Source organism: Anabrus simplex, chromosome 8 (assembly GCF_040414725.1).
Source record: "Anabrus simplex isolate iqAnaSimp1 chromosome 8, ASM4041472v1, whole genome shotgun sequence".
In the NCBI taxonomy this organism is placed as follows: Eukaryota; Metazoa; Arthropoda; class Insecta; order Orthoptera; family Tettigoniidae; genus Anabrus; species Anabrus simplex.
Genome location: NC_090272.1, coordinates 105,870,597 through 106,158,954, shown reverse-complemented (window position 1 = coordinate 106,158,954; position 288,358 = coordinate 105,870,597). Strand labels below are relative to the sequence as shown.

The window sequence follows — 288,358 nt, the reverse complement described above, 5'->3', positions numbered from 1 at the left end:
ATGGCGTAAGAAACCGTTTTGGGTCTTGTGTGGTGAGGGCATATGACGCTGTTGATTGTGATTCGTCCGTCGGATGGGGACGTAAAGTCTTGAGCTATTCGAGAGGAGTGGGCTATGTGCCGGCGCCGGCTTTCATCCTCTTCATTCTTACTATCATATATCATGTCATTCATTTCATCTCATTAACTCATCTGATTAGGTTGACGTCATGAAAGTCATACCCAATATCTTAAGCATTGAAAGTAACGATATATAAAAATAAAATAATGTAATGCATGCAATTTACGTCAAAACGATGTGAGTTAATAATACAGTATAATGTTTTAATTTGTTTTTAAATGAATAGTTTGGAAACATCTAACGGTTGAATTAATAAACGCGGGCAAAGCCGCGGACACGTGCTAGTTAATTATAAATCCAAGATTCCTATATGCTTTATTCACAATATTTTCTATGTGAGAAATGAAAGTTAAATGACTAATAGGTAGTTAATCCTTTTTTTTTTCTTTCTTTCTTTCTTTCTTAATCCGTTTCCCTCCAGGCCTGGTTTTTCTCTCATACTTAACGAGGGATCACACCTCTACCGCCTCAAGGGCATTGTCCTGGAGTGTGAGACTTAGGTTGGGTGATAAAACTGGGGTGGAGGACCAATACCTCACCCAGGCGACCTCACCTGATATGCTGAACAGGGGCTTCTGGGAAGATGGGAAGATCGTAAGGGATAGACAAGGAAGAGGGAAAGAAGCGGCCATGGTCCTAAGTTAGCTACCACCTCGGCATTTGCTGGGTGGAGAAATCACGGAAAATCATTTCGAGGGTGGCTCAGGTGGGAATCGATCCCCCTTCTACTCAGTTGACCTCCCGAGGCTGAATGGATCCCGTTCCAGCCCTCGTACCACTTTTCAAATTTCGTGACAGAGCCGGGAATCGAACCCGAGCTTTCAAGGGTGACAGATAACTACACTAACCACTAAACCACAGAGGCGGACAGGTAGTTAACATTATTTCTAAATCATTAATTTATTTATTTGTTCCTGTTAGGCATCATTGACTGAGTAAGTGAAATTTGTTTTCTTTTTTCTCGTTGAAAGAAAAAGATTCTCCTACATTTATTGGTATTGAAGGGAAACCTTCAATTTTTTTCTCCATTTAGCCATTCAGTTCCATGTTCCGTTTAAATCAGATTGGAGTTCTAAACATTCATGTAATATCATCAGCTTTTGAGAACAGAATTTCATTGGCAATGTCGTTTACAAATAAGGGAAACAGCATGGGGCCTTGTGGAACTCCTGATTTAACAATGAAAGTTAACATATCTTACGAACACTTCTGTGCTGCAAATACGAAACCAGAAGAGACATCAGAGTCGGATATTATTAATGGTTCCACCAAGATGGAGCCACCTGACGCTTTGCCAGAATCACACCCATTTGTTTTCCAGCAACCTTTTGGTGAACGCACAATTCCCTGTGAAACGAATTTTCCTTATCGATCAAATTCATCTCTCCTTACACCTCCCGTTGCGTACGAATAAGATATGTTCAAGGAGTCTATTTTTTTTTCGGAGAATCCGATGGCAAAAACTGTGATATTGCAAGAAAATATCGCAGCGTGCGTGAACTTCGTAAATATTTGCCAAACATGTTTCAGCGTGAACGTTATGAGAATCGTATTGAGCTAATGGAAAGCATTTGGAATACGTTTTCTTATAGAGAACGTTAGTGAGCAGAAAAATAAAACGTTACATACGAGTCGTGTGTATGCTTATTGAAGTTAAATATCCATTTCCAGTAGTTTGATTTGGTGCATACTGTACAACTGTGGCGTGTTTCTTTGAAATCAAATTATTTACAGAACTAAACACAATATTCAATATTTCAGATGTGTTACTCGTATGAAGGTATGAACACCGTAGCAATACTACTACTATTACTAGGTAAGGTAAGGGTGTATTCTGCCCGAAGGCAGGTCCGAATCTCCGCAGTGGTGTTCCTGAGCCGGAGTTTACGTGCGGTAGGGTGGCCAGTTCCTTTCCGCTCCTCCATTCCCTTACCCCCACCAACAGCACGTGGCAACCCATCCACTCCTGACCACGCCCAATGTTGCTTAACTTCGGAGATATCACGGGATCCGCTGTTTCAACACGGCTACGGCCGTACTACTACCAATAATAATAATAATACCGGGCGAGTTGGCCGTGTGGCAAATGCTGTACCTTAATTAAGGCCACGGCCGCTTCCTTCCAACCCCTAGGCCTTTCCTATCCCATCGTCGTCATAAGACCTATCTGTGTCGGTGAGACGTAAAGCCACTAGCAAAATAATAATAATAATAATAATAATAATAATAATAATAATTTCACGTGGCTACTGCTAGCCAGGTGCAGCCCTTGTACGGCAGACACTCCGATGAGGGTGGGCAGCGTGTATTGGAAGCTGCGTGTTATTGTGGTGGAGGATAGTGTTGTGTGTGATGTATGAGTTGAAGGAATGTTGAGGACAGCACAACTACCCAGTCTCCGAACCAAAGAAATGAGTCGTTTAAGACTAAATTCCCTCAAACCGCCTGGGAATCGAACCTGGAGCCCTGAGGACCGAAGCTCAAGACGCTGACCATTCAGCCATAGAGCCCAATATTACTGTATATCCAGTGATGCGGTAACTGGTCTTCTGAGATAGGAACTCAATAATGTATTGGGTTTCTCCCTCGTCCATCACTGCGGTCAGTGTTGACAATATTTGGGAACTCTCAGATTTTATAATTACCCACCTGGAGGGCCATTCGTGAGTGGAAGCTCGCAGCTAATTGATACTCATCTGTCCCGAGAATGCATTGTGTTACTAACCGTTGTCGACACGCTGAAGAGGACCTTTCCTACGGATGCGGAACTTACAGCTGTTTCTGCCCACGACACTTGTGACCAAATCTGCAATAACGTATTTACTCGCATTAAAATAAATGTGAACTAAGCTTTCCGACATCTTGTATTTTTAATAATGTACCTATTTTATACAGCTGCCAACCTACAATACGAAGTCTACTATAGGGATTAAATTTACCTAACATACAGCCCCACAAAAAGGCATTGGCCTTTTGCAGAAAATTAATGAAATGAAACATATGCACACAAAAATGCACTAGTCACAATCAGGGCAAACACGATTTTTATAACAATAACAATACGTTGATAATGTTCAAGCAAATTGTAGTTTGATGATTATTCCCAGTTCGTTGTTGGTAGGACGCATCATGGCACCAGAAGTGGTGTTGACAGTAGCTACTCTGGCGAGACCGTCATCTCCGAGATGGACCTTTTCCACCAATCCTATTCTCCATTGAAGAGGAGGCAGGTTGTCATTCTTGATGAACACAAGATCACCAGGACGTAGGTTACGATGCTCTTGTGTCCATTTGTAACGTTGCTGAAGTGTGTTGAGGTAATCCTTATACCATATATTCCAGAAGTCTTGAGTCATTCTTTGTATGTGTCACCATTTAGAGAGACTATTGATGGGACAAGGTTTGAGATCGCGGTCGGGAAGTGCTGTGAGTTGCTCACCGATAAGGAAGTGTGATGGAGTGAGACAGGATGAATCTGTCGGATCATCGCTAAATCTGGATAGAGGGCGACTGTTCAGGCAAGCTTCGATCTGTGAAGATAGGGTAGTTAATTCTTCAAGGGTGAGTATTGTTGTTCCCATTGTTCTTCGAAGATGAAATTTAGATGCTTTTACCGTGGATTCCCAAGCACCTTCAAAATGAGGTGTATATGGAGGAATGAAGCGCCAGGTAATGCCTATTCCTTCTGCGATCTTCACAATTTCTTTCTCTTGCTTCGGATCTTGCAAGAACTTATGAAGTTCCTTTAATTCCCTCGATGCACCAATGAAATTGGTGCCATTATCGCTGTAGATATTGGCAGGACAACCTCGACGTGAGGTGAAACGACGTAGTACTGCCATGAATGCACATTTTGTAAGATCAGAGATGATTTCGATGTGCACAGCTCTGAACGAAAGACATGTGAATATTCCAGCATAAGCCTTTCATGTTGTCTTACTTCGTCGTGTGCCTATCCATATTAGGAATGGGCCAGTGTAGTCTACTCCAACGTTCATAAAGGCTCTAGTAGGAGTAACCCTAAATCTTGGGAGGTTTGCCATTTTCTGTTGAGCTGCTGATTTTCTCAGTCTGAAGGATGTGTAGCTCGAATGAATGCATTTCTTAACGATTTGGCTAATCCTCGGCATCCAATATCTTTGTCGCAGCGATGAAATGAGTAATTGAGGTCCTGCGTGTAGTAATCTTAAATGTTCACTCAGGCAGACATGTTTGGTGAGGTGATGTTCAGGAGGAAATATAAGTTGATGTTTGGCTTCGTATGGAATTGGTGCATTTTGCAGTCTTCCTCCGACTCGAAGAAAACCATTTTGGTCCAGAATTGGGCTCAGACTCTTCAGTGTACTATTTGCATCAACAGCTTTACCTTGTTTGAGGCAGAGTATTTCTCTTTGATAAGAGACCGATTGTACGATTTTGATACAGACCCTGAAAGCATTATTTACCTCTTGTGGTTTCAGTGGTGATGTATCGCGCTCACTGCGAGTTTTCTTGCAATTGGAAGAGAATCCGAGGCACTGACCAACAGTTGTGAGTAATCTGTTTAAGGATGAGAATCTGTTCAGGATGTATCATCGTGTTTTATGACAATAAGTGATGTTATAATTCTTTCGTCAGGGATCTTCGAGGTGTCGCATCCTGATTGTGATGGCCATGATGTAGGGTCTAGACGCAGCCAGCTGTGGCCTTCCCACCATAGCGCACTGTCTTGAAGAAGCAGTGGCTGTACTCCTCGTGATGCAAGATCTGCATGATTGTCCAGTGATCCAACTGACGTCAATGGGAGGCTGGTACAGTGTCTTGAATTTCTGCCACCCTGTTTGCCAAGAATGTTTTCCATTTTGTAGGACATGCGCGTAACCAAGCTAATACGATTGCTGAATCAGTCCAAAGTAGTTACACCATGGGGGGTACTGCGTAAAGTTTCAAGCGTTTTCTTGATGAGGCGAACCAAAATTAAGGCACCACATAATTCGAGGCGGAGAATTGAAATCTGTTTTAGAGGTGCAACCCTTGATTTTGGACAAAGAAGTCTCGTGAGAACCTCGGCTTTGTGGTTGACAGATCTTATGTACACGGCAGCCCCGCAAGCAGCCTGTGAAGCATCGCAGAAGCCATGTATCTCAATATTCTTCACTATCCCTTTACTGAGGACCAGTCTAGGAATTTTGAAATTATTAAGTAGTGATATTTGTTGATATAGGTCAATCCAGGTATCGAGCAAATTCCCAAGTAGTTGATCATCCCATCCTGAACCTCCTTGCCAGAGGCGTTGCATGAAGACATTGAAGAGAACAACTACGGGAGTTATCAGCCCTAGTGGGTCGAATATTGATGATATTATGGACAGCACCATACGTTTTGAGAACTTGGATTTCCTTGAGCTCGATTGATGTGGCCTCAGGCTACAGTTGATTTGAAATTGGTCCGTTGAAGGGTGCCAAGTTAAACCCAACGTTTTTACTACGCTGCTCTCACTGTCAGTCAATGAGTGCTTATATTCTCATAAGTTCTCTTGGATTGATTCAAGGAGTTCTGGGCTATTTGTGCACCACTTTCTTAACGGAAATCCTCCAAGATGAAGAAGGTTTTGAAGTTTTCGCAGCAATCATCCACATAAAAATCATGGCGGAGGACTGAAGCCGCTCGAGGGAATCTGGTTGCTTCATCCGTAGCCAGCTGTACCAGGCATCTTGTAGCTAAGTAAGCAGCTGATGATGTGCCATATGTGACGGTAGTGAGGGCGTAGGGTTTTAGTTCGTCCTGAGGGCTTTCTCGTCATAATATGCATTGAAGGGGTTGGTGTTTTGGGTGCACTCTTATTTGTCGGTACATTTTCTCTACGTCAGCAGTAAAGGCTACTCTATGCATACGAAACCTCATAATCAATGAGCATTAGTCGTCTTGTACTGTTGGTCCTACCATTAAAATGTCATTTAGTGCCACGCCATTGTCGGTTCTTGTAGAGACATCAAAAACCACCTTTTTCTTGGTAGTACTGCTCGAATGCTTGTGAACCGCGTGATGAGGAATGTAATATTCTGTTTGTCTTAGTGTGTGAAGTTCGACCCTGTGTCCAAGTGCTTCATATTCCCTCATGAACTCGACATAATATTGACGAAGGGTGCTCTGCGCTTGCAATCTCCTTTGAGTTCCTAGGTTAATTCCGTCTATCATGGGTAGTCCTACTACATATCTTCCACTTTCATCCCATAAAGTGGTATCGATGAAATTTTTCTCACATTCCGCATGCTCTGGTGAACGAATTTCACGACTTATTCTCTCTATGGACCAGAATCTTTGTATTTGATACTCAAGACTGAGATCAGACCTAATGAAGAATGAATTAGATCTTTGCCCATTGTCTTTTCATTCACTCATTTGCTGTGGATACTCCCCGCTTAGAATCCATCCTAGCTGAGTGTTCTGCACTGTGGAATATCCTGCGCGAAATTTCCTCCCCTCCTTCATGAGATGCAAAAAGAACTGAGCTCCGATTAGTAAGTGAGTACTCTGAGGAAGGTGGAAATCTGGATCAGCGAGGATGACATCCTTTGGGATATTCCATTCCTTCCGGTCGATGTTTGATGCAGGGATATTACCAGTTATCCTAGATAATACTATACATTCCATATTGAAATGAAAGCCACTGATCGTCGAGTGCACTTATACATTTACTGATGAATCTGCTTCGGATGTCAGTTCACCGAATGCTTTCAGGGATATAACGGTCGTTCTTTTCTTCTTAAGTTTAAGTTGTTGTACTGCCTGCTCAAATATGAAGTTGCTTTGGGAGCCGCCATCTAATACGCCTCGCATGCAATGATATCTTCCGTTTGAGTCTTTGATTTCAACCGTGACTGTGCTTAGAAGAACTTGAGTGTTTGGAGTACTTCTGCGAGAGTGATACGACGATTGGAGTGTGTCGTTACCCTGTGGGTTTTGTGCCATAGTGTTGTTTGTGTTAGATTTTTCCTCATTCTGAACGTTTTGGTGTAGCAACGTGTGGTGGTTTTTTTTTTTTTTTGCATACCTTACGTGCTGTACTGGATCTACATGCTTTCCAAGTGTGTGATGGACTAAGGTAGTTACAGTGTTTGCTATCTTTGATCAATTTGAACCTTTCATCAGAACTCAAATTGAGGAAATCAGGGCATTTATACAGTCTTCTGACAGATGTAACATCTCTCTGCTGTCAAAATGTATGATTGTTGTTGTGTTATCAAGTGTGGCGCTGATTTGGGATAATTGTTAAGACTGACTGCAGGTGGTTGGGTAGAAGAGCAGAGTTGTAGTGTCTGACAGCGTCTCTCCAAGAAGCTAATGGGCTCATCGAATTTAACTGCATCGGAATGATAATGCTCCTTTTCAAATTCTAACCTTAGTTTTTTGTCTAGTCGAGAGAGTAGGAGTTCATTAAGAAGTAAATCTAGGATGCTTGGTTGAGCGGTTAGGGCATTAAGAGCATCTATACTGCCCTTGAATATATTGATCAGCTTGCTTATTTCGCTCTCCGTTGAACCTATTTTATGAGAAGTTTCCGTAATTTACCTAATGTGTTCAGCTGCAATTAATTTGGGTGAATGATAACTATTGACCAGAATGTTGTAGGCTACTGGAAAGTTGGCGTCAGAAATGCTGATATTTTTTATGCTGTCCTTGGCTTCGCCTTTCAGAGAGGAGAGCAAATAGTGGAATTTCTCTATGTTCAATAGGTCATTATTGTTGACCACGAGGCCTCCAAACGTGTCTTTGAAATGCAGCCAGATAATTAGAGTCCCACTAAAGGTAGGGAGATTTATTTTCGGTAATTTGATATTTCTAGGCATGTCATGTGATGACTGAGTGAACACTTCAGCATTACCTGACATGTTTTGTAGATTGGTGGCCTTCCCTAATTTAGCTTCCAGCAAGTCGATTGTGTTTCCGAATTCTTCTCGGTAGATCGTGTTAGATTCCTCATTTTCTTAATCATACGACTCTAGTTGGCTTTGAATTTGCTTGAATTCTTCGTTGGTGGAGAGTAATCTATTTAATTTAACCTGAATGAGGCTGATAGCGGCAGAATGTATTTCCGACTCAATGAAGTGTTGAATGCGAGTCACACGAGCCTTCAAGGTTGCTCTCCTTTTGGTTAATGTTCGTTTGTTGGACTCTTCCATATTTATAGAATATCGTGGTGCTATAAAATGAGTAAGATTTGGATACGTTATTACAGTGTGGTGGATAATAATTATTCTGAGGAAACACGTAACTTTCAGGATGAACGGAAGAGTAAGTGGGAACTAATTACAAGATTTTATAAAGTTCGTGAATTTGTCAATAGATGGTACTAGCCAGGGTAGTTGTAGCAGTGGACGATTGTGGACTTTGCAAGAAGTTATAACTTTGGGCGAAAGGTAGCGCTAGTTTTACCATAACCTAGCTGTGAGTTCCTTGAGAAGTTGTGACTTTGGGCGAAGGGTTGTGCTAGGTTAACTTGGTCAAGCATCTAATATTCGTTTGAATACGATCAGAATCATGAAGTTTTATTCTTAAGTGACTGTAATCTAATGGTTGCGTTAATTACTTTACATAGGACGGTGGATTGTAGGAGTTTGAGGCAAGTTCATCCGAGCTGCGAGGACCATAAAATAAATGTGAACTAAGCTTTCCGATATCTTGTATTTTTAATACTGTACCCATTTTATACAACTGCCAAACTTACAAGACAAAGCCTACTATAGGGATTAAATTTATCTAACACGCATATTTTAAAATAAATGTTAGGTGCTTCAGTCTGCCGGGACTAACATCGAGTAAATACATTTATCAAGTACTTGGGAAAGCCCATATGTCTTCTCTTTCAGGCAGTTTATAAATGTATTTCTTCTTCTTTCTTCTTAATCTCCTTACCCTCCAGGGTCGGTATTTCCCTCGGACTCAGCGAGGGATACCACCTCTACCGCCTCAAGGGCAGTGTCCTGGAGCTTCAGAATCTGGGTCGGGGGATACAACTGGGGAGGATGACCAGTACCTAGCCCAGGAGGCCTCACCTGCTATGCTGTACAGCGGCCTTGCGAGGGGATGGGTAGATTGGAAGGAATAGTCAAGGAAGAGGGAAGGAAGCGGCCGTGGCCTTAAATTAGGTACCACCCCGGCATTTGCCTGGAGGAGAAGTGGGAAACCACGGAAAATCACTTCCAGGATGGTTGAGGTGGGAATCGAACCCACCTCTACTCAATTGACCTCCCGAGGCTGAGTGGAACCCGTTCCAACCCTCGTACCACTTTTCAAATTTCGTGACAGAGCCGGGAATCGAACTCGGGCCTCCAGGGGTGGCAGCTAATCACACTAACCACTACACCACAGAGGCGGACTATAAATGTTTTTACTCGATGTTAGTTCCGGCAGACTGAAGACCCTAACAGTTATAAATTACCTCAGTCGAAACTGAAAAGAGATGACTTCAGGTATTGCAAAATATTTACTCTCACCTAACTTGGGGACGCTTCAGCATTTACTTGATTATGTACCTAATTATTCCGCCTCTGTGCTGTAGTGGTTAATGTTCGATTCCCGGCTCTGCCAAGAAGTTTGAAAAGTCGTACGAAGGCTGGAAGGAGGTCCACTCAGCCCCGGGAGGTCAACTGTGTAGAGCGGGGTTCGATTTCCACCTCAGCAATCCTCGAAGTGGTTTTCCGTGATTTTCCACTTCTCCAGGCAAATGCCGGGGTGGTACCTAACTTAAGGCCATGGCCGCTTCCTTCCTTCCTTCCTTCCTTCCTTCCTTCCTTCCTTCCTTCCTTCCTTCCTTCTCTTCCTCCCTCCTTCGTTCCTTCTTCCTTGACTATCCCTTCCCATCTTCCCATGCCTCCACAAGACCCCTGTTCAGCATAGTAGGTCAGCCTGCCTGGACGAGGTACTGATCCTCCTCCCCAGTTATATCACATGGCCCAAATTCTCCAGTACACTGCCCTTGGGACAGTAGAGGTGGAATCCTTCGCAGAATCCGAGGGAAAAACCAACCCTAGAGGATAAACGGGGCCGGCCCCACGGTTTAGTGGAAGCGTGCCTGCCTCTTATCCGGAGGCCCCGGGTTCGATTTCCGGCCAGGTTAGGTGTTTCTACCTAGATATGAGGGCTGGTTCGAGGTCCACTCATCCTACGTGATTACAACTGAGGAGCCATCTGACGATGGGATGGCGGCCCTGGTCAAGAAAACCAAGAATAACGTAACGGCCGAGAGAATTCGTCGTACTGACAACACGACACCTCATAATCTTCAGGTTTTCGGGCTAGTCAGCGGTCGTTTGGTAGGCAATGGGCCTTCGGGGCTGTTGCGCCATGGGGTTTGGTTTGGATGATAAATGGATTAAGAAAGAAATGTACCTAATTTTTAATCACACTGTAGCTGATCGATACTCAAGTAAATGACGAGTATCTTCCAGTTACCATCTCTGGAAGGACTCAGATCTTACAAAATCTCTATTCATATAAAAATGAAATGATGGCGTCTGTCTGGTTTGTCGGTCTTCTGAAGTGACATCACGTCTAAACTGCTAGGCGGAAGTTCATGGCATTTCGATCAAGAACCCTCAGAACGAATAATCATCCGTTGCTAAGGCGGCAGCGCGCTGGCCTCTCACCGTTGATTTCCGTGGTTCAAATCCTGGTCACGCCATGTGAGATAGTTCTGAAAAAAAAGAGGAGGCGGGACAGGTTTTTCCTCAGGCTACTCCAGTTTTTTCCTGTCATCTTCCATTCCAGCAACACTCCCCAATATAATTTCATTTCATCTGTCAGTCATTCATCATTGCCTCAGAGGAGTGCGACAGCCTTCGGCAGCCGGTACAATTCCTATCTCGCCAGTAGATGGGGGCTTCATTCATTCCATTCCTGACCCGGTCGAAAGACTATTTTCATTCCCAGAGTGAAATGGCATATGACTACAGTTTATTTCTGTACATCCCAGTTATTTCTGGGGTCGCTGGAGCCACCCCGACTCATTTTGGTTTTGTTATTTTCAGTTTTGACATAAATGGGGGTCACTGGGAAATTGAAGTAACAAAATTATATGCGAGTCGATATTACCTAGCAACAGTAATGTAATATCATGTGACCTTCGAAGAGGCCTGGTGAAGGTGTTTCGAGTTGACTCCTTACAGGCGAATTGCGCGTCTATGAGGACGGGGCCCGACCTATGATAAATTCTAATGATGAAGATTGCTACATCTGCAGCCCCCGACAATCGGAATTAGCCAATGAAAGTTTAAATCCCCGTTCAGGCCGGAAATCGATCCCGGGAGTCCTGGACTAAAGGCCAGTACGCTAAACATTTAGCTGTGGAGCTGAACATCTAGCAACAGTACCTTGAGAGCTGTACAGGCCATGGATCTGTATAAAGAGACCTCACAGGCCGTGGATCTGTATGTCATGGCTATCCATCAATACTTCACATCACAGCCTGCACAGTTGCTAGGTAACATCGCGTCACACATTTTATGATTAGGGCCCGGATGTTTATGACATGTGGATGTGATATTTTATTTCCTTATATTATTTCCGTGAAAAATACAAGTTAAGAATGATTCTGTCTACTATGACTAAAATGATGCACATTTCACGGGTCATATAAAGTCATATTTTGGCTCTTTTAACTTTTTTATCATTTCCCGGTAATTATTCATATTATGGTCACATTTCCCCGTTAATTTTCTTGTTTTTGTCATATTTTTATTTGTTCCATTTTCGCATACCTGCTTGCAGTCGTCTCAAAGACGGGATTTTTCGTTCGTAATCGGTTTTCCCTCCAGGGTCGGTTTTTCCCTCGGACTCAGCGAGGGACCCCACCTCTACCGCCTCAAGGGCAGTGTCCACGGAAAACCACTTCCAGGAAGGCTGAGGAGGGAATCGAACCCCCCTCTACTCAGTTGACCTCCCGAGGCTGAGTGGACCCCGTTCCAGTCCTCGTACCACTTTTCAAATTTCGTGGCAGAGCCGGGAATCGAACCCGGGCCTCTGGGGTTGGCAGCTAATCACACTAACCACTACACCACATAGGCAGACTGACGGGATTTTTACATCTCCTAACTGTTGTCTGCATTTTCTTACATTGTCTGTCTTAGAAATATATATTTATATGATTAGGAGGGTAAGCTTTGGAGAAAGAGACAGATGCGAATAAAGCGACAGAATAATGAGCCTCAATGGAACTCTAATGATTTGACGTATTTCAAATATGGCCTACTATCATCCTGCGATGTTGAGCGGTCTTTCTCCCGTTAGAAGTCAATGTTGCTCGGAAATAAAAGAACCTTTTAAAATATATGTACGGCAGCCCTGAAAATGGTTTTCCATTTTCACACCAGGCAAATGCTGGGGCTGTACCTTAATTAAGGCCACGGCCGCTTCCTTCCTACTCCTAGCCATTTCCTGTCCCATCGTCGCCATAAGACCTATCTGTGTCGGTGCGACGTAAAGCAACTAGCAAAAAAAAAAAAATATATATATATATATATATATATTGAACCCGAGTGACTTAGGCCCATAATCAATCATGATTTGATCGGTAAAATAATATGAGACATTTATTGAAATACAGAGGAGTGTATTTGAAAATATTTCGTTTATGTAATGTTGAAATCAGAGCGAAGGAAGGACGACAGACTGGAGCCTGACGGATTAGCTCAACCCGACAACTTTTAGCTACTTCACAGCAGGGAATATCATTAGTTGGCGTACAAGGAAATACAGAGTCCACAAATAAGTCTTGGTCAGAAAGAGGAAGGGGGAGAGTCGTACAAAGAAAACCCACCACATGAGTAAGACCTTGGGATATTTTTGGTAGGACGGAAATTCCATGACCTCATGGAAAAGTACAGCGGCTGAGTGTACGTTCGCTAGCCTAAGTTCGAGCAGGTGGAGATTTAAATCACGTGACCGCTTGCCGGCCAATAGTAAAAATTTGATGGGAGACTCAGTGATACCATCTTAAGGAATGAGGGATGAGATATTTTCGTAACTACAAAAGTATTCAGTAATAAATTAATATGAGTACGCGGATGGATGTAATGAATTTATTAGATGTCACGCATGGAAAAATAATCAATACTTAATGGCAAATTAAATAAATTGAAGGCTGGATTTCTTGGAAACCGGACAGCTTGAATCTCATTGGCTGAAAGAAGACCACGTTGTCAGAGACGCTTACGAAGGCGCGAAATGTGAGGAGCGAAATCCATCCATATCTCCTAAATCTGTGATCACCAGGAGTTCATATTTTATCCAGCAGATATGCTAGCGGAGTGGATTAATTTGATGTAAATTTTAACTTCCAATTCGGAGTGCAAGTACCGATATTAAAAATCCACCCCCTCCCTAAGGGGCATGACGTCAACAAATCCGCGGGAAAAAGGCTTCATCCATATATACGGAGCTGAATTGACGGTCGAAAACACTTGTCTTGAATCGTTGGAGCTGAATTGACGGTCGCCAGCCACTTGTCTTGAATCGTTGGAGCTGAATTGACGGTCGCCAGCCACTTGTCTTGAATCGTTGGAGCTGAATTGACGGTCGCCAACACACGTGAATTGAATATCGGGAGTTGAACTGTTGGTCGCCGGTAACTTAGAATTCTACGGACGTACAGTCATTTAATGGCGCGAGCATCCGCCAGTGTTTGTAAAGTGTGATCGCGCTCAAGCAACATGTTAAATCTGGAAATAGTTAACGTAGGATAGTGTTTGTTATTTATGAATAATCAGTGACGTAAAGTAATTACCCTGCAAGAGAGTAGTATAAAATATATCACCATAAGTACGTACATAATAGACTGTGTGACGAACAGTACTTTAAGGAAGTAGTAGCCTGTACTTAGCTATACCGAACCGATGTAATGAACACGTCAAGAATGCCGTATAAATCGGGCGTATCGCGACGGGCGAAATAGTTGACACCTCGTCGTACGTGTCCAGGTCCATTGTGCGGTAGGTGGACGAAGATTAAATAGTGTAAATATATTAAATTCTTGGGTCTAGGATAGAAATTTGTTGTATCCAAATTAAAGTATACAGTGTTAACGTAGTAAATGGTGAAGGTTTGTGGTAATCAAGATATGAGTGTAAAATAATAATGTGCCAGGAAATTTTTTGTGAAACTACGCCATCAAGGATGGAGGAGTAAAACGCAGAGAGGGGCTGGATGAAGCCTCTCGTCTGCAAAGCTGCAATGGAATACCGTTAACTAAGATGAGTACTAAACTGTAAAATATATTTGGGAAATGTTATCGTGATGGGAAAAATGGGAATAATTTGGTCATACTTGGTTACCTTCTGTAACAAGATGGGTCGCTTAACGACCCCATCCTAAATTTGTAGCACGGACAGTAGTAAATCATAATAATGTAAATAATCGGGTCTTTTATGTATTCAGTTTGTTGGAGATGTAAATTTGTATATATAGTGTAGTACGTTAAGTCATGCATGCATTCATATTTTCTTTGTAGTCGATAATTTTCTTTACATTTGATTTTGATTATGCTAGTTAAATAAGACCCGATATGTGCTTTTATGTTTTGTCATTTTAACGAACCATTTAATGACATGGAAGGAAAATCCAGCTTCGCCATACCAAGTGTGGTTTGTTGAAATTAATATGGTCATATTTTCAATGTGAAGTTGTTAAATTTGTGAGATGCGATTAATATAATAATTTCCAAGTAAATCATATCTGGAGTGATTAGTGCCAGAATAAATCGACTTTGTAAAAGGGGTTATGCGTTAAACATAATAAGAGTGGACTACCGTATTACAGGCGAAATTATTATTTTTTTAAAATATTAATAATAATAATAAATAAATAATATAACTATTTTTTTTTGTGAAGATTTTTTTTTATCCGATTTGGAGATAATAATAATTCATATAATTTATGTGATCAAGTGTTGAGTTTATTGGGAATCATTTAATGACGGGAGGTCGTTTTAATTTGGAATTAAAGTGCGTGATAACTTAATTTGATCGATTAATAATATTCAAATGTAGATCGGTGTTAATAATCCGTACATGTTAATGAACGTGTGGTTTAAATTACGGTCCAATATTTTTTTACGTATAAATGTCGCGTTTTGAAGTTGTGATTCATTAGCCGGAACATGTAGTGCTAATATTACGAGGCCATGATTGTCAAATTTTGGTAAATATAATTTCAAGATGTTACGATTATTTGTGGAGAATGAACTAAGGCATAGATCCAAATGAGATAGAAAATGTGAAAGAATTTGCAGTCAGATAATAAAAGGTCGTACGATGTCCGAAATGAATAAATAAGTCAGTTGATAATTCTGTGAGGAATAAATAAATGAATCGAGGAATATTGAGATAGAGAGGAAAATAAATTCCGTACGAGAGACACTTAGGATATTGATATGAGTGTAAAATGTACGGGCAGTGTCACAGAGAAATACTGAGTTACGCAGCGGGTAGAATTCGAACCCGTGACAGCATGTACGAAATAAATAGACTGCACAGCTGTTCGTTGAGATACAACGGATCTAAGGATAATGAGAGTTCAGATTCCACAGAAATGGTCGTATATTGTATTCATTGTAATAACGAGTGAGGACAATCATGATGTCGTGATAATAATAATAATAAATATTGCAGATAAAGGATTGGACCGCCTTAATTAATTGAGCGTTGATAACGATGTTAAACGGGAATCTAAATGATAATATGCAACCGATAATAATAATAACAATGTAAGGACGATGTTAAATCACCGCGGTCGGATTAATAATAATTGTCATAATAATAACTGTAATGATGTCGTTGGTTGATCAGTGAATTAATTTGTAATTGCGACCGATATCTTAATATATAATTTGGCGGAAGTGACCGGTCCATTAATGATAATAACCTTTTTAAGTGACGTGAATAATAATAATATCTTGAGTCACCTATTCATTAATAATAATATAACCACGAGAGGGATATAATAATAATAACAGTAATAACCATTTGTGTTTGCATCCCGCATAATAATGATGATATTAATCAAACGTGACAGTGCCAGGAACCGTTGAATAATAATAATAATAATAATAATAATAATAATTTCGAGGATGATAATTTTGTGGATTAAATTATTTGGTGACGATATCCCTCTATTCGTATGTTTGAATAATGAGAGTGATAATATTAGAATCATTTGGTTGCCTCGTTTTTGTACGGTTTCGTATGGGACGATGTGACAGTCATACTTGCGTGTTTGTTTACTTCGCTCGCGATGCGAGGGGGGTCACTGGCACGGTATTTCCCACCGCTTCTCGTTATCTCATCTGTGTCAGTAGTCTACTGAGGCTAACTGGTGACAATTCAGATCACATGTAAATAAAATGTAAATGCTAATTCATTGGTATGGTACCAGCTGGATATCGTAAGATAGGAACTGTCCGTGGAATCCAGTTTTCGCACTTCACGAGAAACATTACCCAGTCCGAGTACCGGTCTCGGAAAAATGTATATAGCCGGAGTACATCATCTTAGTTAAATCGGGAAGCCGACCGTAACATGGGTTATGCTCGGGCTCCCGATAGAAGGAAGCTATATCCTTGAGTAACGGTTCGATTCAAATGGAATCGATCCGTAAATTATACCTCCAAAATGTCATTTTATTTCAGAAGCAACGCAGCAAGATATTGATACCACTTGCGGTATGGCAAGTGATTTATATATGTAACATGTGTGTAAATTCAAATATTGTTGCCACGTGTATCAAAGTTTTATACGTCAAATGGCGTAATAAACCGCTCCTTCTGGCAAATTATTTCAAAGGAAACCACTCTCATAATCTTTTTATTGTAGTTAGATAATGCCCTTTTTAAAGTAACAGTCACTTCCTAGTCCTATCATGGAGTCCTTAAATTCAAGTTACAATCGAGCCTTCCCCCTTTTAATTTTAAGTTGCTCCGTTCATCCCCGTGTTCTATTATGCCGTTATATTTATATTTGATGATTTAAATAATGAACCGACACCCCTGAGATAAATGCTAGTCTGGGACTCGGGAGGTGGACGGGTGCAATATATGTAATTTGCTGTTGTAATTCTCTCTGATCGCCCATCAAAATGTGACATCTATTTCATTCTGTGCTCAGTCGAGAGTTAACTCTGGAGTGAGTAATTAAATAAATTCAAACTACCGGGCGAGTTGGCCGTGCGGTTAGGGGTACGCAGCTGTGAGCTTGCATGGGTTCGAGCCCCACTGTCGGCAGCCTTGAAGATGTTTTTCCGTGGTTTCTCATTTTCACACCAGGCAAATGCAGAGGTTGTACCTTAATTAAGGCCACGGCCGCTTCCTTCCCAACTCCTAAGCCTTTCCTATCCCATCGTCGTCATAAGCCATATCTGTGTAAGTGCGAGGTAAAACAAATTTCAAACCAAAAAATTCAAAGTATAAACAAGGTAAAGGCTTCCACCATTGTTAAACTCGGCGCGTCATGGGGTAGAATGGTTAGCTCTAACGCTCGGCTGCCTTTGCCCCCAGGAATTACTCTGGTACTCATTGTTTGTGTAGGTTGAGTGAACCTCAGGGCCATGTGCACCGCCGGAATTGGAAATCTCGTTTCTTAAATTTTACGACTTCCTGGCGGGGATTCGAACCCACGTCCTTCCGGGCGAACCGAGCACGCCTTTACCGCCTCGGCCAGGCAGCCCCTAAGTATGAACATAAAATTAATATTATTACTTATTTATTGTTTTTGAATGTTCTAGATTTTAAAAGTATATTTTCAATATAATGTTAATTTAAACAGCGGTAATACAGAATTTTGAAGATTTGGAAAAAGTGTCAAATTTTTTAAAATTATATTTATACATTTTTAGGTCATAAACATCTGGGCCCTAGTTATGATCATTTGATATTCCCAAACGTAAATTTAATAACATTTTTGACACTGCTAATATTACGAGAGAAGTATTGTATTTCCTGATTTGGTCCCCTTAACATTGCTGCGCCACTGCATACTAATAAAATAATATACTGGGTGTATCATAACTACATCGACAAAAAGTATCAGGGATGCTCTTCGTGTTATGTTAACGATGGTGCATTCCGACTGGCGGAGAAAATTGTTCTTTTCGGGAATGAGGTTACTTTATTACTTCCGGGGAGACGATTCAAATTGGTGAACTGCCGTGCTTCAGTGAAGAGAAGGGGAGGGAGGGGAAGTGGGGGGTGTATGATGGAGTGACAGTTATGCACAAGTTACCTCGTTTAGTTCGCACAGGCAATATCCACAGTTCGTTTATTAAACAGCCGTAACTGCACACACAGTAATTAACACATACTTGTCAGTCAAGGAATGCACCAGATCGTTTCTCCTCTCGTCTGTTGGTCGCAGTAACGTTCTTTATTATTTAGCATGCTCGAAGATGCAACGCTGCCGCCCAATGATTGTGTATCCATTCACTCACAACATGGTAAATGAAATGAAATAACAAAGGAAACAATACGACCAATGGTTTGATTACAGCAGATGTTCAATAACCCCCCCCCCCCTCGCTTCTACTTCACGGCACAGTCCACAAAAGTGTAGTAGTGACCTTTGGACTCGGTTCAGGATGTTTGGTGTGTGTCATGCATTACCTCTGTCTCCTACTTCCCCTCCCTTCCCTTCCCTCCTCTGACGCACAGCAACAGGCAGTGGCTCGCTCACTGGCAGAGCAAATAGGGCAGTTCGTCAATTTGAATCGCACGCCCCGAAGTAATAAAGTAATCTCATTTTCTCCAAAAGAAAAAGAAAAAAATGATCCGCCAATCCGATTGCACCATCCTTTGTAACATAACACGAAGAGCATCCCTGACTTTTTGTCGGTATAGTTATGATACACTGTGTATAGCCTAGTGTTAATCTATTTTGCCGTGACATCAATGCAAACAAAAATTGAACCCAACCTATTTTCGAGTTCTGAAGACTCAATCCAGTGTGCAACAGTTTGATATGGTAAAGCATAATCACCTAAAGATTTTCTTACGTGCGCATGACACTGAAATGTAGAGCGAGTTTCTCTCATCTGCATCCCGTAGACTCATCACTCATCACATAGAACAGCGACAGCACGGGAATGCTCGCACTTCGCAGTTCATGTCCGTGCTTAGAACGTGTATTAAATGTTCATCTGTCGTTCCAACTGTTCTCGAGTTGTGAAGTTTTACTTCGGGGTATGATTCTCACAATGCTCCCACATGCGTACACTGTAGGAGAAAGGGAATTTATGTACAATAATTGTGCGAAAACAGAATCTTGAGGAGAAGTCGTTAGGCGATTTCTAATACAGTTTCCAGGTGTACGCCCTCCACATAGAGATACTGTGCAAAAACTCGTAAACAAATTGAGAGGAACTGGTTCTTTACTCCAAAAGAAGCGAACTGTAAAAAAACGTGTACTTAACGAGGAAAAAGTAAATGAAACGTAGAAAGATAAGAAAATACGCCTACAAAATCCCTAAGATGACTTGGAGAAGAAGCCAGGGTTTCGAAGAGCTCAGCATGACGGGCTACGAAAATGTTAACATTGAAAATTAAACTTAACTGAGGAAATTTTCGAAGACCGGGTTATTAGTACGGACTTATGGTCGTCACGGTGCCCAGATCTGTTTGTGAGTTTTATTTATGGGGAAGCTTAAAAAATAAAGTGCATGCAAGAAACCTTCACACGTTGGACGAACTGAAAGAACATATCCGAAGATAAATAGCCTCAATTACAGAAGACGAGCTCATGCGTGTGAATCGGAGTTTCTTAAGACGACGCCAGAAATGTTTGGATGCAGAAAGAGAACATTTCCAATATCTGTCATAGGGTACGAACTTATTTCCTTAATTCTTAATTAGTATTTTTTATTATTATTTTATTAATTTTAATTGTTATCGCATGTCATGTACGGATAAAGTGAGCGAAGTGCTACCCTTGTTGCTATGCCGTGGAGCGGGCAGTGATGAGTCAACGGGAGGCGGATAAGCTTGGCGCACTTGTCGGACAACCAATGAGAGAAACTCGCTGTATTCATGCTATGGTAAACTGGAATTTTCATTCATGAGCGCTGTTCTGCTTTTCAGCAATGGATTCGATACCAGATATGTTGTATCAATCCGGAACTATTTCATAGCAAAGGGAAGGACATGATTAAATTACTGCAATTGACGAAACCTGCTTGTAATAAGCTCGGCCGGTAACACACGAACTTGTGCGCTGTTAATTAGCCACCAATGCAGACAGACGCCATCTGTCGGGGATTTTATTTATTTATTTATTTATTTTTTTTTTTTTTTTTGCTATTTGTTTAACGTCGCACTAACACATCGAAGGTTTTCGGCGACGGAAAAGTGGGAGATTGGGAAGGTAGCAGCGTGGCCTTCATTAAGGTACAGCCCCAGCATTTGCCTGGTGTGAAAATGGGAAACCACGGAAAACCATCCTCAGCGCTGCCGGCAGTGGGGTTCGATCCCACTATCTCCCGAATACAAGCTCACAGCTGCGCGACCCTAACTGCACGGCCACTTGCTCGGTGTCGGTGATATTCAATAGAGTGTGTCACTGGTTTTCAAACTGTACTGTCACATGTGCGGAAAGTATAATACTGTTGTCATGACCAGGGACAGAATTGTAATCTTATACACTGACTGACAGAGCAAATGCAACACCAAGAAGGAGTGACCAGAACTTTATGCCAATTGCAGGGTAGACTGACGTCACTGAGGTATGCTCATGATGTGAAATGCGCCGCTGTGCTGCGCACGTAGCGAACGATAAATGGGACACGGCGTTGGCGAATGGCCCACTTCGTACCGTGATTTCTCAGCCGACAGTCATTGTAGAACGTGTTGTCGTGTGCCACAGGACACGTGTATAGCTAAGAATGCCAGGCCGCCGTCAACGGAGGCATTTCCAGCAGACAGACGACTTTACGAGGGGTATGGTGATCGGGCTGAGAAGGGCAGGTTGGTCGCTTCGTCAAATCGCAGCCGATACCCATAGGGATGTGTCCACGGTGCAGCGCCTGTGGCGAAGATGGTTGGCGCAGGGACATGTGGCACGTGCGAGGGGTCCAGGCGCAGCCCGAGTGACGTCAGCACGCGAGGATCGGCGCATCCGCCGCCAAGCGGTGGCAGCCCCGCACGCCACGTCAACCGCCATTCTTCAGCATGTGCAAGACACCCTGGCTGTTCCAATATCGACCAGAACAATTTCCCGTCGATTGGTTGAAGGAGGCCTGCACTCCCGGCGTCCGCTCAGAAGACTACCATTGACTCCACAGCATAGACGTGCACGCCTGGCATGGTGCCGGGCTAGAGCGACTTGGATGAGGGAATAGCGGAACGTCGTGTTCTCCGATGAGTCACGCTTCTGTTCTGTCAGTGATAGTCACCGCAGACGAGTGTGGCGTCGGCGTGGAGAAAGGTCAAATCCGGCAGTACCTGTGGAGCGCCCTACCGCTAGACAACGCGGCATCATGGTTTGGGGCGCTATTGCGTATGATTCCACGTCACCTCTAGTGCGTATTCAAGGCACGTTAAATGCCCACCGCTACGTGCAGCATGTGCTGCGGCCGGTGGCACTCCCGTACCTTCAGGGGCTGCCCAATGCTCTGTTTCAGCAGGATAATGCCCGCCCACACACTGCTCGCATCTCCCAACAGGCTCTACGAGGTGTACAGATGCTTCCGTGGCCAGCGTACTCTCCGGATCTCTCACCAATCGAACACGTGTGGGATCTCATTGGACGCCGTTTGCAAACTCTGCCCCAGCCTCGTACGGACGACCAACTGTGGCAAATGGTTGACAGAGAATGGAGAACCATCCCTCAGGACACCATCCGCACTCTTATTGACTCTGTACCTCGACGTGTTTCTGCGTGCATCGCCGCTCGCGGTGGTCCTACATCCTACTGATGTTTGAAATAAACATCAATTATTCTTCCGTGCCGACTCTGTTTTTTCCCCAACTTTCATCCCTTTCGAACCAACCCTCCTTGGTGTTGCATTTGCTCTGTCAGTCAGTGTATTAAAGTGCAAAATACGTACATTAAGTGTAGTAAATATCAGTGAAATATGCAATATTCAATAACTAAGTATTACCCCTGTAGATGGGGGACTCATATGAAAAATACACCCACGGTATCCCCTGACTGTCGTAGGAGGCGACTGAAAGTGGCCCCAGGGGCTCTTAACTTGGCAGCGCGGTTTGGCGACCACGGGGCTCTTAGCTAAGTCCTGGTGTTGCTTCCATTTACTTGTGCCAGGCTTCTCACTTTCATCTATCCTGTCCGACCTCCCTTGGACAACTCTTGTTCTTTTCCTACCGTGGCGGTATTACGGCATTGGAGGCCTAGGGAGTCTTTCAGTTTCACGCCATTCGTGGCTCTTGTCTCTTTGTTTGGTACTTAATTTTTCGAAGTGTCGGATGCCTTGTTCTTTTCTTACGCCCACCGTGTTCCCTGCCTGTCGTAAGAAGCGACTAAAACGGCGACCAAGGGATGATGACATTAGAACCATGAGAATACTTGTGATTACTACCATTGCGTGCGAAACACCGTGGGTTGACGTTACTTGAAACTAGTACCACCTTGCGAGGAAAACGATGGGTCTACGTTACATAGGAGCAGTACCATTATGTGACAAACACTATGGGCCGATTGCAGAAACGATGACTAGTTTTAAGCCTTAGACAACGTCTACCTAAAGAACGTCTAAATCAAGCACGATCTTCCATTGCATAAACAATGTTCAGTCGATGTTTAACTAGACATCGCTTTAAGTTTCAATTTTGGTTTGAAAATGGAGATAAAAGTATCCTTCAGGCAACTCTTTGCTTATCGCAAACCAAGGTAACTAGATCGCAACCAATGAACTTCGTCGGTGCGCGCGCCGAACGCCAGTCAGCTGTTTGTCTTCCTACACATTACTCAAATATGGCTAAGCATGAGCATGACTTGCCCACAGATAAGAGTATCACTTTCGGTGGAAATTCAATCTCATCATAATATTATCGACACTAAAGCGACACGCCACAGTACAGGCCTACGGGGAAGTGTAGCTTTCATTATAGCGTTGTTACAGCGAGTGTAATCTACTCATAAATACGGTAGCTTCGACGAAGGGAAGATGAAGCAATAGTGATGTGAAACCGTGTGTGTTGTACGGGCCATATAGATGTAGCTTGCATTCTGGAGATCGTAGGTTCGAAACGCATCATCGGCAGCCCTGAAGATTGTTATCCGTAGTTTCCTTATTTCTACACCAGGCAAATACTAGGGCTGTTATGGCCGTGGCTCTTCTTCTTTAAACAATAATCACCACCATCACCACCACTTGCCTTTTCCTATCTGATAGTTGCCGAAAACTTATACGATTATATATATAAAAAAACCATACAACCTACTTTTTAGTTGGCAGTAAACAAATCGATAGGGAATCTGCCACCTGGCCGACAGCACCAAATCTAGATCGGCTGTAAATGTAATCAAATTGCTGGCAGAAGAAGGAAGATGCTGCAAGAGGTGTAGCACTAACTGACGATGGGCGCAGCTTCAGGTGTCCTCAGTAAATAACCAACAAGTGTATATAAGGCAATAGGGTATAATCAGGAACACCGTACCGATCAAAGCAACCAGCGTCTGGTCGTCCGAGGTCTACAAAGGCCAGAGACGACAGATTTTTTAAATTCTAGAAGTGGTAAGAAACCATCATGCAAGTCACATACTGGGTTCAGGAAGACCTTTCACTGGCCCCGAGTACGCGTATCTGCATCGGACGGCCAATTGCGATCTGCTCGAGAACATCACAACTGGGCTAAGCAACAATGTCTTCATCGATGAATCGAGATAGTCTCGGATGTCCGTATGGAAGGGAGGTGTGACGTAGACCTGTGGAGCGTTATGCCACCTGTATCTTCTCAGTAATAACAGACCATGGAGGAGATTCAATCATGATTACGGGCCGGATTCATATGCACTAAAAACTCAAAAAAAAAATATATATATATATATATATATATATATATATATATATATACATGCACATATGCACTAAAATGTTGAAAATATACACTAAAAATTAGACAAAATACAATTAGCAAACGCATTATTTAATTTCAATTCAGTGTTAAATTGATAAAAACAGGTTTCATTCCTTGCAAATGATGCATGGCAGTAGGTTATCTACAGTTTTTTTCAATATTTTCAGGGATCAATGACTTTCTGCTGTCGGACAGAATTAATTTATACGCTGAAAATGATTGTTCTACGTTGACGGACGTAACTGGGCAATACTTGTACACTGGCAACGATTGCTCGGAATATTCTTCTGTCAAAGACTGTGCGATTCCACTTATGTAGTTGCTTATGGATTGAATCTTTTTCAGTCCTGGGTTTGAGTCTAACACCACACTGAGTTTCCTTTTAACTTTTTCTACAGTTTCACCACGTACACTATTTAAAGAACTAACGGGTGTTTTGAATTAACCGAAGGAATTCATGTAGGGGTGCACCTTGAGTACGTGTACGTATTGCAAGGCGCAAGTATACTTGCACGACCGTCGGTAATGTCTTTGAGGTTGAGCCAGAGGTACTCCTGAAGCCTGTGGTAATGCGATGGGGAGAGCCCACGTAAAATAAACGGTGGTTAGTACGGGTGGATGTTGACGGGGTGGAAGGAGTACCTTTGGTTGTAGGGCTGTTTTGTCATATGTTATGAAAAGAAAAGAAAGAAAAAAAAACAAGGCATCACTGGTATGTATTTAATTGACTGTACAATTGAAGGTGTGCCGTTAAACTACCTCTGTCCACAACCTGCATCCATTTATACAGGTGAAAAGTTATATGTTGCCTGACGAAAGTGACGAATCATGTACATGTACAGTTTCAGATTCAAATGCGCACATTGCTTCACGAACACACGCAGTATGACTACTATCAATACTTTTAACTACACCTTTCACTTGATTAAAGTTCTCCTGCCTCTGTGGATCAGCGGTAGAGTGTCGGCCTCCGGATCCCAAGATAGCGGGTTCAAACCCGGCAGAGGTAGTCGGATTTTTGAAGGGCGGAAAAAAGTCCATTTGACACCCCATGTCGTACGATGTCGGCATGTAAAAGATCTCTGGTGACACATTTGCTGTTTATCCGACAAAATTCATTAAATCTCAGCTATAGACACCCAAGAGAGTTTCGGTTTACTCGATCTGCCATCTAGTGCCTAGAGTAAAACGGAACGTCGAAATTGACGAGCAGACAGCCAGATGGCGTCAAATTGAAATGTCTGTACACGGTAGCTGAGGCCATACGATTATGATTATTATTATTGTTATTATTATTTTACTTGATTAAAGTTCTCCTGGTAGAACGATATTGCGCATAAACAAGTTCCCCATCTTGTTTGAACAGGTTCCGGCGGAAGAGAAACCTGAGGCAGATGAGTTTTGAACATCTGTAAACGAGCTGCTGCTTTTACGAACAGACTTTTTTTCCTATGTAAGTGAATCCCTCCCGGAGCTCTCTGACGATCGGGACACGCAATTCTGATATGTGAGTAGACGAAGTGACTTAAAATTCCATGGAAATTATCCCATGTACATCATAAAATATATCGGTTGCCAAGGATTGTATTCAAGTTGACAGTTACCGGACTGTCCCTTTGTCAGTATGAAGAAACAAGTCTCTCGAAAAGCGAAACCTTATTTTAAGATCTATCTCCCCGTACATGTCAAACGAATTGCTGCGATTTAGCAGCGGGCGACCCACAGGGAGGCCGTCGGACTAACCTTTCTTCCCGGAATCGTCTCAACATAATACAAATTACATGTTTCATGGTACATAACCTCTGATTGTGATTCACTCCTCTCATTTGAGGTTAAACCGTGCTCTCGGCAGTGTTTAAACATGACCGGTTGAACATCGGTTTTAGACAGTGTCTAAGTGATAAATAACGTCTCTGCAATGCGAGAGCCATACTTAGGCATTGTTTAACCGTAAACATAGTCTAAATACCGTTTCTGCAATCGGCCCTATGCGTCTGGGCGTTGCTTGTGATAAGGGTCATCGTGTGTATTTCACCGGTCGGTTCTACTGTGTTCAGAATGGGTCTGCGTTACCTATGAGTAGTACCACTTTAAGAGAAAATGAAACGACGTATGACTTTTAGTGCCGGGAGTGTCCGAGGACAAGTTCGGCTCGCCAGATGCAACTTTATGAGAAACACCATGGGTCTACGTTGCCTGTGATTAGTACCGTTATGCAAGGAACACCATGGGTTTGTGTTGCCTGTGGATGTTACTATAATATGTGAGACACCGTGGATCTACATACTATGTGAGCAACACCGTAAGTATACGTGGCCTGTGATTAGTTCCACTATGTGAGGAACACCATGGGAATACCGGCGCCCGTGATTAGTCCCATTATGTGAAGAACACCATGGTACTGCGTTGCTGTGGGTGGTGCCATTATGTGTACATACCATGGGTCTGCATTACCTGTGATTAGTACCACCATGCGAGAAACACCATGACGAACAGATGGGGAGGTGAAAGCAGCTGTATCCAGGTAGTTACATAGCGCTGAAGGTGATTTCTGTCCATCCGGAAAAGTTCGTTGACCGTTCCGTCTCTTGGGGACTAAGCGGAAAGGTGAACTTACATTGTATGTTGTCGCATCCGGCACAGTAATAGATTATGTGATCGCTAGTGGCACCGCTCGCACGTGTTACGGTCGCATCTGGCACAACGCCATTAAGAAGACCGTAATTGGTATCATCGATCTCATATTTGCCACTGAATAAAAATACCAAGGAATTAAAATCATCATCATCATCTGCTTACCCTCCAGGTTCGGTTTTTCCCTCGGACTTAGCGAGGGATCCCACCTCTACCGCCTCAAGGGCAGTGTCCTGGAGCTTCAGACACTTGGTCGGGGGATACAACTGGGGAGTATGACCAGTACCTCGCCCAGGCGGCCTCACCTGCTATGCTGAACAGGGGCCTTGTGGAGGGATGGGAAGATTGGAAGGGATAGACAAGGAAGAGGGAAGGAAGCGGCCGTGGCCTTATGTTAGGTACCATCCCGGCATTCGCCTGGAGGAGAAGTGGGAAACCACGGAAAACCACTTCCAGGATGGCTGAGGTGGGAATCGAACCCACCTCTACTCAGTTGACCTCCCGAGGCTGAGTGGACCCCGTTTCAGCCCTCGTACCACTTTTCAAATTTCGTGGCAGAGCCGGGAATCGAACCCGGGCCTCCGGGGGTGGCAGCTAATCACGCTAACCACTACACCACAGAGGCGGACGGAATTAAAATACGAAAAGTAAAAAAATACCTTCAGGAGATAAATGAATAGATTTCTCGTGAATACCACGATTTTTACGGCGTCATATCTATTGCCAGGCAAGAATTATACACGGGATCGAGGACGGGGAAAAGCAAGTGGCCAGCTCTTCTCAAAGTAGACAGCATGATAGTCTGTATCATATGATGCTCCAGGAGGGCCATTCTACAGACAAAATAACCTGAAGAAATTGATTCTGATCCCATCTACACTGGCCTTGAGGGACGTACAGAAAGTGTTTATGAGAACTAATAGCTTTATGTACTTCAATCACACACATTTCTTTATCACTTATCTTATTTTACAATCTGGTTTTATAGTCTTCGTACTCTTGCAACACTTCCCATTATCCCATGGTCTTTGAGTATTGTTAATTACACATCCTTAACAGTATACAGAATGTATCTGTGATGATTTTAGAATCTTTCAGGGATGATGGAGAACGGCAAAATATATCAATTTGAGATAAGAAACCATACTTCGGAAACGATCGAGTCAAAAGTTAAGCAAAATTCTAGTCATTAAGTCTTGTTTACGTGCACAAGTTTCACAACCTGCTCCATTTACAACAAGTGTTCGAAATGGCGTCCCCCTGCGTCAACGCAAGAATGGTATTGTTGCACAAAGTTCTGTCGCACACGTTCGAATATTCCCGGTGTTCGAAACCGATTTTCAACCTATTAGGTCGTGTTACGTACATTTAGTACGTGTTGAAGAGATGTTAAGTACAGAACAAAAATGGCCAACCAGACACTAGTGGGTTCGGATCCCACTGGTGTCTGGTTTGCCAGTGGGTTTGTATCTCACTGGTGTCACGGATACACCCTGTATAAGAGGAAAAACTTAATTTTTAAAAATGTTGTCACTTGTACATTTTGTTCTCTAAAAGGAACTGTAACACAATGAGTGCCACCTATTTTAAAGACGCTATACTCTCTAACTATACAATAAACTACTGACACTTTGATAAGTATAAATAAGGCAGCGCGCCGGCCTCTGACCGCTGAGTTCCATGGTTCAAATCCCGGTCACTCCATGTGAAATTTGTGCTGGATAAAGCGGAGACGGGACAGGTTTTTCTCCAAGTACTCCGGTTTTCCCTGTCATATTTCCGATATCATTTCATCTGTCAGTCATTAATCCTCGCTGCTAGATGGGGTTTCATTCATTCCATTTCTGACTCGGTCGAGTGACTGAAAACAGGCTGCGGATTTTTATTTTCATATAATGTTCGAAAAATTGTGTCTGGAATTCATAAATACCGATTGAATTCGACAGTAATTTACGCAACTTGCAAAAAAGAAAGTCCCTTACACTCGGAGCCCCTCAGTTGCGTGTAGGCTTACACGCCCAGAACCATTTCCTCTGAGTTTTGGCATGCCAGGTTGTTTGTTAGTTTGAAATGTGTTATTGTATACTTCTTTTTTTGTTGCAGTCAAGGGAGGATAGGTTACCTAGGAGAGTAATGAGCTCGGCTTTGGAATGGAAAGTAAGAGAAGTAGAGGCAAACCAGAGCGACACAGGATAGACTCAATTTTTAACGATTATCAGAGATGTGAAACTAAGCTAAGTCAAAGGCATAGTTGTAAATAGAGGATTGGGAAGGCATATAGTTATTCACCGAGTCTAACAGTACAAGTGCTGATAGGCGTTACAACCTATAATAAAAATGTAAATGTAATTGAAATGTAATTGAAATGAAAATGTAATTATGTTAAAATCAAACTTCTATAAGGCTAGGATACTGATTAAAAGCCCGGCTCCATGGCTGAATGGTTAGCGTGCTGGCCTTTGGTCATAGGGGTCCCGGATTCGATTCCCGGCAGGGTCGGGAATTTTTACCACCATTGGTTAATTTCGCTGGTACGGGGGCTGGGTGTATGTGTCGTCTTCATCATCACTGCATCCTCATCACGAAGCGCAAGTCGCCTATGGGAGTCAAATCAAAAGACCTGCACCTGGCGAGCCGAACTTGTCCTTGGACACTCCCGGAACTAAAAGTAATACGCCATTTCATTTTTACTAATTAAAAGCAGGAAAATATAAGACAGTGATGCAATCTAAGAGTAATAGATAAGAGAACGTATCATTTCCAAGTGTAAGGGTTGTGAAAGCCGTATAGAGGGAAGCGCGAGACACTTTTATCCATTGAACATTAAATGGGTGTGTATTCGTCTTCGTACCACAATGCACTGAACAAATGCGACAATCTCTAATTTCTCATTAATAACATGGAATACGTGGGGACCTCCAGTATAAATGGAAGAATATTTCTTCTGCACAGTGTGAATGTGGGATTGATAGATCGTCCGGCTCCGTGGCTAAGTGGTTAGCGTGATGTCCTTTGGTCCTAGGGATCCTGGGTTCGATTCCCGCCCGGGTCAGGGATTTTAATCATTAATTTATTTAGATGGCTTGGAGGCCGGGTGTGTGCGTCGTCTTCAGCGTTCGTATTCACCATAAGTAGGATGCCATCCTCATAGACGTGCAGGTCGCCTATTTGGCGTCAGATCGAAGGACCTGCATCAGGCCTCTTCGGAGACCATACGCCATTATTATAGAGAGATTGTTCATCACATCACTCAGAAGCGTTTTATCATGCTTACGCAGGACACACGAAATACTTCCTCGTTTTAACACCACAGGCAACTGAACATGTCCGGAGTTTGTTTTAAATTGTAGTTCCTCCATTTTATTACACATCCAGTGAAAATTCATACGCTTAATACGCTTAATACGCTTAATAATAATAATTCTTATTATTATAATTATTATTATTATTATTATTATTATTATTATTATTATTATTATTATTATTATTATTATTCCGAAGATTGTGTGGAACGCAGAGGTGAAGGAATGTGCGGGCATGGGTGGATATACGACAGTCAGAAGATTAATTTAAAACTTTAAAATTAGAGCTATATTTGTTTCTCTTCTTTTTTTCCTTTTCAAAAGAATTCTGGGGCTGTTCCTTAATTAAGGCCACGGCCGCTTCCTTCCCACTCCTAGCCCTTTCCTATCCCATCGTCGCCACAAGACCTACCTGTGTCGGTGCGACGTAAAACAAATAGCACCACCACCACCTTTTCAAAAGTTAGACTTTACAAATTCAGGTACCAAAATTTAGTTCACAAGCTAGGTAAGAACTTTTAGAAAATCAGAACGATCAACTAGGAACAAATTAGCAAGCTTTAGCTTGCGGCTCCCTAATTACCAATTTTACATGAGCACAACAGCTCCCATTAACAAACAGTCAAGGAGACGGGTCTCCCAATTTCTTTTACATCAATAGGAAGAGCGTTATTGCTCTATCAATTAACACTTAGGAATCTATTTTTAAAAATTTCCAGGCCTATCAAAGGCACAACCTACTACATCTTACAAAATCAAACAGTATTCACTGGCGTAAATGGTCAACAGTCTGATATACTGTATTTACCATGGAAAGAATGAAATAGAGTTAAACAGGGGTAGCGAGTACCCATTCTACAAGGCCTTTGGTAAAAACAAAAGTTTAAAGCCACTGGCCCAAAAATCAAAATTACGAGGAGGCGAACACTAGCACTCCTTAAACTTTATATTAGATGCATAAAACCCTATTTGGGCTTGTGGTCTGACGTTACAGAGAAAAATATTTAAGTTGCAGAAATTACAAGATAGAAACTGTTACAAAGTCATAGTCACATCAAAATCAAGTTGAGAAGGAATACGAGAGGGTACCTCACTCTCTATTCCCCGATTTCGTATAAGTTTTTTCGACTAGTTTGAAATTGCATTTAGAGTTTGAAATTTACATTAAAGAAAATAAAGTTACATCACTAAAGATCTGAAACATTCCCCTCGAGCTAGCTTTGAAAGACTATCAGATATTAATCAGGATCTGCCATTACCTTGAGCTGGTGAACCTCTCGAAGATGGACGAGGCACCTCGCCTCCTTTATAAACACACTCTAGACTGGAGCGAACACTAAGACACCCTGGTCCAAAAACGTTCCAGTTTTTTTGGCCAAGGGGAAAGTTCCAGAAAACTCTGGGCTAAGGCTCTTATTGGATAATCAAATAAATACCAGAAAATTTTGATTGGTAGAAAAATAAATGTACATAATTTTTCATTGGTCAACATCATAACTTGGCGAGAAGAGATAGAAGTGATGTAAACTTTGAAAATCAAAAACCAAACGCTAAACATTCCACTTTAGGAAACCTTTACATACAAAAATACTCTAGAATTTTAATAGTTCACCTTCACACCAGAGGGCATAACATAAGTTTCTAGTAGAGACATCTGTTGAGAAGTGTTCAAACTTCTTGCACTAGTTGTTGCAAGTTTTATATTTTAGATGGCATTCTCCAAGGCGCTTAATTTAAATGCGCGGGGCATGTGTACCTCCGGTACAATAATAATAATAATAATAATAATAATAATAATAATAGTAATAAAAGAAATCTGGAATTCTCTAAAACCAATGGAATCAAAGTTGAGATGGTTCCAAGAGTGTGAGAAAGATCTGAGAGAGGTGGGTGTTACGGATGATGAAGTCAATGACAGGCTTTGTTTCAGAAGGATGGTGAAAAGTTACCAGGGTTTTATGGTGGAGACAGAACCCAGAAAACGGAGAGATCATTTACCAGAGGAGGGTAAGAAAGCGCTGATCGACGGGCTCAAGAATTCCGGCACGATGTCAAAGCCGGTAGACGAACAAGACACAGACGCTGAAAAGGTGCTTAATTGTTAACACGCAGTCCATAGAGGCTCAGTTCGAAAAACAAAATAATAATAATAATAATAATAATAATAATTGTACCGGGAGGTACACCTCAACTCCGCTCATTTAATAGAAGCACCTTAAGGAACGCTCTCTAACAAAACGTGAAACAGCTACGGCATGAAGTTGGGACATTGACCAGAAGATGTCACCAGTGAATTATTGAGTAATGTGTCATTTTGAAGTTGCCTAAACTGACTGGATTTATTTGTCTTGTTTTAATTTAGGTTAGTAAGTTTAACCTTTCTCCAAAGATGTCATTACACAAAACTGAGGTAATGCACTCTGGTGCAAGGTAAAAGAATTGGTGATTTAAAGAAGTTTTGTGTTATTATGTTTTCTCAACTAAATTAACTTTCATTCATTTTGTTCTTTCAAGGTTTGCAACACTTCTTTCTCATTCCGCCAGTTTTTGAATCTGTCTAATCACTAATTTTCTGTAAATATTTTTCAGCCAATCACTGGCTTCTTGTAGGTTTTTGGTTTACCCAATAAAATTGAGAGGGTGTGTCCGGATTTAGTCCAGAACCCTCTCGAACCGTCCCCTCGGTTAAATACGCTGCGGCCTTTTCAGGCTACCTTGTCTTATTGATCATCGTCTTACTGAGTGTGTGTGTTATGACAGGAGGTGAGGCGCCTCGTTCTTCGCCAGGCAGTTCAACAGCCAAGGTAATGGCCACCACGAGGGGAAGGTTCTAATTTCTAACTATGTAACCTCCTGCTTTCTAAAATGTAAACCTTCTTTCGGCTAAGGTAAAATTTCATAAAGACTTAAATTGTAAATCGGGGATAGAGAGTGCGTTACCCTCTCGAGTTCCCCTTCAATTTATCTTGAGGTGACTGCGATTTTGTAACTGTTTCTCTTTTCTATTAAGCATTAAATTCTCCTTTATTCTAGTCACCTCAGTAGCTTGGGATTATCCTCTGCATCATCGGGGCGCGAGCCCAATTAGGGTTTTATACTTAATTTTCTAGGAGCGCAAGTGTACGCCTCCATACATTTTGTGGTTGGGCCAGTAATTTAACCTGTTCTTCTTTCCTCGAAGGCCAAGTAATTTGGGTAATAGATACTCCTGTACAAATTGTAAATGTTAGGTTGGGCCTAGAGAGGCCGGAAAGTGTTAGCCTTGAGTAGGCTGTAAGAAATTGGGAGCGCAGTCTCCTTGGTTAAAGTTGGAGAGCGTGTAAGGTCTTTTCTGTGATTCCTAATTTTACTGTAACATTGAGGGGTGCCACTGGAAGGCCGTAAAATTTGTATCGGTTGGAGCAAGGTGCTCTGTTTTGGGAGATTTCTCTCCTTGTCTATGTAAACGCTAATTGGCGACATTGTAAAGTTGGAAATTAGGGGCTTGAATCCTAAATATGTTAAATTCCCTATTCTGGAGCTTCTACATTTATATCAAACCTGTCATTGTACCAGATATATTGTTGTTAAGTTTGTGATTTGAAAAGACATATAACCTTCATTTTTAAAGTTTCAAGTTAATCTTTAATATAGTAGATAGACCCATTCCACCCAGCACCTGCTTTCACCTCTTTCTGCTCCACGAAAACCCGGTAATAATAATAATAATAATAATAATAATAATAATAATAATAATAATAATAATAATAATAATAATAATAATAATAATAATAATAATAGTAGTAATAATTCAGATTTGTTATAGTAAAGCGTAACCCAATAAATCTTCCCGCAATATGAATATTCTTAAGCTCTTGAATATTTTCCCCTTGTTTCATTTCAAAATGAAAATGAAAATCCACAGCCTGTTTCCAGTCATTCGACCAGGTCAGGAATGGAATGAATGAAGCCGCCATCTAGCGGCGAGGATAGGAATTGTGCCGGCTGCCGAAGCCTGTCGCACTCCTCTGGGGCAATGATTAATGAATGACAGATGAAATGAAATGATACTGGAGAGTTTTGCTGGAATGAAATTTGACAGGGAAAACCGGAGTACCCGGAGAAAAACCTGTCCCGCCTCCGCTTTGTCCGGCACAAATCTCACATGGAGTGACCGGGATTTGAACCACGGAACCCAGCGGTGAGAGGCCGGCGCGCTGTCGCCTGAGCCACGAAGGCTCTGTTTCATTTCAAAATATTTAGTGACATTATTGTAATTACTGTTTTCAGCAACACAACGAAGACTCGGGAAGTATCGCGACACGCCTAGTGAATCTCAGGGCACAGTAGTGCCACGGTAAACATGTTGAGAACCACTGTTGTTATAGGTAGCACCAGTAACAGTTGCCGATATCTCTTATCACTTTGAGATCGGCGGCCGGCGACTGCGTACTTCTAGATCAAAACAACGATAACAGGATTTGATTAATGGGAAAATAAGAATCGGCGACACGCAGAGGCGCCGAGATCTGTAAATTCCCTTAGAGGCACTATTCTAATGATATCAGAAATTATTGAATGTACATGAGACATCAAAATGAGCAAAGCCATTTCCATACAGGACATGAAAGCCCTTGGCGGAGCAGAAGATAATGGCTTCTACTATCCGTAACCTGGCCGACGATCTGAAAGTAGTAAGTGAAAGCGGCAGCTATTACTGGTGGTTCTCAAAATTGGTGTCGTGGCACTACTGTGCCTTGAGATTCTCTTGGTGTATCGCGATACTTCCCAAGCGGTCATCTCTATGCCCAATCATCTTTGCCCCCTGGTACTCATTTTGACGTGGCAACACCGTACAACTCAGTCACTAATGTTCGTAATATGAGTATGACGAAATTTTGTTCTCGAGTCCATGGCAATTACTTTTCCAAAATAAGAAATATTTTTAAATCTAACTTAATACAGGCTGTTTTAACAATAATCGTCTACTATATAGCATAGTTGAAAACATGCAGTAAGAAGACAAATAAAGAGCAAAAGTGTCAGGAAAAGGCGTTAGCCAAAATTTAAGTGATTATAAATTGAACAGAAAAGGAATGCCATAAAGTCACTGTTATTAAGGACATCACACATTCCAGACATGCTATAGGGATCCAACGGAGACCCCTCAGAGTGAAGTCCAAAAGAGTAATCATCCTCAGTCTCTCCATGCCACGTCCGACAACTCAAATTAATATTAGTATTAAACAGTTAAGAAAATAATCAGTCACTTCAATCTAAATCTACCAATGCAGAGCTCGGTCCATGGACTACATGCTTCACTCTTTTAGATTTCAGTAGCGCGTTCGATACTGTCGATCCTAGGTTGCTTATTCCCAAATTATAGTCCTTAAACTTTAGCCAGAAAGTGCTGGAATTTTTCTATTCTTACCTCACAAACCACCGTCAGTGTATGGCACCAAAAAATAATAAATTAACGTGGCGAACAAAAAATATTGGTGTCCCATAAGGGTCAGTCCTGGGCACTCTCCTGTTCACTATATAAATGATAACACCAAATCAATTAAGCAGTGCATAACATCTTTATGCTGATGATCTGAAAATTTATTATCACACTAGAACTAACAGTACACAACAAGCAATATGTAATGTAAATACTGACCTTGAGCTAATTAATGGTTATGCAATGAAATGAAATGTCGTATGGCTTGAAGTGCCGGGATATCCCAGAACGGGTTCGGCTAGCCAGGTGCAGGTCTTTCTATTTGACTCCTGTAGGCGACCTGCGCGTCATGATGAGTATGAAATGATGATGAAGACAACACATACATCCATCCAGCCCCCGTGCCATTGGAATTAACCAATTAAGGTTAAAATCCCCGACCCGGCCGGGAATCGAACCCGGGACCCTCTGAACCGAGGGCCAGTACGCTGACCGTTCAGCCAACGAGTCGGACGGCAATGCAATTAAAAACAACCTTAAATTAAACCCCATAAAACGCAAGCCATTATTATCGGTACATCACATTTTAAAACAAAATTGCATTCCTCCCATAACTTTAAATAATACTCTTATACCTCGTTGTGAATCAGTTTCTAACCTTGGATTTATTATAACGGAAACTCTAAACTGGTCAGCGCAAGTTAATAATATCTGTAAAAAGGTGTATTGTGGCTTGCACCCCTTAAAACGGTTCAGAAATATATTCCCTCGATCACAAAAAAAAAATCAACTTGTTCAGTCATTATTATTTCCCATTTTTTACTACTGTGATGCAATTTTTACGGATATAACTAATGAATTAAGCATGAAACCACAACGCACTGAAAATGTTTGCCTTAGATATGCTATGGATTTACGGTATGACGCTACTATAAACAAGCATCTTGTTTACGACTAGTCGACAGGCGTAAACTACATTCAAATACTCTTGTGTACCAGGTAGTTTCGTAAGACACCCCTGCTTATCTCTCCAGCAATTTTCGTCACCTTGGTTCTTTACATCTCCATGATACTCGTTCAGTGTCCCTCCTATAAATACCCGTCCACCGAACAACCTCATACCATCGATCATTTACTATCAGCGCTTCGGGATGGTGGGATGCTCTTTTCAAAGACATCAAGGATGCTGCATCAAAAAGTATATTTAAAACCTCTTACCAGCAGTTCCTCGTTAAGTGTTTCCAGCAAGGTACCTGCATGAGTGGAACGAGTGATTGTGTGTGAAAATGGTGTTAGGAGATTATTGTACAATAAATTAAAATATTGGGTTAATATGATAACTTAATTAAATTAAAAACATCTGCACTGTATTTACCAATTGAACGTAAACATAGCTAGTAGTAACTAAAATTTTTAACTTAGATCTAGTATTGCAAGGATACTATTAGTTAAATTACATTTAATATTTTTATTAAGTTTACTAGTATTTTTTCTTTCATATTTCTTTCGTTGTGTGTTGAAATGAGCATTTTTTCAAATCTGTATTATGTAGGCAGTTCATTTTCTTTCTTTCTTTCTTTCTTTCTTTCTTTCTTTCTTTCTTTCTTTCTTTCTTCTTGGTGTGTATATTGTGACCGTGAGGAGGTCACAACTGACTGGACAGGTGTTGGTGTGTGGCTTGTGTTCGCTTGTCGGCGAGATGGGGTGCGCACGACCTTGACGAAGACGAGAACAAGTTTTTTTACGTGAAGAGAGAGGCCGGTCGGCTAACCAAATAAAAAAAATGAAGGTTGGCGAGAGAAAAAAGATGCTAGCGCGTGTCACTGGTAATTGCGAGGAACGATATGAATGAAGTATTTATAATACCTTTGGTGGCGTGACATGCATAATTACGGAAGGCTCAAGGATTAAATTAAAATAAACTGGATAAATAATAGCACATTTAGAGGATATAAATTACAAACTAAAATTTTGAACTAATTTACACGACCTTTTGGCTAAAATGGTGATAAAATTCTATATTCATACGGTAGAAGAATTTAGTATCTAAATTGACTTTACTTCCGTGCACGAGCACCAGACACGATATTTAAGTCATGTGATAAGAGTACTCACTCTCACATACTGATGTGTTCCCGGACTATCATCTTCAGTCGCTCAGAGCCCTTGACAGCAAGGTTTTCAACGTAGAACATCGTGAATACTGTCGTCAGGAACAGTGGCTTCACTCCTGTGCTCTACACTTCTGATAATTGTACACAAATTAGAACAGTGCTGTGATCAGACGTCGAATGTGCAGATATTAATCCCTTAAGTACGTGTCATTTCCAAAATACAGTTACGTGTGTGTTTGGAGTTTATTCTAAAGCACTTTATGTAAGTTTCAGCTCTCTCACGAGTGAACGCGGAAGACTTGGACGTGATCATTTCCAGAAGAGGACGGAACTTCGCATTATGGATTACCAGTGCTTCACCATGAAGTTCTAAACCATCGACCACCGTCGGCAGCGTCGGGATGCAAATTCTTTCATCCTAGCATGGCTGATTGAGAATCCAGACTTCCAGACGTGAAGATTTCTCCTTAAGTCGATTACGTCTCATTTATATCTGTTCTATGTAGTTTTGTTCTATTCCTACTTTCTTCTTAGTAATCTATTTTGACACATTTTATGGTTGTATATTTGCTCGAATATGTCGTAAAACTGACACATGCGATTGCTTAATGACCATGTGTCCATGAATTTGACAGCGAGGGTTCTGATAGAGTTATCCATGTGTTATCGACACCATCTTTGCTTATTGGGTGAATTTCGTCACGAATATGAGTTAATTTATGTCCGATGGATTTAATGATAGGATATTTTGTCAATATTTTTAATATTTTCCTTGTAATGGAACTTCTACTTGTACCTCGTGTCTAAGATAACGTGTCATCGGGATATTAAGTCTGAATTCTATGTACGAATTTAATGTGAATATGTGCATTGGGGCATGTGATAATTAATTGGCGTAATTAATCATCGAGACACATTTAAGTGGATATTATGTATTGGTAGGACGATGGTAGGTCCTGATATTTCGTGGCTACACATATTTGAGATTAGGATGCGACAAGTTAGAGTCGTCATTGTGGTACACTGTACGTGTAAAGTATATGGAATAATTGCGCATGACATGAACGTGAAACTGAGCTTTTCACATGTTAATGTCGTAATATTATTAAGCCTGATGTTGATTAGGTTGTAAGGTGAATATGGATTATTCGAGATGAATGCAGTGTAGTCTAATATTAGTGGCTGCAGATGAAGAAAATGAAAGTCCATGTTAATCGATGTACTTCTTCATTCGTAGGAATATCCCAATTTTTCTCAAGTAATTCAATAATTTCAAGTTGAAGGTACAAGTGAATGTTCGCGAAGGCCTTAGGTCTGAAGAACAGATCTTCGACGAAATATCTCAATAATATTTGATTCGTGACTATGCAAGTTCATTCGTTGATGCAATTTTTCGCTCTCATGAGGTCACTCAATCTTGCTGGAACGTAATAAATCTGTTAACAGGAGAGTAATATAGTTGATCGACACTCGTCGACATGTAAATAGTGTAGATATTTTCTTCTTGGTAATCACAGTCTTCTTGACAATCTCCGTAGTTAGCTGTAGGTGTAGTAATTTGCTAGTAGTTAGAGAATTATTTTCTATGGGTTCTGTTCTGATAATGTGTGACACTTTGCCATTATCGATGGATAGTGGATGGGATTTCCACATGGATGATATTCTCCCCATTTACTTATGTTCGTAAGCTTAGAAGGCGTTTTATTTTGTTTAATTATTGATCAGATGCTTAAGGTTCAGTATTAATTCTCACAAAAAGAGATGTGAGACGACGTGAACAGGTATATCCGACGTCTCGGATTAACTTAGAGAAAACCAAGGCAAATTCAACTTTTCATTTTATAACTACAAAATTGTTAATATAACGAATGTAAATTTTATTTTGCTATAATTGTTAACTTATTGAACCTTAGATATTTCTTTATTATACTCGTTCTTACAATTACTGCATTTTTTCCAGATTGTCGATGAAGGCTTGGCCCAGACCTCATTTTTCTGAATGACAATTTTTGAATCAACTTTAAATAAATAATTTGATGACTTTAAACACGATAAAGAAAATTAACAATGTAAAATACTCTGTTAGAATATTAGGGAAAACAACTGCCGTGTACCATCCCATTTGTTTGCACTTAGGTTTGTTACATCAAGAGCCATATTAAATTACATAAAGTAGTGATCATAGTCATAATCACAGACTTCAGGATGGTTAATATTTCATTTAATTAAATAAAAGTGTCATATCTGTTCGATACCTGGAACCTGCTTATTCGATGAACCCTATGTTAATCCTGCCACATTCATTTATCTTATAAGTCTACAGCCATCGAACTGAGCACCCTTGAGGTGTCTCGTGTTCGCTGACTGACTATGTCGGGGACAATATATTCATATTTTTTCTTAAACATTAGTGTTATTTGTAGTTCTTGGTATTTACATTTTATCACTGTCATTGTATTAATGTGTAATAATATGTTGTGGTTAAGCGTAAGAAAGGGCCAAGAGCCCAAAATTCGCCACAGAAATAAAGGCTTTTATCTATCTATCTATCTATCTATCTATCTATCTATCTATCTATCTATCTATCTATCTATCTATCTATCTATCTTCACCGATAATCTTATCGTGCCCTGAAGTCATCAGGCCGCGGGGGAGCTTCGCCGTGAACGTCTGATTTCGAATGTTTCAGTACGCTTCAATTTATAATTTGTTTTACGTTGCACCGACGCAGATAGGTCTCATGCTGGCGATGGGATGGGAGTGGGAAGGAAGCGAGCGTGGCCTTAATATTAAGACACAGCCCTAGCAATTGCCGGGTGTGAAAATGAGAAACTACGGAAAATCATATTTAGGGCTGCAGACAGTGGTGTTTGAACCCACCATCTCACGAATGCAAGCTCTCAGCTACGCGACCCTAACCACACGGCCAACTCTGTCGGTATGTTGTGGGTATCCACATGGGAGGTAAATTATACTTTGATAATAAATTAAATTATGCTCACAGGACAATTATTTTTTGCTAGTGGCTTTACGTCGCACCGACACAGATAGGTCTTATGGCTACGATGGGATAGGAAAGGACTAAGAGTGGGGAGGAAGCGGTCGTTGCCTTAATTAAGGTACAGCCCAGCATTTGACTGGTGTGAACATGGGAAACCACGGAAAACCATCTTCAGGTCTGCCGACAGTGGGATTCGAACCCACTATCTCCCGGATGCAAGCTCACAGCCGCGCGCCTCTAACCGCATGGCCAACTCACCCGGTGGAACAAAAAATTAGTCACCCCTGGAGAAATCATTACAAGCGTCATTTAATACCGGGTAACTCCGTCTTTAGACAAGATAACCGCCTGGATTCGGTTAGGAAGTGAGTCCACAAGGTTGTGCAGATACGTCGCATCAAGGTTAAGCCACTCGCTGAGGTTTTGATCGCTCAATTCCATCAAATTGCGTGGATGCTTATGCCGGGGTTTTACCCGCTGTTCCAACATGTCCCACAGATTTAAAATGGGGTTCAAGGCAGGTGATTTTGCAGGCCAATCGAGATGTAACAGGGTGGGGGAGTGTTCATAAAACCAGTCACATATGCGCCCAGCCCGATGAACTTTGCTGCTACAATAGCATACTCATCATGCAGATGTTGACTGAAAGGCAACATGTTGGTTCATGTTAGCGGTCACCTCATTGAGCGGGCCCAATCCATGATTCGAAAAACACTCCCAAAACATCACAGACCCGCCTCCGGCTTGAACCTGATCTTGCACATATCCAGGATGAAATGCTTCATTTGGCCTTCGGTGCACTGGACGACGTGCGTCATTGGATTACAGGCGGAAACGTGATTCGTCAGACCACACTATGTTCTGCCAGTCAGCTACTGTCCACGTTCGATGATTTCTAGCCCAATGAAGACCCGCAGCTTTATGTACCTGTGTGTGCAAGGGGCTCTTGCGAGGTGACTGACTCCAAATGTTCATTGCATGCAGTTCCCGTCGCAATGTTCTCTCGCTATCAGGTTGAGATGGACCTTCATTCACTGGCGGCAGCAATTCCTATCGGGTTTGGAAGCGGTTTTTTATACACAAACCGTGAAACGCATCCCTGGTCTCTCTCACTCAGGACTATATCCCGACCACAATTCTGACGTTGTGTTTCGTGGCCACGTTGTAGTACATCACTGCTTGTAGACACGTTGAACAATCCGCTGCGCTTGGTGCAGCAACTTCACGGTCCGTATGACCATGGACACGACCAAACACGATTTCCCACTTTTTGCTACTCTGTCACATTCTTACATCTACCCGTGTTGACGTACACAGTCCGCTTGAAACATCAATGTCTCCCTGATCGCTACTGCCTTATGCTCACATAGAGGCAGTGCGCCTGCGGTTGGGCACGGGACTCGTTCGCTGCGCCACCTGTACAGGCTTAACGATCCAGCTGTGCGTGCGCACTAAAATGACTACTTTGTTGTCCGATGAGCTTATGATAAAATATGCAAGGAACATACAATACTGTGCGAGATGGCCGTGCGGTTAGGGGCGCGCGACTGTCAGCTTGCATCTGGGCAGCCCTGAAGATGGTTTTCCGTGGTTTCCCATTTTCACACCAGGCAAATGCTGGCTGGGCCTGTACCTTAATTAAGGCCGTGGCCGCTTCCTTCCAACTCCTATGCCTTTCCTATCCCATCGTCGCCATAAGACCTGCTTGAGTCGGTGCGACGCAAAGCCACTAACAAAAAAAAGAACATACGATACCTAGCGTCCATTCTTTTTTTTTTACGACTATATGTGTAGTTCATCTGCTCTGACGATGTGCACCACCTCAGTTCGAGGACATGAATTTGTGTACATTTACCTGTTTATTAATGTTATGAAACAACGTTCCATTCCATTAGTAAACAACATTTAACTTATTTCTTAAAGCTCATTGTCATGCGTACGTGCAGCGAGCACACGGGTACCGCTTGCCAGCGTAGACCTATAACTTTGGAGGATAATGTGTCTGATTCACTCCTCAACGCTCAGCCCATATGTCCAATTTTTCACGTGCGCGTCTCATATGTCGCAGGCAAAAGGTTTTTATTTCTTTTCTTTTTAAAATACGGACGGTAAACAGTTCTAATGAAAAACCGTAACTTAGGAGTTACTAAGATGGGAGATGCACTATTCAGCACATCATTATTGCACCTCCGAGATCCGCTATATGAAATATTTCAGCTTAGAACATTGCCCGGTATGGTTCTGTCATCTGAGTTTCAATATTGTGCGAATATTGTCGAGGAATTATCGCTCTTCATAATGTGTGTGCTGCGGGTTAGTATTTCTCCAACAATATTAAGGCGCGTCCAGACTTGCAACAGAACATCGTAACGCAACCGCGTCGCGCTCCTGTCTGGACGGTACTGCGTAACTTCGTCGCGAACCTTAGCCCGCAACATGAACGATACGGAACGAGGTTCGCTGCGTTCCACTGCTTGTCGGTTTTCCCGTGCCACATCAAAGAGCTGCGCGCGCGGAAGTTACAGCAAGCTTGGACGTACACAGGACCTCGGCGCGTAACACGCATTCGCCTCTGTCTGCTTGATCAGTAAACATGGAGTGGACCGAGCAAAACACACTGTATGTTATTGAAATGTTCAGAGCTAAGGACATTTTGTGGCTAGCTAGCTAGCTATCCCAGGCATTTCAACAACATTTTAAGGAATGATGCATGGAATGATCTGGCGACGGAACTTGATTAGACTTACAAAGTAGTGTTTCTGTGTTGAATAAACAATTAAAACAGATAATGTTTGATGTATGTAACATAGAATATCCCAGCAATAAATTCCTTACTTACGTTTATATTTTCTTTCAGTGCTTCAATCAGAGCTTGACACCTTCCGGTGCGATAACACTAATCGACTGTTTGGATATTTTGAAAAGATACTGCAGACTAGTGTATGAATCACCGGTTGCTAGAAATCGTACTGTCAACTGCCAGTCTCTCTTGCATCGAGATAGCCTCTTTGAATGTGGTACGATTCTTAGCAACTTTAAGCCCTATCAAATTGATGATGTATTCAAAGTCTGTAGGTGGCATTCTAGTAAATTTTTTATAATGCCCACTAACTGTCTGAAACTTCATGTCAGCCGTGACTATAGCTGAGTTTGCCACCATCGCCTATGTTTCCGTTTCCGTTTGGTTGCATAATGCAAATAAATATAGGCTGCTGCAGCTGTGTACATCTTTCTAAGCAGCACTGTCTCAACTGGCGGAACGCTGGTAGGTTACGCGTTACGACCTGCGGCGCGGGATAGAAAAGTTTACCTCGCAACCGCGGTGCGTAACATTGCCCCGTTTAACCTTGGCGCGCGACGTGGTTACGTTACAGAGTTAGGCGCGCATGTCTGTACCCGCCTTTAGATATCACATTACGGTTTCCGCAGGTGCAACGAGGATATAAACTCATCATCTACTGGTGATGATGAAAACCTACAACCTGTTGTACAGTCTTTGACCAGGTCAGGGATGTAATGAATGAGCCATATATAGGCTATTAGTACAATGGGGTCGCCACTCCCAAAAGTGATTTTATTAATGACTGATAAATGCTATGAAATGATAATGGAGGGTGTTGCTGGGATGAAAGATGACAGGGAAAACCGGAGTACCTCGAGAAAAACCTGCCCCGCCTCCGCTTTGACCAGCAAAAGTCTCACATGGAGTGACCGGGATTCTAACCACGTTATCCAGCGGTGAGAGGCCGACGCGTTGCCTTCGGAGCCACGGAGGCTCCTTATCTACCGGTACACATCCAAAATAAAGTCCGCGGCAGGTGTCTGTCTTTGTTTGTGTGGGCTAATCTTGTAAACCAGATAATGATTTCGATTCGCGTTACACCTTTGAGTAGAGCATTTATCGAGAAAGATCTCGATGTATGGAACATTAATCTACGACAATAAGGAAATGAGCAGCGGCGATTTTATCTAAGGAAGTCAAAGAAAAACAGTAATCGGAGCGCTTTGTTGTCTTGCACTGCCTGAATCGTCAAGGAGATATCAATTATGTGCGGCATAAATGTTGAGAATGAAATGCTCTAAAAAAGGTCCGTGGCTTTTCACAGAGTGTTCCAAAACATGCGGGAAGTAATCGGAGGAAAGGGGCGAATAGTCACAAAAAAACCACCAAAAAATGTTCAAATCGAAAATGAAAAACGGTTGAGGATCTTAATATGTTGACAACGAAAGCTGCTTTCTGTTGTTTTGGGGTGGACTGTCTACGCCCTGATCGATTCACACTATAAAGATCTCTAGGACTGTACAGGACATTACTCCTTTGTTCTTGGACATACCTACCTACCAACTGATAGGGATTTCGGAATAATAGAGAAGAATCTGAAAAAATAACCACACGAATGCAACAAGCTGGTGTTATGATGTTGCAAGGCATGCCAGAATTCGAGATTTATTTAAAATAAAGGAAGACTTCTGGAATTTCCAACAATTGAACTTTAAAATCTGCAAGAGTAATGTTTCTGTCTCTAGCAGTACCCTTTTTATTGGAAACATAATTGCTGTGAAACTTGACCAAACTCCAGATAATAAATGTTTTTGAAACAGACATTCAGGCAGTGAAGATAGGCGGAGCTTGAAAGTTTACAAGAAAATTCCAGGTTGTTGCGTGGAAAATAAAAACTCTTCCATGGTTAGCCATTTTTAAATGACAAAACGTTTTCGGGACATACTACGAATATATCCTGTAGGACGTCCAGTATATGTATCAAAGTCCAAGGATTTCATTTCCTTTCAACAGTAATCGCCATCCAAATATCGGTTTGTGACAATGCTGTGGAAGAAATTATTGAGATTGGACTGTTTATATTTATTTTACAGTATTTCTCGTGTAAGCAGTTTGTTCGACTCGTTGGCTGAATGGTCAGTGTACTGGCCTTAGGTTCAGAAGGTCCCGGATTCGATTCCCGGCCCGGTCGAGGACTTTAATCGCTTCTGATTAATTCTTCTGGCACGGGGACTGAGTGTATTTGTCGGTCCCAACACTCTCCTCATCATATTCAGGCAACATACCACACGACCAACCACCCCAGAAACACGCAATAGTGATTACATCCCTCCATATAGGGTTGGCGTCAGGAAGGGCATCCAGCCGTAAAAGAGGGCCAAATCCACATGTGCAACACAGTTTGCACCCGCGACCCCACAGGAGTGGGGTAAAAGTGGTAGCAAAAGAAGAAGATGATTTCTCGTGTAAGAAGTTTGTGAACTATGATTGATTGTTAAGGTTTCATTCCAAAGACTGGTTGGATCCTCAAAATGCACCACAAAAGTTAATGCAGTTACAGTAAAACCGCAAAAACACATGGCGGTGCCATAATGAGGAGTACAACGCATAATGAGGAATGAGATAGTTTCTATTGCTTTCCTCACTGGGCCAGAAAGTGCTAGAGTAGCACTTTTCCTAATATCCAGTCGTACAATCCGCGATCCGAATGGCATTACTGAGCACCATCCATGCCCGAGCAGCTTCCACACAGTCAGCCATAAACGAGACCAGGACTTAGGTGGAAGCTACATTGTGTCATGAAACTAATGAAAATATACTACTATCTGCGCACTTTTTAGCGATAGATTTACACCCTAGTGCTGAATTGGTCGACTTCGGTTATCTTCGAGATTCGTATTGGTAACCTATGAAACACAAACTAAGAATCGCTTATCATCGCTGTGCGACATCTGGCGTACACTTTACGTACTCGTACTGATGTTGTTTACACAGGAAAGCCAAACTATAGAATTCATGCTAGGAACACGTTTCGCATCGGGAAATATTATATAGTATTATATATTGTGTGTGTGACACAGTTGTTGGCGTTGAGATAATAAAGGTTTGGAAAAATCATATCGATCGATCATATTATCGATTCAATTCAGATTTCATTTCCATTCAGTTGGCAGTATTTACCGGAACCGGCAGTGCTCCCTACTTACTCCTCACCGAGTACAAAAATCTATCACTAAAAAGTGCGCGTACAGTACATCCCTCCGTTGGTATTTGAAGGTGCTCATGCACGTCACCCTCGTGTCGGTAGATTTACTGGAACGTAAAAGAACTCCTTCGGGACTAAATTCAGGCACCTCGGCCCCTCCGAAAATCGGAAAAAGTAGTCAGTGGTGCGTAAAGCCATTAACATTAATTAGTTCACATTTACGTTACAATATAATTACAGTCAGAGCAGAAGTTACCAATCATTATTATTCTACAAGCATTTATTGGCTTAAAGACCATCTGTCTCACGCAACGTATAATTCACATTTCCCAAAATGACAAGTATATTACCTTAAACCTCCTAAATGTAAGGGCTGTTCTACATTTTTCTTTTTTCTTCCAATATTACCCAATTGTGATTTTTTTTAACTTAAGCCTTTTCTGGCCAGCGTTTTCTTCTCTTCTAAGAACTACTTGCCAACGGCCGTAGCCGTGTTGAAACACCGGATCCCGTGAGGTCTTCGAAGTTAAGCAACATTGGGCGTGGTCAGGAGTTGGATGGGTTGCCACGGGCTGTTGGTGGGGGGTAAAGGAAAGGAGGAGCGGAAAGGAACTGGCCACCCTACCGCACTCCGGCCCAGGAACACCTCTGCGGAGGTTCGGACCTGCCTTCGGGCAGAATAACACTTACCTTACCTTAAGAACTACTTCATAACGTTTAACTTTTTTTTTACAATTGAAGACATGGATGGAAGAAGGGCGTAACTCAAAAAACACTCTTTTGAGATAAATGAGTTTAAAGAATTACAACATCAAACACTTTTCTCAGAAATACAAAATTGTGGTATATTATACTTAACTACATTCTTGATTATTTCATAATATGTACATCAAAAATATTTATACATTTTTTGGTTTGTTGTCAATTTTATATTTTGGAGTTACGCCCTTATTCCATTTTCAAGAAACATTTTCATTGAAAATTAATGTTTTTTACATTGTTGGAAGCATGTAGACAAGTTTTACAGGTTAGAACATTTGACAGGGCACAACATATTATTAGGGGAGTCAATATATCGAGAATTTCCTACTCCCACAGATTCAGCTCCCAGGAAAATATTTTCAAACCATGCACGTGCACCTGCGCATAGAAAGCTTACTAAATCTTTAACAACTTTTAATTTTCTGGGTTCAATACCTACACGAGGGACTGGAAAGCTATCCAAATTATCTTACAGACCATATATACTTCAATAAATGAAACTTGTCATGAAACGTAATATTATAATTCTGGCTTCCTGATACAGTTCCTTGAGGAGAGTGACATAATATGACATACTTTGGAATTGAAAACTGAAGTCCTTTTGTTTGTGGTGTTGCAAATGCCAGTGGGCTGAGAACGGCAGATCATTCTGATAGTAAGGATTTAGTATCCGAATCATCTGAGGTTTCATTTGGTAAATATTCACAGTCATCTGCTGAAATATCAGATGTTTCTCCTCCTGACATTACTCCTGCGTCAGCCGTTTCGCTTCTGATGAGTGATGATTGCTGGCTCGCCTTAAGTCAGCATTGGAGTGTATTTTAAGTCGGGCACGAGCAATATTTGTAACAACGGCGCAACTCAATATAGCACATCACACGCAATATTTTGACACTACCGATAAGCCATTTAGGTAGTAACTAGAAGAGCCTCCAAGGAACGTATATATGCAATTTACCAAATAACGCCACAACCTGACTTAAGCCCTTCTTCCATCCATGTCTTCAATTTGCTTAACGTCGCGCCGACACAGATACGTCTTATGGGGACCATGGGATAGGAAAGAGCTAGGGGTGGGAAGGAAGCGGCCATGGCCTTAATTAAGGTACAGCCCCAGCATTTTTCTGGTGTAAAAATGGTAAACCACGGAAAACCATCTTAACGGCTGCCGACAATGGGGTTCGAACCCACTATCTCCCGAATACAAGCTCACAGCTGCGCGGCCATGGATATCAGTTGGAGGGCAATAATTCATTACAGATTAGTACTAAGTCGAAATGTTCTTAATGATCTTTTCAGTTGCCATCAGGAGATCAATGACGCTGAGACGCTAATGAGCATATCTTTGATTATATAAGTTTAACATTTGTTTACACTGATTTTAACATTGATGCTTTCACGGCGCTTGAAGACTTGAGGCAAAGTAGACGAACTACTCGATTAAGCGTTATGTTCCGAACTGTCAGTTGAGAGATGGCGTAATAACATCAGTAGATGAATAAGTTTGGGTTGTGTTTTTAAAAGTAAGAAAGATCACAATATAAGTTAAAGTTAGAATTCAAAAGGGCAAACTTGGGTCAGATATTCGTTTGTCTGCCTGAGTCAGCTAGTCTGGCAGCACACTTTCACTCCTAGCTAACCCAGGCAAGATCACGTTTACTGCTGAGTGCGCTGACTTTTCTGTTTACACAGAGCAGTCCTCTATCATTTAAATTCATTAATGACATCTTACACTTACTCAATCTGCAGTGCTGTACTACCTCTATTACCTCACAAGCATTGCACCATTTAGAGTTCCAGCTTGTCCTCAATTGAGCAATGAGAAGGCAGTCCAACGTTTCGACCTCTTCAACTATATACTCTGCCAAATCTACTTCCAATAAACATACAAAACTATCGTATAACCCACTAATTACTTTTCCACATTACATTCAAACTTACAAATAGCACCATACATATACATCTATCATTCCACCAATTATTCACTTTCCTCAACCTTATATCACCTTATTCATACTCCAGATCATTTCCAAATTACCTTACTACATACCAATTCCAACTTATACTTCATTGTCTACCAAAATTCCACAATCATTCATTTACACTGAACACTCCGCATCAATTCAAAATTACCTTACTACTGCAACCTTTCCACCCCACGCCATTTGCCCCATAGAACCAAATGACTGCATGAAAATCCCTAAAATATCGGGATACAGTCATATAGCACCATACGCCAAGGCGTTCGTTGGAAAGGGACCTTTTTAGCCTAGAGTCAAATGCCACCTCATCTGGAAAGAACGAAAAAGAAAATTTTTAGAATGATGGGTGAGCAAAAGCTCTTCCGACCGTGCAAGGATCTACTGCACCCTTCCGTTCCATAGAATCAAACCACCGACCTCCCAGGGCCATGGTGCGTTCGCGGCAAAAGATCAAAGATAATAACACATAACTAGCTTAAAGGCATAAATGAACGGAAGGAAACTTGGGATACAAAGTTTTTCAGCAAAATGACAGGCAAAGAAAAGTTTAATTACCTATTTATTAAACCTTGATAAATCAAATTAATTAAAATTGACCCTGAATACTTATAATATAATCTTAATATAATATGCAATGTCCAATGGACTAAATACAAAATTGTGAAAAGTCAAAGTTGATTTCTCCTTTCCCTCTTTCCTCTTCCCGACATGACGATAAATATTACATTAAAATTTGTATAACATATTTTTTTAAATCAGAAATATCCTTATAAATGCTAAAGTTATCATTAAGAACTTTCTTCATTATCAGAAGAAACAATTATCTATACAACAAAAAAAATTGAAGATAACTTGAAGTGGTCACCTAGCTAAATTAATTATATTACAAATAACAAAAGAATAAGTGAATACTAGTCGATGAGATCTTAATCATAAAATAAATAACAATGACCGATGTCGGGTCCAGAAATCGAACCCACATCCCAAAGAATCTAATGACAAAATAACGAAATAGAGCTCGTTTTGTCATCCAAATAAAAATGTAAAACACAATTAAAAGAACATATAAAGGAGGAAAATATGTACACACAATTTAAAAAGAACAATTAACAATATACGCATGCAATTGGCTGTATAATGAAAAAGAAAAAGAAATCATGTGACAACAAAATCCATGGTTGCCTCAGAGTTCGAACCGATGACATCCAGGGTGGTATCGACAAACGGGTCTATAAAAACTCCCTTTCTTAATTAATCATAGGGTCAGCAAATAAATAATAATAATAATAATACTGGCGTTCCAGTTAATTAATTTCATTATAAATTTAAATATGAAAAAGTTAAAAGAATCATTTAAACTATAATCGGTTTTGTGCAGACTTCCCTGCCTTCATTCGAAGTGGAACAGCTCGAACAATACAATATACAGTAACCCTTTACAAGGGACAAGCTCTCTCGTCCCCCTTCAAGTTGTAAATCTTTCGACGTCAATGCCATAGCAAGTAATGGCCTGGTGTGACAGATATTTCTTGTCAACAGCTCAAGGCGAGACCAAATCGTCTCCCTTAGAATCCATCATTGTTAAATAATCGTATTTCAATACATATTCTCATATCATATTTCCAAAGCTCCACTGGCTTATTAGTTCACTGCCTTATCACAATTCTTTAACTCAATATCAAGCCACCTTTTACCTTCTCAAATTCACATCCTTAAAATTAGAATGACCGGGTTCGTATCCATCCGATTACAGAGGTACACAGCCTAGGTTTTCCTACATTTTAAACTCAGACAAATAAAATCAAATATGGATTTTAAACATATCCATAATGTTATTCTCATATACAGAAAGGGAAAATATTTGACATTAAAGGAAAACACTAACCACAATGGGAGGGCGTTTGTTCGTTGTCCAGGCTTGTCACAAGTTACGCAAATAATTAATACAGCCATCTACAAATGTTATCATGCAAATTACGTGAAAATAAGAGTACCTTCCTATCTTGATATAATGAACCGATAGTCCATTTTTAAAGAGATAATCACCATGCATTATCACAATAAGCTAGGATATCTCGTAAATAAATTATATATATCACGGTTTGGGATCAGTACAAATACAAATCTGCATTTCATTATTTTTTATCTAATCTAAGCACTCTCAGACTAACTAATATTTTTCATCAAATCATGGACATGCATTACGTTAAATATATATTGAAGCCTATGCAGTAGACTATTAATTCCATCTAGATGAATATAAGCGATATGAAGACTACTCACAAGTTCTCTCTCTAATTCAAGAATAATGCAATTTACATTTCTAATCTAATTTTTTTGTCTACATGTTTAAATGACCGCGCATTTATTTAGAAAAAATATTACATTTTAGTACTTATCATCATGTCGTGAAATCCAAGGCTAGAGCCCAGGAAAAGGCCCTCATTTTCTTTTTAAGCTTCCATGGCAGTGACGTTGGTCACAGGTTCGTGTCCATTGCTACTCCTGCTGAGCGCGTTCATAATCCATGGTCCTCTTCTACACTTATCACAACTTTGATATCACATGTTGCATCACTTTAACAAAAAATTACTGTAACACTTTAATGATATTGAAATATATTGCGTCACTTTTAAAAAACTAATATAGCACTGTTCTTGCGGTTACATTACTTCAACCCTTTTAATACTATCATTTGTAGATAATTATAATAGTGTCGAAGATGTAAAATGTATATTTCCAGTCTGAAATACTAATAAAATCAGAACACCAGCAATCCGTGGTTCTGCCTTGAATCGTTCACGTCAAGTGGATACTGGTGTCATCACCGCCATCCCTTTTAAAAGATTTCCCCCACTCACGCCAGAGACAGTGGCAAATCCCCACTACTTTTTTTAATTAATAGTTCCACGTATCATATGACATCGGAAATGCACTCAAACGTGTGACTCAGATTCTTAAGTAGTCTAGTTATGTGCGGAACCTGCGTCGATCGACCGTTTATTTAAAATTAATTATCAAAGTAATGCCCCTACAGAGTCCTCCATGAGGGTGCTACGTACATAGCAAGCGTACTGACGCTTAGCTGTTATATAATGCAAATGATCGCGTATTTTTCCACACGTTAATATATTATAAAAAATTGGAATTTTGGCAGAGGTCTATTATGAAACCATATAACATCCTGAGGTTTCCCATACTAATTGTTATCCATATCTCGAAATCTTATCATACAAATGAAGCTTGCAAACTGGCATCGCTGCGTTTCGGCCATTTTTTCAACGGGTGGAGGTATCATTATCCATTTTTCTGGCTTGACATTTGTCATCTCTCTCTCTCTATCTGTTGATTCTTTTAGTTAAGACGGAGTGGTGTTTACCAGGCTAGAAAGGTTGTGTAAGCATGTGCAACCTATTGCAACTTTCTGTAACATGTACGAGGGAGCTTAACAAAGGTTTTTCACTGCCTAAAATAATTAATAAATATGTATATGACCGATACGGTCACACTACATACCAAATAATGACATTATTACACTTACTCAATCTGCTGTCCTGTACTATCTCACCAGCATTGCACTATTTAGATTTCCATCTTGCCCTCAATTGTGCAATGAGAAGGCAGTCCAGCGCTTCGAACTCCTCGACCACATACTCTGCCAACTCTGCCTTCTTCACTCAATAACTTACTTACCGTTCAATTTGCTGCAATACCATATACTTATATCCAATATACCTACTCTAATAATTACACAACGAACATCAAATACCAACTATCCATACACAAAATATTCACTTTTCTCATCCCTACACCACCATAAACAACCCCCAAACAAATAGCACCATCAATTAACCCACTAATTGCTTTTCCACATTACCAACAAACTTACAAATAGCACCCTACCTATACCTCCATCACCAAATTATTCACTTTTCTGTACCTTCAGCTTGCCTTCAAGCTTTCATCGTCAATACACCAATTATTCACTTTTCTCACCTTATACAACCCTATTTATCAATTCACTATTCATACCAAGTATATATTCACGTAACTTTGCCATACTTCACTCCTAAATCCAATAAACAACATACTAATTACTTGCCACATTTCCTTACAATTCATACCAAACGCATATTCACCTAGAATTGTCAAACTTCACTCCTGTATCCAATAAACAGCACACTAATTACTTTACCAATTCCCTTATACCTCTCATTCGCCTCTTATTCCTACATCATATCAAACATAGATTCATATACAAATAACATAAAAATTACCATAGCCCATTTCACAAGGATACCACATCTACCAAAAACTCCATCCAACTCCACAATCCTTCACCAGTATTCGGGAGATAGTAGGTTCGAAGCCCACTGTCGGCAGCCCTGAAGATGGTTTTCTGTGGTTTCCTATTTTCACACCAGCAAATGCTGGGGCTGTACCTCAATTAAGGCAACGGCCGCTTCCTTCCCACTCCCAGCCCTTCCCTGTCCCATCGTCGCCATAAGACTTATCTGTGTCGGTGCGACGTAAAGCAACTAGCATTAAAAACAATCCTTCACTTACACTTGACATTCCAAATCAATTCCAAATTACCTTACTACATATCAGTTACTGTACCCATTATACCAACACATACCACCGTCACCATTCACTTACACTTAATACTCCAAATCAATTCCCAATTGCCTTACTACATACAAATTACAACTTACTCCATCAATTCACTATACCTATTTTACCAACACGTACCACAATCACCATCAAATTCACTATATTCTCATCCCTTTCAACACTTAAATTCTGCCATTACATCTTCCACCACTTCTCCCTCTCCAAACATCAATTTAGCTTCATTATACAAATACGTAAACCACCGATCACTTACCGTCATATCCACTATACTCTCTCCTCCAAAACATATTTACTACAACTACTTACTAACATTATTAGAGTTTTTACTTCTTGTTATAACACCCTCTTCATTTCGTTTTAATCGTCACAGTTCACTTAAGCTCTTGTCCCTTCCAAAGCCGCCTTTGCTCTCTCTGCTCAAACACATTTCAATCCTCTTCCTTGGTACCTCTGCGTTATTCTTTTCACTCTGCACCTCCATAGCTTCACTGCATTCTCTTCTCTGCCTATCCTCTTTACTTGCTCGTAGCTGCATCCCTAGGCCTTCCTAATCTCACCCCATTGTCTGCCACACTTCCTTTTTCACTATTAACGATCACGCTTTCACTAAGCTCCACTCTCTGTCCTCCTTCATTCCGCTTTCTGTTTTCCTTGGTATTTCCTATATAACTATCACTTGCCTATCTTCCCCACTAATCGCTACACTTCTCTCTTTTCCTTCATCTTGTTGTATCTTCATTTCTAGATCCATCAATCTATTCACAGACCACATTCTACTCCAGCTGCTGCTTGACACCACTAGATCTTGTCCTCTGATAATTGCTCTCAGCCCTTGAAGTCTAGCTCGTATCATATGTTTTCTCAGAATTTTATCGTTCCTGATCGCTTCAGTTCCCACGTTCCTCTTGATCCATGTTTTCCCCTCGCCATGTTACCCGCGTTTCCAACCACAATATCAGCCATCAACGTAGAAAACAGTTGAACTTTGATAAGAACAAGGCCCCTGTTCAGCATAGCAGGTGAGGCCGCCTGGTCGAGGTACTGGTCCTCCTCCCCATTTTCATCCCATGACCGAAAGTCTCAAGGTCCAGGACATTGCCGTTGAGGTGTTAGAGGTGGGATCCCTCGCAGAGTCCGCGGAAAAAGCCAACCCTAGAGGGTAAACAGCTTAAGGAAGAAAGAAGTTCTGTTTGTTTGGGTTTTTTGTTCTTTTTGAGGAGAGGGATGAACAAACTTATTATCCAGTCTTCTGAGATACTCTTCTCTGTCCATCTAACTGACAAGATTCTATAAATCTTTAATCCTGGTGTTTCGGCTGCCTTCATCACATAACATGAACCTTGCCAATATTAGAGACACTCGACCTTTCCCTGCGTTTGATTTGATCTAAATTTGTTAAGTAGGAATTGAGAAACAGTATTTTAGTAGTAGTATTTATGCACTCATTACGTTGTTTACATATTTACAGGACTCTGTTTCTTATGTACATAACTCTTCTAATAACATTAATACTTGAAAAAATTAATCTTGTAACTAACTCTTACATACATTACAGTAGTAGTATTATTATTACCATATTAATACTTAAAATGTCCATGGCTAAATGGTTAGCGTACTGGCCTTAGGCCACAAGGGTTCCGGGTTCGATTCGCGGCAGGGTCAGAAATTTTAACTATAATTGGTTAATTTCTCTGGCACTGGGGCTGGGTGTATGTGACGTCTTCATCATCATTTTATCCTCATCACGACGCGCAGGTCGCCTAAGGGGGTCAATTCGAAAGACCTGCATCTGGCGAGCCGAACTTGTCCACGGACACTCCCGGCACTAAAAGCCATACGCTATTTCATTTTATATTGTGCCCTTTTCAAGGCAACAACTGCGGTGAATTTCTTCCTTCTTCTGTGCGCCGGCTGCTCCTGTAATAAATGACATTTAAATGATACTCACCGCTGCATGTAGACTCTTCTTCCTCAGTCGCGGACCGTCCGTATATCCCCGAAGATAGGCCACACGTCGATCAGGGCGTGAGGAAATGAAAAGTTGGGGTAAACTAACTATAAATGACGGTACCCAAAGACTGAATTAAAATTTAAATAACAAACTGATTTATTGAATAAAATGCAAAGTGCCAAGATATGAAAATAAACTGGTGAAAAATAAGCAAAGTGAAATGAAATGAAATTAAGAAAATTAAAGATCTGCCTTACAATAACTCAAATATCTGCCTAATAAAACTGACTGAAGGTCAATCAAATTAATAATATTCCAGGTTACGTTGATACAGTCTTCAAGACGATGACGTGAATAAATACAAAACTCTGGTCAGAAATACCACCTCATTTGAAATACTGAATTGTATTACGTAGAAAATGTCTCTCAAAATAAATTAGTGTAGCTGAATAATTAATTAATTAATTAGTTACGTCATCAGATCAACACTGACTCAGAGGTGTTTATCAAATCTATAACACATGTGACTCAGTGGGAAACACCCAAGTTTAAAATAATCGTGGACTGCACTAACCAAGTGTAACAAAACATAAGACCAAAATTCAAAGAAAACAGCCATGAACATCATACTTCGTTTTACCACATAACCACTGTCACATTCAAAACTACTCGTGGTTGAAAAGGAAATTATTGACACATGAACCTGAGTGTTACAATCACTCATTTAATTATTTAAACTTCACCTGAATGACTGTGATAGCCTGGACTTCTTTTAAATATAAAGTAATTAGGCCAAGTGCCTCATGTTTACACTTCAAATGACAGCGATCCTTGTACATTAAAATTTTACTTAATTTGCCGCTGACTGCATTTCATTACGAATTCATAATGTGTGGTACCACCACTAGATGGAGGCAGACCCCATCTTATTTACCTCATTCATTGCGGCAGTTTTTATACAACTGGTTTATTAAAGATCGCTTCATTTCCTAATTTAAAATGTAGTGGATTTTAAAGGTTTGGCAATTACTGAATGCCTGGTATGAGCATACCACTACTACTATGAACTAATCGATGACTTCTTATCCTAACACATGAAATCATATTTACATAATTAAACTGTTAATGGAGAAACACTGCTCCAACAAAAGAAATACAGAAATCAAACTAGCCTAACTACACCTATCTATTTACATCAAATCAAATGCAAATAATTCACATACGATCACATCCCACAAATAAACGGTAATAAAAGGTACACAAAGAAAGAATAAAAATAAACAAAACTAGATCCCAACATCGCTGCCTACTGAAAATAGGAATATATGCGCAAAAAAATCGGAGTCTAAAGAAAATTTACCCCGCTACGAGTAGCAAAATATTGTGAATTTGACGGCAATCTCTAACCTCAGACGACAAATGTCTGGCCATGCCACTATTTAACCTTTATGGACAATAATTACTGCTATTCCATGTCATCCATGACTCTACATGACTATCAAAAACACACATTGATTCGTCGCTCTGCTCACATGTACTACGGCTAGCAAAACTGGCCTATTTGCCGAGCATCTACTTTCCCTGGAACTATTTGAAACAAAATACAGGCTTCTGCCTACAATCATAACCCATGTCGTAACATATTTAACACTCTTGGTTAAATTATACATCTTTCAATTCTATTTACTCATTATTATCCTCTACGTAGTACTTCATAATACGGCCTCGCTCGTATCCGGCGGGCGAAATATCTGTCGTGCACATCTCTATTTCTTACGACAGTTCATGACATGGTCCAAATATCACATTTCCATTATCAGCGTAGATCATCAGGGATATTATTCACTTAGCTCGATCTCTAGATCATTCTCTGCTTCACATATCACAAAATATCAGAGCTGACTCCTCAATGGCTTCCTGTCACTAACTGTTTACTAAAAAAAATGACGAGATTGCCTCTCAAAAACACGGCTATTGAAAAATGTGTAGCCGCAACTACACAGCAATAAATACTACTAGAAAAAGGTCATCTGAATGATGATTCCACAACATAAAACAAGCTGAATGCGCAAAATAGCAAAATAAGCATTAAAATCAACAAGGCGGCGTCTACAAATCATAACTCCAACAGAAATATCGCTCAAAACTAAAGTTATAATAACATGATGATTATTACTATTATTATTATAAATCGGCATTACACTCATTGAGATCTAATAATATAGCATCCTAAACTGTCAAAGCGACATCCTACAGAATAATCCATAACAAGACGCAAACACATCTACGTAAAGGAAGTGCGCAAATAACCCTAGCTGAAAGCGCAAAAATTATTATTATTATTATTATTATTATTATTATTATTATTATTATTATTATTATTATTATTATTATTATTAAAATGTGAATTATTTACAATCCTACCTAACAGTCTAAGCTACATTTGATCATCGATTAGCTCACAATCCTACATATTTATTTATACATTATTTTTAGATGCTCATACCTGGGTGCTGGAGGCATGTTGGATCACCCTCCGGGCTCCGTCATGGTGAATTAGAATTCCATCTTGAAGCTGATGTGGTATTCCGAATTTTCACACACGCAAACTTGATACATTTTTATCATGGCGTTACACACGCTTACATTAACATAAACACTCGCATTTTCTCGCACTCCAGTGAAGATTATACAATTGCACTGCATAGACTCCTGACGTGAAGTCGAAAGTTTCCTCTCCGCTACCTGGCTGAAAAACACCTGCTGGTCTCCACACCGCTCTCTCAGCTTTGTTTACCTAGTGGCTTACCGGTTGTTCACCTCTTCGGGACATAACAGTTTGCTCAAGGTCTTTAACATTGCGGCCTTTCATTAATGAAAAGACATTCTGCTCCCTGTCTGCTTTAACTAGTTTCTCCCCGAAAACATCTCGCTTGCCATAACAGTTTATTGTAAGTGGTAAAAGCAAGCTAAAGTACAGTTTCCAATGATGTGGAGAAATTTATGCTGATCGTCCTCCAAAAATGAAGAATAAAATAGCTTTCCAACAAATGTCAAACTACAAGTGGATTAGAAAGGTTTTATGCAGCTACGCTGAAACATGGACTTGTCCCTCTGGATTAGTAATGTAAGTTCGTTTAAGGCAAGTGTTGAAAAATATAGCTATTGCCTGTTATCTCTGCATAAACTCAAAGTAAAGTAAAAGTTTGTTAAAGTGTTCATTTCTGAAATGTTACTCTCCCAAGTAAAATACATGGCTCACTCGGATGCCATCAAGTGTCTCTGATCGCTTTCTTACCGGACAAAAGTAAAGTTTAAAATTGACTAACTGAATTAGCTGACACACTCTAAACACACTGAAGATTCAACTAACCCACGAACACAGGATACACACAGTCACACACAGCCACTCAGTCACTGAAGATTCACCACTCTGCTCGCTGGTTTTGTAATGAGTTCTCCCCACCCACCTTGAAAATAGTTCTGTGGAAGGAATGTGGCGTAGTAATCCAGCACTCGGGAGCGCTTTATCATACATCCGTAGGTTAAAGCTTCAAAAATTATGTACAAAATCTTCCTAATTTCGGTCTGACTTACTTGTTATATTGCGCCGTGGGAAACGATCACAGGATAATCCACACGACGGCGCGCGTCACTGGTGTTATTTTCTTCCTGCGAATGGCTCCTTCCCGCCATGACAGTTCATTTCCTGGGCGATACTACTCCTCCGTGTGAAGTTAAACTTTATAATTAGTCAATAATTAACCACACCTTCGCACCGATAAATTTTTAAATATTATTAGGAAGTCAGGACACTGTTCTACACAACTCTTCCGGGCTCCAAATAGCGAAATACTGACTGTAGATTCCCGCTATGACAGTTCATTCAAATTTGGAATTTTGTGATTGGCTGAGACGTTCGCGCTCTTCACAGCGTGGACGCTTCCATTTTCTCCCAAGGGTTGGTGGGTGCTATCGTTGTCTCCTTTGTCCTGCTAAGTAGGTCAGGCCTCAACGCGTGATTTTCTCGTGAGAACCAAGTAGAAGGTTGCCACTCCTAGGCGGTACCATAAAATTTATTGGATGCAGTACTCAGGGCGGTTTACAAGTTGCTCGTGCTCTAAGAAGAGTTTCGAGGATTTCCTTGCCGACTGACTGGCGCCAGAATGTTCCTTTGTGACTGCTAGCTCACACAGCCTACTGTAGTATTCGATATGCGAAATATTCAGTTTTTAATTCATAAATTGATTACGTAAATTCGCTTATGGGTGCAATATGGAGTAAGAGAAGTTGTTCATAGTGACTCGTCCGTCAAATGAGGACATTAAGGAGGCTATCTTTCTTTGATTTCATAACAACTTACCACCAAGTATTTACATTAAAGTGAGATAAATGTTTTGCCAGTTATTATTCTAACATTGTCTTGGAAAAATGAACTACCTACCCATTAAATTAACAACAAATCGGAGGGTTGCCCCAGTCAATACAGGACGCGACCTTGAGCGCACGTGCCGTTCCTGGAAGCAACTGCATGTCGGTTTTTTTGTTCTATCTGGTCAGTGTGATTTAGAGAAGCGCCGCGATCAGTCATATCATACCATAGTTGCCTCATGGCCTGCCGAATTGCAGGTATATGGCAAGGCTACATTGTTGGCCTTTCCGATGCTAATGTCCCATTATCGAGGTTTGTACAAGAGTGTAAAATGAAAAGTCTCAACACTAGTAAGTCATCTGTAGGCAATGTGATAAAATTACTTCACAATGATTTTCTACCAAAAGCAACAATTTCGAAAAAACTGCCACTGAAGAGAATTCGACCGTCCAGGACTCCGGACATCATTAGGAAGGTAAAGGCTGCTGTCCTGAAGGAAAATCCACCAACTCAAAGACACTTCGCCAGCCACACGAGCACATCTAAAGGTACAGTCTACCGTATAATTAAATAATAATAATAATAATAATGTTATTTGTTTTACGTCCCACTAACTACTTTTTAAGGTCTTCGGAGACGCCGAGGTGCCGGAATTTAGTCCCGCAGGAGTTCTTTTACGTGCCAGTAAATCTACCGACACGGGGCTGTCGTACTTGAGCACCTTCAAATACCACCGGACTGAGCCAGGATCGAACCTGCCAAGTTGGGGTTAGAAGGCCAGCGCCTTAACCGTCTGAGCCACTCAGCCCGGCATAATTAAAGAAGACCTGAACGTGGTATTTGGATGACACCAACAAGCCCCGGGAAATTTACTATCGCCCAAAAGGCCAAATGGAACACTCATACTTCGTCAAGGAAAACAAAGAAAATTTGCTAGGATATTCATGGTAATAAACTCAGAATACTCAGAGTGCCGAAAAATGTGAAGATCAATGCTACCTACTTTCAGAAGAATGTCATGGACCCCTATTTCGACGAAGATATCCCTCGGCTGTACGGTAAGGATGCTTCAAATATCTGGATCCACATGGATAAAGCATACAGTCATACTGCCAGATCATCAGTCACCTACAATGAGAGTAAAGAAGCAGAGACGGGTGTCTGTGTCATACAATTTAGTGACATCCCTGTCAAATCCCCGGATGCCTCGCCGATGGATTTCTGTGGCTTTGGTCTCCTGAAAACAGAGCTTTCTTCTATACGTCCCGCCACTATTGAGGGTCTTTGGAAAGTGTGCAAGGAGGTATGGGACAATATTACTGTTCCCGTACTCCGCCGAAGTCTTCTACAGTGGAACGTGAGATGTAGAGCAATAGTCCGCGCCCGTGGCTATCACGTCGAGCACAAGCGGGTCTGGAGAAAAGGAATCGCCTAGGACAAAATATACGTCAAAATCGCCCAAGCTTAACTGGGGCAACCCTCCGTAAATTGAATAATTAATAATACAATTAATGATCCTCCGCCGCATACGGTGGGATTGATTACGAATATAAACTTTACTTTCGCCGTAATGCGCATCTTCGTAATTAGTATTACACAAAGACAAAATTATACCGAGTGTTAGGAATTATTTGATAAGATACATAACCTGAACCTTACCGTTGCGTCCAGGTAACATTTTCATCTTTTTATTTTCTACAACAATTTCTGAGTTTCGTTATATATTTAGTTAATTTCAGCATTTCTTCGTATGTGTAGATTTCAGTTCTAATTCTTTTCTTGACCTGAATTTCCACGTTATAGCATAATAAGAGTCTAATTGGACTCTAGTAATACAATTTCAAAAGGAATAGCACTAAACAAATGAAAGCAGCAGGGAATACGTATTACCACCGCGCTAAACTTCACTAACATTATTGCCAACTCAATAAAAATATGACTACAACTGCCGCATAACAGTACCGTAGTTAAAATCCGTTGGTAGTACGCAAGAAAATATTTAACTTCTAGTCTGCGAAACTGCAGCCTACGTATCTGGCTGTTTATCTAACTTCTAGTTTGCGAAACTGCAGCCTACGTATCTGGCTGTTTATCTAACTTCTAGTTTGCGAAACTGCAGCCTACGTATCTGGCTGTTTACCTGACAGTCAGTGTCAGTGGAAGAATGGTGTATGATGACATCAGTAAATGAATAAGCTTGAGTGAAGATTTGAAAAGTAGGAAAAATCATAGTATGAAGACAAAATTGGATTTTTAGACAATAAATTGGGCAACTATTCGTTTATAGAAAGAGGAGGTATGGACTGGAATAATATATACCACGGGAGATCTTCAATAAATTTCCATTTTCTTTGAAATGGTTTAAGACAAGGCTAGGTAAACAACCGACATAAGATCTGCCACCTGGGCGATAGTTCTAAACGCAGAACAGTGGTGATTGTAGTAGCGTTCCATGAAAAACTTTCAATTTTAACTTGTGTGGATGCAAGAGCAATCTAAAATACCTAATTCTAGCACCACACCTGTTGTTTTCAGATCTCCATTTTAGTGGTGTACCATATTATAGAGACGTCAGTACTACAGTTTCTTGTCAGTGGTGGTGTTATATGGATTTTCTACGGGTTGATGATATTTAACACCCCTAATAACTTCCTCCTAAAAGTATTCAACTCCTATCAACAAGTCTTCAGAAGCCAACATATTCCACCTTTACCAAAAAAGATATTGAACGCATTTTGATATAGTTTCTAGTGTTAATCAGGGGCTGCCTGGCCGAGGCGGTAAAGGCGTACTCGGTTTGCCCGGAAGGACGTGGGTTCGAATCCCCGTCAGGAAGTCGTAAAATTTAAGAAATGAGATTTCCACTTTCGGTGGTGCATGTGGCCCTGAGGTTCACTCAGCCTACACAAAAAATGAGTACCAGGTTAATTCCTAGGGCAAAGGCGGCCGGGCGTAGAGCTAACCACTTTACCCCCATCAAGTGCCGAGGTTACGAATACTGGAAGCCTTTATCTTCCACCACTCCCAGGGCCTTCATGGCCTGTACGGAGATGACTTTGCTTTGCTTTGCTTTCTAGTGTTAATCAATTGTGTAAATTGTCACAAAAATAATTGACACTCATGTGAAACCACAGAAACAAATTAATTGTCAAACTTTTCATTTTCGTTGGCAAGCTCTTCAAGATAAAGCTCCAGCCGGTAAGACAAGCATCTGAGGTGTCTCTCAATTTTACCACTTTTTTTCTAAAAACAACATATTTTCGAACCATTTGCTCAACTTGTCTCCAGGTCAAGGTACACTTTTAAAAATTGGATGTCAAAAGCAATAATTTAGTGCCTAGAGTACAGAGTCAATAGGCTCAATTAAAATTAGAAAACACATGATAGACATTGGAAATACGTGGACATCGTGTAAAATTGACATTCTGGAAGTGGACGTTGGTGTACTATGGACTTGTACAACGTCTAGTAACATACTCTATGTTCATTCGGCATTTGATTCGAATGCCCAAGCGATGCCTTCTGAAACAAATGCTGTACTCAGAATTAAGCGATAGCAAAAGAAATATTGGTGGCCACAAGAAAAGTTTTAAAGATGTAACAAAACAAAAAGTAAATGGAACTAACGCACCAACTGTCTAAGGATGCCTGTAATAAGCAGAATATCTCAAACAAGATTAGACATTACAATACAGTAATAAATTCAGAGTCTCTATACCATGAAATGTACGTTCACCATGAAAAATGGAAGGGACAAAGAAAAAGGAATGAAGGTTCTCAGAAAAACTTCGGGACCACTGAAAACAGGAAAAGGAGAGTTTAGGTACAGGAAGAACGAAGATATCTGTAAGAGCGAAGAAAGTGAAAAGATGTCGGAGAGTTAAATAATAAGGATGGACGACAACAGACTCACCAAACAAATATTTGAACATGCATGCAAGAGTAAGAACTGCACTCAGTGGTTCAAGCGATAAAGAAAGACATGGAAGAAATGGGCACAAGTGAAGACATAATACAGGACAGAATAAATTTTAGGTGGCAATACATAATTTTAAGGTTTTCCAGGGGGAAAGAAAGCAAGAAAGAAGTAACATCTGGACGAAAGAGCGGAGAAAACAATAAAGGGAAAGAATGAAGAACTATTGGCGAGCAAGAAAAGAAGCTGGAATGAAATAACGCAAATAAGTGCAATGGGTTACTTTACGGGGTTCTTCGATGGCCAAATTTGAAAAAAGAAGAAGAAGTGGAAGAAGAAGAAGAAGAAGAAGAAGAAGAAGAAGAAGAAGAAGAAACCATCAAAGCCTGTAACATTCCTCTGAACAGCTGGGAAGATTTTGCTCACGATGGAACTACAGTGGAAGAGAACAATTGAATCGGCCGGAACACAACAAAAACAGTATGTTAATTGTCTGTAATGTGGGGCAGCTACTCGGATTATATTCGTGTTTCACGAAAATCATTTTTTTTAATTTTATAAATAATTTCTAGAATCAGTTTTGGAAAAGATACTTAATGCCTTTCAGCTCCGTGGTCAGTTTAATATGGCATAAATCCATCCATAGTAAATATTTCACATGATATTTTGTCTGAGTCCGACTCGTTGGCTGAATGGTCAGCGTACTGGCCTTCGGTTCAGAGGGACCAGGGTTCGATTCCCGGCTGGGTCAGGGATTTTAATCGCTTCTGATTAATTCTTCTGGATCGGGGACTGGGTGTATATGTCCGTCCCAACACTCCCCATCATATTCAGACAACATACTACACTACCAACCACCACAGAAACACGCAATAGTGCATACATCCCTCCATAGAGGGTTGGCTTCAGGAAGAGCATCCGGCCGTAAAACATGGCCAAATCCACATGTGCGACGCAGTTCGCACCCGCGACCCCACAGGTGTGGGAAAAAGCGGCAGGAAAAGAAAGAAAGATATTTTGTCTAAGAATGTGCTTGTAACATTAAAAGCACTTAAATGCTGTACAAATTATGATCTACAACACCACTCATAACATGGACTGTTACAAGAACTCCCTTTTATTTACCGTATTTGGCGACTAATCTTCGCTTGTTTTCTTATTGATGTTTCTCATACAGTAGTTTGTGTAAGGCACATTTTTTCTGTTGTCTTTTATGATGTTTTCCTTGTGAAGATCGTCTTGTCTTTTTCTTTTGGGAGACATAATACCCAGTTAACACACGCTTCCTATAATTTTCTCTAAAGTAAACAGTGTGCAATCAGGAAAGGCCGCGAAATAATGTAACTGTGGAAGTCTGGTAGCGTGGCGAACATTAAGTAAGGAATACGGCGCTAAAACGCAGCAAGTCATTAACTTAATGCTTTCCTCCTCCGATCGCACTACACGTAGCAGTGAGAAGGATGACTTCATTATTTCGTATGCCGTTCGAACCTTTGCTTCAATGCGTCAGAATACTGAATGTTTAAAATATGGGACCTCTTCCAGCCGAGAATTGCTCGCACTGTCGAAGAATATGTGGTTCAAAGGTTGATCTTTCAGGCCATCTGAAGGGACACCCTTATAAGTGGGTTTCATAGGAAGACCGTCATAGTCGTTTACGAGGTATCGCCCGACGACGACGACGACTTTTATGGGCATTACTTAAATGGACTGTATGAAAAATGGGTATTTTGTCCACGTATCTATCATCCCGTCACTTTTTATCACATAAAATATGCCCTAAAATACAAGCATATTTTCCTCGGAAACTACTAAGGGAAGTTTTTGTAGGAAATTGAATTCTATGTACACCTGGCAGGCTTTATTTTTAACAGGCTAGCCATTTAGGCAGTGTATTCACCTTAAAGGGTCCCAGGCACACATTTTCCTCATACCTCCTTCACACTTCGAAGACTGAAGAAATTGGTAACAGAAGGGGAACGGCTACGAGAGGCCTTGCAAACCTCGGAACAGAACAAGAGTTGCCCAAAGAAGGTCAGATAGGATAGAGGAAAGCTAGGATCCTGTGCGTTGAAGTAAATTAGGAAATTTATTACGAGATAAAGAAATATTTTCCTTTAACATCACGAACACCGGTATTCCACAAGGTACTTTTTTTTTTTTTTTTTTTTTTTGCTAGTTGCTTTACGTCGCACCGACACAGATACGTCTTATGGCGACGATGGGACAGGAAAGGGCTAGGAGTGGGAAAGAAGCGGCCGTGGCCTTAATGAAGGTACAGCCCCAGCATTTGCCTGGTGTGAAAACGGGAAACCACGGAAAACAATCTTCAGGGCTGCCGACAGTGGGATTCGAAACTACTATCTCCCGAAAACTGGATAATGGCCCCACTTAAGCGACTGCAGCTATCGAGCTCGGTCCACAAGGTACTATTTTGGAACCGTTTCTCTACCTCCTAAATATTAATGATATGTCATAACTTGTAAACTTCATCACTATATCCTATGCAGATGACACATCTGTTATTACTTCAGGAAAGAATATTGTAGGGCAGCTACTCAGGTTATATTTACTGCATTATAAAAACAAATCAACAGATTTTTCACATCCGATTTCTTTTTGGTGAATCGTCACAAAATTAATATGGTGAACTTTGGTTTTAAAAATGTAATGTTATGATGATATATGTATTCGGCTAATGGCACATACCTTCAAAAACAGATTGTACTAAATTCTTAGGTACTGGTCTAGATAGACCAATCATGTTAATTAGCTATAAAAAGTTGTAGATAAAAAAATATATATATAAGCAAGTCGGTCTGGAGCGATCTATATATAAAGGTATAAAAATGAAAATAGACGTGAATTAATGAGGCACTTCCAGAAATCTCAGAAATTTGAAACTTGTTACCGGGAAAGCTTATGACCCTGGCATCCCTAGAAAAATAGAAAATTCTCAAAATTCCCCGAAGCGGGCACGCTGTGGGCTTCAAATTTTGGGTTCAACATAAGAACACAGTCGCATAATTTATCCAAAGTGACAACCTATTGGTTCCGTGGGCTTTAAAAAATCTTGAATTTCCTCATTTTTATCCCCCTTCCCCCAAATTAAGATGACGGCACAAGCTGCCAAACGAGCTAGAAAATTTAAATTTGGCTAAATAATAGCTTTTAGCCTGTAACCGACGGAAAAAATTCCAAGATGTTCAAATTTTTCACTCTTTACCCTCAAAAATATCGAAATATGGAAGCTATTTTAATGACTGTGCAGATATTCCTTTTGAGCTATTTGTTGGCTAAACGGTAAGTCGTATCACAAAACGAATGACACAATCTCCGTTCAATTTGTAGTGATCTACAACTTTAGTCCTCTGATTTTTGTCTTCTCTCTCTCCCTTATACGTTAAATTCGGCTGTATTTCTGGATTGTTCGTAAATTTGGTGATTTTTACACGAATATTTCATTGTTTGACACACTTATAGGAAAGATACAATCATAAAGTTTGGTGCTCTCTTTGACACCACTGAAGGCCATTATGTGGACCAAATTTCATGATTCTAGCTTATACATAAGTATGCAAAACATAATGTAAAACGTTAAAAATGTACCCAAATTTCACCCTATTCAAATTTTCGAACTCAATTTAACCCATACATATCTGAGATACGAGACAATGTTTTAGAACAAAATATGTAGGAGGATAAATGGGACGTCATATGGTGCAAACTGTTTGTTAATATGATGTCCGTTTAGGAGTAGTGAATTTCGAAGTAGAGGTCTGCACTTTAATCAATTTAATAAAATCTCAATTACCGCGTATAAAGTAATGTATGTAGAAATCAGTATACGATGTAAAAACCGTAGCGAAGCACGGGCACATTTGCTAAATTGTTACTAAAATTGTACTATGGAGTAATAACCCTGATTTGAGCTATGGGATAGTTGCCTGGTGTTGTGTGGCAAACGAATATCTTGAACGGCTTTCTATTCTACAAAAGAAAGCTCTAACACAAGTGATAGGAATGATCACCAATTGAGTTTCCACCACATTAAAAAGATGGATCATAGCCCAAATGTGAAGGGAATGTTACTCCATAACAGTGGTTTCCAACTGGTGTCCCTTGGGCCACATAAGACCCGTGAAGCCCCATGACACTACAGCCCTTGAAGGGCCTTGGCCTACCAAGCGACCGTTGCTCAGCCCGAATGCCTGCATATTACGAGGTGTCATGTGGTCAGCACGACGAAACCTCTCGGCCGTTATTCTTGGCTTTCTTGACCGGGACCACTATCTCATCGCCAGTTAGCTCCTCAATTCTAATCACGTAAGCTGAGTGGACGTCGAACCAGCCCTCAGAGCCCAGGTAAAAGTCCCTGACCTGGCCGGGAATCGAACCCGGGACCTCAGGGTAAGAGACGGGCACGGTCCCCCTACACCACGGGGCCAAGAAACTGTCTAAGGATATACAAAATCTAAATGGTAAAATGTCATTAAAACTTCATTTCATTTTTACACCAAGCAAATGCTGGGGCTGTGCCCTAATTAAGGACACGGCCGCTTCCTTCCCTCTCCTAGCCCTTTTCTGTTCCACCGTCGCCATAAGACCTACCTGTGTCGGTGCGACGTAAAACAATTTGTAAAAAAAGCACTTGATTAACAGGTGTATAGCCTATATGCTATAGGCCCTAAATTAACTGTAAATCAGAATGTATATATAAATTAGAATTTACGTTGTTGCTGTTGTATATAAAGTATAGCACAACGATATCTGGCAACTGTGAAATTCCATGTATATAAATAAATAAAAATTGATATTCAAAAGTGGAAGCAATGCCGTTCTTAGAGGAGCACGCACCCAATCCCCATGGTAGCGAAGCCACGCTTCGAACTTGAGAGTGCTTGCAAGTTTCCTTTCTTGTCGTCTCTTGCAACCGGTAGGGTATACCGTAGATGCATTCTACCCCCTCCCCCCTCATAGGTAAAATGCGTGATAGTAAATAACCTACGTAATATCGTCGCTGCTGTCCCAAAGCTGCGAATGTAACAAGCTCTTCTTATCCATTATTTCCCTTATGACTGGCCACGCCTCCCAGCTACATAGTGATCTGCAGTCCATCAGAAAAACTGAGGAGTGTCTGCTCAAAAGGTGCTATTTCCACTTCCAAAAAATAATTGTTATACTTTTATATTTTAGAATTGGCTTTACTTCGTACCGACACAGACAGGTCGTACGGCGACGATGGGATAGGAATGTTCTAGGAATGGGAAGGAAACGGCCGTGGCCTTTTTTAAGGCACAGCCCCAGCATTTGCCTGGTGTGAAAAAGGGAAACTACGGAAAACCATCTTCAGGGCTCGAACCCACTATCTCCTGGATGCAAGTTCACTGCTACGCGCTCCTAACCGTAAGGCCAACTCGCCGGGCGAAAAAAAAATCGGTATTTCGTCCACATCAATTACAGTAGTTGAATATTATCGATTGCCACGAGCAATCCAGACCAGGAAGATGTAATTCCTTAAAAGTTGTACGAAACACGATCATGGGTACGTTCCATGTGCCCTGTATTTTACGTTTCTTGTGATTTTCACACCACTTTCTTAAGGTAGACATAACACCTTTTGAACTGATACTCCTCAATTTTCATTCAGGTCATTTTCCTATGCGCGCGTGTAAAGGAAAATGAACCTTATTGTACCGTACTGTAGGAATGGATATTTGCATGACATATTTACTCACTCCTGGAGTTTGATGCATTTAAGGTTTATTTTGCTTGACACTTTAGCATCGAAAAATGAACTCAACGAATATATGTTCTGATGGACTGCATATCAATATGTGGCTGGGAGGCGTGACCAGTCTTAAGGGAAATGATGGATTGGAAGAGCATTGTCTCATTCACGGTTTTGGCATAGCAGTGACGATATGTTATTCTAGATCATACTGTGATTGTGTGTGAAGTCCGACTCGTTGGCTGAATGGCCAACGTACTGGCCTTCGGTTCAGAGGGTCCCGGGTTCGATTCTCGGCCCGTTAGGGGATTTTAATCACTTCTGATTAATTCTTCTGGCTTGAGGACTGGGTGTATGTGTAGGTCCCAACACCCTCCTCATCATATTCAGACAACATACCACACTACCAACCACCAGAGAAACACGCAGTAGTGATTAAATCCCTCCATATAAGGTTGGCTTCAGGAAGGGCATCCGGACGTAAAACAGGGACAAATCCACATGTGCGACGCAGTTCGCACCCGCAAACCTACAGGTGTGGGAAAAAGCGGTAGCAAAATAAGAAGAATGCAGTTGTGTGTGAAATTTAATATAGTTGCATGAAGTCGTAGAGACGTGATAATTCCACCAATATTCAAACACTTTTTTCACATGTATTATATTATTACGGATTCTCCTATTTGGAGACAAGGTAAACAGACTCTGTGTATGAGATTGTCATCTATGTTTTCATTACCATGCCAGTAAGGAGGATCATACCCTGCCAGTGACACTGATGTTTCACTAATGAGCTTCCTGCAGACACATGGTCAATACATTCATTGGTTGGTGCCTCCAGCAACACTCGTGGTTCCTGATAAGGGTCACGTCTCTCTTTCCTTGTAATAATGACCATTAGTTCTGTTTGCAGACTTCCCTGTCCCGCGAAGCTCCGTTCAGACCAAATAACTAGAAAAGATCTCCATTATGAATTGGGAAGTCAGTACAATTTATACTTTATAAGCTTCGTTAAGAACATTGATAGGAAAAGTACAGAATAAAAATAATTGGGCTGAATTAGAGTTACGTGATAAATGTTTCACTCAATTATATATAATAATGAAAAACCTTTTATTTAGGAAATTGACCCTCAACGGGTTTGCCATAAGACACAGTGTTGTAAAAAAATTGTCTTGGAATACAAATGGTTCCTTAAATGAAGCACGGACCTACGCACAGCCGCTTCGGCAATCGTGGCTAGGTAGCTTTCATTGAAGGCAAACTTCTTCAACAACTCGGCCATCATCCTCGGTACGGTACCTCTTGCACCCACTAACAATCCATAAACGGTAACGGAGTTTACATGACATTTCTCCGTGATGTAATTGGATTCTTCTTCTTATACGTGCTCTGCGCAGTCACCCGGACGTTGGCGATCAATGCGGAGAGTGCTTTTCTGTCCTCATCAACACGGTACAGTTCTTCAAAATTAGATGTAAAACTGCGTATTTTTCACCACCCGAAACATGCCCTAGGTATGTTATGTAATTTTTCTGAATTTGATGGTGGTTACCAGTTCTTTTTTGCATTTTTCTCTGTAATACTTGTTCGTTAGTGGCATGGTCAATCCTCGAGACTCTAAGAATTATTCTATGAAGCGAAAGTTCTAAGGCTTCCAGTCTTGTAAATGGTAGCCTCTTTTAACGTCCAAGCTCCAACCCCATAAAGGAGAGTAGACCAAATATAACATTTTACCATACGCTGCCGAAGTTTTAATTTAATGCATCATCACACAACGATGTCTTCATCTTCCTGAATGTTGATCTTGCAATTTCCATTCGGCTCTTAATTTCTAGGTCTGGGTTCAAATCATCCGTTATCCAACAACCAAGATATTTAGGTTTATTTACTTGTTGAATTTGTTGGTCTTTAAGTTTCAGAGTAGCATTATTTCTTCTTCTGCTGAAAACCATTAGTTTCTTTTTATATTGATGTTTAGTCCCATCTCGTCCTCAACTATATTAATTTTATCAAAGAATAGTTGCAAGCTTTCAACACTATCAGCAAGAATGTTTGTGGCATAGTGCAAATTACTTATTAGTTCTCCATGTACTTCAATTCCCACTTCCAAATCGGCTGAATAATTGGATACTGGAAAGAAAATTGCCTGCTTGTCAGAGTGTGCATCGTGCTGCTGCTGTTGTTTGCCTGATTCTAGACGTACTGTTGGGTCCAATACCACAAAACGATCTCTCTGTTTATCGATGGTTAAAATATCTATTCTTCTCGTGGTTCGATTTTCAGCTAAGCGGTTCACGTATTCATATACTTCCCACCCAATATCGCGAAAGGCTTTTGCAATAAGGCTGCGAAGTGTGTGATGGCGCGTATTCATAAGCAATGAGCCGAATGGACAGAAGCCGACAACATGTCCCAAATTTCAAACTCAGTTCTCCTGGGTTCTACCACACAAGCTTCTTACTGGAGCCTCGTCTGCCATCATTTTGATGTTTTCAATCCACCCTGATGTTGAAAGGCCTACATTTTCTCGAAACACTTATTTCCTTCAAGGTGCTGTGCGAAGAGGGCAATTCCTTTACCTTTCTTTAGGAAGGAACCACCATTTTTTTTTAACTCTTCGTTTCTTAGCCTTTCCCTGACAGCTTTGTTATTTGTTTTTGTTGTTTTCCCGCAACAATGTTCAAATTACGGAAACTGTCTGCATTTTTTCTCAGTGTTTCTCCCACAGAGTGCGTATACGTAGCTAGAATATTCCAGAATGTTTACCACGTTAAGATGGATAAATGCTTCAAACTGGACCTTAACTAACGCTAAACCTTTGTATTTTGTAGGCGAATAAATCATGGCATCCGGAACATCAATGGGAAGTAATAATAATCAATAAATAATCATTAAAATTACAATTACAACACAGAACGCGAGTCTTTAGCAATTTGCTGACTTTTTTTTCACGTGGGGATGAAATAACATCAAAGTTTCCAAGGAAAAATATATATGACTCCATTTTGTATGTTTTTGCATCGAGATTAACAGGGGCTAACATCACCAAGTGAGACTGTACAAACTTTCAAAATATTTGCTCCCGAGCAAGGTTTCCATATCACATTCGTGTTTTCATTATTTTCACGATAACTGATTCAAAATATTGATTCAAATAGGAGAATGCAAATTCCTTAACCCCTTCACCGTCACACGTTTATTCTGCTCCATTCTCGACAGTGTAATACTCAACAGGCAGTGAGTATATGTTGCTATCTCTTCTCGCGAGGGCTCATCTTTTTTAAACCCACTTGGGAACATTCGGTACGTCGTAGCGAGTGAAACGCATCGATCGATTTAAAAGATATTGGTCGTGTTTCGATAGTAATTATACCGGCTAACATACATGATGTTTGAATAAAGGTGTCCGATATTGCAACAGGGGTTGGGAATGATTCCTATAAACATATATTCGGAAGCAAATGCCTGTTGAGATACGCGCCATTGTACCCGCGTAAAGGAGCGATGTGTTCGGTGGCGCATGCGTCTTCCCGTCGAAGGTCTTTGCACGCGTCGGATGTTCAGTCATCGTTTGCGGTTTTGCTGGTAGTGCGTCTTTCCGTTGAAGGCCTTTGCACGAGTCTTATGTTCCGTCATAGTATGCGGCTGTGTTGGCAGTGCAGTGCTGTGCCCAAACCAGACTAGTGGTCCCATGATGTGCGGTCGACATAAACAGTGCGGTGGGGCATTCCTTGAGGGAAGTGGCAAACATGGTATTTTGCTATGGATTAACCGACGTTAGTGGACGACAGGCCCGTATCATGTACGCTCAGCGGCATCCACACCGCAACATTCCATCGGAAAAGATTTTCGCTCGGCTATTCCAGCGACTTGCAGAAACGGGTCCATTTACTGCCAGGACAACGGATCGCGGTAGACCATGTAACGTTCGCACGCCGGAAATGGAGGAACGGATGTTGAAACACTTGGAATGTGATCCTCAAACAAGTGTACGAAGAAATGCAGCTGCTGAAGGTATCAACCAAGCTCTTGAGTGGTTTGTTTCACATGAGCAGCTACTGTATCCGTACTATGTCCAACTTGTGCAAGCTCTTCGGCCTCCTGACCACCCTGCAAGAGAACAATTCTGTCAATGGCTTCTACGCCAGAGGGCGGAAGATCCACAATTTACAGCCTGAATTTTATTTACGGATGAGGCAAGATTCGCCAGAAATGGCATATTAAATTACCACAACACGCAGGTGTGGGCGGATAGAAATTCTCGAGCCTGCAGGGAGTCGAGGCATCAGGATTGTTTTACTCTCAATGTGTGGGCAGAAATTGTGGATGACAAACAAATAGAGCCATGCATTTTACCGAACAGATTAATAGGTGCTGTGTATTATCCATTCCTGTGCGATGAATTACGCGGACTGGTGAAGGACGTTAGGCTTCTAGAACGCCAACGCATGTGGTTTATGCATGATGGGGCACCACCTCATTTTCTACGCATCGTGTGACAATACCTAAACCAAACGTTTCCTGGACGATGGATTGGTCGAGGAGTTCCAGTAGCATGGCCTCCCCGTTCGCCAGACGTCAATCCATGGGATTTTTTGGGTATGGGACATGTAAAGTTATTGGTGTATGCCACACCCATCGACAATGTTCAGATTTGACCGGAGCGTGTGACCAATGCATGTGCCCACATTCGCGAGCAGCCAGGCGTGATTGGGCGCGTTCGGGATTCCTTGCGACGGAAAGCCGAAGCATGTGTACATATGGGCGGTAACCATGTGGAGCATCTCCCGTAACGTGCAGATCGTATCCGCGGACAGGCCGGCTGACATCATCACAGCTCCTAGTTGGTGGTATTGATGGCTGTTTGCACAACGCGTGTTCTGTGCAGCGTGTTTGACAGTCATGTCTTTATTAGAAGTAGCTGGTAGGATGACGTCCATTGTGTGACAGTCATGAGTTCAGTGGAAGTAGCTGGTAGGATGACGTCCATTGTGTGACACTCATGTGTTCAGTGGAAGTAGCTGGTAGGATGACGTCCATTGTGTGAAAGTCATGTGTTCACTGGAAGTAGCTGGTAGGATGACGTCCATTGTGTGACAGTCATGTGTTCATTAGAAGTAGCTGGTAGGATGACGTCCATTGTGTGACAGTCATGTGTTCATTAGAAGTAGCTGGTAGGATGACGTCCATTGTGTGACAGTCATGTGTTCATTAGAAGTAGCTGGTAGGATGACGCCTATTGTGTAACAGCCATGTGTTCATTAGAAGTAGCTGGTAGGATGACGTCCATTGTGTAACAGTCATGTGTTCATTAGAAGTAGCTGGTAGGATGACGTCCATTGTGTGACAGTCATGTGTTCATTATAAGCAGCTGGTAGGATGACGTCCATTGTGTGACAGTCATGCGTTCACTGGAAGTAGCTGGTAGGATGACGTCCATTGTGTGACAGTCATTTGTTCATTATAAGTAGCTGGTAGGATGACGTCCATTGTGTGACAGTCATTTGTTCATTAGAAGTAGCTGGTAGGATGACGTCCATTGTGTGACAGTCATGTGTTCATTATAAGCAGCTGGTAGGATGACGTCCATTGTGTGACAGTCATTTGTTCATTAGAAGTAGCTGGTAGGATGACGTCCATTGTGTGACAGTCATGTGTTCATTATAAGCAGCTGGTAGGATGACGTCCATTGTGTGACAGTCATGAATTCACTGGAAGTAGCTGGTAGGATGACGTCCATTGTGTGACAGTCATTTGTTCACTATAAGTAGCTGGTAGGATGACGTCCATTGTGTGACAGTCATTTGTTCATTATAAGTAGCTGGTAGGATGACGTCCATTGTGTGACAGTCATGTGTTCATTAGAAGTAGCTGGTAGGATGACGTCCATTGTGTGACAGTCATGTGTTCATTATAAGTAGCTGGTAGGATGACGTCCATTGTGTGACAGTCATGTGTTTATTAGAAGTAGCTGGTAGGATGACGTCCATTGTGTGACAGTCATGTGTTCATTATAAGCAGCTGGTAGGATGACGTCCATTGTGTGACAGTCATGTGTTCATTATAAGTAGCTGGTAGGATGACGTCCATTGTGTGAAAGTCATGTGTTCACTGGAAGTAGCTGGTAGGATGACGTCCATTGTGTGACAGTCATTTGTTCATTAGAAGTAGCTGGTAGGATGACGTCCATTGTGTGACAGTCATGTGTTCATTAGAAGTAGCTGGTAGGATGACGTCCATTGTGTGACAGTCATGTGTTCATTAGAAGTAGCTGGTAGGATGACGTCCATTGTGTGACAGTCATGTGTTCATTAGAAGTAGCTGGTAGGATGACGTCCATTGTGTGAAAGTCATGTGTTCATTAGAAGTAGCTGGTAGGATGACGTCCATTGTGTGACAGTCATGTGTTCACAGGAAGTAGCTGGTAGGATGACGTCCATTGTGTGACAGTCATGTGTTCATTATAAGTAGCTGGTAGGATGACGTCCATTGTGTGACAGTCATTTGTTCATTAGAAGTAGCTGGTAGGATGACGTCTATTGTGTGACAGTCATGTGTTCATTAGAAGTAGCTGGTAGGATGACGTCTATTGTGTGAAAGTCATGTGTTCACTGGAAGTAGCTGGTAGGATGACGTCCATTGTGTGACAGTCATGTGTTCATTAGAAGTAGCTGGTAGGATGACGCCTATTGTGTAACAGTCATGTGTTCACTGGAAGTAGCTGGTAGGATGACGTCCATTGTGTGACAGTCATGTGTTCATTAGAAGTAGCTGGTAGGATGACGCCTATTGTGTGACAGTCATGTGTTCATTAGAAGTAGCTGGTAGGATGACGTCCATTGTGTGACAGTCATGTGTTCATTAGAAGTAGCTGGTAGGATGACGCCTATTGTGTAACAGTCATGTGTTCACTGGAAGTAGCTGGTAGGATGACGTCCATTGTGTGACAGTCATGTGTTCATTAGAAGTAGCTGGTAGGATGACGTCCATTGTGTGACAGTCATTTGTTCACTGGAATTAGCTGGTAGGATGACGTCCAATTTGTGACAGTCATGTGTTCACTGGAATTAGCTGGTAGGATGACGTCCATTGTGTAACAGTCATGTGTTCACTGGAAGTAGCTGGTAGGATGACGCCTATTGTGTAACAGTCATGTGTTCACTGGAAGTAGCTGGTAGGATGACGTCCATTGTGTGACAGTCATGTGTTCACTGGAATTAGCTGGTAGGATGACGTCCATTGTGTGACAGTCGTGTGTTCACTGGAAGTAGCTGGTAGGATGACCTCCATTGTGTGACAGTCATGTGTTCATTAGAAGTAGCTGGTAGGATGACGTCCGTTGTGTGATAGTCATGTGTTCATTAGGAGTAGCTAGTAGGATCACGTCCATTGTCTGGATTGTAAATACGCAACACAAATAAAATGGCTCATATCTCAACGGGTATCTGTTTCTGGACATATGTTTACAGAAACATTTATTCTCGTTTTGACCAATCCCAACCCCTGTTGCAATATCGGACACCTTTATTTAAACACTCTATATATAAGTAACATTAAAGGGAATATAACTACAGTTTGTGAATAAGAGTGAACTTACAAAATTTGCTTTATAGATCTTGTGGCGACGACGGGATAGGAGTGGGAAGGAAGCGGCTGTGGCCTTAATTTATCTGGTATGTAAATAGGAAACCACGTAGAACAATCCTCAGAGCTGTCGACGGTGGAATTCAAACCCGTCATCTCCCACATGCAAGCTCACAGGTACGCGACCATGCGTGGCCAACTCGCTCAGTGAATATAATTTTGATCCATGAAATGAAATGGCGTATGGCTTTTAGTGCCGGGAGTGTCCGAGGACATGTTCGGCTCGCCAGATGCAGGTCTTTTGATTTGACACCCGTAGGTGACCTGCGCGTCGTGATGAGGATGAAATGATGATGAAGACGACACATACACCCAGCCCCCGTGCCAGTGAAATTAACCAATTAAGGTTAAAATTCCCGACCCTGCCGGGAATCGAACCCCGGACCCCTGTGACCAAAGGCCAGCACGCTAACCATTTAGCCATGGAGCCTTTGATCCATGATATGTGTATCATTGAATATAGAAATGTACGCCCAAAGTAATGCTACCATTGCGGTAGAATTAGGACAATTTGGGCGGAAGTTACATGATGTATGAAATTGTGTCGTATTACGAAATGTATTTAAATATGACACGCGTCATCTCTGAACTCACGGGTCTCAAAAATTCACGAATTCCAAGAAGAGGAATGGTAAAAGTAGGTGTCTTGACCTGGGCCATCTCAAAACTCACGAGCCGGGCCAGTTGAATTGATAAATGTCCACCCTTCCCACATAACGACTGTAGATAATGAAAATGTAATCGGATTTGTGCGAAAAGGCCCATTGTTAGCGCGAGCCGAAACTCCACGCTCTCTTGTAATTGGCACCTCTCTCATCAAGAGAGGCCTATCGTGTAGCATCGCACGAAGTATACGCGACAGTGCGTGGAGAAATTGATTGATTGATTGATTGATTGATTGATTGATTGATTGATTGATTGATTGATTGATTGATTGATTGATTGATTGATTGATTGATTGATTGATTGATTGATTGATTGATTGATTGATTGATTGATTGATTGATTGATTGATTGATTGATTGATTGATTGATTGATTGATTGATTGATTGATTGATTGATTGAACCAAATCGTTAACGCTATCACAAAATTAAGCTCAGCATTTGCATTTTATCAGAAGATCCTCCGTGGCTCAGGAGGCAGCACGCCTGCATCTCACCACTGGGTTCCTTGGTTCAAATCCCGGTCACTCCATGTGAGATTTGTGCTGTACAAAGCGGCGGTGAGACATGTTTTTCTCCGGGTACCCCGGGTCTCCCTGCCATCGTTCATTCCAGTGACACTTCAGTCAGACATCAATCACTGCGCCAGAGGAGTGCAATAGGCTTCGGCAGCTGGCGCAATTCCTATCCTCGCCGCTAGATGGGGCTTCATTCATTCCATCCCTGATATGATCGAATGACTGGAAACAGGCCGAGGATTTTCATTTGCATTTGCAAATCTAAAAATAAGGTCATATCTGATATTTTCTTTGTAACTACATGAGATTACACCTTTACTTGTTATGGTTAAGGCATACGATCGAGAATAACATTACACTGACTCACTGTTTGTTAATTGATCTTCTGCTGCCACTCACCTCCGCTCGAAGGAAATATTGCTACAGTTTTACAGAACTAACCTGTCAACGCCGGAATCGTCAACTAGCAAAAGATACGCATATTTTAATTTATTTTTCTTCCCCTTCAGCATATCAGAAAGTAAGCAGAACTGCTCGACGCCACCTCAGTATATTTCCTGGTAGTGAAAACGCATAAACACGTATTTAACCACGCACATACGCTCTCGGCTGTTTTAGTTTCCTAGAATTGTCACATTCTTTTCCTATCATAGGGAAGTACATAGTAGGAGGTGTGTCATTTGTCACGCACGCATCGTTCATTATTTCGTTTGTCTGCATTCAGTGCCTCAGGGTGCGTTCACACTGTCACGGACGCGAAGAGACGGCGTGTTTGGGAGCGCGGCGTGGCTAAATGCACTGACGGATTCCTTAAATGTAATATGTTATTCTGTGAAATATATCATTTAATGTATTCGAATCAATTATTTCAAGAATAACACGAACATGATCTCTCTTGTGAATTTGGCGGCACAATCTGCTTGACGAGCTAGAAAATAGCAATTGAGCAAAATTACAGCTTTTAGCCTGTAACCGACGGAAAAATTACGAGGTTTTAATTTTTCATTTCTACTCCCGAAAAATATCGAAATATGGAGGCAATTTTAATTACGGTTCATACCTGGTATTTGGTGGCTAAACGGTAAGTCGTATCACAAAACGGATGGCACAATCTCAGTTCAATTTGGAGTAATCTACAACTTTGGTCCTATGACTTTTTGTCGTATCTCTATCCCTTATACATTAAATTTGTCTCTATTTCTGTATTGTACGTAAATTTTGCACTTTTTACACGTATAATTGATGTTTTGAATCACTTATAGGATACATAGGGTCATCAAATTCTACATTGGCCCATCCAGTAGCTATGTGTGACCCAAATTCTGTGTTTGCATCTGTTACGTAAATATCCGAAAAGTAATGCCTTTTTAAAGATCTTACCCATGTGTCATCCTTTTCAACGTATATAACTCAATCTTACCCATAAACAGATGAGATACGAGAAAATATCATAGCACCAGCCATTTAGAACGTTAAATGTGGCGTCCTATTGTACAATCCGATTGTCGACGTGATGTACCGTTTAGCAGCAATTAAATTTTAAATGGAGGTAAACATGCAAATGTATTCTTATGTCGATCTACATTCATTCACTGAGGTCGATTTGTAGCCATCAGAAAGGGGTATGTGTGCCATTGTAATTAATACTTTACAAATCGATAATGACTCTCAGCAGGAGGGCGCCTTCTATTGTAATCAGAATTCACCACATCGACTTTGACTGGCAGTAGGAATGGGGTCCTTCTCCAACTCCTGTGTACCATTGTAATTAATAATTTCCTTCTTGATTTGACTGGCAGAAGGCTAGGGAGCATATAATTTTTTCATAACTCACTTACCCGATTGTGCTTGGCAGTAGGGAAGGTTGCCCGCCATCATCAACAAATTTACCCATATAAAATTTGACTAACGTTTGGCATAGTGGCCTGTTATTATAATGGAAACTCACCAACTCGGTGAGACTGGCAGTAAGCTGACTGGCATCAGGAAAGGGGGCCTGTGATTATAATGATAACAGCACAACTCAATTTCGACCGTCAGTGGGGAAGTTGTCTGCCATTATAATAAAAATTCCTCAATTGTTATCTGTCTTCTAGTAGGAAATGAGGCCTGCCATTGCAAAGAAAACTCCCCAAATCGATTGTAACCGCGGAGTAGCCAATGGGGCCTGCCATTATAATGAAAATTCCCAACTCGATTATGAATGACAATAGGCTAGTGGACCTGCTGCTATCATCACAACTCCACAACTCGAACTTTACATTGGAAACAACGTATGTGGAACTCGCTATGCTGTTTCTCGGATAACGCTAAGAGACTTGGAATTTTAAAAATATTATTCACTGCATGTACAGTAATTTACTTCGATATCCGTATACATTGTAGAATACCGTGGCGAAGCACGGGTACATTTGCTAGTATACAGTACAGTATATAAAAATGGATGTGTGTATGTAAATGACACATCTCTTCCTAAACCTCTGGAACAATTTCAACCAAACTTGGTACACTTATGACTTGCTACCTCGAGACGAGCACGGAGAGAATAAGACACACCTAGCACCGTTACGCGGGTGAGAGGGCTGAGCTATAAAAATATTTGAAAAAATAGTGTCGAATCCATAGTTTTCGGGACCGCTGAGATGAAGAGTGACATTCTGTATTTTTAAAGTCCAAATTCAGCCCCCTTTGGGGTGTCGAATCCACAGTAGTAATGGTTTTTCACGGATTCTGCCGCCACCGCCACCACACGCCCCTGGACGAGGCCTGGTCCGGTGGGTGACGTCACACCGCGGCGCGGGCTGCCGGCTAAGAGCGCGCCCTTAACCTCACATGACGTAACGCTGGCTACGTGTTTATGCTTAACTTTACAGACCCCGGGTTCAACCCCAGGCCTAAGGGCGTTAACCGCAGTGACCCTAGTTCAAAGCCTAAGAGTACAAGAGTACAAGACACAAAGTTCAACACCCGGGGTCTAACCGCATAAGAGTGTAAGCTTAACCTAACATACCTGAAGTTCGATATCCGGTCTCATTACATAAAACTGCAGGCATAACTTTACGCTGACCACGCGTTAACCAAACCTAACTTCCCAGACTAACCGCATAAGAGTGTAAGATTAACTTAACAGACTCTAAGATCGATACCCGGACTAACTGCATACAAGTGCAGGTCTAACGTTACGCTGACCAAGCTTAAACTAACCCACACCTCGGAAAAAAATGCAGGTTTAACTTTACGCTCACAAAGCGTTAAACCAACCGACTGAACTTCCCTACACCTGCTCGGACATAAGTTTACATCCTATCTAAGTGTGCAGGCTTAACCTTAGCTGACCAGACGTAACCTAACCGGTTGCTTTCCCCTTCCCTGGCTAGAAGTGCAGGCTTAACCTAACTAGAGAAGGTGAGACATGGTCCGGGGGTGTTTGGAGCTGAGTTTGGAACAAGATGCGACTACACACATTTAGTTACACATTTAATTAAGGAATATAATGTATATACATATTCATTTTAGACTCTTATTCCTTTCAGTGTTCAGTCTGCAAGCCTTTGTGAATGTACTAATTGTCACCACAACCTTCTATTTGTAACTAATTATGTGGCCTCGTTAAGTTAAGTTCTATAGTTCTAATCTTTAAATCGACAGAAACTGAGTATAACAATCATCGCTGTCTTGGTCTCCCACTACTCCTCTTACGTCCATAATTCTCCTCGGTAACCTATCCTCCTTCATTCGCCTCCCGTGAGCCCACCACCGAAGTCGATTTATGCGAACACCTTCACCCATCGAGTTCATTCCTAACTTAGCTTTTATTTAGCCCAATCTGTGTACCCTCCTGCCATTGTTCCCACCTGTTTGTACCATTCTCGCTACTGTCATATCTGTTACTTCTAGCTTATAATTAAGATAACCTGTGTCCACCCAGCTTTCACTCCCGTAAAGCAAAGTTGGTCTGAAAACAGACCGATGTGAAGATAGTTTCGTCCGGGTACTGACTTCCTTCTTAGAGAACACTGTTGTTCGCAATTGCGAGCTCACTGCATTAGCTTTATTGCACCTTGATTCGATCTCACTTACTATACTACCATCCTCCGAGAACACACATCCTAAATACTTGAAATTATCTACCTGTTCCATCTTTGTATCCCTAATCTGTCACTAAATTATCTTGGATATCTTACCTACTGGCATCAATTTAGTCTTAGAAAGACTGATTTTCATACCATACTCATTGCACCTATTTTCAAGTTCCAAGATATTCGACTAATAATAGTAAGTGTTCTAAACTATCGTCTACTATACGCAGTCCGACTCGTTAGCTGAATGGTAATCGTACTGGCCTTCGGTTCAGAGGGTCCCGGGTTCGATTCCCGCCCGAGTCTGGGATTTTAGCCTTCATTGGTTAACTCCCTTTGCTCGGGGGCTGGGTGTTTGTGCTGTCCCCAACATCCCTACAACTCACACACCACACATTACACTATCCTCCACCACAATAACACGCAGTTACCTACACATGGCATATGCCGCCCACCCTCATCAGAGAGTCTGTCTTACAAAGGTTGCACCCGGCTAGAAATAGCCACACGAAATTATTATTGAATTGACACCATTTAGGCTACCGCGGTGTCCGTTTTGACGTTTCGTTTTACTCTCGTTGGTGGCAAAGAAACCCGGAACTCTGTTTTTATTAAGTTAGTCGGAGGAAAACCAAATGGGTTACCAGAAATAATTTTACATTAGCACATTATAAGACATGGAGTGTCGAAAGGGGTCTTTATTGCTCTTCAAATATCCTGCGATCAGGGCATCCACAGGACGACGCTGTAACACTGTTTCACAAGAGAAACTCACGTAAGATAATTACCTTCTGTTATAGAAAGTAGTCGTACTAAACATAATTTTTATAACTCAACGCAATTAATATTGGTATTAAAAGTCGGGCTCATTGGCTGAATGTCAATGTCGAAGCTTTCGGTTCGGAGGATCCCAGGTTCGATTGTAGGTTGGGTGTGGGGCTTTTAGACGCGTTATGTTAATTTCTCTGACTGAGAACTGGGTATACAGAGAAAGGATACACCCTGTCGTAAGGGGTGACTAAAACAGGTGATCAAGGGATGATGGATTTGGAACCATGACATTACCTGTGATTAGTACCACTATATGAGGAACACCATGGGCTTACGTTGCCTGTGATTAGTACCACTATATGAGGAACACCATGGGCCTAGGTTACCTGTGATTAGTACCACTATATGAGGAACACCATGGGTTTGCATTACCTATGATTAGTACCACTATATGAGGAACACCACGGGTCTACATTACCTGCGATTAGTATCACTATGTGAGGAACACCTTGGGGCTGTGATTAGTATTATTCGGGGAGGAGCACCATGGGTGTGATTAATAATGAAATGAAATGGCGTATGGCTTTTAGTACCGGGCGCGTCCGAGGACAAGTTCGGCTCGCCAGATGCAGGTCTTTTGATCTGACTCCCGTAGGCGACCTGCGCGTCGTGGTGAGGAAGAAATGATGATGAAGACGACACATACACCCAGCCCCCGTGCCAGCGAAATTAACCAATTATGGTTAAAATTCCCGACCCCGCCTGGAATCGAACTCGGGACCCTTGTGACCAAATGCCAGCACGCTAACCATTTAGTCACGGAGCCGGACACCTGTGATTAGTACCACCATATGAGGAACACCATGGGTCTACGTTGCCTGTGATTAGTACCACTATGTGAGGAACACCACGGGTTTGGGCACTGCCTGTAATTAGTACCACCATGCAAGGAACACCATGGGTCTGTGTTACCTGTGAGTTGTACTATTATATGAGGAACACCATGGGTCTACGTTACCTGTGATTAGTACCATTATGTGAGGAACACAACGGGTCTGGTCGGCGCCTGTGATTAGTACCACTATATAAGGAACGCCATGGTTCTACTTTACCAGTTGTTAGTGCCGTTATGAGGGACGGTGATCTGGGTTTTGGGCCCCTTGAACAAGAAGCATCATGTCGGAAATAAGGCATCGCGAACTGGATCCACTGACTGCTTTGAATTCATGGTCATTTTTTCATCATCATTCGTTGCAGATTCTGGTCAGTGGATACATTTTGAAGTTGTAATTATCCCTTCATTTCGTTGCACCTCATACTATTAGGGTCCGATGACCTACATGTTAGGCCCCTTGAAACAACAAAAATCATCATCGTAATCACAGTTCGCACGCGTGACCCCGCCATGGAGCGGGAAAAGCGGCAGAAGAAGAAGGAGGAGGAGAACATTATTTTTATTATTTGTTTTATGTTGTATTGGTTCAGAGACATCGTCGCGACGAAGGTACAGGAGGTTGTGTTTATTAACTGAAGAGGAAGTAGGAGCTGGGCAACCAACCTCTATTAACACTAACCAGAGGTAAAAAATGAATGGGGCCCGAAACTTCGAAGAATTAATTTCGTGTGGCTATTTCTAGTCGGGTGCAGCCCTTGTAAGGCAGACCATCCGATGAGGGTGGGCGGCATCTGCCATGTGTAGGTAACTGCGTGTTATTGTGGTGAAGGATAGTGTTATGTGTGGTGTGTGAGTTGCAGGGATGTTGGGGCACCACAAACACCCATCCCCCGAGCCACTGGAATTAACCAATGAAGGTTAAAATCCCCGACCCGGTCGGGAATCGAACCCGGGACCCTCTGAACCGAAGGCCAGTACGCTGACCATTCAGCCAACGAGTCGGACACTTCGAAGAATGAAGGTATAGGACAAAGGAAGACAAAGGAAGACAAAGGCCGCGAAGAGCGTGAAAACGAACGAATCTCTAGGCCTCGGAAACTTAACACCACCTGGGTTGGAAAAGAACAAGAGTTGACCAAGGGAGATCGGATAGAATAGATGAAAGTGAGGAGCCTGGAACACGTAAGTGGAAGAAATTCCAGGACTCAGTTAGAGGCCCCGTGATCGCCAACCTACGCTCCCATGATAAGAGCCCCTGGGGGCCTCTTTTAGTCGCCTCTCACGACAGGCAGGGAGTACCGTGGATGTATTCTGCCAACCTCACCCACAAATGGTGATAGGAAAGCCCGTGGCCTTAATTAAGGTACAGGCCCAGCATTTACCTAGTGTGAAAATGGGGAAAGACAGGAAAATATCTTCGACTCAGCCAACACTGGGATTCGAAGCCACGATCTCCTTAATGCAATTTAATAGGTACACTCCTAGAACTCCGTAACCAGCTCCCTTGCTAGAAGAAGAAGAAGAAGAGAAAAAGAAGCATCATCATAATAATAATAAGAAGAAGAAGAAGAAGAAGAAGAAGAAGGGCAAATATCAACCTGTGTTGGTCATACATCCATTATTCATGTACCCAGGAAACTCGAATTTCTAACCCGTGAAAATGCACTTCGCCTGATAATTGGTCAGTTTGAAATGACCACCTTATTCCTAATCCTTGGTGAATTTTTTTCCTCTGTTCCCTTCGAGAACTCAAGGCTACGATGCCTCGTGGACGACGTGACATTCTTTCGATGGATGTTTTCTTGTATTCTTGATAATGATCTCCGGCTTGGATAATCACTTCTTGATGCGCCGGTTCAAGGATTTGGTGTTATATTGTCGCCTGCGGTCAGGAATACGTGACAATACCTATGAGTAGGGAATCCACGCACCCCACCTTCGTAGACTGCCTTAATAACTGACGTCACACGTCTGTCTGATACGATGTGTATTTAAGAGGCAGTCTCCTTAACGCAATGTGTCTTCCTGAGTTCGCAGACTGATCGCAAGGTCAACAGAAGCAGTTTCAAGCAGCGACTCCGTGTTCGAATATCTGCCAGGTAATGAAGACTTTAAATTTGTTAAAGTATAAGCATAAGTTTGTTAATAATAATTGATGAAGATATTAATTAATTAATTAATTAATTAAGTCAGTGGAGCCTCCGTGGCTAGACGGCAGCACGCCAGCCTCTCACCACTGGATACCGTGGTTCAAATCCCAGTTACTCCATGCGAGATTTGTGCTGGACAAAGCGGAGGAAGGACAGATTTTTTTCCGGGTACTCCGGTTTTCCCTGTCAATTTTCATTCCAGCAACACTCTCCATTATCATTTCATTATATCTGTCACTAATTTATCATTGCCCCAGAGGAGTGCGACAGGCTTCGGCAGCTGGCACATCTCCAATACTCGTCGCTAGATGGGGGTTTCATTCATTCCATTCCTGACCCGGTAGAATGACTGGAAATAGGCTGTAGATTTTCATTTTTCAATTCCATTCATTCAGTCAGTCATGAATTAACTGTAATAGGCTAAATGAGATTTTAAATGTAGGGAAGATCGCAATGTGAAAATAAAGTTGGAATCCAAGAGGACAAATTGGGACAAATATTAATTTATAAGATGAAGTCCGACTCCTCGGCTGAATGGTCAGCGCTCAGACCTTCGGTTCAGAGGATCCCGGGTTCGATTACCGGTTGGGTCGGGGATTGTAGTCGCGATTGATTCATTCTTGTGGCTCGGGAATTGGGTGTTAATGTTTGTCCCAACACTTTCTTCTTCGTATTCATACAATACACCACAGTAGCAACCACTTCAGAAACACGCAATAGTGAATAAATATATCCACATAGGGTTGGAGTCAGGAAGGGCATCCGGCCGTAAAACAGGGCCAAATTCACATGTGCCACACTGTTCGCACCCGCGGTCCCACCGGTGTGCGCAAAGCGGTGTAAGAAGAAGATGCATTTGTAGGATGAGGAGTAAGGGATTGGAATAAATTGTCAAGGGAAATATTCGATAATTTGCAAGTCGTTTGAAAATGTTCAAGGAAAAGCTAAGAAAACAACCGATAGGGAATATGCTACCCGAGCGAGAGTCATAAATGCAGATAATTGATGACTGATTTAATTGATCTGTAGTGTGTCAGCTTTCAGGTCGTAAGATCGCGGGTTCAAACCCGGCAGAGGAAGTCGTTTGTTTAAAGGGTGGGAGAAAAACAGTCCTTAACATCTATCTTCCTGGAGGAGTACGCAAGGGACTGAGATCAGGCATTCTTGTGTTTAACAATCAGAAATATATACATGTCTAAGAAAATTGTTGCTGTTTTAGCTTTATATTCTTTAGATTCTTTAATTGATCTGTAGTGTGTCAGCTTTCAGGTCGTAAGATCGCGGGTTCAAACCCGGCAGAGGAAGTCGTTTGTTTAAAGGGTGGGAGAAAAACAGTCCTTAACATCTATCTTCCTGGAGGAGTACGCAAGGGACTGAGATCAGGCATTCTTGTGTCTAACAATCAGAAATATATACATGTCTAAGAAAATTGTTGCTGTTTTAGCTTTATATTCTTTAGATTCTTGTAGTCTAAAATAATAAATAAGTTTAGTGATATATTTTCTTACTTCTTATATAATTTATGTTTTAATTTTAATGGATTTGGTATCTGTATTTGAATTTTTGAAGTTTAATGTTTAATTTAATATTTTAATATTCTAAAATGTAAATAGTGTGTTCATAAACCTGTATTGTATTATACGGAGACGCTACATAAAGGGGCTTTTCAGCCTCAGTGGCATGTAAATCATCATCGTCAATAAATTCAAAATTCAAATTCAAAGTCCATTCGACATTCCAAGTCGTACGTTGTCAGCATGTAGAAGATCGCTGGGTCGAATCATTTGGTATTTATCTGACAAAATTAACTAAAACTCGGCCACAGACCGTCTAAGAGAGAATCGGCTTGCTCTGTCATCCGGGAGAGCAAAACGAAGGGTGGAAATTGTCGCGCAGGCAGTCTAGATGGCATCAACTCAAAATGCTTGCATACTGAAACTGAGGCCATAGATTATTATTATTATTATTATTATTATTATTATTATTATTATTATTATTATTATTATTATTATTATTATTATTATTATTATTATTATTACCTACTCGTTATACTTGCTTCATTCTTCACCTTTGTTTCGGATTAAGTATACAAAAGTCGAAAGTACATTCAGTTCATTTTTTCTAACTTTTTGTCTGTTTTTTATATTTTTGTGTCGCACCGGCTCAGATAGGTCTTATGGCGACGATGGTATAGGACAGGACTAGGAGTGGGAAGGAACTACCATGGCCTTAATGAAGGTACAGCCTGGTGTAAACATGGGAAACTATTTTAAACCATATTCAGGTTTGTGGACGGTCAGGTTCGAACACACCATCTCCCGAATTCAAGCTCAGGATTACGTGAACGAACCACGTAGCCAACTCGCTCGGCCTGCCTATTCGTTTGTTTGCCACTACATTGCTTAACATAATTTCTCGAAATTCGGTATTTAAGTCACCCTGCAGGCCTTCGGGCTGAGCAGCGGTGGCTGGGTAGGCCAAGGCTCGTCAGTGTTGTGGTGCCATGTTGTTGTTTTACAGTACATGTGTTATGGCTGGGATCATCTGAAAATTTGCGTCGCGAAATTTTGTGTGACGCGATGTTACCTAGCAACCGTGCAGGCTGTGATGTGAAGTATTAATGGATGGCCATGACTGAGACATATATTATCAAAGAAGGGTGTTAGAGTACAGATGGTTTATGTGATCTTGCAGGCTGTGATGTGAAGTATTGATGGATGGCCATGACTGAGAGATCACGGACTGCCTCCGCTTTGTCCAGCACAAATCTCACATGGAGTGACGTAAAGCCAATTGTAAAAAAACACACACACAAACAATCCTACGCTACCACAACACTGAAGAGCCTTGGCCTACCGAGCCACGGGACAAGGTGGGGAATGTGGGAAAAGGTACCCGGGGGTATAGGTAGCCACTCAGTTCCATTTAGTGTCTAGGTTACAGATAATGGAAGCCTTTACCTTTTATTCCTCCAATGCTCTTCATGCGATATACGAAGATTAATTTACATTATTTTACACGATTTATTTCTCATTCCGTTGATATTTCTATTAGCAATGAGCCAGGCTTTCTAGATATTGCCGGGCCGATGACCTTCGATGTTAGGCCCCTTTAAACAACAAGCATCATCATCATCATCATCATCTAGAAATTGCTTCGAGAAAATATTCCGGAATACACATCTAAAAATCCCAAGGTATTATTTCCAATAGCAGTCTAACGATATTGACTTACTTGCTCTTTAATTCCCACCCCATCCCCTCCAAGCCACCCACAGCACCTGTGGCGTCCACTAAAAATTAACCAGAGACACAGAGCGTAATGTGACATTCGTTCTCTGTTTTGTGATGATCCAGTGAAGCAGCAATTAGTGTTAAATCCAGCAAACGTAACCAGTATTTTTTTTGTTCTTTCTGAGTAAGGACAGTCCGGTTCCAGGACTAAATTGAAACATGGCTTTTGGTCCAGGAGGTCCCGGGTTCGATTCCTGGCCGGCTCGGAAATTTTAACTTTTATTGGCTGTGTGGGCAATTTCCAACATTAAAATTCATCATAGATAGGGCGCCATCCTCAGAGACTGGCAGGTCGCCTATACGGCGTCTACTCTAAATGGTGGTGGTGGTGATTATTGTTTTAAGAGGAAGTACAACTAGGCAACCATCCTCTATATAACACTAATCAGAGAGAAAAAATTGAAGGGGTACGACAATTCGAAAAATGAAGGTATCGGCCAAAGAAAGACAAGAGCCACGAAGGGCGTGAAAATGAAAGACTCCCTAGCCCTCGCAAACCTAATAGCGTCGGGGTCGGAAAAGAACAAGAGTTGACCAAGAGAGGTCTGATAGGATAGATGAAAGTGAGGAGCCCGGCACAAGTAAGTGGAAGCAATGCCAGGACTCAGCTAAGGGCCCCGTGGTCGCCAACCCACGCTCCAAAGTTCAGAGCCCCTAGGGCCCCTTTTAGTCGCCTCTTACGACAGGCAGGGGATACCGTGGGTGTTATTCTACCGCCCCCACCCACAGGGGGCGTCTACTCTAAAGACCTTTAGCGTCTTCAGAGGTCACACGCCAAAATTATTATTATTATTATTATTATTATTATTATTATTATTATTATTATTATTATTATTATTATTATTATTAATAGCGTAAGGGCAGATGGTGCTGAGAGATTATAAATTATTGTATTTTTTTGTTTTTCTTTTGGTACTGTGTTATTAAATATGTACAAAACCTAATATATAGGACAAAGATATTTAACTATTAAAACATATGTTTGATGTTTTAATTTTTCTTCCCCATGACTTCATATTTCCCCTAAATTTAATTCCGTATCTGGGTAAAATGTTCTTCATATTGTACCTCTCTTTAATAATACCTGTTGCATTGTGTGTTAACAGGATGGAACTCCTTGGACTCGTGGTGGCAGTGATAATTTTCGTTTCCGAGTGCTGTGCACAAGATTCACTGGCTTCACTCAAGAGATATGAAGGATTCCGAGAGGCATTATTCAACGCATTTAGAACTCAACCTGGGAACAAGGCTCAACACTTCAGAAGAGCAACTGAACTTAACGTGAGTATAGAGTGGTTTCTCTTTATGGGAGTTGGACATGATCGAAACCTAACAACGATTGTCTGTTGTACCAAACGTTGATTTGAACATTCCTCTTCAAGGCAAAACATTTGTCTATCATTCTACTCGTCCTAGAGAAATAAAAAGAAAAGGATATGTTTAGCGTTGCCCAAATCAAACCAAGGTCCTACAGAGATTATAAACTGGGGAAAGAACTATAAATTTAATTGGTTACCGTTAAAGGTTATACCGTGCCCTTCCTCTTGCAACTTAATCTAGCATAACTAGCCTATTCAAATGAGTTAGCAACACCGACTACTATTTTTCAGAGATGGTTTTCGTTGATTTTTCCTATAAGTAAAGTAAACTCGTGTCCTCATCCCGAGGTGGTGCAGATCTTTTCAGGCACACCCCCATTGGAGGTGAGCTGCATGTGCCATTTCAACCACATACCAGCCCTCCTGCCATTTTAAAATTTCTGACAGTACCGGGAATCGAATCCGGGCCCCCGAGGACAGCAGCTAATAACGCAAACCTTTACGCTACGGAGAAAAGAGCCAATTAAATTTATAGTTCTTTCCCCATAACATACAAGGAGAGCACATTGGTTGGCTTTATTTGTGATCGGTTGACTGAAGTTTGTTAAGTTTGCTATCTTACTCTGTGTTTCAGAAAATGCAGCTATCTGTACCACTTCAGAAAGCGTTCCCGTGTTCCACTGAGAACAGTCGCTCACCAATTCGTCCCACCACCGTCCATCAGCTCCGGCCAGGCGACATAGACGTGATCGGTGCTATCGGCGACAGTTTGACGGCCTCGTGGGGAAACGATGCGCTCAACTTAGGGGCTGTCTTGGTGGACAACAGAGGTTCATCTTGGTCCATAGGTAATTACATATTCTCGTTACTTCATTCAGAACATAAATGTAAGCGACTCCGAACACCATAAGTCCCACCAGGACTGTGGTCTCTTCCGACGCCACGCATATAAAAAAGAACGAGTCTAACCATCGTCTCTAAAGGTTCTCATACACTCGCAGATTTCTGGGATACTTGTGTATACAGAATTGCCACCGAAAGTACGCAGCTGACAACAGACGCTCAGAGTTCATAATTTCCCGAATAGCAACAAAATGCAGTTGAATACGCTCTCAGTTGTCCAGATTCTCAACTGTTCTATGTTTGCAATTATACATTTTGGATGCTTGGTGAAGTTTTTAGTTTAACCAGCAATCAATGACTCTGAAAATTATGCACTGACTGCACAATCTGCTTCCAGTTACTGCCATGTTATGATGCTTCGATGTAGGTTACGGATCCCAAGTTACTGGAGGTCTCTCAGTAGTCCATCTTTACTTCGTTTTCTGAGTCTACTGCGTGAACGGGTTCGTTCACGTCTTTTTAACAGAATTGCCTTGGTCCGGATATGGTCGCGCATGAGGGCCACATGTCCCACCCATCACAGTTTCCTTGTATTCATTTTATGTTCAGTGTTGGGTTGATTTATTAATCATACAGTTCTTGAATCTCCCCCCGTCTACAGACACGTGGATATGAGGGAGGATGGGAAGGGTTAGCACGGTGGAGAGTGTAAGAGAAATAAAGAACCTAAAGAAAATTATAAAGAAAGTAACAGGAATTCGATCGGGCACTAACAGACTACACTACACTGTCAAGTATCTTCCCCAATCCTTTATATATCACGAAGTCGCCTCTTTCTGCAGAATTCTGCCTTAATCCTTAATCTTCAGTTATTGTACTGCCAAGGAACCTGGCAGCTATCCCTAACGTGAATCACATTGATTTTAGCTCTTTGTCCTTCCTGTTCCGATCACTATTTACTTCGCTTTGTAATTGATGTTCTTTCTATATTCCCGGCACGTCTCTGTCAAATCTTCCAGTATTCCAATAATATATCGCACACCTTCTGTTAGTAACACAATGAATCTCGTCTTATCATTCTTCTTGTTTTCCGGTATATCATCAATAATGCGGGGAAGTTACAGTCTTCACTGTTTAACATGAAATAAAATAATAATAATAATAATAATAATAATAATAATAATAATAATAATAATAATAATAATAATAATAATAATAATAATGATGATTTTACGTCACACTAACTACTGTACTTTTACGATTTTTCGGAACGCGGAGGTGCCGAAATTTAGCCCCGCAGGAGTTCTTTAACGTTCCAGTAAATCCACCGACACGAGGCTGACGTATTTGAGCACCTTCAAATACCATGGAACTGAGCAGGGATCGAATCTGACAAGTTGGGATCAAAAGGCCAGCGCCTCAACCGTACTTTAAAATAAGAAAAACATTCTGATACTAACTCACTGAAGTTTGATTGCAACTCATTCTGAAAACAATCATTACTAAAACAGGTAGTTTTGAAAACGTTAGGATAAATGGAAGTGGAATTGGGAACAGTTCAGTATTAATTTTAAGTCGATATATTATTATTTTAAAATATTGATTGAAGGTTTTATTCTCTTTCAGGTGGAGAGAAAACATGGAGAGAATACTTGACACTGCCCAACATTCTGAAAGAATTCAACCCGAATCTTATAGGATATTCCTATGGTGATTCGTTATCTCATCAAAAAGATTCGCAGTTCAACGTAGCCGAGGCAGTGGCTATGAGTCGAGATATTCACTTCCAGGCTCGCAATCTGTGGAAGCGCATGCGTGGAGACAGCCGTGTCGACTTCAAGAAGGACTGGAAGGTACGTGTTGTCCTCAAAAGCTTCTGTAGTCCTAAAATAAGAGTACAGCAGTGACAGCAATGTTGAAGGGCAGGACACTTGAGACTTCCCTCGATTTGTTTCTAGTAGTTCAACATCGTCCTAATAACTGTAAGTGGAAGAGGAAAGGGTGGCGTTAATTAAGATAGAGCATTTGATAGTGTGAAAATACGAAACAACAGAGAACCATTTCCTGATCTATGGATAGCGGAGTTTTTGAAACCTCCATCTCCCAAACTCAAGCTTACAGCAACACGTGCAGACAACTGGCTTGGTCTTCCCAGAATTTATTTCTACAACCTCCTCTCAGATCTGATAACAGCCATCGGAACAATGCATTACCCATTTCGGCTCAGTCCAGGTTAAAGCATTCGAACATTTTTTTCATATTCAATCCAATAATTTTAAATCTTGTATAACAATTTAATTATTTTTCCCGTATATCAATGGCTCCGCCAGTTGCTATTTCTTGATGGATGCAGTACTTACGAATCCGTCTCTTGGCACAGGCCAGATCAAAATGTAGTTCCCACTGAAATCCCAGTCTCATCCTTGGCTGTGACAATATGGAAGCTGCTGGGGTGTGAGTGGTGCCGAGTAATGACATTCAGAGCACGGTGTTGCTCATAGGGTCAGTCATGCTGCAATAGCACTATCTGGCCCGGTGAGAAAAGCATTGGCGAACTACCTCATTCCTCATCTTGCCTAGTACGTTTCATTTAGGCACTGCTGTTACTTTTTGCGATTTCCCTATAACCACATAACCTTCGATGATGTTATTTGAGGATCCAACCAATCTCGGGGCTGATGATATATCAATGGATTTCTTGGGTTGTCCTTGATTCAGTCCGTAAAGAACACCAATTTGAGTGTAAAAGATGAAGGAAGAATGATCAAGAATATTAAACTTTCCAATGATCTGGCTTTGCTGGCAGGAAGTTCAAACTCTAACAAATGATGTCACAACGCCTGGATGATGAAGTCGCAGAGTATGGTATGAAAGGCAATCTTAAAACACAAACAAGTAGTCTGATGATGAGGAAACACCCACAGGTACTACATGTTAGCGTTAAGAGAGAAGAAATCCAACAAGTGAAACTGATCAGGTGACTCGGACAAAATATTGGCTGAAGATCGTCGGTGTGGAAATGAAATCAGAAGTCGTATAATTATAGCTAACTAGGCATTTTGCGAAAAGCAGTCTGTGTTACATCAACGCACCATTTTCCTTGTGAAGTCCTACGTCCTGTCAGTTACGATATTCTGAGGCAAGACATGGAACCTGAACAAAAGGCGACATTAAGAAATGAGAAGCCTTTGAGATGTGGTACATGCGCCGTTTGAAGAATGTAAGTTGGATATGGGAGACGAGCAATACAGATGTGCTAGATCGAGTTCGTAAGGAGCAACAGCTGGTCAACTAGATCCAGAGGACAGAGGTCGTCTTGGGTGGGGCGCGAACTACAACATGGCAGTCTGATAGCTGATGTACTACAGCGAAAAGCACCTAGGAAAAGCCCTCGTGGAAAGCCAAGAAGCATACATGAAGACGTCCTTCAGTGGCACTTGCCTGAAGAAGTATGAAGAGGCTGAGAAGAGAGCTCAAGATAGATTCACAGGAAGCAGACTCATCGTAGAGACCAAAACCAGTCAAACAATAATGATATTATTACTACTATTATTATTGTTATCATTATCATCATCATAAGAATAATACATATTTTCCACTTGTTATTCATCTGATCCATTTGCGTATAGTTGAAATGCAATGTATTTATTATTTCAGGTTGTAACTCTCATGATTGGTCCGAACGACTTCTGTCTGGACATGTGTTACGTGAAGAACGCCGGAAAACTTCCTGAAAACCACCGCCAGGATCTTATCAGTACGCTGGATTTCTTACGAGACAACATGCCTCGAACTGTCGTTAACTTGGTCATGGTACCAGGTGAGCAGTCCTTTAATATCACATTACTTTTAACTTAGAATTTTGAAAACTGTATACCTATATGTTACTGAAGTGGCATTGCTATATGCCCATTGCTTATCAACGTGCAGTTAGCAGGTACAGAATATAAACAGCAACAGTGAAAAGAACTGACACCCTCTCCCACATCTACTTAAGAAAAACCTATCAGTCTAATTTTTAACTGTACTATAAGTACGTATCGTCGCTGCCGGAGCAATACCGCGTATCTGACAATGCACTTTCCATCCATTATTGACCTTAAGAATGGTGATGCCCCCCTCCAGTCTCACATGGATATGGTGTCCATCAGAACAATTTTCGTTGTGTTCACTTTCCTGTGCGTATGTGTAAAGGAAAACTAACCTTACTGTACCGTACTGTTAGGATGTACATTTGCATGACGTATTCAGTCACTCCTAAAGTAGAATGTATTTTAGGTTCATTTTCCTTTGCACCTCGCCATAGGAAAATGAACACAACGAAAATTGTTCTGATTTGCCCAACGAATTCATTCCTAACTTAGCCTTTATCTGCTCACTGCTAGCACCCTCCTGCCATTATTCCCACCGGTTCGTATTAGCAATCATTCTCGCTACTTTCACGTCTGTCACTTCCAGCTTACCAAGGGGATAATAAAAATTGTAGGCTGGTTAGTTTGTTGCTGTATGTCACAAAATATCTTCTGTGAGATCTGTGCATTTAATTTATTAAAATGCTTCAGTGTACAAATATTGAATTAACAGACTTGCATAAGACATACGGAGCAACTTACAGCAATGCTAATTTGGCAATAATCACCACCACCTCAGCGCTATATTCTTGCCATAAAACTTTTTTGCAAGACTGGGTCCATCGTCGTAGAGATTGTGGCCAGTTCAAGTTCTACATCGTGAGAGAAAACACACACTCACACACACATACACACCGAGAGAGAGAGTACTTGATATGATCCACTTGGTTCAGTTCCGTGTTCCTTACCTAACATTAAGTCTTCTTAAGTTTCTTCCCAACAGACATCACTTTAGCCTTGGAAATGCCAAGTTTCATATCACCATCTCTGTGTTTCTTTTCAAGTACAGAGATATTGGATCGTAGGTTTTCAACATAGTCTGCCATTAAAACCAAGTCGTCTGTATAAGCCAAACTTCTTGTTACATTTCCATCCAACTGAATCCTTCCCTGCCATGAAAATTATCCATGTAAACTACGAACAGTAAGAATGCTGAATTCTAAATATATTTTTTAATTTTTTTAATTTGTTCTCAGATTTGGAAATCCTGATGAATTTTACCGCCAAACCTCAACGTTGTCAAATTTTACACAGCATAGAATGCCCGTGTTTGCTTGGTCTGGCCTATCAACATCGCCGGCAGCACTTTCTCGACATCATGAGACAATGGAGGCAGGTCGAGATGGAAGTGGTGAGTTTATTTCCTAATACTCCTCTTTCTCGTTAAACACTGTATTATGTTCATATCAGTACAACATGCCCAATGTTCAGGTGGCGGGTAAGTGTGGAAAGAGGATCTAATATGTTTTAGCAAAAATTAGATTGTCATTTTATCAAGCAGAATAGGCATGTATGGGCAAGGAAATAATAATAGGTATAAATGTATGATAGTCTATGGTGTAGTGGTTAGCGTGATTAACTGTCATCCCCGGAGGCCCGGGTTCGATTCCCGGCTCTGCCACGAAATTTGAAAATTGGTACAAGGGCCGGAACGGAGTCCACTCAGCCTCGGGAGGTCAACTGAGTAGAGGGCGTTCGATTCCATCCTCAGCCATTCTCGAAGAGGTTTTCCGTGGTTTCCTACTTCTCCTCCAGGCAAGTGTCTTGATAGTAGCCTACCTAACTTAAGGCCACGGTTGCTTCCTTACCTCTTACTAGTCTATTCCTTCCAATCTTCCCATCCCCTCATAAGGCCTCTGTTCAACATAGCAGGTGAGGCAGCCTGGTCGAGGTACTGGCCCTCCTCCCCATTTTTATCCTCCGACCAAAAGTCTCACGCTCAAGGACACTGCCTTCGATGCGGTAGAGGTGGGATCCCTCGCTGAGGGTAAACAGATTAAGAAAGAAAGAAGGTAAATTTACGATTATATGCATCTCCAAATTAAAATACACCACCAGTTGGCTGGAAGAGATACGATGGGACCTACAAAGACTGATAACAATAAATAACAGGGTGGCCTTCCGCCGACAGATCGCTTCTGCGGATTTTTCGCTTTTGCAAATTCGACATCAACCTCGGAGCGTTTTTGGAGGAACAGAGACAGGCGACCAGCCGACGTATGAAGCAGGTCTGGGAAGAAAAGAAAACAGAAAAATAAGTTCTAAGCGGTCAGTAATAGGCCAAATTCTCTAATTAAAAAAATGCCAGCATGTAGCAACTTCGCTTTGTTTTTCCACCCAATACGACGTCTTCCAAATTTTTCCGTGCAAGAAAGTTCGTTGTTAAAAAAATTATGTTCTCAATTCCACAATAAGATGTAGCTATTTTCCCCTCGTGCAATCCTCATTCAGAAAATAGTGAAGATAAGACTGAAAAAGTCTATGTTCAAACATTCTGAAATTGCAAAATGGTTAATTCAATTTTTTTTTGGTTTATGATATTTATATCCGGTATCCAATTTATTTGTAGAGCTTCATGGCATTGCTCATGATGAAATTTATTCCTCATGATATTAATTAATTAAAGTAATCTATACTGTATGTTTCACAATTACATAAGTGACGAAAGGCCGTTTCCCTTGGGTACAATCTCCAAACGAATGCAGCCATAGGTTTAGAGTAGTTTCATGGACATTTTAAAAGGGAATTTTACTGTCTACATCCACCGATGGTACTCAAAGAGTGAAAAGGTCAGACTTACATTCTAATGCGTTCACAGTTTTATGTTAGAAAAAATGCAACGTAAGTAATTTGAACCTCTTAGCGCCAGGCGAAAATGTAAAGGTGAGGTCTTAAAATACCAGGCTGTTTTAATGGAAAATGTAGGCTTTCGGAAGAAAGGAATGTAACTCCTCTGTTTTTAAAAATATGAAAGTGAAACTTAGTCAGGGAGTGCAAAGTATAGTCTTCTAAATTCAGGATAACTTTGAGATCATGATGAAATTTATTCCTCATGATATTAATTAATTAATCTATGAAGGAAAATAAAAGTTGGAAAATTCGGTAATTCCTATTACCACACGCTTACAAATGGTGTAAAAAACGAACACTGGACGACACGCATACATAATACAAGAACTAAGAAACATATTTCGTTTTTTCTAAAGATATCTACAGGGGAGTCAAAAATCCGAAATTCTCAACTGTAGCATATTGAAAAATACACCAACAATGGCAACCACACAAGTGAAGACAAATAAACGACGGCAGTGAAAATAAACAGCCGTATAGCTGATGACTGGCGAATAAAGTGGTGACCTCTTGGGTTGACTGTGATTCCGATCTGGGTGATGAATCAAGTGCCGATTTCGCCTCAGACAATGAATTCCTTGCGCGGAATGTGACTATACATAACCAAGCAAATGATAGTAATGATGTTGATACTATTACTGACCGGGAAGAAAGGAATGTTAACCAGGACAATCCTGTACTGTCTCCACATTTCCTGGACTCATTACTTCCTTAATGTCCTCCTCTCTTTACACTTCGACGCCATGCTTTTACGAGTCGCGCGTAAACAAGTCAAGGAACTTCAAACATCGCTCGCGATTATCGATGGATAGAACACAAGAGCACGACCGACTGTGAAAACGTGGTAGCATGGTAGCTTGAATTCTCCTTAATGGTCGTGCCAAGGTTAGGCGCCATTTTTAGTCTAGAAGCCTCTCAAATAATAAAGAAATGAAGCGTTAGTTTCGTTAGTTTCGTTCATTTTTTGAGGATCGCTCACAGTGACTAACACTAAGAGAGTCAAACTTAATTGAAATTATACAGCAAAAAACTGGAACGGTCATGTTTTCGAAAAAAAATACATTTATTACATTTTATGAAGCAGATAGGGTGTCGATGTAATGAACAAGGGGTAAACGTGTGTTTTTAATGTAATGACTAAGCAAGCATTGCGTGATTTTAAGTACAGTATAGTGAGAAAGAAGGAAGTTTCGCTAACTGGAATTAACATAAATCTACGTATTGTTGCAACACCTTGCAGAAGAAAAAGAGATGAGAAGTTGCTTCAGTGGTTGCCCTCATATGCTCAAATGTAAATCATTATAATTTTCATGACTATGACCGGTATCTCGTACTGTAAGACATAGCAGCATTTTCCTGAACATTATGAGGTGATCCCTAATCCTCGACTGGTGAAGGTTTACTCACTGTATGTTTGAATAAAGTTATGAAGTAAAAATACAATTGAAGAACAGTACTTTCAAAATATAAAAACAATATTACAACATTGATATCATTGTTCAAAAATATAATTGTAATTATAATCAGTGTAAGTTTATAACATCATTCAGTCCATTTTGTGCAAATTTGTGTGGTACTCTCTTATGTTCCTCCACGCTTTAAGTGGTATGAGAGTCTTAGAACCCTGTTTTTCTCTTCCCAAGACACAGGAAAACTTGACGCATTGAGTCACCGTGTTCGAATTCCGAACAAGCATAATATTTTATATTTTATATTTGTGAAATGATCAGATTATTTTGCAAATAATATAATGCTTATAATACCATTAAACGGTATTATTTCTATTTTTCACTCTTATTTTAACTTTGTGGTTTCTATTAAGTAAAGAGTCATGATGTGTTTGTTTCATAATAGGCCAACAGTGATCGGTATCGGACTAAGGACGACTTCGCTGTGGTGCTGCAGCCATTCGCTCAGAACGCCACTCTGCCCACGGTAGAAAAGGGGGCAGAACAAGTCACTGATTACTCCTTCTTGTCATTTGACTGCTTCCACTTCAGCCAGAAGACGAATGCGTTAGGTAAGTTTGACTTATTAAATACAGGGAGGTTCCAAAAGTAGATATGTGGGAGTTTACGTAAATTTCTCAGACCGCAGTGATGTTGATGGTGGTAGTTATATCGATATTATGATTTCTCATGTATTTCAAACTAAATAAAGTCCTCTCTGTTTATAGTTGCCAACGCCCTCTGGAACAATATGTTGGAGCCTGTGGGACACAAGTCTACTGACTGGGAGCCTCTGTTTACTAAGTTCATGTGCCCAACGCAACAGCAACCCTACATCTTCACTGCTGGTAACAGTGGCCCAAAAGACGACTCCTGAAAGTGAAATGGATATCGCTTGCCCACCTGCGTAGTCAAGTTCATTTATTCTTCTTTTTTTCTGTTTGAACTGACGGCAGCTAAACTATTTACGATATTCACGTGCTAAGTATATAGTGAACTCTCGCTGGCTGGCCAGTTTATCGACAGTTGTGTCAAATGTTCTCATTTGGGACAATTGGGACTATCGGCAATTTAAGAACTTCCAAGAATAGAGCCCGAAATAATTAGATAACATTAATGGGCTCTCCGTAACTCAGTTTCCCGAATAGTACATCGTAAAAAACTTCCGTGCTACTAGTCAAGTGCAGAATTATGCGCGTATCACAGTAAAGACATTATTGTCGTTGTTGTATTTATTATATGTATGTATATATAGTATGTATTTATGCCTGGGCATAAAAATAGATATTTCGGTCATTTTTATGAAAACATATGGTTCTTGAAACTTCTTGGTAACAATCCAACAAAGAAAACTGTATCTCACATTCTTCTCTTTCCCAAATTTCTAATTTTTACACAAAAATGAAAATCCACAGCCTGTTTTCAACCATTTGATCGGGTCAGGAATGGAATGAATGAAGCCCCTATCTAGCGGCGAGGATAAGAAATGTACCAGCTGCCGAAGCAAGTCGCATTCCTCTGCGGCAATGATTAATGACTGACAGATTAAATGAAATTATATTAGAGAGTGTTTCTGGAATGAACGGTGACAGGGAAAATCGGAGTAGCTGGAAAAAAACCAGCTCCGCCTCCGCTTTGTCCAGCACAAATCTCACAGAAGTAACCGGCATTTGAACCACGGAATCCAGCGGTGAGAGGCCGGCGTGCTGCAGCCTGAGCCACGGGCGCTTTCTAATTTTCACATATTGAATTTCATTTTCCTCGTGTAATATTTAATATGTCACGAAAGTTTTATGTTACACGTATATTAGCCATTAGGAAACCTATGTATGGAATTTTTGATCGCAGGATTTTTTCAGGCAGTAGAAATTGTTAGATTTTAAATTTAGTTATAAAAATGCCATTCCTTAAAATACAATATATTTCTGAATATAAATCATATATAAAGTAGTAAGTTTAATACAGTCCGCCTCTGTGGTGTAGTGGTTAGCATGATTAGCTGCCACTTCCAGAGGCCCGGGTTCGATTCCCGGCTTTCGCACGAAATTTGAAAAGTGGTACGAGGGCTGTAACGGGGTTCGCTCAGCCTCAGAAGGTCAACTGAGTAGAGGTGGGTTCGATTCCCACCTCAGCCATCCTCGAAGTGATTTTCCGTGGTTTCCCACCTCTCGTCCAGACAAATGCCATAATGGTACCTAACTTAAGGCCACAGCCGCTTCCTTCCCTCTTCCTCGTCTATCCCTTCCGATCTACCCCCCACACACACACACACACACAAGGCCCTTGTTCAGCATAGCAGGTGAGGCCGCCTGGGCGAAGTACTGGTCCTCCTCCCTAATTGTTTCACTCGACTCAAAGTCTCACGCTCCAGGACACTGTCCTTGAGGTGGTAGAGGTGGGATCACTCGCTGAGTCCGAGGGAAAAACCTGCTTTGGGAGGTAAACAGATTAAGAAAGAAAGAATTTTCAAACATATTACGTACCTACCAAATTCCAAATTTTCAATAAAATTGCAATGGAACTTAACGAAAAATAGATGTGGAATTTTCATACTATTTAAAACGTTATAACCAATTGGTTTCATGAAAATCTTTTCTATTATTTGGAATACCTTCCAGAAAATGTCTTAAAAATAATTTAGATTGAAAGAACAGTTTATTTCCAAATTTTCCCTTTAATGATGGAAGAAGCAGTGCTACAGTTTTCTTCTATACCAAATAAGGCAGCGTGATAGCTGCGTGATTTCGTCACTGGTTCCTCATGAAGGTGACCCGGGTTTGAATGCGGACCAATGCATACCTTATCTTTTGAGATAAAACGATTCGAAATCCACATAAAACTAGAGATCTTGTAGCTACCAACTGCAATCTCGATTGCTTTACTTCTGTATAAAGAAACGGTTCTATGTTAAAAAGCATTTTCTGAATTATTTAAAATGTAATTGAAAATCTCATCATTTCAGTCTAAAATTGTTGCCATCTTAAAAATAAAAATGATGTTTTAATAAACTATTTGTACATACCTAACTTGTTTTATTGACAAACTGTATACACATAAAGTATACAAATGAAGTGAACATATTTTCCCTTAACCCATTCCTCTGGTAACGCTCCTTTACCTAATTACTTGCATAGAACTAGCCTTTTACGATAGTGGGTTCGAACCCCACTGACGGCAGCCCTGAATATGGTTTTCCATCGTTTCCCATTTTCACACCAGGCAAATACTGGGGCTTTACCTTACTTAAGGCCACGTCCGCTTCCCTCCCACTCCTAGCCCTTTCCTATCCCATCGTCGCCATAAGACCTCTCTGTGTCGGTGCGACGTAAAGCAGCTAGTAAATAAGAGGAAGAAGAAGAATAATGCTTGTGGTCTCTGGAAAGGACTGGTACAGGTCTACCGAGATAACGTCTTACGGGCGACCTGCGCGTCTGTGAGGGTGGGTCCCTGCCTAAGATGAATTCTAATGTTGCACATGGATAAGCACCCTTCCCCCAGACCAGAGGAATCAAGCAATGAAAATTAAAATCCCCGACATGACCGGGAGTCGAACCGGTGACCCTTTGGACCAAAGGCTAGCATGCTAACCATTTAGCTATAGAGTCCGACAGGTGATTGATTGATTGATTGATTGATTGATTGATTGATTGATTGATTGATTGATTGATTGATTGATTGATTGATTGATTGATTGATTGATTGATTGATTGATTGATTGATTGATTGATTCTTACCACAAAGTACAGGGGGTATAATTTAAGACTTCACTCTTCTGCTCACACACCAAGGGAATCCGCAAGCGAGCGCCATATGGCTTTAGTCAAGCTAGGCGCGATAAGAAGTCTTGACAGGTGACGCAGCAGTTTGCTAGTAACTATTGGACTTTTAAGTTGTTTTGTGAGGTTATTATCACGATGCTAAAGTACACTACAGCGCTGAGAATAATGTGGTCGAGTGTTATTTGCACAAAAGGAAGAAACCAGTTAAAAAAGTACCTTCGGAAATTCCGTAGACAGTTTCACGGTTCTACAGAACCATCAAAAGATTACGTGGAACAACTCGTTCACAAGTGGCGTAGTTCTGGTTCCGTAAATAATAAGGAGAACAGCTCTCACGCAACAATAATAATAATAATGGCGTATGGCCTCCGGAGAGGCCTGGTGCAGGTCTTTTTCTAGTAGACGGCCTATTAGGCGACCTGCATGTCTGTGAAGATGAGGGCCCTACGTAGGATGATTTCTAATGTTGAATACGCCACACACACCCAGCCCCCGAGCCATTGGAATTAACCAACTATGGTTAAAATCCGCGACCCTTCCGGGAATCGAACCCGGGACCCTCTGAACCGAAGGCCAGTACGCTGACCATTCCGCCAACGAGTCGGACAGCTCTTACACAGGAAAGGTTAGATGACATACAGGCAAGACTACAAGTCAGCCCACATAAGTCGCTTCGGAGAGCAGTTCAAGAAAATGGTATTTCACATTCGCCTGCGCGAATTGCTACACAATTATTACAGTTACCATCTTACCGGACTTATTCAGTGGTAAGTTCAGTTTCATTTACTAGTTTATTTGTTCGCTTTATTTATTTATTTATTTATTTATTTATTTATTTATTTATTTATTTATTTATTTATTTATTGGTCCTGAGCATGTATATAGCTAGCGAGTTCAGTTTCGTTTAGTTACTCTAGGCGTAATCATGCCGCTTCTTTGAGACGACTACGCCCGCTGGCCATTGCGGGCACTGCGCTCGCTGTCTCCCTTCCTCTGCGCTCCTATACTTCGGTACTCCGCTACGAACTCTTAAATTATACTCTTTGTATTAAGAACAGTTGCAGTCTACTAAAACGGTCAATATACGTATAATACATAACCTGCTCCAAAAGAACCTGAAGGTTGCCTGCATCAGGTAACTCTTAAGTACATTGAGCAAGTGAACGTTAACTCGACGCAGGTCAGGTACCTTCACAACCTACATGCACCAGACCTGTGAGCCAATCTGCATCGTGCACAAGGTCCATTTAAACCTAACCGGAACGAGGAATTGGAAGGATATCATGGCATGAGTGATGAGATGTGTCAAAAAGCTTGTTTTCATTCGCGCTCTGGTCCGTGCGCTCAAATGTTGATACTTTTGGCTTTCGCTCAAGCGCTTCAGAACCCAAGGCCAGCAACAGCCACTGGAAAATAATTAATTTAATTAATTAATTAATTAATTAATTAATTAATTAGCATTAAACTTCTAACAGCTTAAGTTTCCTCTTCTATAGATAGAAATTGTCATGTGAAAATAACTGCCCAAGGTTACCACTAAATTTGATCTCGTAACTTTCCATGATCATGTTTTTCCAATTTAGTTGTTATGTACACTGTTTGTTAATAATCACTTGGCAAGGCTCTCTATAAATATGTAATTAAGAATACACATGATGCAACATACGAACACATATCTTCATTATAGAGTTATGACTTTCAGCAACCAGTCTGCAAGACTCTATGTATTATCTAAGCTCCTTCATAATTCTCTATAGTATTTGAAACTAGCTCTGTAGCTCCGTTTAGTTCCACACGTCCTAATCATTAAATAATTGACAACTGTCCGCCTCCTTCGATAACTGGGTAGTACGTTGGCCTTTGTACCAGGCGGTCCATGTTCGATTCCTACACGGGTCACGGACTTTAACTCTATAGCCTATTTCCACTGGCTCGAGAATTGGGTATTATGCCGTCTTCAGCACTAAAATTTATCCTAGATAACTCCCCATCCTCAGAGACCCGAACGTCACCTGTGACCGTCAACTTGGAAGACCTGCACCAATAGACCTAATAACGTTATTGTATTTACGTCCCATAACTATTTTTGACGTTTTCAGAGACGCTAAAGTGCCGGAATTTAGTCCCGCAGGAATTATTTTACTAGCCAATAAATCTATCGGCACGAGGCTGACCATCAGACTGAGCCAGGATTGAAGTTGTAGTCAGAAGGCCAGCGCCTAAATTATCTGAGCCAAACACATTATTATTATTATTATTATTATTATTATTATTATTATTATTATTATTATTATTATTATTATTATTATTATTATTATTATTATTATTTATTGAACATGAAAGTCCTCAGCCTGTTTCCAGTCATTCGACCGGGTCGGGAATGGAATGAACGAAGCCCCCATCTAGCAGCGAGGATAAAAAAATTGCCGGCAGCCGAACCCTGTCGCACTCCTCTGGGGTAATGATTAATAACTGACAGATGAAATTAAATATTGGAGAGTGTTTCTGGAATGAAAGATGACGGGGAAAACCAGAATACCCAGAGAAAAACCTGTCCCACGTCCGCTTTTTGCAGCACAAATCTCACATGGGGTGGCCGCGAATTGAACCACGGAACCCAGCGGTGAGAGGCCGGCTTGTTGCTCATTCCGAGTACCCTCCCGTCATTGTTCCAACCTGCTTGTGCCAGCGATAATTCTCGTTACAATGTCTCTGTTACTTCTAACTTACGAATGCTATATCCTGAATCTACCAAACCTTCAGTGCCGAGCAACAAAGTCGGCCTGAAAACAGACGGATGTAAAGAGAGTTTTGTCTGAGAACACTTCTTTGTTACCGAATACCGTTCATCGCAACTGCGAACTTACTAGATGGGCCTTCCTGTACCTTGTTTCAATTTCATTTAGTATACAGGAGGGTCCAGAAAAATGTAGACATTCTTAATAATTGATATATTTGGAACAAAGTGACATATCGTTACAATTCTTGCACGGTAGCATAGTCCATTGTTTTCTCAACAAATGATAAAGGTCACGTGAATGGCGCGACAATTTTGACGTGCGTTTTCCAGCGGATGGCGGTGTATCATTGAAAGAAGTATGATTGTCGTTTGAGCAATGCAAGGTCGTATTGAAGTGATAATGGAAGTACGAAAACATAGTGTAGGTACAGTGGCAATGGCGTAATGTGTACATAACTCAGCCACAAGCACATACAATAATTTATCTTATTCGGGATAAATTTGAAGCCGACGGTATTGATCAGGATGTGCATGAAAAAAGGTTCAGCCGACCAAAAACATCAACAAGTCCAGATTCCAGCGCCGCTATGTCGCAAAATTTTGCTAGGTCACCTCAAACAACTGTGAATCAGGGTGCACGTGAAAGAAGGTTAAGCCAATAAAATCATTTGACGAATTTTGAAGGCTGCAAGGTGGAAAGTGTGCATTCCATGATCGCTGCACGCTATGACCGAGGACGACCCGGATCGAAGGATGGGGTACTGCGAGAGGTTTGAAGGCACGCTTCACGATGATGAACGGTTTGCAGCGATGGTTATCAGGTCTGGTGAGGCGCAATTCAAACTGAACGGTGCTGTAAACCGCCACAACTGCGTGTACTGGGCTCCAGAAAATCCTCACGTTCACGTGGACAAACATGTTAATCTACCCGGTGTTAATGTGTGGTATAGTCTGTCATCGCGCGTTCTGATTGGCCCATTCTTCTTTAAAGGTACCGTAACTGGTGACGTGTATCTTCATATGCTGCAAACATCGATTTTACCTGCCATCCGAGAGGTCTTTGGAAATAAAAGATTTTACCTCCAACAAGATTGCGCTCCGCCTCACTACCACAGAGATGTCAAAGCCTACTTGGAAGAAAATCTACCTGGACTATGGATGGGTCGATGAGGAGCTCTTGAGTACTCACCCCGGTCTCCAGGCCTTACACCTCTCTACTTGCTACCTACTGTATGGGGGACCTTGAAATATGAAGTTAATCGACAGAAACCAGCTACACTGAACGAACTACGAAAAACCATCGAGGCGTCCTGTGCGACTATCACAACGGCAACACTGACAGCCGTAGTTCGGTCAGCAGTTCAGCGCCATCGACGTTGTTTGGCTGCTAATGGGGGTCACTTTGAACACAAAATAACCTACCCCCCGTGAAAGAATTGTAACTGTATGTCATTTTATTCCATTAATATTGACTATCAAAGTGTGTCTAATTTTTCTAGACCCCTCTATGTACTACGATCCTTGGAAAATTCACATCTCACGTACACGAAATAATCCACCTGTCCCTGTATCATATTTCCTACCAGGCATTCAAACCTTCTTCCCTACCGACATTACGTCAGTCTTCGATACATTCGTGCGATTAGGTTTATTGCTTAAATACTTCCGAAAACGCTTCAGATGCAAACTGGAGCGCCCATGCTCATACACTACACTTTGTGTTATTCCACTGCTGAGTACACTATCCCTGTATGGAATCATTTAGCTCATGCAAAACAAGTGGATATTGCTCTCAATGAGTCGTGCAGAATAATTTCTGTCTGCCTGAAATCTGACCTGTCTATAAACTATACTCCCTGGCAGGCATAGCCCCTCCTGGAGAACATCGTGACACCATAGCACAAACTGGCTCACCCACTCTTTGGTCACCATCCTCCAAGGAGACGGCTCAAATCAAGGAAACGCTTTGTGCAGACAACAACAATGCTCACTGCAAAACTTGAGCTAGCCAGGACACAGATATGGGAATCCACTATTCTACCAGAGTGGATGAAGGCCAACGAAAGCCTTCCTGCAGGTCACGACACCAACTGGGAAGTCTGACAAGCACTCAACAGACTTCGCAGTGGTTTGGGGAGAAGTACAGTGAATTTACGTAAATGGGGATACCTAGAGAGTTCAGATATCTGCGAGTGTCGAGATATACAGACAATGTAACACCTGCATACCTATGAACTGTGTCCATACTCTTGCACAACACAAAGAGTTAATGGTAGGCTGTGATGATACCATGAAAGTGGCCCATTACTGGACGAAGATCATCTAATCTGAGACATTTACTTAATTTATTTTTCAATTTTCCTTTTATAATTGTAACATTCCTATAGTCCCATTAACCACCATATTATCCATGTTTTACTTACAGTAGTATTTCTGTCCTTATTGCCATTCAGTTTTTATTTACTTCACAAAATTCTGTTGGAGTTCCCTTGCTGTTATATTCTGTGATATATTAATCTAAGTTTCTAATGCGGTGATTGTAGTCATTTCTTTATTTATTTGTTAGTCCCTATAATTTTTTCTATGCCTTTTACACAACTTCTTAGCATCCCGTGATAAGCCGGGCCCAGTGGCTCAAGTTGTCGAATTCGATCACGGACCAGTCCAGTGTTACATGTATGTGCTCAAATACTCCAGCCTCATGTCGACCAATTTAGCGGTATGTTAAAAACTCCTGTGGGATAAATGTCTGGCAACTCGACGTTTCCGAAAGCCGTAAAAGTTACCTTATACAAATACCTTATTTTTTGGGAATGGTCAAAAACCTATAAATTTGTTTTGCATTATTTCCACGTGATTTTCTTACAAGTTGCTAGCCGTGATCATGAGCGATGCTGGAACTAAAAGAAAAATAAATTTACTAAGTGGTGTCCGGTTAATTATAGAAAAACCTGGAAAATGCAACCCTTGGGAACAACTCATTGATCTGATGAGTTTTGAAAACAAGTGAAGTGATTAGAAGAGATTTGGAACCAGCACAGATTTAACAATAGATAATTTTCGTATTAATAGTGTATTTTTACAAAATTAAAAATATCATAAATATCACCAAAATTTCGCTTCTTGAACACTTTCAAACTCGTAAGTTTTTGGTTCCTACGACAGTCTTCCTATGATCATTGTCATTCTCCTTCTCTAGCTCAATACAGGTGTTGATTTGTACATTATTTCAGTACTCCAGTTCTTCTAGTGAAGTCCATTCACCTACAATGTTTTCCCCTTGGGAGTTTCTTTAGCAAAAGATCAGGCTGTAAATATGAGGCTGAAGCTTTCGAACGTTTTTACCCTTCTTCATAAAAGGCTTGAATTCTCCTGTATTAATTCTGTAACTGAAAACGGAAAATCTGAAATGCAGTTGCTCGGAAGTTTTACAATTACAAAAACAGTTATAAACATAAACAACACTACCAACAATTTTTACAGATCTATCTATATTCCGATTTTTTTATGTAATCCGTCGGAGAAACAAATTGTAAACCGTCTTTCACTTCTCACTCGATGTGTCCAAAACTCTGTCCGATGCATATTGACGCACTGAGTACAAAAATTTGACCAAATTATTTCTTAAAGAATATTGATTTAAAATGATAAGATACATTGCATTTTTGGGTATTTTATGTGTTTTGACCTGAAATACAGAGATAACCACGATTTTACCATATACAGTAGAACCTCGTTAATCTATCTCCTTGGGGACTGAGAGCATGATCGGAATGCAAGAAACGTCGGATTACCAGAGAAGCAATAGTAGCCTAGTTACTGTATACTGTACATACTAATGAAAGTACAATAAGTACCTACAATAATAAATAAGCGTAGCTTAAACAAGAATGAAAAAAATAGGTAATTCTCGTTTGTCTGAAAGGTGAAGATATCATTCTGTCTCCTTATTCACAAACATACATAGACGTGATACAAGAATTATTTGCATAGTACAGAAGCTCTAAATCGAAAGCCTGCTTCGCGTCTGCATTGCATACTTAACCGTGAGATTCGTAGCTTTCATCATCGTAATTGTCGTCCTCTTCAGTATCGTCTGCTCTCTGAATGACAGGTGCGATGAACCGACCGTCGTTTAGTTCTTCCGTTTTGCAGTCATCATCAGTTACAGAAAGACCACGTATCAACGTCGTTGGTTTGAACATCAGCTGTATATCTTCATTTGCCTATATATCTTCATTTTGATTATTTTTACCTGTCATTGTTAGCCAAAGTTTACGCCAGGACATTTTACGTTTTGATGCTTTAATATCTTAGCACGCCTCAACAATCATGTAAATAATATCCTTATGATGAATGAAACGACACATACATCCAGTCCCCGTGCCAGCGAAATTAACCAATTAAGGTTAAAATTCCCGACCCTGCCTTGAATCGAACGCGGGACCCCTGTGACCAAAGGCCAGCACTCTAACCATTTAGCCATGGAGCCGGACATATTAAAAGAGTTAATTGCCTTAAATAGGATGCAACCTTCTTCCGTCTTTCCTAAAATGGATGCAACATACTTCCCCCGATATTTCCTCTTTAGCCATTCAATTATCCCTTGATCCATGACTTGGATTAGAGAAGTTAAGTTGGGTGAAATAAATACAGCTTTTATTTCCCCCTTGTTTAGTTCCTGTTTAGATAGATACGATGGCGCGTTATCCAACACCAAAAGGTCACGTACAAGGAGTTGTTTTGCCTTCAAATATTGTTCAGCTGTAGCTGTAGGCAAAAACTGCTCCAAGAACCTAGATTTAAAGAGGCCGCTACCCATCCAAGTCGAATTTTTTAGGCAATAATATGCCAGCAATGATAAATTAATATTTTTGAATTCCCTCGGTGATTTCGATTCGCCAATTATAAAGAGCTCTAGTTTATGACTACTGTTAACATTGCTGCAAGTGACAATTATTCGTAACTCTCTCCTTTGTAAGTTTTGTCCTTTTCACAATATCGTTTCGTGCGGCAGAAGTTCTTTGTGGAAGTATTTTGTATTTTAGGCTCGATTCATCAATGTTATGCACTTGATTGGATGTTATGTCATATTCCTTAACAATTTTTCAAATTGGTAAACCAATGCGCTTGAAGCTGCATCATCAACTGATAGCTTCTCACCTGAAATCGCCACGTTTCGAATCCCATGCGCTTTTACAGCGATGCAATCAGTCTTCACTCACAGTAAAATACCTTTTCCTTCTTCCAATGTCTTATTCAAAATAAGAGCCTTTTCTTTGGTAATAGGGCCAGACAATGGAGTTCCTTTTCTTCTTTCCTACGAAAACCAATCTCACTAAGCATTAGACTTATTTTAACATTTTACGATTTTCAAGTCCTTCTTCCTTAAAAACCGTCCGTTTATGAGTTTCTAGTTCTTTCCTATTTTCCTCCAATCTTTAATCGTATTAGTGCCCGCAAAAGCTTCATTTGCATTTTTTGGGTAGAGAATCACCTTTGTGTATCTTTCAAGGAGCACCACTTTAACGATAAACACTCGCTAAACAAAGCTTGTGCACTGGTTGGTCAAATATCGCCTGATAACTGATTCAGCAATGTATTGTATGTAACGTTTGAAGTGCCAACATGGCTATAACGTACATACTTACAGCACATGTCTGGATCTGCGTCATGGTCGGATTATGCGGAGAGGCGAACCTTCCTAGATCGGATTAATGATGTTCTACTGTACTTTTAAAATATTAAAATACATTTTAAACACTGCCATTTGAAGTATAGCATTAGTCCTTTGAATAGGAGAGAAGCATTTAGGTTCTAAGAAGAGGAGGTACCGAATTGTATTTAGGGCCTCTTAATAATTGATTATTTATTTAAGAATCTGCCTTAATTACCTCCATCAGAAGTCGCACATTCATCGCCTGAATTTTGGCTTGAACTAGTTTCTCCTTCACAGTATACTGTTTCCATTGGCAAAATAAATATTGTAGCCTCTTTTGAGAACGGCTTTCCCTTTTCTCATACTAAAGAGCGGGAACACGACAGTAATTGGTCTGCGGTCATTAATAATCAGATTAGTACATCCACGATACAGGATGTTCTGGAGAACTTTCTTGCGAAATATAATCTGTACTGGCGGAAGTTTGTGTTTCTGGCTTCTGTTGCTTCATCAGCAAGCTGACCAATTGGTAGGATTGCATGATGATATTTGATGAACTGTGGGTGCCATTGGACGCCATCTATAGACATTTTTATAAACTTCTACAGTTTATCTACAGAAGATCGCAAATTTGTTAGTTTGTATTGTTGTCTAACACGCGTAAGTCACTCACTAAATATGGTATAAATATCAGCCTCAAATGTTTAACGAATGTCCCAGAACACATTTGAAATTTGTCAGAGTATGTTCATATAACCATTTGTTTAGCACATCTACCGTTTTTGTTCTGGCCAGAACACCCATTTCAACATATTTCTGAAATCAGAGAAGTCATTATAGTTGAAAAATGCGAACGCTACGGATGAAGTTTCGTCTGGTTCTGATACGTGATGTAGACTGTGTCAGTATTCTACTTTTTATTCGAATCACCTTCATAAATTGTCATGTTGTGCACGTGACGCTGTAGGTGGACTGCTCGAGAACTTGGGGAGAAGCTGATTCTTTTGATAGTCGAAGGAGAACTTAATTACACAGCCACTCCTAGACCTTAACAAAATGTTGAAATCCTTAGGTTTCAGTGTGTACCTTGTGTTTAGTAATAAGCTCCGAAATGTACAACTGTGGCCTAGTGTCCCCAACACGATTTTCTTTAAGAGACATTCCAATTTCCATATGAGTTTTATTTATTCTTTGAGTTCCAAATTTTGATTCTCTGAGTACTGATTTAAAAAATACGGCTCAGCACTGAACAGTACGTTTGCACGAGAGAAATTTTGAATTTAAGGTGATAAATTGTATCAGATTTCCGTGTAGACGACATTAGTTGTTTTCCTCCGGATCTATGTACAGCCACTCAAAAAAAATAGAGTTAGTCGCTGGTACACTTTTATCAAAAATAACTGAACCTACAGATATAAAATTTGCTGTGGGCATCCACATTGTTTGTATCTATATGGGAGTTTTTTTGTATTTTTACAATTTGCTTTACGTCTCATCGACACAGATAGGTCTTATGGCAACTATGGGATAAGATAGAATGTCTTAATAATTGAGTAACTCCACCTTTACAATGCTGTACAATGTTATTCCCTTCTATTTTATTTTAAAAAAGGGCATGTTTCGTCTCTTCCTTGTGAGACATCTTCAACCAAAATACATTATAATAATAAACACATGATATTCTTGATAACACTAAAAGCAATGACTTATCCTTAAAATGTTTAAGATGACTCAGTCTATCATATGTAAACACACTTATAAAAACAGTTCATCTTGTTAAAAATTGCCACAGGAACAATTACTAAATGATTAAAGTTCCATTGAGTTTAATTGGGATTTTAGTTTCTCTCCGTGCGATATTTAAAATATTCCTGTGCTTTCAGTAAAATGACTCAAAACAGGTCAGCTCAGTACGTTGTGGCAGGGATAGTTATGGTTGCTTGCTGTGTACTCGGGAGATAGGTGGGTTCGAATACCCCTCGATCATCCTCGGAATGGTTTTCCAAGGTTCTCGATGCGGATGTACCGGCAAAAGAAGCTACAGAACTAGCGAGCCGAACATGACCACAGGTACTCGCATCACCAAAAGCCATACGCTAAAGAAAGGGCTATGTGATTAATCTCAAAACATTCATTTTAAGGTTGATTTTTATTCCAGACTGTAATACAGATCCTACCGAAAGTTTAAGGACACCTACATTTTCATGAACATCATTCCTGTTCTTAAACTTTTGGTCTCAGGCATACGAGTTCTTACAGAGAAAAAGTACGTATTTAGAGGAACGTTTACTGATATTTTCATTAAAATATCACTCTTAGTTCAGATGTTAAATTCTTTGTTTATAATAATTGGAAAGAAAATAGCTATTTTTCAATACTTTAGGAGGTCTGAACAATACAATATGGGGATTACATCAATAATTTTTGTTATGGAAAAACACAGATAGCTGTTGAATGTTTATAACTGTAATGGAGCAATATAGGTAATATGTTTCCATTTACAAAATCTCCCGTTTTGTAGCTCGCAATAGAACCACAGAAAGAAGTTATATAAAAAACATTCCTTGGCCTTGACTGGCCAACAGATCCCTCAAGCTACCGACATCATTTGTGTGTTACGTAAACCTGAGACCAAAGTTTAAGTACAGGAATAATGTTAATGAAATATGCAGGTGCTCTTAATATTTTGGCAGGACCTGTATGAAGAAGCTTACTGAGGACTACATTTTATACTTATACATATGCCGCCGTGGACCTTATTGTTGAGCTTTTTTATGCACAACAACTCTTTCGCACAATCTTAGAATCTATCGTTGAGGATTAACGAATGAAGCACTCGAATGATTGTGGGTTTTTTCTCTCTCTGATCGTCACTGCTCACGTGCCTTCAATCACATATTAATGTTGCATACACCTGAAACTTCCTCGTTAAATGCTCTACACAAAGGCGAAAACCGCATTAAAATTTGTTCGGTGACTTTCGAGATTAGCTCGAAGAAGCACTGTCTGACGCCTGCCGCGGAATATGTACGAGGGCAAGTCAATAAGTATCTAAAATTTTGCTCTAATTGTCTTTATGTTGGCTCTATGGCGTTGTGTGCTCACCAGCCGCTAGATGGCCTCGTTGTCTACGTCTGTGGTAGGTTTCAGCGTTATCAGATCCGTGCAGCTTGCGCTGTTTCGACGTAAAGATGGCCGCACCACTCTCTGTTTGCACCAAGAAAGAACAGCGTTCCTTAATCCGTTTATTGTGGTCTCAGGTGCACCAGGAGTGGAAATTCATAGAAGACTTTCAGCACAATACGGAGACAATGTTTTGGCACAGCGGATGCTTCCATTCCATGCTCTGACGTTTGCTCTCTAGTCCGAGGTGGTGAAGCCATGTTTCATCTCCAGTGATGATCCGTCTCAGAAACGTTTCGCCTTCATTAGCATGACGGTCCAGTAGGTGCTGACAGATTCTCACACGATTGCGCTTCTGGTCTTCATTGAATTGTTTTGGAACCCATCTCGAACAGACTTTGTGGAAGTTAAGCATGTTATGCATGATTTCATGTGCAGAACCATGGCTAATGTGCATATGGTTTGCCACGTCATCAACAGTCACTCATCTGTTATTCAGGATCATATCACGCACTTGTTCAATATTGGCATCAGTTACAGCTGCAGATGGACGCCCGGATTTTTCCGCATCCTTCACGCTCGTGTGACCCCTATTGAACTGTTCAATCCATTGATAAACACTTCGCTGTGGCAGAAAATTGTCCCCGTGTTGCGCTGAAAATTTTCTGTGAATTTCAGCTCCTGGTACACCCTGAGACCACAAGAAAACGGATTATAGAACGATGTTCTTCCTTGGTGCAAGCAGAGAGTGGCGCGGCCATCTTTACGTCGCAACAGCGCAAGCTGCACTGATCTGGGGCCTATTCCACGAACGAACTTCGCAAATTTTAACTTTGCACTTTGCACTTTTCAGTTCAGATTGTGTTCCACCATCACTTTTCAGATTTAGCTTGCAAAGTGAAAAGTTAGGAATCTTTTCACTTTTCAATCCTGTCATGTACAGAAATGCAAAGTGCAAAGAAATGAAGTGAAAAGTTTTCACAAATCTTACAAAGAGATGATTCCCTTTTCATCTGTTAATTAACAAGTATGTACACTAGTTTCTCGGCGTAGAATTTTGTTTAGTGATATAAACACGTTACGAAGAGTGCTTTTGTTAGCATCAAGTAAGGACAGTGATGAAGAATCCAACAAGAGAACGTACAAAGACAGGATTAATTTTCATAACCTCACTTCGACGGAATTTCGCGAGTGATTTCGTATTACCCCAACACAGGCTGACTATATTCTTGAAATGATTGGTCATTTATTGAAACATGCAACAAAAATAAGTCAATCCCTTTCCTAAAAAGAACAATATGATTACATTGGTTAATAAATGGTCCCCAGCTGCACGGTGTAGCAGCAATGCATGGGACATCAAAACCATTTATTTGCAGAACGGTTACCAAAGTCGTAGATGTTATAGTAAATGTAATATCTCCTAACATAGTACGTTGGCCTGATAATCCACATAATATAACGATGGGATTTCTAATGAAGGGTGAATTTCCTTCGGTGTGTGGATGTGTTGGCGGTACTCTCGTTAATATTGATGCGTGTCATCATTTGAGAGGTTATATTTAATGTTGCCAAAAAGGATGTCCCGTTTCTCCTTGAAAACTTCCAGCACAGCCAGCTCTTGTAATAACCTTTCTTTCCCATGATAAAAACTTTAAAACTAACGGTACCACAATTATACCGTGAAGTTCACCCCGAAAAATAAAGCATTAAAATCATAATAGAGTATTAGGCCTATACAGTTTGCCCATGGAATAAACTTGATCGGATCACTCATTCGCAAACACTTTTCACTTTGCGAAGAAATTGAAAAGTACAACCTAGATCATGGTGGAACAGAAAGACTTTGCACTTTGCAAGAAGTGAAAAGTGCAAAGTTGAAAAGTTGCAATGTTCGTTCGTGGAACAGGCCCCTGATAACGCTGAAACCTACCACAGACGTAGATAACGGTGCCACCTAGCGGCTGGTGAGCACACAACGGCCTAGAGACAGCCTAAATACAATATTAGAGCAAAATTTCAGGCACTTGTTGACTTGTCTACGTAATACTGTATGTGTAGAATACGACGGATTCCACTGCTATTACTGAATAAACATTTGTAGTTCTTCAGGGTGAGGCGTCACTGTTGCTGGCTGTGTAAATGTATGGCTGCTTTTCTGATGGACATAAGAACTCCGAAAATAAGGACGGCCAATTCGTTGATTTGTTTCCTACAGGCTGCAACATGTTATTCCAGAGCCCATTAGCAGCTGAAAAAGAAACATAAAATTATTAATAATAAAGTTCCAAACCAATACAAAAAAAATCACAGAGCAGGCGCGTCGACTTCGGGCAATTAATTTCGAGAGGGGGGGGGGGGATAATTCACATGAACACAGGCATGTGAAATGAGGAACAACTATTAATGCAAACATACGTATATAATAACAATATTCACAAACAAACAGAAAAAACAGAACAATAATAGAGCTTGTTTCTCAAACACATTTTTGGACATGTTCTATGTACGGAGTTTTCAATAATATTCACAAGTAAACACAATAATAGAACTTGATTCATAAATGGATATTTTGAAGGAATGTTCTATGCACGAAGCTATCAAAAATAATCACGAGTTAAAAAATTTGAACTTGCTTCATAAATACATTTTCTTAATTAATGTCCTATTACCGTACTGTATATTTTGCATTTCATGATACGAATTGTGAAAAGCTCTACCACCAAAGGTACCGTCTGAACAGTGAAATGTACTGTAGTTCCCTAAAGAAATGCCCGCTTTCTAACCTCATTTCTTGATGTAGAACCATCTATCATCTTCTCTAGATTTAGCGCTTTAGCAGCCTCCGGAGACTAACAAACTCCACGTTTTGTGTGGTGGGCGGAGGGGAAAAATGGTGCTCTGCCCCCCAAAGATCATTCTTAAAAGGACAGAAAACGTCTTCTCCCTATCCCCCGGCCAAAGTTGGCGCCTCTGTCAGTGAGAGAAACTTAGCCTGCTGTGCAATGATGACATTTGAGAATATGAACATGATAACAACACTGGTATCGCATAGTATTTACGTTAACGAATATGGATTGATTGATTGATTGATTGATTGATTGATTGATTGATTTATTTATTTATTTATTGATTGATTGATTGATTGATTGATTGATTGATTGATTGATTGATTGATTGATTGATTGATTGATTGATTGATTGATTGATTGATTGATTGATTGATTGATTGATTGATTGATTGATTGATTGATTGATTGATTGATTGATTGATTGATTGATTGATTGATTGATTGATTGATTGATTGATTGATTGATTGATTGATTGATTGATTGATTGACGTCGTATGACCTCCGGAAAAGCCTGGTGCAGGTCTTTCTATTGGAATTCCATGGGCGACCTGTGTGTGTGTGTGTGTGTGTGTGTGTGTGTGTGTGTGTGTGTGTGTGTGTGTGTGTGTGGTGCTAATGCGGAAGGGAGAGGGTGAAACCCGATATCGGCACATAGATTACTCCAATCGTACAGCACCAAAGGATCCGCTCAAGGCTTTACATCACAAGTGCCATATACCCTTTCCCCTTATGAAGACTGCAAAGAAACAACTCAACAACATGAACAAGATAGCCAGAAGGGTAGGGCTACGGATCGCCTACGAAAAGACTAACACCATCGGTGATTGGAAAACACCAGAAGGTACAGTGCCGAAGGTAGAAAAGTTTACGTGCCTTGTAGAATATGTAACAGGAAGGAACAGGAGCAGTGATGGGATAAAACAGAGGATGGAAAAGATGAAGATTACGTACCTTGCAACCAGAGGAGTGTACGATAAAAACATATCAACAGACGCAAAGTTCAGGCACTACAACGCAACAGTGAGGAAGGGAGTATTGTACGCGACCGAGACGTTGACTATAGGAAGGCTGGGGCAGAGCAACTGGAGAAAGAAGAAGGGAAAATTCTGAAAAAGATACTGGGACAAAAAAAAGTGTCCGGTTCTATGACTAAGTGGTTAGCGTGCTGGCCTTTAGTTCAAGGGGCCCCGGGGTCGATTCTCTGCCGGGTCGGGGATTTTAACTTTAATTGGTTATTTCCACACGTTCGGGGAATGGGTGTGTGTGTCGTCCTTAAATAAAAGTAACAGGGAAAAAATGAAAAAACGAAGAAACAACATCAGTAATTTAAAAAAGAGGAAATGAAATATGGGAACGAAGATCAAAGGAAGAACTGTACATAAACATTAGGACGATCTCAGAAGAAATAAGACTCAGGAGATCGAGATTTCCTGGATATGTAATCAGAATGGACGCGGAGAGAATGACTGGAAGAGTATGAGAGACAACGGGTAGGACGAGAGGAAAGATGGAAACAAAGTGGGTTGTCGAACTCCGGGAGGATTAGATTGAGATGGGGATCAAGGTGGACTGGACAGAGAACTGGAGAAATAAATATACACCAACCAGTGTGCTAGAGCTCAATGACAGAGAAAGGTAAAGGAATAGGATAGAGAAGCACCAATGTGGGGGAGACAAGACAGGAGGATATTGAAAATATCAGCTGAAGAACGGGAGAAGAGAGAGAGATTCTGGGAGGAGAAGAAGACCCAAATCATGACAAAGCTTCCCGTAGTCGTGCAGAGGCCGAAACGAAAGAAGAAGAACACTGCCATCCAACAGACATCAGAAACTGAATATCGCCATCTCTTCTACCCTGCCGGCCAACATTCTGATAGCGGATATTTTTCCGCCAACGGAGCTCTAACCACGACGTCAGACCATACAGACTTGACGATCATTTATTTATTTATTTATTTATTTATTTATTTATTTATTTATTTATTTATTTATTTATTTATTTATTTATTTATTTATTTATTTATTTATTTATTTATTTATTTATTTATTTATTTATTTTATTTATTTATTTATTTATTTATTTAGTATTGACCCATAAAGGATCACATAAAGCAAATTATGATTTGATGTTGTTATTTTTCTTGTTCTTCCAGAATTCTTTCATCATGTCGCTATGTTTAGCTCGACGTTCGTTAGTCCATTTTCCCCCGGATCTGCTGGGGTTATCTTCTGAAGCAACTTCCTAAGTATAAATGAAATGGCGTATGGCTTTTAGTGCTGAGAGTGTCCAAAGACATGTTCGGCTCGCCACGTGCAGGTCCTTTGATTTGACGCCCATAGACGACCTGCGCGTCGTGATGAGGATGAAATTATGATGAAGACGACACAAACACCCATCCCCCGTGCCAGCGAAATTAACCTATGACGATTAAAACTCCCTACCCTGCCGGGAATCGAAGGCTGAACCCCTGTGACCAAAGGCCAGCACGCTAACCATTTAGCCATGGAGCCAGACTTCCCAAGTATAGATCTTATGTCTGGAAGTTTTGCGGTATTCAATATCTGTAGGTGTGATGTTGGCGTTATTGATATCAGGTTGGACTTGTTTGATCCAAACCGTTGTCGTTTTTAATGTTTGTTAGTACATCAATATTTTCTTTGTTAGTCGGTTGTCATCTAACCTCATAATGTGACCATGAAATTTCAATCGTCGTTTAGCGAAATCTGCTTGAATATTTAGTATTTGTTCATGATCTTGTACGATTGTAGACGCTATCCTTCACCTGTAGCTTTTGGGCCAAGGATTTTTTGGATAATTTTCCTTTCAACTTTCTGGATTTTTTCAGGATCCCCTTTATAATTGAGGTTTAAGGTCTCACTGGCAAAGAGTGTTTTAGGTTTGACGACCGTCATGTAATGTCGAATTTTCGTCTTAATGCTCATGCATTTTTTGTTGTAGATGTTCGCAGGTTTCCCATATGCTTTCCGCAATTTGAGTTCACGTGACTTTGTTCTCTTCTTTCTGTACCTGTATGTTCAATGATTTAACCTAAATATTTGAAATGATTAACCTTGTTTATTGTGCTGTATTACGTTTGTGGTTCAATGTGTTTTTATTACCGTATTTATTTATTTATTTATTTATTTATTTATTTATTTATTTATTTATTTATTTATTTATTTATTTATTTATTTATTTATTTATTTATTTATTTATTTATTTATTTATTTATTTATTGCTAGTGTTGTAACGTCGCACTAACACACTGAAAGTTACCGGCTACGCGAGGATGGGAAGGGGCTAGAATTGGGAAGGAAGCGGCCGCTGCCTTAATTAAGGTATAGCCCCTGCATTTGCCTGGTGTGAAAATGGGAAAACACGGGAAACGATCTTCAGTGCTACCAACGGTGGGATTCTAACCCACTATCTACCGAATGCAAGCTGACAGCTGCGTGACCCTAACCGCACGGCCAATTCGCTCGTTTTGGCGTTGTTTTACGACAGGGTGCTCTTCCTGACGCCAACCCCATGTGGAGGGAGGTGTTCACTAATGAGTGTATCCGCGGTGACTGGTAGTGTGGTGTGTTGTATGAATATGAAGAGGAATATATTGGGACAAAGATAAACAGCCAATCTCCAAGTCAGAATAGTTAATGAGATGCGGTTAAAATCCCCGATCTGACAAGGAATTGAACTCGGGACACTTTGAACGGAAGTCATCAATGCTGACCATTCAGCCAACCATTCAGAAAATTTTAAATATCTTCCGAAACTTTTGAATAAATCTTCCAAAATTTTGAATCCTATCTTAAAAAATATCATTTTTATATCTGATACCACTGCCTCAGTAGGCAATCACGCGTCCAGAGTACATACCGACATCATGAGATGATTATGGAAGATGAATGAAGAATGCTGTGGACGTCCTCACGGTAGCCTCTTACAATAATGTTATTGTTTCTTTGTTCCGCTAACTACTTTTACGGTTTTTGGAGACGCCGAGGGGCCGGAATTTTGTCCCGCAGGAGTTCTTTTAGTGTACGAGTGAATCTACCGACACGTTCAAATACCACCGGACTGTCAATCTGTTTTACGTCGCACCGACACATATAGATCTCATGGCGACGATGGTAGGCTACAGGAAAGGGATCGGAGTGGGAAGGAAGCGGCCGTGGTCTTAATTAAGGTACAGTCCCAGCATCTGCCGGGTGTGAGAGTGGGGAAACCACTAAAATCCACGCCGACCCACCGGACTGAACCGGTATCGAACCTGCCAACTTGACCTCAGAGAATGTCGTTACCAAATTTCAAGCTACACTTCAACAAAACTCCAGGAAATCCCAACCCAAGCCACGCTCCAAACAGTGTTCCGGGATATTCCAAATCGTTCTTCCTACTAGTAGACGATCAATAACAAAGCATAACACAACACCTTACACAACACACCAAGCTATACATTTCATACATTTTTATCGTATGGGCTATGATAACAAAAATTTTCATGAATTAATATTTTTATTCCATCAACGCATCGCTGACATGTAAATAAATAAATAAATAAATAAATAAATAAATAAATAAATAAATAAATAAATAAATAAATAAATAAATAAATAAATAAATAAATAAACCAGCCAATCAATCAATCAATCAATCAATCAATCAAAAGTGCGATTACTCGGCTGAATGGTCAGCATTGAGGCCTTCGTTTCAGGGGAGGCCAGGTTCGATTCCCGGCCGGATCGGTGATATGAATCGCGTGTGATTAATTCTTCTAGCTCGGGGCCTGGTTGTTTGTGTTTGTACCAACACTTTCCCTTTCATATTCAGACAACACACCACATTACTACAAACCACCACAGAAACACGCAAAAGTGATTACATCCCTTCCAGGAAGGTCACCCGACTGTAAACAGGACCAAATCCACATGTGCAAAACAATTCACAGGGTGTGGGAAAAGGGGTAGAAGGAGAAGAATAACTCAATCAATCAGCTATGATCTGCATTTGGTTCTATCGCCCAGATGGCAGATTCCCTATCAGTTGTTTACCTAGCCTTTTTCTATGTTTTTAAAGAACTTGGAAATGTATTATTATTCCTTTACCGAGCGAGTTGAACGTACAGTTAGGGGTGCGTAGCTGTGAGCTTGCTTTCGGAAGATAGTGGGTTTGAACCCCACAGTCCGCACTCCTGGAGTAGGCTTTCCGTGGTTTCCCATTTTCACACCAGGCAAATGCTGGGGCTGGGGCTGGGGCTGTAACTTAACTAAGGCCACGTTGGCTTTCTTCTCACTCCTAGCGCTTTCCTACCTCATCGTCACCATAACACCTATCTGTGTCGGTGGGACGTAAAGCAGCTTGTAAACATTATTCATCTTCTTTTTCCAGTTTCCTTGAAAACACACAGGAAAAGATTAGATAAAAACTGATACGGATCTGCCACCTGGTCGACAACACTAAATGTAAATCAGTGATGACTGATTACCATTGTTAGTATTATTATTCAATAATTCATCTCGTTTCGGCTAAATATCAACCACGTCATTTCAAATGTCTCCTTCTTTAGGTTTTGACATTTGCTCATTGCTTCCGCATTCCTTCTCAGTTTGTTTCTTTCTCTTCTGTGTCCATGATTTTTCTGTTTTTTTTCCCTGGAAACCGTGGAATGCTGGAATTTTCTTCATGAATGGAATACACTCCAGGATGTCATTATGTGCGACTTCCACTTTTTCCAGATTTCTTTCTACCTCAATCAAGCAATCAATCAATCAATCAATCAATCAATCAATCAATCAATCAATACTGATCTGCATTTTGGGGCAGTCGCCCAGGTGGCAGATCCCCTGTCTGTTGTTTTCCTAGCCTTTTCTTAAATGATTGCAAAGAAATTGGAAATTGATTGAGCAACTCCCTTGGTAAGTTGTTCCAATCCCTAACTCCCCTTCCTATAAACGAATGTTTGCCCCCAATTTGTACTCGTGAATCCCAAATTTATCTTCATATTGTGATCTTCCCTACTTTTAAAGACACCACTCAAACTTATTCGTCTGCTGATGTCCTCCCACGTCATCTCTCCACTGACAGCCCGGACCATACCACTTAGTCGAGCAGCTCGTCTCCTTTTTCCCAAGTCTTCCCAGCCCAAACTTGGCAACATTCTTGTAACGCTAATCTTTTGTCGGAAATCACCCAGAACAAATCGAGTTGCATTTCTTTGGGTTTTTTCCAATTCTTGAATCAAGTAATCCTGGTGAGGGTCCCATACACTGGAACCATACTCTAGTTGGGGTCTTACCAGAGATTTATATGCCCTCTCCTTTACATACTTACTACAACCCCTAAATACCCTCATAACCATCTGCAGAGATCTGTACCCTTTATTTACCTTTATATTTATGTGATTACTCCGATGAAGATCTTTCCTTATATTAAGACTTGGGTACTGTGATGTTTGGTACATCACTGCATGTTTTCAATTATTGAACTATATATTTAATTGATAAGATCTATATATTTAATCAATGATAGGTCATGTTTAAATTAATATGTATATATATATAGGGTTTTATCATCCATTTCAATCATTTCATTTCTTTGTATCGCGGCTATAACGTATTCTGAACGAACAAATTATTGGGTAAAGTATTTCAACATCATTCATATTTATAACTTGCAGTAAATTTTCCAATAGCCGTTGTGAGGTGACCAGAGTCAGCAGGCTAATTTCAGCCCAGTTCCAGGAAAAGTACGTCATCTAGGTTACGAGAGACCTCACCCTCTCCACCTCATGAAGAGACAGTTGATACATTATAAACGCCCACTTTTCGTACTGCGCTTCCTGACGCTTTATTTCAGCGGGTAAGTTCAGCCTATGTGAATGAACGTAATGAAGCAACGTGATGGATTCACAGCAATACATAGGAGAAGGGATGAGACCTCGAATCTTACTGGACCATGTGATATGGCTGATGGAAGGAGACTTTTGAATCGATATATACCCGCCGACAAGAGCTGGAGACGACGTTGACATTCTTATTCTCACTCTTGGAAGACACTCTTACTACGATTCTACGTCTGCACATCGGAGACGATTTTAACTTAGTTCACTTCGCATCTGAGTAGTACCGTAGGATACTACTCAAAAGTTACTCTCATTGGGACTTGTTATCTCAATGACGAGAGGTAGTCAACGGGAGACCGGTTTTGACTATTATACGGGAGGAGAGCTTTTATTATGAATTTAGCTACACTACTGTTCCGTAATACGGAAGAATACAAGTGTATTCTCTCCATGAACATAACCCATGGTGGTTTTGCATTTAAAATTAGGACTCATTACCACTTTATGTTAGGAGTACAGTAGGAAGTGTTAAAGACAGGAAATGTAGAAGTAGGACTGGAATCTTACAACAGATGAGGCAGCCGGTACGAGAGATCCACACATCTTCAGCTTCAAGACAACAGAGTCTACATATGGTGAGCTTATGGCATGAGTTACTGCAAGTCTTCGCGCAACAGTTCATTTTCTTAGAGGTAATTTCATTCAATTTTTCTTTTGCTTCCGTAAGTTCAGATTTCGTTAATACGCCGTTACGTCACGTTTTTCATTCTAATAAATAGCTGTTTTAATTTGTATGTTCTGAAATTATTATTAATGATCCTTAAATTCCAAGTTAGTGTACTTAATGATTTGTGTTCCGTTCACCTCACCCCTGGGAGTTTTTTGAATCTCATTACGTATTATTATTATTATTAATTTTCAACTTTGGTTTTCAAGCCATAAGCTTGAAGACTGGCGCTCATGGGATATTGTTTATGGAGAAACAATTAGATATCATTTATGTATTTTAATATTAAAGAGACCCCCCACGTTATATTTCGTCAAACATCTGTGGGACGAGTGGGTACGTCACAGTACTTACAATGATCCCCAAAGGGAACTTTCAACCCATCAACGCAGTAATTAAACTGAGAGGACTTTTCCTATTTTTGAAACTCACAACCTGACTTTTAACCGCGTTTATCATCATACCATTGCCTACTGTCCGTCTCACTACATTATCGAGGTCATTTTGCAGTTGCTCACAATCTTGTAACTTATTTATTACTCTGTGCAGAATAACATCATCTGCAAAAATCCGTATCTCTGATTCCACTTCTGTACACATATTATTGCTATATATAAGACTAGCTATTACCCACGGCTTCGCTCGCGAGGATTTTGTAAGTTGATAAAAAGTACGTAATTGTTCCTCGGTACTACACTAAGACATTACCTGAAAATCCGTAAAGTATTAAAACTCGTCGAAAAATTGCATTTTATTTACGCCAGAACCTCTTTGTAAACCACGTTAGTGGCATTGCCTTTTGGGGCTAAGATGACCAAGCTACTGGCAGAAATAAATCTGGAACATGCGACATTGAACTCTACATGTGAGAAACAGTCAAAAAAGGGGTTTCTTGGGCTAGTATAGCAACTCTCCATTCATTTGGTATAGCTCCTTCATGCAAACAATAATCAAATAAGTACTTCAGATATGGTACTATATCCCAACCCATTGTCTTTAGTATATCCCCCCGAAACCTTATCAATTCTAGCTGCTTTTCTAGTTTTCAACTTTTGTATCCTACTGTAAATGTCATTGTTATTATAGGTAAATTTTAATACTTCTTTAATATTAGTCACCTCCTCTATCTGGACATTATCCTTGTAACCAACAATCTTTACATACTGCTCACTGAATACTTCTGCCTTTTGAAGATCCTCGCATACACACTCCTTTTGTTCATTAATGATTCCTGGAGTATCCTTCTTGGAACCTGTTTCTGCCTTAAAGTACCTATACATACTCTTCCATTTTTCACTAAAATATGTATGACCGCCAATTATGCTTGCCATCGTGTTATTCTTAGCTGACTTCTTTGCTAGATTCAATTTCCTAGTTAGTTCCTTCAATTTCTCCTTATTTCCACAGCGATTTCTAACTCTACTTCTTTCCAACCTGCACCTCCTTCTTAGTGTCTTTACCATTCTTTACCACCTTTAAAGGTACAAACCTATTTTCACATTCCTAAACAATTGCTTGAAATCCATCCCAGAGTCTGTTTACAATTTTATTTACCGTTTTCCACCGATCATAGTTACTTTTTAAAAATCTCCTCATGCCTGTTTTACCAACCATATGGTACTGCCTAATAGTCCTCATTTTAATATCTTCCTTTCTTTCACATTTACTTTTAACTACTACAAAAACAGCTTCGTGATCACTAACACCATCTATTACTTCGATTCTCTAAACAGCTCATCTGGTTTTTTACCAGCACGACATCCAGAATATTCTTCCCTCTAGTTGGTTCCATCACTGTCTGAATCAGATTCCCTTCCCATATTAACTTATTTGCCATTTGTTGGTCATGCTTCCTGTCGTTTGCATTACCTTTCCAATTGACATTTGGTAAATTGAGAACCGTTTGATTTTCTTGACCTGAAAGTAGCTATGCTCTGAGTGCCCAATCTTGATGGGTTCATTCGCGTCACGTGCCTATCAAAGGTGATCTTTTTTCTGGATGGAGAAGGTTATCTTCTCCACATCATCGTGTATATCATTGTTGTTCCGTCTTTTGTATTAACCATCTTCTTTAACAGGACCCTAAATGTTTCTCAAAGTCTTTCTTTGGCTTTCAGTTTTTTCAATCAGGCCTTTGTTGGTCATTCTGAGACATTACGCAACATATAAGACCGCTGGTCAAATGACACTTCAGTAGTGCCTCAGCTTCGCAATAAAGGATATTGACCTTTCGTTGTAGCTAGTATGCCATTTCCATATTGCTCATGCGCGATATGAAGGGTTCTTTCTCGGAGATGGAAGGTTCTGCCCATTCTTACAAGTACTTAAACATTTTTGCTCGCTTAACTTATTCAATATTTCCCGTGGTCCTTTAGAAGCATAGGCTTCGATCAATTTTCGCCAGTGGACTCTGCTGCGAACCATCCAACGAACTTCTCCCGAGGTCTTCCCTGCCTCGCTTGCCTTCTCCAGTACAGCCCTCTTCCAGGTCTGCCGTCGTCGACCTCGCTTTTGTGGTCTCTGAGGGTTCCACTCTAGTGCTTGCTTCTCGGTGGCACCATCCTGCTACCTCAACGTGTGTCCTATCCGTCTCCACTTCCGCTGTTTTATCTGGTTTCCAATCGGTGTTTCCCCAGTTATTTCCCATAGATCTGCGTTACTGATCATGTCCGGCCAATGAATGTTTAGGATCCTTTGCAAATACCGGTTTACAAAGGTTTGGAGCATCTTAGTGAGTCCCGTAGTAACTTTTCAGGTCTCAAATGTATAAAGGAGGACAGACTTAACATTACTATTGAAGATCCTCAATTTCTTTCGATGAGATATGGTGCGGTTTCTCCAGAATGGATAGAGCTGCACTATAGCGCCATTGGCCTTCCTCACGCGTGACTTCATATCCTCTGAAGCCCCACCTTGTTAGTCTACCATACTTTCCAAGTAGGAAAATTGGTCCATATTTTCAATTCCCTGTCTATCTAGAATAAATCGTTCTTGGATATTTGAGAACAGCCTCATATCAATCAATCACCACCGATTTACATTTAGGGCAGTCGCCCACGTAGCGCATTCCCTATCTGTTGTCAACCCAGAATTTTCTTCAATAATTGCAAGGAATTTGGAAATTTATTGGACACCTTCCTTGGTAATTATTCCAATGCCTAACTCCTCTTCCTATAAACAAATATTTGCCCCAGTTCGTCCTCTTGAATTCCAACTTTATCTTCATATTGTGGTATTTCCTACTTTTAAAAATATCACACAAACTTATTCGTCTAGTAATGTCATTCCACGCCATCTCTCCACTGAAAGCTCGGAACATACTACTTAATCGAGCAGCTCATCTTCTTTCTCCCAAGTCTTCCCAGCCCAAACTTTGCAACATTTTCGTGACGCTACTCTTCTGTCGGAGATCACCCTGAACAAATCGAGCTGCTTTTCTTCGGATTGTTTCCAGTTCTCGAATCAAGCCCTCTCCTTTATATCCTTACTACAACCGTTTATATGATTACCCCAATGAAGATTTTTCCTTATATTAACACCTAGGTACTTACAGTGATCCTCATAAGGAACTTTCACCCCATCAACACAGTACCGTAATTAAAATTGAAAGGACTTGCCCTATTATTGAAACTCACAACCTGACTTTTAACTCTGTTTATCATGATACCATTGCCTGCTGTCCATCTCACATTATCGAGGTCTTTTTGCAGTTGCTCACAATCTTGTAACTTATTGGTCTTGCTGGAATTATTGCCAACGACCGTAGCCGTGCTGAAACACCGAATCCCGTGAGATCTCCGAAAATAAGCAACATTGGGCGTGGCCATGATTTGGATGGGTTGCCACGCGCTGTTGGTGAGGGGTAAGGTAATGGGGGAGCGGATAGGTACTGGCCTCCTTTCCGTACGTAAACTCCGGCTCAGGCACACCTCTGCGAAGGTTCGGACATGCCGTCGGGCGGAATACACCCTTACCTTACCTGGAATTATTCTTGAGTCCGGATTCCCGTGCCTCATTTCCAAGCGTTTCTCTCGTTAATGAAATTTTTGCACGTCAACCTCCTTTCCTGTCCATCCGGGACATTTTTGGGAGAGTCGCAGACAAGGTTGATGCAATTTTTAAAGCAGTCAAGCCACTGTCTCTAGGCCACCCGCGGGACATGCCTGCATCTGGATTCAGGCGGATGACCATCTCGGCCACTGACTGTTCCTCGCTTAGCATGCCATGGCCATACCATTTCATAAGATTTTCGCGCCCATTTTCTCCCTTATGGTCGAATCGTGTGAAGGCTAGGGATCGGAGCAAGCGCATCTCCATTGGATGAAGGACTTGCTTCCAATTTCCAGCATTGCTTGCATGTGCACATCGGCCTTGTGCTCTCGCTGTGGCAGGTTTCGCGGATGCGCGAGTGATGGCGACATCTTGTTTTACGGAGTGTGAGAGTCCGGCTCCATGGCTAAATGGTTAGCGTGCTGGCCTTTGGTCACAGGGGTCCCGGTAGGGTCGAGAATTTTAACCATCATTGGTTAATTTCGCTGACACGCGGGCTGGATGTATGTGTCGTCTTCATCATCATTTCATCCTCATCACTACGCGAAGGTCGCCTACGGGCGTCAAATCAAGAAAGACGTGCGTCTGGCGAGCGGAACTTGCCCTCGGACACTCCCAGCACTAAAAGCCATACGCCATTTCATTTTTCATTGTGTGGAAAGTGTTCACTTTCAAAGTGCTCTTTCTTCAGAACTCCAGTAACCAAACCTTACTGGATGGCGCTGCATTCTCTACGGATTTTGTGCCAACTCATACTTCTTTGAAAAGCAAATATTCTTTGTTTTAGACTTCAGTACCCTGCGATTGGTATCCCGCGGTGTTTAAGTTGGTGAGGACTATTTTGAGTTACTGTTATTGAGTAGTACGTGATTGTGTATGTACTGGCTTCTAAAAACTACAGAGTAATCGTGTCTGTCAATAGACTTTTCATGTGGATCTATTTATTTTGATCAGGCAAGGCAACTGTGACTCGATATATATATATATATACACTGACTGACAGAGCAAATGCAACACCAAGGAGGAGTGGTTCGAAAGGGATGAAAGTTGGGGAAAAAACAGAGTCGGCACGGAAGAATAATTGATGTTTATTTCAAACCGATATGCAGGTTACACAATGCGCACGGCATCGACTCAGTAGGATGTAGGACCACCGCGAGCGGCGATGCACGCAGAAACACGTCGCGGTACAGAGTCAATAAGAGTGCGGATGGTGTCCTGAGGGGTGGTTCTCCATTCTCTGTGAACCATTTGCCACAGTTGGTCGTCCGTACGAGGCTGGGGCAGAGTTTGCAAACGGCGTCCAATGAGATCCCACACGTGTTCGATTGGTGAGAGATCCGGAGAGTACGCTGGCCACGGAAGCATCTGTACACCTCGTAGAGCCTGTTAGGAGATGCGAGCAGTGTGTGGGCGGGCATTATCCTGCTGAAACAGAGCATTGGGTAGCCCCTGAAGGTACGGGAGTGCCACCGGCCGCAGCACATGCTGCACGTAGCGGTGGGCATTTAACGTGCCTTGAATACGCACTAGAGGTGACGTGGAATCATACGCAATAGCGCCCCAAATCATGATGCCGCGTTGTCTAGCGGCAGGGCACTCCACAGTTACTGCCGGATTTGACCTTTCTCCACGCCGACGCCACACTCGTCTGCGGTGACTATCACTGACAGAACAGAAGCGTGACTCATCGGAGAACACGACGTTCCGCCATTCCCTCATCCAAGTCGCTCTAGCCCGGCACCATGCCAGGCGTGCACGTCTATGCTGTGGAGTCAATGGTAGTCTTCTGAGCGGACGCCGGGAGTGCAGGCCTCCTTCAACCAATCGACGGGAAATTGTTCTGGTCGATATTGGAACAGCCAGGGTGTCTTGCACATGCTGAAGAATGGCGGTTGACGTGGCGTGCGGGGTTGCCACCGCTTGGCGGCGGATGCGCCGATCCTCGCGTGCTGACGTCACTCGGGCTGCGCCTGGACCCCTCGCACGTGCCACATGTCCCTGCGCCAACCATCTTCGCCACAGGCGCTGCACCGTGGACACATCCCTATGGGTATCGGCTGCGATTTGACGAAGCGACCAACCTGCCCTTCTCAGCCCGATCACCATACCCCTCGTAAAGTCGTCTGTCTGCTGGAAATGCCTCCGTTGACGGCGGCCTGGCATTCTTAGCTATACACGTGTCCTGTGGCACACGACAACACGTTCTACAATGACTGCCGGCTGAGAAATCACGGTACGAAGTGGGCCATTCGCCAACGCCGTGTCCCATTTATCGTTCGCTACGTGCGCAGCACAGCGGCGCATTTCACATCATGAGCATACCTCAGTGACGTCAGTCTACCCTGCAATTGGCATAAAGTTCTGACCACTCCTTCTTGGTGTTGTATTTGCTCTGTCAGTCAGTGTATATATATTCAATATTAAAAAGTGTTACCTAAACACAGAGCAGTTAGGCGAGTAACAAGCATTTTACTTAAGTATGTAATTCGTCTTTATTCGTGGTGAAATTAGAGCTCAAGGCCCTCTCTTACACTTAACCACAACATTTAAAATACTATTTAATTAAAACGTAATTTAAAATAACACAACTAATCAGTTTTTAAAAATTATATAGTAGTAATAATAGCAAAATATAGAGATGGTTGTAGAATGTACCACATGACAATATAAATGAATATGATAATAGTTATAAAACTAACAATCAAGCAAAGTCACCTCTGTACATGCCATGGAGGCCCTTGTAGGGGTGGAAGGTAAAGGCTTCCACTATTTTTAACCTCGGCACGTGATGGGGTAGAGTGGTTAGCTCTACATTCTGCCGCCTTTGCCCCAGGAATTAACCTGGTACTCAGTTTTGGTGTAGGCTGAGTGAACCTCAAGGCCATATGTACCTCGGAAAGTGGAAATCTCGTTTCTTAAATATTACGACTTCCTGACGGGGATTCGAACCCACGTCCTTCTGTGCGAACCGAGCACGCCTTTACCGCCTCGGCCAGGCAGCACCTATAAAACTACCAATAGTAATAATAAAATAAGAAAATACAGTAAAAACCTATAACCAGCAAATACACCTCGAATTTTTATGAAAACGTGCTCATTCACACTTCACTCATCGCGCAAGTCAGCTAGAAGCATTCAGCAAGTGATTTTGGCAAGCCATCTTAAATCTCCCACGAGAACGCAAATCTTTAATGAAAGCAGGGAGGTTATTCCACAGCCTAGGGGAGTAGTGACTGAGAGATATAGTTAAAGAGGAGCCAGATCGTGTATAGTGGTTATGGCAGGAGGATGGTTGATGAAAGGTAATTCGGTACACCTGAGTTTAGAACTCGATGCAGAAGGGATGATATGTGGAGACTACGACGCTCATGCAACTCCCTATAATAAGGTGAAATGTCAGAATCATATCGCAGCTTAAATATAAATCTGATACAGGTGTTCAAACTCCGTTCTAGCACCTTATTACCGTATTGATATATGTCCGTAAGTACAGTGTCGCAGTAGTCTAGAACAGGTAAGAATAGGGATTTTACCAGTTGTATTTTAAGATGTTTTGGAAGTATCGTCGAGTAGCGTTTATGAGGAAAAGGTGAGTTCTGAACTTAGAGGCATGTATCTGTCACTTAATACGTTATTTTTAATGTTAAATTTTGTGAACACACAATTTTCTATTTGACGAACCGCCACTGCTAGGAAGTACTCTAAAAAGAAAGGTGTTTTCGCCATTATCTTTATTAGCAATAAACACGTGTCTTTAATAGCCAGCAGACCACTGAACTTGACGACAGTAAACGTGATAGGGAAGGATTATGGAGACGCTGAATGATAACAGTAAATACATCCTGTAAGGTCAATAGACCATGATGAGTAGATAGGATCTTGAAGTCATTAATGATATCGAAGTGAAAATGTGTACTTAAAACTGCTTATGAAACCAGTCCACGAGGCGTGTGTTTGTGTATCAAAGAGCTACGCCTGCCATTAACCCACACGTCAACATCATTAGCGCCTCCTTGAGGGAGCGACTGCTTTACCTAGGGGGCAATCTCATCAGAGAGTTGGACTGAATACCTGGTGTGCTGATGTGGGATAACAACCAGACCTAGCGAGCGAATTGACAGCGGGGTTAGGGTCAAGAAACTGTGAGCTGGAGATTGTGGGTTCGAACTCCACTGACTGCAGCTCTGAAGAAGGTTTTCCGTGGTCTCCCATTTTTGCATCAGGTAAATGATGCGGCTGTACCTTCATTGAGATCACGGTCATTTTCTTCTCAGTCCTAGACCTCTTCTATCCCACCATTGCCATACGACCTGTCCGTATCGGTGCGACGCAGGGCCAATGGCAAACCAAGAAATAATAACCAACATTCTATCCAACGAGCTAGAATAACATAGAGAGGAGAAAGCGCTGCCTGGCTGAAGCTAATTGAACCAATGTTCTCCATGTTTTCAGTGATCACATAAGCAAAGGATGTGACTCTCGTATGATGAAAAATGTTGAAAATAGGCATTATAGAAACACTGGTGCAAAATTGAATACGGTTAGCCAAAGCTTAGGGCATTAATAATCACGGAGTGCGAATAGCGCCACTTCATTCATATTGTGGCGCGAGACCAACATCACCATTAGCTGATTGTAGGGTAGTTCGAAAAGGATACAAGGAGAATCGCCATACAGTGATATACAAACAGGGCGCGAAATCGGAACAAGAGCATTACCCTGCACGGCTGTTAGAGTTAGGCATAAATTACAATAAAAACGGTGGACATAAATGAGTGCCGGGCTAAAATGAAATGGCGTATGGCTTTTAGTGCACCGAGCTCGATAGCTGCAGTCGCTTAAGTGCGGCCAGGATCCAGTAATCGGGAGATAGTGGGTTCGAGCCCCACTGTCGGCAGCCCTGAAGATGGTTTTCCGTGGTTTCCCATTTTCACACCAGGCAAATGCTGGGGCTGTACCTTAATTAAGGCCACGGCCGCTTCCTTCCAATTCCCTAGGCCTTTCCTATCCCGTCGTCGCCATAAGACATATCTGTATCGGTGCGACGTAAAGCAAATAGCAAAAAAAACAAAAAAAAACAAAAAACAAATAAAGCTTTTAGTGCCGGGAGTGTCCGAGGACAAGTTCAGCTCGCCACATGCAGGTCTTCTGATCTGACTTCCCTACGTGACCTGCGCATCGTGATGAGGGTGAAATAATGATGATTAAGACGACACATACACCCAGCCCTTGTACCAGCAAAGTTAACTAATTATGGTTAAAATTTCCGATCCTGACATGAATCGAACCCTGGCCCCTGTGACCAAAGGCCAGCACGCTAACCATTCAGCCATGGAGCCGGGCAGTGCCGGGCTGAGTGGCTCAGACGGTTGAGGCGCTGGCCTTCTGACCCCAACTTGGCAAGTTCAATCCTGGCTCAGCCCGACGGTATTCGAAGGTGCTCAGGTACGTCAGTCTCGTGTCGGTAGATTTACTAGCACGTACAAGAACTCCTACGGGACTAAATTCGGTACTGGGGCGTCTCCGAAATTCGTAAAAGTAGTTGGTGGGACGTAAAGCCAATAACATTGTTGTTACAAACAGCAGTGTACATTTGGTGTACGTTTGACTGAAATAGGTTTACATCAAACCAAAGCACAATACACAGAGAGTGACACATAGCTTTCAGGAACATCGCGGAGAAGAAAAAGAATGAACTTAAATATCAAACGTCAATGAATCGTACAAAGGCAACAAAAATGATCTCTCAAAGGCAAAAGATAAACAGGTACCAAAAAATCATCGCTTATCACAAGTCGGAAAAAGGGAACATTATCAGTCACCACACATACGCAACACCTTACTCCCATTAGTGCAGCCGGACGCGGAGCGTATGGCTGGCGTTCTTGAAAGCGAGAATCTAACTTTTCAATGTCCAATCATCACGTATAATCTCCCTGTCACCTTATTATACGTTCTCGCGCCCACTCGCTTTGTTTTGACAACTCAAAACATGGCTGCCATTTATGAACTTGCCTCCGCAAGGAGCGCTGATGTCAGGCGTTCCGCCCCTCTACGTTATTTTAGCTCGTTGATTCTATAACTTAATTTACTTATTCATCACACATTTCACATTCAGGTACAACGATGTACAGCATCAAACATAAGTAATGGTCCTTCTCTAGCAGTCGCACATGTTAGAAGTCCCATAGCGCACGGCATACACGAGTGTTATGGCTGAGCTATGTATTTGATTTCCCCTCCCCCTTATACTATTTACTATGTCTATTTTTATGGTTTTCAACTTATTTTATGCACTACTGTTATTTCGCCCCTTTGAGTTGTGCCCTTGGGCAAATTGTAATAAAGAATTCCTAAATTATGGCCTCAGTGTAAAGGAGCCTTTTCCGCCCTGGGAGCGACCTGCCCTGTACTTGTCTCCCTTTGCTTTCCCTCCCTTGCCCCTGCGGATGCGCTGTGCTCTTCTCACGCAGCCTGTGTGTGTCGCTTTGCGTCACGTGGTCTTGCGTCATCGCTACTCTTGGCGAGGCCGCGTGGGCTCGCTGGGAGTAGGCATTCTTGGTCTTGCCTTGCTCTCTAACTTGAGCACTTCACGGACCCGTCTTCGAACCCAGGACCACTAGGGGTATGGGAGGTAAGCATCTAAGACTTGCTTAAAACTTACGGATGATGGGAGGACATTCCTTCGATTGTAAGCCACTGGATGGACGCTGAATGTTGTTTTAAGGCATTATAAATGCCGAGTTGCTTGGAGATTGTAAAGTTATGTGTGAACCCTTGGGTCTGTTTATTGCAGCTTTGCTGCAGCTTAAGTTATTGGGAGTTTGTGCCCTTGGTAGTTGTAAATATATATATATACGTTGAATGAGGTATTCAACTTCCCTAGGAGTCTTAGGCACTCAGAAGCGTTTTTAATGAAAGTATACGGTACTATTGTATGTTATGTTAGGGGTATTTGCACTCCCCCTTGAGTCACTTGAAGTGGCGTATTGTTAATAAGCCTTATCCAGAATTTGCTATTATATTTTAGTCCTCTGGTGTTAAACTGTGAACAGGGCTGGATCCCTGTGAATTAGTATAGGGCACGTGTCAACGTAACCTTAGTGATGTTGATATTTGAATATTTAAATCTTCTCTACTCTTTTCGGTGTTCATCTATTTTGTTCAATAAACTTTGTTAAGCTGATTTCCTACGGGTATCAGTGTTCTTGCCCTCTGGGTGGTTTCCTATCCTCGCAAAGTCCAGATCCTATGGAGGCCGCACCTTCTGAAGGTTTGCCAGTGATAATTTACGGTACAAAAACTGATAGCAGAGCGTTCGTTAGATCTGGACTTGTTTTCGATTAGCCGAGGAATTTGAGCCCGTAACATTCTTTCCGTTTCCAGCATTTCTTTAGTTGTCGTGTCGCTTATATTAATTGTACCATGTCCATTCGAGACATACCTTATCCGGGTTCCCTGCGGAAGGAGGAGCTTTTATATGAACTTGGGATACGTAACTTAGAGTCTAAAGGCACCGTCAAGGCCGATGAAATTTTGTTACAGAATGACTTAAAGAGACCCATTACAGTGCCTCATTATACTGAAGGTGAGGTCGCTAGTGCGCTGTCCCTTATCCAGGCTAACCTTTCCAATATTGCATCTGTGATGGATTTTCTGGAGAATGACGTGGCTTCTCCTCATCAACTTAAGAGACTACAGGGTAGATTAAATCATTATTGTCAATGAGTGGAAGATCTCCTTTCCCTGGAATTGAAGGAAGAGATATCGGGTCAGGTTCTGGTATTAAAGGACACATCAGCTGACCGTTTAGATAAAGTGGAAGCCTGGTTAGCTGGGCTATCCATTAAAACAAAGGCCGCTCTTCCCCCACCTGCCCACGTGGAAGGCGAGTTGAACCAACAGACTCGTAAGTGTGAGCTTGACGAGGAGAGAGCTTCGCTTCCACCGCAGCAGTCTGTTCATTTAAATGCTGCTTCTGATTGTCGCCCCTTGAACCAACAGTCAACCTTGCCATTTCTGAGTTCACCCTTTTCGAATATGCCTCATCCTTTGAATATGATGTTGAAAGGTGCCCCTCGTTACTCCTTAAATTCGGCAAGCGATGTGGTTTCCTTTCTTTGGTTTCTGGTTGAATTTTTGGATCACGCCTTAGTCTTTGGGTTAACGCATGTTCAAATTCTACAGATTATTTATCCATATACGGTCGGGGTTTTGTCAAATAAAATCGTTAATGCTATTTCGAGCCAATCCTCACTACATCAGTTCCATGCTCATTTACTGGCTCAGTTCATTCCTCCTAGGGCTCTTCATTCGCTAGTCCAGAAATTTTACTTTAGAGTGCAGCGCCTGGACGAGACTTTATCGGAGTTTGTTTCGTATATTAAGTTTTATGCCAGAGTTTTTGCGCTGAATTTTACTGAAGAGCAGATTGTGGCTACGATTGTGGAGGGCATTTCTCCAGCATACCGTTCATGTTTACGCTTCGCGTCCCAGCCTCGCAATTTTGAAGAGTTGGAGGCGATGGTTGTGTCCGCGGAGGGTTTTCGACATGCTGATTCCCTTCGAGTTGAGAGTATTTCGTCCTTGGCCTGTGATAATTCTGGCTCTCCGCTTGTTAGTAAACCTGCCCCATTAAAAAGATGTTTTGGTTGCGGGGCTTCTGATCATCTTCGAAATAAGTGCCCTGTTCGTTCTCCTAGCGCACAGGTGTCGGGTGCCAGTTCGGGCACCAGGGTTCAGTCTAGGGCTTCTAATGTCGTATGATTCAGGTGTGGGGTTCCTGGTCACGTGGCGAGGCAGTGTTCGCGTAAGCCAAATGTTAGCTGACTAGACAGGGAAGCGGGAAGCGTTGGCCTCCCCGATCTATCGCCTGTTGATCAACGTTATTCTAGCATTTCTTCCGGGGAACATTCTTCTGGCTGCCCCCTTCAGTGTTTAGGCATATCTAATGAGGTCAAGGGTTTAGCCCCCTTTGTCAAGGTAGAGATAAATAATGAACCGGTATCGGCTCTTTTGGATTCGGGAAGCGTAGTCTCGTTTATTAGCGAGAAGTGGTTTGCTCTCAATAGTTCTGTTTGTAAATTTACCGATGTCCTGCCCGTTTCTCTGTCGTTTTGTTGCCGCAAATTCTTCGAGAGTTGAGGTTTCCGGCGTAGTAAAGTGCAAAATTCGATTGTCTAATTTTTCCTGGAAATTTCCCCTTTATGTGGCTAAAAATTTGCCGTATCCTATAATTCTTGGCTCTAAATTTTTGGCGTATACAGGGCTGCTTTTGGATATGCAGGAGGGCTCCTGCTGGTTTAAGTTTTGTAATACTACTAAGATACCCTTACTTATGTCTAATTCTGTTTCTTCATCTGTAGTGTCACCTCCTCAGGATCAAATGGTATCTGACCTTAGTCATTTGCCTGAGGATCAAGCTGAATGTATTAGGGAAATATGTAATGCTTTCCCGGAGGTTTTTACCGAGAAACTGGGGATGACGAATCTTTTAGAGTACAAGATGGAGGTCACGGACTCGGTTCCGGTTAGGTCACCGCCCTATCGCTTGGCTCCTCCGAAAATGCAAGCGTTAAGAGATAGTTAATAAAATGTTGGATCAGGGCATTATTCGGCCGTCTACTTCTGCCGACTCCTCCCCCATCTTCCTGGTCCCGAAGCCTCAAGGTGGTTATCGCCCTGTGCTGGACTATAGGGCGTTGAACAAAAAGTGGTATTGCAGTCAGTTCCTCTCCCTGATCTGCATTCTTGCTTCTCATGGTTCAAGAAGGCTAGATATTTTACTGTTTTAGATTTAAATCAGGCGTACTATCAGATTCCGTTAGCTGAAGAGTCCCGTCATTTGACAGCCTTCGCTCCGGACTGGAACCTTTACGAATTTGCCGTCTACCCTTTGGCATTTCCACTGGCGCTGCCGTGCTTACTAGGCTGTTTGATCAACTGTTTTCTGACATCAAGTTTAACTACCTTTATCATTATCTTGATGATGTAGTAATTTACTCCGAAACCTTCGAGGATCATCTCCGCCATTTGAGGGAAGTGTTGTCCCGTCTTCGCAAGGCTGGCCTCATGGTCAAACTTTCTAAATTATCTTTTGCCAAGCCCCAAATGTTCTTCTTGGGACATACAGTGTCATCCAACGGCGTCTCTGTTGATCACTCTCGCACCCAGGCCATTCGCCAGTTCAAACCTCCTCGGGACGTTAAGGGGGTTGCCCGCTTTGTTGGGATGGTGAACTTTTTTCGGAAATTTATCCCAAATTTCGCCAATCGAGCCGTGCCTCTTAACGCCCTCCGACGTAAAGGGGTTAAATTTGAATGGGGGCCCTACCAACAAGCTGCCTTTGATAATTTAAAGTTGGCCATATCTAACGCTCCGGTGTTGGCTATGCCTGACTTTTCCAAGCCTTTCATCGTTCAGACCGATACATCGGCGTCTGCGGTTGCGGCTGTCCTTTTGCAGGACTCGTAATTGGGGAGACGCCCCATTGCGTATCCCTCTAGGACCTTGTCTTCTGTCGAAGCCAAGTATTCTGTATACGAGCTGGAAGGATTGGCGGTTTTGTTCGCCTGAGAAAGGTTTCGTATTTACCTAGAGCATGTAAGGTTCGAACTCGAGACTGACAACCAAGCATTGAGCTGGGTTTTGGGGAAGCCTAGGAAAACTGGCCGTCTGGCCCGTTGGGCCATTAGGATCTCGGCTTTTCAGTTCAACGTACGTCATATTCATGGTTCGGACAACGTAGTCGCCGACTCTCTCAGTCGGATGTTTTCGGATCAGCCTATTCAGGAGGGCGAATCTTCAACTTCTGAGGTCCCTTTGTCATTACCCCTAGCGGGGGCCATCTTGTCCGATACTCCATTATTGTATCACGACATTGCTAAGTTCCAAGCGGAGGACCCTACTTTGGGACCTATTGTCCAAGATCTTAAGGAAGGGAAAATTATTGATCCTTATGTGTTAAGGAATGGCGTACTGTGTTGTCCCGCCCATCACGATCATAAAATGAAGGACGTTATACCCTCTGTCCTGGTGCCTATGATTTTTAAATACTTCCACGAAACTCCTCTCGGTGGCCATCTAGGAGTGTTTAAGACTAGGGAGAAGATTAGGGAATATTTTATTTGGAAAGGGCTTGACGCTGAAGTACGTGAACTTGTTAAAGCATGTAAAATTTGTGCGCTCAGTAAGCCTTCTCCTAACACCCGTATCGGCCTATTGTCCTCTAGTCAGGCTACTCTCCCTGTGCAGCGCCTCTATATCGATTATGTAGGCCCTTTGCCGAAATCTAGGACAGATGGTAATAGGTTCGTTTTCGTCTGCGTAGATGGTTTTACCCGTTTTTCCTGGTTGATTCCGACGAGGTTAGCCACTTCTGAGACTACTATTAGATGTTTGAAGTCCATATTTTCGTCATTCGGTCCTTGCCAGTACTTAGTCTCCGATAACGCCAAGGCCTTTACATCGAAACTGTTTAAGAAATTTTGTTTCAGCTTGTCCATTTCTCATGTTACCACATCTCCCTATTACCCTCAACCTTCGTACGCTGAGAGGGTTAACCGAAACTTGCGCTCTGCTCTCATGCCTTTCACCACGACGATGTTTTGAGGTTTTGAGGTGGGACACGTCGTTGCCTTGGCTTGCATTTGCTTTCAATTCTGCGGTACACGAGGCTCATAAATTCTCCCCTAATTCTCTCATGTTTTCTTTCGTCCCTAATTCTCCGCTCACCAATTTGTGGAACATAAATGAGTTGTTGCCAGAAAAGATTGATCCCCCTAACATCAGGGCCATTTGGAGGAAGGCTAAGCAAAACCTGAAGGTCTCGTACGAAAAGAAACGAGAGCGCTATGATAAGGGGCGCCGTCCTACTGATCTTGCCGTCGGAGACAGGGTGTTTGTTAAGAATTTCGTCCCTTCTGGGAAGCTCGCTCCTCGCTCCTCGCTTTCGCGGGCCCTGAGTGAAGGTTTATTATATTTTCCAATTAAATCCGATTCTGCCTTGATGCCAGTGACGGCAGGTTGTTGGTTAGGAGGCCAGGTGAGCGCCTGCATTCCACCTGTCTGCGGCGTCGACACACTGGACCTACATCGGGAGTTCCGGTCTGGGGAGCACTTTCCTATGACAGCAAGAGCACTCTCGTGGTTATCCCACGCGCCCTGACTGTAGATGTGTACGTCCGTCTGGTGATTCGACCTGTTGTGCTGCCATTCATGAACAGCATTCCCGGGGTTATTTTCCAACAGGATAATGCACGCCCCATCCCACTTTTGTAACCCAACGTGCTCTACAGAGTGTCGACATGCTGCCTTGGCCTGCTCGATTTCCCGACCTGTCCCCAATACAGTACGTATGGGACATCATTGGAACGACAGTTCCAGCGTCATCCACAAACGGCATTAACCGTCTCTGTACTAACCGAGCAAGTGCAACAGGCATGGAACTCATCCCACAAGCTGACATCCGGCACCTATAGGACACAATTCATGCACGTTTGCATGCCTGTATTCAATAGTCAGGCTATTACACCGGTTATTAATGGACCAGCATGGCACATTTGCGATGGCTTTTCTCGCGCGGATATTAACATATAGTCTTGTACCTTTAATCAATTAAATATTGTTACCTCGACAAATATATTGCCAAAATTTCCGTATTATAGATTTCTTATTTCATGGTATTTGGATTTCTTTCCGCCGCTGATTTGGAGGCCCGGGGCGATTTCCGGCTCTGCCACGAAATTTGAAGAATGGTATGTGGGCTGGAACGGAGTTCACTCAAGCTCGGGAGGTCAACTCCGTGTACTGGGCTCCTGAAAATCCTCACGTTAACGTGGATAAGCATGTTAATCTACCCGGTGTTAATGTGTGGTGTGGTCTGTCATCGCGCGGTTTGATTGGCCCATTCTTCTTTGAAGGTACCGTAACTGATGAGGTGTATCTTCATATACTCCAAACATTGACTTTACCTGTCATCCGAGAGGTGTTTGAAAATAAAAGATTTTACCTACAACAAGATGGCGCTCCGCCTCACTACCACAGAGATGTAAGAGCCTACTTGGATGAAAATCTACCTGGACGATGGATAGGTCGAAGAGAAGCTGTTGAGTACCCGCCACGGTCTCCAGACCTTACACCCCTTGACGTCTACCTATGGGAGACCTTGAAAATTGAAGTTTATCGACAGAAGCCAGCTACACTGAACGAGCTGCGAGAAACCATCGAGGCATCCTGTGTGGCTATCACACCGGCATCACTGACAGTCGTAGTTCGGTCAGCAGGTCAGCGACATCAACGTTGTTTGGCTGCTAATGAGGGTCACTTTGAACACATAAACTAACCTTCCCCCGTGCAAGAATTGTGACGCTATATCATTTTACTCCATTAATATTGACTATGAAAGTGTGTCTTCATTTTTCCGGACACCTCTGTAGATACAGTACATTATTGTTATTAATGGGGAAGAAGGTGGTGTAGCAGTTTAGCTGATTGGCTGTCAACCCGGTGACCATGGTCTGATTCCTGGTGTCAAGGAGGGCATTCGACCTTAAATCCCCGGCCCCAACTCTTTTATGCCTCAGTGCGTGCACGGACCCTGAGCAAGCAGGCTAAGTTACCGAAGATGATGATTATAGAGACTATTGTTTGGCATCCAGCAACAATCATTTTTTTTTTAATTTCAGTTATACATAACTGCAATTTACTCGTACTTCGGGGGTGCGAAGGTAAAATAATTGAATGTTTGGGGTATGTCAACCAAGAAGTTTGAATGTCCCTGATCTAGACAACGCTGCGCAGTAATAAGTCATTGTTATAGGCTAGTGACCGTGAGACGGCAGAGTCTATCTTCTGCCTCATGTTCAGAGTTATTGTTGTCTTAAGACGTAGACTTTTACGACCACTTTATGACATTATAAAATATAATTTTTGGGATGTCAGATCGTATAATACTTAATATAGGTCACTAAATTATGTGTTACTGCTCTGAAGTCGATCCTGGTTGCTGGTTCGAGTCGCGTCAGCCTACAGATTGCGAGGTGTCGTGTGGTCAGCACGACGAATCCTCTCGGCCGTTATTCTTGGTTTTCTAGACCGGGGCCGCTATCTCGCCGTCAGAGAACTCCTCAATTCTAATCACGTAGGCTGAGTGGACCTCGAACCAGCCCTCAGGTCCAGGTAAAAATCCCTGACCTGACCGGGAATCGAACCCGGGGCCTACGGGTAAGAGGCAGGCATGCTACTCCTGCACCACGGGGTCGGCAATAAGTATTACACATTCCCAAAATTGCAGATAATATACATAACATATACTATACCTAAGGCATGTGTCTTCTGGCTCAGGTGGAAGCAGTCGTAGGACATGTAGGTGTAGTCGGTGGTATCACCTGTCGTAGGAAAAGTGATGTGCATGGTGAAAGGTTGAAACACCACCGTAAAGTCATCCTTCTCGTGGTAACGATCACTGTTGATCTAGAGAGAGAGGTGAGAACTAGTATTAAACATCTGCTGTGGGGATGTAATTTACAATGCAGTGTAGTGAAAACTAATCGCGAACCTTTCTCATTTAAATATGATACACAAGCTATGAGCTAAAGAAAGAGAGATAATTACTTTAATGATCTCATTTTAACATGATTATTTAATTACGGAAATTATTATTATCACTATGATTATGACATTGTACACACAAAAAGGATACACTATTTACATATTGTTACATGGTAATGGGACTGTCAGCTCTCCTGAAGCCTCTTCGGTAATTCCTGGAAGAGACGAGTGAGTTAGAATGGGGACCGACCAGCTAGTCTGTTAGTACGTGATATGTAGAGCGGTCCCGCGAGTTATTGGTGTTGTCGGAATGGAGCCAAGTGTGCAGTCGTCGTGCAGTGTGATAGGCAACGGACGTGCGTTTCAACATTATTACATGGATTATTACGGTGATTTTTTGTGCGAATGCAGCGAAGTGAATGTGAAAAGTGAAACATGTCATTCAAGATTACACGGAGGATCACTGTTCCAGGTAAAGACTGCCAACCGAAGACCTGATGTAAGGACGAGAGAATGTTGTAAATAGCCAGTAATTAGTGAAGTTTTGTCCTTTATTGTCAAATATAATTTTGTGTGGGTGGGGGAGAGAGGGGGAGAGAAAGAGAGAGAGAGAGAGAGAGAGAGAGAGAGAGAGAGAGTATTGACTGGGCCATCCTAGATTAAATGAATTAGTTCAGTAAAATAGTCACTGTTCTATTTTTATCTATAAGGATGGTCGGAAAGAACTTGAAGCGGGTGTATGAGCGTTAGAGCATTAGTCATACTGATAAGCAACTTGAAAAATTTACGTCGATATCTCGCGCCATTGTCATTTTATCAAGTGCTGAAGTTAGCCAATCAGATCGCTTTACGGGCGTCTTCAAATGGGCTTCGGTAGTGTTTTGGGCTGTTGCTAAATCTACGCGTGCTTTATGACCTTCTAGAGAGTGCCAATAGAAGAAATAAACTTCTCCAGGGGAGGGTGTTAAACAAGGACCTCCCTGTTAATAAACTCAGCCCATAACAAGAACGCTGCGATGGTATTGGCTGAAACCCGCGGTTTGTTAGTATTTGATGCTAATTTCTCGGCGTGGCTCTCAAACCCGACCAAGCTACGTGCAAATTTAGCAACACCGCATCGTAAAGTCCATTTCCATTCGCCCGCGAAGAGATCTGATTGGCTAACTTCAGCAGCTGATAAAATGACATATACTCGGTTCACGTTGTTTCCGACCACCCTATATATACCGGATGGCCCAACCAGCCCTTAATTTTTTTGGAGATGCGAACATCAAAGAACTCATATATCATAGCCAACCTAACTTCAAGTGGGTTGAATGAGAACATTCATTAATTGATTCATGAAACTCTATCCGTGGCTGAGAGAGAGGATTTTCCTTATTTATTTATTTTGTCTTTTCTACAGGAGCTCAGTCCAGTCATTCGTCCATTCATTCATTCATTCATTCATTTATTCAATCCATTCAAATGTATGCTGTAAATTGTAGTATTCCGTTAAAGCAGGGCCTCTCAGGGTGCATGCGCGTGGTGCATGCACTGTGCACGGTGCAAAAGACGACTTCGCTTGGTTGACCAGAGTGCAGACCCCCCACTCCTCTCTCCCTACACCTGTCTCCCCGTTCGGCCTGTCTCCGCGTTCCTCACCTTCACTGCTGTTTCTCCCCCACTGCGAAATGTTTACGTGTGGTGAGCGGAGACGCTCAGTTGTATGGGACAAGGTTACCAGTGTTATTAAAAAAACCTCTTCTCTCAGTTTAGTTCGAGGGTCCCATTTCCGAAAGGCGCTGGACCAGGGTACTAAACAACTTTACAGGTGGTGCACGGCATGCTGGATATTTGTCGGCATATACTGTAGATTACGTTTGGTTTGAGTAGTGTCCTTCTCTAGCTCTTCGTTTCCTTTTTCCTTGCAATTATACCAGTAATGTCTGGAATAAGGGATCGGCTGACAGCAATTCTGAGAGCGTTCTTTAAATTACAGTCAGACATACTCGCACGCAATCTAGTTTTCGTACAAGTCAAAACAGAAAGAAACCTTTCACATATACATGTGGAACCAAACATAGAAATAATCTTAGCTGCTTCTTGATGTAGCTTAGGAAAATCTTCCTTCGACAAATTCTGATAGAATTCGGGCAAAGTCTTTTTATGGAAAAACAGATCTTTTTGACGATCATCGTTTTGCAAATCTATTAATTCAAATTGCAAATCAGGAGATACACTTTCAACTGCTACCGAAAAGGGCTTTACAAAGACATCAAGCATTGGCTGCAGGTCAGTAATATCCTGTAAGAGAAACACATTTTTTTTAAAAATAAAAGTTGTTTTTAATATATGAAATTACTTTGGAGTACCAAAAGGGACATATTTACATAAAGAGGTATTGTGTACGAATGTTTTCTAATTGCATGTTACGCTTGTACGCTTAAAATCATCTACTTTTCTTTACAGTGGCGATATACCGGTACTTTACCTGGAATCGGTCGTTAAACTCGTTTTCAAGGGATTGTAGCACCCCGACGTACTTTTCAAAGCGTGCTCTTTCCCGCACAGATGCTGTCAAACAAAACCATAGTAACGTTTTGAGTAAACCACTTTGTAAAACCTAGAGTATTTATTAAAGATTATAATATGTATATATATCGCTTACCTAGCTCAGAGAAGTGTTCCGTATTTTTTTCTGAAAAGTTGTGTTTGAGGAGTTGAAGTTTCTGTTGGAAAGCCTTAATCTTGCTGACCATGTCGTTGATTAGATGATTTTCTTTTTGGAGTTTCAGACTTAGATCATTTAGAAGAGCCATAATATCTGCTGAAAATCCTAAGTCAGCTGACCATTTAGGGTCATGTAAAAGTGGATCTGGACGTTCTTTTTTCACCAAAAACTCAGCAACAGCGTGGCGTATTCGAAAAAATCGTAAAATCAACTTTCCCTTACTTAACCACCATACCTCTGTATGGTAGGGGATATCGGGATACTCTTCCTCAAGTGAAACCAAAATTCTTGGAATTGGCGATGAGTGAGCCCGTGAGAACGAATATAGTTAACGATACGCACAACTACGTTCATCACGTCTTGAAGACCGATAACGTTTGCACAAAGAACCTCTTGGTGAGCAAAACAATGAATGAATGGCAAATTCGGCATATTATGCTTTTGCCGCAGTAAACCAGTGAACCCTTTTACTTTACCGCGCATTGCTGGCGCCCCGTCTGTTGTCACGGAAAATAGCTTTTCCCAAGTGAGTCCTATTCCTTCAGCTGCCATTTCGACCGCGTCTAAAATATCCGCACCTGTAGTAGTGTCCTTTATTGAAATCATATCTAGGAGCTCTTCCGTTACATGCAGGTCGTCGTATACGCCACGTAAAAAAATGGCTAACTGGGATGTGTCGCTAATATCCGTTGACTCATCAAGTGCAAAGTCGCTGATTCGTCGAGTTATTGTCATACTGGGCAGTGGTATTCTGCTGTATGCTGGAGCTAATGTAGGGTTCATTGTCTCTACTTCGTCCAACAACATACTCTTTATTAGTGGCCCTTCCATAAACGGCTTCCCAGCTCTTGCTAGCTGTAAAGCAACTTTATAACTAGCTCTAAGAGCAGCGTCACTACACCCTTCATCTTCCTCGCCCTAAATTAGATATATTAAAGAAGTGAATTAGAAATACAGATACATGTTTGAGAGGAATGTAAACATAATTTTAAAAAAATGCAGAACCCGTAACCAAACTGAAAATGCTACAGTACTGGAACAAACCTCATTTGTGGATATAGAATGCTCTTCTTCAAGATGTTTCAACTTCCTTAATTCTTTCTCTCTGGCGTCTCCTATGATTTCACAATAATTTTCCGAATGTAGTCTGTTGTAGTGTCTTTCAATAGACGATTTTCTTACGCACGTAATTATCGTCCCACAGATTAAGCATTTGGCGTTATCGTCACGACAGACAAAAAAATACGGAAGTTCCCAGTTCGATTGAAATGGACTTTCGGCAGTCTTTGCTTTCTTCGAAACAGGTTGCTCCATTATTATGTTGTCGTGCGCTTATCTATTTCACTGATAAACACGTCGTCTACCACCAAACGCTTCGTCGCTCTCAGCACACGACACCATCCGAGTCAAGCCGAGTTCCACCGAGGGGGACCGATGCACAGTGCACAGAGCCTATGCACCACGCTCTGCACGCGTGAGAGTTTCGGCGTTTGAGAGGTCCTGCGTTAAAGTATGTGTAACAAGACATTTATTTATTTATTTATTTATTTATTTATTTATTTATTTATTTATTTATTTATTTATTTATTTATTTATTTATTTATTTATTTATTCACGAAGCACAAGATACAGCTACACTGAGGAAATTTCACTTGCACTGTCAACAGACTATTTAACAAACGTAAATTTTCATAATAAAATATAACAAATATAACAAGATCAGGTACACAGCCTACTAATAACAACTGTCCAAATCAAAAACCATGAGAATGTCCATGTTCATAGCCAAGTCGTCGTGGGTCAAGATGACGGTATAATCCCTTCACATCAATTTATCTTTATGAGACTATTTACACCCCTCTCGAATATGCTTTTATTTGATGCTATATCAAGCTCTTGTCTCCTATTAATATTGTTAAAGAGTGTTGGGAGGCGGATTAGGAAAGATCGTTGAAGTATTGAGTGCTGAGTGTGGGGAATGTGGAGAAAGTCTTTGGTTCTGGTGGAACGGGAAAGAACACGGAGAGAGAAGAGTGAGACAAGATGTTCCGAGCGGTAATGCCCATTTAAGATCCCGTGGAGGAAACTCAGGTCAGCTACCTGTGGCTTGATGTGCAGCGGTGACATATTGATTGCCATTAATACCTGCTGCGTATGCAATAAGTTCTATTCTGTCAGTCGCCGGTGGAGGAGTTTCTCGGGACAGCCTCTGTGTAACGAACGTCGGGCGTGGGAGGAGACACTGGGTAACGGCATTTGGCAGTGGACGAAGACTGCAGTGTGAGAGTGGCCAGTATACCTGCGGTGTATAGGCAGCGAGAGTGACTGTGGGACTGATTGAGATTATGAGCGTCAGTTGCAAAAGTGTGTGCAGTGTAATTGTTTAGACTGTAAGTGTCAGCTGAAGAACACTGAGTGTGAATTAGTTTAACTCAACACTGAGAACACTAACTAGTGCAATTGGGTGTGCTGTGTCGTATAAGTTGCAGGCTGTAGTATTTGTGTGTAAGTGTGGAAGATTAATAAGCAGATAGTCAATAAAGTTAAACAGGGGCGGCCTGGCCGAGGCGGTAAAGGCGTGCTCGGTTCGCCCGGAAGGACGTGGGTTCGAATCCCCGTCAGGAAGTCGTAAAATTTAAGTAACGAGATTTCCACTTCCGGAGGTGCACAAGGCCCTGAGGTTCACTCAGCCTACACCAAAAATGAGTAACCACTAACCACTCTACCCCATCAAGTGCCGAGGTTACGGATAGTGGAAGCCTTTACCTTCCACCCCTCCAAGGGCCTTCATGGCCTGTACGGAGGTTGCTTTGCTTTTTTGCTTTTGCAATAAAGTTAACGCTACAAGTTGTTCTGCTCATTTATCTAACTCGCCAACACGTAACAACATCACCTTATTATAAGGAGCTGTCGTGGCTTCGAGTGCACCAGCGCCGTGAACTTCACATATTTTAGCTTCTGCATAAAATACGTACTTTCCACTAATACTCCCAAATATCTGTCTTCATCTTTTTCTTACCTCTCGTCCTATCATGACCACAATACAAGATCTGGCTCCTCCCTGGCCATATCTACAAACCGCACTGCTGTTTACAACCGCTCCTTCATAATCTCTGTGTCCAGGATATGGAATTCGCTACCTGCGAACATTAGAGGCAATCCCTCTCATCGGAAGTTTAAAGTGGCTTGCCGCGAGCATTTGTTGAGTAGATCCCGCTGGCTTGCTGGATAATTGTTGAGTGAATGAAGAAACGAATAAGATGAATGAATGGATTAATGTAGTTGCGTTATTTAAGTGTACTTTATTGTGTGTATTTTAAAATTAAGGATTCCATTATTATTATTATTATTATTATTATTATTTGTTTCATTTGTGTTTGTCATCATCATCATCATCATCATCATCTGTTTACCCTCCAGGTTCGGTTTTTCCCTCGGACTCAGCGAGGGATCCCACCTCTACCGCCTCAAGGGCAGTGTCCTGGAGGTTCAGACTCTTGGTCGGAGGATACAACTGGGGAGTATGACCAGTACCTCGCCCAGGCGGCCTCACCTGCTATGCTGAACAGGGGCCTTGTGGAGGGATGGGAAGATTGGAAGGGATAGGCAAGGAAGAGGGAAGGAAGCGGCCGTGGCCTTAAGTTAGGTACCATCCCGACATTCGCCTGGAGGAGAAGTGGGAAACCACGGAAAACCACTTCCAGGATGGCTGAGGTGAGAATCGAACCCACCTCTACTCAGTTGACCTCCCGAGACTGAGTGGACCCCGTTCCAGCCCTCGTACCACTTTTCAAATTTCGTGGCAGAGCCGGGAATCGAACCCGGGCCTCCGGGGGTGGCAGCTAATCACGCTAACCACTACACCACAGAGGCGGACCATTTGTGTTTGTAATTATGTAAATGTATACTCATCTAGTCAGGGTGCGAAATCAGAAAGAAATGGTTGGGGGGGGGGGAGAAGGAACATAGGGCTTAAATACTGGTGTTTATTTCAGGTAGTATCCGGCGGGGGAGGGGGTATAAAATTCCCCTGTAAATAAAATACCTCCTCCCTCAGAAAAATGTAAATTGTAGATCTTTTTGTTTGAATTTTGTTGTGATAACGAGAATGATAAACATTAGAAAGGTATTCCAACCAGCTGAGAAGTTTATGATCGACTATCCCCTTCTTATGAAAGGCCAGACGAGGCGCGGTTTGTCCTGACTTATGCCTTTATTAGCGGAACATTCGTCTACTAGGGCTAAGTCCTGAGGGAACAAATTTGTTGGTTTGTACACACCTTAAGTGAATATTGTTCTATTGATACATATCGGAAACACGCCCTCTCCAAGACGTACAGGAGTGGTGTAAGCTCGAGCTACTTACAGCAACGACAAGGGAGGAGAGCTTCAAGTAATTTACATTTTTGCCCGCGTTTCAGATGGACTTGCCAGAATGAAACATGAACACTAGGCTGCAGGTGCGCATTGTCACTGCTGCGTTTTCTTGCTCAAGGTCTGGCAGTCATTTGATTTATTGCTGATGTTTCTATGAAAATATGCACAGTAAAAATCATTAATTTCAGTAATAAACTATACGTGTTCTACATTTTCCTGATTATTTTATAATGAAAGAATCCCCCCGGGGAATTTTAGTGGGGGGGGGGGAACCTTTGAGATAAAATCGTCAGTGGGGGGAAGTCCCTCCCTTCCCCCCCCCCCGCGATTTCGCACCCTGCATCTAGTGGTTAAGTGTAAGAGAGGGCCTTGATCCCTAACTTCGCCACCAATAAAGGCATTATCTATCTATCTATCTATCTATCTATCTATCTATCTATCTACACAACAAAAGTGCAGGGTGCCGTCATTTCTGTTGTAAACAAGGTTGGGTTTACAAAAAGCACAACTTCTTTATTTGCTTCACATGTAAAATTACAATATTTACACTAACAAAACTGAAAGTTATCTCGAAGCAAATTGAACTATGAATTTGGAGAAAGAGTCTGTCTTTGTACACTATATACACGTTGGAGTATTCACGTTCACTACTATTTCGGAAAGATAGTCTTTGTGACATGAAAAGTTCTTGATAGTCGAAAACTATCAGAAGCACTGACGTAAATATCTCAGAGAGTCCTTCCTTGTTGAAGTGTCTGAGTTCATTAACGTAAGTTCAATGACTGAAGAGTTCCTACTTAGCGAAACTAAGTCGATAATGGGAGCTTGTATTATCTAGGGAATGATAGTGGCATATAATGGTAAGACTGAGCATGGACAGCGGAATAGGCAAGAGGAGCGGTGACCCGAGGTGAGACCTCTTACTGCCAGAAATTCAGTCCACCTGGCCGAAGCACATTTTCAAGAGGAGTAGCCTCCGTGCTCGACGTAGGGTGTATTCTGGAGCTGGACACCGGGGTCAGTGGGCGTCTGGACAGGCTAGGAGCTCCTTTATATAGCACACACGACGTTCCAGGCACGCGCACTGAGGGCTGCGCGTCGAGGCTCGAAGAATAACACACTGGCACGCGTGTAGCTGGCTGGCGGATCGAGAAGGGAGCGACGGACATACAACAATTTCTATGATCACCGTTGTTCCAAACGCTAACTTCAAGTGGTACTTTATCACAAATGACACTCTTATGCACGTTATTTCAGGTTACATTTATTGTGTTAATATTTAGAACTATTCAGTTTATTTTATTTTACGGTTCAGTTTATATGCATGATGATGAAGCGTGTCAACGTGAATTACAACATAATATACATAGGTCGGGTCATAAGTCATGGCAACTTTTTTTTTCTCGCGAACGGGAGACAACACGGAAAATCTAAGACATGCATTGTAACGTACGGTATGTACTTGCGTATGATGCCACTAGATGGTGTATGTAAACAACAGTGTGGGTCTAAGCATGCTCCCAAGTTCAGAGTGTGAGTGAGAGCGTCACAAAATGGAAGTCAACAAGCAGGAGCAACGATCGTATATTAAAACAGCAGTTCTCCGCGGCAGAAATGCACGCCAATGCCATGAAGACCTGCGGGAAGCATTAGGTGTGCATGCCATGCCCTATAGAACAGTGGCGAGGTGGGTGGAGACGTTCAACAAAGAGGACACCGTAACAGCATTTCGGAGAGAGGTGTCACATGTTAGCGATACACATGCAGCGAGCGCCTGCTCCACCGCTGGCAACGCACAGTGGAAACCTTGGGTGATTATTTCGAAGGTCTGTAACCAGTGGAGACCTGTCTTTTGTACGTACCGCAGTCTTGTGTATTTACTGTCTATACCATAATAAAACAATGTTTACCAATGGCCTGTGTTCTCTCACTTTCCTACGAGAATCTCCTGAAGTCAGAATTTGTCTTCAGGCACTATGCATAAGTACATGCCCTATATTTCCAAATGCATCAAAATACAGCATATATATATGCCCTGAGAGAAGAGAAATTCATCCTGTTCTATATTCTTTCTTTCTTAATCTGCTTACCCTCCAGGGTCGGTTCCTTCCTCGGACTCAGCGAGAGATCCCACCTCTACCGCCTCAAGGGCAGTGTCCTGGAGCTTCAGACATTGGGTCGTGGGATACAACGGGGGAGGATGACCAGTACCTCTCCCAGGCGGTCTCATCTGCTATGGTGAACAGGGGCCTTGCGGGGGGGGGGAGATTGGAAAGGTACCATCCCGGCATTTGCCTGGAGAAGAAGTGGGGTAAACCACGGGAAACCACGGCCTCTGGGGGTGGCAGCTAATCACACTAACCACTACACCACAGAGGCGGACTCTATTCTATATACTTGTTTTAATTCGAGAGATCCACTTTGGTGAACTATGGTGCCCATTTACGGATATTTTGATCATTTAATTTCTTTTCACTACGTTGGGCCAATTAAGGAACACGACAGAACTTATTTAGCAGATGAATTTGTTTTCTTCCCTTCCCAGAATCTCTTCATCCTCTCCGTGTTTTTTCTTCTGTCCGTGCAGTGGTGGGGATCGATTCCCACCTATGCCACGAAATTTGGAAAGTAGTACGAGGGCTAGAACGGGGTCCGCTCAGCCTCGGGAGGTCAACTGAGTAGAGGTGGGTTCGATTTCCACCTCAGCCATCCTCGAAGTGGTTTTCCGTGGTTTCCCACTTATCCTCAAGGCAAATGCCAGGAGGGTACCTACCTTAAGGCCACGGCCGCTTCCTTCCCTCTTCCCTGTCTATCCCTTCCAATCTTCCCATCCCCCAACAAAGACTCTGTTTAGCATAGCAGGTGAGGCCGCCTGGACGAGGCAGTGGTCCTGCTCCCCAGTTGTATACCACGACCCAAAGTCTCACTCTCCAGGACACTTCCCTTGAGGCGGTAGAGGTGGGATCCATCGCTGAGTCCGAGGGAAAAACCGACCCTGGAGGTTATACAGATTAAGACAGAAAGAAAGGGGGGGAAAAAAGAAGTACCATATCCTGTGAAAAAATATTTTCAATGAGATAATTTTGAAACACTCTGTATGAAATTCGGCAACGTGTCTTTTTATTTAACATCGTCAGTTTGTTTAAACGTAGTTTCCCATTGCATGTGGTGATTTTTATACCTCTCTGGCAAATGGAAGTTCATGAAATACAATTTTCAAATATATATGTAGTCAAAGATACCGATCAGAGTGTCCTCACGTGTTCACGTGCGATGGCTATGGGTCCAAGTCCTGCATTCGGGAGATGCGTTGATTTGAACTCAACAGTCGGCACCTTGAGAATGGTTTTCTGTGATCTTCCATATTCACTCCCAGGAAAATGCCAGGACAATGCCTATCCATAGGCCACAGCCGATTCGTTCCACATTCTTACCTAGTTTTATTCGCTTTATTTTCAATTGCTCCTCAACTGAGGTTGGCATCAGAAAGGGCACCCGTAAGAAGCATGCCACATAAATGTATTAATGTCGTGTCATCCCTGACCCCGTGTCAAGAATCGAGACGAAAGTGTCGACATGCATACGTGTATTCGAAGGTGTGAAATGTTCCATGCTTAGCTACCAGTTTTACCAACCAGTATCCCGAGGTTCAGGAAATTCTGTTATGCTGACTTTTGGTAATGCCATAACTAGAGGGTAAATTTATATGCATGCATCTATGCACTAAAAACAGCAATATATGCACTCATATATGCACTATAGCATACTCTGCAAAATACTTGTTTATCCTCTATGTATCCAAATATCAACTGCTAAAGCAGAACACTTTTAGCTTCCTTTTCTTTTGGCATGTTTTCTAGTGGTTACTGGTCTTCATCCAACGAAGAAATGAAATAGGTTGTAGATCCAACATAGCGACGGCTCCAGTGAGCTCTCAATGCACTAAACAGGATAGCCAACGTCGGCACATTATTCACAGATACTGAATAACACAATGGATGAACGTTAAAGACACGTTGGAGCTTCAAAATATTGGTCTGGACAAGACAATTGGCCTGGACTGGTAAGATCTGGCTAGTGACAAGACCATAGGAACAAAGAAAATGGAGGCATTATTTAGTTTTAGACTGTATTCTTCTGTATAAGAATACTTTTTGAAGCGGGTAGATTGGTCCCTGCCAAGCATCGCGGAAGAATCTCTCCTCTCTGCTGTCCGAACGGAATATCAAACCGCGACCGGAAAAAAAATATCACATTGTCAAGCTCTTGTTAATATTGTCGACTGTCAACAACAATACATTGTAAAGGCTTCCGGCGCTGAATTGAATTTTTACATTGTACATTGTTGTACCGATTTGAATATCAATATACAATATTATATGTTGTTTTATTCAAAATAATAACAAAAACTTCAATTATGCATTTATATGCACGTAGGCCCATGTCAAGATATGCGCGTATTCCGTATACAATACATGCATTTATATGCACTATAAAACAGCCATTCGATTTCAAATGCTATGGATCGCCTTTATTTCTTATGGGCAAATTTTATCTTGAAACAAAAAATAAAGCATGCAAATATGTCAAAATCCGCTCTCTAGTCATGAAAATAAACACTCCACCATTCGTATATGCCGAAGAGGTAGATGAGTTGTGTGTAGCCGATGCCGATACGCCGTATGCGCTCCTCTATCGGCATGCATGAGTGTTGATTTACAAGATTTTCGTGAATTTTAATTAATTTGAATAGTATTAAGAAGTTTGTAAGTTTGTGGGGTTGTTTTTAGTGTGTTTGTTGTGTGTATGCGATTTATTGATGTAGCACTCAATCGTATTGTCCGTTGACCAGGCTGGCACAGTGACCAACACTACCCGGTATGTGGCAGAGCTGGGTGGTCGCCCATCCAGGTACTGACCACGCCCGATATTGCTTTGGTATTTGCAATGGGGCTGTTACCGGCTTGGTATTGGAGTAACTAGTATTATATAAATAGTGAATTTATATATATAATACATGTGTGCAGATAAAACAAACAAACATTTAACTAAACCTTTGAATTTTGTATAGCTCCCCGAGATAAAAAACGAGGTATGAAGGAAAACTTTGACGTCTACACGAAAAAGAAAAACCACTTTTATAGACAAGGTATATTTCACAGATTACCACATGAATCGAGAAAAAGGCATTGTAGGTTGTATTTTGTTCACTACTCTACTGAGAATTAAGACAGGAATATATTTCTTATCATCGAGTTCACTAAGCGTGGATGGCTCGATTATACCTACGGCAATGCGGTCGAAACTCACCACATCGATTTCCAATTGCTGCCACCGTCGCATGAGGTCAATGAACTCCTGCCTGCGTTGTCGATAGGCCAGACCGAACAAACAAGAACACTCGAAGCCGACCATGAGGAAGCAGCTATCAGGCATGCCCTTGAAGTTCATTAGGACTTCCAGATCTAAGAAAAAGACAGAGAAAAGCAACTTTATCCAGAATACTACTGTTGTCGTCGGATCATCAGTCTATGGACTGGCTTGATGCAGGTCTCAGTACCACCAGAACCTATGCCAAACATTTATTTATTTATTTATTTATTTATTTATTTATTTATTTATTTATTTATTTATTTATTTATTTATTGCTAGTGGCTTTACGTCGCACCGACACAGATAGGTCTTATGCCGACGAGGGGTTAGGAAAGGCATAGGAGTTGGAAGGAAGCGGCCGTGGCCTTAATTAAGGTACAGCTCCAGCATTTGCCTGGTGTGAAAATGGGAAACCACGGAAAACCATCTTCAGGGCTGCTGACAGTGGGATTCAAACCCACTATCACCCGGATGCAAGCTCACAGCCGCGCGCTGCTAACCGCACGGCCAACTCGCCCGGTCATTTAATTTGTACGTAATAACTTCATAGTACATCTACTGTAATCTCTTTGTCATATTCATATCTTGGTTTACCACTACATTTAATACCACCTACATTTTCCTCAAGAACTAACTGAACAAGTCCTGGGTGTCTTAAGATGCGTCCCGTCACTCTATATCTTCTTCTTCTTCTTCTTCTGTTCAAAATTTACGGAATAGTTTTCCTCTCATTAATTTGATTCAGTACCTCTTAATTCATAATTCGATCTACTCATCTCACCTTCAGCATTCTTCTGTAACACCACATTTCTAATGCTAATATTCTCGTTTGTTCTGAGCTAGTTATTGTTCGCGTTTCACTTCCATACAATCCCACGCTCCCGACGGAAGTTTTCAAACCATCTTTCCAATTCCTATTCGAATTCAATGTTCGACGTGAGCAAATTTCTTTCCTTTTCTTAAGACAAGCCTCCCGTTCTTGTGCCACTTCTGCCATCGTTAATAGCTATTCTACTACCCAAGTAACAATATTCATCTTCTTCCTTTAAGACATAATTTCCTAATCTAATATTTCCTACATCACCTCACTTTGTTCGACTGCACTCCATTACTTTTGATTTGGATTTATTTATTTTCAAGACTGGTGATACCATTCAGCAATTTCTCCAGATCTTATGCAGACTCAGATAAAATATGTTATCGAGTCGAGTAGTATATCACCCGCAAATCACAAGTTTTGATTTCCTCTCCTTGGATTGTGATTCCCTTTCCAAATTGCTTTTGATTTCCTTTGCCGGTTGTTCTAAATAAACGGTGGAACGGAGAGGGGGCGAACTGCAGCCTTGCCTCACTCCTTTCTGGATTGCTTCTTCATTTTCGTTGCCCCCTATTCTTATCACTGCAAACTGATGTTTGTGCAGATCAAAATGTGGCGATTTTCGACCCAAAAATAGAATTTTCAATTTTAAACTTAAAAGTCACCCTAATCTTCCTCTTTTTTATCCCGTTATTAGTTTTACCCTAAAGCCATTTTGAAATGTCTAAATTCCGGATTTAAAGAGCAAATCCCACGTCCCTTTCTCTCAGGCTGTCAGATAATAATATTGGCTTCACAGTCCTTTCGGACTAGCATTTCAATAATCCCGCTGGAATATATTTACCTTGTAGCAGGCCTACGCTGTGCATAAGAGGAGAAAGAAGTCCGAATGAGTAACTTACAGTCCAGAGCAGTTTTAAAGCAAGTATGTTTCTTAAAACTTTCAACTGCAGTTTTCTAACTTAAAATATTTTCAGTTCCTTGCCATGTACAAAGTGCTCCCAGCGACAGATTTTTTATCGGATTCACTTGAAATGTTCAGACAATGTTTAACTATGTACAGGAATTAAAATTAGTTTTGCACTTTATTATCAGTTGAATATTACCATCATATTTTGGCACCTAAAATAGCACCAAACAATACTTTTGCATATTGTATGCATAATGAAAAACTGAAAAACGTGTATCTCCAACAGTTTATATCTGACTGCAAAACCCATAGTTATTGCAATGTATAGGCCTATGAGTATTTTTGACAAGTTTGCCGAATTATAGGCCAAAATAATGAAAACTGCGCGGAAGGAGCATTTTCTATGCAACCTATAAAAATAAACATTACCATATTTGTTAATAACTTTGCAACAAATGAACTAATCAGCTCCAAATTTTCTGTGGTGCTATATCTTATTAATGTATGCCAGTGGTTTTAAATTTGGTTTTGATAAGTGGTACATTGCAGAACTTCCAAATTTCAGTCATGTCTCCCCATAATTCTATCCTCTACTAGTTATCCACTAGTTGTCCATCAGTCATCTACTAGTTATCCACTAGTTATCCACTAGTCACCTACTAGTTCAACTATTTATCCACTAGTTATCTACTAGTTCGACTAGTTATCCGCTAGTTATCTGCTAGTCATCTACTAGTTATTCCCTAGTTATCTACTAGTTATTCATTCACTTTCAACTGTACCCTTGAAAACGTCGTTCCTAAGTGGAGAAACCACCGAACAAAACGTTATTAAACTTCCTTTTGGGAAATGATCATAAATATGTCTTTCAATAAACTGTGTGAAGCTATGTTACGTAGCAGCCGTGCTGACCGTGATGTGAAGTATTGACATACAGATCCATGACATACAGATCCATAACCTGCGCAACTCTCTTTATACAGATCCACGGCCTGTGCAGGTCTAAAGGTACTGTTGCTAGGTAACATCATGTCACACATTTTGTTACACGACACCATATCCTTACACAAATTTGCGGATGATGATCATGTCATGATGAGTCAGATTTTATGAGGGTGGTGAAGATGAGTGCGCAGTAAATAAATCCGTAGAAATGAAATGTATTAAATTCAGGTATTATGTATTCATGTATTGAATTATTATCTTTGTGAGGCATCTGGGAACCCAACAGTAAACAGTTCGATGGACCAGTGTGAGGTAAAAATGTCAACTCCAGAAATGTACGGAAAAGGTGTTTTGTCATTATTCCGCTTTGACCACTTCTTCTTCTGGTTCCTATCCGTTCCGGATGTTGGCAGCCATCTTGGCTGTGCTCGTCCTGTCACTTGCGGCTCGAAAAAGCTCTGTAGATGCTTTAGATGTCCACGTTCTGATGTTCTTAAGCCAGGATATTCTTCTTCGGACAACGCTTCTATTTCCTGGAATTTTTCCTTGCAGGATGGTCTGAAGGAGATTGTATCTGCTGTTATTCCGCATGATGTGTCCCAGGTACTGGAACTTTCTTACTTTCACGGTGGTCAATACTTCTTTCTCTTTCTTCATTCTTCGTAGAATCTCGAAATTTGTGACATGCGATGTCCTCGGTATTCTTAACGTTCTTCTATATAGCTACATCTCAAAAGCCTCCAAGCGTTTACTCAATGATTCTGTCAGAGTCCATGTTTCAACACCATAGAAGAGAGTGGAGAACACATAGCAGCGTAGAAGTCTGATCTTCGTCGACATTTCTAACCCGTAATTCTTAAACAGATTGCTCATCTTATTGAAAACAGCCCTGGCTTTTCCAATTCGGGTCTTCACCTCATCAGAACGATCCTACTGGTCATTTACGGTGGTACCAAGATACGTGTATTTATGAACTTGTTCAATGTTGTTCTGGCCTAAGATGACATGTAAGAACCCTGTTTTTACTGATTATCATTGTTTTCGTTTTTTTGAGTGTTGACATCAAGACCATATTCAGAGCTCTTTTGTGTAAGTCTATCTACAAGGTACTGTAAACTATCCTCACTATCTCAAAAGACGACTGTGTCCTCGGCATATCAGATGATGTTGATATATTTGCCGTTTAAGATCACTCCCATCTCCACTTCATCACGAGCTTTCTTAAAGATGCGTTCTGAAAGATGTTGAAAATCAGTGGGGATAATATCGTCCCTGCTCTGGCAAACTAGCGAAACTGACAAACTAAGGAATCTGTAGTTCTGAAGTTCTGGTCTAGATTTTGTTATTTATATATTGTCTACCCTCTGACAAAGTCTCACATCTGCAGCTCATCCTGTATGCCTAACACATAAAACCCATAATTAAATATAAAAATTGATTTGACATGAGTAATCACAATTTCTTTCAGCTCTCCTAACCTTTTGACAATTTTCAGATTCGTTAGTTTGCCAGAGCAGGGACGATATACAACCCTGCCTTACACCTCGTAGAATGTCTGCGTGCTCCGCATTTTCTCTGTCCAACCGCATAGAAGCCGACTGGATCCAAAATAAGTTTACCATTATACGCAGGTCCTTGTCATCCAAACCAATGCTTTTTAAGATTTCAACTATCTTCTGGTGTTTTACTCTGTCGAAAGCCTTCTGGTAATCAATAAAACAGGCATAAATGTTTCAATTCACGTCTCAGAACCTTTGAAACGGCACCTGGATACAAAACAATGCGCACCAATTTTGACCACTGCACAATTAAATTAGGAGCTTTAAACATACCCTGCTGGACAGTGAATTCCTCCTTACATCGCGCCAGCAGTTCAAAATAACTTCACTCCGATTGAACACTGACGACCCCCATCCGCACATCTTTACTGCCCTGTAACTCGTATATACATTTTTATTTTTATTTTTGCTAGTGATTTTACGTCGCACCAACACAGACAAGTCTTATGGCGACGATGGGACAGGAAGGAGCTAGGAGTGGGAAGGAAGCAGCCGTGGCCTTAATTAGGTACAGCCTACCGAGCTCGATAGCTGCAGTCGCTTAAGTGCGGCCAGTATCCAGTATTCGGGAGATAGTGGGTTCGAGCCCCACTATCGGCAGCCCTGAAGATGGTTTTCCGTGGTTTCCCATTTTCACACCAGGCAAATGCTGGGGCTGTACCTTAATTGGGGCCACGGCCGCTTCCTTCCCACTCCTAGCCCTTCCCTGTCCCATCGTCGCCATAAAACCTATCTGTGTCGGTGCGACGTGAAGCAACTAGCAAAAAAGAAAAATAGGTACAGCCTGGTGTGAAAATGGGAAACCACGGAAAACCATCTTTAGGGCTGCCGACAGTGGGGCTCGAACCCACTATCTCCCGAATACTGGATACTGGGCGCAATTAAGCGACTGCAGCTATCGAGCTCGGTACTCGTATATGCATGCACGATAGAATATAATATTCGAGGGTTTTACATATTTAAGTGTGCTCTTTCGGAGGGTGTATAAATCGGTTTTATATTTTCTTAACATTGATTGATGTTTCCTTGTCAGTTGACGCCAGCTGATTTATATAACTGAATGACACTGAAACTGTATCCAAGTGAGTTCAATGTTCTTTAGTAATGTCGGGGCATGTTGACTTCTGTTGATATGTTGATAGTTTTATATTTTCAAAAAAACAGAAACTAGGGGTGTAGAGAAACCATTAGCCCATACTAAATCCCTAGAAGTGGGCATATAGCATCATAATCCGCAAGAAACTATAGTACTGATATCTTCGAGTGGTAATAATAATTTCGTGTGGCTATTTTTAGTCGAGTGCAGCCCTTGTAAGGCAGACCCTCCGATCAGGATGGGTGGCATCTGCCATGTGTAGGTGACTGCGTGTTATTACGGTGGAGGATGGAATTAACCAATTAAGGTTAAAATCCCCGACCCGGCCGGGAATCGAACCCGGGACCCTCTGAACCGAAGGCCAGTACGCTGACCATTCAGCCAACGAGTCGGACTCTTCGAGTGGTACACCATTAAAACTGAGATCTCAAAACTGTGCCGCTAGAGTTTTCGTAGGTGCGAGTATGAGGAAATTAAATTCAAAGATCTCATTGAAGCAACAATTAGAAAAGACAAAATCTATCAGTCACTGAACATGTGGAAAACGTTCTTACACGTGGAGCAGAAGACAAGAAAGTCCGAAACACAACTTTTAACTTTTATTGTTAGGAGGAAAGACACAGTGGATGTGGACATGGTTAAATGTGACCCGAGAGCTAATTACTCGTTATTCACATCTCTCTGGCCGGGAGGTGGTATTCTCTAGGTTAATGATATCTCAGCTTCTACTTAATAGATTGAGGTAAGACCAAGTGCAGGGAAATTTCGAATGTCTCTATCTTCATACCGGTGGAGCCTCCGTGACTCAGGCGGCAGTGCGCCGGCCTCTCACCGCTGGATACCGTGGTTCAAATCCCGGTCACTCCACATGAGATTTGTGCTGGACAAAGCGGAGGCAGGAAGGGTTTTTCTCTGGATACTCCGGTTTTCCCTGTCATCTTTCATTCCAGTAACACTCTCCATTAACATTTCATTTCACTTGTCAGTCATTTATCATTGCCCCACAGGAATGCGACAGGCTTCGGCAGCTGGCACATTTCCTATCCTCGCCGCTAGATGGGGGTTTCATTCATTCCATTCCTGACCCGATCAATGATTGCCTGTGGATTTTCATTTTCTATCTTCATACCGGTAAATTTCATGAATTACTGATTAGCAGTTCTCGCGTTGGTTCAATTTGAACCGAATGACAGACCAGGCAAAACTTTTTAAAAAATATCTAAATCGTCTCTGCAACGTGTACACTATCAATCATCTAAAAATCGCAATAAGTAAACGAATGTACTGGTGGACACTATATTCTTATTATATTAGTAAGGTATAAACAATTTATTAGCCTATTTCAGCAATTGTCAAAACATTTAAAGCCGGGCTGAATGGCTCAGACGGTTGAGGCGCTGACCTTCTGACTTCAACATGGCAGGTTCGATCTTGGCTCAGTCCGGTGGTATTTGAAGGTGCTCAAATACGTCAGCCTCGTGTCAGTAGATTTACTGGCACGTAAAAGAACTCCTGCGGGACTAAATTACGGCACCTCGGCGTCTCCGAAAACCGTAAAAATGTAGTTAGTGGAACGTAAAGCCAATAACATTAATCAATCAATTAATTAAAACATTTAGAAAAATCTGGAATGGGACACAACTTGGCCCTGAACAAGTTAAAGATATGTCACTCACTTGGCGGGGCGACAACGTTGACCAGTGTGCGAGGCATGTTATCTCTTAAGAAATCCAATGTCTTAATGAGATCTAATCGGTGTTTCTCAGGAACCTCTGTGCTGTTTACGTAGCACATGTTGGAACAGAAATCGTTTGCTCCGATCATTAACGTCACCAACTGAAAAAGAAAAAAAAATTACTTGAACCAAGTCTCATTTAAACGTCCTATACTCCTAAATAAATGTGCTTAATGGGTTCTTAATGGCTCGGATGACGGTGGTAATGATGATGAGAGGTAGGTATATGATATACTTTACTTGCAAAGTTAGGGACACTTTTCCCTGTCTTATACTTAACCACTAAATGCATGAGTAATATAATCTGAATTTAACACAACTCTCCACTGCATTTATTGTTACAAACAAAACACTGTCTGGTTTATCAATCTAATTTAATTCAGCATGACCCAATTAGCACACACACACATACACACACACACACACACACAATTATATTCAACCAGGAATGATCACACTCCGTTGATATCTGTCTATTTACAAAGTCTTCTGCTCTCACTCAGCGGACCTCCAGTTGGACAGTCTTTACCTGGAACGGGTTATAATCCTTATTGACAGGCTTCATTTTACTTTTACTTGTCTCCGCACGCCCATTCAGCCCGCAAAACAGCCCCGCGCAGACAGGCTCGAACACAGGGCTACTGGCCACTACAACACACGACTCCAGAGAAAGGCCGATAACTCACACAGTCAACACAGTCAATTCACGTGGTCACTCCACACAGTGAACTAATCAACACTGACAAATAAACAGTGGTCGCATAACAGCAACAACTCAACAGTGCTAGCAAGCATCACGATACACCACACAAGAACAAGTAATTAACAACTCTGCTCATACCAACTGTTCCACACACTGACACTCCACGTCGGTACACGTACAATACACCACTCAATAAACCAAAACACTACACACCCAGTACTTCAACAGCACTCCAACACGACGATACTCTGACAGTGACTCCAGTAGCATTTTCTGCCTGAATTCAAACGTCCATTATAGGGCTTATTTGTATGAGAGAATCACCCCTCCTGACAGAGTGTACGAAAAATATTCCTCTCCTACAAACGGGATGTTAGTTTGGTTATATACACAATGTATCAGGTATATTTTGTACTTGTTTAGTGCCCCTTGTGGGTGGGGTACGCAGACGAAGAATACACCCACGGTATCCCCTGCCAGTCGTAAGAGGCGACTAAAAGGGGTGATCACGGGATGATGAAATCAGAACCATAAGACCACTTGTGATTAGTACCACCATGTGAGGAACACCATGGTTCTACGTTACCTAGGAGTAGTACGCTTATGTGAGGTACACTACGGGTCTAGGCGTTGCCTGTGGTTAGTGCCATTGTGTGTATCCCTCCGAGGGGGCGGGGGACACTCGGCGGCGCGGACTAATGTCCATGCGAGAAAAGGTGCCGTACGCTGCGCTGGAATTTGTTGGTTCCCTGTATTCAGAATGGGTCTGCGTTACGGTACCTATGAGTAGTACCACTATATGAAGAACACCACGGGCCACGTTGCCTCTGATTAGTACCACTATGTGAGGAACAACACGGGTTTGGCTTTTTCCCATGATTAGTACCACTATGTGAGGAACACTATGGGTCTGCGTTGCTTGCGAGTGGTGCCCGTATGTGAGGAACACCATGGGTCTATGTTGCCTGCGAGTTGCACCGTTATGTGTGGCATACAATGGGTCTGCATTACCAGCGTGCGAGGAACACCATGAGTCTACGTTACCTGTGATTAGTACCACTATAGGAGGAATACCATGGTTCTGCTTTGCCAGTGATTAGCACTATTATGAGGGGCCGGTGGCCTGGATTTTTGACCCCTTTTTGTACAAGCATCATCTCAGAAAAAGAAGGCATTGTGAACTGGATCCAGTGATTGTTTTGAATTCATGGTCGTTTTTTTCATGATCATTCGTTTTATATTTTAGTCAGAAGATACATTTTGAAGTTTTAATAATCGTTTTATTTCGTTGCACCTCGTACCATTAGTGGCCAATGACCTAGCTAACAGGCCCCTTTATACAACAAACATCATCGGCAGCATTTTCATCATCATCATCATCATTTTCATATTTGTTTAGTGTGTTAAAGTCTACAAAATACTAAATATTTGTGTATGTTTATACAGTTCAGGGCAAACTGTTTCATGTTAACTATTGTTTTACCTAAAATAAGACATTTCATAGAATTATTGATAAACTAAACACAAAATTCAAATATTTACAGGATGCAGAGAGATGAATGGCTATTCATTTTCCAGTATCGTCTTCGTTATCTGCATTGCATGTTGAATTTTCGAGTATTCTCAGTACATCAAATATGTATATTCTTACTTCTCTTCTGGCACTTGACACGCATACTGCTTGTAATGGGGTCTCGGAAAAATTAATAGTACATGCAGCAAGTCTGTCAGAGTACCGCGTTTGCAGAATCCACGCGTATGATGTTCCCTGAGGTTCTTATAGTCCTTATTGCAGGCTCCTTGATCTTCCTCTGACATCATCCCACGTAGTAGAACGGCTGCCTCAATTAAGTGAACACCATGAATCAATATCTTATGCACACTTTATGGCGTATAATACCACTGTTAATTTTCGACATGTTATTCTGACATATCGAAGCAATCGAAGCAATGTTTATGGTTTTAAGGATGCTTCCAAATCGTCGGATTAGCTCTTCATCTACGCCAGTAATATCCGATGTTAAAGCTGGATCTTCAAAGAACCTCCACACACTACTCCCGTAATTGGTCATACCAAAGTCCGGTTTGGGTATGTCGACAAGAAGCCCCATTTCTTTCGTAATCATTCTTGTATTCCTCTTTTTTTTCAACTTCAGATTTGTTTTCATTGCGTATATGCCACGATTTAGGGTCTTATCTGTATTATATGTGTAAGATGAACTCAAAAATTTAATCACGAGTGATGGCTTGCAAAACCCACCGCTTTTACATCTGGATGTTTAGGCCCAACAAGGCTAAGTTTGTTCATTTGTGAAGGAGTTGTCCTGAACACATGAAAATTTGGGGTTGCTTGGTTTGAGAGCAGACAGCACATCTTTCCGTCGATCATTGCGAGGACAGGTTTCTCCCTCACAAAAAGTTCACGAACGTGTATGTGTACAACAGTGGGAGGTAATGCATTTATCTGTGATTTTATGCTATAACATTTCTTCCTTTGTTAAGTAGTGACTTTCATTCCACCTCGAAATAACTTTGAGAGTTGCTACTAACAGCGGAAAACGTGGTCATCTACAGTGGCATCCTTGACAGAGCAAATGTATACTTACCATAAATATCCTCTTCCGTTGCCGGAAACAGAGTTGCTTGTAATGTCTTTGTCCAGCAGCGCCACCGCAATCTCCCATATTAAGTGTAGGACGAGTTTCTATACCTACCCATGCCTGCTAGAACATTTCTAGCTGTACGACACTAAACGCTGTACGATATGACGAAGCAACGATTGCAGTTGTAGGCTACCTCCGTAGAGTATCTAGTGATATCAGTTTCATCTGGATATCATCGCTCTTTTGTCCCAAGTAGCATGTGATAAGGTGATCTGCTCCTTTGTGAATGCTTCATTGATTGCCCCTTTAATGGGCTCTCACGTATTTGCGTATTCCTTTCTGGGGGAGAAATTTGATACTTGGTTTTTACTAATTGCCAGCATCACGCCTGCCAGAATATTGCAAACATTTCCGTGGCAAGAGGAATCTCACCAACCTTACTGCATGTGTTTCCAGCAATGGCGGAAGTTTTCGTCTTCGACTTCTATCGGTTCACGCATGTGATAACTTACGTGGAGGACAAATGTATCTTCTTTTGAGGGCAGTCTGCTTCTACTACTATAAAAAAGTTTTCATTCCTCCCCTGAAGGGGGAGGCGGGCCTCTTAGACGGTAACGCCGTCTCTCAGGCCGGGAGATTTGTGGCCGTGAAGGAGATGCTCGAAGAAGGTGAGGGGGGTTGGCGGCCATGGCCTTTACTAGGAACTGTCCAGGCATTCGCCTTAGTTGTCTGCTTCTACAAACGTCGCCATTTTAACGCGCAACCAATCGCTGTTTTTGCGGAGGATATTCTTCAATACATAGTGAGAGTTAGACCACTCTTTTCCTAAATTTGTTCCCGTATATGTCCCTCAGGATCTTCCAAGTCATACTTCGTTAATAAGTAATCTTACATACACACTCACGGGCTTTCTTTCCGGACACTGGGACTTTTTCTTAGGAAAACGGGATGAATGGTATCCTAACTAGCCATACATTCATAAAAACGAATTTCAGTGATATGGCAGAAAATATAACTTAGTACCTTCCAGTCATTGTTGAAGTCGATACGGCTGTCTCCACGCATGCGTTTCCACAGGTTACGAGCTTGGAAATGAGTATCCTGACTCATAGCTGCTGGGTCGGCGACATTGAACTGTGATGACCGGTGATGAGATAAAGAATCCCCCAGCGAGTACCCCACCAGGTTCGGGTTGAACTCTTTGAGGATATTAGGAAGTGTTAACAGTTCGCGCCACGTCCTGTCTCCACCTGGAACAATTAACAAGTGTACAATAGAGATGGGCAAAAAAAAAAAAAAAAAAAAATCACAACAGTTATTTTGAAACGGTTCTGGACTGCTACTGAGACTTATTCGGTGTCTTGAATCCAATCAGCCTTAAGCACGAATGGGTTATACTCGTGGCAAACATCGATACTCGAGCGATGCCTTCAATCAATCAATCAATCAATCAATCAATCAATCAATCAATCAATACTGATCTGCATTTAGGGCAGTCGCCCAGGTGGCAGATTCCCTATTTGTTGTTTTCCTAGCCTTTTCCTAAATGATTTCAAAGAAATTGGAAATTTATTGAACATCTCTCTTGGTAAGTTATTCCTTTACGGTGGGTATTTTATTTTTGCAAATGAGTGCATACAGTATGCGTGTCCGACTCGTTGGCTGAATGATCGGCGTACTGCCCTTCGGATCGGAGGGTCCCGGGATCGATTCCGAATCGGGAATTTTAGTCGCTTCTGATTAATTCTTCTGGCTCGGGGACTGGGTGTTTGTGTATGTCACAACACTCTCCTCTTCATATTCAGACTAAACACTACACTACCAACGACCACAGAAACACGCAATAGTGATTACATCCCTCCATATAAGGTCGGCGTCAGGAAGGGCATCCGGCCATAAAAAAGGGCCAAGTCCACATGTGTGACGCAGTTCGCACCCGTGACCCCACAGGTGTGGGGAAAAAGCGGTAGAAAAGAAGAAGAAGAAGAAGAGAGCATACAGTATGCGTACTGTCGGGAGATGAGAAGAATGCATTTGTCTGGTGAGGCCCAAGGCAAAGGAGCATTCGGCAGCCCAACCACCATCGCAAATATTGCGATAACAACCCCTCTACTAGCTTAATCTAGCAGCGGTGCTTCTGTCACTTGTAATTCAGCCGTCTCTATGTTCATTGCCATTGCCTGGGTCTGCGTTCGTACGTGTTTCTTTCTCAGATTTTTGCCCTTTGTTATTGCTCGTTATTTCCCTTGTTATGTCTGTGTAACACTGTGTAAAGACACCGTAATGTCTGTCATACACAAGAATTCTTCAACTAGACTGATACACCTCCATGCTGGTTCTAGTAGTAGCTTTATCGATGGAGTAAAGTTGTTTATTAGTGGAGGAAAGGCCACGGGATTTACCATGACCATTTGAATGAAGTGAATTTTCGTAAGTGGGTGAGTGTAAAACTCCTTCTTAATCTCCGCTCTGAAAGTTTTCTGATAATCAACAGTGCGCCTTACAGTACACTCTAGGGATGCCGTTATAAGTGATGTGGTAAAATGGCTAAAAGAGAACGAAATGAAGATTTCTGAAAGAAATGTCAGCTTTTTGAACTTTTAAAAAAAAATCTAGTTCGATGAATTACTGAGATCGCGTCCATATACAGTTCTGCGGGGGCCAAAATCAAAAGAGGAGAACATTATGGGTGCCATCTCGTAAATGAAGCGGCAGAAAGAGAAAGCAAATTCTATCGCATCTGTGACAATCGTCGGCTGGGAGGGATTCGACCAACACGTTATCAAACTGAAAAATTCTAAGAGAAAGATGGGTTATTGTGAGGTGTAGAAGACGGTTTTGTTATACGCTAAGGTGCTATAGATACGAGTGGGAAAAGTGGTGGCTCACCAACTTAATCTGAGCTAGCCGGACCTCTAAGAGTTAACGATGATGAAAGCCATTAACCAGAGTCCTGGAACTTACTCTCGCTTTTATTATTTTATAGCTATTCAAAATCTAAGATTACTGTGTCCCGATTTTATCTGGAGTACTCAGTGAAGACTCACCGGCAGAAAGTTAATTGAATTTAACTTCATTTACATTTTTCCTCGGTGCTGTATATTACGTCATTTATTCAGTCTTCAACTAGATTGTTATTGCTCATTCAACTAACCTCATTAATTTCATATTTTCGCATAACAATTAAAACATGTTCATGCCTACCGTATTGATTAAATGCGTGGTTATAATATTTTTTTATTTCATACTGTGACATAATTGCCTTCTTTCCGTACTCAAACGAGTAGAGAAAATGATAAGGTAGGGTGGGGGGGGGGGGAGTGGCAAATTCCGTCCCCGCACCTAATTCCTTTCCCCTAGGGATTTCCAGTTTGCACGGTTGGTACCTAATGTTTAGCCGCGCGCACACGCGTAGCCTCATCCCGTTGTCTTGTTATGAGAGTTGGTTGTGTGCACCATGTTTAGTTTTCGTGTACAACGAGGATACATTTTTCATGCTGAGCTGAGGAAGTGCAGCATTCAAATTAAGAGCCTGTTATTCCTAGAAATACTGGACTGCATTTCAGTCGTGTGGCGTAGTTCCTGGCATGTAATCGCTAAAGTGAGATGGTTGCCGTGGATTACTGTAGTGACCAGTATAATAAATTAGGGAATGTTCGTAATTTCGTGGGCCGATGACCTTCGATGTTAGGCCCCTTTAAACAACAAGCAACAAGCACACAAGCGTAATTTCGTCCCCCATCATTTTATTTATTAATTTATGTTTATTATTATTTTCAGATGGGAAAACGCAAGCAGTGGGATAATGAGGGTATTAAAAAGGCTATTAAGTCAGTAAGGGACAAGATAACGGGTTACAAACGTGCAAGTAAAGCGTTTAACATCCCTCGACCAATGCTGAAATATTATGTTAAAAAGAATACAAAGAAAACCTTTTTCATAAATGGCCTTCAAGTAATTCATTACAGAGAAAGTGTTTGGTAAGGTTAGAAAGGAAAAATATATTAAAATTAATTGTACTTTTCATAAATTTGGTTGGGGACGAAATTACGAACACATTTTTGGTGGTTTAGTTCTTAGGTTATAACAGTTTCATTGTAACTTGTGCGTAAGTGGAGTATATATATACCAATTTGTAGACTTGTTCATAATATTCCTGAATTTCTACAAGTCCAAATCTGCTAAGGGAACGAAATATGGGCTCCCTACCTTACTTTACCGTACAGTTTTATTAGAAATCGTCTCTGATTATTTGAACTCCGATTCACAGATGTGTAAACACGGACAGTCAGAGAGATCATGAATAAGAGTACACCTAACTTAACCTTGTTGAATTGTTTCCCATACCGTTTGCAGAACCGTGGTACCCATCTTCAGCAAAAATGGCGTCTCTGCATTACCATCCCAAGTAGTCTGCCGCCATCACCAAAATGACTAATGTACAACTTAATCTATTTCCGTTGGGTAAATATCGCATATATAACAGTATGTCGTAAAGTTCGTATTATCTTCATTAATCCAGGACCGGAGGACCATGTTTAGGACTATGGTAAGTCAGTGGACTGTTCACTGCTTCAAATAACATTAATTTTGTCGTTTTACTACCACATGATTCCAGGTACACACCTCTTATATCTTAGTAACATACTCACAAGAAAACAAAACGAACGTCATTGCACGGGTCAAACATGGATGATTTGTGTGATGATGTCAAAAATATTTCTAATTGAATATTTAATTCCAAAAAAATACATTCGCCATAATATGAAATAAAATATTGTACACAAAAGCCACTAACATGATAAGTTTACGTTATTCGTTTCAAAATTCTCACTCCTAACGTAAAATACCACCTTCCATGGCAGATGCTTGGTGCCATTCTATTGAATTAAATAACTCCAATTAATTGTGTTATACATTTAATATAAAATAGGTCATTATTGTACGTAATACAGTGAAACCGCTCTAAGTTGGACACCTACAGTTCCTTAAAAATGTGTCCAATGTAGTCCAATCTACAGGGTGAGTGTACAGTACTTCTAAAGTACACTGACAGTGCAGGAAAGGAAAAACTCTGAGCTAGTGCGTAAAAACAGTGGTTCTTTGAATTTATATACAGTACAGTACACTGAATTTCATGCCTACTACATTTTTTTTTTTAAAGCACTACAGTAGTGTCTTATATTTTATTTCGCACAGTGTACCGTTCACAGATCACCTCTTACTACAAAGACAAAGACGAAGACAAAGACACCTCCATACAGGCCATGAAGGTCCTTGGAGGAGTGGAAGTTAAAGGCTTCCACCATTGTTAATCGCGGCACGCGATGGGGTAGAGTGGTTAGCTCTACGCTCGGCCGCTTTTGCCCCCAGGAAATAACCTGATACTCATTTTTGGTGTAGGCTGAGTGAACCTTAGGGCCATATGGATCACCTCTTTTTTTTTGCTAGTTGTTTTACGTCGCACCGACACAGATAGGTCTTACGATGGGACAGGAAAGGGCTAGGAGTGGGAAGGAAGCGGCCGTGGCCTTAATTAAGGTACAGCCCCAGCATTTGCCTGGTGTGAAAATGGGAAACCACGGGAAACCATTTTCAGGGCTGCCGACAGTGGGGTTCGAACCTACTATCTCCCGAATACTGGATACTAGCCGCACTTAAGCGACTGCAGCTATCGAGCTCGGTGGATCACCTCTTACTGGTTAGCGAAAAAGTCAGTCACAAGACTGTTTTACTTTTCGACTGCCTTGCTGATTGTGATTCGACTTTCCTACGTAATCCAAATAGAGATTCAATGAAAAAATGAAATGGCGTATGGCTTTTAGTGCCGGGAGATCCCAGGACGAGTTCGGCTCGCCAGGTGCAGGTCTTTTTATTTTACTCCCGTAGGCGACCTGAGTGTCGTGATGAGGATGAAATGATGATGAAGACAACACATACACCTAGCCCCCTAGCCCCCGTGCCTGGGAAATTAACCAATGATGGTTAAAATTCCCGACTTTGCCGGGAATCGAACTCGGGACCGCTGTGACCAAAGGCCAGCACGCTAACCATTTAGCCATGGAGCCGGACAGACGTTCAATAATTTCTGGTAGGTTATACACAAACGCGTAACGTTCCAACTCATTAATACACTGCATGGCTTTTTGATTAGTAGGTGGTTCCCTTCGTCTTCTTCTGAAATTACTTTTTGTAGCAATCCATCAGTTGTGTCAGGAATATCATCGTGGACTTTCAACACATTATCGAAATCACTAAAAACACCCACGTCTCATAATTCACTGCGAAGGACATCAGGGAGACATCCCATTTCCTCAGTCAACACATTTCAGAATTGTTTCTTTAGATACGCCCATCCAAGCACCATGGATCCAGTTGCTCCAAATTGCGTCGAGAACCGTCATACCCAGTGTAAATTCGATTGCATTGTTACACTTATCAGTCAAATTACAAGAAGGCCCCTCTGCCTTAACATTATTGTTTTAAAACAATCAATCATTCAACAATGATCTGCATTTAGGGCGGTCGCCCAGGTGGCAGATTCCCTAGTGATTGTTCTCCTCCTATTTACATTTATTTATAATTGTTTCGCTAACCATTTCTTAAATGTTTTCAACGAACTTGGAAACATATGGAACATTTCCCTCGATCATTTATCCCAATCCCTTACTCTTCGTTCTATAAATGAATATTTGTCCCAATCTGTCCTCTTGAGTTCGAACGTTATCTTCATATTATGATATTTCTTTTCTTTTTTTTTTTTTTTTTTTGCTATTTGTTTTACGTCGCACTGACACAGAAATATCTTATGGCGACGATGGGATAGGAAAAGGCCTGGGAATGGGAAGTAAGCGGCCGTGGAATTAATTAAGGTACAGCCCCAGCATTTACCTGGTGTGAAAACGGAAAACCATCTTCAGAGCTGCCGACAGTGGGATTCAAACCCACTATCTCCCGGATGCGAGCTCACAGCTGCGCGCCCCTAACCACACGGCCAACTCGCCCGGTTTTCCTCATTTTGTCCGGCTCCATGGCTAAATGATTAGCGTGCTGGCCTTTACTAACAGGAGTCCCGAGTTCGATTCCCGGCAGGGTCGGGAATTTTAACCCTCATTGGTTAATTTCGCTGGCACGAGGGCTGGGTGTATGTGTCGTCTTCATAATCATTTCATCCTCATCACGACGCGCAGGTCACCTTCTTCTTCTTCTTTTTCTTCTTTTCTAGCCTATTTCAATCCACTGCTGGATATAGGCCTCTTCCATGTGCTTCCATCGTCTTCGGTCTTGAGCCACTTGGAACCAGCGTGTTCCAGCCAACAGCTTTATGTCGTCGAGCCATCTCTTCAGGGGTCTTCCAATGCCTCTCTTGTGTCCCCATGGTCTCCAGTGAACAATCCTAGAGGTCCACCTGTTGTAGTCTTGTCGAGCTACGTGTCCTACCCATTGCCATTTTAGTTTTGCTACTATCTCTAGGATGTCTGTTACATTAGTTCTTCTCCTGATGTCCTCTGAACGGATCTTATCCCTAAGGCTGATCCCTAGCATCTGTCGCTCCATGGCTCGTTGTGTTCGCTGAAGCTTGCGAGCATTTTCCTTCCTCAGAGTCATCGTTTCCAGACCGTAAGTTGTAACTGGCAGCACGCACGTATTATAAACCTTGGTCTTCAGGTTAATTGGAACATCCTTGTTAGTGAGGATGAATCTTAGTTTTCGGAATGCAGTCCAACTCATACCTATTCTGCGAGGAATTTCTGCACGTTGGTTGTCTTTTCCAAGTTTTATCTTGTGTCCAAGATAGATGTACTCATCGACAGCTTCTATATATTGGTTTCCCATTTTAAGTGGTCGACTCTCTGGGCTTAGTATTTTCGTTTTATTAATGTTCATTTCCAAACCAATCTTAGCAGAAGCAGTTTTTAATTCTTGGATCATGCTTTCTAGCTCATCTAGATTTTCACTTATGAGCACAATGTCATCGGCAAAACGCAGGTGGTTCAAATATAACCCGTTGATTTTTATTCCTTTATTATCCCAATGAAGGGTTTTGAATACATCTTCCAAGGCAGGTCACCTACGGGAGTCAAATCAAAAGACCTGTACCTGACGAGCCAAATACGTCCTCGGACACTCCCGGCACTAAAAGCCATACGCCATTTTTTCCTACTTTTAAAAGCTCCACTCAAGGTTATTCTTATACTTACGTCATTCCACACCAACTCACCGCTGACAGCTCGAAACATACCGCATAGTCGAGCATCTCCTCTCCTTACTCCCAAGTCTTCCCAGCCCAAAGTCTGTAACATTTTAGTAACACTGCTCTTTTGACGAAAATTACCCAATGCTCTTGGCCAGGCATCATTCTCAATGATAACGTTAACTTGCTTGCACTAAACCGTTACAAAACACAAGATATAATAGATTTTGAAGCTCAGTAAATAGAGAGATGGACAATCCGCCTAGCCAATAATATGTATTTACATTTCACACTATCAGATCAGTGCAGCTTGCGCTGTTGCGACGTAAAGATGACCGCGCCACTCTCTGCTTGCACCAAGGAAGAACAGCGTTTTTTTTTTTTTTTTTTTTTTTTTAGTCTGAGGGTGTACCAGGAGAGGAAATTCATAGAAGACTTTCATCATAATACGGGGACAATGTTTTGCCACCGCGAAGTATTTACCAGTGGATTGAACAGTTCAAAAAAGGTCGCACGAGCGTGAAGAATGAGTAAAGATCCGGGCGTCCATCTGCAGCCGTAACTGATGTCAATATTAAACAAGGACGTGATATGATCCTGAATAACAGACGAGTGACTGTTCTATGAATTTCCGCTCCTGGTACACCCTAGCAGCAGAAACATGAAATAGTGTGTACATCATTTCCTATAGGGTTGGTGTCAGAAATGCTATCTGGTCGTGAATCCGACATGAATTGCAGACTAACTGTAGAAATAAGGCCAAGAGAAGGAGTCTAGTAATTTGCACACCTCTGTGCAATTCGGACTAGATTCACATGCATTTGTCCGTATTAATGAGATTTCACTAATTTTCGTGTGCACTATACCGTGCCTTGTGCAACTAGCCTCGTTGGCCTTCCTTTCGCACATCGCCAGCAGCGGCACTTAAATACTGGTAAAATTAGAAACAACGAACATTGAAATTTTCCAAATATCCCCTGTAAAAAATTAAAATAAATGACTTAGAGACCTACTCTCAAGCCTTGCTTCATGTCCAACATGAGGCAGCTCTTTCGTATATTATATAGCATTAACCTGCGAGCAATTCTTAATGATGTGTACATAATAGGAAAACAATTACATTATAGTGAGGATATAAGAGCTCCTAACACATTAACGGATATGAATAAGAGAAAAGGTCTGAGATGAAACCCTTGAGGCGTTCCATGTGTTTTGGTGTATACTCACGAATCAACCGTGAAGCCCGCCTGCATTAAGAGACAAAATAGGGAAATCCGTGGAGACAAGAACAAGGGAATGTTAATGACATTGTTGGCTGAATGGTTAGCGTCGAGGCCTGTGACTCAGAGAGTCCCGAGTTCGATTCACAGCCTTGGATGGGTATTTTAATGATATCTGGTTGATTCCTCTGACTGGCGGACGGTGTTTGTCCTAATACACTCCCCTTCATGTACACACAGAACACACCAAACAACCAACCAACCACTACAGAAACTCGCAAGAACGAATACACTCCTCTACATAGGATTAGTAGTAAAAAGGGCATCCGACCGTAGAGCAGGGCCAAGTCCACAGGCGCGACGCAATTCACACCTGCGACCCCAGTGACCCATCTCCAACATACCTTTTTACCGTACAAGCTGTAATAATTTAAATTTTTACTACAAAGTCCACTTGGCTGATATGGAAATGTTGTTCAGTTGTACTGGCGATGATTCGCTTCTAAAATAATTTATTTTGTAGCAATCAAACTGTTGCTCACCGCTTCCTATACTTCGTTTTCATCCTATAAAACATGGCTACCTTTTATTTATTTATTTATTTATTTATTTATTTATTTATTTATTTATTTATTTATTTATTTATTTATTTATTTATTTATTTATTTATTTATTTCTGACTTACATTTGTGGCGAAGTTAGGACTCACGGCGCTCTCTTACACTTAACCACTTTAAACAATAAAATTTAGAAATGTAAAAAAAGGTAAAAAAAACAATAATTCTATAAAGAAATAATACTACGGACAGATAAACCAAGATTAAGTTACAAATCAGTACAGCAATTAGTTTGACAACAGTGATATTAATTATTATTATTATTATTATTATTATTATTATTATTATTATTATTATTATTATTATTATTATTATTATTATTATTATTATTATTATTATTATTGAAGTGCATAAGAGATGTAAAAAACATTCACACAACATACACACAATGACTCACACAACTCAGTTATATGATCCCAGGAGAAACTTTTGGCAGGCAGATTTGAATTTTTGAGAGGAAGTAACGTGCCGAGTGTCCATTGGGAGTGTATTCCAGAGTCTCGATGCAGTAACTAAAAAGGAATGATTGTATGAATTCGTTTGATTTAGTGGGACTTCAAGTAGGGAACCAGAACGGATACTAATTTCATGGAATGGAGAAAGGGAACGAAAATTAGAAGATAGATAAGTAGGAGTGTTCGTCGAGAGTACTTGGTAAAGAAGTGTCATTAGGTGTAAATTCCTTCGTTCATTTATGCGTAGCCATTCCAATATTTTGAAATATGGTGTAACATGAGAGTCATGTCGCAGTTGGTGGGCATATCGTATGCATAAGTTTTGTGCTCGTTGAAGTCTCAAAGCTTGTTCAGCACTTAGATTGACTAGTACATATCATGGCAGTCTAAAATAGGGAATCGTAGTGCTTGGATTAATTTTAATTTAAGGTTTTGAGAAAAAGCGTTCTTGCGACGTTTCAGCGGATATAGAGCTGCATGAACCTTTCTACATACATTAGTTACGTGTTCATTCCAGGTCAGATTCTCAGTGATGGAGATTCCAAGATTAGTTAAATTTTTAAGGTACGGTACAGCAATGTAATTGATGATGATTGGAGGAGGACTGGCATTTATAATTACATGTAATAATTTAGAGTTTCCTATTATAATACTTTGTGTTTTACGAGGATTTAGGATTAAGTTGCTGTTTCATAGAATAGGCGGTAAGCCTTTCAATATCTGAATTAATATGCTGAACTGTTTCATGTAAATTGTTTAAAGTGGTGTGTTTGTATATCTACATATCATCAGCATGCAAATGCATACTGAAGTGTGGAGGATATGCCATTAATATGCAAGATGAACAACACGGGCCCTAGAACAGACCCTTGAGGGACACCGCATGATTTTACAGCCCATTGGGATCTTTGACTGCTGGCGACGGTTTGTAAGGTAAGACTTTTAAAAAATTAGGGCTATCATGCCGATATGCAGAGAGTGGAGCTTGGATAATAATATTTCTATATTTACCGTGTCAAACGCACGGCTAAAGTCAAGGAGTGTCAGTATCGTCACCTGCCGTTTGTCCATTGCTAGTCTTATGTCATATGTTATCCTAAGAAGGGCAGTCGTAGTACTGTGTCCCTTTCTGAAGCCAGATTGCAATGGGTCAAAAGGAGAATGACTGGTTAAGAATTCTACTAGCTGCTCGTGTACAACTCGTTAAAGAACATTCGAGAGAGTGGGGAAGAATCGAAATAGGCCAGTAATCAGATGGCGCATTTGCTGTGGTTTGCTTTAATATTGGGGTTTCTAGAGCATCCTTCCATGCAGTTGGAAACGTCCCTGTAGTTAGACAGTAGTTTACAATGTGGGTAATGATTGGTAGGACAGCGCCAATAATGTTTTTATAAAGCCTATTGGGATGTTTCCTGGGGATGTTTTATCTGCTCCTTTAGCTTGTGACTTAACTGAATTCAAAATACGCTTTACACCATTTACACTGACAGCGTGAAAAGAGAAATTATGTTCGTTTTATGTAGGATATGATTTTGAGGTCGAGATTCCTTTATTGGGTTAGTTACGAAGTAAGATGTTAGTGTATCGAGAGATATAGATGGCTCATGAGGCTCCGTACATTTTCCAACTCCCATTGCTCGAAGTTGGTTCCAGGTGTCACGTGCATTTAAGTTCCTTGTTAAATTTTTAATGTGATTAAATTTGTTATTGCGAATTAATTGCTTTGTTCTGTTACGTAAAAGACGATGCTTTTCAAAATCTATTTCATTATTTGTTTCCTTATATCGGTAGAATATTGCGTCACGGCGAGCCATTGTTGCTTTTATATCGCTAGTTAATCAAGGTGCAGGCCAGCGAGTGACTCTAGCTTGCGACTTCCGTAAGGAGCTCTAATATCAACCTTTTCGCCCCTTTATATTATTCCTCTAAGTCGTTGGGGATATTTTATACCTATCCGCATGTTACTTGCGATACAAGTTCTATTATTCCATGAGGATTTTAAAAAAATCGTCACCACGGAAACACTTCACTACCACTGGAATACTTGAGAGGGGGTTGTGGTGGAGGTGGTGATTATTGTTTCAAGCGGAAGTACAACTCGACATGGCACTAAATAGCCTGTGTATAGTGGAACAAACAACCACATTCTTGGCCGCGTTCATTGCTGCCAACTCAAAGTCCATTAAGATTTTCTCAGATTGTACAACCAAAATTTTTCTGCTGTGCTGCGTTTTTCAGGGCTTCGAAGAGAGTTATGTAAGAACTAACAGTTATGGCGCGTGCTAATGGAAAAACATAATCGTGCACCGCACCATGCAGTGTATACAGCTGTCCAAATACACTGACTGACAGAGCAAATGCAACACCAAGAAGGAGTGGTCAGAACTGTATGCCAATTGCAGGGTAGACTGACGTCACTGAGGTATGCTCATGATGTGAAATGCGCCGCTGTGCTGCGCACGTAGCGAACGATAAATGGGACACGGCGTTGGCGAATGGCCCACTTCGTACCGTGATTTCTCAGCCGACAGTCATTGTAGAACGTGTTGTCGTGTGCCACAGGACACGTGTATAGCTAAGAATGCCAGGCCGCCGTCAACGGAGGCATTTCCAGCAGACAGACGACTTTACGAGGGGTATGGTTATCGGGCTGAGAAGGGCAGGTTGGTCGCTTCGTCAAATCGCAGCCGATACCCATAGGGATGTGTCCACGGTGCAGCGCCTGTGGCGAAGATGGTTGGCGCAGGGACATGTGGCACGTGCGAGGGGTCCAGGCGCAGTCCGAGTGACGCCAGCACGCGAGGATCGGCGCATCCGCCGCCAAGCGGTGGCAGCCCCGCACGCCACGTCAACCGCCATTCTTCAGCATGTGCAAGACACCCTGGCTGTTGCAATATCGACCAGAACAATTTCCCGTCGATTGGTTGAAGGAGGCCTGCACTCCCGGCGTCCGCTCAGAAGACTACCATTGACTCCACAGCATAGACGTGCACGCCTGGCATGGTGCCGGGCTAGAGCGACTTGGATGAGGGAATGGCGGAACGTCGTGTTCTCCGATGAGTCACGCTTCTGTTCTGTCAGTGATAGTCACCGCAGACGAGTGTGGCGTCGGCGTGGATAAAGGTCAAATCCGGCAGTAACTGTGGAGCGCCCTACCGCTAGACAACGCAGCATCATGGTTTGGGGCGCTATTGCGTATGATTCCACGTCACCTCTAGTGCGTATTCAAGGCACGTTAAATGCCCACCGCTACGTGCAGCATGTGCTGCGGCCGGTGGCACTCCCGTACCTTCAGGGGCTGCCCAATGCTCTGTTTCAGCAGGATAATGCCCACCCACACACTGCTCGCATCTCCCAACAGGCTCTACGAGGTGTACAGATGCTTCCGTGGCCAGCGTACTCTCCGGATCTCTCACCAATCGAACACGTGTGGGATCTCATTGGACGCCGTTTGCAAACTCTGCCCCAGCCTCGTACGGACGACCAACTGTGGCAAATGGTTGACAGAGAATGGAGAACCATCCCTCAGGACACCATCCGCACTCTTATTGACTCTGTACCTCGACGTGTTTCTGCGTGCATCGCCGCTCGCGGTGGTCCTACATCCTACTGAGTCGATGCCGTGCGCATTGTGTAACCTGCATATCGGTTTGAAATAAACATCAATTATTCATCCGTGCCGTCTCTGTTTTTTCCCCAACTTTCATCCCTTTCGAACCACTCCTCCTTGGTGTTGCATTGTCACTGTCAGTCAGTGTATTTCAGGAACGGTCTTAAAAGTTACTTCAGCAAAAAGTCGTGGGCTAGGGGACATAGACAATCATCTGAAGATAAAATGATAATTCGTTTGGGATCATGTTTCCCTGTGTCGTGTAAAAGCAAACTCTCATTGGTGAGAGTAACATTGCATGGTGCTCGTATGACAACTTCGGAGAGGAACTTAGGTGTAGGGGATCGTGGCTTATTTACAGTAGTTGCCTGTTGATGTCTCGCAGAAGTGCGTTTCTGTTCCGATGTCCCGTCAGTACTTCCTCATCCTCGTCATTAACGGCTGCTGGGGGCTCGTTAAGATGGGTTCCTGCTCTTCTTTTTATTGAACGAACCACTTCCTTTACTCTGACTGATGTAGGATCACTAGCACATTAGTTGGGTCTTCAACGCGCACCAGTTTACCCAATACGACTGCTTGGGGCTCGTTAAGATGGGCTCCTGCTCTTCTTTTTATTGAACGAACCACTTCCTTTACTCTGACTGATGTAAGGTCACTAGCACTTTGTTGGGGTCTAACACTGATGATATTTATGTGGGTGTGCACGTCAAAATTCGTAACATATGATCCTGTGCATGTCTCTCTATTGACACAGCACCAGTATTTCAATGTATTATTTTTAATACTTGCATTATAATTAAACCCGTAATTTTCATCCTGTAACGTAGGCATGTCCGTGATGGATTGCATTAATCTTGCCATATGAAACTACAAAAAAAATTAGTTAAAATATGCACTAAAATTTTGGTTAGAATCTATCTTAAAATCAATACACGTTCATTGCCATGGAAACTATTATTGTATCGACGAAATGTTATTTAAGCCCTTTTGCGAATTTTCCTCTTGACTAAAATAAATGTAGGCGAAAAACTGGTTGAAGGTATGTCCATAGTCATACTGCCCGTCGACCAAAAAATATAGACGAATTGTCTTTTGGGATACTGTTGTTGACGAAACATCCTGGAATCCGTCGGAACTACAATAGTTGCTGCTGGTCCACGTTATTTCTAGGCTTACTATTACACGTTGAACGTCCATAGTTCACTTTGATATAATCAGAATCACCGCTTCATCCCCATCGTCGGCATTGCTCACGACTACCAATTCACCGTATTCAAATCTTTCATTTAAACTAACATTTGTTTCAATGCACATCACCTTGTGTTTTCTCTTACTAACTTATCCCTAAACCTTGTTTTGCAGAAAACGTTTATGCTCAGTTTGAGAAAGGAAGCTGAACTTGTGATATTTGGGACATCACTGCATGTAATAAATTGTCGAACCGTGTAATTAATTGAAAAGATATATAAATTTAATCACTGGTAGGTCATTTTTTAATTATTATGTATATATATAGGGTTTTAATCATCCATTTTACACCATCATTTCATTTCTTTGTATCGCGGCTATAACTTATTTTGAACGAACGACTCATTGTGTAAAGTATTTCAACATCATTCGTATTAATAGCTTGCAGTAAATTTTCCAATAGCCGTAGTGAGGTGACCGAAGTCAGCAGGCTAATTTCAGCCCATTACCAGGAAATGTACGTCATCAAGCTTACGAGAGACCCCTTCCATACACTGAAGAGACAGTTGAAACCTTGTTAACGCCTACTTTGCGAAATTCGCTACCTGACGTTTTAATTACGCGGGAAATTTCAGCCTATGTGAATGGACGTAATGAAGCAACATGATGGATTCACAGCAATATAAAGAGTAGGGATAAGACCTCAAATCTTACTGGACCATGTGATATGGTTGATGGAGGGAGACTTTGGAATCTATATACTTCGACGACGAGGGCAGGAGAGGACACTCTTACTCTGATTTACAACTACTGAGAAGGACGATTCTAATCTATCATCGGAGGAGGGCTGTACGTCTTGACATCGGAGAAGATCTTAACTTAGTTCACTTTGCATCTGAGTAGCGTACTACTCAAAAGTTACCCTCATTGGGACCTGTTATCTCAATGACGGGAGTTAAAGTCAACGGGAAACCGGTTTTGACTGGTATAGGGCAGGAGAGATTTTGTTATGAATTTAGTTACACTATTGTTCCGTAATACGGAAGAATACAAGTGTATTCTCTCCATGAACGTAACCCATGGTGGTTTTGCTATTACGACTTTATGTAAGGAGTACAGTAGGAAGTGTTAAAGGCAGGAAAGTCGTAGTACAGCTAGTGTACTATGCACAAAGCAGAAGTAGAACTGGAATCCACAAGAAGAGATGACGCCGCCTGTACGAGAGATCCATCAATCATCAGCTGCTACATAGATCGTATCCAGATAACAGAGTCTATAAATGGTGAGCTAATGGCATAAATTACTGCAAGTCTACGCGTTACAATTCATGTTCTTAAAGTTTATTTCATTCAATTTTTCTTTTGCTTCCGTAAGTTCAGATTTCATTAATACGCCGCTACGTCACGTTTCTCATCCTAATAAGTAGCTGTTTTAATTTGTATTTTCTGAAATTATTATTAATGATCCTTAACTTCCAAGTTAGTGTACTTAATGGTTTGTGTTCCGTCACCCTACCCCTGGGAGTGTTTGAGTCTCATTACGTATTATTATTATCATTATTAATTACCAACTATCGTTTTCAAGCCATAAGCTTGAAGGCTGGCGCCCATGAGATATTTTTATGGAGAAACAATGATATATTACTTATTTATATTAAAGTTAAGATGACCCGCCACGTCACAAATTTGTCACACATCTATGGGCAAGAGTGGGTACGTCGCAAACTGACCATAGTTGACAAGATGCAACCTTGTGATTGACTTTATTTTATTTATTTTCTTATTTTACAATTTGCTTGACGTGTCACCGACACAGATACACCTTAAGAAGAAGAAGAAGGGAAGAGAAAGGACTAGGAATGGGAAAGAAGCGACCATGGCCTTAATTAGAGTACAGTGCCAGCATTTGCCTAGTATGAAAATGAGAGACCAACTCTTTACTTGTGTCAGCCTGAAATGTAAGTTCAATCGTGAACAACTTCTGTATCAATCTGTGCAGCGCATGGCCGGCCAATTTCTCAAGCTTGATAAACTTGAGCGTTGCGTGACAATAGCACACTGACATGTCGCTCGCTCACGTGCAACTTTTCCAGTAATGGCAGCGTATCACAGAGCAGCAACTAATCATCATGCCCGGATAATGCAATGGCTTTGTAGAATTTGCTTTACGTCGCACCGATACAAAGAGGTCTTATGGCGGTGATGGGATAGGAAAGGGCTAGGAGTGGAAAGGAAGCGGCCGTGTCCTTAATTAAGGTACAGCCCCAGAATTTGCCTGGTGTGAAAATGGGAAACCTCGGAAAACCATCTTCGGGGCTACTGACAGTGGGGTTCGAACCCACTATGTCCCGGATGCAAGCTCACAGCTGAGCGCCCCTAACCGCACGCTCAACTCACCCGGTGTGTAGAGACTTTATTGTGATTATCATGCACTAAGGTATCCTGAATCGACTGGCGCATAAAAACTCCTCTCGGTTTGGAGTGAGCACAATGCATTTGTTTTATGAAGCATATCGGTAAACACAGTACATTTCGTTCGTGTTAAAGTTCGCCACACTGCAAAATAATTACACACTAGTATAAAGAAAACGCAACACTTTATTATTATTATTATTATTATTATTATTATTATTATTATTATTATTATTATTATTATTATTATTATATTCCAGCAGGTACATATAATTTTAGCTGGGGGTTATTACTGAGTATTTTAAAAATGAAAAGGGCAATATGATGGTCGTTTAATCGAGAGACGGATATTCGAGGCTCTACTGTATAAACACTAAGTTATCATACCTATAGACCATGCAGAGCCCCTGTTCTCCACAAAGACCTGGAACATGTTGAGGGCTTCGATGCCGTTACCTGCCGTCAGGCTATCACCTATGGCACCCACCACGTCTATGTCGCCTGGTCGAAGTTGGTGCACACTGGTAGGGCGACTTTGCGAGCGACTGTTGTCCGTAGAACATGGAAACGGCTTCTCTGCTGGTACAGGCGGCTGTCGTTTCTAAAACATTGTTAATGCCATGTGAATATATGCTGTCAACAGACTATCACTGGTGTTCAGAACTATATGAACTAAAATACCCAAAATATGCATGCAAATATTTGAAATGGCCAAATGTGCACTTATATACAGAGTGTCTAAAAATAAGTTACGGAAATTTTAAGAGGACATAGTGTTCTCAAACAAAAATCGATCTCTTGCGTACTTTATTTCCTCCTAGTGAAAACTCAACATAAAATCGACAAAAAAATATGAGTTCAATCGTGAGCAACGTTTGTGTCAACTTGTGCAGCGTATGACCGGCCAAGCTCTCTTGCTTGATAACCTTGAGCGGTGCGCTACCATAGCACACTGACGTGTCGCTCGCTCACATACAACCTTGCTGGAAATGGCAGTGTATCTCAGAGCAGCATCTGATCATCATACCCGAATAAAATAGCGTCTTTATTCTGATTATCATGCTCTAAGGTATCCTGAACCGACTGGCGTACAAAAAAAACCTAGTAGTAAAACTCCCGGATTCGGGTGAGCACAACGCATTTGTTTTATGAAGCATATCGGTAAACACAGTACATACCGTTCATGTCGAATTTCGCCACACTGCAAAATAATTACTGAAATGACATATCCACGTAACATAAGTTATGTAATAGAAAAACCTAGCAAACACTTTTTTTGGTATTGACAGGCATTAAAGGTCGTGTTTAGAACAGAGTAAGGCTAAAAATCTAACACCAACGTAGTTCCGTACGTTATCATTGTGTTTTGATAGGTGTTAATCAGAAATGTACACCTCGATTAATGCCAAACACCTTCTTTACGATTTACTGGCGTAACAGGCTGGGTCTTTAGAGATCGACTTTATAGTCCTTAGGCCAGTGCGGAACAGGCCACAAGCGCGAAAACTTACAGGAAATGCTGCTTTAAATTTCTCCTTCCCGATGCCCCACTACACGTGTTGAGTCACGGATTACACTCTACTGTATTGCTTGCCAGCTGCATAGCACATGTAAACAGTCGAAACTATACGGTCCTTACTCAAGTGCTCATATTTCTACTCCGCTCATTAGTAAAGGTTCTGATAATTTCTGCGTCCCCCGCGTATTTTCCTTGGAATTCTAACATTAACACTCATCTCCGCTAACGTTTTGTTGCGGATTCAGTACACTACGTCACAGGACATAAGAGATAGGACCCAGTTACCCCCGACGATTAACCAAACGGTTTAGGAAAAAAATGGATGATGGAACGTCTCTTACATTATTGGGGTAATAATGCCCATCAATTTTCTGTAACTATTTTCAGATATCCTGTATATGCACTAGCTTACTGAAAAACAAACCACTAACAACATACCGGTAACATGAAATATTCACGATTTTAATCATTAGATATTACTCACACAGACTCAAAAATAATTATTCTTACCCTTTCTTACGATCAACCAAACGTGATTTTGTAACACTCTGAGATATTATAATACTATCCATATTTTCTGACTAAAGCATATTCTTCCTATCAGAAAAAGATGCTTAGGTATAGGAACTATCCTTTCACCAACGCAAGCCGTGGGTGGACAAAACTTACAATCGGGTAATGAGCTAAGGATAATGTCCGCATCACCACCAGAACCTCGAGGGACTTAGCTTCTTAAGCCCACTATTCTTTGCGGGGGCGTATTCAAGTTTCTGCTTCATATACCTGCTACGTTATCCACTAGCTCCATCTTAATTTTCGATGACAGCATCAAGCACCTACAAGCTACCAGAAAGTGCCATAACCTGTGTTATAATTGCTTGACGCTACAACACAGCACATACTATGAAAACATGATTTCATGTACACAGTGCACAACTTTGCAAAGATTACCATGGCATTACCACCGTACAACTAAATATGATCTGCTCCATGTTGTGTCTTTTACCGAAGTCCAGAAAACTCGAAAACGGTACCTATTTGCCAAAGAAAATTATAAATATGCTCTTAACATCAAAATATGTACGAAAATCCAAAATATGCTAAACAAACAGTTCTGAAATTACATACATGTTATGAACATCAAGACATGCCATTCTAATAACCAAGGTGACGATGGCAATACGTATCTAAGTACGTTGGTACTGAATGTGTTCAAATTGTGCAACTTCACGTCCAGTTTCGAGTTTCGTGAAGTTTCATATAGGAGGGTCGCATTATTGCTTAAATACAGACACTGATTAAATAAGTCTAAAGTACACACATATTCACAAGTATAAACATTAAAGGACAATACTTCAAGATACACCTTAGCTTATCATCTTCTTGTAATTAACATGTGTCAAATTCACCCACCTTTCTTTAGCTGTAACAAATCTCTCGACCACTTGCTTACCGATATCACGAATTCCATGGAACACCCTATTTTCTATAGAGAGCACAGTCAGCACGTTTAATCTCAGTTGCCAGTGCATTTCTCAGGAATGTATTTATTCTACTTTATGATCAAGATCAAAAACGGGACTAGTCATCATTTTGGTGGTATATGCGTTGTTACTGTGGTTCTTATCTTTGTATGATTCCGCATCTTTTGATGCTAAAATGGGACTTGTTCTGAAACTCTTTCCCTGTCTAAACCAGTGTTGACATTTTGTATCATGCGAAAGTGAAGTTTAGGAGAGTGATCAGGAGTGAAATCTGACATCCAAATCAAATATGAACATAGTTGTCTGACTAAATAACCTGGGTTGTTTAGTAAGAATATCCTTTTGTATTATCCCTTGGATTTTACAAGCCAAGATACTGATAGGTTATTGACTTGTCCCTCCATGACAGCGTCGTATTTAATATGTATGTTTTGTTGTGACGCATGTTTATACACATATCTGGAATGCGTATAACCGTGCTTAAGTGATTAAAAACACATCTGTATATATATATAATAAGAGTTCTGTCCGTACATTGCTCAGAATTTGAAAATAATGGTATTTCTGTATCGGTCATGTCCATAGTAACAAGGAAATGCACTTTTTACTTTTCCGTAATTTCTGTCTGTCTGTCTGTCTGTCTGTCTGTCTGTCTGTCTGTCTGTCTGTCTGTCTGTCTGTCTGTCTGTCTGTCTGTCTGTCTGTCTGTCTGTCTGTCTGTCTGTCTGTCTGTCTGTACACGCATCTCGAGAAAACGGCTGAAGAGAATTTAATGAAAATCGGTATGTGAAGTCGGAGGATGAGCCACTACAACCTAGGCTATAAATCATTTTACTCATGCTGAGTGAAATGATACTTTAGGGGAAAGCCAAAAATGAAATGCTCAAATATTTATATTGTTAGTGGTCCTATCGATAAATGCTACATAACGACAGTTATATAGAATTAAATTTCCAATCATTTATGCAATACATTGTACCGTACCGGCTTTGATAACACAGATATTCATGAATTTGTATTTTTGTTGCCAAGTCATTATCAACCCCGAGCCACGAGAAAATGGGTTAACAGAATTTAATGAAAGTCAGTATGTAGAGTCTAAGTTATAAACAACATTATTCACCCTGCATAAAATTGTACTTTAGGGGAAGGCGCCTAAAATTTAATTTTTAAATACCTATGTTATTGGTCCTATCGAAAAGTACTACATAACAAAAGTTATAGAGAATACAATTTCCGATCATTTATGTTTTATTCAGTTTTACCGTACCGACTATGATAAGAGTAGTATTTCAGAGTTAGAAGAAAAATAATGTGAAGGCCTACAATAGTGATGGGACTATCGAATGAAAACTACCGAATTATTCGATAGTCGACAACTACCGTTACAACCGATTGTTTCCGTTTGCATTCGGTTTTTCATTCGGATCGCAAATTCCAATTGTTTCCACTAGTCAGCGCTAAAATCGCCACCTCTTGAGTCACGGAGTGGTCAGTCATTTATTATAAAAATGGCCGCGGTAGTTTTCAACATATAAGTGTACGCGCCAATTCACTCCGCTTCTGTGTATTTCAAGATGGTAATCAACCAAGTCTCTAATGAAAATAAAATGGAATTACCAGTATATAGGCCTATTTATATGTACGTTTGTGAGTAAGTTAAAGAGCACTTACTTTTAGGAACACTGATAGCGCAACGGTTAAAGCAACGAACTGCAAATAGCGAGATGCAGGTTTAAGTCTTCCTCTTAGCGACTTTTTTTAACATAGGAATATTGTTTTATCAAGGAGAATTATTCATCATCATCATCTGTTTACCCTCCAGGTTCGGCTTTTTCCCTCGGACTCAGCGAGGGATCCCACCTCTACCGCCTCAAGGGCAGTGTCCTGGAGCTTCAGACTCTTGGTCGGGGATACAACTGGGGAGAATGACCAGTACCTCGCCCAGGCGGCCTCACCTGCTATACTGAACAGGGGCCTTGTGGAGGGATGGGAAGATTGGAAGGGATAGACAAGGAAGAGGGAAGGAAGCGCCCGTGGCCTTAAGTTAGGTACCATCCCGGCATTCGCCTGGAGGAGAAGTGGAAAACCACTTCGAGGATGGCTGAGGTGGGAATCGAACCCACCTCTACTCAGTTGACCTCCCGAGGCTGAGTGGACCCCGTTCCAGCCCTCGTACCACTTTTCAAATTTTCGTGGCAGAGCCGGGAATCGAACCCGGACCTCCGGGGGTGGCAGCTAATCACGCTAACCACTACACCACAGAGGCGGACAAGGAGAATTATTACCGTTTTATATTTCGTTAGTGAGTTATGCAGCCGTTTGAAGGAATTATTTCTTCCGTGCAACTGGTAAAACAGGCTAGGCGAAAGCAATACCAGTTCTTCCCTCATTATGACCGGCGCGCATGCGTCATTAGCAATATTTTGGTGCTAAACAAGTCATCCAACACGGCTTTATGCCAACTTTCGAAGTATCGTATCGTAATCTGTTTACCCGTCCGCTTCTGTGGTGTAGTGGTTAGCGTGATTAGCTGCCACCCCCGAAGGTCCGGGTTCGATTCCCGAAAATTTGAAAAAGTGGTACGAGGGCTAGAACGGGGTCCACTCAGCCTCGGGAGGTCAACTGAGTAGAGGTGGGTTCGATTCCCACCTCAGCCATCCTCGAAGTGGTATTCCGTGGTTTCCCACTTCTCTTCTCCTCCAGGCGAATGCCGGGATGGTACCTGACTTAAGGCCACGGCCGCTTCCTTCCCACTTCCCTGTTCAGCATAGCAGGTAAGGTCGCCTGGCCTTAACTTGGGTACTATCCCGGAGAAGTGGGAAACCACGGAAAACCACTTCGAGGATGGCTGAGGTGGGAATCGAACCCACCTCTACTCAGTTGACCTCCCGAGGCTGAGTGGACCCCGTTCCAGCCCTCGTACCACTTTAAAATTTCGTGGCAGAGCCGGGAATCGAACCCGGGCCTCCGGGAGTGGCAGCTAATCACACTAACCAGTACACCACAGAGGCGGACAACTTTCACAGTACAAGGTCAAATTTATCATTCAATAGGCAGTTTATTGCCAAATGCTCATCAAGATCCTGAATTTTTGCAGATTTACTTTGTTGGTGAAGATGAAAGAGAAGCACTAAATGCAATTTTAATATTGTGCACTTTGTCAATAGATAATCATGATATAGTTTATATAAATACTTTCCATATACGAACCATGAACCTCTAATGATTGAACGTAACCTTACATGAATGGAATTATTTTAAAATTATTATATTCACTATATTTGGTCCTAGGAAAATATGTTGTCTTTTTATTTACTTTGCTGTGTTCATATTATTTTAATATGTGGTGTCATTACAATAAGGACATAACCTTCGTCTGAAATTACCTAACAGTTGTTATTTTATGAACAGACGATCTTACATCCATTAACTTGTGGTTAGGGACACAAAAATGCATTTTATTTAAAATGAAACATAATTACCACAGTTACTTTAATCGGGACATTTTATCTTATTTTATAGACCAACGTATTTCAGTTTCCAATTACTTCACTCGATCATTGTGTAACGTTGGTTACTAGTCGTAGTCTCTATATTTCCGCTTATATTAACAAAACAAACATGCTATACAAATCGGTAGTATAATACAACAATCCACATTTCGGTAGCTACTAGCAAATGACTTATTACTAGTTACTAGTACTACCGCAGTACAAAACGTATAGGCTATTACTACCGATTTCAAACCGAATGTAAACTATCGAATGTTTTCATTCGATAGTCAAGCCTCACAATCGGTAGTCTACCGATAGTTTAAAACATTCGATATTCCTATCACTAGCCTACAATATCGAAAACGCCTAACATTGATCAACAATAGCATTACATTGACCATTGTTTGTTGTGATGTTCTTTGTCTCTTATGCTGCCGCTCAACTCAGATAGATGGAGTATTGCTGCGTACGGTACCGAGTATAACAGCCTGACTGAATATTGGCAGGAAATAGCTGGGGAATTAGAAAACTTTCTTCTCCAGCATGCCATTCCCTGGTTCATACATTTTCTGATACAGTTGGTACGTAATAAAATGGTTCATCATATTATTCCAGCTATTCGATCCCTACTCTGACGCACTGTTTTGAATGAGCAGTGTGCCTCACTTAAGGCAGAGACTCACTTAGTAGTAGTAGTATGACATGGTCTAGAATTACAATTTGGGCCCAGTCCAAATTATAGCACCACAGTTCACTAAATAATTCAAAATTCAACGCTGAAAAGAGCCGTTTCTTAAGAAAAGCTTCTTCCTCTTCACTTTCATTTTGTTCCAAATTAGCAGTAAAGAGTAGGTTTTTCCTCTGGCTTGGAGGAAAAATTTGCCTCCAAGTCAGATAGATTTTTCCGCCGCCTGTGTAGTGAACTGAGATTTTCCGACTCATCGGGTACTCCTAGGAAACAGCTTAGTAAAAGGGCATAGTTTTTTCCCTGGGGGTCTCCACTATTCGACACCCCCACCCGGCCGAAATAAGACGAAGTGTGTTCACGGATCACGGCTGTCTGCGGCTTGGTCATTCCAACTCTGGAACTTTGGACTGTTAGATCGGCAGCGTGATAAAATGATAAAATAAAGTGATAAAATGTGTGGTTTTTCATTTGATCGAATATTTCATATGAAAGCATTGCTTTTAATGGCGCCATTTCTACTGACATCATTGTAATGACCTATGTTCATTTCAGTTGGGAAAACTGAGGATATAAAAAGGCAGGTGGAGAGTGAGTGTCTGCTATTATAATGAAAACTCCCCAACCTGATTGGGACTGATGGTAAGCAAGGGGGCCTACCATTAAAATGAAAATCCCTAACCCAGTCTTCATATGAGAAAAGACGTTTGGTGACTTCCCCGTCGCGTTTCTAGGGTAGCGTTATGTTCTATGCAATTTAATATAATCTTTTACACTACCGAACCTAGAATTCTGTGTACAGTGTAGAATTCCGTAACGAAGCACGGTTACATCAGCTAGTTTTGCTATAAAATTGTATAAACATTTTAGTTAAACTTTATTTTTGGTGAAATGAGTGTTGGTTAAGTAAAAAATGGGACTTGTCAGTTATTTTCTATATCTATTTCTTAGTATTCGTCTTGCCCGACTCGTTGGCTGAACGGTCAGCGTACTGGCCTTCAGTTCAGAGGGTCCTGGGTTGGATTCCCGGCGGGGTCGTGGATTTTAACCTTAATTGGTTAATTTCAATGGCACGGGGGCTGGGTGTATGTGTTGACTTCATCATCATTTCATCCTCATCACGACGCGCAGGTTGCCTACGGGTATCAAATAGAAAGACCTGCACCTGGCGAGGCGAACCCGTCCTGGGATATCCCGGCACTAAAAGCCATACGACATTTCTTTATTATATGATTACATATATTGGTATATGACTTTAATCTTCCTAACGAGGATGTAGGGTTAACTGTAACTTGTAGGAATATTATTGTACATAATCATATACAAAACTTGATATATCTCAAAACTACTATTAAAATGTGAGCGATTGCAAAAAGACCTCGATAATGTTATGAGATGGACAGAAGACAATGGCATGATGGCAAACAGGATGAAAAGTCAGATTGTGAGTTTTACTAATAGGAAAATTTCTCTCAGTTTTAATTACTGCGTTGATGGGGTGAAAGTTCCAGATGGGGATCACTGTAAGTGCGTAGGTGTAAATATAAACGATATTGTAAATAAAGGATACAGATTTCTTCGTATGGGTATAAGGGTATTTAGGGGTTGTAGTAAGAATGTAAAAGAGTGAACATACAAGTCTCTGGTAATTACAGTATGGTTCCAGTGTATGGGACCCTCACAAGGATTACTCCATTCGAGAACTGAAAAAAAAAATCCAAAGAAAATCAGCACGATTTGCTCTGGGTGATTTCCGACTAAAGAGTAATGTTACGAAAATATTTCGAAGTTTGGGCTGGGAAGACTTGGGAGAAGGGAGACGAGCTGCTCGACTGAGCTGGATGTTTCGAGCTGTCGGTGGAGGGATGGCGTGGAAGGGCATTAGTAGACGAATAAGTTTGAGTGGTGTTTTTAAAAGTAGGAAAGAACACAGTATGAAGATAACGTTGGAATTTAAGGGGACAAATTGGAGCAAATATTTCTTTATTGGAAGAGGAGTTACGGATTGGAATAATTTGCCAAGCGAGGGGTTCGATAAATTTCCAAATTCTTTGAAATGATTTAATAAAGGACTAGGTAAACAACTGACAGGGAATCTACCACCTTTCGAAAACTCCGTTCAAGCCTGAATGCGTCCACTAATGTCATTCCGGGCTATCTCTCCGCTGACTGATCGAAACAAACCGCTTAGTCTAGCAGCTCATCTCCTTACTCCCACGTCTTCCCAGCCCAAAGTTTGCAACATTTTCGTAACGCTACTCTTTTGTAGAAAATCACCCAGAACAAATCGTGTCCCTTTCCTTTGGATATTTTCCAGTTCCCGAATTAAGTATTCCTGGTGACGGTCCCATATGCTGGTACCAGACTCTAGTTTGGTATTACTATAGACTTATACGCTCTCTCCTTTACATCCTTTCTTTCTTTCTTTCTTTCTTTCTTTCTTTCTTTCTTTCTTTCTTTCTTTCTTTCTTAATTCGTTTACCCTGCAGTGTTGGATTTTTCCTCGGACTCAGCGAGGGATCCGACCTCTACCGCCTCAAGGGCAGTGTCCTGGAACGTGAGACTTTGGGTCGCGGATACAGCTGGGGAGGAGGACAATACCTCACCCAGGCGGCCACACCTGCTGTGCTGAAAAGGGACCTGGAAAGGGGGGAGGGGGGATACGAAGATTGCAAGGAATAGACAACGAAGAGTGATGGAAGTGGTCGTGGCCTTAGGTTAGGTACCATCCCGCCATTTGGCTGAAGGAGAATTGGGAAACCACGGTAAACCACTTCGAGGATGGCTGAGGATGGAATCGAACACCCCTCTACTCAGTTGACCTCCCGAGGCTGAGTGGACCCCGTTCCAGCCCTCGTGCTATTTTTCAATTTTCGTGACAGAGCCGGGAATCGAACTCAAGCCTTCGGGGGTGGCAGCTAATCACACTGACCTCTATAGCACAGAGTAGGACACATCCTTACTATAACCTCTAAATACCCTCATAACCGTATGAAGAGATCTTCTTTCTGTTCTTCTTTCTCTACCGCTACCCACACCCTGTGGAGTCGTGGGTGCGAGCTGTGGCTCACATGTGGATTTGGCCCTGTTTCACAGGCGGATGCCCTTACTGACACCAACCGTATGTGGAGGGATATACTTTCTGCTGTGTGTATCTGTGGTGTTTGGTAAACAATCTTATGCAGATATCTATAACCTTCATTTCCAATTCCGTTTATTTGATTACCCGAATGACTACCGCTACTACTAAATATTTTCATTCCTCCCCTGAATGGGAGGCGGGCCTCTTAGTCCCTGACGTCGTCTCTCAGGCCAAGAGATTTGTATCGGAGAAGGAGACATGCGGTGAAGGTGAGAGGGTTGACGGCCCTGCCCTGTACTAGGAACTGTCCCGGCATTCGCCTTAGTGCAGGAGAATTGAAAACCACGGAAAACCATTCTCAGGGCAGCTGACAGTGGGGACCAGCCCCTCACCATCTCCCGAAAACAGGCGTAGAGCCACGGTAGAGCCGTGGCCACTCCTCCTCTGCTCGGTAGGTCGGTCGGAGTGCAGAGCTGTCGGACCACTGACCAGCCGAGACCACCTGTGGGCCGAGACCCACTCTGCATCCAACTGAAATTATTTCCTAGTATTAATATCTAGGTACTTTCACCCCACGAACACAGTAATTAAACCTGAGAGGACATCAGTTTTTGTTTAATTGACATTCTTACCTCATGTTGGAGTAGTTTATGAAGGTGACGGTCTCTACTTCTGGGCATGAATGAATTAACCGCTGCCTCCTTAACCAACTCGTACGTCCTCAGCGAAGCCAGCGAGCTCTGCGCGCAGCTTTCAGAAACTAACAGCAGCAGAACTCCACCGAGGCCGGACAGGAGCATACTGAAATTACAAATAAGTTCTTACTTTTGCTGCTAGGTGACGCTTGTGTTCTTCTTTTGGATAAAAGAAGCATTTACTTACAACCAACTTAGAACTAATACCAGCAGAGCGCAAACACGACGTAATCACGCAATGCAGTATAGTAGTGATCGCACTTGCAGTTATTTTGTTGTTTGTAGATTAGCAATGAAGGCAAAATGAAGACCATTAAAATTGTTCTCCCTTCCACTAAACATAACCATTTTTTGTTTGATTGAGCAAGTATTGAACCCGTCCGCATCTGTGGTGTAGTGGTTAGCGTGATTAGCTGCCAACCCCCGGAGGTCCGGGTTCGATTCTCGGCTCTGCCACGAAATTTGAAAAGTGCTACGAGGGCTGGAATGGGGTCCACTCAGCCTCGGGAGGTCAATTGAGTAGAGGTGGGTTCGATTCCCACCTCAGCCATCCTGGAAGTGGTTTTCCGTAGTTTCCCACTTCTCCTCCAGGCAAATGCCGAGATGGTACCTAACTTAAGGCCACGGCCGCTTCCTTCCCTCTTCCTTGCCTGTCCCATCCAATCTTCCCATCCCCCGATAAGGCCCCTGTTCAGCATAGCAGGTGAGGCTGCCTGGGCGAGTTACTGGTCATTCTCCCCAGGTGTATCCCCCGACCCAAAGTCTGAATCTCCAGGACACTGACCTTGAGGCGGTAGAGGTGGGATCCCTCGCTGAGTCCGTGGGAAAAACCGACCCTGGAGATTACGAACGAACGAAGTATTGAACCCAATTTTTTTAATTTCGTGTGGCTATTTCTAGCCGAGTGCAGAACCCAATGATTAGTGGTCTTCATGGGCTTACAGAAGATGTTCACATTCTAGTATATGGCTCCCGTTTTAGGGATTTTCATTAAAAAGTGTAGAGAGTTAGAAATCATAAAGGACTAAACATCCACTTTAGGCCCTATCACATTTTATTATGTTCAGTAATATTTCGTTCTTTCTTTCCTTCTTAATCCGTTTACCCTCCAGGGTTGACTTTTCCCTCGGACTCAGCGAGGGATCCACCCTCTACCGCCTAAAGGGCAGTGTCCTAGAACGTGAAACTTTGGGTCGGGGGATACAACTAGGCAGGAGGACCCGTATATCACCCAGGCGGCCTCACCTGCTATGCTGGACAGGGCCTTCTGGAGGGATGGGAAGATTGGAAGGGATAGACAAGGAAGAGGGAAGGAAGCGGCCATTAGGTACCATCCCGGCATTTGCCACGAAAAACGACATCGAGAATGATTGAGGTGGGCATCGTACCCCCGTCTACTCAGTCGACCTCCCGAGGCTGTGTGGACGCCGTTCCAGTCTTCGTATCACTTTTTTCAAATTTCGTGGTCGAGCCCGGAATCGAAGCTGGGCTTCTTGGGCTGGCAGCTCATCACAATAACCACTACACCGCAGAGGTGGATGATAATATAATATAATATAATATAATATAATATAATATAATATAATATAATATAATATAATATAATATAATATAATATAATATAATATCATCATCATCATCATCTGTTTACCCTCCAGGTTCGGTTTTTCCCTCGGACTTAGCGAGGGATCCCACCTCTACCGCCTCAAGGGCAGTGTCCTGGAGCTTCAGACTCTTGGTCGGGGATACAACTGGGGAGTATGACCAGTACCTCGCCCAGGCGGCCTCACCTGCTATGCTGAACAGGGGCCTTGTGGAGGGATGGGAAGATTGGAAGGGATAGGCAAGGAAGAGGGAAGGAAGCGGCCGTGGCCTTAAGTTAGGTACCATCCCGGCATTCGCCTGGAGGAGAAGTGGGAAACCACGGAAAACCACTTCCAGGATGGCTGAGATGGGAATCGAACCCACCTCTACTCAGTTGACCTCCCGAGGCTGAGTGGACCCCGTTCCAGCCCTCGTACCACTTTTCAAATTTCGTGGCAGAGCCGGGAATCGAACCCGGGCCTCCGGGGGTGGCAGCTAATCACGCTAACCATTACACCACAGAGGCGGACATAATATAATATAATATAATATAATACTGTATAATATAATATAATATAATATAATATAATATAATATAATATAATATAATATAATATAATATAATATAATTATAATATAATATAATGCCGACTTTGAAGTGCCGGACTGAGTGGCTCAAGTGATAGAAGCCCTGGCCTCAAATGATGAATATTACCGAGGAAAATCAAATGTGATGGCGTACAATGTACTAATCTCGTAAAACAACAACAAGGACGGATTCTTATCCACAAAAAGCGGCAAAATATGCATCTATCCACTAAAAAATATACGCACTCATATATGCACTTTGGTATACTCTGCAAAATACTTGTTTTTTCACTATAATAAAGTTGGTTCTCCAAATATTCACTGCTGAAGTAAAATACTTGTAACTGCTTTTTCTTTTGGCATCATTTCTATTGGTTACAGGTCTATTCAACGAAAAGTATAGGTTATGGATACAACATAGCGGCGGCTATCATGAGCTCGTAATACACTGAACAGGCTTGCCAACGTGTCGGCACATTATCCACAGATACTGAATAACACGAAAGGTGAAATATAGGTTAGACCTACAAACTATTGGTCTGGATTGGTTAGGGACTGCTAGTGACAGGACCGTAGGAACAAAGAAAATGGTGGCATTATTTAGTTTCAGGCTGCCTCTGTTTTGATTCTACAGTATGTAAGTAAGAATACTTTTTCTGGGGGGCAGGCAGGTTGGTCCTTGCCTAGCATTGAGGAAGGGTCTCTCTCTCTCTCTCTCTCTCTCTCTCTCTCTCTCTATTACTTTAGGTGTCGTAAAACAGTATTTTTCTATGAGTGAAACATCCGAACCGAATACCAAAACGCCCCCGAAAAAAATTACCCATTGCCAAGCTCCTATTAATATTGTCGACTGTCCACAACAATGAAATTGTAAGTTAAATGCTCCCGGTACCGAATGGAATTTTTTACATATTTATTTCTTTGCGTTGTTGTACCGATTTGTTATTTCTTTCTTAATCTGTTTACCCTCCAGGTTCGGTTTTTCCCTAGGCCTCAGCGAGGGATCCCACCTCTACTGCCTCAAGGCCAGTGTCCTAGAGCGCCAGACTTTGGATCGGGGGATACAACTGGGAATAAGGACCAGTACCTCGCCCAGACGGCTTCATCTGCTATGCTGAACAAGGGCCTCGTGGAGGGATGGGAATATTGGAAGGGACAGGCAAGGAAGAGGGAAGGAAGTGGACGTGGCCTTAAGTTGGGTACCATCCTGACATTTGCCTGGAGGTGAAGTGGGAAACCACGGAAAACCACTTCGAGGATGGCTGAGGTGGGAATTGAACCCACCTCTACTCAGTTGACCTCCCGAGGCTGAGTGGACCCAGTTCCAGCCCTCGAAGTACTTTTTCAAATTTCGTGGCAGGGCCGCGAATCGAACCCGGGCCTCTGAGGGTGGCAACTAATCATGCTAACCTTTACACCACAGATGTACCGATTTGAATATCAATATATGTCGTTTTACACAAAATAGGAATGAAATTGCAAATATGCATTTAAAGCACTTATGCCAAGAATATGCGTGTATTCCGTATGTATGCATTTATATGCACTCTAAAACTTAGCCATTCCATTTCAAATGGAATGAATCGCCTTTACTTCTTATGGGTATATTATATCTACAAATTCAGACCAAATGAAGCAGACGGTACAGTTAAGGGTGCCGAAACAGTCGCATCAGTACACAGTGTACCCACCTCTGGCGATAACGCAGGCGTGTAATCGCACATGCAATCATCATAAAGGTGGTGCCGGGCTGAGTGGCTCAGACGGTTGAGGCGCTGGACTTCTGACCCGAACTTAGCAGGTTTGATCCTGGCTCAGTCCGGTGGTATTTGAAGGTGCTCAGATACGTCAGCCTCGTATCGGTATATTTACTGGTACGTAAAAGAACTCCTGCGGGACAAAATTCCGGCACCTCGGCGTGTCCGAAAACCATCAAAAGTTATTTGTGGGACGTAAAAGCAATTTTTTATTCACGACGTATCGGCCAACTTTGGAACACGTCATTTCAACTGGCTACTTCTGGCTTTGATGTCTGCCTCGTACTTCCGCATGCGTTCTCGGTGTCGTTATTTCCTCTCCTGTGTCCATCCATGCCTTTCCTGTTTTTAATTTTGGCTTGTCTCGGAAACCCTCGAAAGTTTCTTCTTAAGTAGGACACGCTCCTGGATGTCATTACGTGAATTCCCATTTCTTCAAGGTCTATATCCACCTCAACGAGCCAAGCCCCTTTGATTTTCTTCTGCTGAAAGAAGGCAATGGTACGGTTGGTCAGTGTTGTTCGTGCATTCGTGTCACATGCCCATAAAAGGTAATTCTACTTTTTCGAATGGTATCGGTAATCTTTTCTACGTGGGTGTATAATTCATCGTAAAAGTATTATTATAACTATTATCATCATCATCATCATCATCATCATCATCATAAAGGTGCTGAATGGCATGCTGTAATACATTGTCCCAAGCATCTTGCACCTTTGATGCAATTCAGCAATGGTTCTTGCAGGCTCTGGAGAACGCGTAAATTCCCGCTACATCGTGTCCCATACGTGTTCAATCTGCGAAAGATCCGGTGATTTTGCTGGCCAGGACAGTTGTTGAACACCACGTAGAGTACGTTGCGTCGCCGCAGCTGTATGTGGACGTGCATTGTCCTGATGAAAAATCACACCACTTCCTGTCGAAGAAATGGCAGTAGCACGGGGACATCAGCATGCGCAATGTAGCGGGCACTGGTTACGTCACCCTTCAGAAACACCAACTATGACCTGAGTTGTAACTGATCCCCCCCCCCACACACACACACACCATGAAGCCTGGGGTGGGATCTGGGTGTCGTGGGCGAATGCACTCGGGAATTGGCTGCTCACCAGGTCTACGCCGTACACGTGTACGTCCATAACTTGCATACAGACAAAACCTACTCTCGTCACTGAAGACAACAGAGCGCCGTTTCCCTCTCCAGTCTACTATTTCACGACACCAGAGTAGCCATGCTTGGCGGTGTCGCGGCGTCAGTGCTACCCTGGCCAGACGAACACGTGATATTAACCCTGATGCAAGCAAATGGCTCCCGATGGTCCTCGGTGACACAGCAGGTGCAACATATGACCGGATTTCGTTCCTGGATGATGTTCGGTCGACCACCGCTGCTCGCACAATGTGTCGATCTTGACGTGTGTCTGTAAGACGCGGACCTCCGGGCTTGGCCTATGGGTGTGGGAATATTCCACGGACAACTACTGAAAGCAGCGACACACCACCGATACATTGTGCCCAACACGTGCAGCAATCCGTCGATACGTCCATCCAGCTTCCCGCAGGCCCACATGGCTGCATTTGTTTACCAGGAGCACGTACTCGTCGGCGGGGCATGGTTGTTGTTGCGAACACTGTTCGCCTATACCTCAGCATATTTACTGCCTGCAGAGTCAAAACAGAGTGCGCACGAACAGCACCATCTGTACGCCGATGTTCGTGACAAATGAATCGCTAACAACCCCTCAGTATGCACATATTATACACTGGTGCCACTGAACACAGTCCTTGAGGAATTTTCATGTTTTTTCTCCGGCAATGTATATGTAACCGAGCGAGTTGGTCGTGCGGTTAGGGTAGCGCAACTGCGAGCCTGCATGCAGGAGATAGTGGGTTCGAACCCCACTGCCGGCAGCCCTGAAGATGGTTCTCTGTGGTTTCCCCACACCAGGAAAATGCCAGGGCTGTACCTTAATTAAGGTCATGTCCATTTCCTTTCCACTCATAGACCTTTCCTATCCCATCGTCTTCCCCTTGTGAGAGGGGGCGGTGGAATAACACCCAGGGTATCCCCTGCATGTCGTAGGAGGAGACTAAAAGGAGCCCTAGGCGCTCTTAACTTGGGAGTGTGGGTTGGCGACCATGGGCCCTCAGCTGAGTTCTTGCATTACTTCCAATTACTTGTGGGATGCTCCTCACTTTAATCTATCCTATACGACGTCCCTTGGACAACACTTGTTCTTTCCCGACCCCGACGGTATTAGGTTGCGAGGCCTAGGGAGTCTTTCATTTTCACACCCTTCGTGGCCGTTATCTTTCTATGACGGATACCTTCATTTTTCGAAGTATCGGACCCCTTCAATTTTTTCCTCTGTGATTAGTGTTAATAGAGGACGGTTAACTAGTTGTACTTCCTCTTAAAACGATAATCACCACCACCTCCCATCGTCACCAAGAAATCCTATAAGCAAATTGTAAAATAAAATAATACTAATAATATAGCCTCCATGAACCTACTACGGTGTCGTAGCAGGCGGAGAGGTGACAATCCGACGTGGCTCGTCCCAGGTGGAGGATAGGCGTGTCCTCACCGGCTTGCCGGCGGACTTGAGCGAAATAAAATAGCTCTCGCGGACCAAACACACAACAACCTCTGTGGTTCACAACCATATTTGTAAATCGGAGCTTGCTCCACTTAAGGTTCATTACCTTCGATAGTCAATATGGCAATGTATTTTAGGAAAATAATTCCACCATCCTGTCCAATCAGGCTTCAGGAGAAGGCTACTTCGGATTCGGTGGGTAGCAATCTGAGAGACAGCAACGTGTCGGAACATTTGCAACCAACTAAACTTAAGAGGATTAAACATCACCAGATTAACTACATTGCAACACACAATATTAATTCTCTCTGTAAACTTGGAAGACGTTTGCAGATGAATTACATAAACAATTTTTTTTTTTTTGCTAGGGGCTTTACGTCGCACCGACACAGATAGGTCTTATGGCGACGATGGGATAGAAAAGGCCTAGGAGTTGGAAGGAAGCGGCCGTGGCCTTAATTAAGGTACAGCCCCAGCATTTGCCTGGTGTGAAAATGGGAAACCACGGAAAACCATCTTCAGGGCTGCCGATAGTGGGATTCGAACCTACTATCTCCCGGATGCAAGCTCACAGCCGCGCGCCTCTACGCGCACGGCCAACTCGCCCGGTACAAAAAAATTTAATAGTAGGCCTTCAAGACATGAGAAACATGATGGAAGAAACTTTTGAATCACAAGGTTATGGAATTTATAATGGAATACCTGACGGAGGAGTTAAGAATCAATGTTCCCAATTTGGAACTGGGCTTATGGTGAATTTAAAAATAATAGATTCTATAATTGAATTTCAAACAATATCTCCAAGAATTGCAACTCTCACGTTTAAAATAACAAACAAAATTTATACAATAATAAATGCCCATGCCCCTGCTAATGAAAAAGAAATTCTAACACGAACAAAGAAAGAAGTGAATAAATTTTGGGATCTTCTTGACCACATAATAAATAAAGTAATGTTAAAGTTTTATTAGGGGACTTTAATGCCCAATTAGGAAGGGAAAAAGGTATAGAGATATAATTGGAAAATGGGCTCTACATACATTTTTAAACAGGAATGGCCAACGACTCGTTGAACTTTGCAGAGAGAATAACCTTATATCTAAACCAACATATTTCAAAAGGAAACCAAACAAGCTTATAACTTGGAAGCATCCTGATTGGAGGAAAGAGGAATGGAAGCAATACCATGTTTGTATGTATACATTTTTCCATAAGGACATTTATAATGTAAAAGTATTAAGAGGAATACATACTGGTTCTGATCACTACATTGTCAAAATTAAACTTAAATTCACACCACTAAAGAAGAAGAACATCAAAACTAATAAAGTAAACAGGAATTATGACCCACACCAGTTAATAAAAAATGACACATATAAGGAAGTCATTTAAAAAATAAAACTGAATAAACTGAAAATAAAACCTTGAAGAATTGATCCCAATTCTCAAAAAAAAAGCTGAAAAATTAGCTCCATTGAACTCTTGTAAAAAAACATGCCTGGTGGACGACAGAATGTGATGAAATTCATAAAGAGAGACATCAGGCATGGTTAAAGTTCCAGACCCATAAATCAGAAGAAAATGCTATCAACGTAAAAAATATCAGAAATAAATTCTCGCAAAATCTTAGAAAAATTAAGAGAGAATTGCATAAGGAAATAATAAACTCCATTGAAGTTAATTATCATAACACCAATTCTAGAGACTGTTATAACATTTTTGGAAGACAACTACAGAAATATGCTCCTCCTACATTAATGTTGAAAGATGAAAATGGAAAAATGGCACGTAGCAGTAGTGAAAATGCTGAGATTTTGGCAAAACCATTCAGTAAACTATTGAACTGTGAATAACCTAAGGAACTATTACAAATTAATGTAAATACTCCAATAAAAGCCCAATTTAATAACACAGACCCTCCAACTTTTCAAGAATTAGTAAAAGCGCTAAAATAACTTAAAAATTATAAGGCATGTGGAGAAGACCATGTTTTTGTAGAGATGTGGAAATGTTCAAGTAATACGGTTCGGATTTCCTTACACATGGCTTTAATAAAAATTTGGATCACTGAACATTTTCCGGAACATTGGACAACAGCATTAATAATACACCCTCTGCATAAAAAAGGAGATAAGAGTAATCCGAATAATTATATATGATTGTCTATCTTGGACTGCATATACAAGATTTTTCCAAGATCTTATATGGAAGGATTAAAGATCAACTAGAAAAAGAGTTCGGAGAATATCAAGGAGCTTTTAGACCCTGGAGGAGTTTTGCTGAACAGATCATCACTCTAAAATTCATAATGACATACAACCGAAAACGAAAGAAGCCTATAGTAATAACATTTGTTGACTTTAAGAATACATATGTTTGTATACATAGACCTTCAATGTTAAAAATTTTACGGAATTTTGGACTCAATCCTAAATTAATTAAACTGATAGAACTTACTTTAACTAATACCATATTAAAAATAAAGTTTAGAGAAGAGGTTTCTGAACCATTTTTGATTGACACAGGTTTAAGACAAGGCGACAGTTTATCACCATTACTATTTAATTGTGCATTAGAATTTATAATAAGGGAATGGTACAAAGTCAACATAAACGTTGTTGGCTCCAAACAAAATTTAAGTTTAAACTGTTTAGGATTTGCTGATGACCTTGCTCTATTGTCCAACAATATTCAGGAAACTCGACACCAAATTAAATCTCTACAGGAAATAACATAAAAAATAGGTCTTTCAATATCCTTTGAAAAATCTGAGATCATGTTTACACATCCCACACTGGTAAATAAAATAACAATTGATGGGCAAGAAATCCAAATTGTTGATAAATTTAAGTATTTAGGCGAAATCATAACTTATAATCTTAATGAGAAACCAGCTTGGAATAACAGAAAAAATAAATTAAACAAAGCAAATTATATAACCAAGGCTACATACAATAAGAAAAACTTATGAATAGCAGCAAATTTCAGACATTATAAAACAGTCACAGAGCCAGAAATAACTTACACTAGTGAAACCATTTTAAAAACTACTAATAGAGCTGAAACAGACAGAATACTTAAGACAGAAAGAAGAATAATTAGAACATGCATAAATAAACAGTATCAATTAAGGGACAATGGAAAATAACATCAAATAAAACAGTTTATAAGGAAATTGAACCAGTATTGAGCATGATTAGTAGAAGGCGTGTATCATTCTTTGGACATCTTATCAGAACACCTGACACCAGAATTAGCAGAAGAATAATTTAAAAATTATGGAATGGCAATACCAAGATTAGATGGCTCGCGGAAATTAAGGAAGATATTAAAGAAACACAAATGACAATAGACGATCTCAAAAACAGAAAAATTTAAGACACTTCAAGACATACACACCAGGCTACAGACCATAATCAATAAAAGGTCAAATCGGAGGATATTTTCACCAGAACAAAGGAAGGCAGCACCTCTCAGAATGAAAAAAATACTGGGCTGATAGGAAATCAAGGAATCCTAGCAAAGAAGTCAGCTAAGGATAACATGATGGCAAGCAAAATTTGTGGTCAGACAAATTTTAGTGAAAAATGGAAGGGTATGTATAGGTACTTTAAGGCAGAAATAGGTTCCAAGAAGTATATTCCAGGAATCATTAATGAACAAGGGGAGTGTGTATGCGAGGATCTTCAAAAGGCAGAAGTATTCAGTCAGCAGTACGTATTGTTGGTGACAAGGATAATGTCCAGATAGAGGAGGTGACTAATACTAAAGAAGTATTAAAATTTACCTATGATATCAATGACATTTACAGTAAGAACCAAAAGATGAAAACTGGAATTGATAAGATTTTGGGGGATCTACTAAAGGCAATGGGTTGGGATATAGTACCATATCTGAAGTACTTATTTCATTATTGTTTGCATGAAGGAGCTATACCAAATGAATGGAGAGTTGCTATAATAGCCCCTGTGTATAAAAGAAAGGGTGATAGACATAAAGCTGAAAATTACAGTCCAGTCAGTTTGACATGCATTGCATGTATGCTTTGGGAAAGCATTCTTTCTGGTTATATTAGACATGTTTGCGAAATTAATAACTGGTTTGACAGAAGGCAGTTTGGGTTTAGGGAAGGTTATTCCTCCACTGAAGCTCAACTTGTAGGATTCCAGCAAGATATAGCAGATATCCTGGATTCAGGAAGTCAAATGGACTGCATTGCGATTGACCTACCTAAGGCATTTGAGAGGGTAGATCATGGGAGACTACTGGCAAAAATGATTGCTATTGGACTAGAAAAAAAGAGTGACTACTGTTCTGCATTTAGGGCTGTCACCCAGGTGGCAGATTCCCACTTTGTTGCTTTTCTACCCTTTTCTGAAATGATTTCAAAGAAATTGGATATTTATTGAACATCTCCCTTGGTAAGTTGTTCCAATCCCTAACTCCCCTTCCTATAAACTAATATTTGTCCCGATTTGTCCTCTTGAATTCCAGCTTTATCTTCATATTGTGATCTTTCCTATTTTTAAAGACATCACTAAAACATATTCATCTACTGATGTCATTCCACGCCATCTCTCCTCTGACAGCTCGGAACATACCACCTAGTCGAGCAGCTCGTCTCCTTTCTCCTAAGTCTTCCCAGCCCAAACTTTGCAACATTTTTGTAACGCTACTCTTTTGCCGGAAATCACCCAGAACAAATCGAGCTGCTTTTCTTTGGATTTTTTCCAGTTCTTGAATCAAGTAATCCTCGCGAGGGTCCCATACACTGGAATCATACTCTTGTCTCCTTCCATATAAGAGTGGTATCTTATAGGGAAAACTGCTTTTACGGTTGCAAATCGTTTCAGTGTATGGACAGTGTAGTTCAGAAAGCGCATAACCGTGAAATTATTGTGCTGCCCCGCGCACGAGTCGCAGAAAATAATGATGTGTTTTACTGTTGGGCTGAGAATATTCTGAAAGAAGTGTTTAAGCATCGACAAGCGCCATCTGGCCCCTTCCGAGCGACAAGTTCATCATAAGTGTAAAATATTGAGGTTGGGTCTGACAATACGTACATGGATATTAAAATAAATGAAATCCATTTGAGACGATAGTACATGTCAGATGTGGTTATGTTAGGGGTAGGCAGATTTTTTTGAAAATCAACAATAATTGCCTCAATGTCTTCATGTTTTCTTGATTCTTTACGACAGTTTCTTTTGATTGAATAAAACTTTGCGCTTTTCACCAAATCTACTTTTTTTTTTCCTTCTCCTTTGTACGTAGTTCCTCTGCTAACGATGCTTCAGTTTCTTTGTCGGTAGTCGTAGTAATCTTTCCTTCTAACACTGATATCTCAGATTTCTATGAATCGCAACAACTGCACATGTCTGTTCGAGGGTATCCAAAAGAAATGTCGAAGTTCCCATCAACAACTTCACGGAAAGTTGTCAAACCAACAGTGTACTCTTTGTTAGACTCATTGTACATTCTGTGTACCTAGTTTATCTTTATCTTTTTTTGCTATTTGCTTTGTGTCGCACCAACACTGATAGGTCCTATGGGGACGATGGCTTTATCTATTCCTTCAGGTAAGTACCACCTTGACGTATCCTTTGAAGAATAGTGAGATTTCCTTCCTCTCAGAAATTTAATGAAGTTAAAAATGCTGGATTTAGTTTCCTCAGACAGTTGATTAGGTCTGTTTTTATGTTTGTTTACCTCGACCCTCTATCTGAGGATCACCGAATTTAGTTAACTGTTTCCTTAATGTTTGTACGCGGGAATTTGTAACATGTAAGGCTAAGAAGGCTACATCCTGCAATGTATCGCTACCATCAATACGTGAACGTACACGATAACAATAAGAAAACACATGATTACTTGCCTCTGCATCATCCTTTCTGTTGCGCCGCCGCTGGACTGGAACAACAGTGATCAGTCGACTCAAATACTGATTATGTATGTTTTAATCATGCAGTTTATTAAATTAAAGTTAAATATAATACCTGAAGGCACAACAATACTATAAAGAGCTCGTAAACTGCATATCCCTCTCAGTCAAGCAATCCTCGACACTGAGAAACAGAAGAAGAAATAGAATAAAACTAAAGGATAGTACTAAAAGACTGATCGAAGAAAGAGAACGTCTGAAACCACAAGCCAAAGAAAATGAAAGCACAAAGCTGGAATATACAAAAATCAATAAACAAACGAAAAGGGAAATCCGAAAAGACATCAGAGACTACAACACGGAAGTAGCCAAAGAAATCATGGAAAATACAAAATCAATGAAGAAGATTCGGAAGGAATTAACTCCGGACAAACATTGGATACTGGGAGTGAAAGACAGTAACGGTAAAAGACAAACCAAGAGAGAACAGATAGTGACACAAACGACAGAATTCTACAGCATATTATATACAAGTAATTCAGACCAACTTTGCTTTACGGGAGCGAAAGCTGAGTGGACACAGGATATCTTATTCATAAGTTAAAAGTAACGGACATGAAAGTAGCAAGAATGATTGCTGGTACAAACAGGTGGGAACAATGGCAGGAGAGTACTCGGAATGAGGAGATAAAGGCTAATTTAGGAATGAACTCTATGGATGAAGCTGTACGCATAAACCGGCTTCGGTGGTGGGGTCATGTGAGGCGAATGGAGGAGGATAGTACCTAGGAGAATAATGGACTCTGCTATGGAGGGTAAGAGAAGTAGAGGGAAACCAAGACGACGATGGTTAGACTCGGTTTCTAACGATTTAAAGATACGAGGTATAGAACTAAATGAGGCCACAACACTAGTTGCAAATCGAGGATTGTGGCGACGTTTAGTAAATTCACAGAGGCTTGCAGACTGAACGCTGAAAGGCATAAAAGTATTTATAATGATAATGTAGGTATGTATGTATGTATGTATGTATGTATGTATGTATGTATGTATGTATGTATGTATGTATGTATGTATGTATGTATGTATGTATGTATGTATGTATGTATGTATGTATGTATGTAACTATGATATCATTCAGGCACGAAAGATCAGAGTCACTGAGTTATAACAGATCGATGTAAAGATAGTTTCGTCTGGGAGCTGACTTCCTTCTTACAGAATACTGCTGATCGCAACTGCGAGCTCACTGCATTAGCTTTACTACACCTTGATTCAATCTCACTTACTATATTACCATCCTGGGAAAACACACAACCTAAATACTTGAAATTATCGACCTGTTCTAGCTTTGTATCACGAATCTGACATTCAATTCTGTTGAATTTCTTACCTACTGGCATCAATTTAGTCTTCGAGAGGCTAATTTTCATACCATACTCATTGCACCTATTTTCAAGTTCCAAGATATTACACTGCAGGCTTTCGGCACAATCTGCCATTAAGACCAAGTCGTCAGCATAGGCCAAACTGCTTACTATATTTCCACCTAACTGAATCCCTCCCTGCCATTTTATACCTTTCAGCAGATGATCCATGTAAACTACGAACAACAAAGGTGAAAGATTACAGCCTTGTCTAACCCCTGTAAGTACCCTGAACCAAGAACTCATTCTACTATCAATTCTCACTGAAGCCCAATTGTCAACATAAATGCCTTTGATTGATTTTAATAATCTACCTTTAATTCCATAGTCCCCCAGTATAGTGAACATCTTTTCCCTCGGTACCCTGTCATATGCTTTCTCTAGATCTACGAAACATAAACACAACTGCCTATTCCTCTCGTAGTATTTTTCAATTACCTGGCGCATACTGAAAATCTGATCCTGACAGCCTCTCTGTGGTCTGAAACCACACTGGTTTTCATCCAACTTCCTCTCAACGACTGATCGCACCCTCCCTTCCAAGATGCCAGTGTATACTTTGCATGGTATACTAATCAATGAGATACCTCGATAGTTGTTGCAATCCTTCATGTTCCCTTGCTTATAGATAGGTGCAATTACTGCTTTTGCCCAATCTGAAGGTACCTTACCAACACTCCATGCTAATTTTACTACTCTATGAAGCCATTTCATCCCTGCCTTCCCACTAAACTTCACCGTTTCAGGTCTACTTTCATCTATTCCTGCTGCCTTATGACAATGGAGTTTATTTACTATCCTTTCCACTTCCTCAAACATAATTTCACCAACATCATTTTCCTCCTCCACATGAGCTTGGCTGTTTGCAACACCACCATGATGATTTCCTTTTACATTGAGAAGATGTTCAAAATATTCCCTCCACCTCTCCAGTGATTCCCTGGGATCTATTATGAGTTCACCTGAATTACTCAAAACACTGTTCAATTCCTTTTTCCCTCCCTTCCTAAGATTCTTTATTACTGCCCAGAAAGGTTTCCCTGCTGCTTGACCTAGCCTTTCCGGGTTATTACCAAAATCTTCCCATGACTTCTTTTTGGATTCAACAACTATTTGTTTCGCTCAGTTTCTTTCATCAACGTACAAATCCCTGTCTGCCTCGGCCCTTGTTTGGAGCCGCTTCTGATAAGCCTTCTTTTTACGTTTACAGGCTGCTCTCACTTCATCATTCGACCAAGATGTTCGCCTTTTCCCATCTTTACATACTGTTGCATACTGTCTATAATAAGCTACCAGTTCCCGCGGTAATCTCAAATTACCGGGCGAGTTGGCCGTGTGGCTAGGGGCGTGCAGCTGTGAGCTTGCATCAGGGAGATAGTGGGTTCGAATGCCACTGTCGGCAGCCCTGAAGATGGTTTTCCGTGGTTTCCCATTTTCACACCAGGCAAATGCTGGAGCTGTGCCTTAATTAAGGCCTCGGCCGCTTCCTTCCCATTCCTAGGCCTTTCCTGTCTCATCGTCGCCATAAGACCTATCATTGTCGGTGCGACGTAAAGCAAATAGCAAAAATAAATTTAAAAAATACCGAGGGAGATGTTCGATACATCAGAAAAGACTAGGTAAACAATTGATTTAGAATCTGCCACCTGGGCGACTGTTGTTTGGTGACTAATGATGATTTCTCTCTAATTTGCTCTACGTCACACCGACAGAGATAGGTCTTATGGCCACAATGGGATAGGAAAGGCCTAGGAGTGGAAAGGAAGCGGCCGTGGCCTTAATTAAGTCACAGCTCCAGTATTTGCCTGGTGTGAAATTGGAAACCACGGATAACCATCTTTAAGGCTGTCCATAGTGGGGTTCGAAGCCACTATCTCCCTGATGCAAACTCACAGCTGCGCGACTCTAACCGCGCGACCAACTCACTCGGGGACGAAATTTTACTCGCTATAAGTTATTATCCATATCTATACTCCAGGCCATGACAAATGGCTTTAAATCTACGAGCCAGCACTCAAACCTAGGAGCCAGGTAATTTTTCTAGCACTCGCATCGTTAACATTCAGGCGTCTAGCCTTCTGAAAAATAAAACATGGTAGTACTGTAATAGCAATAGGTATTGTGATTTTATAGTTTTATACACTACAAAATGTAAAGACAGCAGGACACTGAACTACTGTAAATAAGACATGCCACTATGTAAACAAATTTATGAAACTAGCCAAATGTTGCATAGTTAGAAACTTGTACATTGTGAAATGTAAATAGCGAAGTGAATATTTTTTATTTGTCTTTAATAATGGCGAAGTTAGGACTCATGGTCCTCTCTTACACTTAACCACGTCATTGTACAGAAAAACCGTAGAGAATATTAAATATTTTAAAAGAAACGAATTTTCATCATAAATTCAAAATAAATGCAACATCATAATTATACCAATATGAACATATCATTTGTCAAACTACTAAATGAAATGTAATTATAAATAAGTTTAAATTAATTTAAAGAAAAATTAACTAAATTATACATACATCCATACACCACAATTCACTCATCAAGATTCACACCATGGACTTATGCATCTAAGAGATACCTTCTGTAGAAAGACTTGAAAGACTCTAGTGAGTTACTACTTCGGATGTTATTTGGAACAGAGTTCTATAACTTACTTCTCGTCTGAAATGTTAAAGGATTAATAGCTTAAAAGTTAAACATATTTATCTACCTATCTAACAAATATGATACAAGGAACGACCATTAATTATCTTTATTGTGCCTTCTGTGCCCATGCACATGCCTAGGAGCATCTATGCTTTCAAAATACGGAAATAATTCCGTAAAAGTGCGTTGCATTTAAGTTTATTGATGATGATGTTGATGATGATGATGATGATGATGATGATGATGATGATGATGATGCTTGTTGCTTAAAGGAGCCTAACATCTAAGCTCATCGGCCCATTTAAGTTTACAAAAACAGCTGTGTTAATATAATAAAATGTAATAGCAAAGGAGATTCTATTTTTATAGTAAAGGTACATCGCAGGATATTCGTGTCATTTACATGAGAGGTATATTTGAGTTATTTTTATGTCGGTAATACTTTCTTTACGACAGGGTTTCTATTTACCGAAACGTTCGTAATTAACATTAATTTTTCTTCTATTGCTTATATAATGCGGTCTTGATTATTATTGAAAATTGTTATAAACATTAATATCAAAGCACAAATCGCCCATACCAAGATCCCCGCCGTTACCCGACCTTATTCTCTTGGTCAACCGAGTTCGATAAATCGTATGGTGTGTCAAGGGGTTGTGTATTATTACATGCTAGTTCAGCGACACCAAACCGGAAGTTAAATATATAAAGGGGGAGATTATATTCAGCTCGAAAAAGGAGGCACCAAATAATTTTAGGCACCATGGTGATCTGGCGCCCGAGATTAGTCGTGCCCTGCTAGAACTTGCTAATACTTTTTTTTTTTTTTTTTTTTTTTTGGCATTCGGGTCGAAGCCCACTCAGCCAGTGAATTATGAATGGAAGGGAGTTTTATAGGAACTTCTGTTTTAATTTATTTGTTGCTCGGAGACAGGAGAGATGGATTCGTCTTCTCATCATAATGCCTATGAGGACTAGTGATGCATTGTTATACACTATTGTATCGTTTTTATTCATACAGTAACACAGGTATTCCCGACTGCATCTGGATGTTTACTTAAAGCTTCCCGGGTCGCACTTACACAATCGCCAAAAACTTCTGGGCTGCACCTGGACTAGAAATTCCATTCTGGATAGCACATGGGCTTCCGGCGTGAGACTTGAATAAAGTTGTATTCTTGGACTGCCAGCTCAGTGGGTTGTCCAGCAGCGCAATAGCTGTGAAGTCATCTGTTGTTATTTCGGTCATCAGTCCATACACTGTTTTGATGCAGACCTCCATGGCACCCTATCCTGTGCCAACCTTTACATTTCTACGTAACTACTACATCTTACATATTGTTACGTGTTGGTGGGGTAAATAAGTAAATAAATGAGTACAGAACCTGGTAGCGTCCTATTTCTAAGATTTTTTAACTAAGCACTATAATTACAGATTTACACACACACACAGACGATAGCCGAGCTTACAACTTACACACGTACACGATTACACACTTAGACGGTTCGCGCGCTCTCTCTCTTAGTTTCTCTTATGTTCCATCTACAATGACACACACACACACAGAGTCATCGATTATTTACACTACACTCACTCAGCCACTCAGTCACACTCGTTAGCGCTGTCACGGTCCACAGCCTACACGTCAGTCTCGCAGGTGGGGATAGTATCCGCTGTTCACTCAATCCGTCGAACCCCGTTCGCAGTCTGCACACTTCGGCACCCAGCGTTCCCTTCGCGCTGCTCCAGAACACCCCAGGTTATTTTCCAGCAGCCGGCCTCAAGAGACACACACACGACATCAGGGAAACAGGAACGAGCCCTCGGCTCCAACAGGCAGATACTCCATCAGGCTAACATCTCAGCCTAGGCTATCACTGACTGCGCTCTTCGCTAACTCACACCAGTGAACTCAATCTCGCTCTCACTCACTCACTAACCCAGTCTAATTCTCCCTGACTGTAGCCAGGCCGTTGCTCTCTTATATATCTGCGCTGGCCCTTCTAGAATAGTCCGGATGCTCGATGGATCCAGGAATCTCGCGAGATGGAACACTCCAGATTAATCGTGGAGTCATGTCCATACTCCTCTGTTACGGGACCGCGGGCGGAAGCGAGTGGGGCTGGCCTAGCACTTAAGTGTTGCTCGTGATTGGCGCGATTGAAGCGTAAGGGGTGGGCCTATATGGTGCCGGACCAGGCCCACTGCCAGTTGGCATGGCGGACGCTATAACCATTACAATATTCTACTCTAATCTGTTGGTTATATTCATACCTTGCTCTACCCCTCTATCCCTAGAAAGACTAACTGAACAAGTCCTGGATGTCTTACGATGGGTCCTGGCATTCTATCTGTCCTTCTGGTCAAAATTTGCCAAATCGTACTCTATCCATCTCACCGTCAGCATTCTTTTGTAACATCACATTTCAAAAGAGTATATTATCTTTCTTATTGAGTTAGTTGTAAACCATGTTTCACTACAGTACAATGCCATGATCCAGACGAAAGTCTTAAGAAACGTCTTTCCAATTCCTATATCAATGTTCGAAGAGAACAAATTTCTTTTCATAAGAAAGACCTCCGTTCTTGTGCTACTTATGTCATTGTTAGTTATTCTGCTACCCAAGTAATAATATTCATCTACTTCATTTAAGACTTCATTTCCTAATCCAATACAACCTGTGACAATAAAGTTCGGTGAATAGTCCTGAACTATCAACATAGATGAACAATGTACGACAGTGACCTTACTGTCCTTCGAAATGGTCCCCTCCCATAACTATGCACTGCTGAGATCGGCGATTCATGTCCTGGAAACTTTGCAAGAAGGCTTACTTTGGGATGGTGTTCAAAAGCCTCGTCACCTTTCGTTGGATGTCAGGAATATCGCCAAATCTCTTTCCTTTCAAAGAGAGTTTGAGTCGTGGGAATAGGAAGAAGTCTGGGGGATCCCGGAGAACGCCATTCCATGCTTTTCAGTTTCGTTTCAGAGTCATACCTGAGACACCAGGTTTCGCCCTCAGTGACGATACAATTCAAGAAAATTGGTGTCGCATCCGCCGTTTCGACAAAATCCTGTGAAGCCTCTAAACGTGCCTGCTTCTGATCGTCATTCAAGTGATGTGGCACAAGACGAGAACACGTTTTCCTCTTCCCTAACTTCTGGGTAACGATTTGTCGCACGGATTCACGGTTAATTTGCAGTTCATCCGCTGTCATGCGCGCGGTTAATCGCCGATCATACGTGATTAATGTCCTCACCTTCTCAATGTTTTCGTCACTGACGGCGTTCGCCGGTCTTCCGCTACTGGGGTTGTCAGAAACACTTTCCCGGCCTCCTCGAAAACGGGCGAACCACTCGTACACACACTTCAAGGACAGTGCTTGATCTTCATAAACACGTAACAGCATCGCATGCGTTTCTTTCAGTGTCTTGCCAAGCTTAAAACAAAACTTACATTGTTCTTTTGGTCGTTCATGTCCCTGTTCGCAGTTCAGAACCAACGCACTAAAGACGCACTGTGTCAAGCAGGTCTTACACGGCACACACACGATGCTCAACTGAATAACGTTGGGAGCAGGTGGTCAAAACCTGCTGCTACGCAAGTGCAGCGTTGCATGTCGCCAATGTTGCCGGATTGACCGTTCTGACTTCATTCGTCGAACTTTCTTGTCACAGGTTGTATTTCCTGCATCACTTGACTTCATTCGATTGAATTGCATTACTTTTGTTTCTGGATTTACTTATTTTCATCTTGCACTCCTTCACTAAATATGTCCGTACCATTCAGCAATTTCTCCACATCTTCTGCAGTCTCAGATAAAATAACAGTATAATCGGCAAATCTCAGAGTTTTCATTTCCTCTCCTTGGATTGTGATTCCCTTTCCAAATTCCTCTTTGCTTTCCTATACCGCCTGTTCTATATAAACACTGAAAAGAAGGGGGCACACTGCAGCCTTTCCTCACTCCTTTCTAGATTGCTACTTCCTTTTAAAGCTCTCAATTCTTATCACTGCAGACTGATTTTTATATAGATTGTAGATACTTCTTCTTTCTTGTTATCTGATCCCGATCACATTCAGAATTTCAAATAGCTTGGTTCAATCAACATTATCAAATGCCTTTTCTAGATCTACGAAAGCCTCGTCTTTCTTATTTCAATCCTCTAAGATCAGACGTAATGTCAGGATCGCTTTATGTGTTCCTACATTTCTTCTGAAGCCAAACTGATCTTCTCCGAACTCACACATTTAATTAAAATTTTATCTCGACGTTTCAGATGTTTACGTCACTCTTCGTTTACATCTCGTATAATGTATTCAAAAGTCGAAAGGAGGTTAAAATCAATTTTTGTCCGCCTGTCTGTCCGTTAGAATACAGAAAAATAACCCAACAGTGTTCTTCAAAACTTGGTATATTTTAACTTCAGGAATAGCCGGGTTGTGTAATAGACTATAAATTACTCGAGTGCTATACAGTGGCGTAGCACTATCAACGGGATGGGGGAAAAACAGGAAATTTCAAATTTCTCCCTTAACTTCAGCTGTAAGGAAAACCTACACAGAATAAATCTTGCGTAATATACAATTATTGCAGGCTTATGTTTCATGCGTATTTACCGTACGAGCAATAATAACGACGATAATAAAGATAATTACATTTTAAATAAAACTTCGAAATATCTCCAGAAAGATTAGTTCTTCCCTTTTTTTACCGACACCGTCATTCTTCGGAGGATCAGAACTCTTCTTTGTAATAAAAGATGATTGTCCAGTTGTAATTCCTCTTCAAACAAGAATCACCCCTCTTCCTTTTCTTGCTCTGGTTAGTGTTAATAGAGGATGGTTGCCCAGTTGTACTTCCTCACCACCTCTCCCTTTTGCCCCTCTGATTAGTGTTAATAGAGGATGGTTGCCCAATTCTACTTCCTCTTAAAACAATAATCAGCGCTCTTCCTTTTCTTGCTCTGATTTGTGTTAATAGAGGATAGTTTTCTAGTTGTACTTCCTCACCACCTCTCCCTTTACCCCCTCTGATTATTGTTAATAGAGGATGGTTGCCCAGTTCTACTTCCTTTTTAAACAATAATCAGCGCTCTTCCTTTTCTTGCTCTGATTCGTTTTAATAGAGGATAGTTTCCCAGTTGTACTTCCTCACCACCTCTCCTTTTACCCCTCCGATTAGTGTTAATAGAGGATGGTTGCCCAGTTCTACTTCCTCCTTGAAACAATAATCACCACCTCTCCATTTTCCCCCTCCGATTAGTGTTAATAGAGGATGGTTGCCCAGTTCTACTTCCTCCTTGAAACAATAATCACCACCTCTCCCTTTTCCCCCTCTGATCAGTGTTAATAGAGGATGATTGCCAGTTGTACTTCCTGATAAAGCAATAATCACCACCTCTCCGTTTGCCCCCTCTGATCAGTGTTAATAGAGGATGATTGCCAGTTGTACTTCCTGATAAAGCAATAATCACCACCTCTCCCTTTCCTCCCTCCGATTAGTGTTAATAGAGGATGATTGCCAGTTGTACTTCCTGATAAAGCAATAATCACTACCTCTCCCTTTCCTCCCTCCGATTAGTGTTAATAGAGGATGATTGCCAGTTGTACTTCCTGATAAAGCAATAATCACCACCTCTCCCTTTCCCCTCTCCGATTAGTGTTAATAGAGGATGATTGCCAGTTGTACTTCCTGATAAAGCAATAATCACTACCTCTCCCTTTCCTCCCTCTGATCAGTGTTAATAGAGGATGATTGCCAGTTGTACTTCCTGATAAAGCAATAATCACTACCTCTCCCCTTCCTCCCTCTGATTAGTGTTAATAAAGGATGGTTGCCAGTTGTACTTCCTCATAAAGCAATAATCACCACCTCTCCGTTTCCCCCCTCTGATTAGTGTTAATAGAGGATGGTTGCCCAGTTGTATTTCGTCACCACCTCTCCCTTTTCCCCTCTAATTAGTGTTAATAGAGGATGATTGCCAGTTGTACTTCCTGATAAAGCAATAATCACTACCTCTCCCTTTCCTCCCTCTGATTAGAGTTAATAAAGGATGGTTGCCAGTTGTACTTCCTGATAAAGCAATAATCACTACCTCTCCCTTTCCTCCCTCTGATAATTGTTAATAAAGGATGGTTGCCAGTTGTACTTTCTGATAAAGCAATAACCACCACCTCTCCCTTTCCTCCCTCCGATTAGTGTTAATAGAGGATGATTGCCAGTTGTACTTCCTGATAAAGCAATAATAACCACCTCTCCGTTTCCCCTCTCTGATTAGTGTTAATAGAGGATGGTTGGCCAGTTCTACTTCCTCCTTGAAACAATAATCACCACCTCTCCCTTTTCCCCCTCTGATCAGTGTTAATAGAGGATGATTGCCAGTTGTACTTCCTGATAAAGCAATAATCACCACCTCTCCGTTTCCTCCCTCTGATTAGTGTTAATAGAGGATGATTGCCAGTTGTACTTCCTGATAAAGCAATAATCACTACCTCTCCCTTTCCTCCCTCTGATTAGTGTTAATAAAGGATGATTGCCAGTTGTACTTCCTGATAAAGCAATAATAACCACTTCTCCGTTTCCCCCCTCTGATTAGTGTTAATAGAGGATGGTTGGCCAGTTCTACTTCCTCCTTGAAACAATAATCACCACATCTCCCTTTTCCCCCTCTGATCAGTGTTAATAGAGGATGATTGCCAGTTGTACTTCCTGATAAAGCAATAATCACCACCTCTCCGCTTCCCCCCTCTGATTAGTGTTAATAAAGATTGGTTGCCAGTTGCACTTCCTGATAAAGCAATAATCGCTACCTTTCCCTTTCCTCCCTCTGATTAGTGTTAATAAAGGATGATTGCCAGTTGTACTTCCTGATAAAGCAATAATAACCACCTCTCCGTTTCCCCCCTCTGATTAGTGTTAATAAAGGATGATTGCCAGTTGTACTTCCTGATAAAGCAATAATAACCACCTCTCCGTTTCCCCCCTCTGATTAGTGTTAATAGAGGATGGTTGGCCAGTTCTACTTCCTCCTTGAAACAATAATCACCATCTCTCCCTTTTCCCCCTCTGATCAGTGTTAATAGAGGATGATTGCCAGTTGTACTTCCTGATAAAGCAATAATCACCACCTGCCCCTTTCCTCCCTCTGATTAGTGTTAATAAAGGATGGCTGCCAGTTGTACTTCCTGATAAAGCAATAATCATTACCTCTCCCTTTCCTCCCTGTGATTAGTGTTAATAAAGGATGATTGCCAGTTGTACTTCCTGATAAAGCAATAATCACTACCTCTCCCTTTCCTCCCTCTGATTAGTGTTAATAAAAGGATGGTTGCCAGTTGTACTTCCTGATAAAGCAATAATCACCACCTCTCCCTTTCGCCCCTCTGATTAGTGTTAATAGAGGATGATTGCCAGTTGTACTTCCTGATAAAGCAATAATCACTACCTGCCCCTTTCCTCCCTCTGATTAGTGTTAATGCAGGATGGTTGCCCAGTTGTACTTCCTGTTAAAACACTAATCACTACCTCTCCCTTTTCTCCCTCTGATTAGTGTTAATAGAGGATGGTTGCCTATTTGTACTTCCTCTGAAAATAGTAATCACCACCACTTCTTCCTCTTCCTCTTCTGATTACCGTTAGGAGTGATGAGTTGCCTAGTTGTACTTCCCCTTGAAACAATAATCACCGCTGACAAGGTCGATTAACAAACGTGAAAGTTCAAAAAAAGAACAAGGTGCTTTTATTAGGATGTAGCTGATTAATCGCTTCCCATAATAGGTACTATGAAATTCACTAATGATGTATGAAATGGAAACGTAATACCAGTCAAGGCTGCAACATACTTACCACATAATAACGACAAGTTACTTGAGGACTGGCTTGACAGCCAAGACAATGAAGTCTCTAATAGCAACTTTTTGTAAACGTACTGTACTTTCATTAACACTTCAGTTTTTAACCGTTGACCAGGAACTAAGGCACTGTCCCAAGCAAATATTGGGAGGAAATTTTACCTGTGTAGTTAATATTTTCCGGTGTGAGTAAAGTACATATCTATATTTAAATCACAAGGCCATTTCTCCGGTTTCTTGTGAACCGATTTCCATAATTCATTTTTAGTTAAAAAAGTGTTTGCTTCAGAACTATAAGCACAATTTCTAGATTGTATATTGATTATATACACAAGGTCCTTCAAAATGGTTGTCGGGCTTCCCTGATTTTGTTCTAGAAACAATGGAAAACATATTATTATTATTATTATTATTATTATTATTATTATTATTATTATTATTATTATTATTGCATCGATGGTTACACAAACTCTCAACATTTTGTTCTGCATCGACTATAGTGGCATCAGTTACCATCAGATGACAGCTAAAGGAGTGTTCACAAAATGGCGGTCAGCGGTAAGGAGAAAGCGCTTAGTACTCTTGAATATCATCAATATCGGTCCGTTACCATAGTCCAGCGCCATTTTCGAACGAAACACGGCAAGGACCCTCCCTCCGACAACTCAATTTGGGGACACAGATTGTTTTTTAAAGGGAAAAGCGTCCCGCTGTGTCAGAAGCGGTAGTGAATCGGATCAGGAGCGCTCATCTCCGTTTCCCTAAACAATCGACAAGAGGCATCGGATCAGGAGCCCTTATCTCCGTAGCCCTAAGAAATCTATTACAAGAGGCTTCGGATTAGGAGCGCTTTTCTCCACAGCCCTAACAAATCTACTACAAGAGGCATCGGCTCAGCAGCGCTTTTCTTCGAAGCCCTAAGAAATCTACTACAAGATTTGATTTTGCCCGGGGGTTTATATGGCAGGATGCCCTTGCTGACGCCATGTGATTTTTGAGATGATAATCTAAGGGAGAGGGCCAGTGCGCTGACCATTTCGTCAAGAAGCCGAACAATACATAAAAGTTCAAAGTCACCTCCGTACAGGCCATGAAGGCCCTTGGAGGAGTGGAAGGTAAAGGCTTCCACCTTTGGTAACCTCGGCACGTGATGGGGTAGAGTGGTTAGCTCTATGCCCGGCCACCTTTGCCCCCAGGAATTAACTTGATACTCATTTATGGTGTAGGCTGAGTGAACCTCAGGGCCATATGCACCTCCGGAAGTGGAAATCTCGTTTCTTAAATTTTCGACTTCCTGACGGGGATTCGAACCCACGTCCTTCCGGGCGAACCGAGCACGCCTTTACCGCCTCGGCCAGGCAGCCCCTCCGACAAATGCATGGTGTACCTAAATTCTTATTACACACTTTAAGGATCGAATATATAATATTGTGTAGAGGGACCCACTTCAAGAAGCGTACCGTTTCACCGCTCCATACAAAACACTTAAGTACGTTTACATACTCCACGTCTGCTGCATCAATGAGCAGAGAGGAATACGTACGCTGTTGCTGCAGCGCTTCTGCGTTTCTTGCAAGAGCTTAGAAGAAAAGTCAGATTTACGAGACCCCAGTGGAGTCAGATCTGCTTGCTCCGGTTATGGCACGGCGGACGTTCGACAAGAAGGTATTTGTGAGTGAGTGTAGCGGAACATGACACACAGAACAAGATTTGTATCGAAGTGGGTGGGCGCCACGTCAAACCGTTCTTCAGCGCCAGGTGGCAAAACAGAAGAACAGACTGGGTGAGAATGTGCTGCAACTCAATATCCAAAAATCAGAATATTTTTGGCTCCCAAACGAATCACAACGGCACTATCGACCGTCCAGACTTTAGAAATAAGTCACCTGTTTTAAATACTGTAGATTTCTTGTCATACCAGATAATGATGCTACCTCTGATACCCGGATGACGGTCAGCGCAGACTGATCCAAGTGGACACAGGTAGCTGGCGTTCTCTGCGTTAAAATGATGCGTATGGTTAATTTCTCTAGCTCAGAGACTGGAAGTTTGTGTTTGCCCTTCACGTCATTCACCTACACATTATCACCAACCATTATGCAGTAGAGAATACATCCCCCCCCCCCAACATACGTTTGACGTCAGGAAGGGCCTCCGACAGTAGAATGGAGCCAAACCAGCCTCAAGTGCCGATCCTTAAAAAAAAAACGAGGAAAATGCCCAGAAGAAGACATAACAATGATATAATGCATTCAGAACAAAGGCTATTTTGAAGTGAAGTGCAGTCAAACTGTGGCAGTAGTGTGAAAAAGTGTGAATAGCGTAATAACAAACAAAATATACCCCATGATGCTACAGGCCTACTGCTCAGCCTGAGGGCCTGCGGATCACGAGGGAACGCGTTGTCTGCACTATGGTCGTTATTCTCGGCTTCCTAGACCAGGGCCGATATCTCACCGTCAGATATCTCCTTAATTATTCTCAAGTAGGCTGAGTGGACCTCGAACCATCTCACAGATCCAGATAAAGATCACTGAACTGCCCGGGAATTGAACCTGGCGCGTAAGAGGTCCTAGACAGGAAGGCCCGCATATCGAAAATATGGAGACATTTATTTGAACTTTGCACGTAGATGTATGTCAGTGGTGGAGAGAGACTGAAATGCATGCTAGTGTGAAAGATTTAGCTCTGCAGTGTTCGCTGAAGTGACATGTGTACTTGAAACTCCATTTACGAAGAAACCAATTATCGCAACAAGGTTGGATATTGTCGTGACTGCTTTACCAGCAAGTTAAAACAATTAAACCAACCAGGCACTTTTTTCTCTGTCGCCAATGCCAAACGAAGCCTTCTTGCATTTTACAAGGTAAGATAGAAGATGGCCCATAAAATAGCAGACTCAGAATACCGGCTGCTGCAGATATGGAGGGAACAGTGTGATCGGTGAATCTCAATCAATCAATCAATCAATCAATCAATCAATCAATAATGATCTGCATTTAGGGCAGTCGCCCAGGTGGCAGATTCCCTATCTGTTGCTTTCGTAGCATTTTCCTAAATGATTTCAAAGAAATTGGAAATTTATTGAACATCTCCCTTGGTAAGTTATTCCAATGCCTAACTCCCCTTCCTATAAATGAATATTTGCCCCAGTTTCTCCTCTTGAATTCCAACTTTATCTTCATATTGTGATCTTTCCTACTTTTATAAACGCCATTCAAACTTATTCGTCTACTAATGTCATCCCATGCCATCTCTCCGCTGACAGCTCGGAACATACCACTTAGTCGAGCAGCTCTTCTTCTTTCTCTCAATTCTTCCCAACCCAAACGTAAAGCTACTGTTTTGTCGGAAATCACCCAGAGCAAATCGAGCTGCTTTTCTTTGGATTTTTCCCAGTTCTTGAATCAGGTAATCCTGGTGAGGGTCCCATACACTGGAACCATACTCTAGTTGGGGTCTTACCAGAGACTTATATGCACTCTCCTTTACATCCTTACTACAACCCCTAAACACCCTCATAACCATGTGCAGAGATCTGTACCCTTTATTTACAATCCCGTTCATGTGATTACCCCAATTAAGATACATACATACATACATTATAATTATAGACTGTTATGCCTTTCAGCGTTCAGTCTGCAACCCTCTGAGAATTAACTAAACGTCGCCACAATCCTCGATTTGCAACTAGTGTTGTGGCCTCATTTAGTTCTATACCTCTTATCTTTAAATCGTTAGAAACCGAGTCTAACCATCGTCGTCTTGGTCTCCCTCTACTTCTCTTACCCTCCATAACAGAGTCCATTATTCTCCTAGGTAACCTATCCTCCTCCATTCGCCTCACATGACCCCACCACCGAAGCCGGTTTATGCGTACAGCTTCATCCATCGAGTTCATTCCTAAATTAGCCTTTATCTCCTCATTCCGAGTACCATCCTGCCATTGTTCCCACCTGTTTGTACCAACAATCATTCTTGCTACTTTCATGTCTGTTACTTCTAACTTATGAATAAGATATCCTGAGTCCACCCAGCTTTCGCTCCCGTAAAGCAAAAAGTTGGTCTGAAAACAGACCGATGTAAAGATAGTTTCGTCTGGGAGCTGACTTCCTTCTTACAGAATACTGCTGATCGCAACTGCGAGCTCACTGCATTAGCTTTACTACACCTTGATTCAATCTCGCTTACTATATTACCATCCTGGGAAAACACACAACCTAAATACTTGAAATTATCGACCTGTTCTAGCTTTGTATCACCAATCTGACATTCAGTTCTGTTGAATTTCTTACCTACTGACATCAATTTAGTCTTCGAGAGGCTAATTTTCATACCATACTCATTGCACCTATTTTCAAGTTCTAAGATGTTAGACTGCAGGCTTTCGGCACAGTCTGCCATTAAGACCAAGTCGTCAGCATAGGCCAAACTATTTACTACATTTCCACCTAACTGAATCCCTCCCTGCCATTTTATACCTTTCAGCATATGATCCATGTAAACTACAAACAACAAAGGTGAAAGATTACAGCCTTGTCTAACTCCTGTAAGTAAGATCTTTCCTTATATTAACACCTAGATACTTACAATGATCCCCAAAAGGAACTTTCACCCCATCAACGCAGTAATTAAAACTGAGAGGACTTTTCCTATTTGTGAAACTCACAACCTGACTTTTAACCCCGTTTATCAACATACCATTGCCTGCTGTCCATCTCACAACATTTTCGAGGTCACGTTGCAGTTGCTCACAATCTTGTAACTTATTTATCACTCTATAGAGAATAACATCATCCGCAAAAAGCCTTACCTCCGATTCCACTCCTTTACTCATATCATTTATATATATAAGAAAACATAAAGGTCCGATAATACTGCCTTGAGGAATTCCCCTCTTAATTATTACAGGGTCAGATAAAGCTCCACCTACTCTAATTCTCTGAGATCTATTTTCTAGAAATATAGCAACCCATTCAGTCACTCTTTTTGTCTAGTCCAATTGTACTCATTTTTTCCAGTAGTCTCCCATGATCCACCCTATCAAATGCTTTAGACAGGTCAATCGCGATACAGTCCATTTGACCTCCTGAATCCAAGATATCTGCTATATCTTGGTGGAATCCTACAAGTTGAGCTTCAGTGGAATAACCTTTCCTAAAACTGAATTGCCTTCTATCGAACCAGTTATTAATTTCACAACATGTCTAATATAATCAGAAAGAATGTCTTCCCAAAGCTTACATACAATGCATGTCAAACTTACTGGCCTGTAATTTTCAGCTTTATGTCTATCACCCTTTCCTTTATACACAGGGGCTACTATAGCAACTCTCCATTCATCTGGTATAGCTCCTCCGACCATACAATAATCAAATAAGTACTTCAGATATGGTACTATATCCCAACCCATTGTCTTTAGTATATCCCCAGAAATCTGATCAATTCCATCTATTACTTCAGTTTCGCTATAGAGCTCATCTGGTTTTATCAGCACGACATCCAGGATATTTTTCCCTCTGGTTGGTTCCATCACTTTCTGAATCAGCTGTCCTTCCCATATTAACTTATTTGCCATTTGTTGGTCATGCTTCCTGTCGTTCGCATTTCCTTCCCAATTGACATCTGGCAAATTTAGATCTCCCGCTACAATCACATTTCATTCCATTTCGTTTCCCACATAGCTGACTATCCTGTCAAATAATTCCGAATCCGCGTCAGTGCTACCCTTTCCCGATCTGTACACTCCAAATATATCAAGTTGCCTATTATCTTTAGAAATGAGCCTTACACCTAGAATTTCATGTGTCTCATCTTAAACTTTTTCGTAGCTTACAAATTCTTCTTTCACTAGAATGAACACTCGCCCTACCACCCTTCCTATCCTATCTCTACGATACACACTCCAGTGCCGTGAGAAAATTTCTGCATCCATTATATCATTTCTCAGCCATGATTCAACTCTTACAATATCTGGTAAATATATATCTATTAAATTACTTAATTCCATTCCTTTCCTTACAATACTTCTACAGTTCAACACTAACAATTTTATGTCATCCCGGCTTGAATTCCAGTTTCCTGTTCCCTTATCACCGCTCCCTAGGCCATCCCGTTTCCCTGAATGTACCTCCCTATTACCCTTCCAATCTGCTGAGTGACGTTGTTCAATAACCCTATCAGTAGCAGGAATTCAATAATCGGTATTTTTAAAACTTTATTATTATTATTATTATTATTATTATTATTATTATTATTATTATTATTATTATTCGTCTTCTTCCTCCCCTTCCTCTTCTTCTTTCTCTTAGTGCTTTTCCCGTATAGCAGGATCCGCATTACTACTCATGATTCGCCACTTTAAGTGATCTTCGGCGTCGTCAGATGTCATTCCGACTCAGAGGCGTAGATAAGGGGAGATAAGGAGGATATATCCCCCTCCTCATGAGGCGCTTGTACTCATTATCATAAATATATATTATAATTTAACGAAGGGAAAAATAATAAGATATTAAAAACTTCCATTTGAAAAACATCTATTTAAAATGTGTTTTATTATCCGTATTATTATTCTCATATCCCTCTCCCCCAAGGAAAAGTCGTATCTACCCCACTGTTCCTACTCTGATCATATCCTCCTTGATAACGTCCATCAACCGTTGCCTTGGCCTTCTTCTCTATCGGTGCCCTTGAGCGCTCCAGTTTTGACAACAGAACCGTCGGCGCTTCGGATCATGATCGTACCATAGTAGGCGGTTTTCTCGCATTTTGGCCAGAATGAGAGTTTCGCCAAATGTTTCTCTGATCTCTTTGTTTCTTATGCGGTCAAGTATGGTATCGTCTCGTAACTAAAGTAATATCCTCATTTCTCCTGCACGGACCTCCTGTTCCTTTTTCCTGTAACTCATTCCATGTTACGAAAACAGTATTGCTCTTATGACAACAGGGTTGTCACATCGAACGGCTCTGCTCAACACCATCACGGGAGATCGGCGACACATAAATTTGTGACATTCAGTATTTAAGTACAAGACAAAAAGCGGAAGAAGCTAAGCTACAAATTATTTTTATGAACTAAAGGGGACGGGGGTTTTACAGTGGTGTTTCTGGTTTGTACAGAATCAGAGGTAAACTACGGCACTTAAAAAGCCTTAGCATTGAAGTGTAAGGCAAATTGGGGGAGAAAACAGACAAGTATTTTTTATGGGTGCGAGGGGTGAGGGATTCATTTAATTGCATTTAACAAATGTCTCCCGGCAATAAAGGCTAGAAAACCGACGCAACAAAGGTTGTCATATCGAACGGCTCTGCTCAACACCATCACGGGAAAACGGCGGCACATAAATTTGTGACATTCAGTATTTAAGTACAAGACAAAAGCGGAAGAAACTAAGCTACAAATTATTTTTATGAACTGAAGGGAACGGGGGTTTACAGGGGTGTTTTGGGTTTGTACAGAATCAGAGGTAAACTACGGCACTTAAAAAGCCTTAGCAAATTGGGGGAGAAAACAGACAAATATGTTTTTATGGGTGCGAGGGGTGAGGGATGCATTTAATTGCATTTAACAAATGTCTCCCGGTAATAAAGGCTAGAAAACCGACGCAACAAATAAATACTGTAGATGACTCTACAACAGATCACAGTATTAATGTTAAAGAAAGAAATCACACACGTAGGCTTATCGTATAACTCTTACTCAACACAAGACAATTAAGCACTGATTTAAAGCCCAAGAACATACACGCAACAAATAAATACTGTAGATGACTTCACTGGCGGTAGAGGTGGGATCCCTCGCTGAATCCGAGGGAAAAACCGACCCTGGAGGGTAAACAGATAAAGAGGAAGAAGAAGATGACTTCACTACAGAAGTGAGTTGCCGGCGGTTCAGAGAGTGAGAGGACTACACGAGCCATGTACCAGAGCAACACAGAGGAATGAAAATGAAAGAAGGCATCGAAGCGATTGTTGTTTCCGCCATTTTGCTTCCTCCCTTCTTCTTCTTCTTCTTCTTCTTCTTAATCTGTTTAACCTCCAGGGTCGGGTTTTCCCTCGGACTCGGCGAGGGATCCCACCTCTACCACCTTAAGGGCAGTATCCTGGAGTTTCAGACTTTCGGGTGGTACAACTGGGGAGAATGACCAGTACTGAACCCATAATTCTACGATGAGAAAATTATTTTTTATTTTTCTCAATATTTATTTCAAATAACAAGCTACTTTTATTTTTGAGAGCATCCATGTTGCATTTCAAGAGCCTCGCTGTCGCGTGGGAACGAACTCACCCGTGGCAAGCCGAGCCGCAAGCTCGTGAAATACCGTGACACCTCGGAGGACTTCGAGTACTCAACAAATCTCCAAATTCATGGAATTCTTCGTAACGAGAGATTTTGGCAACACAGTAAATACAGAAATAAATAATCTAAATTATTCTTAAACCCTACGTGAAGACAGAACCTCCAGGGTAAATATAAATGCAGTTAAGCCTAGGTACAAATCTGCGTCCGATCAGTGGAAGGTCAATGGATGAAGAAATCCCGCGAAACGCCCGGGCAGAAATAATTTATTTCACCTGTTGCGAGTGTGGTAAAATTATGAGATTAACATCTAAATAAATCGCAAGTCTGTCCGGAAGGGAACAAGTTTCATGAAAATCGGTCTATTGGACGCGAAATTAGCAGATTGCATAATCAAGCTTCATGGTGTTAGTAGCGTCACCACATAAGAGTATAAAAGAAACCCTCCGCTGTATATTTCTCAGTGTCTGTCTGGTTACCGGAGCGGCGAAGCCCTCGACTCTCGTCATAAAGAAAGTGCGAAAAGTCGATCTCCAATATAACTTAGTACATGTTTGTGGCTATGGTTAAAATATAACATTTAATGGAAGATGATAGAAATTTTTTTTTGAGCTGCCGCTAATGAAACTTTGAAGGTCTAAAAGTAATTGAATTTCTCTCGGTATTCTGCGTGTGTTTGCTGTAGAAGAGTTTGAAGTTAGCCACCGCGTCTGGTGTCTTATCTGTTTGGCACACCTGGCCTCAAGAGAGTAGACTCCTGGGAAAGTTGTGTCAGTCGCCATTTGAAGGGCGCGCTCATCACAAGGGTGACCGTGTCGAACGTGTGTTATAGAATATTGTGTAAGTTAAGGTGTATATATTTTGAGAAGAGGATGATAAAGTTAGCCATGGCAGGATAAATACCCGAGGTTTGCTGGTTGAATGCAGCCAGAATCCAGGACGATGGCGGCTATCACAGGTCTGTACTTTTAGTAAATGTTGTAGTTAGAATGTTGTTTGTCCCAACCAAATTTCAAAGCGTGTGTCGGGTTGGTAATTTGTAATGATCATGCGAATGTACTATATTTCTGGTCAGCGTGTGAAAATCTCTAGTGTTTTAAAATTCACGTCAAGAAACTATAAAATGCGACGTTTAAATATTGTGTTAATGTTCTTTGAGATATTGTCCGAATTGAGGAAAATTAGGAAAATGATAATGGTAACGTAGTCATGGCGAATGTCTTAATTTCGAATATCGTTTGAATTCAGAAAATTTTTGTAGAAATAACCATAATAATAATAATAAAAATAATAATAATAATGTCTACCGCGGTATAAAATTTTCCTATGTAAAAAGTGGATTTAACAAGCATGTTCTGCGAGGTTTGCGTGTGTTTAGTAATTTCCAGTGAAATCCCATAAAGTTGTGTTTTATTCATGGGAAGTAAAATTATGTGACATCGTGTATGTCGATGATAGGAAAATTCACGGTGTGTTGTTGTATTCTCGAGGTCCGAAAGTTGTAGTAACAAAAAAAATGAAAAGATATATTTCTTTTTAAAAAAGTAGTTGTTTTTCACGAGAGGATTGAAGTTGGAAAGGTCTTGAAATATAAGAAAACTGGATTGAGAGCGAAGAATTTGTATATGTGGAGATAAGAGTTGTATGTTGAAGGCAGAGAAAGCCTATATATATTTCATGTAGTACCGCCATGAGAAGGCGATGAGAATGAAATTTTGAGACAGGCTATAGTTGTCAAGAGCGAAGAATTTTTGAGACAGGCTGTATTGTGGCAGGCTGTAGTGTATTCCGCTAACAATCCGAAAATTGAGACGACTACTGTGTGATGCACAGTAGATTTCAAGTAAGATCCCAAGTGAAAAACGATTCTAGTAAAGATTTAAAATCTTGGTAGTAAAAGTCAAGCGACCAGTTACGTAAAGTCAGTATGAATATTAGGATAATGTGACCTCAAGGATAAAAGAGCACTTAGAATACACGGTTGGTGTTGTTTGACCGTGTAAATTTATTGAATTTCGTTTCAATGGATAGTCATGGATATAAATATTTGGAAATGACGGTAGGCGATTTGAGGGTTTCCAATGCGGTGCTGATGATTATTATTTTTGGACAACATCCACTAAATGTTAGACGTGTGTTGGGAACTATTATTCTTCCATAAAACTTCATTGCGCATGCTGAGGTCGTGTTTGAGTTGGGGGATTGCTCGCCACGCAATATTTATTTTCGAGTTCACGTTTTGTAACGAGATAGAGACTTACTGCATTTTCCGACTTGCGTTCGTTTAATGGTAAGAGACCGAGCTCGATAGCTGTAGTCGCTTAAGTGCGGCCAGTATCCAGTAATCGGGAGATCGTGGGTTCGAGCCCCACTGTCGGCAGCCCTGAAGATGGTTTTTCCGTGGTTTCCCATTTTCACACCAGGCAAATGCTGGGGCTGTACCTTAATTAAGGCCACGGACGCTTCCTTCCCATTCCTAGGCCTTCCCTGTCCCATCGTCGCCATAAGACATATCTGTGTCGGTGCGACGTAAAGCAAATAGCAAGAAGTAATGGTAAGAGACGTTGTTCCGTTGTGTGTTATTAGTCTGACCAGGTTTACAACTGAAATGTCAGGGTTTGTTTGAAATTGCTAGTTGGCCTGATATGCCAGGGGAAGCGTATACGACCCAATGTCCGCCCGACAATAGAATTAGGACGTCACATGTTATCCTAGGAGTATACTGATGATGAGACGTCCTAGTTCACGCTCGACGATAGAATTAGGAAGGTATTGTGTACATAGAGATTAGTGTTAGGGTGTACAGACTTTAAGTAAGCCCGACGATAGGTCTGGGATGTCAGCTGTACATACTCAAGTCTCAGATTAGATGTTTTTGCGTAGTGCCATGACCGAATGTAGTGCCTGTAGTGATATACGAAATGAAGAGAGTTAGCTTGGTAATAATGAGGCCAACCTTGCGCGCAACCCTCAACAGCTGGAAGGTGTCGACCTAAGATTACGGGACCCCTGACGGCGTGCATACTAAGGGTTGTCCAACATTGGATATCGAGCTAATGGTGACTGGATATTTCACTACAGTTCTCCATGTGTGTTGAGTTCAAATAACTTCGATTTTATTTTATTTTACGGAACTAAGTATTTGGCGTTCTGGTGTTCATTTTTGCTTTGGCAGTGTGCATATTGACACTCAATGTATTAGTGTAAGACTTGAGTTGCGAATGCGGTTTCGATTCGTCAGCCAGTAATATTATTTTATTTTCAATTTTGTCGTTCTTTCATTTATGCGTATTTGAGTTCGATCATGTGATAACTTTGTAGGTAGTGTGTTGGGACAAACAATAAGTAGATGGATCTGTGATGGTAGTCATTGTTAAAGGGGAAAGAATTCTTCAAGTTTGTTGTATTTTTTTATGTGGACTTGTAATTTTATTAAACGTAACGTAACCATTTCTCACCTGAAAGTCGGTTTGATAATAATATTTTCCAAGTGATTTACCAATTTTTAATTAACTTCAGTGTTTGGCATTTCTTCTAAATACGTGATGAATAAGTGTTTCCTGCATTTCGCAGTTTTGTTCCTTCAGAACGACGTAACGTAAGATCCTCGGCGGGTCGTGTTGTTGTTGGTTCCTTCTGAACAGCTGTTTGGGTGATGCACATTTAGCATCGGGATTATTTTATCACTTAAGGGTGTCATGAAATGACAAATACATGGTGGAATTTTGTTTAAATTGTGAATGCTGCTGTTAACTCGTAGTGAACACCATGCTTTCCTATAATATTTCGCAACCTATCCAAAGCAACTGATAGTCAATTTGGTTCGATTAAGGGTCCATTCGGCGGGTGTTCCGTATCTGAAAGGGTATTCGACTGGTGGATAACCTTAATTGAGAGGAAATCAGGCGTTCTACTTGTTGAAAGTCAGATTTTCAACGGATCGTGTGGATTGATTCTCATTTATCGATTGGAGTAATAGGTGCCCGATTTTTCAGGTTTGTCTTTTTCACTTTTTTTTCAGTTCCGCTGTCCACTAATTTATTACTTTATTATTATTATTGTAAGAAATAAATCAACGCTATGCAATGTGACTGCGTTAGAAACATTCAATAATAAATAACTTATAATTTTCTTTTCTCCAAGGATTTATATAATTTATTTATTTATTTATTTATTTTTTTTTTTTTTTTTGTGCCAGTTTCGAATTTAATAAAAGTTAGTAAGCACATATTTGCTCCTCATTTCAAGTAGTTAGGCTCTCTTCTGAACCCCATCGTTTGGTTAAGATCGTGACCGAATTTCTTCCCGCAACGACCCAAGATTTAAGAGTTCAATATTGCTCTACTGTAGCAGCTGTGGCCGACCAACGATGGAATGGTAAGTCCAAGGGTTCAGTACCTCGCCCAGACGGCCTCACCTGCTATACTGAACAGGGGCCTTTTGGAGGGATGGGATGATTGGATGGGACAGGCAAGTAAGAGGAAAGGAAGCGGCCGTGGCCTTAAGTTAGGTACAATCCCGGCATTTGCCTGGAGGAGAAGTGGGAAACCACGGAAAACCACTTCCAGGGTAGCTGAGGTGGGAATCGAACCCACCTCTACTCAGTTGACCTCCCGAGGCTGAGTAGACCCCGTTCCAGCCCTCGTACCACTTTTCAAATTTCGTGGTAGAACCGGAATTCGAACCCGGACCTCCGGGGGTGGCAGCTAATCACGCTAACCACTACACCACAGAGGCGGACCTTGCTTCCTCCCTACGAATTTATTTATGAAAAAGATGTTATGTAGTTATTTTAATAACTCACGGGCAGAAATGTCGCATTCTTTTCATCTACTTTTCATAATAACATTACGAAGTACAGTATAATGTCCCTTAATCACGAGGAATTACGGGTGTCTCCGAGGGGGTGTGCTCACTCCTTATAGGTCCATAAGAGCAATAATGTCTTCTTAACGTGGAATAAGCTATAGTAATTGGCCAACATTCTCCATTGATGCACGCGCTCATGAACGGTCAGCTGTTGAAGGTATTCTGTCTGGTCGTAGTGATAAAGTAGTTAATGAGTAGCATGATTGAAAAATATAGCGTGTGAGTGATCCAGTTATTGGAATAAATAATTGGCGTTGGTGTTTGTTGGAAGTAATGATAGTTAAAAAAAAAAAAAAAATACTAGCTGTAGTATTTGTCGTTGACAGTACAATCATATAGCATGTACTAACTCCCCAGCTACTGTCCGCAAATATTCAGGCATGCTGTTTTACACTGGTTGCAGCAGTAATCCCATCTATCGGAGATGAGTGGCAGCAGAAGACTCACATCACATCACAACAATGATCAATGTAATGTTACTGTTGATCAGTTTTATGAGCTTTCGATATTGTAGGCCTTCATATTTAGTTTTCTTCCGACTCTATGATATTATTGCATCTATTGTATTCTTTATCTTTTCGATAGCACCGACAACATACGTACTAAAAATTTAAATTTTAGGCGCCTTCCCTTAAACTACAATTTCAACCAGCCTCAATATAATTATTTATAGTCTAAATTGTAGCACCTTATTCCCTGACTTAACACACCAATTTTCATTAAATTCTGTTCACCCATTTTCTCATGGTTTGGCGTTGATATGGACTTAGCAACAAAGACCGAAATTCATGAATCTCTTGTCGTAGCTGGCACGGTAAAAATGTATATCATCGTAAATGTAATTCTATATAACTTTAGTTATGTAGTATTTATCAGACGATCATAATTAACATAGGTATTTGAGATTTAAGTAAGCTTCCGTGGCTCAGGCGGCAGCGCGCCGGCCTCTCATCGCTGGATACCGTGGTTCAAATCCCGGCCACTCCATGTGAGATTTGTGCTGGACAAAGCGGAGGAAGGACAGGTTTTACTCCGGGTACTCCGGTTTTCCCTGTCATCTTTCATTCCAGCAACACTCTCCAATATCATTTCATTTCATCTGTCAATCATTAATCATTGCCCCAGTGGAGTGCGACAGGCCTCGGCAGCCGGCACAATTCATATCCTCGACACAACATAGGGGCTTTATTCATTCCATTCCTGACCTGGTCACTGACTGGAAAACAGTTGTAGGTTTTCATTCATTTGAGAATTACATTTTTAGGCTTTCCCCGAGAATAAAATTATTTATATCCTAGATTGTAGTGCCTTATTCCCCGACTTTACATACAGATTTTCATTAAATTCTCATGAGCCATTTTCTCGTGATGCGCGTACATACATAAAGACAGGCAGAAATGAGGAAAATTTAAAAATTGCATTTCCTTATTACTGTAGACATGACCGATATAGAAATAACATTCTTTTTTAAATTCTGAGCAATGTACAGGCCAGTGGTACGAGAGCTGGAACAGGGTCCACTCAGACTCGGGAGGTGAACTGAGTAGAGGTGGGTTCGATTCCCACCTCAGCCATCCTGGAAATGGTTTTCCGTGGTTCCCCACTTCTCCTCCAGGCAAATTCCGGGATGGTACCTAAGGTCACGGCCACCTCCTTCCCTCTTCCTTCTCTAACCCTTCCAATCTTCCCATCCAACCGCAAGGCCCCTGTTCAGCACAGCAGGTGAGGCGCCTGGGCGAGGTACTGGTCATCCTCCCCAGTTTTATCCCCCGACCCAGAGTCTGAAGCTCCAGGACACTGCCCTTGAGGCGGTAGAGGTGGGTTCCCTCGCTGAGTCCGAGGGAAAAACCGACCCTGGAGGGAAAACAATTTAAGAAGAAGAAGGTATTAAACGTTCACAGCAACTGTAGGCCCTATATTTCTGAGACGACACGCAGCTATAGTTGACCCAACGTAGATGTAATAAATTCATAATGCGCATAGCCCCTACTCTTCTATGAAATAGAATAATATTCTTCGAAAACAATTCTGTATCAAATAGAGCAACAATGATACGACGACATTTTACCACTTGACGAAAGAGCATAAGCTCTGAAACGCAACAATTATGTGTCGCCTTTTTACCACTTGACAGTAGAGTGTAAACTCTGAAGCGCAACAATTGTGTGTCGCCTTTTTACCACTTGACAATAGAGTATAAACTCTGAAGCGCAACAATTATGTGTCGCCTTTTTACCACTTGACAATAGAGTATAAACTCTGAAGCGCAACAATTATGTGTCGCCTTATTACCACTTGACAATAGAGTATAAACTCTGAAGCGCAACAATTGTGTGTCGCCTTTTTACCACTTGACAATAGAGTATAAACTCTGAAGTGCAACAATTATGTGTCGCCTTTTTACCACTTGACAGTAGAGTATAAACTCTGAAGCGCAACAATTATGTGTCGCCTTTTTACCACTTGACAATAGAGTATAAACTCTGAAGCGCAACAATTGTGTGTCGCCTTTTTACCACTTGACAATAGAGTATAAACTCTGAAGCGCAACAATTGTGTGTCGCCTTTTTACCACTTGACAGTAGAGTATAAACTCTGAAGCGCAACAATTATGTGTCGCCTTTTTACCACTTGACAATAGAGTATAAACTCTGAAGCGCAACAATTGTGTGTCGCCTTTTTACCACTTGACAGTAGAGTGTAAACTCTGAAGCGCAACAATTATGTGTCGCCTTTTTACCACTTGACAATAGAGTATAAACTCTGAAACGCGTTGTAGAATTTAAATTAATAAGAACAGTGAATGTCCACCTCTGTGGTGTAGTGGTTAGTGTGATTAGCTGCCACCCCCAGAGGCCCGGGTTCGATTCCCGGCTCTGCCACGAAATTTGAAAAGTGATACGAGGGCTGGAACGGAGTCCATTCAGCCTCGGGAGATCAACTGATTAGAGGTGGGTTCGATTCCCACCGTTCATTGTAAATAAATTTAAAACTACTGGCTCAGTGCTCAATAAAAGAACATGCGCGCACACGAATAGTGTTAACAGAGGAAAAGCTAGATGACATTGGTGCGAATCTTGATCGGTCATCGAATAAATCACTCACAAAATTAGCACAAGTGCGGGTTTCTATTTTTTTTCTGCACACAGAGCTACAAAGCTGTTACACATCAAATCGTACAGGTTTACACGGGCCCATTTTTTAACATCTGTTGATACAGCCATAGGTGTGAGATATTGTGAGTGGTATCTTGCATCATTGAAATCGTTTATTCGACCCACAGCTTGTGTTCTTTTCAGATGAGGCCTGGTTTCATATTAATGGTCGTGAGAACAGTCAAACTCTCGCTACTGTTGTGCAGAAAATCCTAATGGTTTTTATGAAGTATCTCATTATGAAGGATGAAACTTACAGCATCTTTTATGGGGTAAGATTTCATATAAGATTGTATATGTAACAGGGAAAGTTTCCTCTTGTGGGTGGGGACGGTAGAATAACACACACGGTATTCCCTGCCTGTCGGAAAAGGCGACTAAAAGGGGACCCAAGGGCTCTGAACTTTGGAGCGTGGGTTGGCGACCACGGGGCCCTCAGCTGAGTCCTGACATTGCTTCCACATACTTGTGCCAGGCTCCTCACTTTCAACTATCCTATTCGACCTTCCTTATTCAACTCTTGTTCTTTTCCGACCCCGACGGTATTACGTATGGAGGCCTAGGAAGTCTTTCATTTTCATGCCCTTCGTGTCCCTTGTCTTACTTTGGCCGATACCTTCATTTTTCGAAGTGTCGGACCCCTTCCATTTTTTCTCTCTGATTAGTGATATATAGAGGATGGTTGCCTAGTTGTACTTCCTCTTAAAACAATAACCACCACCACCACCACGGGGAAAGTCGATTCTTAGTAAGAGTTGATTCAACTCTTATTAAAAGTATCAGTAACAGTTGATTGAAAAAAAGCAGATCAATTTTTCCTAGGAAGAGTTAACTATGCCTGATGTGGTTAAGTAAAACTTGATTCGCAGATGCTGCTCTGAAAATGTAACCGCTCGTGCCAAACCTTTGTTATGATTCCATTTGTTTGGACTCGTACTTCTATTATTGCAACTTTTCTTTATTTTGATTACCCCAGCACACAACAAGCAGTCGCCAGTCGTCTTTTTTTTTTTTTTGCCAGTTGTTTTACGTCGCACCGACACAGATAGGTCTTACGGCGACGATGGGACAGGAAAGGGCTAGGAGTGGGAAGGAAGCGGCCGTGGCCTTAATTAAGGTACAGCCCCAGCATTTGCCTGGTGTGAAAATGGGAAACCACGGAAAACCATTTTCAGGGCTGCCGACAGTGGGGTTCGAACCTACTATCTCCCGAATACTGGATACTGGCCGCACTTAAGCAACTGCAGCTATCGAGCTCGGTCCAGTCGTCATTACTCGGCTCTTTATTGTTGTGCAATAGTGACAAAAGATGCATTTACGTTTATATAATTAGTTTAAGTGTGTAATAATAATTATGTCAGACCCCACGGCAGAACTGTTTCGTGAAAAACTGAAGCAAGAACGCTCGACGTCCAAGGCAAATTCACTGGCATTGACCAAATTGAAATATGATAGCAATATTCAAAAAGTGAAAAATCTAAAAACTGCAACTAAAAAAAGAAAGGAACGATAACGGGTATTTAAGACGATTATTGAATTTCGTAAGTAAGTTCGTAGATGATTATTGAATTAAATAGTATTACAAAAGTATTACAACCTGTCACAGACCAAAACAGCATAAGGTATTATGTTTTTGATAAAGAGTTGTTTGAAGTTCTTAATGAAGCGCACATATCCACTGGACATGGAGGAAGAGATCGTGTGATTCAGCAGCTGAAAGGGAAATTTCAAAATGTTACTACAAAGAACACTTTACTATTTTTAAGCTTGTGCGAACCTTGTGTTCAAAAATTGAGACATAAGAAGAAAGGACTGGTGGTAAAGCCTTTGTTATTGAAGGAAATGTAGGTTCGTATCCCACTATCGGCAGTCCTGAAGATGGTTTTCCGTGGTTTCCCATTTTCACACCAGGCAAATGCTGGGGCTGTACCTTAAGTAATGCCACGGCCGCTTCCTTCCAACTCCTAGGCCTTTCCCATCCCATCGTCGCCATAAGACCTATCTGTGTCGGTGCGACGTAAAACCCCTAGCAAAAAATTGAAGGAAATGAATTAACGATGTCAAGTGGATTTGATTGGCTTTCAGTGGCAACCTGATGAAGACTTCAAATTAATCATGGTGTGCCAGGACCATTTGACAAAATTTGTTTTGCTAAGACCAGTGAAATCAAAGACTGCAGACGAAGTGTGTAATAATATAATTGATATTTTGACTTTCTTAGGCGCTCTATATATTTTACAATCGGACTATGGCAGAGAATTTGTTATTAAAATTATTGACAGTCTGGTTAATACGTGGCCTAACTTCAAAATGGTGCTCGGCAAACCGCGACATAGTCAGAGTCAAGGTAGCATCTAAAGAGCCAACCAAGATATAGATAATATGATAACCACATGGATGCAAGACAACAAAACATCAAAATGGAGTGAAGGATTACGAAAAACAGTGTATTGCATCGTGGGATAAAAAGATCCCCGTATGAGACAATGTTCAGTGCCCCCCGCCCCCTCCCTAGACACGGCTTATCTAGTTCAAAACTACCAACTGAGTACTGACAAATTTAGAAACCGAAGATGATCTTCAGAGCGCAATTGATCAAATTCAGAAACAACAAGTAAACGAAATTCAAAGTAACGAGAGTGGAAATCCTGATGAAAATGAGACAAACCAAAGTTTATCAAGTGGTGAAAAGTTCGTAGATGATTGTGATTATGTCCTCACTGACCTGGACAAGTCTATTCAAGACATCAAGACTCGATCTATCCTTGGCGTGGTACCGGAGGTTGTCGATGATGGATTTTATCGAATTGGAACGAGAAATGGAATTCTAAAGCAGCTTCTCTCGAGGAAAGTTTTCAAAGATAAAATAAAATCTCTCTCTCTCTCTCTCTCTCTCTCTCGCTGCCCATAGTATTAAATTGTTTATATTTCAGTAATATTTTTTTTCAGGTCTCAATTTAGTTAATGTTCTACGTTCATAATCCAAGAGAATGAAGTTCCTATGGATAAAAGAATAGCTGTGAGGACTGTTGCAACTTCACAATCACTTCGAAGTGGACACGGTTTTTTTTTTTTTTTTGCAAAACTAAATGTGAAAAATGTGAATCCATAAAGTGTATGTGTAAGAAGAAAATATGCTTTGCAACTCAAAGAGTCACAAATCTTTACCTTGCTGTAATAAATGATAAACATTTCTATCTCTTCGTGTATTAGAAAGGTTTTGCATTTTTATAATTTTTATTCAACATTTCCCTTTATGTATTGATTTTGCCTTTTGATTTGTTTTTTATTAGCCAGTACCGTTTCCTTGCAAATAGTCAACTGTTACTACCTCAAGTCAGTGAAAGTATACTTCCCCTAGCTATAGTCAACTCTAAGTAGTAAATGTTGATCGAAATTGAACATTTACCGCTTTTAAAAACCTTTTACTGAAAAGAGTCGACTTTGTCCGCCTTTGTGGTGTAGTGGTTAGTGTGATTAGCTGCCACCCCCGGAGGTCCGGGTTCGTTTCCGGGCTCTGCCACGAAATTTGAAAAGTGGTAAGAGGGCTGGAACGGGGTCCACTCAGCCTCGGGAGGTCAACTGAGTAGAGGTGGGTTCGATTCCCACCTCAGCCATCCTAGAAGTGGTTTTCCGTGGTTTCCCACTTCTCCTCCAGGCAAATGCCGGGATGGTGCCTAACTTAAGGCCACGGCCGCTTCCTTCCCTCTTCCTTGCCTGTCCCATTCAATCTTCCCATCCCTCCACAAGGCCCCTTTTCAGCATAGCAGGTGAGGCCGCGTAGGTGAGGTACTGGTCATTCTCCCTAGTTGTATCCCCGACCCAAGTCTGAAGCTCCAGGACACTGCCCTTGAGGCGGTAGAGGTGGGATCCCTCGTTGAGTCCGAGGGAAAAACCGACCCTGGAGGGTAAACAGATTAAGAAGAAGAAGAAGAAGAAGAAGAAGAGTCGACTCTACCTAGGGAGAGTCAACTCTTACTGGACAATCGACTTTACCTGTAACATACGCACGCTGAAAGCAGGGCGGCCGCTTGCAACGTAGTTCGGCTGAGGCAGCTGCCTTAGCGCAGAGTACAAACCCTGTGCGTTCGGCCTGTGTTTATAAGAGGAACCTTGTATATCCTACTCCACCAGGGAATTGTTACCGCTAGACATGGAGCGGGGTTGTTGTGTATACATTACGTCAGCTCGCCTCGGTATGGCTGCGGCGGACGGGAGAGGGGCAAGAGGGGGAACGCATGTACAGTCATACAATGAGAACAGTACCACTAACCTGCTTGAAGTTACATTGTACTAGACGATGAAGGTCCTGCACACAAAGGATAGATACCAGGTTCTTCATCAGCTGTGTCGGTCTCACTATTGTCCCTACCAGGTTCACTTGCAGTATCAGTATCCATATCACTTTGTTCAGTGTTGTCACGACACTCATTTTCATTTGGATTTTCATCATCACTATCGTCACTGTCAAGGCCAACATTTATGATGATATTTTATATGGCTTCCTCCATTAACCCATCCCTGTACCAATAACATTCCTCAATTTTTCGTACTTTTTCGCAAGCTTTTGCCCAGTCCTCTTGAGTGATTTCACGTAAAGAAGAGTTGGTCAGTTCCTTTAGGGTTTTTAAGCTAATAGCAGAGACATTTTAGCAGCAATCTTTTGTTTTAACACATTCCAAATAAGTTCAATCGTATTAAGGTCACAATGGTATGGAGAGAGCCTTAAGACAGTAAACCCCTTTTGTTCTAACATTGTATCCACTCTATATGCCGGTTTTGTATTATTACGTGTTATAAGTTTCAAAAGTTCATCTCGTCTCCAAGTGGGATCACAATATATGTTATGCTGAGTAAGCCAATCTACCATTTCATCCTTACGAGATGCATTAGGGAAGGGGGGGGGGGCTTTATTGACTTGCACAGTATGAGAGGACGCGTTATCGATAACAACTATGCTCTCGGGTGGAATATTTTGATTAGGTTTATCTTCTACCCATTTCTGATAATTGCAGCTATTCATTTCAGCATGGTGAAATGAAATGGCATATGGCTTTTAGTGCCGGGAGTGTCCGAGGACATGTTCGGCTCGCCAGATGCAAGTCTTTTGATTTGACACCCGTAGGCGACCTGCGCGTCGTGATGAAAATGAAATGATGATGAAGACGACACATACACCCAGCCCTTGTGCCAGCGGAATTAACCAATGATGGTTAAAATTCCCGACCCTACCGGGAAACGAACCCGGGACCCCTGTGGCCAAAGGCCAGCACGCTAACCATTCAGCCATGGAGCTTCAGCATGGTAATCTTGTGATTTGGATTTTGAGTCATAAATTAAATCTGCTTCCTCTATGAAACCCATTTTCCCTCCCGCATGGACAACAATTGCCCGTTGTCCTGGACTGTGATTCTTCATAACCCCTGCGACGTCTTCATGTTGCCAACATTTTTTTACAGTGTAGTGTGTATGAACCCACGTTTCATCCGTGTAAACTACTGGTTTATTTGGACCCTTCGCGTTATTTCGTATAGCTCGTAAGTAGTCCGCACGTCTAGCAACAATGTCTGACCTTTCCGCGAGGATAGTTCGTTTATTTTTACACTTCCGGAAATAAAACCCCATTTCTTTTACAATTTTTCGGAAAGTTTCCTTTCCTCCCTTAAACTGTATTTCATGTTTCGCAAATGCAAGTAGTTTCCGCAGTGTTGGAATTTCTCTCTTTTGTTCATAATACTCTAGGAATTGTCTACGAATACGACATGTTTCAAAGTCATCTATAGGAATTACTTTTCTTTCAGACCGTTTTTCTCGTGGTCTTGTAACCTTTTCGCCGGTTTGCTCCGCCTTTTCAATGTCTTTCAAAATATTTCTTACGTTTTTTTCGGACTTACCAACCATATGCGCCGCCCTTAAAATTGCTTTTTGTTATCTTTTTTTTCTCTTGCTTACAAAACTGCACGACATTGTGCATCATATTCTTCTCCACGGAATGAGTCCATTTTCCCCCTTTTTCTGTTTCGGCGTTTCCATTATTATTATTATTATTATTATTATTATTATTCGTACTATGTACTATATGTTAAAGGACAGTACATCTACTCCACTGCTCAACGAACAATATGGTCTATTAACTGTTTTCACTTACGTACGTACTTACTTACGTAAACGGGTTCACTAATCTACAACGCACAATGCACGATCCAGCACGAATCATTCACTTACACGACATGCGATGAGGTTTCGCTGGCGACAACTGCTCTTCTATCGCAGGCGTATAGCTGGGCGGAGCGCATTAGTTCCGATTTCCGCCACCGGCAACAATTCGCTGGCTGGGTTATACCACTGCCTTCGTGATATACAGGCCGTACTGTAGCTCTGATGACGTCACGCTTTGGGTGGGACTTGGAGGCGATAGGCATCTACTCCACTTGAATAACACACTCGTTTAAATTCCTTAAGAAACTGTTAACACTTTATAAAACCAAAAACTATTCATAAATATTTGTTAGTTCTGACATACAATGCATATCCTTCCCCGTAAAGTTCTATTTCTGGCGTATATCCATTCGTTTCCGTGAGTTCAGGATAACACTTTGAGACATATTCTTGCGATTTCTATCTATTTTCTAGTCAACTGGAACATTCACATCATACACACTGATAGAAAACAAGCAACCAATTACCAATACAATATACTACACATATAAATTATTTCTGTACCACCATTTCAGTACCTACAAGAAAGATTACGAGTAAACTAACATCCAACAATACCGAGCTCGATAGCTGCAGTCGCTTAAGTGCGGCCAGTATCCAGTAATCGGGAGATAGTGGGTTCGAGCCCCACTGTCGGCAGCCCTGAAGATGGTTTTCCGTGGTTTCCCATTTTCACACCAGGCAAATGCTGGGGCTGTACCTTAATTAAGGCCACGGCCGCTTCCTTCCACTTCCTCGACCTTTCCTATCCCATCATCGCCATAAGACCTATCTGTGTCGGTGCGACGTAAAGCAAATAGCAAAAAAAAACATCCAACAATAACAAAACCTTTACTGTCACTATCATGAAATTCAGTTATTGTTTAAAAATGCAGATTTTTAAACAGCAAATAATGCCTATACAATTATTTTCATATTCAATTTTTATGGAAAACCCCTGTTCCATTGCCTATGATATGAAATTTGATAGGAAAACTCTCAGCAGTGTTATTTCACAATACATTTCTACCTAAAATAGTAAAAGCATAAATTGGACTTCAATTTTCATATACATCGAATTCAAATAAGCCGTAAGTCTGATTATATAAAAATATATCTAATGTTACCCATGTTATTGACATAATAAGAAATGTTAACTTACTATCTGGACGAGACACTCTTATTTCCCTCAGGATTCAGTTTTCAGGAAAGTGGTTGATACACACAACTGTGTGGTGATTAACTATTGATTTCTCCCTAGGAATAGCTTTCTTCCATAACCTTTCTTCATCAGAAGGAAACACAAATATTGGAGTGTACTCTCCACCTTTAAAATTTGTTTTGCAGCCAGGCACACAGCAACTCTTAGCATGGTGATTTCTCTCACTGTTAACCTTAATTCAATTATGGAAGTTACACATTGTGGTTGATAATAAAACGCTGAATGCACTAACTCAATTCCTTTTACAGTAAGGATATAACATTACACAAGTAAACCACAAAATTAAAACACTGCAGAGCGATATTCTTAACCTATAGCCCCACATGAATAGACGCTCACACTAAGTTTTCTTCACTAATTGAGGACTTTTCACTTAATAATGCAGTCGATAACGACTTAGTCTGATATATATCTGAGTAAAAATGCGGCCAACGTTAAAAATTTCAATAAAACAACGAAGAATTCACGTGTAACTCAACTAACTCACGTGCTAAACTTCCCCCCTAACGATCAGCTGATTGCTTTCCCGCGCTTGCTATAGTACGACCTGTGCTTCACGAAGGCAGTGGTTATACCCACCTCGAACCCGACTGGCAAACTGGTCCGCCTGTCTGCAAGTATACCCCAATCTGGAAAGCTCATTTGTATTTGGAAACACAAAAATTCCTCTATTAACAAAAAAGAAACCGCTTTAACCGAAACGTTTGATTATTTTTAAATAAATAAATTACTATGTACTGTGTTTATGAAATACAATATTTACGCATGATGTATGATACGTACAATCTAATTATAACTTATTTTTAATTTCAACGCTTTTCACTAAGCAGTGCAGAGGAATAAGTGCGAGGTCAGCAACACTTCCTATTATTTACTCGAGCCGACTACACCCAACTCTAGACTAGAAGAGCATTCCTCCAAGATAGCCAATAAGAAAACTATGAAACCATCCCAGAATTAAAACGTGAATGAAGCGGTGTTTTATATGTCCGACTCATTGGCTGAATGGTCAGCGGTGAGGTCTTCGGTTCAGAGGGTCCAGGGTTCGATTCCCGGCCGGGAATTCTTCTGGCTCGGAGGCTGGGTATTTGTGTTTGTCCCAACACTTTCCTCTTCATATTCACACAACACAATTCACTACCAACCACCACAGAAACACGCAATAGTGATTACATCCCTCCATATAGGGTTGGCGTCAGGAAGGGCATCCAACCGTAAAACATGGCCAAATCCACATGTTCGTCACATTCGCACCCGCGACCCCATAGGTGTAGGAAAAGTGGTATAAAAGGAAGAAGAAGAAGAAGAAATGTTTTATAAGGTTCACAGAACGAGGAAAGGAAACAGCAATGTCATGACCAATAATTCAAGGAGTTGCAGCAGTAATTTCCGACAAAAAGTAAAGTAAATTTTAGCTTAACTAGCCGATGACCTTCTTATAGAAAGATGGCGTGACATTACTGCTAGAAAAAAAGATGTGAACAAAAAATTCACACTTTCTCATACAGAAATTGTGAATAATTAACATAAAGGTTTGGGTAATACCACAGAAACACGCTCGTTCGTTCGTAATCTGTTTACCCTCCAGGTTCGGTTTTTCTCTCGGACTCAGCGAGGGATCCCACCTCTACCGCCTCAAGGTCAGTGTCCTGGAGCTTCAGACTCTGGGTCGAGATACAACTGGGGAGGATGACCAGTACCTCGCCCAGGCGGTCTCACCTGCTATGCTGAACAGGGGCCTTGTCGGGGGATGGGAAGATTGGAAGATACAGACAAGGAATAGGGAAGGAAGCGGCCGTGGCCTTAAGTTAAATACCATCTAGGCATTTGCCTGGAGGAGGAGAAGTGGGAAACCACGGAAAACCACTTCCAGGATGGCTGAGGAGGAAATCGAACCCACCTCTACTTAGTTGACCTCCCGAGGCTCAGTGGACCCCATTCCAGCCCTCGTACCACTTTTCAAATTTCGTGACAAAACTGGGAATCGAACCCGCGCCTCCGGGGGTGGCAGCTAATCACGCTAACCACTACACCACAGAGGCGGACACAGAAACACGCAATAGTGAATATATCCCTTCACATAAAGTAGGCGTCGGGAAGGGCATCCGGCTGTAAAACAAGGCCAAATCTACATATGTGTGACTCAGTTCGCAGCCGTAAGCCAACCAGGGTGCGGGAGAAGCGGTAGAAGAAGATGCATTGTAACTTCTCTATGAAAATTAGTTCATACAAGTTGCTTTACGTCGCACCAACTTAGAGAGGTCTAATGGCGACGACGGGAAAGGAAAGGGCTATGAGTGGGAAGAAATCGGCCGTGGCCTTAATTAAGGTACAGCCCCAGCATTGCCTGGTGTGAAAATGGGAAATCACGGAAAACCATCGTCAGGGCTGCTGACAGTTGGGGAGAAAATTATATCAACAGCTTTTTGAAATACTCGTAATGTTTTCATGTAACTGTAACGGGTTAGTGGACTGAGTTAGTTTGGAAAGTTTTAACTCTAAAAATGGGTATACATTTATTATCCAGATTGTTGCTTATCCGAAATAGGGTCAGCCCTTTTTATTTCGGTTAACGGTGTTCTTACTGCAGTATGTAACATTGCCTAGTTTTTCATTATTGTCCAACGTAAAAATTCAAAAGTGGCTATAGCTGTCACAGCGTTATTGTGTGTTGGTGAGAAACAGAAGAAGAAACGTGCACCGATGAAGGAATGGTTGAGAGGCTAATCAAGATTTTCCGGAATTGCGACGAAAAGATGCACTCATTGTTTTAATGATAAAAGTTCTATTAGCTTAGGGCTTAATTTCTTTTTCACTTTTTAACAAATCATTCGTAAGCACTGTTTCCGGAGTTATGATTGTAATACTTCTTTGATTTTACCTCCCATAAAAAAGAAATCATCCAGTGCATTTGAATCAGTGTTCGCCTCTGTGGTGTAGTTGTTAGTGTGATTAGCTGCCACCCCCGGAGGCCCGGGTTCGATTCCCGGCTCTGCCACAAAATTTGAAAAGTGGTACGAGGGCTGGAACGGGGTCCACTCAGCCTCGGGAGGTCAACTGAGTAGAGGGGGGTTCGATTCCCTCCTCAGCCATCCTCGAAGTCGTTTTTCGTGGTTTCCCACTTCTCCTCCAGGCAAATGCCGGGATGGTACCTAACTTAAGGCCACGGCCGCTTCCTTCCCTCTTCCTTGTCTGTATCTTCCAATCTTCCCATCCCCCGACAAGGCCCCTGTTCAGCATAGCAGTTGAGGCCGCCTGGGCGAGGTACTGGTCATCCTCACCAGTTGTATCCCCCGACCCAAAGTCTCACGCTCCAGGACATTGCCCTTGAGGCGGTATAGGTGGGATCCCTCGCTGAGTCCGAGGGAGAAACCAACCCTGGAGGGTAAACAGATTAAGAAAGAAAGAAAGAAGCATTTCAATCAGTTCTTCCCAGACCTGCCTACTCTCCTCAAAAGTCATATTGTAATTTCAGATAATTAATTCACAAAGAAATACTTCAAAACAACATGCAGCTTCAGATTAAAGAAACCGACGACCCGGTTAGATGTTAGTCGGGTGAGACGAGTTCGGCGGTTTGTCTGTCGAACCACCAATTCTGACCCAGTCTCGAGCCCAACCACGAAAATCACCTCCATTATACACTCGAACCGGTCAGTACGCGCAAGGTCACGCACCGGTTCGTGGACCAGCTCTGAGTGGGCTTTTAAGGCAAATGCCGAAACAGTTCCTTTCATAGGCCGAGGTCGTTTCCCTCTCACGTTTCTCTGCACCTCAAATCACCAAAGTACATCGTCTGGCCTGAGAGAGGGCGTCACCGTCTAGGAGTCCGGCTCCATAGCTAAATGGTTAGCGTGCTGACCTTTGGTCACAGGAGTCCCGGGTTCAATTCCCGGGAATTTTAACTATAAGAGCTTATTTTCACTGGCACGGGGGCTGGGTGTATGTATCATCTTCATCATCATTATTTCATCCTCATCACAACGCGCAGGTCGTCTACGGGCGTCAAATCAAAAGACCTGCATGTGGCGATCCGAACTTGTGCTAGGACACTCCCGGCACTAAAAGCCATACTCCATTTTACCCTCTAGGAGGCCCACCGTGCCCCATCAGTAGTAGCAGATTTTTTTTTTTTTTTTTTTCAAGTTGCTTTACGTCGCACCGACTTAGATAGGTCTTATGGCGACGATAGGACAGGAAACTGCTGGGAGTGAGAAGGAAGCGGCCGTCGCCTTAATTAAGGTACAGCCCCAGCATTTGCCTGGTGTGAAAATGGGAAACCACGGAAAACCATCTTCAGGGCTGCCGACAGTGGGGTTCGAACCCGCTATCTCCCGAATACTGGATACTGGCCGCACTTAAGCGACTGCAGCTATCGAGCTCGGTAGTAGTAGCAGAAGCAGAACAAAGTGATGCCAGTTGAGAAGAATCCTAAGATGGCTGAATGTCAGGTTGGGAACACAAAACCGGAAGAGGAGGATCACTGATCACTGCAAGTAGAAAGGAAGCCATCTCCTTGGAGAGACTTATACCCGGTCGCCTTTGCTCCCAGGTATTAACCCGGTACTCAATGTTTATTTTGTAGGGTGAGTGAACCACAGGGCCATGTGACACTCTAGAAATGGAAATCACATTCCTCAAATGTTTCGACTTCCAGACGGGGAAACAAACCCACGTCCAGAGCGACCTGCAGACCTCGGCTAGGCAGGCCCTATTGTATACTGTATAATTATATATATCGCAACAAGAGCCCCAGTGGCTCAGGCGGCAGCGCGCCGGCCTCTCACCGCTGGATACCGTGGTTCAAATCCCGGTCGCTCCATGTGAGATTTGTGCTGGACAAAGCGGAGGCGGGACAGGTTTTTCTCCGGGTACTCCGGTTTTCCCTGTCAACTTTCATTCCAGCAACACTCTTTAATATCGTTTCATTTCATCTGTCAGTCATTAGTCATTGCCCCAGAGGCGTGCGACAGGCTTCGGCAGCCAGCACATTTCCTATCCTCGCCGCTAGATGGGGCTTCATCCATTCCATTCTTGACCCGGTCGAATGACTGGAAACAGGCTGTGGATTTTTATTTTCATATATAAAATAACATGTGCTGACTGACTGAGTGACTCATCAATCCATCATCGCCGAGCCAAAACTACTGGACATAAAGAAATGAAGTTTGGGTATACATTTATATTACAATGTAGGTGCTCACTAAGGGAGGATGTTTGGATATTTCGTCGCTAAGAGGGTGAAAAGGGGTGTGAATTGTTTAAATGATTGCATCTATATTTAAAAAACATAACAGTTTATAGACGTAAAAATCTGTATTTGGAATCTCCTTTAAAAATAAAGAAGCACATTTCGTGTTTTCGGAAAATCCACTTCAGGGGGTGAGGAGAATTGAAAAAGGGGTTAAATTATTTTTATGAGGATACTTATATCTCAAAAACTGAAGATGTTGCAGATATGAAAATTGCTGTTTGAAATCTTCTTTGTAAATAGAGAAACACGCATTTTTTGTTTTCGGAAAATCCAACTAGTGGTGGGGGTGAGGGAACACAAGTGGAGAAGAGGGGTGAAGTTTTGAAAAAACGTAACATGTTTCAGGTGTGAAAATTGGTATTTGGAATCTCCTTTAAAAATAAAGATACAAGTATTTTTCTTTTCGGAAAATCTACTTGGGGGTGGGTAAAGGGGAAATAAAAAGGAATTGAATTATTTGTAATGAGGACACGAGTAAGTATCTCAAAAACTGAGGATGTTTTTCAGGCTTTTTAAAGTCCGCTTTAAGTGGTAGGAGGGGGGATGGGTGAAAAGAAGTGAAAAAGACAAGCCAGGACGCACGGTTCATTTTCCTGATGTTTCCTTGAAATCGACGCGAACGAAGCCGCGAGTTACAACTAGTTTATGTATATATTCCTTCAGGATGGTGAACAAGTATTGAAATGGCGTGTGGCCTCCGGAGAGGCTTGGTGCAGGTTTTTATTTGACTCCCTTAGGCGACCTGCGCGTCGTGATGAGGATGAAATGATGATGAAAACCGCACATACACCCAGTCTCCGTGCCAGGAGAATTAACCAATTATGGTTAAAATTCACGATCTCGCCGGGAATCGAACCCGAGACCCCTGCGACCAAAGGCTAACCAGTTTTGGAGCCGGACGGTGAACAAGCCAAACTGAACGAAGATGCAGCAAAGCTAATGTAGTGGGTTCACTAGTGCGATCGACGGCATTCCGTAAGAAATAAGTGAGCATTTGCACTATCATATCCACATCACCATATCAATACTGTGAGCGGTTAGGGGCGCGCAGCTGCGAGCCTGCATCCGGGAGATAGTAGGTTTGAACCCCACTGTCGGCAGCCCTGAAGACGGTATTCCGTTGTTTCCCACTTTCACACTAGACAAATGCTGGGTCTGTGCCTTAATGAAAGTCACGGCCACTTTCTTCCCACCCCTAGGCCTTTACTATTTCATCGTCTCCGTAAGACCTATCTGTGTCAGTGCGACATGAAACAAATTGCATACCGGTATTCACATCGGTCTGTTTGCAGACGACTTCGCTGTACGGGTGTGAAGCTGTGAGTACTCGGGATATCTTATTCATAAGCTAGAACTAACAGACATGCAAGTAGCGAGAATGATTGTTGGTACAAATAGGTGGGAATAATGTTAGGAGGGTACTCCAAATGTGGAGATCGAGGCTAATTTAGGAATAAAGACGATGGCTGAAGCTGTACCCATAAACGAGATTCAATGGTGGAGTCATCTGAGGTAAATATAAGTGTATTGATTACTTAGCACAATAATAGATCTGGCCATAGTTGGGAAGAGAATTAGAAGGGGTAGGGGGAGGAGATGACGAGGGTAAGACTCAGTTTTTAATGATTTAATGGTAAGATGTCGAATTAAACCTGGACACAGAGCTTGCTACAAATAGAGGATTGTGGAGGAATTCACAGAGGCTTGAAGACTAAACCGCTGAAAGACATAACAGTCTGTAATAATAATAATAATAATAATAATAATAATAATAATAATAATAATAATAATAATAATCATCATCATCATCATCATCATCATCATCATCATCATCATCATCATCTGTTTACCCTCCAGGGTCGGCTTTTCCCTCGGACACAGCGAGGGATCCCACCTCTACCGCCTCAAGGGCAGTGTCCTGGAGCTTCAGACTCTTGGTCGGGGATACAACTGGGGAGAATGACCAGTACCTCGCCCAGGCGGCCGCACCTGCTATACTGAACAGGGGCCTTGGTGGGGGATGGGAAGATTGGAAGGGATAGACAAGGAAGAGGGAAGGAAGCGGCCGTGGCCTTAAGTTAGGTACCATCCCGGCATTTGCCTGGAGGAGAAGTGGGAAACCACGGAAAACCACTTCCAGGATGGCTGAGGTGGGAATCGAACCCACCTCTACTCAGTTGACCTCCCAAGGCTGAGTGGACCCCGTTCCAGCCCTCGTACCACTTTTCAAATTTCGTGGCAGAGCCGGGAATCGAACCCGGGCCTCCGGGGGTGGAATAATAATAATAATAATAATAATAATAATAATAATAATAATAATAATAATAATAATAATAATAATAATAATAATAATAATAATAATATCTGTAATGAGATGGACGGATGCAAGCATATTTTAATTATTTCTAAATTCGTATGCTATAAGAAAGAAGTGAGCTCTCGTAGGAAAAAATATTTATATCGGTTTGTTTTTGATCGACGATTAATTATTAAGAGGGGGGATGGGGTCTCCCAAGGCAGTAGCCCTGAAGATGGTTTACCCTGGTTTCCCATTTTCACACCAGGCAAATGTACCAAGGCCACGTACGCTTCCTACCCCCTCCCCTCTAGTCCTTTCCTATCTCATCGTCGCCATAAGACCTAACTGTGTCGGTGCGATGTAAAGCAAATAGCAAAATAATAATAATAATAATAATAATAATAATAATAATAATAATAATAATAATAATAATAATGTCCGCTTCTGTGGTGTAGTGGTTAGCGTGATTAGCTGCCACCTCCTGAGGCCCGAGTTCGATTCCCGCCTCTGCCACGAAATTTGAAAAGTGATACGGGGGCTGGAACGTGGTTCACTCAGCCTCGGGAGGTCAACTGAGTAGAGGTGGGTTCGATTCCCACCTCAGCCATCCTCGAAGTGGTTTTCCGTGGTTTCCCAATTTTCCTCCAGGCAAATGCCGGGAGGGTACCTAACTTAAGGCCACGGCCGCTACATTCCCTCTTCCTTGCTTGTCCCTGCCAATCTTCCATCCCTCCACAAGGCCCCTCTTCAGCATAGCAGGTGAGGCCGCCTGAGAGAGGTACTGGTCCTCCTCCCCAATTTCATCCCCCGACCCGAAGTCTGGTGCTCTAGGACACTGCCCTTGAGGCGGTAGAGGTGGGATCCCTCACCGAGTAAGAGGGAATAACCGAACCTGGAGGGTAAACCGATTTATAATAATAATAATAATAATAATAATAATAATAATAATAATAATAATAATAACAACATACATACACACATTACATACAATATCATTATAGACTGTTATGCCTTTCGGCGTTCAGTCTGCAAGCCTCTGTGAATTTACTAAACGTCGCCACAATCCTCGATTTTCAACTAGTGTTGTGGCCTCATTTAGTTCTATACCTCTTATCTTTAAATCGTTAGAAACCGAGTCTACCCATCGTCGTCTTGGTCTACCTCTACTCCTCTTACCCTCCACAGCAGAGTCCATTATTCTCCTAGGTAACTATCCTCCTCCATTCGCCTCACATGACCCCACCACCGAAGCCGGTTTATGCGTACAGCTTCATCCATCAAGTTCATTCCTAATTTAGCCTTTATCTCCTCATTCCGAGTACCATCCTGCCATTGTTCCCACCTGTTTGTACCAGCAATCATTCTTGCTACTTTCATGTCTGTTACTTCTAACTTATGAATAAGATATCCTGAGTCCACCCAGCTTTCGCTCCCGTAAAGCGAAGTTGGTCTGAAAACAGACCGATGTAAAAATAGTTTTGTCCAGGAGCTGACTTCCTTCTTACAAAATGCTGTTGATCGCAATTGTGAGCTCACTGCATCAGCTTTACTGCAACTTGATTCAATCTCATTTACTATATTACCAGCCTGGGAAAATACACATCCTAAATACTTGAAAGTATCTACCTGTTTCAGCTTTGTATCACCAATCTGACATTCAATTCTGTTGAATTTCTTACCTACTGACATCAATTTAGTTTTCGAAAGGCTAATTCTCATACCATACTTATTGTGCCTATATTCAAGTTCAAAGATATTAGACTGCAGGCTTTCGGCACAAAATGCCATTATGACCAAGCTGTAAGCATAGCCAGACTGCTTACTACATTTCTACCTAACTGAATTCTTCCCTGCCACTTTATACCTTTCAGCAGATGATCCATGTAAACTACGAACAGCAAAGGTGAAAGATTACAGCCTTGTCTAACCCCTGTAAGTACCCTGAACCAAGAACTCATTCTACCATCAATTCTCACTGAAGCCCCATTGTCAACATAAATACTTTTGATTGATTTTAATAATCTACCTTTAGTTCCATAGTCCCGTAGTATAGCGAACATCTCCCTCGGTACCCTGTCGTATGCTTTCTCTACATCTACGAAACATAAACACAACTGCCTATTCCTCTCGTAGCATTTTTCAATTACCTGGCGCATACTGAAAATCTGATCCTGACAGCCTCTCTGTGGTCTGAAACCACACTGGGTTTCATCCAACTTCCTCTCAACGACTGATCGCACCCTCCCTTCCAAGATGCCAGTGAATACTTTGCCTGGTATACTAATCAATGAGATACCTCGATAGTTGTTGCAATCCTTCCTGTACCGGGCGAGTTGGCCGTGCGTGTAGAGGCGCGCGGCTGTGAGCTTGCATCCGGGAGATAGTAGGTTCGAATCCCACTATCGGCAGCCCTGAAAATGGTTTTCCGTGGTTTCCCATTTTCACACCAGGCAAATACTGGGGCTGTACCTTAATTAAGGCCACGGCCGCTTCCTTCCAACTCCTAGGCCTTTCCTACCCCATCGTCACCATAAGACCTATCTGTGTCGGTGCGACGTAAAGCCCCTAGCAAAAAAAAAAAATCCTTCCTGTTCCCTTGCTTATAGATAGGTGCAATTACTGCTTTTGTCCAACCTGAAGGTACCTTACCAACACTCCATGCTAATTTTACTACTCTATGAAGCCATTTCATCCCTGCCTTCCCACTATACGTAACCATTTCAGGTCTAATTTCATCTATTCCTGCTGCTTTATGACAATGGTGTTTATTGACCATCCTTTCCACTTCCTCTAGCATAATTTCACCAACATCATTTTCCTCCTCCTCATGAGCTTGGCTGTTCGCAACACCACCATGATGATTTCCTTTTACATTGAGAAGATGTTCAAAATATTCCCTCCACCTCTCCAGTGATTCCCTGGTGTCTATTATGAGTTCACCTGAATTACTCAAAACACTGTTCATTTCCTTTTTCCCTCCCTTCCTAAGATTCTTTATTACTGTCCAGAAAGGTTTCCCTGCTGCTTGACCTAGCCCTTCCAGGTTGTTACCAAAATCTTCCCATGACTTCTTTTTGGATTCAACAACTATTTGTTTCGCTCTGTTTCTTTCATCTACGTACAAATCCCTGTCTGCCTCGGCCCTTGTTTGGAGCCATTTCTGATAAGCCTTCTTTTTACGTTTACAAGCTGCTCTCACTTCATCATTCCACCAAGATGTTCGCCTTTTCCCATCTTTACACACAGTTGTTCCTAGGCATTCCATTGCTGTTTCTACTACAGCATCCCTGTATGCCACCCATTCACTTTCTATATCCTGAACCTGCTTACTGTCTACTGTTTGAAACTTCTCGCTAATCATATCCATGTACTTCTGTCTAATTTCCTCGTCCTGGAGATTTTCTACCCTTATTCGTTTGCAGACAGATTTCACTTTCTCTATCCTAGGCCTAGAGATACTTAGTTCACTACAGATCAGATAGTGGTCTGTATCATCGAAAAATCCCCGGAAAACTCGTACATTCCTAACAGATTTCCTGAATTCGAAGTCTGTTAAGATATAGTCTATTATGGATCTGGTACCCCTAGCCTCCCATGTGTAGCGGTGAATAGCCTTATGCTTGAAGAATGTATTCGTAACAGCTAAACCCATACTAGCACAGAAGTCCAGCAAACGCTTCCCATTCCCATTAGCTTCCATATCTTCCCCACATTTACCAATCACCCTTTCGTATCCTTCAGTTCTATTCCCAACTCTCGCATTGAAATCGCCCATTAGCACTATTCTATCCTTGCTGTTGACCCTGACCACGATGTCACTCAGTGCTTCATAAAACTTGTCAACTTCATCCTCATCTGCACCCTCACATGGTGAATACACGGACACAATTCTAGTCCTAATTCCTGAAACTGACAAATCTACCCACATCATTCGCTCATTTACATGCCTAACAGAAACTATGTTGCGTGCAATGGTATTCCTGATAAAGAGCCCTACCCCAGACTCTGCCCTTCCCTTTCTAACACCCGTCAAGTACACTTTATAATCTCCTATCTCTTCCTCGTTATCTCCCCTTACCCGAACATCACTTACTCCTAGCACATCCAAATGCATCTTCTTTGCTGACTCAGCCAGTTCTACTTTCTTTCTTCCATAAGCCCCATTAATATTGATAGCTCCCCATCGAATTCCATTTCGTTCGCCAAGTTGTTTCCAAGGAGTCCCTCGCCTGTCAAATGGGAGTGGGACTCCAATAATAATAATAATAATAATAATAATAATAATAATAATAATAATAATAATAATAATAAATTTATGTGGTCTAGAATGTCTTTTATTTTCTCAACGTTCAACATCCTTATCATTCCTTTACGAATACACTCATATCTCTTTCGATTTATCGCAATTCTTCATCTTCCCCGTGGGTAGAGTCCGAGGAGGCATTATCTGTACCCCCTGGATGTCATAGAGCCCAAAAACATATCCGTGAATCTATGTTCAATGTAGTGGAGAAAATTCGAGGGCAATTTTTATATTACCTAGTACAACTTTTCGATACCGGAGGAATTTGACATTATTCTGCCTTAACTCCTTGATATTGCTACGTCACTATGTACTAATCAAAAATATATATATCCAAGTGCACAACCCGGCAATTCCTGAACATAAATAAAGATTTTAGAGAAATTCTGTTCTGCCAGTAAATCTACCGACACAAGGCTGACGTATTTGAGCGCCTTCAACAAACATACCAACAAATCGATAAACAGATATACAGACAAAACTGAACAGAACCTACGAAGTACGAAGCAAAAAATGGAAGTGTACAGAAAAATTATTATTATTATTATTATTATTATTATTATTATTATTATTATTATTTCCGGCTGTATGGATAAATGGTTAGCGTGCTGTCCTTTGGTCCAGATGGTCCTGGGTTCAATTCCCGGCTGGGTTTGGGATTTTAACCTTAATTGGTTAATTCCAATGGCTCGGGGGCTGGGTCTGTACCGTCTTCAGCATTAGAATTCATCATAGGTAGGGCCCCATTCTCACAGACGCGCAGGTCGCCTATACGGCGTCAACAGGAATGATCTGCACCAGGCCTCTCCGGAGGCCACACGCTATTTTATTATTATTATTATTATTATTATTATTATTATTATTATTATTATTATTATTGAGTAAGCTGGCTTCGTGGTGCGATCTGTGTAGCTACAAACTTGCATTTCGTGAGATGGTGGGTTCGATCCTCACCATCGGTAGACATGAATATGGTTTTCTATAGTTTCCCATTTCCACACTGGGCTGTTCCTTGAGGTCCCGGCTGGTTCTATCCTAATTATAGCGCTTCCCTATCCCACTGTCGTCGAAAACTTATGTGAGTCAATGCGAGGTTAAAACACTCACACACCGGGCGAGTTGGCCGTGCGGTTAGGGGCGTGCACCTGTGAGCTTATATCCGGGAGGTAGTGGGTTCGAACCACACTGTCTGCAGCTCTGAAGATGGTTTTTCACCGAGCTCGATAGCTGCAGTCGCTTAAGTGCTGCCAGTATCCAGTAATCGGGAGATAGTGGATTCGAACCCTACTGTCGGCAGCCCTAAAGATAGTTTTCCGTGGTTTCCAATTTTCACACCAGGCAAATGCTGGGACTGTACCTTAATTAAGGCCACGGCCGCTATCTTCCCACTCCTAGCCCCTTCCTATCCCATCGTCGCCATAAGACCTATCTGTGTAGGTGCGACGTAAAGCAACTAGAAAAAACTCACAAAATTATGATTATTATTACTATTAGCCTATCTAGCCATGCCCGGTGTCATTTCAGAAAAGGACTGTTTCTTATTTTAAGGATATGATAACACCAATTTTTTTATCTGATTTTAAAATGAATTCTCCTTACCTGGTATTTTATTCGTTTCCCCAATTACCAATACAGTAATAGGAATCCTCTCAGTATTGTCTGGGAAGGTAATCACAAATAATGTACACAACTACCGCACACCTTCTTTAAAGCACAAGGCTGTGTGATTGACTGTGTGATTCTCGCGCGTCTGGTAGGCCGTTTGCACCTGAACTGTTGGAGTGGGATTAACTCAGTTTCCCACTCTTAGCCATATTTACCTTGACCGGAGAGTAAAATAAAAAAAAGTCGAAACCAGTTGTAGAATATGACCGAATTCCATTCGTTCGAGACCTGTTTAATTGTGATGTATGAAACAACAGTAATGCAAACTTTTACTATCATCAGGTCCGACTCCTCAGCTGAATGGTCAGCGTAGCGTAGTCACTTTCGATACAGTGGGCAACGGGTTCCATTCTCGGCTGGGTCGGAGATTTGAACCATAAATGGTTATTTCCCTTGGCTCGGGGACTGGATGTTTGTACTGTCTCCAACATACCTGCAACTCACACATCACACACTACACTATCTGCCACTACAAGAACACGCAGTTCCCATACACGGCAGATGCCACCCACTCTCGTTGGAGGGTCTGTCTTACTAGGGCTGCGCCAGGGGAGCCGAACATGTCCTCGGACACTCCCGGCAATAAAAGGCATACGACAAACAAATAAATACTATCATCAGTCTCGATCTCAACAGGAAGAATGCCGTCTAATTCTAATAATAATCGACCGATTATTTATTTATTTATTTATTTATTTATTTATTTATTTATTTATTTATTTATTTATTTATTTATTTATTTATTTATTTATTTATTTATTGTCCGGCTGCATTGCTAAATGGTTAGCCTGCTGTCTTTTGCTCCAAAGGATCCCAGGTTTGATACCCGGCTGCATCAGAGATTTTAACCTTAATTGGTTCTGGCTCGGGGATAAGGAGTGTGTGCCGTCTTGAACATTAGAAACTATCATGAGTAGGGGCTCAATCTCACAGACACGCAGATCGCCTACAGGCTTCAATTCGCAAGACCTGCATCAGGGTTTTCCGGAGTACATATGCCATTATTTATTTATTTATTTATTTATTTATTTATTTATTTATTTATTTATTTATTTATTTATTTATTTATTTATTTATTTATTTATTTTACCGTATGGCAGTCCGCAGCACTGGTGAAACTGAAACTGTTTGTACAAGTGAGTGCAAAATAACTAACAATGAATTAGTAAAAGGAACTTTTTTTAACGATTTGTTTTACGTCGCACCGACCGACAAAGATAGGTCGTATGGCGACGATGCTATAGGAAAGGGCTAAGGAGTGGAAATGAAGCGGCCGTGGCCTTAATTAAGGTACAGCCCCAGCATTTGCCTGATGTGAAAATGGGAAACCACAGAAAACCATCTTCAGGGCTGCCGCCAGTGGTGTTAACGACGTTTGTTCCCGAGTGACATTTCCGCCCAGAAATGTAACCGTGGCAAACCTGCCTTCGCGCGATGCTCGTGATGTGCGAAATTTCGTTCTTTCGAATGTTTCTACGATCGGTATCATCCAAGGGAATGTTCGACTCGTTGGCTGAATGGTCAGCGTACTTGCCTTCGGTTCGGAGGGTCCCGGGTTCGATTCCCGGCCGGCTCGGGGATTTTGACCTTCGTTGGTTAATTCCAGTGGCTCGGGCGATGGGTGTTTGTATTGTCTCCAACATCCCTGCAACTCACACACCACACACACTATCCTCCACCACAATAACACGCAGTTATCTACACATGGCAGACGCTGCCCACCCTCATCGGAAGGTCTGCCTTACAGGGGCTGCACCCGGCTAGAAATAGCTACCCGAAATTAATTATCCAAGGGAATGCACCGTATGAAGCGTTAATATAAGAAAGAACTTACAAAACATTGTAATCCCTAAAAAATAATACCATGTATGTTTAATACATAACAGTCCGCCTCTGTGGTGTAGTGGTTAGTGTGATTAGCTGCCACCCGCAGAGGTCCGGGTTCGATTCCCGGCTCTGCCACGAAATTTGAAAAGTGGTACGAGGGCTGGAACGGGGTCCACTCAGCCTCGAGAGGTCAACTGAGTAGAGGTGGGTTCGATTCCCACCTCAGCCATCCTGGAAATGGTTTTCCGTGGTTTCCCACTTCTCCTCCAGGCAAATGCCGGGATGGTACCTAACTTAAGGCCACGGCCGCTTCCTTCCCACTTCCTTGTGTATCCCTTCCAATCTTCCCATCCCCCCCCCCTCGAACAAGATCCTGTTCAGCATAGCAGGTGAGGCCGCCTGGGCGAGGTATTGGTCATCCTCACCAGTTGTATCCCCCGACCCAGAGTCTGAAGCTCCAGGACACTGCCCTTGATGCGGTAGAGGTGGGATCCCTCGCTGAATCCGAGGGAAAAACCGACCCTGGGGAGTAAACCGATTACGATACGATACATAACACTTATCGTGAATCCCAGTTGTAATTTTACAATCAACATAACGGCCTTGCATCCACTAACTTGATAAGAAACACATTCGTGTAGTAAGCGTCAATGGACATGAAACCCCCAAAAAAAAAAAAAAAAAAGGAATAGTCGGTATTTGAACACGGGGCGCAAAATTTTGAAGCCGCTGCGCCATCACGTCAATTCTACTTGTTACGCTCTAAAAGGCACTTAAAGCACGTCAAGAACTTCAACCGTCATTTTTTTCGAACTGGCCGAGTATCTACGGATAAGCCGAAACATGTGATCACTTATTTCAACCCCTCTTTCGCTGAACCAAATTTCTGGAAAATCGGGTTGTTACACTTGGCGGGTCCATCAGGGCTATGGCACTATGGTGTAAAAAGTGTCTCTCTATACATGTATAACTTCACGAATACATTCTTACAGAGGAAACGATTAATCGGTTCGAAAGGCCACATATTTACAGAGATGGTGGTGGTGATTATTGTTGTTTTAAAAAGAAATACAACTGGGCAACCCTCCTCTATTGAAACTAATCAGAGGGAAAATCAAAGGGGCGAACACTTCGAAAAATTAAGGTATTGGCCAAAGAAAGATCAGGATCACCAAAGACGTGGAAATGAAAGACTCCTTAGGCCTCTACACGTAGTACCATCGGGATGGGAAAGTAACAAATGTCGACCACGAGAGGTTGGATAGGATAGATGAAAGTGGCTTCCATCGAAAACCAGATGTCATTCGAAAGTTAAAAAATAATCGAACTGAAACCCAGCGGAGTCACCCATGTGATAAGTTTACAAAACTGCATCATCTTACTTCTGGTAGACCTATCTCTCTCCTGTTTAATTTTCCTGAACCCCTTTTAATACCACCTTTGTATACAAGCTGGTCCTCCTCTGCGGTGTAGTGGTTAGTGTGATTAGCTGCCACCCCCAGAGGCCCGGGTTCGATTCCCGGCTCTGCCACGAAATTTGAAAAGTGTTACGAGGGCTGGAACGAGGTCCACTCAGCCTCGGGAGGTCAACTGAGTAGAGGGGGTTCGATTCCCACCTCAGCCATACTGGAAGTGATTTTCCGTGGTTTCCCACTTCTCCTCCAGGCAAGTGTTGGGATGATACCTGACTTAAGGACGGCTGCTTCCTTCCCTCTTCCTTGTCTATCCCCTCCAATCTTCGAATTCCCCGCAAGGCCCCTGTTCAGCATAGCAGATGAGGCCGCCTGAGCGAGGTTCTGGTCATCCTCCTCAGATGTATACCCCGACCCAGAATCTGAAGCTCCAGGACACTGCCCTTGAGACGGTAGAGGTGGGATCCCTCGCTGAGTCCGAGGGAAAAACCGACGCTGGAGGGTAAACAGATAAAGGAGAAGAAGAAGAAGAAGTATACAAGCTGCTTCAAACGTTTGCGCAGAGACTGGAGTAGCCCAGTGAGGGGTAGAAGTAACGTTTCGAATAAGAACGTATAGTCTAGTACGAAACTTTGCGTCAGGGCAAGCTTGAGAATGTCAGAAACGACTTGATGGACTTATTTTTGTTGTTGTTGTTTCTTGATACTTGATTAACGTCGTCCTAACACAACGAAGGTTTTCGGCGACGGAGGGGGGGGGGGAGGAGGAGGCAAGGAATGGGAAGGATACGGCCCTGACCTTACTTAAAGTACATCCCCAACATTTACCTGGTGTGAAAGGGAAACCAAGGAAGAACATCTTCAGGGCTGGAGCCTGGGGGATTTGAACACACTATATCCTGAATGCAAGCTCACAGCTGCGCGCTCCTAACCGGACGGTCAACTCGCCCGGTAGCAGCAGACTGCCTGTCTTTATTCAGCCCACGCCCCATTCATAATAACAGTCGTAAGGCCTCAGCTACCGTATGCAGACATTTTAATTTGACGTCATCTGGCTCTCTGCTCGTCTACTTCGACATTCTGTTTTACTCTACACCTACTAGATGGAAGAGTAAACCGAATCTCTCTTGTACGTCTACATGGTGTATCAGAACTATACCGACAAAGATATCAGCTATGCTCTTCGTGTTAAGAACGATGGTGCAATCGGGTTGTCAGATATTTTTATTCTTTTCGAGAAAATGAGGTTACTTTCTTACTTCCTGGCGCGCGATTCAAATTGACAAACACGCCGTATTTGCTACGCCAGAGCACAAGACGTTGTAGTGCTTCAGGGAAGAGATGGGGAGGGAGGAAGTGGGGTGTATGATGGAGACAGAGATAATGCTCCCCGCGTTTGCACAAGTCTCCTCGTTCGACTCGCACAGGATTGTCCTCGTCTCTTACAGGCAAACAACCATAACTGCACACAGAGTACAAGAATACACAGTAATTAAGACACACTTGTCAATCAAGGAATGTACGAGATCCTTTCTCCTCTCGTCTGTTGGTCGCAGCAATGTTCCTTATTATTTAACACGCTCGAATATGCAACGTTGCCGCCCCACGATTGTGCATTCCTTCACTCACAACATTGTACATGGAATGAAAAGCTGGATGATGGAAACAGTACGCCCAATGGTTTGATTACAGCAAATGTTCAATATGCCCCCTTCCTACTTCGATGAAATGAAATGGCGTACGGCTTTTAGTCCGAGGCCAATTTCGGCTCGCCAGATGCAGGTCTTTTGATCTGACTCCCGTAGGTGACCTGCGCGTCGTGACGAGGATGAAATGATGATGAAAACGACACATAGGCCCTACACCCAGACCCCGTGCTAGCGAAATTAACCTATTATGGTTAAAATCCCCGACCCCTCCGGGAACCGAACCTGGGACCCCTGTGAACAAAGGACAGCACGCTAACTATTTAGCCATGGAGCCGGACTCCTACTTCGATAAAAAAAAATGGCGTATGGCTTTTAGTGCCGGGAGTGTCCGAGGACAAGTTCGGCTCGCCAGATGCAGGTCTTTTGATTTGACACCCGTAGGTGACCTGCGCGTCGTGATGAGAATGAAATGATGATGAAGACGACACATGACAGTTCACAACGCTGCAGTAGTGACCTTTGGACTCTGTTCAGGTTGTGTGGTGTGTCGCAAACGACCTGAAAAGCTGCTTCTATTCTTGGTAAAAATTCACCTTCTCTTTCTACGGGGTTCGCACAGTAGTTGATTGGTGCAGAACAAACTGTACACTGCCTACTGGGTCTGGGATGCGACTATTTTAAATGAACGACTAACTTGTGCATTTGCGCTAAGTATTACCTCTGTCTTCCCCTTACCACTTCCCCTCCCTTCCCTTCTCTTCTCTGAAGCACAGCAACAGGCAGTGGCTGGTTCTGTGGCATAGCAAACACGGCAAGTTCGTCAAGTAACAAATTAATCTCATTTTCTCGAAAAGAAAATTGTTATCAGCCAATCCGATTGCATCATTGTTCTTAACATAACACGAAGAGCATCCCTGATTTTTTGTCAGTGTAGTCCTAATACATCCTGTATGGCTGAGTTTTAATTTATTTTGTCGCGTAAACACCAAATGTATCACCTGAGATATTTTACATGCCGTCATCGTACGTTGTGGACTGTCGAATGGACCTATTTCCGTCTTTCAAAACCCCGACTACCTTGCCGGGTTTGAACTTGCTATCTTGGGATCCGGAGGTCGACGCTCTACCACTGATACAAAGAAGCAGCTGCCCCATTACATCGTATGCTTACCTCCACCAGCGTTGTGATGCCTGCATTGAATGTGGTGGGCAACTGCTCGAACAGCTTCTGTAAAAAAGCTCATTGTCACTTTGTTGATTGTTAGTTCTACACTGTTTAGAAATACAGAACATTTTTTTGGCAAATAAATGAAAAAAATTGTATATTATGTCATTTCTAACATTCCCATACTTGCCTTGAAGAAGGATTTCGTCCTAGACTATTCGTTCATCCGTGGTGTAGGGTTAGCGTTCCTGCCTCTTACCCGGAGGCCCCGGGTTCGATTCCCGGTCAGGTTAGGAATTTTTACCTGGACCTGAGGGCTGGTTCGAGGTCCGCTCAGCCTACGTGATTAGAATTGAGGAGCTATCTGACGGTGAGATAGCGGCCCTGGTCTAGGAAACCAAGAATAACGGCCGAGAGGATTCGTCGTGCTGACCACACGACACCTCGTAATCTGTAAGCCTTCGGGATGAGCAGCGGTCGCTTGGTAGGCCAAGGCCCTTCAAGGGCTGTAGTGCCATGGGGTTTGGTTTGGTTCGGTTCTATTTGTTCATATTCGAAAATTGTACTTAAATCTATCTAGATACTACTTCAGTCTCTACAGGGTTAGTCAGCTAAGATAGTTTCTTCAAATAACTTCTAAAACGCTAAATATTGAAAATATTTTTCTACTTCAGTATTTCAGTAATGTAACCAAGGGGCTCATTATCGAACATACACTACTATTTCAGAGTGTCAATATCTGCCGAGGAAATGTTTGTTGACTTTGTTTTTCTAATGAAACTACACTACTTTTTCTACACCTAATATTGGAATCATAGACATTGTGAATTCAGGGATGTTGTTACTGTATTTTCGAAATCTGACAATTAGTTTTCAAGAAAATGGCATCTCTTCAAACAAGCTTCATCCGCCATAGGGACCACCCTACTTGGAATGAATCACTAACCAGGCGACCAACGCACACGCTGCATATGAATCCCGAGCCTGTTAACATACATTCAGAGTTGCGGATTAATTTAGTAAAAGTAATCTAATTACTTGTCATGAATACTTCTTTAGTAATATTTACTTGTAATCCTTACTTCTTCTCAATGTGTCGTCTTCTAGCGAAGGTTGGTGATCAAAATGGCGATCTTGAATATGGATGCAGCGATGCGGAACAGGGACATCGTGCGCAGCCCGTACCACTCCACGATACTCTTCAGCTACAGGGTTCGTGGACTGCCAGGTCTGTTGTGTCTTTATATTCTCCCTTGCATGACAAGTTGGAGGATTCTCTACTTACCATTCCGCACTATATGACCGAAGTATTCCAGCTTCCATTTTTCGATGGTGAACAGGACTTCAGTCGTCTTTTACAGTCGATCCAACACATTCGAATTCCAGATTCTAGTCCAGTTAAAGAACACTGTAGGGAGTAGGGTGAACTCATGAACTTAAAGAGAAATTATATGTCTACTAATTACTTTATGTACACTGCAAAAAACTTATGGAATTTCAAGGATGCTATGCAATAATAAAGTTATAGAAAGATGTTTATTGTAGTGCAGAGACACACAACCTTTAAATGAAAACTTTTACAAACTCAAATGATTTCTTTCAATTTCGAATGCAAATAATAATATTAATGAAAAGGTTACAATTTGTGTTTTTCTTTTTTAGTGAAGGTTGCCCCTTCTTCACCTGCTTTTGTACCGTCTATGGCCTTCTCTGGCACTAAAAAACTGTCGTTTTCAATCTGTCTCATTAATGATAAATGCAGTTCATGTCTGGTGAATTGGATGGCCAGTTCATATGGTTGATACCCACCTCTCTCATGAATATCCTCACTGATGCACTACGATGAAGATGAGCATTGTTGTCGACGAAAATGAATTCGGCACCATATTCATCCCTCAAGGGTTGTACGAATGGTCGAAGAATGTCATCGGTATACTGCTGGACAATTAACATCCCATGAATTGGTATCAAAGATGTACGATGGACATGCATAAACCCAGCCCAAAACATTACAAACGAATACACCTTTCCACTTTCCACTGCGTCCTTTACGTCTCCACACTCTTTCTCGTCGTGTATCTGGCCTAAGTGATATCCGTGTTTCACCAGCAAACATGACAATACGCTAGTCATCCAACCCTCAATTAAGATGTTGGATTACCCATCCTTTCCTCTCAACACGATGATGATTATCTAGTTCAGGGCCTGTCAGAGTGCACGCACCGGTACATTGCGCGGCGCAAGGTGCAAAAGACGACTTCGCTATGTTGACCAGAGTGCAGACCACCCCCCACCCCCACTCCTCTATTTTAGGGGATAGCGCTGCCTTTCTCTATTTCCCCACTCCTGTTCGCTCACTCCGACTGTCTCCCCTTTCCTCACCCGCTCTGCAGCGTTCCGGAATCCGAGCCGAGTTAAGACGTTCCAATGTACGGTGCACAGAACTTCAGTGCCTTGGTTTGCACGCGTGAGATTTTGAGCGTCTGAAAGGTCCTGCTATAGTGAAACAGGCCAAATCGGTCGAAGTAACCTTAATTGGGCGCTATGCAGCCGATGGCATACAGTTTGTGCAAATACACGGACCCCGGTTGCCCACAAGAAGTCATCTCATAATTGTTGAGCAGTCGAAGTGCTGTTACCCGGATGTACCGATCTTGACGTGGCGTTGTCACCCCTCGGTCAACTTTCCCTTGGAATGTCAGTCACATAATTGGTCTCTTAGTACCTCTTCCACGTTTTTAACACTGGACTAACCCTACGATGCGTAATACAATTGCTTGTGTATGTCAACTCTAAATCAATGCCACAATTCTGGCTCGATCAAATTGATAAATGCACTTTGCACATTAAACAAAAAAACTAGCTGAAGTTCGTATTTGACTGTATACACTACTACCAGTCTTCATCTGAAATGGCATAGTTCACCCCAGGCTCAGCACAGACCGTTGAAGCGACACCTGCTGTTTTGTAAACAAGCAGTCGAATTACATGTGGGTATACAGTGCTTTCTGCCACTTACAACAGGATGTTCCAAACTTTTTTGAGGTGTATATTTGTGTGTGCTTGAAGCCTCCGTGGCTCAGGCGGCAGCGCTTCGGCTTCTCACCGCTGGGTTCCGTGGTTCAAATCCCGGTCATTCCATGTGAGATTTGTGCTGGACAAAGCGGAGGCGAGACAAGTTTTCTCTGGGTACTCCGGTTTTCTCTGTCATCTTTCATTCCAGCAACACTCTCCAATATCATTTCATTTCATCTGTCAGTCATTAATCATTGCCCCAGAGGAGTGCGACAGGCTTCGGCAGCCCGCACAATTCCTATCCTCGCGGCAAGATAGCGCTTCATTCATTCCATCCCTGACCCGGTCACTGAGTGGAAAACAGATTATAGGTTTTCATCTTCATTTGTGTGTGCTTGTGAAAGTCAGTGGATCTACTCACCCGGTTGATCGGGTAAGCTCATTTAACTTATTATTTAATTCTACTTCCTACTACATAGTTCCAAATGTTTCTTGACCAACACAACCCTAATGCCAGTTGCCTGCATCCCTCCCCACAGCCCTCAGTAGGGATGTGCGTGACTGCAACCTGGAATCGAGAATGTCGACTCCATCGACTCCGAACACCGCATGAAGCCTTGAGAATCGAAGCTAAGATGAGGCTTTTGCGCGGTCGCGGAAAGATAACGTGTTTATGCTCATTTTATCTGTGTGATTCTAAGAGTAGAATGCAGGGTCGTTAACGAAGACGACGAGGGTAATGGTATAGTTTAAATACATCAAGTCAAGTCAGAAAGTGTCGGCATAAGAGATCACAGGCTTTTAATTTCATATCTTTATTTGTCAAGATCATGAAAATGGGAAACAGGTATTGCTGGTAAATCATTATAATTTAACATGGCTAAAACCATGAAGGATGAAAACAAATAAAAAATGGTTAAAGCCATGAGAAACAAACATAAACACAGTGAATGAAGCCTTAACCCAACTCGCCAATGTTGACTACCATACATGTTGGTAGTTATATAATCTGCAATACATTAAACCGCGACAATGAACACCATGAATTTCGTTCCATAAATTAAGTTACGTGAATGATCCATACGAATCACGTCCAAATTATCGCTCGCGCTTATTCCACATGGTGTAATAAGGTACTTTAGGTTATGAACGATATCAGTTTCTTTCCCTTCTTCTACACTGTGGTGGGGTTACGGCAGCAGACTGTGCATTATTTGTAGCGTATTAATTTTCACTGTGAGTGCTGATATCACCAGAAAAGATTGTCCACTGAAGTGTCTTTATGCTTGTCATAAATATGTAATTGTAGTTCAAATTGTCCACTATTTAATATTATTCTGTCAAAATAAATTATTATTAATGTTACGGGGATACCCGTGGAGCATAAAGAGGTTAAAGAAGGTGCCGGGGTGAAAGGGTCTATCTACAATATCAAAATTAATTTAAAACTTGAATTGAAGATAATATTTCTTTTAGAACTTCAAACTTAACAATTTTTCACTAGGTGAACATAACAACATATCAGATACAAAAGCAATCTTGAAGCAAGACTAGGAAAATTCAAAAACAGTGCACTTTACAGATTCTGGGCTTCAGGCCCGTAGTTTTACAGTTCCAGATATACCGGATCCAGTTTACAGAACTTCAATTAAAAATAAGGAATCCTTTAGTTAAGGACAGAAATCCCCTCATTCAAGAGCACTAGCTCCCAAAATACAATATCTAGCCTTCCAGAGGCACACGTTACTTTTACAACGTTTGGAAAAAGAGCTAACAGGCTCTCAGTTTCTTACGGCCCACTCAAGGCAACATCAAAATTTACAACCTTTGGCCTCTCAAGGCACTACTTACAAACTGAAAATCATTTTGTACAGGGGTATCCAGTACCCAACCTTCAGGGCCTTTGCGAAAAAGAACAGGTTAAGTAAACGGCCCGAAACACAAACTGAATGGAGGCGTACACTGCACTCCCAGATAATGAAAATTAAAACCTACAGGGCTCTCGGCCGATGAAACAGGGGCTAATCCCAAGCTACTTGAGGTGGCGCGCATGGAAATAATGGAAATACATTACAGAAAACAGGTTGCTAAATCGCAGACACCTCAAATCAAGATGAAGCGGAGCTCGAGAGGGTAACTCACTCTCTATCCCCGATTTACAATTAAAGATATTATGAAGTGTTTACGTTAGCCGAAAGAAAAGTTACATTTAGGAAAGGTTACATAGTAAAGTTTCGGACCTTCCGCTCGGAATAATTTGCGGCTACAGCTTGAAAGATGGAATTATGTGGCCATTACCTTGTATATGTTCTGCTGACTGAAGAAAGAGGTGGCCCCGCCTCCTGCCTTAACACACACACAGATTGACGATGATCAATTGGCAAGGAAACGTGAAAAGTCGCAGTTTATAAACCCTCAGGGAAGGTTCGAGATCATTCAAGACTAATCAGGACACACCCTCTTAATTTTTATTGGTTAACACAACGTGAACAAGAAATGCGGGATTGGTTGAAAATTAATTACCAAAATTTATGATTGGTCCGATTCAAAACTGGCGGAAAGAAAAGGAAGTGTTGCCAATCCACAAATGAATGAACAGAGATCAGTTATGGACAACCTAGAAATACAAAACTTCTTTAAATTATAAGTTATTTCACCTTCCACCAGGGTGCATGATCATAGTTTTTTGGTAGTGTCATCTGTAGAAAATTGTCCAAACTTCTTGATGAATATCAAAACAAAACAAGGAGAAATTCAGTCAGTTTAGGAAACTTCACAAAAAAACAGTTACTTAATATTTCAGTGGTGACATCTTCTGATAAAAGTTCCAACTTATTGTGTTATTAGTTTCACTTTTTGATCGATAGGGGAGTTCTTAAGGCGCTGATTTGAGTTGAGATGTACCTCCCGGTACGATTAATAACAGTTGGTTTCTGTAATCCAGAATACATTATTATGAACAGTTGTGACGTACCCACTTGGCCCACAGATGTTTGACAAAATTATAACGTGGTGGGTCACTTTAATATTAAAATAAATAAATGATATGTCATTGTTTCTCACTAAATAGTATCCCATGGGCGCCAGTCTTCAAGCTTATGGTTTGAAAACAAAAGTAGATAATTAATAATAATAATAATAATAATAATAATAATAATAATAATAATAATAATAATAATAATAAAACGTAATGAGACTCAAAAACTCCCAGGGGTGAGGTGAACAGAACACAAATCATTAAGCACACTAACTTGGAATTTAAGGATCATTAATAATAATTTCATGAAATACAAATTAAAACAGCTATTTATTAGGATGAAATGTGACGTAACGGCGTATTAACGAAATCTGAACTTACGGAAGCAAAAGAAAAATTGGATGAAATTAACTCTAAGAAAATGAATTGTTGCGCGAAGACTTGCAGTAACTTACGCCATAAGCTCACCATATGTAGACTCTGTTGTCTTGAAGCTGAAGATGGGTAGATCTCTCATACAGGCTGCCTCATCTGTTGTTGGATTCCAGTCCTACATCTACATTTCCTGTCTTTAACACTTCCTATTGTACTCCTTACATAAAGTCGTAATGAGTCCTAATTTTAAATGCAAAACCACCATGGGTTATGTTCATGGAGAGAATACACTTGTATTCTTCCGTATTACGGAACAGTAGCGTAGCTAAACTCATAATAAAAGCTCTCCTGCCCTATACTAGTCAAAACCGGTCTCCCGTTGACTACCTCTCGTCATTGAGATAACAAGTCCCAATGAGAGTAACTTTTGAGTAGTATATACTCAGATGCGAAGTGAACTAAGTTAAAATCTTCTCCGATGTGTAGACGTAGAATCGTAGCAAGAGTGTCTTCCAAGAGTGAGAATCAGAATGTCCGAATACAAGTGACACTCTGCTCACGAGTAAGAATAAGAGTGTCCGAATACAAGTGAAAATCTGCTCACGAGTATCAATAAGAGTGTCCGAATGTCCTCTCCAGCTCTTGTCAGCGGGTATATATTGGTTCAAAAGTCTCCTTCCATCAACCATATCACATGGTCCAGTAAGATTCGAGGTCTCATCCTTTCTCCTATGTATTGCTGGGAATCCATCAAGTTTGCTTCATTACGTTCATTCACATAGGCTGAACTTTCCCGCCGAAATAAAGCGTCAGCTCTCCAAGTTCGAAAAGTTGGCGTTTATAATGTATCAACTGTCTCTTCATGAGGTGGAGAGGGTAAGATCTCTCGTAACCTAGATGACGTACTTTTCCTGGAAATGTGCTGAATTTAGCCTGCTGACTCTGGTCACCTCACAACGGCTATTGGAAAATTTACTGCAAGTTATAAATACGAATGATGTTGAAATACTTTACCCAATAATTTGTTCGTTCAGAATACGTTATAGTCGCGATACAAAGATGAAATGATGATTGAAATGGATGATAAAAACCCCATATATATACAGATATTAATTTAAAAATGACCTATCAGTGATTAAATATATTCCTCTTATCAATTAATTACAAGTTCAATAATTGAAAACATGCAGTGATGTCCCAAACATCACACAGTAACTTGTAAAATGTTGTTGTAATATTTTAATGTATGCACTCACCAATTTTGTAATTGAAATAAATGATGATTACTTAAGAGTACCGTATTCTGTCAGAATATATTATTGCTATTATCATTACTGGCATTAACAATAATTGGAGTCCGCCTCTGTGGTGTAGTAGTTTAGTGTCATTAGCTGCCACCCCCGGAGACCCGGGTTCGATTCTCGGTTCTGCCACGAAATTTGAAAAATGGTTCGAGGGCTGGAACGAGGTCCACTCAGCCTCGCGAGGTCAACTGAGTAAAGGAGGGTTCGATTCCCACCTCAGCCATCCTGGAAGTGGTTTTCCGCGGTTTCCCACTTGTCTTCGAGGCAAATGCCGGGATGGTACCTAATTTAAGGCCACGGCCGCTTCCTTCCCTCTTCCTTATCTCTCCCTTCCAATCGTCCCATATCCCACCAAGGCCTCTGTTCAGCATAGCAGGTGAGGCCGCCTGGACGAGGCGCCTCCCCAGTTGTCTCCCCCGACCCAACGTCTCACGCTCCAAGACAGTGCCCTTGAGGCGGTAGAGGTGGGATCCCTCGCTGAGTCCGAGGGGAAAACCAACCCTGGAGGGTAAACAGATTAAAAAGAGAAAGACAAAACAATAATTGGTATAATATTTGTTGTAATGTTATATCTATGCACTCCCTGTTTTGTTTTGTTTTGTTTTGTTTTGTTTTGTTTTGTTTTGTTTTGTTTTGTTTTGTTTTGTTTTGTTTTGTTTTGTTTTTACGTAATAGAAATTAACACTGACGATTTTAGGAGCATTCCGTTATTATTATTATTATTATTATTATTATTATTATTATTATTATTATTATTATTATTATTATTATTATTATTATTACCGCGTTTCCGTGACTCACAGAAGAATAGGGAGCCTGGGTTGAAAGGACAGACAAGCAATATTCAAAGTATATGTTAAAAACAAAATTCAAGAAATCTTATTTATTTCTTCTCTAATAGACTTGAGCCTCCGTGGTTAAGACGGTAGCGCGTCGGCCTCTCACCACTGTATACCGTGGTTCAAATCCCGGTCGCGTCATGTGAGATTTGTGCTGGACAAAGCGGAGGTGGGACAGGTTTTCCTCCGGGTACTCCGGATTTCCCTGTCATCTTTCATTCCAGCAACACTCTCCATTAACATTTCATAGCATTTATTAGTCATTAATAATCACCTTAGGAGTGGCGACCCCATCGTAATAATAGCCTATATATGATTCATTAATTACATCGCTGACCAGGTCAAAGACTGGAAAACAGGTTATAGGTTTCCATTTTCTAATAGACTTTGTTTTCATCACAAGAAGTTGCTAATTCTTAGACAAGCTAGGTTGCTCGATAAAACCTTACAGCTTTGAAGCTACTCAGTTCGTCAGCTCTAGAAAACAAAATAAGAGCTAAGAAGCTCGTACACCGGTGAAATATAAGCCTATTAGCTTGTAACAAGTACAGTTATCAAGTGATTGAACTCCCAATTACATTAACATGACAACGATGAGGTCGAGTTAATTCTTACTCGATTCAACTAGAGGCTACCCTGAAAATTTTAGAAAGAGATCACGTCCCCATTATTAAACTTCCGAATATGGGTCGCAACCCATTTCATAATTCTTTTATAAGATCAGCCCCATAATGGGCTATTGCTACAATCTTTCAAAATACATTAGTGATAACAAATTCTCCTATTAGGTTGAAGAACACTGATGTATCTTACTTACTAAGGCTACCCTTCAAGAAACCTATATACAGTGGCCGAAGGCCTATACTACTTGGCCACAGCAAAACGAATTTAGAAAAGGAAATCTTTACAATAGGGGGAAAAAAAAGGCGGACATCAAGCACTCCAAAATGAAAATATTCGAACCCTAAGCGGGCTGATGGCCCGATGAATCAGAGGCTTAGTATTTTAAGTTAATCAGTGTCATTGTATTAACAAATACTAATAATATGTGTGTGGTTAAGTGTAAGAAAGGGACAAGAGCCCTAACTTCGCTACAGAAAATAAAGGCTTTATCTATCTATCTATCTATCTATCTATCTATCTATCTATCTATCTATCTATCTATCTATCTATCTAAGTAAAAGAAACATTTAAAGCCGAAAAAACGTAAGTTCAATTTAATATTTACAAAATCTTAGTCATCCAGTTCAATTTCAATGGAAGAATTACGAGGGTAACCAGTCGTGCTCCCTTACATTAAACCAATTTCCCACAGGGGAAATCATTATTTTAGTCCGGAGACCACCCTACATTACGCTGAGAAAAGAAAGCCTTAACAGTTACATTTAAATGAAAGCTGTGAATATATTCCCTACACTTCACACACAGTTAAGTACACATAGCTCAGTTTATTCCGCTATACCTTATTAGCTGGGACTTCCTTCGGGCCAAAACCCCCGCCTCCAGATATCCCCGAAGGGAAACCTCTATTTCCTCCGACACGACGCGCACACAATCTCAACAGCAATGCACGACACTGAGGGAGAAAAATGGCTCTGCGTGTATATATATATATATATATATATATAGAGAGAGAGAGAGAGAGAGAGAGAGAGAGAGAGAGACCGAATAATCTGGATGTTTACAATCCAAAAATCGGATAAGACGGTTTCCATTAACCAAGAGAGACCAAGATTGGTCAGAAATATTACATTCTAGCTTATAGGCTGATCGAATCAGAGGAGGTGGTAGAGGAAGTATGTGCAACTTCTGAACTAAAAATAATAACAACAGCATGCTATCAAGTTTACAAACATGGAGATACAAACTTTCTTTCAGAAATTATTGGGGTTTTGCCCTCAAGAGGTCTCTATATATCGATGGCAGAGCCATCTAAACATTCGAGAAAAAAAACTATTACACTATCTGTAAATTCAGAGTCTTTAGCACCGAGAAAGTTGGCCGTGCGGTTAGGGGCGTGCAGCTGTGAGCTTGCATCCGGGAGATAATGGGTTCACCGGGCGAGTTGGTCGTGCTGTTAGAGGCTCGCGGCTGTGAACTTGCATCCGGGAGATAGTGGGATCGGATCCAACTGTCGGCAGCTCTGAAGATGGTTTTTCGGGGTTTCTCATTTTCACACCAGGCAAATGCAAGGGCTGTACCTTAATTAAGGCCACGGCCGCTTCCTTCCAACTCCTAGGCCTTTCCTATCCCATCGTCGCCGTAAGACCCATTTGTGTCGGTGCGACGTAAACTAAGTTGTAAAAAAAGCTATGTTATTAGAGATGGACACAGTAGAGAACAGCTCATGGAATACTCAAATAGAGACACTGTGCCCCCAGAACAATTATTATTATTATTATTATTATTATTATTATTATTATTATTATTATTATTATTATTATTATTATTAGCTGTAGTATCCGGTTCCGCTAGGGCACTTTCTTTGAATCTGTAATTTTAGGATTCGTATTAACTATTTGAAGTGATTGTTTTATTGTAACGTTGACTGATAGTTTACGAACGCTTTTGTAAAATTAGAATTATTGTTATGTGTTTAATTTTAGCTTGAGATTATAATTGCGCGTTAAACTATTTCCTTGTAGCAGCCCGGATAGTCAGGGAAGTATCTGATCCTTTCAAACAAATAATAAACGTAAGTTATAACTGTATGTATTTTCACCTCGCGCAATACATATGAGGTTTGGCACATGATTCCAACTGCCACTGGGATTGTGACCAATCAGACTAGGGACCCCGAAAACTGTGGAATCTACATAAATATCGGTCATTTTGGACATATCCTTGTTCACCCCTCCACAACTCCCATGCCGACGGAGGCTGAACTTGGACTTAAACGGCATCCAGAGTGTCACTGTTATTCATCTCAGCGACCCCGAAAACTATGGATTCGAGGCTAATATCGGTTGTTTTCGTTTAGTTTTACATATCAATCCCTCCCCTAGGGGTGCTAGTGGTTTCCTACTCCCAGAAGATTTGTTTCCAGACAGTAAGTCATTTGCGTACCAAGATTGGTTGAGAGGTATACTGGAAATACACACGTTCCTCCATAATCTCGGTCATTTTTGGACATTTCCTTTTTTCACCCATTCTCACCCTCCATGCTGATTGAGGCTGAACTATGACTTAGGAGGCATCTAGAGTGTCACATTTCATCTCAGCGGCCCCGAAAACTATGGATTCAACACTGATGTCGATCGTTTTCGATTATTTTTATATTTCACCCTCTCTGCTAGGAGTGCTGAGGCTGTCTTACCCCCACAGTAATTTTTCCAGCCATATACAGTACGTAATAAATATGGTTGATAACTAGACTGGAACATAAACACATTCATCCGTAATCTCGGTAATCTTGCACATTTTCTTCTTCACTCCTTCCAACCCCATTCCGATTTGAACTGAACTTTGACTGACACGGCATCCAGAGTGACATATTTCATTTAAGCAATCCTCAAAACTATGGATTCGACACAATTTCGATTTTTTCACACCACCCTCCCCCCTCACCCACCCATTCTCGCCGCTAGGGGTGCTAGGGATGACTTACACCCACAGTAAGATAGTAAGTCGTAAGTGTACCAAGTTTGATTGAAATTGTTCCAGTAGTTTAGAAGGAGATGTCGAAAGATACTTCATAAAACATGGCGGCGTGTTCCCATCCTATATACAGCATTTCTTACCGAATTATCACGATACAGAGTAAGACGCTGTCGCCTAACGACAATCTATCCATCAAGGTCGATCCAGTCTTGGTGCAGATTTTCAATTTAATTAATTACATAAAATTATTCATCATAAAAAACTGCCTATCGATTTTTGTTCAAACCACTTCCTTAACCCTCCCAAGAGTAATAAAAATAAAGTGTGAATTTTTCAGCGAAATCGCTCCAGCAGTTTTTGAGTCCATTCGAGACAGACAAAGGAACATTCATTTATATATAGATGATTATTATTATTATCATTATTATTATCATCACCACTATCATCATCGCTCGAGACAAAGAAACATTCATTTATATACATATCTGAGGACTATTATGATCACCATGATCATCATCGCCAGAATGCTACATTAACAATAACGATGAAACACCGAAACAATACTTGATGTTTGCTGGCGAATAATGTCCTTGTTCTTGTATTTATCAGGTTGTTTATCAGCGGAGGTTAGTAAAACTGTAAATCCAAGCAGTTCGGAAAACAGTTGATACATTCCGTTAGTATATCAACGGAGTCGACACTGGAGTCGAGAGTGTCGGTTTCAGAGGTAGCAGTCTTGACTTTTCGTGACTCCGTTCGCAACCCATACCTACCGCTCACCCACCCCTTCTCCTTCGCCACTACCACCTACAACAGCATAGCATTTGCGTTGAAAGACCTTCTTTTTTCTTTTAGATGGGGAGGGGGGTGGCCGAAGCCCAATCCCCCCGCACGTGGCAATCGACACTAATCTACATTGCCTCCGACATGCTATTCTTCTTTTTTTGCTATTGGCTTTACGTCGCACCGACACAGATAGGTCTTATGGCGACGATGGGACAGGAAAGGGCTAGGACGGGGAAGGAAGCGGCCGAGGCCTTAATTAAGGTACAGCCCCAGCATTTGTCTGGTGTAAAAATGGGAAAGCACGAAAAACCATCTTCAGGGCTGCTGACAGTGGGATTCGAACCCACTATCTCCCGAATACTGAATTCTGGCCGCACTTAAGCGATTGCAGCTATCGAGCTCGGTTCCATTATTTCTGAGAAAAGAGATAGCAGGGAGGAGTGGGAAAGGTACTACAGGAGTACCTGCCTGTTTGCACGTCAGACGCGTTATCAGGCAAGGTTTGTGTTGGTAAGGTGGTGTTGAGGCGTGGTATTAAGGGTCAGGGGAAAACCACATAGGCGGAAATGAAAGAGTCTACATGCAAAACCTAACAAATTTTGATAGCACATGCAAGGATGTGGTTTCTGGATAGGTCCAGGTGTTTGTGTTGGTAGAGAAAAGGTATCATGCACCAACCTTCATCCATATTCTCGCCAGTCCAGTTAACAAGGGATCAGTCCGTCTGGGCACTGCTGTCACTAGCGCGGGCCTTGCCGGTTGCGGAGCCATGCGTCGATAGCCACTAGGGCCCACAGCACAGCGCAGTCTCCTTGGGGTCCCTCGTACCCAGTCTCCAACCCCGGAGAATAAGGCCAAGCCCACCTGGGAGGGGGCTTCCTGGATGGGGGTGGGTCATGACGCCGGGCCTCCGTCCTCTCTGCCCACGCCATGGCCCGGTAAACAGGACAACTGCGATGGGAGGCCGGGTGGCCCCCCGCAAAGTTGGCGCACACCAGCGCCTTTTTAAGTGCTGCGCAGGCAGTGTAGTGGCGATCACCCCCACAACAGTTGCACTTCACTAAGAGCCCACACCTATCCTGACGGTCACCCCACCTCAGGCAGCGTTAACAGTGCAAGAGCTGCCGAGGGGGGCGTTTCGGTCTCACCTGATTGCTGCTACCCGCTGAGGTCCTCTCCTGATTGGCTCCTCCGTAGACTGCTGTCCTGGGAACAGTCCTGGGCTGCGGTTGGGTGGCCCTCTCCTGGTGGGCAGGCGACGTCTTCTTCTTCTTCTTCTTCTTCCTGGCGTTCGCTGTCCTGTGAGCCGCGCATTGATGTCTGCAACATGACAGACTCGCTGGCAGGCCGGACCTGTGTAGCAGCCTCCGAACGCCAGGGGGCGTCCTCCTCTACTGCCGTGCCGCCGTCCGCCGTCTGGAGCGCCTTCCTGGATTGCTCCTTGGTGGTAGGCCCTTTCTGGTAGGCCTTGGTCTGCGTCCACCTCAAAGAGGTGGTCCTTGGAGGAGCGGTCTGCGTCCACTTCGCAGTGCCTAGCCGCTCGGCCTGGGTCGCACAGTCGCGGCGCCAGTGGGCGGCGTGTTCCACCTCCGTGGTGGCGTCGCTGGTCTCCGACGTGAATGGAAGGACTAAATCGGTATTGACCGCCTTATTCCTCGTCCATCTGTCCTTCCTGGCCGTCTGGGTGGTAGCTGAGCTGGTCTCCGCCCTGAGGGCACCGGCGTTCAGTCCTGGTGCGCCGTCCCTCCCTGGTAGTCGGACGACCTCGAACCTAATGGAAAGCTCCTTCACAAAGCTTTCCAGGTGCTCCTCGCTGTGGTGCCGGACGATCAAGCCTCCCGGGAGGAAGCTCTCGATGCACCGAGAAGGGGATACCCTTGGAATCCGGGTAGAGGGATTGCGCATCATATAGAGGACTATGTCCCGTTCTATGTTTGCGGGGCACCCCTCCCTGTAGTACACGAGGAGAGCCTGGTCCTCCGGGGTCACTCTGGTCTCCCGGAACTCGAAGGCATCAGGGGGCACACCCGTCCCTGTAGGGTTCCCACTCCGTCCAGTTGTCCTCCGTAGCCATCCTGGTCGTCCTGAAATAAATCTCCCGCAAGAGAACAGGAGCACCGAGAAGTGCTTCAGCCTTGACAAAGCTCTTTCGGAAATGTACCAATAAGTACAGTTGCCTGATTAGTACTTGGGAAGTACAGATAGCCTGGCGAGGAGACTGTGAGTCAGCAGGAAGCACGTACGTCCTCTTGTGAAAGAGCTGCTAAGTAAAAAGTAAACTCGTGTCCTCATACCGAGGTGGTGCAGTTCTTTTCAGGCACACCCCAATGGAGGTGAGAGCTGCTAAGTCACAGTCTAATATACACAGTCACGAAGAATGGCTCTTTTTTTTCCATCCATTTGACTCCAGCGCTCCACGTAGCCAGCAAGCTTCTGGTCTGCTGGGATGTGTAAGTTGCGTATAATTTGCAAGGTTAGTGTGAGGTAGTTCCATTACAAGTTATTCATTTTCTGTTAAATTAATATGGTTTTCACGAAAGGAGATGTGTGTAGTGCAGTAAACTGCTCCAAGAACAAGAAGAAGACACCAGATCCATCATTTTTTAGATTTCCTAAAGATGCTGAAAAGTAAGGCAAGGCTTATTGGCTACTGTTTACATTTACGCATAATAGACCAATATTGTGAAGATGTATAAATAATAAGTTCAAATAAGTAGGTTTTTGGTTTGTCAGTTATCGAGAAGTGTAACTCAGTGGGGAAAATCCACCTAATTATGAAATTAAATAACGTTTTAACTCAATCTTTTCCTCTAACACGTTTGATATTTAAATTTTCAGGTGTGGAAAATGGCTTGTAAATAGTAGGAGGGCTGATTTAATGAAGAAAGGTGTGAACTATTTGTACAATAACATATGCTCAAATCATTTTGAAGACAGCCAGTTTATGTCAGTCGAGAAGAAGAAATGAGTGTGGAATGCAGTTCCAACTGTATTCGAGATTCCAAATAAACCTCCACGGATTTCCTTAAAGCGAACATTATTGATTAGAGATGATGGACCCATGTCAAAGAAGAAGAAATGATCTTGTAGGCAGTCAAGGAGCGTTGAGAGAACAGGAGCTGCTGTTAGGACAGAGACTGCTTCAGACATCGCACCATCTGTATCGAGTAATCCAGTGGAAGTGTCAGCAGCAGAAGAAATGCTGTATATAAACTGAATTAAATTATTGACAGCCTGAAGAAGAATTTCAAAAATAAGTCAGCTGAAATTGTTCGCTTGCGGCGGAAGTGTAGGGAGCACATGCAAATGTCAAGGTAGAAAGCATAAAATAGCTAGGAAAATTGTTCTCTCGGACAGAGAAAAACTGAAATTTATAGGTTCTAAATAGAAGGAGTCACTTAATGTATTGTTACATTAAATTAGGAAACCACTAAAAAATAAGTGTGGAGTTAGATGGAATGAGGAAATTTAAGTTATTCACTTTAAAATTATTATACTGTAGTCCGCAAGGTTACCGTTTTCTATGTCAGTATGTTGATCTTCTCTCAGTTCGAACACTGCATAAATACATGAAGGGTGTTCGGCTTAAATGTGGATTATAGGAAAGTATTTTCCAACTACTGAAGAAAAAAGTAAAATATTGTCCAGAACATAAAATATTAGTGAATATTTCAATGGATGAAATGTCGTGTAACGTGACATATGATCCTTCTAGTGACATTATCATAGGATTTGAAGATTTGGGTGATGAACGTACCCCAAAAGTTGCTAATAGTGAATTTGTTATGATGATAAATGGGGTTTTTAGCAAGTTCAGGCAGCCGTTATTATAATGTCTTACTCAGGATGGAGTAAGTGCCAAGCACCTGACAAACTAATTTTTTACCGTTGTAGATAAACAGAAAGAAATAGAATTGACTGTTAAGACCCGTGTATGTGATCAAGACCCTAATTTTATGGAATGGAGAAAGTGTTTGGGCATTACTGAGTCAAAGTCATGCATAACAGTTAGTGATAACAACATTTATTTCTTGTATGACACACCTCATTTAATAAAAAGTGTTAGGAACAATGTGTTTAAATATAATGTGGTGTACAGCTTAGAAAGTGGTGAAGTAGGAACTGCATCTTGGCAATATATCAAAGACTTGTATGAAAGCGACACTGAAAGAAAATGTAAACTTGCACCAAAGCTTACAGAAAATCTGTAAAGCTGCCACCTTCTTCAAAAATGAAAGTTAGTACTGCTTGTCGTGTGCTAAGCCACTCTGTGGCAACAGCTATTAACTCATTGCGGGCCGTGGACGGCGTAAGACATTTAATGTTCCGCGCGAAGCAATGCTGTTTATATTCGTCATCTATGCATTCTTACACCTTAGTCAGCGTTACTGGTTGTAGCAGGAAGTTGGTTGACCTTTTTGAGATAACCGTCGCGTTGAGTGGGCTTATGTTTATCTTAGGTGTTTTAGCGGGAATATCTCAGCACTTCCTCGCGCGACAAGACGGTACTTGAGATTTCAATGCAGTGCATGTCGTTCCTACCGAGTGTAGTATAATGGCATATAAAACAGTTTCTTACGGAAGAAAAAGTATTAAGTATTGTTCACAATGATTATTCTGGTGATGAACTTATTCCTGAAATAGACTCAGATAGTGAAAGTGAGAGTGACGAGAAAATTCCGATTCCCGAATCCGATAGGCCTATAGAGAAAAGTGAATTGCCTGATGCATATCATCCTAGTTATTGTCCACCCGTTCCACCATTTACAGAGAATTCAGGTAAAAACGTTCAAATAAAATATAAGCAGGATATTTTGAGTTACGTGAGTATTTTCATGAATGACAAATTTTATCAGTATGTGTGTGAGCAGACCAATCTATACGCGAGTCAAGTGATAAGTGCGGCGCCGCGGCCTTTCACATAGAATTCGATCATGCAATCGTGGAAACCCATTAGTCCAAAATCCTGATATAAAAATATACTGGACCGAAAACCCTGTTTTTCATACTCGGATATTTTCTAATACAATGTTCCGAATACGCTTCCTTCATATTCTTTCATTTATTCACTTCGGTGACAGCAATCATTATGCCAAAAATACAGATAGGCTGTATAAAATTAGACGTACGGTATTTTGAAACCTGTGACACCACATATCACACCCTAAATATTTACTAGTGGTAAGCACAAAGTATCATTTTTCTAACATTTATAGTTTAGGAGTAATCGTAAATTGTATTAAGTGATGCAAGTCAAGAGGGCCGGGCATCAAAATGGCCGGTCCAGGCATTCAAGTGTCCCGCTCAGAAGCAGGTACTGAACGTGTTAAAACACCTGTGGCAGGTGGCAGTATGCGTCCAGCAGCCTGGCCTACTGCAGAATTTTGCCGGAAGTTGAATAATTTATTTGATATTTTTAACTGGTATCATCTGAAAGGTCCAGTTAAGTTTAGAAATGCCATCACATGTCAGTCTGAGCATTTTAAGTGCTTCCTGGTCTTAGAGAATTTGTAGAATCTTGTAGATTTGTGGATGTGTACACAATAAAGATGTAACAAATAGGATAACGTGTATAAAGGGGTTGATAATTATTGTTGCCTTAGGGGTGCTGAGAAATGAATTGCTGGATACCTATTAATGCGAAAAATCAACCAGGATCGCCTGGAAAATTTCTTCTCTTTAGTAAGGCAGAAAGGAGGGTTTTGCTCCAATCCATCTCCAAAGCAGTTCATTTCTGCATTCAACAGTGCTACATTCAGTCAACTATTTAATAACACTTCAAAAGAGAGTAGCAACTGTGAGGTATTCAGTTGGGACCAATTAATGTTGGACATAAAAAGTGCTCATAAACTTAAATTGTCAACATTCTTAAATAGTGTTAATGTTCAGTCAGTTATTGATCTGCCAAGTGTCGGTGAACTGTCAAAAGAGTTTGGTGAGTTAAATAGCATGAAATATGTCTTTGGTTACTTAATAAAACAGTTTCTCTCTGTTCACAATTGTAATACATGCAGACTGTTTCTAGAAGATAAGACAGATTCCTTAGATGATAGTGTCAAGATTTATTGTCATTTCAAAAATTATGAACATAATAGTGCTTTTGGTGGCCTGACTATGGGCAAGGATATGTTATATTCCTTTTTAGGGAAGTGTGAACATAGGCTTTCCCGTATGTTTGAGGAGAATGCTTGCAAGCTTCTGTGTGATACACTGTTCGTTAATTCCCTAATGGAAATATCTACTGTAATTTTCCACAGGAATGCTGTGAAGGTACAAAGCTGTTGCTATTGAAATTATTTTGAAAAATAAGATTATATTAAATCGTCAAATTTTTCAATGAAAGTTTTCAGTGCCATAGAAAAAACAAGAAGTACCTGAAATTCAGTCATTTAGGTTGTTGAGATCTTAACCAAATTCAATTCAATAAAAGGGCTTTGAAAATGCCTAACCTTAACAAGGATTTCCATGCTGTAATAATAAATAGTCTAGTCTATCAACATGTTTCGTAAAATTTACTATTAATATAGTTGTTCAGGTGGTTGCAATATTTATAATTTACGTGGAAAGGTACATCAGCTGTTGGGTAGAGAACAGTACTGGCTTGCTGGCCGCTGCGAGCGCTGGCATCGTTCCGCTTGTCAACAGGATGGCATTTCATCACTAAAGAGCTTCGCGACTGTGTGTGTTAGACTGTGGCAGAGTGGCCAACCGTGGTCGATACTCGGTTGCCATCTAAGGCCCCCATTGTACTGGAACACTTGTGGCGACACTGGTGGTGATACCAGTTGACGTGAGCCTTGGGTTATATGGAGCTTATTCCACAGTTCAAAGAAATTAGGGGAACATGTTTTTGAACGTATGCCATGCTCCTCAAACCCAGGTATATTACCAACTAAACCTTTATTCTTTACCGTTGAAGTATACAAAAGAACATCGATGGATTCGAGGTTCATTTTCAGAACACAAACGGAAATGTCCAAGTAGGGGCGAAAACAAAGTGATAACAGTCCTCCAGGGTGGATTTTTATCACAGTTGGAGAGCTTCAGTATGGTGTATGTCCTCCACGAGCATTTATCACAGCTTGACACCTACGTGGCATGTTCCGTATAAGCCAACGGAGATCACGTTGCGGTATCAGGTACCATTCTTCAACGAGAGCCTGTTCGAGGTCTTGGAGAGTCTGTGGTGGAACAGAACGCTCACGAACACTTCTGTCAAGCCTATCCCACACATGCTCGATGGGATTAAGGTCGGGACTCACTGCTGGCCATTCCATCTCTTGAATGTCCAGTTCTCGCAAGACAGCTCTGGTGATGCGCGCTACATGAGCCCTGGCATTGTCGTGCATGTGTACGAATTCAGGGCCAACACCGTATGCACCAACCAACACATGCTGCAGCAGTATCTGCTCGATGTACCCCGCAGTGGTAAGATTACCACGGACGACAAGATCCGTACGGCCATCAATACTGATGCCGCCGTGCACCATCACAGAACCTTGTCCGAATCGGTCGCCTTCCTGGACAACATTTGGCATGTGCTGCTCGCCACAGAGTCTCCATACACGTTGACGTCCATCACGGTGTGTCAGGGGAAATCTGAACTCATCTGCGAACAACACAGGTCTCCATTGGCGAAGTTGCCAGTTGACGTGGGTACGGGCAAACAGAAGGCGAGATGCGCGATGTTGCTGCGCTAAACGGGGCACTCGTACAGGACGTCTGGGGGTCGTAAGGACACTTCTCTTAACCTGTCCCTTACTGTCTGGTCAGACACCGTGACTCCAGTGACCCTGCTCGGGTCTTGTTGCAGTTCTCTGGCAGTTGCTGAACGACGCCGCAACGCACAGATGGTTAGATATCGGTCATCCTGTGGGGTTGTCATGCGTCCACGACCTTGTCCAACCCTCCGTTTGAACTGGCCTGTCTCATTGTAGCGATTCCACAAGCGTTGAATAACTGACGGAGAGACATTGAGATTCTCAGCAACACGACGAAAAGTCCATCCTTCCTGGATCAAAGTGACGGCCCTTGCGACTTTAACTTCGTTACGATATCTCATGGGAAGTGCTGGTTTTCGTACAACGTGCTCATATAACCGCGGTAGTTTGTGTGCCTCACAACGGCACACGGACGCACCGCTATTCACTTTGTTTTGAGGGGTCACTTGACGGTTTAATACATGGATACGCCTCCAGATGGAGTATAACTTCGATTTGACTTACCCTGAGTAGCTAAGGTCTCAAGGTATGCTCTACGACCATTGCAACTCCATCTACCACATTAACGTTCACATACAAGACGTTACAAAACATGTTCCCTAATTAATGAACGTAAGTTTTCGTGGCTCATTGTATTAACATAAAGAAATAAATGAACTGGATTAAAGCCACTATATATATATATTTATTAATAATAAAGCCAAGCTTTCAGCCAAATTGCATTGGCCTTCATCAGGGCATGTGAAGTTTTCCATTAACAGTAAGATCAAGTTCACAATGGAAGTAGAAAATGAAGGCAAATTACCTTTTCTCAATGTGTTAATATACAAGAAGAACGATGGTACACTAGGCCATGCAATGTACAAGAAACCTACACATTCTGAAAGATACCTTCATAAGTCTTCACATCACCACCCCTCCCAAAAAGCAGCTCTCCTTCGAACGTTATATACTAGGGTGAATAATGTTGCAGACGATGATAACCGCTCGAGTGCAATGAGGGAACTGACAACATCCATGAAGAAAAACGGCTATACATCTGGAGACATAACACGAGCTGTGAAGATCAAGGAGCCTAACTTGAATAGCACCAACCAGGACTACAGCAAAAAGAAAAAAAGTATTCCTTCCTTACGTGGCAGGTATAACTGACAGAATAGGGCGCATTCTTAAGAAGTACAATATAATTCCAGTTTTCACCGCAGACCGGAAGCTCAAATCCCTGTTTCGACCAGTCAAAGAGAAGCCACGTCTTGAAACACCGGGCGTATATGAAATTCCATGTGGTTGTGGTTGTTCATATGTTGGCATGACAAAAAGGCTTGTTAGCACCAGGGTGAAAGAGCACATCAGATCGGTAAAGAATGTCGCTCTTTCATCCTCCATGGAGAACGCTTTAAGCCAGTCTGCCATAGCAGAACATTTCTACAGTACAGACCATGAAATCCTCTTTGACCAGGCGAAGGTCATCGCGCCTGTAAAAGACTTCTATGCTCGTCTTGTGAGGGAAGCCATAGAGATAGAGCTGCGCCCACATAACATCAACAGGGAAGACGGCTTCAAGTTATCAAATACCTGTACTGCAGAAATACATGCATAACACCACCATGGCACAGCGGGACGCACTCAAACTGTCGACAGAGGGCGGTGCATCAGTAACTTCCCTCCCAACCACCCCAGCACAGCGCCACGATCCTTGAGTCCAGTTATTGGGATAGGCCGTGGATAGTACCGGCATGACTTCCATGTTCCTTCAGATAATTTCTTTGCTCACTGTCGGAGGCAAAACTTCACATGCCCTGATGAAGGCCAATGCAATTTGGCTGAAAGCTTGGCTTTATTATTAATAAATATATATATAGTGGCTTTAATCCAGTTCATTTATTTCTTGATGTTCCCTAATTGTTTTGAACTGTGTATATTAGAGACACTGGTGGCGATATCTGGTTGTGACCCATTCCCCTCTTCCTATCCGGTCAGAAGGAGAAAACAAAAGTAATGTCGGGTAACATAACAGTTGGCTTCAGTCTGTCTATGCTAACACCTGCTGGTGCCATAATTTTAAAATGTTTGTCACTGCGAGACAAGAGTTGCTATGGCCCATTGTACTTTGGCTGCAGAGATTTTCTATGAGCACCATGTCGAATAAAAACGAATTTGCTGCTCATCAATGCTGGATGGACAAACACTTTCCTGCTGCCATGATGATCGGTTGAGACAGGTTTCAAAATTCTAATTTGTTCTCGTAATTTTAAGACAAAATATGGAATGTCTGTAAATATGTATTTTTTTAAAGAAAATCTGAGGGTAGGCTGATCCATGTACACGCACGCACATTAATGGTGTCCCGACATAAACAATCAACACTGCCCACTCCAGTACTGAAAGGGAGGGGAAGGGAGTGAACAGATAGTGCTGAATACACAGTGTGTGTATTCCGGCGTTATAATGTAGCATTGTAATAAGATGGCTCCTATCCTATCACAGGTGAATCGAGGACGTATTATTGGCATGTGGGAGGCTCACATGGTACCCCAAGCAATAGCACAAGCAATACCATGCAGTCTTAAGACAGTTTAGAGATGGATAGAAATATGGCAAGAACGAGGTGAAGAAGGATTTGTAGACCCGATATAACGCAGCTACAAAATATTCCTAACTAGTATAAAATACTTTTCGGTTAAAAACCTCCTTTACCTCTTAATACTGTAATTATCAGAGTAGTTTACTTTTTAATTTTTTAATGTTAAAATGCTATTTGTTCGGGGCGTCGACTTATAGAGTTCTTTTGCCCCTACTTGCACAATATATGACCCTGCATGTAATTGGAATTGCGGAAGTGTTGAGTGTTGAATGTGAGAAACGTTAAGGACGACACAAACACGCAGTTCCCAGGCCAGGGATATAATCATTTACAATTAAAACTCCCTGACCCGGCCGGGAATCGAACCCGGAGCGGCCGGACGCGTTGCCCCGTACACCGTGGGGCCGGACGAGTAGGTAACCTAATGCTGTACTTCAATACATCCGCCACTGTGCCCATTTCGATCACAACGAAGTCTTGTACCGGACTGTCTGCATGCAGTCCATGCAGCAATGCGTTAAGCGAGAAGGTGAGTCATTGTGCCTTCGACACTACCCCTTCACTCCCTTCCCCCATGTTTTGTACTGGATTGGCCTTCAACACTACCCCCTTCACTCTCTCCCCTTCTTTTCAGTACTGGGGTGGGGCAGTGTTGATTGTTTATGTCGGGACACCATTAATGTGCACGTCTGTACCATGCGTCATTTCGGCAGCAGTGCGAAGACCCGTAAGTACTAGTGGGAGCTTCAGAACCCAGTCGTCCGCAAGTTGAGCTGTCAAGGCAGTCTTTAACTGGCTGTGCCAGCGTTCAATTTTGCCATTTGACGCTGGATGGTATGCTGTAGTCTTGATGTTGACTACACCCATTGTAGCCATCAGACATTTGAAACGTTGGCTTTTAAATTACCTTCCACGGTCTGTATTGATGACTTGTGGCACTCCGAAACGAGCTATCCAGGTAGATAATAATGTGAATGCAACTGCTTCAGCTGTGATGTCAATAATGGGAACTGCTTCTGGCCGTGCCTACCACAACGAAATTTTCAGAACATAATCAATTAATCAATCAATCAATCAATCCCACAAATCAATCAATCAATCAATCAATCAATCAATCAATCAATCAATCACTACTGATCTGCATTTAGGGCAGTCGCCCAGTGGCAGATTACCTATCTGTTGTTTTCCTAGCCTTTTCTTGAATGATTTCAAAGAAACTGGAAATTTATTGAACATCTTCCTTGGTAAGTTATTACAATCCCTAACTCCCCTTCCTATAAACGAATATTTGCCCCAATTTGTCCT

The 288,358-nt window shown here is 41.7% G+C and overlaps 2 protein-coding genes across 2 annotated transcripts; one reads left to right on the top strand and one right to left on the bottom strand.

Moving 5' to 3' along the window:
• The first annotated feature begins 73,730 nt into the window (after positions 1–73,730).
• LOC136879321 (phospholipase B1, membrane-associated-like) lies at positions 73,731–101,243 on the top strand. Its single transcript, XM_067153139.2, has 8 exons — positions 73,731–74,017; positions 91,102–91,276; positions 91,949–92,162; positions 93,784–94,010; positions 95,815–95,977; positions 97,265–97,419; positions 100,773–100,938; positions 101,095–101,243. The coding sequence occupies exons 1-8, from the start codon at positions 73,731–73,733 to the stop codon at positions 101,241–101,243; spliced, it is 1,536 nt and encodes a 511-aa protein (XP_067009240.2).
• Positions 101,244–117,775: 16,532 nt separating this feature from the next.
• LOC137501900 (phospholipase B1, membrane-associated-like) lies at positions 117,776–213,961 on the bottom strand. Its single transcript, XM_068229059.1, has 9 exons — positions 213,762–213,961; positions 196,118–196,286; positions 185,606–185,819; positions 168,547–168,773; positions 164,159–164,318; positions 157,072–157,247; positions 148,033–148,323; positions 144,461–144,614; positions 117,776–117,918 (listed from the first exon to the last, which is right to left on the bottom strand). The coding sequence occupies exons 1-9, from the start codon at positions 213,959–213,961 to the stop codon at positions 117,776–117,778; spliced, it is 1,734 nt and encodes a 577-aa protein (XP_068085160.1).
• Positions 213,962–288,358: the final 74,397 nt, after the last annotated feature.

Excerpts from the sequence above, each read along its gene's own strand:
- LOC136879321 (XM_067153139.2), top strand. The coding sequence starts at position 73,731 with ATGGTATTTTGCTATGGATTAACCGACGTTAGTGGACGACAGGCCCGT. Across the intron at positions 91,277-91,948 it reads GAAGAGCAACTGAACTTAAC|AAAATGCAGCTATCTGTACC; the intron begins GTGAGTATAGAG and ends TCTGTGTTTCAG. Across the intron at positions 92,163-93,783 it reads AGGTTCATCTTGGTCCATAG|GTGGAGAGAAAACATGGAGA; the intron begins GTAATTACATAT and ends ATTCTCTTTCAG.
- LOC137501900 (XM_068229059.1), bottom strand. The coding sequence starts at position 213,961 with ATGGAGGTCTGCATCAAAACAGTGTATGGACTGATGACCGAAATAACA. Across the intron at positions 196,287-213,761 it reads CAGAAGTTTTTGGCGATTGT|TATGCTCCTGTCCGGCCTCG; the intron begins GTAAGTGCGACC and ends TTGTAATTTCAG. Across the intron at positions 144,615-148,032 it reads GCGTATACGACGACCTGCAT|ATCAACAGTGATCGTTACCA; the intron begins GTAACGGAAGAG and ends CTCTCTCTCTAG.